General features: G+C 35.9%; 9 protein-coding genes and 1 long non-coding RNA gene across 12 annotated transcripts; 3 read left to right on the top strand and 7 right to left on the bottom strand.

Annotated features, from left to right (window-relative positions):
- Window positions 1-18211: 18211 nt before the first annotated feature.
- LOC121425591 (extracellular calcium-sensing receptor-like) lies at window positions 18212-35980 on the bottom strand. Its single transcript, XM_041621693.1, has 4 exons — window positions 34584-35980; window positions 28910-29514; window positions 22487-22610; window positions 18212-20010 (listed from the first exon to the last, which is right to left on the bottom strand). Exons 1-4 carry the CDS (start codon window positions 35437-35439, stop codon window positions 18482-18484), a joined length of 3114 nt encoding a protein of 1037 aa, XP_041477627.1. The 5' UTR covers window positions 35440-35980; the 3' UTR covers window positions 18212-18481.
- Window positions 35981-55329: 19349 nt separating this feature from the next.
- Window positions 55330-59436, top strand: LOC121425227 (centrosomal protein of 55 kDa-like). Of its 2 annotated transcripts, none has more exons than XM_041621240.1 (5): window positions 55330-55694; window positions 56121-56705; window positions 57043-57168; window positions 57664-57762; window positions 58391-59436. In XM_041621240.1, exons 1-5 carry the CDS (start codon window positions 55533-55535, stop codon window positions 58634-58636), a joined length of 1218 nt encoding a protein of 405 aa, XP_041477174.1. In that variant the 5' UTR covers window positions 55330-55532; the 3' UTR covers window positions 58637-59436. The 2 variants fall into 2 exon arrangements, with proteins under 2 accessions (XP_041477174.1, XP_041477173.1); XM_041621239.1 differs by having other exon boundaries at window positions 56118-56705.
- A 13295-nt stretch (window positions 59437-72731) lies between these two features.
- On the bottom strand, window positions 72732-112270 carry LOC121425403 (hexokinase-2-like). 2 transcript variants are annotated; one of them, XM_041621447.1, is made up of 10 exons: window positions 112040-112270; window positions 106267-106338; window positions 102748-102910; window positions 85774-85913; window positions 83256-83376; window positions 81838-81929; window positions 79843-79942; window positions 79006-79195; window positions 77756-77911; window positions 72732-77375 (listed from the first exon to the last, which is right to left on the bottom strand). In XM_041621447.1, exons 1-10 carry the CDS (start codon window positions 112064-112066, stop codon window positions 77003-77005), a joined length of 1434 nt encoding a protein of 477 aa, XP_041477381.1. In that variant the 5' UTR covers window positions 112067-112270; the 3' UTR covers window positions 72732-77002. The 2 variants fall into 2 exon arrangements, with proteins under 2 accessions (XP_041477381.1, XP_041477382.1); XM_041621448.1 differs by lacking the exon at window positions 106267-106338 and having other exon boundaries at window positions 112040-112268.
- A 7501-nt stretch (window positions 112271-119771) lies between these two features.
- On the bottom strand, window positions 119772-183374 carry LOC121424935 (hexokinase-2-like). Its single transcript, XM_041620828.1, has 9 exons — window positions 183223-183374; window positions 173741-173906; window positions 169651-169790; window positions 156341-156461; window positions 149740-149831; window positions 145490-145589; window positions 137636-137828; window positions 136232-136387; window positions 119772-121581 (listed from the first exon to the last, which is right to left on the bottom strand). The coding sequence occupies exons 1-9, from the start codon at window positions 183253-183255 to the stop codon at window positions 121179-121181; spliced, it is 1404 nt and encodes a 467-aa protein (XP_041476762.1). The 5' UTR covers window positions 183256-183374; the 3' UTR covers window positions 119772-121178.
- Window positions 183375-184117: 743 nt separating this feature from the next.
- On the top strand, window positions 184118-187067 carry LOC121425442. The gene is made up of 2 exons (XR_005971493.1): window positions 184118-185347; window positions 185748-187067. It is a non-coding gene; the product is annotated as an uncharacterized LOC121425442 (long non-coding RNA).
- A 3046-nt stretch (window positions 187068-190113) lies between these two features.
- Window positions 190114-229262, bottom strand: LOC121425441 (exportin-7-like). Its single transcript, XM_041621496.1, has 27 exons — window positions 229164-229262; window positions 225638-225781; window positions 224769-224862; window positions 223372-223442; window positions 222818-222913; window positions 220386-220451; window positions 219662-219805; window positions 219132-219258; window positions 217779-217852; window positions 216708-216827; window positions 215707-215853; window positions 212941-213177; window positions 211775-211898; window positions 210384-210489; window positions 209249-209384; window positions 208294-208367; window positions 206837-206981; window positions 204740-204967; window positions 202260-202348; window positions 201029-201219; window positions 198579-198633; window positions 197953-198112; window positions 196608-196746; window positions 195887-196062; window positions 195027-195125; window positions 194429-194556; window positions 190114-190384 (listed from the first exon to the last, which is right to left on the bottom strand). Exons 1-27 carry the CDS (start codon window positions 229179-229181, stop codon window positions 190255-190257), a joined length of 3318 nt encoding a protein of 1105 aa, XP_041477430.1. The 5' UTR covers window positions 229182-229262; the 3' UTR covers window positions 190114-190254.
- Window positions 229263-234919: 5657 nt separating this feature from the next.
- On the bottom strand, window positions 234920-249376 carry LOC121424868. The gene is made up of 4 exons (XM_041620706.1): window positions 249164-249376; window positions 242920-243167; window positions 239373-239582; window positions 234920-235485 (listed from the first exon to the last, which is right to left on the bottom strand). The coding sequence occupies exons 2-4, from the start codon at window positions 243035-243037 to the stop codon at window positions 235292-235294; spliced, it is 522 nt and encodes a 173-aa protein (XP_041476640.1). The 5' UTR covers window positions 243038-243167; window positions 249164-249376; the 3' UTR covers window positions 234920-235291.
- A 6083-nt stretch (window positions 249377-255459) lies between these two features.
- Window positions 255460-265428, top strand: LOC121424867. Its single transcript, XM_041620705.1, has 8 exons — window positions 255460-255612; window positions 257659-257847; window positions 258373-259300; window positions 259598-259691; window positions 260294-260375; window positions 260791-260861; window positions 262078-262314; window positions 264015-265428. Exons 2-8 carry the CDS (start codon window positions 257663-257665, stop codon window positions 264068-264070), a joined length of 1653 nt encoding a protein of 550 aa, XP_041476639.1. The 5' UTR covers window positions 255460-255612; window positions 257659-257662; the 3' UTR covers window positions 264071-265428.
- Window positions 265429-269250: 3822 nt separating this feature from the next.
- LOC121425192 (extracellular serine proteinase-like) lies at window positions 269251-276436 on the bottom strand. Its single transcript, XM_041621196.1, has 8 exons — window positions 276258-276436; window positions 275530-275673; window positions 274568-274778; window positions 273495-273610; window positions 272735-272876; window positions 272078-272265; window positions 271192-271366; window positions 269251-270390 (listed from the first exon to the last, which is right to left on the bottom strand). The coding sequence occupies exons 1-8, from the start codon at window positions 276378-276380 to the stop codon at window positions 270086-270088; spliced, it is 1404 nt and encodes a 467-aa protein (XP_041477130.1). The 5' UTR covers window positions 276381-276436; the 3' UTR covers window positions 269251-270085.
- Window positions 276437-283085: 6649 nt separating this feature from the next.
- Window positions 283086-286942, bottom strand: LOC121425604. Its single transcript, XM_041621722.1, has 2 exons — window positions 286357-286942; window positions 283086-285826 (listed from the first exon to the last, which is right to left on the bottom strand). Exon 2 carries the CDS (start codon window positions 285553-285555, stop codon window positions 283624-283626), a length of 1932 nt encoding a protein of 643 aa, XP_041477656.1. The 5' UTR covers window positions 285556-285826; window positions 286357-286942; the 3' UTR covers window positions 283086-283623.
- Between the last annotated feature and the right edge of the window lie 1416 nt (window positions 286943-288358).

Genomic DNA, 288358 nt, shown 5'->3' with positions numbered 1-288358 from the left:
ATTGAATAGATCACAGCTAAAATTAGCCAGTAATTTTGTTCAGTATAGATGATAATTGACTTAGAATAATTGTGGGTTATTGTTGACTTTAGAGATAAAAGGAATATAAAACATTGGTAGGTAATTCCTGCTAAAAGTATTGTCTATTATTGCAAAAAAAATATATAGGGTAAAATTGTGTAACATTCCTTCCACTCTTTTACTTAAGATGGTTATCGGCTCAAAATATTTTGGAATTTATATTGTTGAATTTAGAGATAAAAGAAATAGAATCCATGCTAAAGGTGGCATCAATTACTTTTAAAAAGGACATGTGTGTGTGAAAATGTATTACATTCATTCTATCAATTCTGGTGAATTTAGTGTTAACGATTTTTATAATTGTCATGCTTCTATACGTCTTTCCATTTCAACAGGTTTCTTCCCCCTCTCTGCCCCCTCTCACTTTGTCCTCCCCCTCTCTCATTTTTATATTTTGTATGTCTTTACACACTCTCCCTTTTCTACTTTTCCCTCTCGCTGTCTTCCCCTCTCTCCCTCTCTTCATCATCCATTTCATTTTGCATATTATTATGTCTCGGGGGGGCACTTGCATTGACGAGTGCGATGGCGTAACTACGTGGGGCATCATGGGGGCATGTGCCGCCCCCCATCGGCTGGCCAAAAAAAAGAAAACGGGGAAAAGGAGAAAAAGAGGGAGAAAGGAAGAGAAACGTAGTGTGAAAGAAAAAAATATTGTTCATTATAGTCATAATTATAATTATGTTATATTATACATAAGAAACTTTTTTTCATAACTTTATGAAACATAATTTGCTCAGGGTCTATGTCTTCATTATTTTTATTGTTTTATGTATATATGCTTCTTTTTCATGACTTCTTAAAGTGATTGCCCAATTTTAAAGTCTTAATAGAAAACGTTTCATGTCCGTGCTTACGTTCGCATCAGTGGATCGGTGATATACATCTGCTCTTCATGAATTTGTAAAATCCATCCTTAAAATGCCCCCTTTTTCTGATCTGAATATCAAAAATTTTCAGCTCGCACTTCGTGCTCGCATTATTTGGTTAGTGAAATGCAAATGGTCTTAGTGAAAAGTACAAACAAGCCTTAGAATGCCCCTCTTTAGGTCTGAATTTCCTAAATTTTCAGCTCGCGCTTCGCGCTCGCAATATTTGATTGGTGAGATGCATATGTTAATCAAGATTACTATGACTACAAGGGGTGCTTCATGTGTTTAGATGTAATTCTAACAAAATCAGCAAGCGCTTGGCACTCGCTTTAGATGACCATGGTGAGATATGTATACTTTTAAATGTATTCCTAAAATATGATCCTTAAAATGTCCCTGTTTGGGGTCAATATATACACAAATTTCAGCTCAGGCTTCGCGCTCGCATCATTGTTTAGGGAGACAGTTACGTATCATGATTACAAAAAATTTGCTTATAATGTCCCTTTTTAGGTCTATATCTCAAAAGATTTCAGCTGGCGCTTCGCGCTCGCATTATTTGATCAGCGACATACATATCTGTTTAATGGCACTGTCCTTAAGACGTCTCTATTAGGTCAGTATACTTTGCAACTGAGCACGCTTTGTGCTCTAACTAAGTGACTAAAAAATTTGCTGGTGCCCCCAATGCCGTGACCCACGGTACGCCACTGGACGAGTGGATACCATGCGCGACCCCCAAAACACGTAAAAATGATGTCTTTTTCAAGATAGGGCATGTTACGTACGTAACGTAATAAGGGTGTCAAAAACACTAAAATAATGGAAAAGGGGTATTTTTTCGTGAGGAAAGCTTCGTGTCTATATAGGGTTAGCGAGGGTATAAATAAGACTAAAATGTTCTACAGTGCGTCCAAAAAACTATACACTTTCGAAATGGCTGCCAAATAAAAATTATATCACTTTTGGGGAAAACACTTCTGGAAGTCAATCAAGTCAACTTTCAAATGACACCAAAAAGTTGGAAAACTATTCATGCTTGAGCGAGCACTGCCCACTGATACAAAGAGTATGAAAATTAGGGTGGGCAGGAATTGGCCTTCCAATTTCTTTCAGTTTTAAGATGCGAGTCCCTTGGAACTTGCAAAGTTGAGGGTGTTTTGATAAATCGATGATCAAGCATTATCAATATAGGTTTTTAGAGCAAATTTCAAGAATTGTTAAATTGAAATCTAATGCATGAGTGAATATGAAACACAATTTTTCACTTTTTCAAGTGGATCTCAGCAATGTATTCATGGAAGTCAGAATAGGGATAGGACTTGGGTGTGGGAAGTAGGTTCGCTGACGGGATATGGGTCAACAGAACACTTAATTCCCCCCCCCCCCCCCTCTCCGTCTACCCCTTTCACCCCTCCTGAGAGACTAGCATTTGTTAGGGTGAGCAAGTATTAGCCTTCCACTTTTTTTTTGAGGTGAGTCCTTTAGAACTTGCAAAGTTAAGGTATATTAAGGTCTGGTATATTACTGGTACATTACTGATGAATTGAGATCAGATTTGGTTTCTTAAGCAAATTCCAAATTCAAATGTAAACAGGAATTGTAATTTTAGTGTAGCATGTTTAGTTTATTATGTGGATCTTAGCAAGTGTGTTTGTGAGAGTCAGAGTAATGTGATGGTACCTGTTACATGCAAGGGGTGAGATAAGGTAAGACTGGGTTAAAGGAACATTCTTTGTGTTATCTTACAAATTACATGTCATGTACTCACCCCCGCCCTCCACCCCTTTCTGACTCCTGGATGATATTTACAACTTAAATGGCAAGTGACTGATGGTTAATGGGTCTTTCTTTTCCGTTTAATGATTATTAAGAACTTGACTATTATGATTTATGAAACGATTTATTGAAAAAGTTGAATGTTTGATTGATAATTTATTGATTGAGTTGATTTACTAACAGAAATTGATTGAAAGATTGATAGGTAAAAGTTGATGACCTAATTTTCAAAATTTATTATCAAATTGACAGTCCGTACATGTAATAGCAATCAATCTCAATCTCAAAAGGAGGGGAAGGACGGACCTGTAGAAAGGAGGCTAAACGATCTGTTGACCCTTTTCCCATCAGCTTACTTCACCCACTGAAGTCATTCTTACCCCTATTTTCCTGACTCCAATGAACACACTGCTGAGATCCACATTGTAAAGTTAAAATGCTGCACCAAAGATTGCAATTCACGCTCACAAATGCATGGACTTTGAATTTGATAATTCATGAAGTTTGCTCTAACAATTTAACTTGATAATGAATGACCATTTATTCATCACAATACCCTCAAGTTTGTAAGTTCCAAGGAACTCACCTCTCAAAAACTGAAAGAAACCGAAAGGCTAATTCCTGCCCACCCTAGTTTTCATACCCTTTGTTTACGTGGGTGGTGCTCACTCAAGCATCAATAATTTTCCAACATTTTGGTGTCATTTGAAAGATGACTTTATTGGCTTTCCATATATAGAGGTCTTTCTCCCTCAAAAGATATACTTTTGATTTAGCAGCCATTTCAAAAGTGTATAGTTTTTGCAACTTTTGGGGGACGCGCTCATAAAGGATGCACTTTTTTGCACCAACAATCAACAGTACGTGTCCATATGTCTCAGACTAGGGTCGGGACCGAGATTTACCCGGAGATGGGGGCACACCCTTTTACATGCACAAACATTGGCTGTTTGCAGTTTTTTTTTCCTTGGGGAGAGGCATGGTGTGAAAAAATGAGAAAACACCCCGGGGAAAAAACTCGAAGACGATGAAGCGAAGCGACCGAGATTCTCATTGGGACACTTTCGCACTCTCTAAAATGAAATTGAAGGATTTCGTGCTCACTTTAAAAGGGAACCCCCCCCAAAAAAAAGAACCCAAAAAAGAACCCCCCCCCAAAAAAAAAAACCAGCAAAACTAAAATCCAGGATTCGCGCATGAGTCAGACTTTGGCTTGGATCCGCACCCGACACCACTATCAACCTGTACGCACACTGCGATCATCCCATTCTAGTCTCTTGCATATCCCACTATCTAAAAAATCCTGGGGCGATGGAACCTTTGCTCATGCTGGACAAGCCCTGTGGAATTCACTACCACAGGGGCTGAAGAACTCAAACTCTGCAACATCCTTTAAAGGTATTGTTTAACTTTGTGAGCAGCCGATTTAAAAAAAATCTCAAACCAAGATGAAACATGTGTACAAGTGCGCGTATTAGAACCCCTTAGAACTAATAAACCCTTAAAACAACCATTATTGGGAATGAAAAGCTAAAACTACAAGGCAAACCCCGAATTTGTAAATAGGCGTCTTATAGACACCTAAATAGTACACATAAGTGTATGGGATGAAATTAAGATGGTGTTTCCGGTCACTTTATATTTCAATTTTTGAAGCACTTAATAATTATTTTTTATTGCAATTTTTTCTGGGCATCATTTTTGTAACATATCACAGACACAGGTGACAAGTGTGACCTTCTAGCTCAGATTTTTTTAAAGTCAAACCAATCATAACCTAAAATTGCTTTTGTTCACCAGCAGGTACTAGGTTTGAAGACAGTAATTTTATGTTTTGTTCTCTTCTAAGCGCCTTGAGCATTCAATCAAAATCATATGTATTATTATCTTTATTTGGTGACATGATAGAGATATACCTCTATGGGAGATATACACACACCAAGCTTGAGAAGAAAAAACAAATCCCTCAATATATTTTTGTAAGAGATGTGGAATAGCGCCATCTTCGTTGTACAATTCAGTATGAGATGTTCCCCACATGGATAGCAGTTCGATAATTCCAATTTTTGCAGTATCCCTGATGGCGTGTATATGGGATGGGGCTTGGGTCCTAAATATTCCACGACCAAGAAAAAAAGGAAAGTGGTTAGATAAGTTATTTTCTGAATACCATGTCAACATCGATCACAATATTAAATTTTCATTTGATCAAGTTCAACAATTTTGCTCACTCGCTTCGATCGTTCAGAACTTTAAAGTAATATTTTTTCCAAACGATCCATGCTGTGCCCCAGCTTTGCCCCCCCAACAAAAAAACAGAAAAAATTACGCTTCTGTCCAGCATCGTTCAGAAAATTACGAATTACGAAATCTGTTAAAGAAGAAATTTCTCAGACGATTTGGAGTGCAAAGGAAACGATACGGGGAGGAGAAATGAAGTTCCTTGTTCACAGAATAATTATCAAACTTACTTTCTATATCCAATAAGGTACGTGTACTTCTCTTCACTAGCTGAATGTTATTTGGAAGTTAAACTGTATTGGTATTTCGAGTGAATTTAGTTTTATTTTAGCTGTCTAAAATCCTAAGTGGAGTTGTGACTTTTACCTCTACCTTCAATCAATATAAGCTGAAGTATAGTGAATATATAAATAAACAAATTATTGATATAACTGATTATTGAATAGATACGTAAATAAACAAATGAATCAACAAATAACATAGAGAGAAACATATATGTAATAATTAAGTAGTGTTATTATAATATTGTAGAGTATGCAAGGCGCATAGAGCAGTTTTAATTGATTATGCACTATACATGTTTAAGCACAAATTTATTATTACCATTACGAATACAGAGACAAAACAATAAACATCTAACGAAAGGATAATTAATTAATCGATAAATGAATGAATATTCAAATGAATGCATAAATGAATGAATAAATAAATAAATCGATAAATAAATAAATAAACAAATACATCAATACATACATAAATAAATAAATGAATAAATAAATACACAAATAAATAGATAAATAAATGAATAAATAGTAAATAAATACATATATTTTAAGAATATTGAATTAATAAACTGATAAATCAAACATATGAATTCGAAAAGAAATAACATTGATGGTAAAGATAGATCGCGAAGTGTTTCAAAGATATTACTGGAATTTCGCTCAAAATCATGACCGTATCCGCTCATAATCGTAGTTCACAGTATCAAACAACTCTATTAAATGCAAATAAATGGCTAACATCTCGGTCAAATACAAAGAAGTTATTACAAATTTTATGTGTCAGGTCTATGACTAAAAAACCGGGTAGCACGAAGTTGATTAAAATTATGGTTTCTCGAAAATGTGTAAAAATAGAGCTTCACAAAATACGGTAAAATTTGTTTGCTCTATAACGGTGATGACTTTTTTAAATATCCGGACAATACTGCTCGCCGACTGCTCGTAACAAATTTTTTAATGTCCCGTTTCACATGGCGTAAACTAGCTAGGGCCTACAAAACTTGGAGAAGACAACGGGGATTGCCCCCTGCCCCTATCATAAAATAGACATTTATGAGAGAGGAACGGAAAGACTGAGGTATGCTGGGTAAACATGAAGACTGGGAGACTGGATAGGAAGAGAATGAAAAAGGAATACACTCTAAAAACAAATCAGTCAAAAATGACTGGTTAATAGGGTCAGCTGGGAGCAACTGTTATTCTAGTCATATTTGACTATTTTCTAGTCATATTTTACTAGAACAGAGTTATTTCTGACTAGAATATAATTATGTCAAAAATGTGAATATCAGTGATTGCCATATCGGTTGCTCCCAGCTGACTACTGGTCTAGTCAATTTGACTGATTTGTTTTAAGAGTGTATAAGAAAAAAAATCCAGAAAATAGATGGAAATATAAAACGAAGTGCGAGGGAAGGAGAGGGGGTGTGGACGACAAGGTGGGGTGGGGGATATGAAACAAAGGATGATCTGGAATTATCCTTCTGAACCACCAACACCACCACCACCACCATCATCATCACCATCATCATCATCATCATCATCGTCATCATTGCCATCACCATCATCATTGTCATCATCATTATCATCATCATTGTCATCATCATCGTCATCGTCATCATCGTCGTCATCATCATCATCATTACTGGAGGATCAAGGTAGGGGCACATGCGGCCGTACCCCCATACCCCTTGAGAGATAAAAAGGGGGGCATGTGTCGTGCATATATGCAATTTTTGTTGTTGTTTGGCTTGTCAAATTATTGTTCAATAAATAAATGATCTTCATTTTGGTAATGAAAACCTTTCTAAGGGGGCTTGCTTGTCAAATTTTCACTGTAAAAAAATTTCCCCTCCCCTTGGAAAATCCTGGATCCGCCTATGATCACATCATCACGACCATGATTATCATTATAACCAAAGGTCTTTGCTTATACATAAACACGTGCATGCATACAAAGGAAATTAGACATCATAATGTATGTGTGAATAGACAGAAATCGCATTTTGTCATTTCCATTTAATCTGAACGCACACATTCAACCCACGAAAAATACCCGGATCTCAGCCCCAAACGGTCAGAGTAATTATTATTTCAAACTGGAACAACATTTGGATTCGTATTAATCTCACCAAAGTAGAGCTTTTTTCGAGAAATCCCTTATTTCAACGGCCATTTATAAAAAAAAAAGGTCCTGATAAACAGGCCGGTTCTTTTGAAGGGGTAACCCAGGCTGAAAATAATTTGGTTTGATCAGAGAGAATAAAATCAGTCACACAAAACACTGGAAATTTTCATCAAAATCGAACAAGCTATCATATTTAGAAAAATAGTAAAGATATTTCAAAGTTCTGCCTTATTTCTGTCCAAAAAATATTTTATGCATACACTTATGAACACTTTCTTAAATTATTTAGGCAAAAAAATTATAACCGTAGCAACCCTGTTCCCACAACTATTGGTTAAAATCTGTCCAATTTGGTAATTAAAAACTAATAATTTGGTAATAAATTTGTTCAATTGGATAATAATTACTTAGAATATATATATTTTTTTTTTGCTAAAATACATTACCCATTACAGTGGACAGTATAATAATAATAATATGTCAATTTATATAGCACTGTTACTATGTGCATATACTCAACTGCGCTTCGAGCGTCAAGGAATAAATCATACCGGGTACTCATTTATCAGTCGAGTGCAGCACAGTGTGGATAAACTTCTTGCGGAAGGAAAACACGCCATGGCTAAGATTCGAACCCACGACCCTCTGTTTTGAAAGGCGAGGGTCAGATCCACTAGACCAAGACGCACGCAACATTTAAAATGTGCATGCAATGAACAAAATATCCTAACTTATTATTTTGTATTCTATGCAATGAAATTATGTATTGAAATTTAGTTCTCCAAGAAGGGAGAAAAATATATGGGTTGACTCTTGATATAATATGTAATACATTTATTGTCACTACTTATTTTATTCCAAGGGAGACATATCATACACGCATGTATGAAAATATGACATAAATGAAATTTCATGTAATGACACAAGAAAAGGGAAAGTGAAGATATGACATCATCAGCCTATCTATTTCATGCGGGCGTGCATGATAACTGTTTTCACAGAAATATCGCTTAAGTAAAAATTCAGCAACTTCGTGATTTGTTGTCAGAGATTTACAGCTTTTTGGTCGATTATTTTTACGCTATCTAGATAACTTAATTCAGCCCGGAGTCCCCCTAACTAAGCAAAGTTATTTATGGCAAATTCCCCCATGGCCTACGCCGGCGGTCACAGCTAAACGTGAAATGTATATGTACTGCGTTTGGTCATTTTGCAAACTTTGTCATATCCGTATTACTGCGAATCCGGTATATCCCAGCCAGTTGGGAGTGCATGGGGTGGGAGTACAGGGGGTCTATAATTTTCTGAAAAAGGAGGAAGAAAAAATTAAGGGGAGAAGAAAAGAAAGATGTTTTTAGGGGAAATGATAGGAAATCTAAGATTCTGTAGAACAAGGATGTAAACAGATTTTTTTTTCCTGTAGGGGGCAAGTATGTTTCATTTTCGGAAACATATTAAGAAGCGAGTGAGTAAAGCGACCGAGCATGCACAAGGAAGTTTGGTAAATGAAGGATTTGGTGTATATTACATGAATGTTTGGCGGAAATTCGCATTAAAAAAAAAACTTTTTTCTTCCCCTCTGCATCCCACCTTGTACTGACATGATATACCTTCCCGTTTGTCACATGTGTATCCATTTGGAACATTTTTTTTTAAGGCATTAGAAAAAAAATGCTCCCAGGAGTCAAGGGGGGTTTGAGAAGAGTAATTAAAAGTGACGACCCACCCCCCATTTTTTGCGCATCAGAGATATTTTTCTTCTTCGAAGTCAGTCTGATAGGTTTCACAAATTATTTTGTATTCTGTACAATAATGTTCTTTTTTTATTTATTTATTTTTATTTAAAAAAAACAAGTGCACACTAAGTTTCATTTATTTTTTTTATTATTTTTTTTTAAACAAGTGCACACTTAGTTACCAATAATGCATATACCATTCCATTTATTTTGAAATCAGGATAAAGGAGCATTGTAGATTAAATGCCCTGCTCATGGGCATAGCTGCCACGTATAGCCAGGCGCCTTAGACCACTCGGCCACGGCACCTCCACTTCTGTTCGTGAAAAGGATGATTAAACAGCGCCCCCTCATGAGAGGCATATCGGGTGCCACGAGCCAAATTACACCAGGAGGGCTAAAGATATTCGTTCGACCCAACCCTAAATTTTTTTTTTAATTTGATATTGCTGATTGACAAAAAATGTATGAATATGATTCAAATTCTAACACTGATTTTAGAAATGGTAAATACTGAACGTCTTTCGCCCAAATTGGGAAGATAAATAAGTGTCTGATTCATTATTGTTTTGTGTTAGTGTACATCACCTACTTAATGTTTTTTTTAGAAAGACCTATACAATTGCTCATGTTAAAGGAAGGGGGTAGAGAGGAGATAGAACTTTGAGAACTTTACTGAAGAGGACTAGAGTAGTGGTACCTTCAAGAAGGTATTTAGAAAGAGGCACATATTAATGTAAGGTATCTATAGTAGTGCTCATGAAGAGGGGAGGGGGTGGCTGTGTGCTCCAATCTAAGACTACCCCCTCTCTTTATAAGCCATTATCTTTCTTTCTCTCTCTCTTTCTATCTATTTATGTATCTCCTCCTTCTTACATCTGAGAGGCAATAGCCCTAGGAAGATTTTGATATAATAGGTCAAATGCAAATGTACTAAAGTAGTATGTTCTTATACTTTTATTGTTTCCTCATTCAATCTCATGCGTATCTGCTAATTTTGATTGAGGCCGTTCTGGTATCCTGATATCTCCACAAAATTTACATACACCTTTATATTAAATTAATAGGGACCTATTGTCATTGCATTCACTGTTGGGCTGTATGCAGGTAGGATATGTATACATCCACATATAACATGTATGAGTAACACATTAAAATGGGTCATTGCATAGAAAATAGGCATTTTCAATGCATTTCTTTGTGCTAGTGTAAGTGTACAGATATAAAAGAATAGCAAAGTAGCTGTTCAAAAAAAATTAAATTCATAGGTCATACAATACAGGTGCCACTAGCCTAATTCCATCAGGAGGGTTAAAGATATTCGTTCGACCCAACCCTTAAATATTTTTCAATTTTGATATTGCTGATTGACAAAAATGTATGAATATGATTAAAAATCTAACACTGATTCTAGAAATGGTTAATACTGAACTACTTTCGCCCAAATTGGGAAGATAGATAAGTGTCCTGGAACTATTTTTTGATTGGCGGACTAATTAGGGCTATTTTACTGTTTCAGTTGATGAATTTGATCCATTCATAGTTATCTTCATAAATGGCGATTTATTTTTAAAATGAGCTGGCTACGGTACCCTTTTCTGGTCAGATATGGAATGTCCGACATATATCCTATCCAATGGTAGTAAACATTCCACCCTCTAATTTCACATTTATTTTTTATGAATTTTTCTAAAGTGCCATTTTAACAAACAAGTCTATGGGGAAGTTTGACGCGCGTGACACCTATAAGTAATATGGGAAATCCCTAGTAGTGGATGCAATACCTGGCCAAACTCTCAGGTAGCAAACAATTTCTCACTGATATCAATATATTTAGTCATCAAGTGGTGGAAAAATTGATTTAGTTGGCGAGCAAAGGCCATATCAGGAAAAGTTAGTAGGTCTGTGTATGTGTAAGCCTAGGAATGTATGTAGATTGGTCAATGTATAGAGAGTCTACGCCTCTTTATGTTCTGATTCATTATTGTTTTGTGTTAGTGTACATCACCTACTTAATGTTTTTTTTAGAAAGACCTTTACAAACTGTTCATGTTAAAGGAAGGGGGTAGAGAGGAGATAGAACTTTGAGAACTTTACTGAAGAGGACTAGAGTAGTGGTACCTTCAAGAAGGTATTTAGAAAGAGGCACATATTAATGTAAGGTATCTATAGTAGTGCTCATGAAGAGGGGAGGGGGTGGCTGTGTGCTCCAATCTGAGTCTACCCCCTCTCTTTATAAGCCATTATCTTTCTCTCTCTCTTTCTATCTATTTATGTATCTCCTCCTTCTTACATCTGAGAGGCAATAGCCCTAGGAAGATTTTGATATAATAGGTCAAATGCAAATGTACTAAAGCAGTATGTTCTCATTCTTTTATTGTTTCCTCATTCAGTCTCTTGTATGTCTGGTAATTATGTTTGGGGCAGTTTTGGTATCCTGATATCTACACAAAATTTACATACACCTTTATATTAAATTAATAGGGACCTATTGTCATTGCATTCACTGTTGGCTGTATGCAGTAGGATATGTATACATCCACATATAACATGTATGAATTACACATTAAAATGGGTCATTGCATAGAAAATAGGCATTTTCAATGCATTTCTTTGTGCTAGTGTGAGTGTACAGAGATAAAAGAATAGCCAAGTAGCTGTTCAAAAAAAATTAAATTCATAGGTCATACAATACAGGTGCCACTAGCCTAATTCCATCAGGAGGGTTAAAGATATTCGTTCGACCCAACCCTTAAATATTTTTCAATTTTGATATTGCTGATTGACAAAGATGTATGAATATGATTAAAAATCTAACACTGATTCTAGAAATGGTTAATACTGAACTACTTTCGCCCAAATTGGGAAGATAGATAAGTGTCCTGGAACTATTTTTTGATTGGCGGACTAATTAGGGCTGTTTTACTGTTTCAGTTGATGAATTTGATCCATTCATAGTTATCTTCATAAATGGCGATTTATTTTTAAAATGAGCTGGCTACGGTACCCTTTTCTGGTCAGATATGGAATGTCCGACATATATCCTTTCCAATGGTAGTAAACATTCCACCTTCTAATTTCACATTTATTTTGTATGAATTTTTCAAAAGTGCCATTTTAACAAACAAGTCTATGGGGAATGTTTTACGCGCGTGACACCATCGAGAGGGCTGGACCGTCACCGTTGCATGGGGAGGATGATCTGAATTATCATTATGTCATCAAAATGTTGGAGTGCAAATAATAACCAAGAAGAATGGAAGAGAAACAAGAGGAACAAACTTATACAATTAAAGGGAGAAGGAGAGAGAGCAAGAGAGCGAAACAACCGACCAATAACTTGTTTCTTTATCAAGATACAAGCCAAGTTGAAATGGAAGATAAAAATGACTATTTTATCTGTGTGTGTGTGTCCATGGGGGGGGGGTGAGTGGTAATTTCAACATTCTAAACAATATATCAATACCATACATGCTTTAGTACACAGCCCCCCCCCCCCCCGCCTTCGCTGAGTCAGTGTAAATAATTACTTTTCAGGTTCTGTATACGCAAGTCAATTTTTGTAAAACACAATACTATTATCATAATATGCACAGCAAATATGCGTTTCGGATGTCACTGTATAAAGCACAATAAAACCATTAAAACTGGCACAAAATTGTTATTAAAGGGATGATCCAGGCTGAAAGTATTTATAGCTTAATAAATAGAGTAGAATTCACTGAGCAAAATGCCGAAAATTTCATCAAAATCGGTTGACAAATAAAGTTATTGAATTTTAAAGTTTAGCAATATTTTGTGAAAACAGTCGTCATGAATATTCATTAGGTGGGCTGATGATGTCACATCCCCAATCGTTCTTTTGTATTTTATTATATGAGGTTTATTAAAATTTTTCCCCCAAGAACTAGAAAAATTGGATTGACAACTGATGTAGTGCATTAGATATTTATTGCTGAAACTTATTTCACTATAAGGGAGACATATTATTCACACAGGTATGAAATAATGAAAAAAATATGAATTTATGTAACACAAGAAAACGGAAAGTGGAGATGTGACATCATCAGTCCACCTAATGAATATTCATGACGACTGTTTTCACAAAATATTTCTTAAATTTAAACTTCAATAACTTTATTATTTGTGATCCAATTTTGATGACCTTTTTCGGCATTTTGCTCAGTGAATTCTACTCTATGTATTAAGATATATTTTCAGCCCGGACCATCCCTTTAAACATACGTATTGTCAATTTTCTGGCGCCAATCATTTTGATTTTTTTTCAAATTGCGCCCCCCCCCCCCATCAGAACGACGCTACTAGCCTTATATATTTCTGTTTTAACAAGAGAACGTTGGTATCTATCCTTTATCAAAATGTTAAGACATATTTCGTGTCTTAAAAAATAGTATTTCGTCCCACTTCAAGAAACAAAAAATAAATACCCTTCTTTTGAATGGATGGTCCGGGCTGAAAATATTTACATCTAAATAGATAGAGTAAAACTCACGAAGCAAAAGGCTGAAAATTTCATTAAAATCGGATAACAAATAACCAAGTTATTGAATTTTAAAGTTTATCAACATTTTGTGAAAACAGTTATACGCACATCGTCATGAATATTCATTAGATGGGCTGATGATGTCACATCCCCACTTTCATTTTTCTTATCTTATTACATGAAATCATAAATGTTCCATTTTTCATACATGTGTAAATGAAGTGTCTCCATTTGAAAAAATAAGTTGCGGCAATAACTACATTTACACTTAAGCATTTGTCAATCCAGTTGTTTTAGTTCTTGGTAGAAAATTTCTGAATAAACCTAATATCATGTAAATATAAATATTTCCAGCCTGGACCTTCCCTTTAATCCTGGCAGCCCTCATGATGTAACTGTTACACAAGCAATACAAAATGTCACGAGACAACGCTTTGTGTGTATAATGTGCATTTAATCAATAAATAAATAACATCGAGTAGTAACAATTTATATAGATGAAATAAATAGAAATAATTTATGGAGGCATAGCGGTCTTATAACTTGCTTGCCCAACATATAAACCAAATGCTATATTGTCAATCAGAGCAGTTCCGACTTTTCACATTGTTGCAAGTATGATTTTTTAGGCCACCGCACACCTTACGATTGATCTGCGACCCGATTTCGTAATAAAACGTAAAGTAGAATTTTATGCTAATATTGAGACATGGAATATCTTACTGTGTAATTTTCTAAATCTTCGAACGAATTCCTATGTTCAAATCTGTGACTATGCTATTATCCTTATTAGTTCAAGTTTATTTCATTTCTCAACTCGATGATACAACATAGGAAAGTGTTACACAGATATAAAGTCATAACCATACAAATCAATACAATTAATGTATATTGCAAGCAATTATGACTATACAAGAAAATTAAATATAAGTGTTTAGTAAACACTAAATAACCTGATAATCATTAGAATACAAGTATTAGAACCAAAGCGAATTTTATATCCAGTCGTAATGACGTCCTAGAAATTGTACAATTGCTTCTTTTCTTTTTTTACTCAAATAAAAAGATTTCAGAAAATGAGCAAAATGCGATTTATTCCCAAATCGTCGGATCGCGGCCCAGTCGTAAGATGTGCGGTGGCCTTTATTTATGCTCATTTACAGAATAGAATTACGATTGTTTTGTGCAATGACACCCTGTATGATGACTGCCGCCATCTTATGACATAATACTACCAGAGGGAGTATTTGAAGGTCAAGTCCACCTCTGCAAAAATGTTGATACCGACCATGCAGGATGTGCATATACTACTTTGTGAAATTACGCGAAACTTAGATATGGCATAACCCTTCTATGTTGCGTCCGATTTTGATGAAATTTTCAGTGGATGCCTGTTGGATTTCTCTCTTTTGATTCAAATCAACTTTTCGTTGCGTTGGAATTGACCTTTAAAAATATCTCTATGGAAACCTTATACATCGTAACTCAAATCCTTTAGCAGTGGTAGTTATCCATGGAGTATGTTTACTGTGCTCCATAATGATAGACATTACGGTTAGTCTCAATTTTACTTCAAAGTTTCAAGTATACCTATAACAATTTTTATGTAACTTCTGTATGTAACTCTTCTGCATGTTATCACACAATTACCACGTTTTGTAGCGGAGTCGCTGTCACGAGGTACTTTATTGTACAGGGTGCACATTCACCTCTCCTGGGTCGAGTGCAGCATAACAGTGAATTTCTTTCTCAATTGCATCATTTTAACGTCATAAATTAGTATAATTACGGATCCATGATTTTTAAAAAGAGGCCGGGGGATAGCAAATTTGAAAATAGAGGGCGCAGATAAAGATTTCGTTGATGGACAGTTCATGCGCCCCTGTGCCAGCACCGCTAGGGAGCGTTTCATGACAGGACTTGTCAGACGTTTTATCCGACAAGTCCTATGTTATCCGACAGTTACTATAGTAACGGTGCTTCTCAACCAATCAGAATCCAGGAAAGTTGTCAGATCTGACAACTTGTCGGACGAAAATATTGATTAAACGCCCCCCTGAACTCGCCAATAGGAAAGACTTTACTCTATATTATGATAATTCACATTTTGTGAAAGCCAGTAGAATTATATCCCTATAATTTCCTCTGATGTTCCTGCACTTTCTAAAAAGCGAAAGTTAATGTGACTGGAAGGAAATATTTTTGTTTATCAGGGGGATGTTCCTATTTCTCATGGTTTATTTATAGCATACCACAATGAAATGTAAAATAATGACGACCTAAAATAACATTAATGACATTTCGGGCTGTAGTCATTCAGCTTGAAATAGTGTGGCATGCATAACGTCGTACAAGCCAAAGCGGATGATCTCTCATCGGGGGGGGGGGGGGTGATTCGATTTTATTTCGAACTTTTGTTTGGCAATCCTTTTAGGGAAAAATCCCACCCAAGAGTCTCGTTGACAAGAAATTACGTAATATTACACTTATTAAAATAAATGCTTGCCTCCACCCCCCCCCCCGAAAGGGAGAAATTGTATAGAGTAAATGGGTAATTACAAGAATCTAATGCGGCGGGGGGGGGGTTTTCCTTCTTTCAGATAGATAGACTGCATATTAGACGATCATCAAGGGGGGGGGGGGGGGTGGATCTGTGTCACTGATGTAAGCTATAGCGGTACTATAGGAGATGAAAAGGAACCCATGTTCCAAAGAGTTTCGATACCATCCAATCTAACAATCAATCTAAAGTCATAATTATGTCATAACTAAATAAATTTGAATTTCAGTTGAATCTATCGTAACCCTTTGCAAGACAGGGCCCATAACATCCCCCATTCATTTTGATATAGAAAAGAAGTTAATATAATGTACAACACGGTGTATGAAATATTCATTTTGCCATCAAGACTCCGAATTACTCAGGACACATTTAGAATGTGAATAATTGATAGGCTCATTTGCACGTGCACGGGGCATACGCAAAGGAGATATAAAGGAATGATATAAGATTGCCAATTTGTAGGTCGAGGAGACTTGTTATCAAGCACACTTCGGAAAGTCATTGATGTTTAGGAGTCGAGGTGTTGATCTCTCAGACGAAGGAAGCACAAGAATCCATGAATGTCTAATAATGTCTGCTCATTTTCACTACATACTCTATCAGTGCATTATATTTCCATTTCCATTTTACCTTCTTATTATGTTGTGTTGTCAAATGAACATCTCTGTGTGCACAGCAAAAACGATGTTTAAACTGTTAATACAACTCTGTCTATTATAGACTATTTTACCTTGGTCATGTGACCCAAAACTCGCAAAGGATGTTCAGTTATACTTGATTACTCGAATGTCCAAGATTTATGACATAGATCCATAAATTTTCAGTTATGAGGTATTTCTACAAATACCCCTAACATGTTCAAAAAACCCCAACGTGGTCAAAGTTCATTGACCCTTAATGAAATTTGACCTTTGTCATATGACCTGAATTTGGGAAGGATATTCAGTAATACTTCACCACTCTTATGTTCAAGTTTCATGAACTAGCTTCATATACTTTATGAAGAAGGTTAAGATTTCGATGTTGATTACCCCCAACATGGTCTAAGTTTATTGACCCTAAATGACCTTTAACCTTGGCCATGTGACCTGAAACCCAGGCAGGATATTCAGTAATATTTCATTACCCTTATGTCCGAGTTTCATGAACTAGGTTCATATACTTTCTAAGTTATGAAGTCTTAAAAAAAAACGCCACCGCCGTTGCCGCCGTCGGAAAAGCGGCGCCTATATAGTCTCACTCTACTATGCAGCAGAGACAAAAATTAAACTTTGTTGTTAAGACTTAAGACACTTGTTTAAACTGTTAAAAAAACAATTGTAAACTTCGAACTGCGATGTTCATACTGTGTGTTAAGACCAAGTCGATATAAAACGAAAATGAGAAAGCCTACATGTAAATTAGACTAATTGATAAATGGGTTCTTAATAAGTATACGAATTGGTTGAAGACGTAATGAGACAAGACCAAACAAGGCCAAAATGGAGAGTAGTCGACGATTTACCATTCAGATTGAGGCTTGTACAGCTTGATTAGACCTATGGACGAACATCACAACACTCACTCAGACCAGCTTATAGGGATGTAAAAAAAACACATTTACATAAGATGTATCTTTTCTGAAATTTTGATCAACAATCATTAACGTCCGCGAACGTTATGTTGAAGTTAGGCGAACCCATTGGCGCATGAGATAACGAATGATTGATTTCATCATTTTGGTTTGATATAATGCATCCCCCGAAAACGTTTGCATGTGGATGTGTTGCAATTATGGGAAAAAAAAGAGGCTGTCGATCACAAAATCCGAAACCTTAATTACCGACCCCTCTTAGTCATTAAAGGGGAAGTTCGCCCTGAAGAAAAGTTTGTTGTAAAGATAGTAAAACATTTGTGAAGATTTGAGGAAAATTAATTAAAGATTAAGAAAAGTTATTAGAATTTTCAATTTGGATTTGTGACGTCATAAACGAGCAGCTGACCCGTATGTTATGCAATGTACTTATAGTTATAGTTATATAGTTATGGGCATTTTCGGATTTTTTTGGTAAATGTGAGTCCAGCATCATAAAAGACCGACTCACCCTCATTCCTCTTATATCCGTTATTACGGTGATGTGACATCGAACTTTCCCTATCGGATGTTTTCTTCATTAATATTTTATTGGGTCAATTTCATACGGATACGCGATACCGAACAGTATCGAAGAGATGAAGAGATAAAAGACACGTCCTTTCCTTGTAACCAAAATCAATAATATCCCCGATGTTACTAATGTCTTTCAATCTTAGTTCAAGCTATTTCATTACTAGTATACAAACGTTGGGGACTTGTATTAGCTAAAGATATAATCATAGCACAAGCATCGGTATTTGTCCTGGTTTCTTGAGGAGTAACGTAATTAGAGGCGGGGACTGCAGATTCATCAAGAATTTCAGTGCAGCTAGTCGGATGAATGACTGACGATTTACCTTTATCAAACCTCAAAGGCACTTCCGAATTCCCATGACCACCTCGACCAATGGTGTGTGGCTTAGTCGCTTCTGCGTCACGTTGTGAACTTGAGATGGTGGCATTAGCCAGGTGTGGCGTAGAACATCCATTGCATGTTTGGAGTTCGATCGGTGGTACCGTCGATGTGTCATTTAGCGAAAGGATGGCAGGTTCATCCTCCATAGTTTTCCCTGATGACCGACTGCTAGAAGGTGAGATCCCAGTTTCGTCGGTTCCCTGCCGAGAAATTTCTGGAATATCAATTTGTAGGACAATCCTGTCGTCATTTCTACACGATCTAATGTCCTTAGAGGGCGCTGTTCGACAGTTAATCTTGTCTCTGTAGGGTTGTTCTGAAGGATCGTGTGAACTGCGCCTTCGAGAGGCTGATGAACCGCACACCTGTTCTGCATTTCTCTGGACATGCGCCAGTGTCATTCTTCGTATCTCATGCACCGTGTTCCGGTGTGGATGCTTCAGGATGATGTAACATTTGGGGAAGTAGAGGAACCCCATGAAAATCCACGGGCTGGCCACCAAGATGGCATTCTGGAAGATGGCCTTCATGCTCCCACTTGAGAGTATGAAGCACATGAAGCTAATGAACCACACTAGGAGGCTCAACCCCATGCTCTTCGCGATCAAGCTAGCTTCTCCAAAGTTTTCAGGAAGGTGACGTGCTCTGTAAGCGAGCGCAAAGGCAATCGCTACGATGATCCAGTTATAGAGCCATTGGACCGGTAGAGCCACGATGCCATAGTTGCACTCGACGTACGTTATGTGCGGGATGTGACTATCAATGTACAGCACTCCAGGTGGCGCAAAAAGCAGATAGAGCGTCGCCGCTACTGCCTCGACCAGGACAAGAGTAAAAACGGCCAGGATCTGAAGATGTCGCTGTAGGAACATGTGCCTGTGCATCAGGTCCGGCAGTCTGGCCTCGAAGATGGACAGCACCCCTTTGGTCTTGACTAGATAAACGGATGCGATCAGTGTGATCATAGGTCCCTGGAGACCAATGTGGATCATACACTGCTGTACCGTGGGGAGACCGATGTGGAACATCGGAGCCACGAGCTCGACGATGGTTCCAAAGAGGAGAAGGAGACTCAACTCACGGTTGGCTGCCTTGACGATGGGCGAGGTATGGTGGTAGGCGATGACGCCCAGGACGACGACGTTGACTAATATGCTGAAGGAACAGATGACGATGTAGACCAGGGCTGGGATAGAGTCCCAGCGGAGGTAGTCCAGGTACCGAGGCTCGCAGGATCCGGTAGTGATGTTGAACCAGTATCCCTGAGGGCACTTCTCACATCGTACAGAACCTTTAAAACACAAATAAGAAATAGAATCGATGGTAATCCGATACCAAGCATGATGCAGTTTCAGACTATTATTTAAAAAAAGGGATTTTCCACCTTATGCTGGCCTATCATAAGGCAAGCGCTTTTATCAGTTAACAATAATTGATTTTTTACATGTATTAAACACGGAACCAAGTCTTGGTCTTAAAAATTGATTTTTTTAATAACAAATTCTTGATAACAGGAAATGTGATTAAGACTTAAAATGGATTGCCATACATACGTTAGCATACTCTGGCTAAAACCGTTTCAAGATGCCCCCTATCGGTGATTTTCACTGACGAATTTGCTCTGAGCCAATCAGATGCAAGGCTCTCAGTAGCTTATAACAGATACTCAGTGAAAGCCACTAAGTATTTGTTTCATGGAATGCAGCTCCCAAAGTGTTGAAGCCCATTGTGTATGTTGAAGTTAAGGGGAATGAAACCTTTGGAACAAATAGGGTTGTGTAGAAACAGAAAAATCAAAGAATAAGAATAAAGAAAGTTTGAGAAAAATCGGACAAATAATGAGAAAGTTATGAGCATTTGAATATTGCAATCACTAATGCTATGGAGATCCTCCCATTGGCAATGCGACAAGGATGTGTGATGTCACTGATGAACAACTTTCCCTTTGGTGGACTATAAAATACCCTCAAAATGTCTCTTTTTGCTTTTTCTCATGATGATACAAACTCTCTATCCATGATGTATTCTTAAAAAAATATGTATTACATGCCCTCATTTAGAAAGAACACAAGATCTATGGATAGATGTGATAAATAGGCAATTCAAGTGAAATATATACTAAAGTAATGGGGAGAGTTGTTCACAAGTGACATCACACATCTTTGTCGCATTGCCAATTTGCTATCTCCATAGCATTAGTGATCGCAATATTCAAATGCTCATAACTTTCTCATTATTTGTCCGATTTTTCTCAAACTTTTGTTGATCTGTTTCTTTGATTTTTCTGTTCTAACACAAGCTATCTTGTTCCAATGGTTTCATTATCCTTTAATATTGCAGACAAGATTGCACAACACATGGGGGCACCTACTTTTGAAATGACAATAATAATCGTCACGGTGCTTTACCGTTTGCAACAATGGTACCGGCAACCGTTTCTAAACATAATTTCAGCACCATTCTATTTTCCTCTTTCTATTCTTCAACTCACTTCTTTTTTTTCTTTCTCTATTTAATTATTTTTCTTCCTTCTTCTCTAGATGATTGAAATTATGAACGCTTCCTTAATAAAACAGGGTACTTCCGCTTTACATAGTTCCCGGGAAAACTAGATTTAAGTTTGTTTTTTTTAACAGTGATGGAATCCCCTCAGAATGAGGTAATAAATCACACTGATGTGTGAAACTGTGTAAAAGAAATTGTAAGAGTACAATAATTTACTTGATTGAAACAAACTACAGTGGTAGTTTTATGAAAGAATTGAGACAGTATGCAGTATTTTTTCTCATAGGAAATCATTACGGTTTCAATATTCTAATTATACTAATTGGTGAATTATTTTTTTACCCAACCATAGATTATTCAAATTGACAATTTATTTAACCAACGCTTCGCCTTATGCTGCCGAACACACTTATACATTTCCTTGAAATAATTCCTCTTTGGTGCGGTTAATTGATTAGTAGGAAATAAATTTCGCCTTAACAGGAATTAAAACCGCTCATTCGATAGAAGGTAACGCAATAATTCAAACATTACTCACATCAACATTATTTTTTAAGTTAATAATCGGAGAAAAAGCAGCGAATTGCTATTATCGAGAAATTTGGCATATCGGAAACTAAAGGAAATAAAAATGATGTCCAAAGTAGATAAAATAATCTTTACATCGTGCTTTTCATTTGTCTCATCATCAAGAGTTATTCATAATCGTGCACGTATGTCTGTATGTTGTTGGGCGAAGGAGGTGGGGGGGGGGGGAGGGGTGAATGGGGGTATTCCATGATACACGACTTGCATATAAACTTGGATAAAGATTTGATATCATTTTCAGACTATGATATGGTCGATTCAATACTCTGACCTCGGGTTTAATTTAATCCCTGGTCTAAAGTTAAGGTTATCTATAAAATAGCCAATTGTGATATAGATTGTAGAATAGAGGTTCAGGATAACAGCTCACTTTATGTTCGAATCATTTATTATTGTCTCGGAATGGTTAATACAATACTGTTTATTCACATGTAAAGCATGGGTAAAATAACAGTAAACATAAGAACTATACGATGTAAACAAAATCTTGGCATTTTTGGCTATTCATATTTTTAGCATAGAGTTAGACCATGGCCGAAGTTCAGAATTCAGGCCCATGTGTATGCATGTTTTGTTTTGTGCATGCATGCATGGGGAGGGGGTGCACTCCCTGGTACCCCTCCCCCATTTATCGCCATCCAGTAAAGGCCTACGCCACAGCGGTGCAAGCTTACCATCAGTGGAATGGTTGAGGCTTCCCTCACAGTACAAACATACAAAACAGCAAGATGGTTGCCCTGGCAACGAGAAGCGAGCATGCGATGATGGGCAGGTGGGCGAGCAATGGCTTTCTGGGACCTGCATAAGAAGATAAAACAGGGAAAGTATTGATTACAAGGGGATTTGACAAGGACAAGACGACAGTGAATGTAAATAGAAGACAGGCTTAGTATTCAAACAAAAGAATTAATTTAAGCAGGATCCACGGTCATGATAATAAAATTACAATTCAATATTGGTTGTGGGTATTAATATCAAGTAAGCTTTGGGGCGTCATGGTCTAGGTTTTTTTTCAAGATTTTCTCTTTTTTTATTTCTCAACTCATTCCATCACAAGAGGACCACACAAGTTATTTTACACCGGTACACCGCGGTGTTATATTGGTGGTGTTAGTTTTACACCTATAGGTGTTATTACAACAACTTTGGTTGTTACATTTACACTCTTTGGTATTATGTTCAATCTCTAGGGTGTAATTATAGCACCTCAGGGTGTGGTCCTCTATTAACACCAATTGGTGTCAGTTTTAACACCACAGATTTTACAGTGAGTTTATAAACTCAGGTTTAAATTATGGTTTAAGTATGGATAGCCAATTGTTTCATAAATCAATAACGGTAGGGATATCATATTTCAGCTCATTTGGCTATCAAATCATCATAACTGTCTAGGAAGTATAAATAGATGATTGTCTTCAACATAGATGAATCAGGAAAGAGCACAGTAAACATAAGAAACATACAACTTAATACAAATTTTTGACACTTTTTGCTTCCCATAATTTTAGTACAGAATTACACCATGGTCTAAGTTAACCTGACTTCAAAATACGGGCCACTGTAATTAGAAATAGCATGCATTTCAAAAATTCCAATTCATTTTGTATACAATATATTCGACTTTTTCTACAAAATATTCAACTTTTTTTTTTTGGGGGGGGGTTATGGGTTATAACTCTCGTGCTTCAATCTGAGGGACGTGGGTTCGATTCCCAGCCATGGCGTGTTTTCCTTCAGCAAGAAATTTCCCCACATTGTGCTGCACTCAACCCAGGTGAGGTACATGGGTACCCGTTAGGAAGAAATTCATTGAATGTTTGAGCGCCTATAAATTACTACACAGTGGGGTATAAATAGCAGCGCTTTGTATCCCCATTCAACAAAAAAAGGTTAATTTCCTTTAATTTTGGTCATTTGGACCAAGGGAGGCGGGGTAGAAGAGTGAAGTGGGAATGTGCGGGGTGGGTGGGTGTTGGAGTATGTTTTTCTTGTGTCATGTTTCTCTGTTGCATTACAATTATTATTAACATCTATATGCATTAATATGTCAAAACATTATTTGTATTCAGAGGCAGACATTCAATGTTTTCTCACACTCTTCAATGCACTCTATGGGAATCATTCGAACCCATCTGTCGCCATTATACAGACACTCCACCACTATCTGTATACTTTTAAAGAGCTAATCTAGTCCTGAATCACAATCCTTTGTTACAAGCATTCATCAGTGAGACACGCAATTTTAGCAATACAATTTAGACTTAAGTCTTTTTTCGAGGCAGGTGCAATTGGCTCACATTAATGTCATTTTCAAACACATTAAAAATGAATTTATGAAGCTATGAACAAATCACCAATACATCAAATTCATAATGCCGCTTTGATTCTCTTTTTAAAAGTTGAGTCATAAAAAGACAACAAAAACTTCCTCTTTTATCATGCTTTTACCATGAAAACATTTCAAAACTGCTCTTACCAAATAAAATTCCCGTTCGCTCATTATACGTGATGGAGCGCGATATACTTCGTGATCGATGAATTGAAACCGATAGAAGATTGGTTTCATTGATTATAGATTATGGTGGGAAACCCCAATCAATTTATGATAAACCATTTAGAAGTCACATGGGACACGATTCTATACTGGGCCCATCCTTTAGTTTCATAAGCAAGACATTCGATAAAACTAAAGTGTTTTCTAGCAACAGAGTAAACTAACATGAAGGTGTGCTGAGATAATATTAGTCATTTCAAAATGATGTTTTATTTAGATATAATTATTTTTCAGCCGAGAATACTCCTTTAAAGGGGTGTACTCCTTGCTGAAAATAATACGATTCGATGGATGAGCTAAAAGAAAAATCAGACAAATAAAACACTGAAATTGTCATCAAAATTGGAGAAGAAAAAACGGAGTAATGACATTTTAAAGATTTGCATTATTTCGAAGAAACAGTTCTATGCGTCTTTATGAATATTCAATGAAGAAACTGATGACGTCATTTTCCCACTTGGTTTTTGTATTGTATTACGTGGAACTATATTTATTCAAATTTAGTCCTCCAAAAATATTGAAGAAAATTTGATCGACATCTGATTTAGTGCATTGTTTATTGTTTGAATGTATGATATGTCTCCCCTGTAATAAAATAAACTGCAACAATTATTTTAAACACTTTAATATTTTTTTTTTCATTCTTGGAGGACAAATTTGAATAGCAATAATTTCATGTAATAAAATACCAAACTTTAAATGTGGATATGACATCACCAGTTTGCTCATTGAATGTACACAAGAATTGATTCTCCGAATAATGAAAATCTTAAAAATGTCATAATTTCGTTATTCCTTATCAAATTTTTATTAGATTTCAGTGTTTTGTTTGTCTGAGTTTTCTTTCATCAGTGCAAATATTATTTTCAGACTGGAATACCCCCTTTAACATGATCAACGGCACGAGTGGGTGGATGACTTCAGAGCGGTTGTCTCTTCTCCATGGTGAATGACAGTGAGGTAACTGCTCATTCTTATACGGTTTGAGAAGTCAAATAATACTTCAGCTCTAATTAAAGTCGTGCTGGTGCTATTGTCATATCAACGATACTCATACTCCGAACAAACTAATGATATACTATTAGAAATAACGTAATAACGCTGATCTTTTCTGATATATTTTCTTGTAACCATAGAAAATAAATCTTATTCTGAAAGTCAGTGAATGCTTGCAACTACCATCATCACCACTATCATCATCATCATCGACGTCATCATCATCATTACCACCACCACCACCACCACCATCGTCATCATCATCTCCACCACCATAGTCATCATCATCACCATCGTCATCATCATCGTCATCATCATCAATATCTCCACCACCATAGTCATCATCATCGTCATCATCATCAATATCTCCACCACCATAGTCATCATCATCATCATCTCCACCACCATCGTCATCATCATCACCATCGTCATCACCATCATAATCATCACCACAATCATCATCCTCATTACAATCATCACCACCACCATCATCATCATCATCGTCATCATCATCATCATCATCACCACAATCATCATCCTCATTACAATCATCACCACCATCATCATCATCATCCTCATCATCACCACCACCACCACCACCACCATCATCATCATCATCGTCATCATCATCATCATCATCATCATCACCACCACCACCATTCACCAACCCAACCGCCACCACCATTACTATCACAATTACCGCCACCGTCATCGTTACCATCACTCACAACTTATCTATTATCATTACCACTACCACTACCACCACCACCCAGTAGCGTAATGAACAATGGGGGGGGGGGGCACACTGGCGTAAGGGTCAAAATTTTTTTTTTTTAAATCTGCGAGTGAGCGAGCGAGCAAAAACTGTGGCCTTTTGTACACAAAATCAAATCTAATTAAGTCATAAATTTTGACCTAAAAAAAAATCATATTTCACCTCTTTTCCTTTCCTGTTCTTCCCTTTCTCTCTTTTTTTTTTGGTATTTTGGTATTGAAAAAAAAACATGTACCGCACTTACTGCCATGCAACCAATCGTGCCCATGCTGTTTCAAGACTGTTGAAAGATAGATTGATAATTAACTTATGGGTGTCGCTTTGGGGATACAAGATAACACCAAAGGAATGTGAATTCATTAAAATGCCCTTCGTCCTTTTTATTGATCTGTAAACTCTCAAATTGGCATCAGATGCCGTCTTAGAATCAATTAACGCTGTCTTGTTGTAAAATGACATATAAAACGAAAAGGAAATAATAGCTCTTCGTACCTTGTTTTGTATGTAAAAGAGGGTTTTAATTAAGGATGTTATGGGAAAGGAAAAGGAAATTCCATTGCGAATCTTGTATCACGAGAAAAAAACGGGGATGAATAGAAAATGATCAGTTACAAGAATATTATTATGAATCAATTACAGCAGTATTGCAATGGTCAGGAGATGTGTTTTGATTAATACGGTTAATGAATGTCATTATCTGATCATACATGTATATCCATTTGTCTGGACAACTGAATATTAATTTTTATCGAAAATGGTTCTTTTCTTTTTAAGATAGGATCCTTTAGAGTAAATATTATTATCGACGGTAATGAATATTCATGAAGGTTATGCTGCTTGTGATTAAGAAGAAGAAGATATAGAAGATATAGGAAACATGAAGAACCTTCAAAATCGATAACCCCCCACTTTCTTTAAGTTTTTCGAAGACATTAGTAAGAATTACACACAGGAGGTACATGTATATTTGGAACAGCAATCATACCGAGTATGTTTAGACTGTTTCGAATGTAGCAAGCCTGTATAGTTATTTAAATATCTGAAAATATGATGTGTTATAATATAATACCGCCAAATCAAATATTTATTCACCAAACACATGTTCTCAGAGGCTTGGTTTGTTAAGGTATAAAATCAAAATAATTATGCAATGCTAATTCTGAAGAGCTAAATATTTCAGGGGACTATTTTTTTTTCGATTCAAATTCTTAGCATTTCCTTATATGGTAGTATTCAAAGATGTGATGATCACGTGATTTGTTGTAACACAATGAATATTTATTACCCTTGGCAAGAGGTTTCGCTCCACTTAATGGTCTTCAGTAAAATGCAAACGTTGTATCCTTTATCTAAAGAGTTTTTCAAGTGGTTGAAAAAGGGGAATTTTTCTAGTTTCTGCATTTTACTTCCCTCTCAAAAGAATAAGGATTGAAGACAGTAAGGAAGAATGTATTTTTAGATCTAGAAGTTGAAGGAAATGAAATTTGTTTACTTTCCCTAATTTACTTTCAGCTGGAATTCATGAATGCAGATATCAATTTAAATTTTATCGAAAACCAATTGAAAAAGAAATTCACATTTTTGAGACATATAAATCGAATTGTGAATTCGAAGTAAATTTCATGATCATACAATTCAAACTTGACACACGATGTTTTACATCAAACCACTGGTTTTACATCAAACCACTGGTGTATAGATAGGTAATTAGAATTAGGTGTATAGATAATTTACATCAAACCACTGGTGTATAGATAGGGGAGGGGTTGGGGGCTTGGAGGCCATACCCCCAAAAGTTTCAGGATCAAGAAAAAAAAGAAAGAGAAAAATAAATCAAGAAAAGGAAAGGAAATGGGTGAAATATATCTTTTTCTGAATATCAAGTCAGAAAATAAGATGTTTTGTATTAAAACAATTGATTTTTGCTCCCTTCGCTCCCTCGCAGATTTGCAGAAAGTTTGCCCCACTTCATGTCTGGCCCTCTAAAAATGTGTGGTTCATTACGTGATACTGCATCAGACAAAGATCAAAATTATATGTTTTAATCAGTAAACCTTTTGTTTCTCCAACAAAATCCACCAAATATTCTTCTAGAAGAATGCAGCAGCGTAAATGAGGAAAAAAAATGAGAGGCCCAAAAAATGATGTACGGAGGGAAATTGCTAAAAGTTGCGGGCGGGCAAAAATTGGTCCTTTTAAAAATGAAAATCATATTATCTTTAACATGATAGCCAGGAACAAAAAAATTCATATTTTTGCTTTTCTTCATTCATTTCCTACAAGTTCCTTCATATTTTCAAAAACGATTTGATTTTTTTAGGGGGGGGGGGTAGACCAAACCCCCGATCTGTACGCAAGGGAAGAAATGCAATCTATACTCACGAGATCGCAGCAATACTTTTGTCATGATTTATTTTCATATCTTGCCGTCGTGAAAGTGAAAAGGATCCCACACACATATCCGTTACCGACGTAAATAATACATGATCGTCATATGATTTAACTAATTTCATTTTTTACTTATGACTTATGCCAATTTATATTTTCATCTATCCAACGCTTGTACATCGCCATTTTATGACGTCATTGCGGTTCTAATATAGGCCATGATATCATTAAGACATCAGGATCCAACTTGGCACTTGTCAAAATATACCTTTCGTTAAAAAGGTGATTTTTAACGAAAAATAGGCAAAAGCTGTCTGTCTCATCCACTCTTATTAAAGATGACATATCTAAAATTGCTTTTGTGACTTTATGATTGTTTCTTACCTTGCCGTCTCTAGAAGGCCAAACAATAAGATCATCATCGATCAGAATCATCTCAGATGAAAGTCCATTCTCAATATATCGTCCTATGAGCACGTCTCCTCCTCCGCTGGTATCCATCTCCGGTCGAGGTGATGCGATCCGCCCCGCCCTGATGTCGAATCCCCATGGCAACACGCTCCCACTCCCGAGCACACCGCCAAACTTGTTCATGGGGTGACTCTCGTTGGTCGACGGGAGTACCTCTCGAGCGACGACGTCATCGAAGCTCGAGGTCGACGAGCACGACGAGTTCGGGGTTGTTCTCGAAGACATGCAGATAACGTGGTTCTCGATCATCCGAACTGCTAAGTAGACGTCAACGCGTTCGACTTCCTGTTTCGCCTCCATCATATCGTTGTCGACCCTTGAACAGAGTGTATCTGCACGGCGTCGAATCCCTTGATGATCACGAGAAGAGCAGTTCGATCTCCTTGAACACCAGTCGACCAGGAAGTCGCCCAGACTCTCTGATAGCGAGTATTTTGTCGGAGTGATGTGGAGTGTCCAGTCATTTTTGATTAATTGTTGATCGACGCTGTCCAAGGTGGCCAAGATCCAAACAAGATCTAGAAAGTATTAAAAGCATACCATTACGAAAACGCTTTCTACTTTCTACTCTCTTACATTGATTAATTTTAAAGGGGATGAGTTTAAGATGATAGGTATAATGCACTGTTTTGAAAAGCTTCAGAGCGAGTAAAGCAAATGACCCCCCGGAAAAAAAATAAAATAATGATAAATAAAAAGTTAATAAAATATCGTAATAAATTGGCAAGTAAAAATTCATACTCGGCTAAATATTTAAAGATATAATGTTGAAAATATACAGTAATCTAGCAAAAGATATAAATTTTGATGACATTTACGGAATCAATACTGTGATTTTAATATGTGAAAAAAGTTCGGGCAAATCAGCACTGACATGGCTGCAAAACATTGAAGTGGAAATATATATATCAAAGTGAAAAAATATGATAATTATAAAAAATACATATCAAAAAGAAACGAAAAGTCTGATTACCTTTATCTATATAACCTTTTATTTTATATAGTTAAGTCAAGAAAGGGAACCCGATCTAATTGACATAAAACACTGCTGGGGAAAAATATTGTATTTCGAATTCTGTTATTTTTATGCCATCCGTATGAAAATGCTCCCCTACAACTACAACCCTACCCCCCCCCGCGTTTCGCACCAGTACTTAGAAACGTATAAAAATGTTATCATTGATTGAATTAACAGAAATTGTGGTCGGAAAAGTAAGGTTTCGTCTGTACTTTTTATTGTACGAAATGAATTGTCAATATAAAACTTAAATTTCAACATAGACCAAGGAGATGATTACCGAAACGCTCGAGAAAAAACATGATTTTGAAGAAATCATTACGTATAATTCATTATGATACTAGCTAATTTCTCACTCGCAGTCATTAAATAATTTGTACATGAACTCCCCTTTCGGGGAAGACATGAATATTCGTCAATCGAGAAATGCAATTGGTTATCTAAGAGGAAGAATTTGTCAACATGACTAAAATGACAGATAACTTCAAAAGTTCAAATCACACTCGACAATTTCAAGGAAACATCACAGGGGCCGCGGAACTCGGGGGCGGGGGGGGGGGGAGCTTCAGCCCCCACTTTTTTCCAAAACCGTGTACAAAAACGTAAAAATTACCGTACGATTGTGATTTTTAGCTTGGTCAGCACCCCCCCCCCCCCCACTTTGAAAACCGTTCCGCGGCCCATGCATTAAAGGACTAGTCATTGTATGTTTTGCATTTCAATTTATTTCTGTCACTTTCTAAAAAAAAAGAAAAAAAAACCGACCGCATCTTTTTATTTCAAGGACGAAACGAGTCATTAATTCGTATCGGTACGAAATATAAAGCCGCTGTCATACTTGCTATCACGAATTGTATTTTCAAATTCGCACCATAAAATTTCCATTGTTTATCGGGAAATCATTATGCGTTGTTGACAATAGGCAATAGCCTACGTACATCGGTATATATACACTGGGTAATATATTCAGATGTAACAGCCCCTTATAATAACTTTGGTCGAGACCAAATTATTAATGTTTGTCTTGGGCAAAAATATTTCATGTATACAGAGCCCCCGATCGATGTAGCATGACATGTTTTTATTTTCCTAACTAAAATGGGTGAAAAAACATAAGAAAAATCCGAACGATAATTTTCTATTATTCAATGTGTGCTCATTGTTGACATTATTGTTGACATTGAAACTATCAAACCACCTCTCATGTATTTACACACAATATAAATACAATATATGCGTACTTTCAAAGGAAGGGGAATAAAACGCTACAAAATCAGCAGTCCCTTGTTATCCCCACTGGTAAAAAAAAGATTTCACCGTGACTGATACTATTATGCTGACACGCAAATACAGAAACGGTACGCACAAAGTTAAAAAGGATACGACAGTAAACTTGACACAGCCGTAAGCACACGACCCGGATAATTTGTAACGGATAGACTGGACAGTGAGTGATGTCCTTTAAAACCGTTAGACCATAAACCGGATATGATGGTTCAACTTCTTGTCTTTGGGGGTCGTGCATTATTCATTAAGATCCGGTTGAATTTTTTTTTCCAGGGAACGAAGTTTTTGTTGTCATAGGGGAGGCATGATATTTATGCAGACCCGGTAAACAAATATTATTGAACTTTTTTAATAATACTATAAGAGGAAATGGGAAGTAAAACCCACATAATGGATATAAGAGAGAGAGAGGGGTGAGTAGCCCAGAAATAGGAAAGATGTGGCGAAGGAGATAATATACTAGAAGGGCTGAATCAGTATAACAATCTTAAACACGATGGAATAAAGAAAAATGAAAGAATTGATAGAAGAAAAAGAGAGTGAGAGGGTGAGGGAGAGAGACAAAAAGAAATTCCTTTTGATGGGCATTGATAATGATGATATATGCTGCATTTTAAAGAGAAAGAACCTTTTTTAATATATTTCCCATCTCCTGTGGAACTCATAACCAATTTTTCACCATAACAACTCTTCCAATTACTTTTATGTCTTTTCCGTCAATGATTACGAAAATGAAGTACGAGGAGAGGCTGGGACACTGTAAAAAAAATTAGTTGAAATCAGTCAATAAAATTGTGGCAGAAATTGCCTTAATTTTTTCAAGTATCTATGAGTTATGCAGTTTTAAAGGTCAAGTCCACCCCAGAAAAAAAGGTTTATTTGAATAAATAGATCAAACAAGAATAACGCTGAAAATTTCATCAAAATCGGATGTAAAACAAAGTTATGACATTTTAAAGTTTCGCTTATTTTTCACAAAAAAGTTACTTGCACAATTCAGTGATTTCACTATTACTTTTGTTTTTTATTGTTTGGATTATACAATATTCCAATTTTTACGAATTTGACAAATAGGGCCCTCTTGTTTGAACCACAAAATGTTAAAACAATGGAATCCCACATGTTCAGGGAGGAATGATTTATTTTTTCACATGGCAATGAGGAGACAATTAAAATATTTCACATTTCACATAATAAAATGCAAAATAAATAGTGAGTGTGTGATGTCATCGGTCCCCTCATTTGTATACCAGCCATGATGTGCATATAACTGTTTTGTGAAATTAAGCAAAACTTAAAAATGTCATTACTTCCTTATTTTAGATCGGATTTTGATGAACTATTTATCGTTATGTTTGTCTGATTTTTCTCTTTTTATTCAAAGCAGCTTTTTGTTGGGGTGGACGTGTCCTTTAAGAAAAATTTACTTATTTTCTTTGCATTCATTTTACTCCAGAAAATTAAGTTTCAATAAACTTAATTAAATTAAGTAACATACTTTGCATTCATTTTACTCAAAAAAAAAGTTTCAATAACTCAATTAAATTTAAGTAACACAATCACTAAAAAAATTGAAAAAGAAATCAAATGGTGGAGTGGACTTTCATGATTCTGCTCCCCCATCGTCTCATTTTTAGTGGCATCATTTTCACTTCAAACATCTTTTATTCAAACATTAGACTTTGTGCATTGTCACTTACCTGTACATGTAAAGGTACTGACATTTTATACGCGATCATTTCATTCTTACAAATAAAACAGTTAGAATAATATAAGCATTTTCCGAAAACCTGAAAAGAAATCTGAAATTTTCTGCTAAATGACTATTAATGTTGCCCTTTATTTGATTCAACAAAATAATAAAATAGTTTTATCCAAAACAATTCCAAACACAAATAGATACGACAGTTATTTAAAAAAATTACTTGCTCTAATGAATATTAATGCATTATTTAAATAAGGCGTTAATTGAAAATATAAGTACATTTAACATGATTTTATAAGTAATAATCATCTTTGCCTAATTGAGTTAGATTTACTCAATCGAAGCAAGCTAGCAAGGCGTGAATTTTCTTAAATGTATATTGAACCCAAATAAATCAAGTAAATTAAAAGACAAATTAAACTACTAAAAAAATCGAACAATAATTACAAATGATAAATTCTACTTATATACATTAAGTTTTAACTACTGATTCAATTTTTTTTACAGTGAAGGCTATACATTTTCGATATACATAAACGTAATATTCATCATCACCATCATCGTCGTCGTCCTCGTCGTCATCTTCAAAATCATCATGATCAGCAGCAGCAGCAGCAATATCATCATCATCAGCAACATCATCATCATCATCATCATCATCAATATCATCATTAATATCATCATCATCATCATCATCATCAATATCAATATCATCATCATCATCATCATCATCACTGTATCAGGTCCCTTCATTGGGCAAGTCTTAGAATGCAGTCGGTTCCCCGGTTACTTAAATACAAGATTCATACTAATGCCACTTTCGAAAAGTAACATCGGTATTGGTATGAGGTCATCATAAAACATGCATATTTCCACATAAACGTGCCTTCAACTGTGATTCTCCATTGATGGGCATCCATTAATGTTTCATTGACAAAAATACATTAAAATTTCATCTTCGAGGTAAAAACTAAAAAAAAAATCGAACCATGTTTCGGCCTTGAAGCAATAACCCATTACTAATGACAGAGAAAGATTGTATTGATGACATATCACAATAGATTGGTGTATAATAGATGATGACGTATTGTGCAATTACAAAACCATTAATGTTTTCTCCGCTCGCAGTACTTTTGTACATTTCTCAACTTATTCTCCCATCACAACAAATGCAGTGTAACTTGGTTATATTATGGAAAGCAATTTTAGCTCTGAGCCTGATATGGTTATTAAGGATTTAGAAGTACTAGTAGGTTAATCTACCACGTTAATACACCATGCGAAATACACTCTACAAACTTGGTGTTAAAATCGACATCGGTTCGGTTGGTATCTCTAGGGGACCACAGCGTGAGGTGTTAAGATTACACCATAGAGTTTGAACCATAGAGTTTGAACACAACACCGAACAGTGTTAAAGTAAGAACAGCAAAAGGTGTTGTAATAACACCCATGGATGTTTAATTATAAATGTAGAGTTGACACCGGAATGGTGTGCTTCTCTAAATCTTCACCGGTTTACACCAAAGGTTAACACCATAGCCTTTGCTTTGTACATATTGGAGGGGGGTATTTACCTGGATGTGTAGCTTGTATGTCATTCAGTATATCGATATAGTCAGAATCCGCAACAAAGACAACAAAAACACTCGACGTCGAATTCCGGATTTTCGTCTGAATTCGAAGTCTTTCATCCGAAAAGCTATCAGCAATCAAACGTTTCTTAATAAACATCTTATCGTCGATACAAACACCGTCTTTTTGCTCAAATCTCATTTCAACTGCCCTCATGAAAAATTGTCCGAAACCGTCATCGATGGTAAGAAAACTGACCCACGACCATCCGAAATAGTCAATGACTTCGACAACGGTTTGGACGAAGGCTTCGTGCGACGGCGCCGAATAGCTTACGATAGAGTACCGACTATCAAACGGGAGATATGGCGCGTCATAATTCGACGGACTTAAGCTATAAACGGGGATATGGAGGTCATTTGTCATATCTAATATTGCATATGTAAAAATTGGCGGGAGAGTTGCGCCGAGAATGACGTAAGGGTTTTGAATATTTTCAAGGAGGGCGAAAATGTCGTCTGCTTCTTGCGGTAAGCCGTTTGCACACAAAATGGCGTAATCCATCATTGATGCGTTAGTGTTGACCCTGTCTGTTTCTTGGATTGCGTACTGAAGATTGATGGCAGAATGAAGAACATCACTGATACAATCTTCGTCTGATTTTCCACTTTCTGCGAAGATGGCAATGATGTTTATATCCCCATCTGGGACCGTAATGTTGTCTCCATCCGAGAATGATGTAAAACAAGAATCGAAATTGTCCAAATAGCAAGAGAGGCCAAGATCGTCTTTCACACCTCGAAGAGCTTTTACAACAGATAGAAGGGAATACAGCAGAGCAATCCAACTGATAGACATGCTGATCGCTTGGTCGTCTATTTTTGTTTAAAAGAAAAGCATTTCTTTTTCAAAAGACGCCACGACTTAACAGGCCCAACCGATCACCAATTCATCTTCATCGTTGCAATCCGAGAACGGCGATTGTCATCCGTTTTACCGGCTCATGAAGAATTTATCAAATATCTGCAAATTATTCTTGGAGGCAATGTGCTTTTATCTTGATGCATTGATGCCCAGTGATGCATTGTATTATCGGGGTAACGGGTGGAAGACATTGCTAGGTATGTGGAAAGTATCATGATCAGGGATATTAAGTCTAGGTTTCAATTTGCGAGACCATGCGTATACCATTCTGATGTCGCTGCGAAATAAATGTATTTTTTAATTCAAACAAAACATGTCAATGACTTGAAGATAGGTTTGGTGACAACAAAGATTCACAAAAAATGATTTTCGCCACATTTAATACATCCCAGTGCTTCTACTCCATCGCTTCTTCCGAATACAGACGAAGAGGATTGTAGTGAAAAGACTTATAGGTTCCATCAAAGACCGGTTGAATGAGAATAGAGCGAACAATTAAAGAAAAAAAATTAGAAATAATAACTCCACAAAATAAAATCGTCATTGGTATTAAACCATTTTATGATCCTAGGAGAGCCCATAAGTATTCTGAAAGAAAAATACATCCTTTTCCATGGCAACGCTATACTCCATACTTTCAAACTATGGAGCGTTTGATGATCTAGTGCATGGTGATCGCATGTTGGCATGTTTGGCTGATGTTTAACCGGCGATAGAATTAAAAGGGGGTGATTAAATTCTTGTCACCACTGCGCATGATTGGGAAGATGGAGGCTATGTAGGAGAAGTCACGTGATGTGAACTGATGGGTAACTTGCACCGCGCTATATATCTTGAAATTGGTGACTTTGGAATTAAGACCAGGGGCGGCTGAGCGAATTTGAATGTGGGGGGGGGGGGCACAGGGAAAAAGTGGCACATTTTTTTAAAGGGTCACCATCTTAATACTAAGAAAACACGTGACTTATTTTCAGTGGCGTAATGAGCCAAAAAATTGAAGCGGCTAAATATAATGTCGCATCACGTTCAATTCATAAGAGGCGAGCAAAAATTTTGACATTTTTATAACATTCAGAATTAATATTCAGAAACAATATATTTCATCCATCTCTCTTTCTTGGTCGTGAAAAATGGGGGGGGGGGGGGGCCTTAAGTCCCCGTCCGTACGCCACTGCTTATTTACCCCCACTCACGTGACTCGTGAACCTTAGGGCACGTATGACTTTCTTTCATAAGTAGAAACATATAAAAATTAGAAATTTGTTTTTCTTGTTCTAAAGGGGAACTCAGTAACACATAAAACGGGTCCTTCTTAGGTAAAAATGGTACGGAACACGTTCGTGAGAGGCACTTTCCTTGTGTAAAAAGGGGCACTGATTCGAGAAAGGGCACTTACAAGAAGGCAAGGGATACTTGCTCACACATAAAACGGGTCCGTCTTAGGTGAAAGGGGCACAGAACACGTTCGTAAGGGGGGATTTTTCTTGAGTAAAAAGGGTACTTTTTCAGTGCTTCAAAAAGTGGGGAGGGGGGCACTGTGCCCCCCAGGATCGCCGCCCCTGATTAAGACGAATATATCATTACATTTCATATCATATATTGTAATATTATTTGATTTAATATTCTGCTATTTATCTCCTACTAATAACGTAATGTATCTCTTCATCCAGTGTCAGCCTTCATTTAACCATGGACCCATAGTCCATAATTTAACGTCATTTTGGAAAATCTATTCCGTATCCTTCTCCCGTTTCTCATTCAGGACAGTGTTTTACTTATTAACTTCAATTTTTTTGTTCTCAACCCTCCATTTGCCTTATAGTTCTTTAAACACTTTCTTGTATTTTGCACTACATATTTTGCCAATTTTTTTCAATTCCCATCTTCCTCGTTGTTCTTTTTTATGTATCTTCTCATTCCTTTTCTTCTTCTCCGTCTTCTTCTTCTCTTTCTTCTTCTTCTCCTCCCCTCCTCCTTCTTCTTCTTCTTCTTCTTCTCCTCCTCCTCCTCCTTCTTCTTCTTTTAGTTCTTCTTCTTCTTCTTCTCCTCCTCCTCCACCTCCATATTCTTCTCCTCCTTTCCCTTCTTCTTCTTCTTTTTCTCCTTCTTCTTCTCCTCCTCCCCTTCTTCTTTCTTCTCCTTCTCCTTTTTCTTCTTCGTCTTCTTCTCCTCCTCCCCTTCTTCTTCTTCTTCGTCCTCCTCCTTCTTCTTTTCACCATCAATAGCATCCTCCTCCTCCTCCTCATCATCATCCCCTTTTCTCATTCTCATTCCCCTTCTCCTATTTTTTTTAATTCTTCTCCATCTTCTTACTTTGTCTTTATTACAGGAGAAGGGGGATAAGTTTAGCACGCATATTCTGTCTCATCTCATTAATTATTTTAATATTTATCAATATCATATTATACTCTCCTATTATACATTCGCAAACTTTAATATCGAGGATACTTTCATCACAGCAAAAACTGTGGTGTTAACGGTGTACATAGAGGACCACACCAGTTATTTTACACCGGTGTTAAATTGGTGGTGCTAGTTTTACACCTATAGGTGTTATTACACTTATTACATTTATACTCTTTTAGTGTTATGCTTAATCTCTAGGGTGTAATTTTAACACCTCAGGGTGTGGTCCTCTATTAACACCAATTGGTGTCAATTTTAACATCGCAGTTTTTACAGTGAAATGCCTATAGAATAAAAATCCATTCGTCTGTGTAGAATCAAAATTCAATTCAAAATCGCAATCGAATTAAAATATTATGCCATTCCATGTCCATGGAAGGTTTCAATGAAAACAATAAACGGTTCTAGTTTTTATACATGTTTATACTTATTATTTTTAAATGTTTAGGGGAGATTAATTTGTAATATTTGGAAAGTAGTGTTACCAAACTATTTAATCATAATCCATATTGTGGATGAATATTTGTCGCTTCAGCGAACAAGCATGAAACACCATACAACTGAATTCTAAAATGCCATCAAGTGCGTATACTATCCGGCAATAATTAGTGGAATAAATATTGATGTTTAGATATAACACAAACGGTTTGGTTTGCTCTTTCACGGACACAAACAAACATCATGAAGTAAATGTCGTAAAATATCCCAAACATGCAGACTTTAAAATTTGGCAATGATTTCATATGGATAAATCTAATGAATTAATCCTGCTTATTTTATTTTTTTAATATAGATTTTTATTGCGTTGTTATTGAACAAAAAAATAAATATTTTATGTCCATGCATCACAAGGCAAACGATATTTTGCTGTCATATAAAAGGCAATAAATACCGATCCATGGGAATTGTTGGGGATTATTGCAAGGTTTATTGCGGTGTTTTCAATTAACAGTTTTAGGGAAAATTATTTGTTTCGTTACACCATGATAGGCAATGTACTTTAATTTCTGCTTCGCTCGTTCGCACTTTTAACCAATATTGTATACTGCGTTATTACAAATTCATCGTTGTCAAAGTTTGCCCTTTTTTCACGAATGTGTGCAATTGATATTATGACATTTCATCCACAAATATAATCTATTCCGATGTGGGGGGGGGGGGGGTCGCTGACTGTCAAAATTAAATAGAATATCTATTTCTCGTTGTGATATGATATTCATATTCCCATCATTCTACCAACATCATATTCAAAGATTTTAATGCACCGTGATGCATGAATATCGTTTGAAATGTCTTTAGCATAGTATATTTTTAATGATTCGGACTAAAATGAATTTGATTGGAAACTTTTTAATCCACATTTTTTTTCCATGATCATGATGGTGATGAAACACCACCGAGCTTAGTTTATTGGGTCATATACTTGATGTTTTGATATATTTTCATTTATTTAAATTCGATTTGCTTCATTGCAGCTTTAGTCATGTTTTGTGGGATTGCAAGATGAGTCAACGGGCAATTACTTCTCAGCTTGTATAGGATTTGAATTCTAAATACTTAACACTCTGATGGGAAGTCATTAAATCGAATAGACGAATAATGGAGTTCTGACAGTCATCATTTGGTGATTATGTGGTCGGTTAATTCGGGAGAAAATATCCACAGAACTGATATACAACCTGCTTTTAATGTATGATTGGAGTTAATCAAACTCAAGAACATTTCAGGGCACACAAGCGTGCATATTTTTCTGAAATATTCAATACAAGTAATGTCCTACGAAAAAGAGTCGAAAGCATTTAGAAATATAAAATACTACATAAATGTAAAAACAACAACATGCAAAATGAATTGAATATATTTGAAAATTTAATTCAGCTTAATATTTTCACCTCTGCTGAACCACCCCTATTTCGCACTTCAAGTTTTAAACTATGAGTCAAAACAGAAAATTGCGAATATAAGACCAATAAAAATGTCACACATGTTTTAATTCCAAGAACAATATCAAACCATCCCTATTTCAATTCGAGCACAAACTCAAGAAAAACTAGATTTTAATTCGTCATTAGGACGAATTAGGTGGTCTGTCATGAATTTTCATTCAGTGTCGGCTAATGTTGTATGAAATGAATTACTTAGATATGATTGATAATCTTGATCATAGACATCATAGGACTAAATTTAGACCATTCCTATATGTGATTATTAATGTGGTGATGACAATCGTGATGATTATAATGATAGTGGTGATAATACAATACGGTAAATATGAAATGAAGTTTGGAGCACGTAAAATGCCTTAAAACTACTCAAAAATTTGATACGATTTACCGAAATTGGCTTTCGAAAATTGCGCTATGAAAGGAGCCTTCTATTTCAGAGCAGCAAATTTTTAATCTACAGTTTCATGTTTTGTATGGAAAATCTTTTTAAAAATTGTTTATTCTGTCAACAATTTTTCTTTTAAGCTTTCAAACCAGAATTTTCACAATGTTCAAAACGTCTGATAAATTTGAATTATTTTTAATGAGAAATTTTGCAATGCTACAATTTCACAGCATTCACTTCAAAACTCACTAATGATGTATCTGATGAAAGAATTAAGTAGATTTTTTTTTTTGGGGGGAATGTTTGCAAAATTTCTGAAATTCCTAAACATTTCACATTATATTTTCCGTCAAGAATTTTCAATATCGATTTATTAATTATGTATGACTTAAGCATTAACTTGAAAATTCTTTCTTGATGACTTTACAAAAAAAAGTTAGGTGAAAGATTCAAATACAGGCAATTTTCCCGCAAAATTTCAAGAAAATATTTATTTAAGTAAATTGCATAATTTTCAATTTCACAGAAGGTATCTGAAAATTTGTTATATGTTATATTTAGTGAAAATAACCAAATAAAAAAAAATCTGGAAATTTCCACAAAATGTCCGGAATGAAATTTTTCAACACAATAGCGTCTCAATATTGTAGCGTTTACTAAGAAAATGCATAAATGATGTTTTACAATGTTAAAATTAGCTCTTAAAAAGGTTCCGGAAAAACTACGAAAATGTCCTACATGAAAAACCGCAAAACCAGTGGGCTTAAAATTTACAGGAAGACCGTAAACTTGATTAATAAAACATTTTCTTTAAAAAATTCGCAAAAATTAGGCCAAGAAAAATTTGTCGAAAATTTAAACAGCTCACAACACATTGATGCTGTGGTCAAAAGTGAAAATTATTCCCACGTTATTTGTAGAGAATTGTTTCGACTGCATCATATCAAAATTTGAGAGAAAACTGACCACTAATAAAAAAGATACAGTCAAATATGCATAAATACGTTGACGTTTATTGCAAAAATGTGTAATTTTTATTTCTAACATAATTTTGTGGTATTTATACAATCTCCAAATGAGATATTTACTCTATCCAAGAGTGAGGAAAAATTGGGGGTCAACGGACTCCTTGAAGAGCTACAGTGAATTTTATATAGGCATATTTTTGCCCACTTTTGACTTATTTTGCGAGTTTGCATGCGCGTGTAAAGCACATTTGAATTGACGCGCATTTGCGTATTATTGGTCGTAAGAGGCTGAATGAGGTATCAAATTAATCAGAAGATAATGGACAGTGGACAGACATAAAATAAATGACGTCTCGAAGATGCATACCGATGGTAGGAGCCAAAACGCGCACGCATACCTGTGCGCGCGCAAATTTTTGACACGCTCAAAATGGCCTGAAACGTACCCAAACTTGACCACAGTTGATTTGGAAAATTTTTAAATTTTGACGCGCGCGTACGTGCGCGTCGTGACCTTTGCATGACCTCTGTTGACATGTCCTGATGACTTGTCATCTGAACTTGATATGATGCAAATATGAATGATTTATGATGATTAGTTGCGATGATATGATCAATAATTTAATTTTACAAAATGGCGCCTAGATGACGTCATCACGATTTGATGACCTTGAAAAGTTTCGTTTCGCGATTCCACAATAATATCCATACATGACATGAAAATCAAGAAATTTGACAGGCCCGATTTTGAGATAACCTGGGAACAAAATTTGGCAATAAAAATAAAGTAAAATCTGACGAATATAATAGGTGATCTGTCATATTCATGACAGACCACCTAATAATAAAGGGAAAAAAAAAAAAAGAGAGTCAAGCGAGGTTTGAACCACCGACCCTAGCGTTACCAGGCAGGTGCGTTATCCAGTCGACCACGATCTTCCGGACAGACAGGGAGCGCAAAACAGGAAACATATTGTCAATGTAAATTGTTGCAAGTAGAAAAATGTCATGATGACAAACCTAGTACAAATTCCAGTTTTGAGAATAGTACAAGCTTTAAAATGAAACAATGGACATATTGTCTAAAGGGTACATTCTAAGGTAAAACATATTGAAAATTTGGAGAGAAAAGACCAATATTTACGTAATTAGAATCAATTTACATGAGTGTTGTGACATCATGAAACAGAAAACACTAATTTTTGGTTCCGACGCCATGTTGATGACGTCACGATGTTTTTAAGGGTCAAATGTGGCATAAAATCATATCTCCAATTCATACTCTATTCGAATAGGAAAAAAAAATTGGGGGTCAACGGACTCCTTTAAGAGCTACAGTGAATTTTATATAGGCATATTTTTGCCCACTTTTGACTTATTTTGCGAGTTTGCATGCGCGTGTAAAGCACATTTGAATTGACGCGCATTTGCGTATTATTGGTCGTAAGAGGCTGAATGAGGTATCAAATTAATCAGAAGATCATGGACGATGGACAGACACAAAATAAATGACGACTCGAAGAGGCATAGCGATGGTAGGAGCAAAAACGCGCACGCATACCTGTGCGCGCGCAAATTTTTGACATGCTCAAAATGGCCTGAAACGTACCCAAACTTGACCACGGTTGATTTGGAAAATTTTTAAATTTTGACGCGCGCGTACGTGCGCGTCGTGACCTTTGCATGACCTCTGTTGACATGTCCTGATGACTTGTCACCTGAACTTGATATGATGCAAATATGGATGATTTTTGATGATTAGTTGCGATGATATGATCAATCATTTAATTTCACAAAATGGCGCCTAGATGACGTCATCATGATTTGATAACCTTGAAAAGTTTCGTTTCGCATGTCCACAATGATTGCCATACATGACATGAAAATCAAGGAAATTGACATGCCCGATATTGAGATAAAGTGGTTACTAGCTTTGGCAATAAAAATAAAGAAAATTCTGACGAATATAATAGGTGATCTGTCATATTCATGACAGACCACCTAAAAAGGTTAAAAAAAAAAAAAAAAAAAAAGAGTCGAGCGAGGTTTGAACCGCCAGCCCCTGCATTACCAGTCAGGTGCGTTATCCAGTCGACCACAATTGTTTTCGACGAACTGCTTGTGCAAAACGGGAAACTTATTGTCAATGTAAATTTTTCCAGGTAGAAAATTGGCATGATGACAAACCTCTAAAAATTCTAGTTTTGAGAGTAGTACAAGCTTTAAAATAAACCAATGGACATATTACCTAAAGGATACATTTTAAGCTAAAACATATTGAAAATTTGGCGAGAAAAGACCAATATTTACGGAATTAGAATGAATTTACATGAGTGTGGTGATATCATGAAACAGAAAACGTTAATTTTTAGTTCCGACGCCATCTTGATGACGTCACGATGTTTTTAAGGGTCAAATGTGCCATGAAATCATATCTCCTATTCATACTCTATTCGAATAGGAAAAAAAAATTGGGGGTCAACGGACTCCCTGAAGAGCTACAGTGAATTTTATATAGGCATATTTTTTCCCACTTATGACTTATTTTGCGAGTTTGCACGCGCGTGCAATGCAAATTTGAATGGACGCGCATTCCGGTATTATTGGTCGTAAGAGGCTTAATGAGGTATCAAATTAATCAGAAGATCATGGACAATGGACAGACACAAAATAAATGACGACTCGAAGAGGCATAGCGATGGTAGGAGCAAGAACGCGCACGCATACCTGTGCGCGCGCAAATTCTTGACATGCTCAAAATGGCCTGAAACGTACCCAAACCTGACCACGGTTGATTTGGAAAATTTCTAAATTTTGACGCGCGCGTACGTGCGCGTCGTGACCTTTGCATGACCTGTGTTGACATGTCCTGATGACTTGTCACCTGAACTTGATATGATGCAAATATGGATGATTTTTGATGATTAGTTGCGATGATATGATCAATCATTTAATTTCACAAAATGGCGCCTAGATGACGTCATCATGATTTGATAACCTTGAAAAGTTTCGTTTCGCATGTCCACAATGATTGCCATACATGACATGAAAATCAAGGAAATTGACATGCCCGATATTGAGATAAAGTGGTTACTAGCTTTGGCAATAAAAATAAAGAAAATTCTGACGAATATAATAGGTGATCTGTCATATTCATGACAGACCACCTAAAAAGGATTAAAAAAAAAAAAAAAAAAAAGAGTCGAGCGAGGTTTGAACCGCCAGCCCCTGCATTACCAGTCAGGTGCGTTATCCAGTCGACCACAATTGTTTTCGACGAACTGCTTGTGCAAAACGGGAAACTTATTGTCAATGTAAATTTTTCCAGGTAGAAAATTGGCATGATGACAAACCTCTAAAAATTCTAGTTTTGAGAGTAGTACAAGCTTTAAAATAAACCAATGGACATATTACCTAAAGGATACATTTTAAGCTAAAACATATTGAAAATTTGGCGAGAAAAGACCAATATTTACGGAATTAGAATGAATTTACATGAGTGTGGTGATATCATGAAACAGAAAACGTTAATTTTTAGTTCCGACGCCATCTTGATGACGTCACGATGTTTTTAAGGGTCAAATGTGCCATGAAATCATATCTCCTATTCATACTCTATTCGAATAGGAAAAAAAAATTGGGGGTCAACGGACTCCCTGAAGAGCTACAGTGAATTTTATATAGGCATATTTTTTCCCACTTATGACTTATTTTGCGAGTTTGCACGCGCGTGCAATGCAAATTTGAATGGACGCGCATTCCGGTATTATTGGTCGTAAGAGGCTTAATGAGGTATCAAATTAATCAGAAGATCATGGACAATGGACAGACACAAAATAAATGACGACTCGAAGAGGCATAGCGATGGTAGGAGCAAGAACGCGCACGCATACCTGTGCGCGCGCTAATTCTTGACATGCTCAAAATGGCCTGAAACGTACCCAAACCTGACCACGGTTGATTTGGAAAATTTCTAAATTTTGACGCGCGCGTACGTGCGCGTCGTGACCTTTGCATGACCTGTGTTGACATGTCCTGATGACTTGTCACCTGAACTTGATATGATGCAAATATGGATGATTTTTGATGATTAGTTGCGATGATATGATCAATCATTTAATTTCACAAAATGGCGCCTAGATGACGTCATCATGATTTGATAACCTTGAAAAGTTTCGTTTCGCATGTCCACAATGATTGCCATACATGACATGAAAATCAAGGAAATTGACATGCCCGATATTGAGATAAAGTGGTTACTAGCTTTGGCAATAAAAATAAAGAAAATTCTGACGAATATAATAGGTGATCTGTCATATTCATGACAGACCACCTAAAAAGGTTAAAAAAAAAAAAAAAAAAAAAAGAGTCGAGCGAGGTTTGAACCGCCAGCCCCTGCATTACCAGTCAGGTGCGTTATCCAGTCGACCACAATTGTTTTCGACGAACTGCTTGTGCAAAACGGGAAACTTATTGTCAATGTAAATTTTTCCAGGTAGAAAATTGGCATGATGACAAACCTCTAAAAATTCTAGTTTTGAGAGTAGTACAAGCTTTAAAACTAGATTTTAATTCGTCATGAGGACGAATTAGGTGGTCTGTCATGAGATTTCATTACGTGTCGGTTAATGTATGAAATGAATCAGTAGACAATCTTGATGATAGACATCATGGGAGTAAATTTTGACCATTGCTAAATACTCACTCTTTAATGTGGTGATGATAAACGTGATGGTTATAAATATGTTGGTGATAATGCAATACGGTAAATACGAAATAAAGTGTTGAGCACGTAAAATGCCTTAAAAACTCCTCAAAAAATAAGAGACGGGGCGATTTACCGAAATTGGCTTCCCAAAAATGCGCTATGAAAGGAGCCTTCATTTTCAGAGCAGCTAATTTTTAATCGACAGTTTCATATTTTTTTGTGTAAAATATTTTTAAAAATTCTTTATTCTGTCAGCAATTTTTCTTTTAAGATTTCAAGCAAGAATTTTCACAATGTCAGTGGGTATCAGTTTCACAGAATGCTTGAAAATTCACAGGTGATACTTTTTGATAACTAAAATGTCTTAAAAATTTTTATTCAAAACTTCTGCTAAATTTGAATTATTTTTAATGAGAAATTTCACAATGCTACAATTTCACAGCATTCACTTCAAAACTCATTAGTGATGTATTTGATGAAAGAATTAAGTAGATTTTTTTTTTTTGGGGGGGGAATGTTTGCAAAATTTCTGCAAATTCCTAAACATTTCACATTATATTTTCCGTCAAGAATTTTCAATATCCATTTATTAATTGTGTATGACTTTAACATTTGCTTGAAAATTCTTTCTTGATGATTTTACTGAAAAAAGTCAGGTGAAAGATTCAAATCCAGGTAATTTTCCCCGCAGAATTTCGGGAAAATTTGTATTTAAGTAAGTTGCGTAATTCTTAATTTCACAGAAGGTATCTGAAAATTTGTTATATGTTATATTTAGTGAAAATAACCAAATAAAAAAAATCTGGAAAATTCCCCAAAATGTCCGGAATGAAATTTTTCAACACAATAGCGTTTCAATATTGTAGCGTTTACTAAGAAAATACATAAATGATGTTTTACAATGTTAAAATTACCTCTTAAAAAGTTCCGGAAAAACTACGAAAAATGTCCTACATGAAAAACCGGAAAACCAGTTGGCTTGAAATTTACAGGAAGACCGTAAAATTGATTGATAAGACATTTTCTTTAAAAAATTCTCAAAAATTAGGCCCAGAAAAAATTTGCAAAAATTTAAACAGGTCACAACACAATGATGCTGTGGTCAAAAGTGAAAATTATTCATACGTTATTTGTAGAGAATTTTTTCGACTACAACATATCAAAATTTGAGAGAAAACTGACCACTAATAACGAAAATACGGTCAAATATGCATAAATACGTTGACGTATGTTGCGAAAATGTGTAATTTTTATTTTTTAAGGTTATTTTGTGGTATTTATGCAATTTCCAGATGAGATATTGACTATATCGACGAGTGAGGAAAAATTGGGGGTCAACGGACTCCCTGAAGAGCTACAGTGAATTTTATATAGGCATATTTTTGCCCACTTATGACTTATTTTGCGAGTTTGCACGCGCGTGCAATGCAAATTTGAATGGACGCGCATTCCGGTATTATTGGTCGTAAGAGGCTGAATGAGGTATCAAATTAATCAGAAGATAATGGACAATGGACAGACATAAAATAAATGACGACTCGAAGAGGCATACCGATGGTAGGAGCAAGAACGCGCATGCATACCTGCGCGCGCGCAAATTCTTGACATGCTCAAAATGGCCTGAAACGTACCCAAACTTGACCACGGTTGATTTGGAGAATTTTCAAATTTTGACGCGCGCGTACGTGCGCGTCGTGACCTTTGCATGACCTTTGTTGACATGTCCTGATGACTTGTCACCTGAACTTGATATGATGCAAATATGGATGATTTTTTATGATTAGTTGCGATGATATGATCAATCATTTAATTTCACAAAATGGCGCCTAGATGACGTCATCATGATTTGATAAGCTTGAAAAGTTTCGTTTCGCATGTCCATAATGATTGCCATACATGACATGAAAATCAAGGAAATTGACATGCCCGATATTGAGATAAAGTGGTTACTAGCTTTGGCAATAAAAATAAAGAAAATTCTGACGAATATAATAGGTGATCTGTCATATTCATGACAGACCACCTAAAAAGGGTTAAAAAAAAAAAAAAAAGAGTCGAGCGAGGTTTGAACCACCGACCCCTGCATTACCAGTCAGGTGCGTTATCCAGTCGACCACAATTGTTTTCGACGGACTGCTTGTGCAAAACGGGAAACTTATTGTCAATGTAAATTTTTCCAAGTCGAAAATTGGCATGATGACAAACCTCTACAAATTCTAGTTTTGAGAGTAGTACAAGCTTTAAAATAAACCAATGGACATATTACCTAAAGGATACATTTTAAGCTAAAACATATTGAAAATTTGGCGAGAAAAGACCAATATTTACGGAATTAGAATCAATTTACATGAGTGTGGTGACATCATGAAACAGAAAACGTTAATTTTTAGTTCCGACGCCATCTTGATGACGTCACGATGTTTTTAAGGGTCAAATGTGCCATGAAATCATATCTCCTATTCATACTCTATTCGAATAGGAAAACAAAATTGGGGGTCAACGGACTCCCTGAAGAGCTACAGTGAATTTTATATAGGCATATTTTTTCCCACTTATGACTTATTTTGCGAGTTTGCACGCGCGTGCAATGCAAATTTGAATGGACGCGCATTCCGGTATTATTGGTCGTAAGAGGCTGAATGAGGTATCAAATTAATCAGAAGATAATGGACAATGGACAGACATAAAATAAATGACGACTCGAAGAGGCATACCGATGGTAGGAGCAAGAACGCGCATGCATACCTGCGCGCGCGCAAATTCTTGACATGCTCAAAATGGCCTGAAACGTACCCAAACCTGACCACGGTTGATTTGGAAAATTTCTAAATTTTGACGCGCGCGTACGTGCGCGTCGTGACCTTTGCATGACCTTTGTTGACATGTCCTGATGACTTGTCACCTGAACTTGATATGATGCAAATATGGATGATTTTTTATGATTAGTCGCGATGATATGATCAGTCATTTAATTTCACAAAATGGCGCCTAGATGACGTCATCATGATTTGATAACCTTGAAAAGTTTCGTTTCGCATGTCCACAATGATTGCCATACATGACATGAAAATCAAGGAAATTGACATGCCCGATATTGAGATAAAGTGGTTACTAGCTTTGGCAATAAAAATAAAGAAAATTCTGACGAATATAATAGGTGATCTGTCATATTCATGACAGACCACCTAATAAACCAATGGACATATTACCTAAAGGATACATTTTAAGCTAAAACATATTGAAAATTTGGCGAGAAAAGACCAATATTTACGGAATTAGAATGAATTTACATGAGTGTGGTGATATCATGAAACAGAAAACGTTAATTTTTAGTTCCGACGCCATCTTGATGACGTCACGATGTTTTTAAGGGTCAAATGTGTCATGAAATCATATCTCCTATTCATACTCTATTCGAATAGGAAAAAAAAATTGGGGGTCAACGGACTCCCTGAAGAGCTACAGTGAATTTTATATAGGCATATTTTTTCCCACTTATGACTTATTTTGCGAGTTTGCACGCGCGTGCAATGCAAATTTGAATGGACGCGCATTCCGGTATTATTGGTCGTAAGAGGCTTAATGAGGTATCAAATTAATCAGAAGATCATGGACAATGGACAGACACAAAATAAATGACGACTCGAAGAGGCATAGCGATGGTAGGAGCAAGAACGCGCACGCATACCTGTGCGCGCGCAAATTCTTGACATGCTCAAAATGGCCTGAAACGTACCCAAACCTGACCACGGTTGATTTGGAAAATTTCTAAATTTTGACGCGCGCGTACGTGCGCGTCGTGACCTTTGCATGACCTGTGTTGACATGTCCTGATGACTTGTCACCTGAACTTGATATGATGCAAATATGGATGATTTTTGATGATTAGTTGCGATGATATGATCAATCATTTAATTTCACAAAATGGCGCCTAGATGACGTCATCATGATTTGATAACCTTGAAAAGTTTCGTTTCGCATGTCCACAATGATTGCCATACATGACATGAAAATCAAGGAAATTGACATGCCCGATATTGAGATAAAGTGGTTACTAGCTTTGGCAATAAAAATAAAGAAAATTCTGACGAATATAATAGGTGATCTGTCATATTCATGACAGACCACCTAAAAAGGTTAAAAAAAAAAAAAAGAGTCGAGCGAGGTTTGAACCGCCAGCCCCTGCATTACCAGTCAGGTGCGTTATCCAGTCGACCACAATTGTTTTCGACGAACTGCTTGTGCAAAACGGGAAACTTATTGTCAATGTAAATTTTTCCAAGTAGAAAATTGGCATGATGACAAACCTCTAAAAATTCTAGTTTTGAGAGTAGTACAAGCTTTAAAATAAACCAATGGACATATTACCTAAAGGATACATTTTAAGCTAAAACATATTGAAAATTTGGCGAGAAAAGACCAATATTTACGGAATTAGAATGAATTTACATGAGTGTGGTGATATCATGAAACAGAAAACGTTAATTTTTAGTTCCGACGCCATCTTGATGACGTCACGATGTTTTTAAGGGTCAAATGTGCCATGAAATCATATCTCCTATTCATACTCTATTCGAATAGGAAAAAAAAATTGGGGGTCAACGGACTCCCTGAAGAGCTACAGTGAATTTTATATAGGCATATTTTTTCCCACTTATGACTTATTTTGCGAGTTTGCACGCGCGTGCAATGCAAATTTGAATGGACGCGCATTCCGGTATTATTGGTCGTAAGAGGCTTAATGAGGTATCAAATTAATCAGAAGATCATGGACAATGGACAGACACAAAATAAATGACGACTCGAAGAGGCATAGCGATGGTAGGAGCAAGAACGCGCACGCATACCTGTGCGCGCGCAAATTCTTGACATGCTCAAAATGGCCTGAAACGTACCCAAACCTGACCACGGTTGATTTGGAAAATTTCTAAATTTTGACGCGCGCGTACGTGCGCGTCGTGACCTTTGCATGACCTGTGTTGACATGTCCTGATGACTTGTCACCTGAACTTGATATGATGCAAATATGGATGATTTTTGATGATTAGTTGCGATGATATGATCAATCATTTAATTTCACAAAATGGCGCCTAGATGACGTCATCATGATTTGATAACCTTGAAAAGTTTCGTTTCGCATGTCCACAATGATTGCCATACATGACATGAAAATCAAGGAAATTGACATGCCCGATATTGAGATAAAGTGGTTACTAGCTTTGGCAATAAAAATAAAGAAAATTCTGACGAATATAATAGGTGATCTGTCATATTCATGACAGACCACCTAATACAGTGTTTTTTTAAACCAAAGTCATATGCATTCATGTTGGCGAACGTGCAAACCCTGACCCATTTCACAATTCGAAATTGATCAGCGATGCGCCTTTAAATGATAGTTTGTTGCATTATTTCTTCTATTTTGTTGCATTTTTGTCATTGGAGTGGGTAATAAATTAATGGAATACGCGAACCTTAGAATCATAAAATAGTTGTAAGTTCATCTTATTAAGTTGCAATGCAATCCAGACACGGGCGAGGGGCTACCAGGTGGGGGCGACAGTCCCTATGATATTTTTTTTTTCAAAAGTCATGTATGAGAAAAATATAAAGGGATAAAACCATCAAAAAGTCGTCAAAATGTACCTTGCTTTTATACATACATCATAATTTATGTGATGAATTAATCTACAGTCGCATGGTGTATGTAAATTATAGTAGATTACTAATGGACTTTTCTCCGATTACTTTAGGCGATCCATCATCGGTTAGGGTCGCACGGGACAGGACGTGTTTCTTATTTTGATGAGGTTAGGTGCTTGAAAAAAAAGGTTATATACATGATTTTTTTTATTTGGTGTAATTCGACTTTCATTGTAGGAATCCTGCATCGACAGATGTGATTAACATCAAACAAAAACGTAAAAATAAAGAAAATGAACAATAAGAAAGGGCATGATAAAAAGGAAGGAAGTTTGTGCGCAAATCAGTCAAAAGCGACTAGTTAATGGAGTCAGCTGCATGGGTACAACACTGTAAAAATTGTGGTGTTAAAACTGACACCAATTGGTGTTAATAGAGGACCACACCCTGAGGTGTTAAAATAACACCCTAGAGATTGAACATAACACCAAAGAGTGTAAATGTAACAACCATAGGTGTTGTAATAACACCTACAGGTGTAAAATTAACACCATCAATTTAACACCGGTGTAAAATAACTGGTGTGGTCCTCTATGTACACTGGTTAACACCACAGTTTTTGCTGTGAACTGTTTCTTAGTCATAATTCTCTCTCTCTCTCTTTGTATATAATTATTTATTATTATTCTCTATTATCGTTTCCCCTCTTCTAAGACCATTCAGGGCTCCGTGTTACAAAGATTTGTGAGTGATAAAAGATGACTCAATAAAATGGAATATATTGAGTTGCCTCAGCAAATAATAATAAAAACCTAGAAATATTGCATTTATTCTGTGAAAGACCTTCTCACTCTTCTTTTTTTTAAACTGATATTTCTGTCGTATGAATTGCGCAATGTTTTCATGGGCCTGAATACAATTACAAGTGCAGTCGTGTGTTTCATCATGGACATACTACCTGTAAAAAAAATAGTTGAAATTACTCAATAAAATTGTTTCAACAGATTGCCTTAAATTTTTTTCAAGTGTTTATGATTTTTCTCATTTTCTTTGCATCCATTCACTCAAGAAAATTAAGTTACAATAACTTAATTCAAGTTAGTAAAACACTCACTAAAATGTTTGAAAAAAATCAAATGAGGAGTGGACTTTCGTTGTTCGAAAGTCAGCTCCCCATCGTCCCACTTTTACTTCAGTGGCATCATTTTCATCTTAGACATCTTTTATCCAAATACTAGACTTTGTGCATTTTCACTTACTTGTTACATGTACAGGTACTTATACGCGAGAACAATGCAATCATTTTCCGAACCTAAAAAGACATCTAAAATTTTCTGCCAAATGTCTATTCAATGTTGCTCTTTCTTTGATTCAACAAAAGAATAAAATAGTTAGCACACCCTTATCCGAAAAAAATTAAAACACAAATAGATTTGACAATAATTTAAAAAAAACATTTACTTGCTCTAACATGTCTAATGAATATTCATGCATTATTTAAATAAGGCGTTAATTGAAAAATATAAGTACATTCAACAAGAATTTGTAAGTAATCATCTTTGCCTAATTGAGATAGAATTTACTCAATCAAAGCAAGACAGCAATACGTGAATTTTCTTAAATGTATATTGAACCCAAATAAATCAAGTAAATTAAAAGGCAAGTTAAAACTACTTTTCAAAAAAATTGAAAAATAATTACAAATTATAAATTCTACTTATATTCATTAAGTATTAACTACTGAGTCATACAGTGTACTAGGTCCATGGTTTCATGTGCTTCGTGCAATTCTTGTTGAGGTTTATGGCTGAACAAGGATCTGCGGTGAGTTCTCTTTGTCAACAACAACAACAACAACAAATTATGATATTGTCACCAATCCTCAACACATGCATTAATTTTGATAATGATTTTTTTTCCTGTACCGGGAAAGGATACCGGGGAAAAATCATATAAACTCATGCACTGCCGGGAAAGGAAGGGGGGGGGGGGTGGTGCTGGCCTTATACTCACTACTGCATGGGAGACGAATCATAATTTATGATTTACATCCATACAGCTGTGGATCTGATTTGCAAAAGAGGGCTCGACGCATTGGGCCTCTGTGGCCGGGCGACAAGTGCCAAATATTTTGGGGGTTTGAGGAGCTGAGGTTTTACCGAGGGTTCCTCAAAAAGATTTGAGGAACCCTCGGTGAAAAATGACACTATGATTGCCGGTAAGAGCAGTTTTTCTTCGCGATTAAATCGCCCACTTTTCTCTGATCATCATTGTTGTGTAGATTTTGACATGTGGCCCTATGCTTGTTAACCTTATGCAATGAAAAACCCTTTTAACTTCAGAAGTAAAACCCTCGTCCCGTCCTGCGTTGAACGTATCTTTGCGACATCAAAACTATTTAGGGGTCTGAATCACTAGACTAGTTGCGAAACCGATACCGAGTCGCTTGTCATTGGCGGTTGCATTACATTGAGTAGTGCGTGATAGAAAATAGTACAATACATGTATGAATCGGAGCATATCGAGATCAATACTCTTTTGTACACAGCCCTCTCCCTGAAAATGAAATATTGCGCAATACTATAGTATTACTGGGAATATAGGCCCTCCGCAATGAATAACTCACCATGAAGTCATAACGTCTAACAAGCAATAATCGGTCATACGTGCGCAATACTATATTTACTTTTCTGATACATTTATTTGGGTAGTTATGACTCCTCAACTCTACATTCATTTTATAACATGTGCATGCTCCCTCGCCCCCCCAAAGGGTGTGGAAATTGGCTATTACTGTTAGAGTCGGGATCAATTAACCTGATTTTGAGCGTTAAATTACCACTCATTTTTAGAGCAATCTATACACAGGGGCCGCGGAAGCGGGGGGGGGGGGGGTCTTCAGCCCCCACTTTTTTCCAAACCGTGTACAAAAATGACGATAGGATTGTGATTTTTTACATGGTCAGCCCCCTCCCCCCCCTTGAAAACGGTTCCACGGCCCCTGATATAATAGAATCATGGAGCTATACTATAGCTCCATGATATAGAATGAAAAGGGAATGAATCCCGAAGACTCGGCTTTCTTTTTTAGTTTGATCAGAATTGGTTTAATTCCCCTGCTAGCTGTTCTCCTCTCCCTTCGTTTTTAGGTTAGGGTGTCTGAAAATGTTTTAGAACTGAATTAGATTTCTTCGCCAGGTTACCACGGAGTAAATTCCACAGTAGAAAATCTATCTTTAAAAAAGCTATTTTATAAGTTAAAGTAATTTCGAACTTTCAATGCAATCACAGTACTCGGAACTATTGCCAAGATCATCATGACACAGACTTACATGTAATGGTTCTCATTCAAGAAACATCGCAACACAGGGCCTACCTAGAAAAAAAGTTCACACTTGCAGTTGCTAAAAGTAGAGTGTATATCCCTCTTAGTCATTATTCAATTTCCTTGTTGATATGCAAAGGTCTGCATATTTTTAATTCGTTCACTTTTATTTTTATTACTTCTCATACCCAAAATCGATCTCACTCATTTTTCAATGCCATTGTCATCATTTGAAATGGTTCCCTCGACGAAAACTACATAAAAAAAAATCATTCATTCATCACTCAAGCCCACTCGTCTCATTTATAGGGACTTCCCAGGGAATGCTTTAAAAATAGCGAACGGGGAGCGGGGAATTCCCCGTATGGGGATTTTTCTCGTACTTGCCAGAGACGAAAACCGCACGCATTTATGTTTACGGTACGCTCAACGTAGCTATATAAACCCACTGATCTGAAAACCGAAGTATCCATAACCGTGAAAACCAACTGTCGTCGGATTGTATTATGTAATTGCAAAGATATTTTTTAGAGCTTTCGCGGAGACCGTTGAAAGACCTAATTCTCTACTGTAAACTTCAATAGCTTATTTATAAGTTATTATTTCAGAATTTCATTACCGGTGACTGTATTACTACACACCCAACATGGATAAAACTACTCGAAATGCGTGTTTAGATGACGCTCGCGCAACAGACGAGCATGTTTGCCAGTACGGACATGAGAAATATCGCCGCCAGAGTTCCCCGCTTATGTTCGCCGGAGTGTCCAGTCCACCGCCCATGTATTCAGATTCTTCGGAAAGTCAGGTAAAAATTGAAGTAGAATGACAATACCAAGTTTTAATCATTTAATTATTAGACTTAACTTATTCGACAATGATCAGTGGTTGATTTGCATTTGATGGCGATGTATGAAGTCAAAGTCAAAAGAACTTACCTCCAGAGTCCAAATCAATTGAATCGGTCATGTTCGTAGCCACTAGTCACTACACTAGCTAGTCCCCGGAGCTAGTCGCTATTATTCTGACGTCTGAACTACTTTTGAATAATATCGCACAACAACTTGTTAATTTCAATGATTTGCCAGCATTTGGCTATCATTTCAGAATCCAGATGGATTATTTTATTTGATGAATTATTTAATCGATCATGTTTTAGATTTTCTTTTTTCATGAATTTGCATCTTTCAAACAACATGATTTAAATTTTAAGATTTGATTTAATTTTCAGCAGGAGGATGAAATCCCAGCTGGTCTTGGGGGCCCTCCTGCATCCCTGGAGTCTCAGCTGGAAGAAGCACAGAGGAAGATCATCCTATTACAGCAGGAAAAGAAAGATGCTCTCCGTAAGCTCAAAGAAGTTTCAAAGATGAACAGTCGATGGCAGAAGTACGATAAGGAGAGGGAGGTCATCGTGGTGAAGCTTACCACACAAGCTAAGAAAGCAGAGGACACAGTCAAATGCCTGGAGATGAAGCTCGCCGATCAACGTAACAGGAACGAGGAGCTGGAGCTGAGGTGGACAGACGCTCGAGTGCGGGCCGCCGAGCGCAAGTCGGAAGTGGAGAGGATACAGAGAGAGCACGAGGCTGTCAAGCACGCCCTGAAGCAGTCAGAGAAGAAGCGGCAAGAGATGGCTAAGGCATCGTCCAAGGAAGAGGAGACTGAGAGGTGCAGGAGAGATGCAGGAAAGGACAGAGACTTGTATCATATGAGCAAGAGAGTAGTAGACCTTAAGGAGAGGGTGGATTTCCTAGAAAAACAAGTGGCCTCTCATAAAGCTGATATGGACCAGCAAGCTGACCTCTATACTCAACAGGTAATATTTTCATTCATGTATTTTGGTTTAATAATTAATGTTTAAATGCTTTATGTTTATTTATGTTGATTAATTAAGGATTCCGTCTTATCATATATTTTTGCTTCTTTGTAATTAAAAAAAAATTATAATTAACTATTTAAATGAAAAAAATAGTATTTGTGAAGGTAGAAAATCCACATTCCAGCCCAACATGTGTATAATCTGTCAGGGTAAAAAAAGGATAATTTTTTTCTCAATATCTGTTAGCATGTTCACATTCTAACCTTTTTTCTATGTCAAGATCCACTTGATGATTTAAGTTATCAACATTTTTTTTCCTTTTTTTTGGTCACAGATTTCAATTTGCCTTGATGATTTCAAACATGAAAAGAAAGACAGGGAACAGAGCCAGAAGGAGAATGCCGAACTAAAAAAACAACTCAAGAAAGCTGAGGATTTTGCAAGTTCTCTCAAAGTTCAGGTACATATTTATATTTTTACTCAAAATCTGGACTCTTGAATATTCAGTAATGTTCAATGTTTGTAGAGTAGACTTCTGTATTTCTTTCTTTCTTTTTCTTTCTTTCTTTCTTTCTTTTCCTTTTTTTTTTCTTTCTTTCTTTCTTTCTTCTATTTCTTCCTTCCTTTCTTTCTTTCTTCTATTTCTTCCTCTTTCTCTTTTTTTCTGTCTTTCTTCCCTTTAATATTTTTTCTTCTCTTTAATATTTTTTCTTCTCTCATAACAATAACTTCTACTTTATTATTATTATTAATTGTATCATCATTATTTTTTTTATCATCAGGGGTATTTTTGTTCAAAATTCATTACTTTGTGAACCACAATTCTGTTATCAAATTTTGAAATATCACAAGTCAATTGCAAATGCTTTCATTTCTATAACAAAAGCAATATTTTGTTCCCATTTGTAATGCAAATGCTTAATATCTAATATTCATTGCCCATTCTTCCATTTAGATTACAAGATATCAAGATCAACAAAAGGCCCGGCCTTCTAGGTTCGTCAAGCCTGCTACTCACCATGTACAGAAATACTATGCGAACATGTATGATGAGGTAATTATCATTTCTGAAGTGCACTAGGAAACTCTCATTATAAATCTTCCTTATCTAACATAATTAGCACAAGACACAAACTTTGAGGCTTGCAATTGTTTTTCTGTGAGGTACACCTGCATATGAAAGTGGCAGGAGGGATTCTAGTGTATTTATGCATCTGATATCTTTAAAAAAATCCATGTTATTACAAAAAGGGGAAAGTATGAAAAAGACACTTTACAATATGAACCATTATTTGAAAACAAAATCTTATCTAAATGTTAATTCAGGAGGTAAATATTCACTTATGGAACAATTTTGTCGTACAGAAATTTGCAAAATTTTCTGAATGTGTGTTCTTTTTCTCACTATCCCTACTAAATTGCATTTTGTATAGCAATAATTTATGACGGCTCTTTTGCTAGGTAGAGGATTAAAAAAAATGTGGGGAAACTTCAATTTGACCCCATGTATTTTCACTGATTCCAAGTTTGTCAAACAATCCATACCTGAATACAACTGATGAATTTTGAAATGTCTTTTTCCATTAGAAATTCCTTTTAAATACATATTGAGGCAGGTCTGCATTTCGCAACATTAAATTCAACAACTTTTTCTCCCTCCTTTCCTATTATTTTTTTCTCAGAATTTAGACTCTTGGGATGACGCAGGCTACGCCCTTCCGAGTGATGTAGTCCGTGATGAGCCCGACCGGGGGTTAGAGATGCCGGCCATCCAACGCCCTAAGACGGTAGCTATCATGGATCCTCCCCCTCAGTACGATGATCGCTCAATATTGGGACACGTCATCACATCTCCTCCAAAAACCTATCAGATCGGAAGAGTGGCAACGGCACAGACGAGTCGGCAGGATGACTTGGTGTTGCATTGATCTGTGCATCTATTGAATATCATAAATCCATGTTATTTATTTATTTGTATACTCAGGGATAAACATTTCATACTTAGAACTCACTCCTTAAACTGTGGTGTCAGAAATGCACCACTGATGTTCACAAAAGACTATGTCACCAATGGTGAAATATGGGGCTAGGCTAGTTGAACACCCTTCGGTGCTACCATGACATATTTTGGTTTTATTAAACACTGGTGTTGTGTTAAATCTCCAGGAAGTAAGTGTAACACCTGTGGTCCTCTTGAAACACTGACCGGTGTTCTTTCCTAACACCTTGGGTGTTGAATTAATGGCTTGATTATAAATTGATATTAAGGATAATTTTAAAGTAGTATGATAAATTTCAAAGGACATCGAATGAATATAGCCCCCATCACAACAATTGTAAATGAAATGCATATTTGGGATCACATCAATGCCATTGAAATACATCTCCAGTATTTGCTTTTTTTACATTCCAACTATCAAAAGTCGATTGACTAGAATGAAATTTACTTATTTAGGGCTGAAGTACAAATTGATATTGCATTCGAAATAGAAAAATATCACTTTCCACCTTGTATTTTTATACATCTTTTATACAGCAGTACTAAGAGGTTACTTGAATAAATTGTTTCATATTATAGTAATAAATAGTATGCCCTTTCACGTTTTTGCTTTTCAGTGGGAGAAGCCATAAAAGTATTTCCTACTTGGTGGTAAAATATTTCGGCAGTCTGTGTTAATTTTTTTTTGCTTAAAGTTTTGCAAATCCACATTAGTATTACTGTGAGATAGGTCTTTAAAAGTTTTTTTTTCAAGGTCCCCCAAATTCTGTAATTTATTCTCTTATTCATTGATTTTCTTAATTAGGAAAAAATAATTACTAATTAATTATTTTTAAAGATTTTCCCCCCATATTTCATTTCAAATGAAATAAAACCTGTATATTGCATCTGTATTCGACCGACTAAGAGTCTTCTAATCAAATAAATATTAAACATTGTTTTTTTTCAGCGAAAAATTACTGAATTTTATTGTCAATTAATCATTCAAGGGTTAGTGCAATTAGTGGTATATACTACATTTATTTTTTTTGTATTTATTTATTTATTCAAGGGCGGATGAGGGAGTGATGATGGCTTTAATCAAACATAAAATAATGATGTTTGGGAATTGGTGGGCATTTTAATTACATTGCAATACTGTATGAATGTGGAAGTTTAGGTTTATTATAATTTCTTGACAACAGTTTCTACATCTATTCAAGAGAATTCAGACCGTGATACATGGGCCTCGTCTTAGAAAGAGTTACGATTGATCCAATCAATAACAACTATGGAAAGCCAGCAAAGTCAACAACTAACATGCATGTTTGTCCAAAAAAATTTAGATATGAATGTATATCCATAAATTCACTGATTTCTTGACAATTTGGTGTGTTCTCCTTTGTTTACAACTTTCCATTTTGCAAATTTCCTGCAGAAAAAATTATAACGCTGATGGATTTCCATAGAGTTACGATTAATTGGATAAATCACAACCCTTTGTTAGACGGGGGCGAACTGGACTGTCCTCGTCTATTTCTTTATGTATTTTCGGAATATTATACAAGAACATGTACTTGTAAATGTAACTTCATGTTGTTTTTAAACACTTTATGTAGTTGAAACGTGAAAGTTGAAATACACAGTATTAGGTACATATTTTGCGTATGAATGTTACTTTGTTTTCATGTTTACTGGTTGAACATTTTTTACCGATTAATCTTTCTTACTATGTGGTGCTTCAATACAGGCAAACCTCTCTAAGAATCAGTGGGCCTGGATTATTATATTAAAGTTTGACCAAATTGGTTTGATTTAAAAAAAAAACAGTTCACTGTGTGGACTTGAATTCGTATAGTACATTTGTACTTTTGTTATGGTAGGAATTGTTGAAAAAAGTGCAAGGCACTTTAAGTTCTTTATCTCCTATGGAGATTTTGCTTATCAGTGGCAAATGGATTATACTTAAAAAAAAATCTTAAAAAAAAACAACAAAAAAACACAGGATTTGATAAAAAATTAAACAAACACAAAATATTACTGGATGGTTGTGTGCATTGTATTAATTTGTGTGTTTTATGTATATGGATATAGGGGGGGGTGCAAGAAACTTGTTTTGATTTGGGACTAATATATCACTTCAAAAATGATCACAAAATAAATCTATATTCTGTTAAAAAGCAGATCACAAAAGAAAAGCAATAATACAATCAAGTAAGACTTATGAATGCTTTTGAGGCATATGAATACTTCAACTTCTATTCTTCATCTGGTACAAACAGAGAAAAACAACTTCTGTTCCCGGTGAAAACGGTTTATCATAAAGACCTTATGGGGTCTGTAGAATAAGACTACACATTCCATGATTCACGATGACCTGTCCGTCCGTTCTACGCTGCGATAGAGCGGGGTGCGCGTGCCGACGCCAACGCACGATAACGTAGTTTCTATTTTTAGAGGTTTCGAGCGAGAGCCGGGGATTTCAACTCTTTGGGAAGTCCCTGTATTCGCATAATGAATGGCTACCTCGTCGATGGGGTTTTCCACAGACCGCGTAATAGAGGGGGTCACAGACCTTTCCCCTTTATGTTAATAAGAATGGAGGAGATTAGATTAACTTGACAAACATTACATTGCGCAATATTCTGCTAAATCCCCATGCCCCCCAAAACGAAAATTACACAACATAATACAAATAAAAAAGGAAGTTAGGACCTAGATAATTATACATGTATAGGCCTATAAAAAAAGCGGGAGGGGGGTGATGAGAATAAAAACAACTGAAAACAATGTTTCAAGAATATCTTTGACAATACCGGATTGTTTTATAAAGCCCCTCCCTGCACTTCAAGTTGTGTGCCTATGATGTTAAATATAATTATTTTTACGAAAGCCTTCAGCTATACATATCTGGATCTCTGTATCTGTGACCCTCAGCTTCCCCCGCTCCCTCCCCTCCCCACTCTCTCGCCTTCCTCTCCCATGAATAAAAAATAACATTGATGATTGCTCCATGCCAAGGTTTCCGATGTTTCAGTCATGTATCATGTTCCAAATTGGTTCACAGTTGAGTGGATTGTTTCCTTCCTTTTCCACTCTCTTGGCTTAATCATATCTAATATGATAATGATCATGTGACATCAGGCTTATTTAAAGCCTCTTGGCAACCAAAATCTATTTTGATCTATGGTAACATCATCGTTTGGCCAATATTATTATTAACAGCGTTGTCCTTGAAATATCACTTTCGTTTCCAATTTCTCATCATTAGTTCATCCATCTTAAAAGGAAAAGGAATAAGATATGTGTTTTTCTTGTTTCTAGTACCCAGTAAATATGTTTGTTCAAAATGACGCGAATGAATAACTTGAAATCAAATGAAAAATAAGATTTTCAAAGTTAATGCCAACACGGGGGCTGCGGAACAGCATAAGGAGGCTGAAGAGGCTTCAGTCCATACTTATTTTTTTTTTTACAAAAACGTAAAACTTACCGTCTGATTGTGATTATTTGCATGGTAAGCCACCCCCCACTTTTGGTTCATCCCCCCCCCCCCACACACATTTTCACCATCGTTCCGCTGCCCCTGAAACAGTATAGTATAATCGATGGTATGTTAATGCAGGGTAAAGCGCCCCTATAAAGGTTTAAAGTAGTGAAAAGGGAGAAAGCAGGTAATAAAATCATTTTTAAGCTTGATCTCAGTCATGTGACATCACATTCATGTCGTCTCGCCCCTTCATGATAGAACTGCGTCCCGTAACACAAAGGTTAGCGATCCATCGCTCAATGAATTGGCCTATCAAGATCATCGTTGCATGCGCATTTTGCTCAGTAGACTGACTAGAAACCAATCAGAATTGTTCTTTCAAATTAGCGATTAATCGCTAACCTTTTTGTTATGGCTCCGGATGACATCGAACACGTCTATTTCACTGAAATGCAATATAATATTTTTCCAAAATGATTTGTTTGACTCATCGTCACAATTGGACATAACGATTCAGTCAAGATTTCTTTATCACAACGTGGAGCGTTGTGGCCCAGTGGATTAGTCTTCAGACTTTGAAACAGAGGGTCGTGGGTTCGAATCCCAGCCATGGCGTAATTTCCTTCAGCAAGAAACTGATCCACAATGTGCTGCACTCAACCCAGGTGAGGTAAATGGGTACCGGTAGGAAGTTATTCCTTAAAAAGCTGTGTGCGCTATGAACGCCTAGCTTAGCCGGGTAATATAGGAGCGCCTTGAGCACCTAATAAGGTGGATATGTGCGCAATATAAATACCCTATATTATTATTATTATTATATTATCCTCAGATCTAAAAAAAAATCGAAGTATTTCATCATAAAAAGTGAGTGAGTGTACTCTTTCGCAATCAACTCTTTTAATTCATTATACATGTACAATAGAGCTGATATAAATGCCTGCAAAATTGTTTTATTTTCATATGATGAAATTTAGTTATGATTGTTTTCTCTTTTTAATTATAAACTATTGACCTTGCAAATGTAGGTTAATTTTTTTGTCTTATATCGTTAAACAATGCAAACGGTGAAAGCCCCCCCCCAAAAAAAGGAAGGAGAAATAATAGTTATATTTTCGTTTTTTTTCATAAAAAATGAAAGTGTCAGTATCAATGTGTCATACATGTACAACTTAGCTTGGGCGGGGGCGCGGCGGTATATTGGACAATGCTTCACTGTAAAAACTGTGGTGTTAAAACTGACACCAATTGGTGTTAATAGAGGACCACACCCTGAGGTGTTAAAATTACACCCTAGAGATTGAACATAACACCAAAGAGTGTAAATGTAACAACCAAATGTGTTGTAATAACACCTATAGGTGTAAAACTAACACCACAAATTTTACACCGGTGTAAAATAACTGGTGTGGTCCTCTATGTACACCAGTTAACACGACAGTTTTTGCTGTGTTGTATCATGTGTATAGTCGTCACTGTAACAGAATTAATCCTCTTTTTTAACACAATGTTCAGGATCTGCAAAATTTTGATTTTTTTGCTCGTAAAATAGCCTTAAAAAGGACATAGGCCTTTCTGATATGCACTCATCAGAGTAAAATCGCATGACTTCAAAAAAAAAAAGATTTTATTTTTTTTACTTTATTTTGTTGCACTGTTAAAATATTATGCAATGTAACCGAGTTAGATTTTTAAAAAGTAAGAACGCGCGCGGGTGCCGCGATCTCATTATCATTCCTTAGCTCTCTTGATAGAGTCGAGGCTCAACCCCCATTTTCATATTTAGTTATCATGGTCATACATAGCATGGCGGACGTGTGAGATATACCAGGCAGGAAACAATTGGCCCATCAAGATTTGTCTACCTAATTACTGCACCACAAGAAAGGAAACAAAGCATAAAAATGGCAAACACCCACTCAAACACGATGTAAAAATACATATATAAAAACACCCTGAAAAAGAACAACCAGGAGTATTATAGGGAAGTTGCAGACAGGCAAGAGGGCAAGGGCAGTAGATATAACTAGTTTATGAAATTATTCGTTGGAAGAATTGGAAAATTATAATTAGTTCTCTCTCTATAACAGTATGATGTTAATTATGCTACTGACAGAATAAAGCATTAATGAAATGTATAGACCGATAATACAATTAATTTCCATGTAGTTTTTGGATACTGCTTAATTACTGAGTATACAAGCCCATGCACCTTATACCCAAAATAATGGGGTCGGGGGTCGGGATGGTTTCCCCCAATCCGGGACTTCTATGATTTTGCAAGGCAGTCGTAGTCATTTGGGAAATTACCTTTTGCGTCACGTGGGCTGGGGACGCTTTTACGAAATATCGTTCCCACAATGGTCTCCTTCACAAACAAGTGGTTCTATTATACCCATGCACATACAGGGTCTAACCGCTCATTTATTGTGTTCGTGCCTTGTGGGTGCACGCAAACAGACGCCGATTTCCGTGTATTATTGTAGATTTCACGAAAAACCACATTATTATTGTCCTTTGTCACCCTGAAACTCCCCCGGCGCCAATTTCTTTTGAGAACTCTGGATCATGGGGGCTAGGGGATCTTTTTTTTATAATTTCAGTATATAGGATTGTATTTTTTGTCTCGCCCCTCGCCCATGCACCAGAGGTGAAGGCGAGACTAAAGGGATCCAAAATAATGTCGTCCGTCTCTCGTCCGTCCGTCACAAACATTATGACACATATAACTTTGCATCAATTTAAGTGACCTTTTCAACCAAACTTGGATTATAGATGTACTCAGGGGACCTGCATTCTATGGTGCAGTCGCAGGTCACATGGAATGATCAAAGGTCATTTTAAGGTCAAAGTTGAAGTTTACGTTCAGGTCACAACGTCAAAGTTTACATGCAAGACTCTCTTTCGACATAATAACTCCGTAACCGTAATGCCCTTTTTACACAGGATTTTCTTAACCCCGGACTATCGCTAACCCCGTACTATCATTAACTCCGTACTATTTTTTTCCTTTTCACACATGCAAAATTGTTATTGCTAACCCCGGATAAGGAATGCTTGCTTTTCACACACGAAACTCGCTAACCCCGGACTAGTGGTTTTTGTCGATCATTCGTAGTACAAGTACTTCTTGTACACTTTTTACACACGCTACAATTTCCTTAACCCCGTACTATAGGTGGGGCCAAATAGTACGGGGTTAAGCTTATAGCCCACTTTCGTTTTACACATGCGATCTCAACCCCATACTATTGCTCTTAGCACCGCAATTGGTGGGATAACCCTGCCTTTTGGCAGGGCCAAATAATCCCGTAATATAGGTGGGCTTAGCCCACTTTGCAAAAATGCTGTGTAAAAACAAAGTGGGCTTAGCTTAACCCCGTACTATAGGTGGGGCTAAATTGCCATTTAGCCCCACCTATAGTACGGGGTTAAGGAAATTTTAGCCTGTGTAAAAAGGGTATCTTTTTACCCAAACTTGGGTTGTAGATGTATACCGTATATGAGACCTGCATGTTATTGTGCAGTCGGAGGTCACAAGGTAAGGTCAGAGGTCGTTTTGAGGTCAACGTTAAAGTTTACGTGCAAGACTCTCTTTTGACACTTAACTCCGAAACCGTAAGTCACTTTTATATTATAACCTCGTTCGTAGGATGAGTGCTTTTCACCAGAGTTATCAATTACAATTACGTAATTGAAGAAATGTTCAATTACAATTATTTTTCAATTAAAGTACATGAAAAAAAATGCCAATTACTTTCATTTTGTAAATTACAATTTCAATAACTTTCAAGAAAAGTAATGAATTAAACATTTTTTATTCTGTATAGTAACACCTATTTCTAGCATAAGTTATAGAGAAACTGACACGATGAAGGTTTATAGGCTCAAGAGCACGAATTCTGGCTGTTAGGTTCTACTCTCTTTGATGCTGAAGCAGTTGACATGAAATTAAATCATAAATTAAGTAAGTTTATTGTAAAGTAATTGAATGTAATTAAAAGTAATTGACAGTAATTGAAGTAAATTGTATGTTTTCAATTACAAATACAATTACTTTCCCTTTCAAAACTTCAATTACAATTACTTACAGTTACTAAAAAAATGCAATTAATTACGTAATTGATCAATTTCCCTTGTAATTGAGCCCAACCCTCCTTTTCACCCAAACTTGGGTTGTAGATGTATTAAGGAGACCAGTGCATGTTATGCTTCAGTCGGAGGTCACATGGTAAGGTCAAAGGTCAATTTGAGGTCAACGGTAAAGTTACGTGCAAGACTCTCCTATGACACTTAACTTTGCAACAGTAAGTCATTTTTCACCCAAACTTGGGTTGTTAGAGGTATTTAGGAGACCTGCATGTCGCTGGCGGATGGGGGGAGGGGGTACAGCCGGCCCGTGCGCCCCCCCCCCTTGAGAGGCACAATTAATTGTAATGTATAAATGCTGTTATAACAGAAGTGTGCCCCCTTTCGTGGACGAAATCTCCTTAATTTTGGGTTGAACCCCGCTTTTTTTAAACTTGTCAAATTTTTCCTGGCGAAAATGTGCCCCCCTTTCGAAAAATCCTGGATCCGCCCCTGCTTCATACTGTAGCAGTAGCGTACCTAGGATTTTCCACGGGGGGGGGGGCAAAACCGCCCGCCGAAAAATTTACAAGCAAAAAAAAAGGTCTTCAGTGAAAAAGGTATCAATAAAAAAAAAGGTCGTCAGGGGGGGGGGGGACAGGGGTACGTCCTTTGCATGAGCTGTGACTCGTCAGGGGGGGGGCAGACTCCCCCCCGTATGTACGCTAGTGTGCTGCAGTCTAAGGTCGCATGGTAAAGACGAATGTTATTCTATCCCAGTTATTTCAAAATGAACTTTTCATAATCATATACAATTCTGTCAGTGCGTGCCCTCGCAAATCGCGATATTTCTGGTTATTTCTACAAGTGGGCGAGTTTTATTGATTATTTTTCATTTATAGACCATCCTTACAATACTAGAAATAGAGAAAAGCGAAATGTTAATCTTGACAAAAATAATACCAATTTGGGAAACAATCAATTTCATTTTCTGGTCCTACTTTATGAAATCATCTGCCAAGTAATATTAGAAACACTCCCTGTCGAAAATGGGAGAAACGGGAAATGAAGGTAGAGAAAAAAGCAAAATTGGAAAATCAGAATGAAGAAAAGGGACAAGAAAAAAAAAAGAAAACTTAATAACACGACCGGGCTGCCGAGGAATGAAAAATATAAATAACGTGAAGAATTTTCAAAGCTACTATCACATAAGTAAAATTTAATTTCAAAATCATTTTAAAGGGCCAAATTTTTCTAGCTCGCTTCGCTCGCTGGCGACTTTTACATTTTTTTTTCACATTTGCTATGTTGTGCTGCTTCAGAATATTTCGTTTATTATCCGAAACTGCGTTGACATTAATATGTAATGTGTATGTATCCGCGATTTGATAAAACAGTGGCCATCTGAAATGTTTCAAAATATCACAAGGTTGTGGGGGCTCCGCCCAAGGCCAGTGGCGGCGCCAAGGAAGGAGGCACGGGGGGATTTGCCCCAAGTAAGTGGCCCCACACCCGAAATTTTGAAGAAAAAAAGTGTATAGCAAATGTTGTCATAAGCATCCTAAAAAAGCTGCAAAGTGCTCAAAAACAGGTTTTTCGTTCTTTAACTTTTGAAAATTTCCTCATCCATTCACTGTTAGCTCCCAACAATTTTGTCACTAACATCAATCTTTTAGGTCATTATATAAAATTCAAAATGTTGGTCCCGCTACGCGCTCGCAGTAACTGTTGACCATAGAGATGTATTACTAATTTGCGTTATTAGTATATATCTCTATGCTGTTGACTGAGATAAGTAAATTATCTGTTCACATAGGGCTTAAAAATCTGACTAATGTTCAAATCAATATGCTTCTCGCGATGAGAGTTTTCATTATTCGTTCAAGCGAGATACACATCCCGCGTATAATTTCCATTGAATTAATATGCGCTCGCATCAATTATTGTTTGATTAGATAGCCATCCAGTTCATGATTACAAAATGTGCTTAGAACGTCCAATTATCATCTCAGGATATCAATAATTCTGAAGTTGCACTTCGCGCTCGCATTATTTCTTTGGTGAAATATCGTCTTCATGATCCAATGCAAACAACTCGTCCCTTTACAAGTCAGTAGGGTCTACATAAAAAAATAGCTCGCGCTTCTTGCTCCATTTTGATAAATATGCAAAACATTGTGTGTTGCTCCTCCCCCCCAAAAAAAATTTTTTTGCCTCCCCCGAGGTTGCCCCAGACCCGATCCGCATAGCACTGGCCCAAAAAGTTCTCTAACCGAGAACAAAAAAAAAAAAGATAAAAAAATGAAAGGAAAGGAAGATTTAGATTAAGAATTCATTTTCCGTTCACAAAGCAAAACAAAATCAACGTAACAACACATAGTCAAAATTAAAGTACAATATCAGTCGGGATAATGCATAAGAATTAGAAGGTATAAACAATGAGAACTAATGCGAACTAAAGTAACTTTGACTAATAACTATATAAAATAGAACGGAGGAGCTTGCCAAGAAAAGCAAAGCTTGTATGGGAGGCAAGCCCCTGTAACCTTAATTTCAATACGTAGGGACAACATTACAAAACTATAGTATAAAGGAGAGACGGAAGACAGCTTAAAAGGAGGCTATACAAAATATCGAAGGTAACAACGAAAGAGTGACACAAATTAGAATAAATGATAAAGATGTAAGCTATGATGTTATATTGTGAATATCATGTCAAAATCAATTTCAAAGTTAGATTCTCATGAAAAGGTATTTTTTTCTCACTCGCTTCGCTCGCTCGGGACTATAATCAAGCAACTTTTTGCTGCGCGTGCCATGCTGTGCCCCCTCTTTTTCGGACTTATCATGCATTGAACTTCGCCCTAATGCTTGTGGCTCAATCATATAAAAAAATCCTGTTTATACCGTGATAAGACAGGAAAATATATAGCTACCCCCCTGGCCACCGACCCCTGTTACGCCCTGGGCACAATATCGCTTATGCCTTGTTTATTGCATGAATTGAATTGTATAGGGCAGACAGCTATTGCCGTGTTGGCCTCTCGTAATTATATGCAGCCTCGGGCCGAGCTCATTTCTTGAAAAATTGATGTTTAGCGGTCAGTCTATTGCTAAGTGAAACAAAATAGAAATATTAGATATTAATTATGGATAAAAAAAACATTCTATTATCATTCCTCGATCTTCAGTCACTTTCCTTGGATAAACGACATAAGATATGGGGAATTTTTTGAGTTGTTTCATCAACATTTTGTCTTTTAACAAGTTGTCATTCCTGACACCTTTCAGATGGTATAATCATGATAATTGTCGGATAACCCGCAGCTTTCATGAAACCGTCACTGGTCAATTCTTTCTGTTATATAGACTGATATTTTCTTTTTAAACCTATCCAAAAGTTGGTCAGAATATGAATTTACGAATAATGTTGCTTAACCCCCCCCCCCCCAAAATATCCCGATTCATTTTGTGTGTATTTTTTTAAACTAACACTTGGTCGGTTCATATTTGAACCGACATACAGATTAATTGGTTCAAAAAATCTGATCGTTTTTTTACGCATAGCCGGATCCAGGGGGCAAAGCGCACCCGCCTGTTGGAGGTTGAAAAAAAAAAGATAAATGGAAGTGGGGAAAAGGAAGAAAAGCGATAAGAGGAGTATCAGGGAATTCCGTGGGAATGATAAGAGGTTTTTCAGTGACTGGTCGTGACCTTATGCGGGCGCTATTCCTATTCTCAATCACAGTTCTCGATGGAGCTGAAAATAGTCTGGATAATGAGATTTCTGTTTCATTATAAATGGCATGGAAATTCCATGGTGTAATTAATGATAGTCATAGAACACAGCAATGTACGTTTTTTTGTCCACTTTTATTCCGCGACCCTCTCCCCCCAAAAAAAAATAATGAAAGAGGCTCCGGCATATAACGTCTCTTCAGGAAGAAATTAAATCAATACAATAATGCTGACTCTATGTTAAAAAAATGACCCATTCCATCATTTTCATTTGATTTCTTTTAAGAAAATCGAGGAACACAGCCCAAATATCTGCTTTTCTTTTCTTATTTTCATGTTTTTTGTTATTTTTCCCTTCTCTCCGTTCTTAAAAATCACTTTAAATCTAATAAATGGATTGCCCCTTGTAACGCCATCTATTTATTTACAGGGGTGTGGGTGGCTACAAATTAAAATATATAACTGAAATTGCACAAGTTCCTTTACTTAAATTTGTACACACTTGATCAGTCCACCAAAACCTAAAGATAAAAAAAAATGGCCCGACAAATCAGCTATGAATTTAAACTCTTATTTTTGTGTTTTTGTAATTTCTTCCCTTCTCGCTGTTTTTGTAATCACTTTAAGTATAATAAATGGATTGCCGCTTGTAACGCCATCTATTCATTTACAGGGGTGTGAGTGGCTACAAATTAAAATTTATAACTGAAATTGCACAAGCTCCTTTACTTAAATTTGTATGCAGTTGATCAGTCCACCACAACCTAAAGATGAAAAAAAAATGGCCCGGCAAAGCAGCTTTAAATTTGAACTCCCTTATTTACATCCCTGATATAGTTTTGTTATATTTCTAGAGTACCAAAGAGACAATTATTAATAGTATTGACCATTGTCCTCGGGAAATCGTCAAGGGAAATGCATGGGGCATCAAGGCCAAGACCTTATGATGGGTATGGCTAAACCTACTTGGTCAACTAGCAGATGGTCTAATTCTCTTGCCATCTAAACACCACCATGGCTAAACCTACACGGCTAACCTACTTGGTCTCCCACCAATTTGGTCCAAAAATCACTTGGTCCTAACTCACTTGGGTTGTCACTTGGTCCAAGCACTGATATAGTCTGAATTCCACTTGGTCTACTTCCTGTTTGCATTTTATTAAATGAAATTTGGTTGATAAACAGTTTCTTTTAACATAAAGACTCAGTGGTGTTAGACCAAGTGAATGTTAGCCTAAATGGGTGTAGCCCAACTGAAAATTAGACAAAATGGTAATCAGGATGAACAGCAAACAGAAAAAAAGGTAGTACTAGAGTCATTTCCGATTGGTCTAATGCCAATTCGTCCAATTCCCAACTCATTTACTATCATTTGGTCTACCATCACTTTGTCCACTATACACACGGTCTAATTGCCACTTTGTCCACTTGCTGTTTCGTGTAATAACCAGTTGGTCCAATAGCCATTTACTTTAAAACCATACGCCATTTGGTCTGATTGGACTTCGTGTTAATTGGGTGAAGTTAATGAAAAGAAACTGGGTCTTAGACCAACTGGTTTTAAAGGGGAATGAAACCTTTGGAACAAATAGGCTTGTGTAGAAACAGAAAAATCAAAGAATAAGAATAAAGAAATTTTGAGAAAAATCGGACAAATAATGAGAAAGTTATGAGCATTTGAATATTGCAATCACTAATGCTATGGAGATCCTCCCATTGGCAATGCGACAAGGATGTGTGATGTCACTGATGAACAACTTTCCCTTTGGTGGACTATAAAATACCCTCAAAATGTCTCTTTTTGCTTTTTCTTGCGATGATACAAACTCTTTATCCATTATGTATTCTTAAAAAATATGTATTACATGCCCTCATGTAGAAAGAACACATGATCTATGGATAGATGTGATAAAAGAGGCAATTCAAGTGAAATATATACTGAAGTAATGGGGAGAGTTGTTCATCAGTGACATCACACATCTTTGTCGCATTGCCAATTTGCTATCTCCATAGCAATAGTGATCGCAATATTCAAATGCTCATAACTTTCTCGTTATTTGTCTGATTTTTCTCAAACTTTTGTTGATCTGTTTCTTTGATTTTTCTGTTTTCACACAAGCTATCTTGTTCCAATGGTTTCATTCTCCTTTAAGATGAAATGGTCATAGACGAACTGATAATTAGACGAAGTGATTACTGGATCAAATGGTTATTGGACCAAATGGCCGGTAGACGAAATAATAATTAATAATAATAATTGGCATTTATATAGCGCTTTATCAATCTACGACTGTTCAAAGCGCTTCACAATTATTATTACCCGGTCACTGGATTCATAGCATTCCAAGCAGCCTGTTAGGTGCAAACTTGCTAAACCAACCACAATGACGGTTGTTTCCTACCGGTACCCAATTAGCACCTGGGTGAGAGTGGCAAAGTGTGGATTGACGCCTTGCCAAAGGGCGCTAGGCCATGGTGGGATTCGAACACACGACCCTCTGATTACAAGGCGAGAGTCAGAACCGCTACACCATGGCGCTTCCACGCAATGGCATTAGACTAAATGAAGGTAGACCATGTGATGAGTGGATGAGTTGGCAATAGACGAATTGGTAGTTTACCAGTAGAAGTACTGGTTTTAGATGAACTTGGATTAGACTATGTAGGATGAAACCAAATAGAAAGTAGACCAAACAACGATTTTACCTTCAATTTAAGCATTCAAATAAAAGAGAGCATTTCATGTTATTCATAGAGGTTACAAGTTTTATTTAGAAAGTCTCAAATTACAACCAATGAAGAAAATACCCTACACCACGGTTCTATAGAAATATAGCTCCCCTATTTCTGTGTACATGAAAACATGGACAGTTTTTTTTTACTTCTCCATCTTATGGTATATATACAGATGAGGACACAGTTTCTCAGCAGTGATAAAATAAAATCAGCAATGAAATAATCAACAATGTACTTCCAAAAATTTGCATTGTTTTTCAACAGTTACGGTTACATGACAGAAGATATTATTCTTCGTTTTACACACGATGGACAAGCACACGGTATATCACGACTATGACGAGAATTGAGAATATTACATGATTACAAGTAGCAGAATGTCAAAAGGGCAGTAAGTCAATAAAGGGGAGTTGGTTCCTTTTAGTTCTCATTAAACAAATTGTTTAGTTTCTTGTGTGAATATGGGCCAACAATGCCCACACGTTTCAAGCTGTTGATATGACTTGGTACCGCTGAAATTTGCCACATGTGGAAGACTTGTAACTGCTCTCTTAAATTCATAATTTTGGGACTACTCACACAATGCAAAATTTGTATAGTGCTTAATATGTTTGTTTCTCAGCACTGCATACCGTAAGGGCACTAGTATTCAACCCGTTTGGAGAGTTTCCTCAAATATATAGAAATATAGAATTTACCTGAATTTCCAAGAGCAAATGCTGGTTATTCTTTTTCCGTTATTTTTTCTTCAACCAGTCGACTGTGCCTGCGGGCGATCAAATTATACGGCGATGGTTTTTGGCACTAGTATTCAATCGGTCGGCACTAGTATTCAACCTAGCGATGAAAGATGGCCCTGTCTCTCAATCTGCCCTTGTCCCATCCGACTATGGACTAGACCATTCGAGATGAGACCAAACAGGGAATTAATCAAAGCCAGAGACTTACATAGATCTAGATCTAATTTAGCAATCTAAATCCTTTTGTGATTTGCTATCTATCCTCACTAGGTTGAATACTAGTGCCATTCGGTGCAAAAGGCCATCGCCGTATAATTTACAGTTGACAGATTGATAAAGAAAATACCGACAACCCTGGAAGTAACAAAGGCATGAAATTAAGATAAATTCCCTATTTCTAAAAAATTTCAGGAATATGTCAACATCTTTGAATTATGCCGGGTTGAATACTAGTGCCCATACAGTACTATTACCAAGATTTTAGCATGGTTAACCTGATCAGGTTCTCAAGCATTCAAGGAATTTCTTTCTACCTGGTACCCGCTTACTACACCTGGGTCGAGAGTGGCAAACGTAGATAAACATTTGCCATTCAGATAATTACATCATTTTACATATTGATATACAGAGTTCATTTTTCGTCATATTGTGTCAGTTGTTTTAAAATCATGAGAAACAATTTGCTAGCTGTGGAGTTCATTTTCATACATATTTTGCTTTAAATATCAATAGTGAAAGTACATTATGCTAACATATACATTTAAGGATAAACTCATTGATCTTATTAACATTTATACTATATAAATTTTGTTTACACAAATATCTCTTGGACCTCACACAAAAAATCACATCTTGGACGTGAACATAAAAAGAAACTCAGCTGTACTTTCAAATTTCATCTTTTCACAAAACACATGACCTATACATGAGAGTAAGAACTATATTATAAATGTATTTCAATATAATTTGTTATTTCCACATAATTTCAAATACATTGAAGACAATGAGGTACAAACAATTTAATCAAATCCCACCGTTTATTGTTTTTTAATCGATATAAAAATAAATTCTCTCTTTGACTAACTATGAATACAGATACTCTGTATGGTCACATCTAAATAACATACTTGTATTGCATTCAACATTGAGATTCCATGTTGCCAACTAGATAAATTCAGATAAAAAGTGTACTTCATCAATATCGCAGTATCTGTTCAAGTAATCATTTCCTCACAAATAAGATAAGACAGGACACACGGAAAATAAATAGCGGCCATAAGTTAGAACAGTTATTTAACTTAGAAGTCAATATTAGTGAAATACAACAAGGACAAAACACATGTAAATGAAATTGCATTTGCAAAATGAATTCTACAAGTTACATGTTGCTCAGTACACCATGTTATATAAGTAAGAGGACTCTTCACCTAGATACAATAACACATGAAGAAAGAGTTAGAGAGAGGGGTTTATTGCTATAAGAAAGATAGAGCAAAGGCCCACAAAATACCTGAGATCTCAATCTTTCTATGAAAGTGGAAAACAACACAACTTCCAAATGAGGCATTGTCACTAGAATACATAATTGATATAAGTTATCATAATTTGTGCTTCAAAATGAATGCTCTCATTTCTAACGTTTCAACAGGAGATACACGCAAAAAAAATATTGTTAAAAGTAGATGTAAATTTACAAAGAATGTTGTGCTATTTTCCATGTTCAGACTGACAGATGAGCTACATAAAATGTTTAAAATCTACCTTTGGTGATTATATTTTTATTGTTAGAGTAGAGTAGATATTGATATCAACGCCAACCTCATGCCTCTTGGCCGTTGAACACTTGTTTCTGTACAAATATATGCAGAAGTTTCATGAATATCTCTCATTTGCTTTCTTAGAACACTCCTTTTATACAGTCTTTTTTTAAATTCTAAAATCGTCGGTCATTCGGAACCCAATGACAGAGCTGAATAACACTGGTGCAACTTATTCCACTTTCAACAGATGATATAAGATACATCACATACATTTCATGTTAACCTACTAGTCTATCATTCACTACACATTTGCTTTTAAAGCGTAGCGTAACAACTGTGCAAATAGAAATGCATCCAGTCGGATTAAAAAAAAAAAGATGTATATAATCACATTTCTCATGATTCAAAAGCTCTCACAAAGAGCGAACTGATTTTTCCCGCTGGAAAGTGATTTCTAAGTACAAATTCCATAATGGTTTCAGACAAATCCACAAACTGAAAAACAAAAGGATAGTATAGACGACAGAAATAGATGTACACATACAGCCTGATATGTATTTAGCTTTAAATAACTAATATCCACCTTTTAATATTATATATTTCCAAACCCTGTTTAAATATTATTTATGAAACATCGCCTCTAACATTTACATCCTTACTCTAACCCACACATATATGCTGCTTGGAAAATATCTTTTAGCCTGTGGGTATTGTTTTAATATACAACAAAAGAGATTGTAGCAATACAAACTTAAATCTGACTTGTTGCTCTTCTCTCCATACTTTACTACAACCCCTTTTCATATGGCAACTTAAAAACTGCATCACATACAACATATCACAATCATATAATACATATTTAATTAGCTTGGCCAATTGTATAATAGAGTACGTTTCAGCCACTTATAACTAAATCAACTTGTGCTCTGGAGGGGATTATTTTTAAAATTATTTTTGAAATGTTTGAATTGAAATGACTAAAAGGAACCCTGTTTTGCAAACCTACTACAAATTATAGTTCCAGCGGATCAATCGAATGAGCTTCCTTCCTTGCAGTCAAATCAATCAAGCATCGTTGTCATTGATCACAGGTACTGCATTGCTTGTAACTAGATTTAAGAAACAGGCTGGAGGCAATTGATGTGATCAATGATCCGGTAGAATCGTAAAAGAAATCTGCATTCAGAATCTGGACATCTGTGAGATGAACTTTTACCCACAGTACTAGTTGGGAGCCACAATAGCCTTATTACTTCATTTGCCATTGAAAAGGAAAATAATCCATTCATTCTTAAGTGATTTTATCTGGAGATATTACTCTCTGACCCTTGACCCCCTGAGGAAGCACAAGCTGACCTTTCACCTTCCACCTTCCACCTTTGACTATACATGTATTTAAATTTAAGATGCATGATTTGGTAACATTCATCCCGAGGTCACTGACTGAATTCCCAACTGCAACCGAGGCCCCACTTGGTCGACCTCTAACATAAAACAAAACCAAAGCATGACCAAATCACCATTGCCTACGAATGCTGTCTTCGACCTGTTCACCTTCAGGTCAAAGATAGCATCCAGTAAGTGGAAAACACTTGTCTTGGACAAGCTTCTTGAAGTTTTATCAAAAGTGTAACCTTTGGGTTGATCTTACAAAAGAGTGGTCTTTGGGGCCTTCATCTTGGATGAAAGAAAGCTGTTGTTGATAGTACAGTTCATGGATGATGGTCTTTCACCCTTGATATAGATGAATGTCACCAGAGCATCAGGATTGGCTAACCCTAATTACATTAATGAGCCTTGTTGTTGTGTAGCCTGCATGCTACTGCTGCGATGAGAGCAGCGCCCTTTCCGCTGCCGTCCTCCGAAAGCATGAAATTGACCTTGACACCAGGAACCAGCTGTTTCATCATCTCCTCCATCTCTTTCTTAAATAGAGGGTGCTTCTTGTAGAGTGTTCCGTCGATCCCGATGGTCACCTCGGGTCGGTTCTCCCGGTGGACCTTCTTGGTAACTGCTGCCAGACCAGCGACAGCCAGGCGAGCAGCACGCTTTGCTACGGAATGACAGACGGCTCTGACAAGCATGATGTCATCTATTGAAGGATCAAGGTCAAGTTTGTTGAGGATCTCGGTGACGACCATTCCATTGTTGGAGTCATCACTACGGATGAGACAAAGAGAACATTGAGAGATTCGTGAACCACCATCGATAATTTACATTTCTCAATATACATTTTTCAGAAAAAGTGAGACGTGGTGTTTCATAAAGCTATTTGCAATTATGCATTACTTCATAAACAACATGAACTTGGCCTTGAAAACGGTTATACGGCCATCCAGAACTACTAAACAATTAATTTTTTTCATACTTCATAGCATGTAATTCATCTAAAATTATCAGGTAATATTGATTTCACACTAGGAAGAGTTTTACTATACCTCTTATCCAGTCAAAATCACTTTTTTTTCTATTTTCGACCAAATTAATTCCTCATTTTTATGTATTAAGTACCCTGGTGATAAATTATGATGCGTACTCACTTTTCAATGTCTGTGAGGAACCTAGTCTCAAAGGAGTTTGCTGTATCTAGCTTTGTTGAGGAGACTCCGTTGAAGAGTAGTTTGGCCTGGACCAGTTTAACCATGACCTGCCGGCTAATCTCGCCTAGGTACATACCTGAAATCATCTTCTCGTATCTAAACAAGACATAAAAACACACAAAAAATACAAGATTAACAAGGATATTAAGTCCAAAGAGATCTACCACTCTGTATCTCTTGCCATATATCCATGTGCTTTTATGATAAGTCTTGATACACATCCCCTTTAATGTGGAGCGTTGTGGCCAAGTGGATTAGTCTTCGGACTTTAAAACAGAGGGTCGTGGGTTCGAATCCCAGCCATGGCGTAATTTCCTTCAGCAAGAAATTTATCCACATTGTACTGCACTCGACCCAGGTGAGGTAAATGGGTACCTAGCAGGAATTTATTCCTTGAAATGCCATCGCGCTGTAAAAGGCTGCTGGGCTAAAGCCAGGGTATTAATGTCCAATTAAGTGCAGAGGGACGCATTTGGCAGTGATTAAGCTATATTCCCATGTATTATTATTATCAAAACAATCTTAAATATATAGTAAATTTTGTTTAAAATTATGATTGCAATTAGATCCTCATCAAACAACAGGAATACTTGAACGCATTCTGTGAATATTTTGTGTAATATGCATAAGAATGTTTTGCGGGAAATCATTCTGGCACAGAGATTATTTGCTTTTCTGAGAATCATTTTTATGTGACCATTATAAAATATCATCATTATCATAAGCATTTCACTGAATATGATAAATCTAAACAATCTATAAACAAAATCTTCATCATTCACATCTTATTCCAAGGCATTTGTTTACACTTGCCACTCTCAACACAGGTGAAGTAAATGGGTACCTTGTAGAAAGAAGTTTCTTGAATGCTTAATAACCCCGATCATGGAAGCTGGGCTTAAGTTATGAATGTTGAATATTTTTAGCATTATTATTATACTAAGGTTGCAAATGTAATTTAAGAAAGATAACAACACTGGAGGACATGACAAAATCCTCAAGCTATGGTGTAAAATGAGATCCCTATGATCAATAGTAATTAAAACTGATTTTTTTTTGATTGAGCAAAGTTCTATCTTTACATTAAATTCATATACTGTCCTAAGATTAGTGTATTGGAATAGGCCACACAATTCTTGAGCTATGGTGTAAAGTGAAATCCCCTGTGATCAGTATCAACTCCAACTCACAGCTGTTTTCCTTGATTGAGTGAAGTGCTATCTACATTCATATCATATTCTGTCCTAATATCATCAAGGACGCCGTTATCTCCGAATGCTCCCCACTCCATGTTGACGATGGTCTCCCTTGCGTTTCCATCACCAGCCCATGTTCCGACTTTATTAACGTCTTCCATGTAACAGGCATTGGTACCAGTACCTGAGCAGATAACAGAGGAGAATCAAATTATTGTTAGATTTAAAGTAATATGGACATCAGCATGAATGCTTAATTAACGTTAATTATACGATTGATTGAATGTTTTATGTAACTGGGCCCTGATATGCCAAGGATTCCTCACAAGGACTGGGCAGGGCCCTGGTGCATAAAAGTTACTATCATGGCAACTTCACCATCCAATGGTAACTGCCGTGGTAACACTGCACAACCACCAATCAAAATCAAACATTTCATCAGAGTTACAATTAGTTGGCAAAATCATCAAGATAATAACTCTGGTGGAATAGGGTCATAGAATGTTGTACTTAATAAATTTGTTTGATATAGAAATCACTTTAATTCCGGTTCAGAGAAAAATAAAATTGGAACCAGATTAGGAAAACATGAGATAGAGAGCAAATACATTACACCCCACAACTCAAATCTCAGAATATTTCCTAAAAAATGAAGACAAGGGGCAGCATGTAATCAGGGTAGAATAAAAAAGCACAAACACCACCAAATATTTCTTTGATCGAATAAAAACGTTGGAATTGCTAAAAAAATCTTTAGGAACTGTATTTCTAAAATCTAATTTGTTTTATTTCTTTTATTTCAGATGAGGTTTTTCATTGGAGAAACCTTACCTAGAATAAGACCAACATACGTATTGTGATCAGAGTATGCACATGACATGAGAGTTCCTGTCGTGTCGTTAACGAGGGCTATTACATCGATTGCCACACCCTGCAAAAGAAAGAAAAATAACAGAATAATAATATGTTTTTAACATTGTCAGTCTGCATGTAATGAAACAAATATATGTACCAGAGCTAACACCTTATCAGGCCAGGATTTTTGGCTATTCTCTGGCTGGGGGGGGGGAGGTTTGGTTGAAATGGGCCATGATATCTACTTAATGCCTATTCAAACCTATATCAAACCAATTTCTATTTAAAATTTGTTTGATGCAACAATCAAACAAGAGTCTGTTCATTATTTGTTATACAGTGAGAAGTTTTAGTCCTCCCAAAAATCAAAACATGTTTTTATCATTTAAAATTAGTAATATACAGTTTACCAATGATACAAAGCTTTGTTTACTTTGACTGGGTTTGAATAATATGCAATCAATTAAAAAACCAACAGGTTCATTTGAAATGCTCGCATTCATTGATTTCCTAATTGAGGTAATTTGTCTTGCAAACAAACCACCAATACCAGCATATCCACTAAAAGGATTCCCGCTAACGTCCAAATACATGGTGGTTTCTAAAGATCTGCTGGTGCCAGTTACAGATGCAGAAGAAAATCCAAAGGTTAATATAAGGTCGAGGAGGAAACTGTGAAACAAGACTAGTTCCAAGCAAAAATTAAATGAGAGAGTCTTTAAAAATCAAGCTTGTTACCATCATCGTATTAATCCATTGGCGGAAATCCCAGGGGGGACAGGGGGAAGCGTCCCCCCTACCCAAAATAGTAGGGGGGACACAATATCAAATGTCCCCCCTTATATTTTTGGTCTTTAATGGTGGAAAAAAATACATCATTCAAAATCCAAATAAACATATGTATATATTTAAAAATACATAAAAAAACATAAAAATATATTTTGGGTGAGATGACCTTACTGTTTGGGTGATCATTTGGGGTAAAAACCTTTTTTCCTCCCTACCTTTGGGGAGAGATTTCCGCCCTTGCATTGATCTAGTAAGATATGCAAATTTAACTAATCCGACATGGTTTAATCCTAGTTGGTCTACTATCAGTTCATCTACAACCAGTTAACCACTTGGTCTAACTACCACTTAAACCACTTACTATTTTGTTTAAATTTCTAGTCACTAAATCCATTAAGTTTAATATCTACTTGGTCCAACATCATTTAGTCTATTTAATCAAATGGCCCATTTATAAATGTAATTTTCATTTGAATAAGTGCAAAAGAAGTAGATAAATTGGAAATTAAATCATCGTGGCATTACAGTAAATGACTTAGACCAAGACCTGGTTAGACCAGACTGTAATTAGACCAAATTGACAGTAGACTATATAGTGGTTTTAGCCACAGACATCTGAGAATTGGACCATCTGCTGGTAGTCCAAATGGATAAAAGCCAACAGGGAGATAAAGGGTTCCCAGCTTTTCAAGAAAACAAAATTCCCTGATTTTTCCTCATGAAGTTTAAAAATTCCCTAATAATAATTATTCAAACCCATTCCAAGTTTTGCATGTTTTCTAAGTTGTTGCAGTGAATTACATGTATTTTCGGTAAAAAAAATGATGTAAATCTAATTAGTACCACCATAACCAGTCATTAAATGGATGTTGTTTTTCTATGCAATATAACAGTCTAATTGACTACTGTGATTTTGACTTTTGGGCTGATCAATATTCCCTGATTTTTCCCTTAATTGATTTTGAGGCATTTTCCCCTGATTTAAATAAAGTATTTTGAAATCAAATTGCCTGGCTTTTCCCTGACCGGTAAAAAATAAAATAATTTTCCGACATCCCTAATTGGCTGGGAACCCTGACATAGTCGAGGCTGACCTTGAGGCCAAATTTTGCCAGCTTTGGCCTCAGCCAGTTAACACGTTAAAGGATCTATAAGGTTGGAATTTCAGTAAGAAATGCTTACCTTTCTTTTGCAGGCCTCGTTTAAAAGCTCCACCACATCTTGGCCTTCTACGCCAGAAGCTTTAAAACCTTTGGTCCATGTTGTGAGGTTTCCTATGCAAAGACAAAAAAAGGGGAAAAATACATATATTAATATATACCCTTCTACATGAACCATGCTCCCCTTTCCTGAAAGCACTGAGGTGTAACAGTTCTGACTCTTACCTTACCTTGTACAGTAATCAAGAGGGTCACGTGCTTGAATCCCATTACGACCTAGCATCCTTTGGCAAGGCGTCAATCTACACTTTGCCACTCTCCACCCAGTGTGAAATGGGCACCCGGTGGGTGTTCCATAAAGCTGTTTGTAAGTTAAGAGCGACTTGAAGAACGACTGGTGATCCTTTCTTATGCTCTAAATAATCACCAATGAACATTTTATTGTCAATTTCATTTTCCACAAGAAAGGGTCACCGGTTGTTCTTAAAGTTGCTCTAACCTTACGATCAGCTTTATGAAATGGCCCCCAGGTAAGACGCGAAAACCTATTGAGCGTGTCTGGCAATTGAGTCTTGGAACTCTTCTTGGAATGCTGCCTAGGGAGTGGAGAAGGTGCATGCATTGTATGTGTGTATTCCAGGATCTGACGATTGGGGTAATAAGATATCTATAAAGCACTTATTCAGAGACTTTTTTATGAGTGCAATGTGCCTCTTATTGTGACATCACACATCACTTCTTTGCATTAATCCTGACAGATTAGTCTACCACATTACATGTAGCTCAAAAACTATGCATTAGTATTTGGTAATGATGTACAATAATTCTCTTTCAAAGTGATACAAGCTCCATTTAAACACTACAATTGTTTAAATGGAATTCACAGATAATTCTACTGATTCTCTATGCTTCAATGCACTTGGGAATCATCATTCAGCTAAATATCTCTTTAATATTTCAACTGTTTTGATTATTACTAATATAAATGTCACCATGTTCGCTGTTGGCTCACAAATCCATCAATTACTAGGAATATATTATCTGTGTATTCTTTCAAAAGTGCTGTTAAACACATACTTGTCTTAAAGATGTAATTCTCTAGCAAGACAAATATTTGTTGTATTGGATATTTTCAACTTAGAGATTAATATAATTTCAAAGTATTATTACGCCTCACACACTCTTTGTAAATATTTGTAATACATGTAGTTGTTTGATTTGTTTTTTATTTTACTTCTTTTTTATCATTAGCTAGTTTCGACTTTTTGGCATTTTTTGTATATATCCCAAGGTGTGACAGTGGCTCAAGCATAAAATGATCATAATTATACATCTTTTCTATGTAAAAAGTAATGTATTTACTTTTGTGATGGTCTCAGGATGTACACTGTCATGACATGCAGAAACGAAATAAATGAATAAAAAAATAAATGTACATACCTGATTTAAGGCTCTTTTGTCTACAAGGAAATGAGAATGTGAATCCGAGAGGTAAACTCTTGTTGAGAAGGTCCTGTTCTTTCTTGAATTCATTCAAACAATCTGCGATGTAATCAAACAGCTGTGTGAGGATTTGAAGGAAAAAGAAGAATAAGTTAGACAAAGATTATTACAAAATGTTAATTTTAATAATGGTAATCGTGTTAATGGTAACAGTTTATAAGAATTAATTCGCAGCCAATTTAAAATCACAATTCACCATTTTCATGATGGGAAATTATAAAACAACTTTTATCCAGCATTTTAAGGTTAAAGTATCATCATATCGATAGGTGGAGAATGGTAATTTGTTTCACAAAGGACTTGTCAGATTTAAAAAAAATCTTAACAGTTGCCTTAGTTACAGTAAGTTGTCAGATCTGACAACCTGGGGGGGGGGGAGGGTCATGAAACCCTTGCTCCTTATTTGGTTATCTTTTAATGCTTTTTTTTTTTTTGTTTTTAAGATAATTTGTATAGAGCACTATATGAAAATTATACATCATCAATGTTTTCAATGCCAATTTTGTTGTATCTATAAGTGTATTTTGTTTCATGTAAAAGGTAAAGTAAAGGAATAAAGTCTATAACAAGTACATTTGCAATGCAAAATTTATATCAATTTATAAAACACTGCTTTCCCTTATAAATTAGCAAAAGTTATGCTTCATATTTTCTTTTAATGAATACATAAAAATGCAGATAGTGTTGCGAGTTTGAATGGAAAATAAGCTGAAGAAAACTGAGTTCAAGTGTTAACTTGTCCCGAGAGAGGGAAGGGGGGTCATGATTTGTGTTTGGTTTGTAAAAAATGAAAATAGACAGCTGTCAATCTTTCAGTTAGAGATAAAGTAATGATGAATTATTGTAAAATCATTCATGATATCAAGATTAGTCAACATTTGTCTTTTGTCTAGACTCCCAAGGCAATGACCGATAGCAGAGCATTTTCTTGTGATATGTAATTTCTACTTTGAATGGAAAAGAAAGAAAAAATCTGCTAATTAAGCATACTATCGATAATTCTAATGAGTGTCTTTATAGTGATGATAAAAGGCAATTAAACCTTATCAACATTATATTTTTACCATCAGTGTCAATATATTTTGCACAGATAAGAACCAATACACATAGAAATTTGATTGATGTAAAATAAAAAAGCAAATGATTATCTGCTAATCAAGCAGAACTTCATCACTAATTTGGATAATTTCAACAAGCACATTAAAGTAAACAATGATAAAAGACATTTTTAATATCTAATAGGAAATTTTATTATCGGAGTAAAAACTGTCAATAAGTTTCACATACATAAAAACCGATGCACATATGAACTAGATCGCTGATAATGGGGATTGAAAGAAAAAATAATTAGAATGAAGGTTAAGAAAAGGTCTAGAGCTTTGCCTGCAGTGTCTGCAAGCATTGTCGACAGTGACTGATAGTAATGTTCGCCTTGCATAATCACACAAATGGAAGAAATTCATCGGCAAGACCATTTTTCTAATAATTGATTAGGGCAACATACAACCCGTCATGCATTTTGAGACAATTACTGAACCTATTATTTGAACAACTTTTTCGATTGCTCTGAAAGAAAACAGAAATCTCTCTTTTACTTCTTGGTGATAAATTGATTGGGTCACATGCTTGGTTGCGTCTGAATGCTATACACTTTGAGGTGCTTGCATTCTTGGGTTCAATAGACGTCACTTTCTATAGAATTTATGATCCAGATAATTGATGGAGTGCTCCAAAATGGAGCACGAAGACAGACACGTGGATGTTTCCCATCTTGTTGGTGTTTTGACCTTGAATTGGGCAGTCTTTAATTGAATCTTGATGCTCAATGTATCTTTTATGCAAACTCATGTCTGAATTGCTGGCCGTGATGATGCACATCTAAAGATCAAAATTTGTTCTTGTTTTGAATTCAAATAAAGGGGGGGGGGGGGAGTGCACATCTCAAAGTGACATTGGGAGGCAATTCCTCAAGCAAATTGAATGTCAGAAATGGTGCTTGCTGAAAAGCAATTGAAATCGTCAAAATGATATAACTGATTCAATTCATCCACAGATCACAAGCACTGCAGTCTCCACACAGATAAGCATATATGGGTCTTCATCTAAATTGTTGGCTCTACAGTGATATATTCTTAACTTCAGGGCATTGGGAAAAAATATGTTGCATGCAGCTGATAATTAAAATATCCTGCAAATCATTTGAAAGCTCAGTATGAATTCCACCACAAGTTCTATTCATAAGGAATTCATCATGATCTGCCTTTACACGGCATGCAAACAAATTTTTGATACTTTCGCAAATACCTACACTACATTTCCCTCCCATAAAACTGAATTATCACACTGTGGCCGTATTAATAGATTTAAAAAAAAATTATAAACACAAAAAAAGAAGCACATTTTTTAATATCAATTTTCTTTTTTTTTTAATAAAACAAAAATGAGTGGAATTTACCTGGTCTCCTGTTCCAACCATGAACTTTTGATCAATGGCGTACGTCTTACTCTCCATCTTTACTTCTCCTTCCAGGAGACGTACCAGGAGAACACGGAAATTGCTTCCTCCAAGATCCAGGGCAAAGAAGTCTCCTCGCTCTGTGGATGAGGAATTTAGGAAGCAGAGAGGGAAAAGGGAGGGGGAGGGTGAGGAGGAAGGAAAAAATAAGAGGTTATATTATAAGGTTATATTAAAAAAATTGACTGAAATCTTTAATAAGTGGATCAATCTTGTATAAAATGCATTACAAACATAATGTTTTAATAAATATGGCATGTTTGAGTTAGCAAAAATTCCAAGTTTAATGGTCAATGCTGTTCCATAATATCTACACATCATGTACAATGCAAATCAATAGTAGGGTACTATTATAAAAAGATGACCCCCCGAAAAAAAACCACCAAAAAAAATGGCTATGGTTTAGGATTCCATAATATGACTATTAATGCTGTCTTGGTGATATAAATTTTTCATGCACAGATTTGTACATTCTGAAATCATTGGTCTACCAGGTACTAATACCGGTAATACAAGTCATATCCTAGTTCGTAAGAAATACAGTAGCCTGATGTGGTTGCAAAATAATTTATCTACCCCAACAAAATAAGAGAACAAGGATAAAAAAATCCAGACATCCTGTTTACCCTTTTCAATTATTAATGCAGAGTCACCTTTAGGGATATTCTTTTTTTTTTAACTTCAGGAAATGGAAGTCTGATTTACAAAATTATTCACGAGCAAGTCTGTGTAAATAACTCCCATAAAACTCAGTGTAATCATTAAACAGGATTTTCTCCTAGGGTTACTCTAATCTATGTATGCTGTCAGTACAACTTAATAACACTATCGAGACTTTAGATTAGCATATTGTGGTATGATACGTCTCACGATACTGGGTATCTGACTATCTGAACACTGTCAATGTTGCTGAGTTTTGTCACATCATACTTCATAGTCCCATTTCATTCAGATTTGTCATAATAAAAATTGAAATTTCTAGATAATTTCTCTTTTATGAATCTCCATCTGATTCTGATTAAATTTCCAATATTTTTCCTATTCAAATTTTTCTCATTTCATTCAAAGGATCTTGATATCCTGGGTCCCATTGCATAAAAAGTATTTTTTTAATATGGTATTACACTTTGCCATCGAATGGTAATTACCATGTTATCAATGCTCAACAGCCAATCAAAATCAAGGATTCTGTAAAAGTTACCATTGGATGGTACCATAATGGTAACTCCTCATACAACAGTGCCTAGGTTAGGCATCCTTTTCACAAGGTCACTTGAAGATTACAAACACTTCATGATAGAGTCATAAGTTGCCCTACTTGACTTTCAATGTTACACACTTGTACATGGGCCATAAGGGATATATATATATATATATTGTGATATGGAGTAGGATCATGAAGGGCAACACCGGATTCCAAACATTGCAGGAGCAGCGGAAATGCGCATAGCAGAAGGTCTGATCTTCAGGGGACGTCTGGAGAGAGGGAGAGAGAGGAAATGCTGTAGTACCGGTATTAAGGAACGAGCTGAAGCCAGACTATGGACTGGCTAAGGGCAGGCTGAGGGCATGCTAGGGCCACAGAGGGGCAGGCTGAGGGTATCATGGGGGCATACTGGGGGGCGTGTCAGGGGTAGGCGGCAGACAAATAATGGGCTTGTACTATTAGAAGAAATGAATGAAAGAGATGGATTAAAGGGATGGGTTGGTCAGATCAAGAGTTTCATAACAGATAAGAGGGGGGGGGGGGGGAGGGACAGAATCTTACAAGCAAAGCAAAAGAGGAGTCCACTGTGAATTAAAAGGACACTGAAATGTTGAGAAAAAAAGGGGGTGCCTCCTGAATTTGTGCATGAATTGAGTGAAGAAGTCTAATGGTGTAAAAAGGACATTATTTTCCCCCTATACTTGCCACTCCAACCTGATAATGAAACCCTTCTAAATTTTAGTATGAAAAGACCTTTATTTTAATTGTGTATTTTATATTAGATCTCACTGAATGCCAGTCAAAGGCATCACAAGGTCGACTTTAAAAGAATGAATGACCAACACGACCAACCAGGATAGCAATTCATCAGAGAGCAACGTTGAGGATGTTGGGGACTTGAAGATAACACTTAATACATCTTCTATCTATCATCAAAGAGAGCAATCTATCTGATAGCACCTTTGATCAAGTTGGGGATGTCACCCATACAATTAGCCTATGCAGGGGGTAGTTACAGGGGTTCAACCCCCTTAAATTTTTTTGGATCCCCACCCCTACTACCAAAAGTATGACCAAAAATTTGTGATGAAGACCCTTTTTCTTTTCTTTTTCTTGGGGGGGGTGTGTCAGCATTTCATTTAGCTTGAAAACACCTCCCTTTTAAAAAAAATCCTGCGTATGCTACTCAACCATACCCCTTTCATAGTGCGCTCCTTCCTGTTTGTAGCAAACAGTGATCTGCGTCACAAATGAGGAGAGCAATGATACTAGACCCTATTCTGTCTGTTGATTATGTTGAATTTAAAATATTTCAAGTTTTATATATTTCATACCAGAGTAGGTTTGTTGAATCATAATATGCTGGTGCTTTTCAAAGAAAATTGTCCATAAGGGTAAAATATGCTAACCTTGCTGTAGGACAAAAATGAAATATTTCATTTTTTTAAAATCACGTACATACCACAGCAAGTGTGTGACACTGATATCATGCATATCACTGTTTTAGGACGCAATACAGATTTTATGCAATAAATTTGAAATTTTACATCCAAATTTGATGACATCTCTCAGATAAATTTCAAGCTAGTGCACATGTAATAGGCATGCAGAGAAATAATCAAGTGATCTTTCAGAAAGAAATGTATTGTTTGCTAGCTTGCATTCACTAACTAATTACCAGCTAGTGGCAAACGAGTTACTACCTTGCAGTACATTCTGTGGGCGATGTAGGGTGACCTTGGCCTTTAATAAGAGAACGAGCCTTTTAACGGTGAAGAGAGATCAACATAGAGTGCCCTCCAACGTAGATGAACTATTCATCAAGCTATCAGGTGTAACAAGCTTTCATTCAGTAACAACATCTACTTCACTACTACGACCTGAATGTCAAATGCATACTACTGTGCAGGCCTTCCTAGATTACACCCACCATCACGCCTTCCCCTGTGACATACATGGATGTGATATAATGGGCGATTTCATACATGTCCTACAGGACATTGAGAAAACAATTTCTAGTCTCTTTAAAGAGAAAATCCAGTAGTTGCAGTAAACACTGATTTCATGAGAAAGTCTGTAAAACAAGGCTTAATTGTCAGTATATCATCGAGGATCTAGATCTGGTACAGTTACATTAACTGAACTTTGTGAAATCTTGAAATCTACGCTGAAAAATGTTCACACCGAAGATCCCCAACACAGATAAGCGCACATGGGAATCATTGCTTAGAGCGTCGGGCCCGACGCTTTACCCGAATCCTGTGCTTATTTGCTGATTTCTCAGCAATTACACAATTTCTTCCAGAATCCTTTGGCACATGCATTTTATTTATACAGACAGACACTTTGGTGGTCATTTCATTGGATTCTGTACGAACTCATTTTGATATTGTTACCAAAACTAGCATTTACCTTTAATAGCTGAATGCTTGAGCAATCTTTTTTGTCAATGATATAGTGGGTAGTCATGTGAAAAAACGATAACCAATCAAAAATGTATGATTAAGAGTGAATTAAAGGTGAAAGTGTCTCGCACGGAACTCATAAATGTCCCATACGACATGCAACATTCTCACCTCCAACACCCATGGACGGACATATCTTTGTTGGTTGTCATTTTTTAACATGACTACCCAGTAGTCCATATACTTGATCATCACCACAAAACAAATTGAACAGACATGTGTACCAGCATGATTGTATGCTGTAAATACATTGATGTTAGAAATGGAAGGAATACAGATGGGTATATGTTGTTTATTTTACAGGCTACTAGACTTTTATTTCCACTCCACTCCAATATTCATTTGAAATTATTACCTTCTTACAGTTACAAAGTGCTGCACACACTACTCCATGTTTGGGCCATATAAAACAATATTAGTATTTTGCTTTTAAAGATGAGTCCATTATCAGTTGGGCTTATTTGATCTACTGTACATTTGGTCTAATAATAGTCTAATTCTGTTAACTTATTAAAAAAAATTAAATGAACATATAGAATAAGTGGCATTAGAGGATATTAGATAAAATTAATACTGAAAATTAGACCAGGTGATTAGACTGACTATTGGTATATATTAATGAAGTGATATGAAAACAAATGAGAGAGAAGACGAAGCGGGTATAGACCAATTCAGCGTTCCTCAGAGGGAATAAGAAAAGATGAGGGGGTAAAAAAGGAGATAAAGGAGAAAAAAGAGGATTTAATACATTTTGGAACTAAGCTCTTCATATGAACAGGATGGGGGGGGGGGGGTGGGGTGCAGAGTAAATGAGGGAATATAAAATAAAGACAACAAAAACGCCAGAGCTGAACTCTCTACAATCTAGTTTCTTCAGGTAACAAATACAGTATAAGCCTACCCCAGGGACAGTAAATACAGACTGGATTACTAAAGTAAATGGAATCCTATCCGAGCCTTCATTGGAAATACATGTAGAAATACAATGTAGGATAAATAAGATTGAGGTTTCATTTGTGAAGATCACTATTACATATAATAAAAGAAAAAAAAAGAAATTATTGCAAAATACCACCTGATACGTCCACAAGAATACACATGGAAAGCTTTTAAGCTTTTGAGGCTGACGTTATTTCCAACAAGTTGGAAATGGATAACTTCTCTCTCTGTTCATTGAGTAACAGAGAAATGAGGAGTTCACGAAAGGGACATTTAAAAAAAAATGCTGCACAATCGTGTTCATATTACCCCCAGGTAGGCTGACATTTGGCATTTTCTCAGTGCCAAATTAAACAAAAGTTGAATTCAATGTTGGCACACAAGTACTGTTTAAGATTTTATTTTTATATATTTGGCCTGTTTTAACTGCTTGAAGTGACAATATTAAAAAAAAATCAACCTATTTATCTTAAAGGTCAAGTCCACCTCAGAAAAATGTTGATTTAAATCAAAAGAGAAAAATCAGACAAGCACAATACTGAAAATTTCATCAAAATCGGATGTAAAATAAGAAAGTTATGACATTTCAAAGTTTCGCTTATTTTCAACAAAATAGTTATATGAACGAGCCAGTTACATCCAAATGAGAGTCGATGACATCACTCACTATTTCTTTTGTTTTTTATTGTTTGAATTATACAATATTTCAATTTTTACGAATTTGATGATTAGGACCTCATTGCCTGAAGCACAAAATGTTAAAATAATGGAATTCCAAGTGTTCAGGGAGGAATGAAACTTCATTTCACATGACAATGACGAGAAAATAAAAATATTTCATATTGTATATAATAAAATACAAAAGAAATAGTGAGTGAGTGATGTCATCAACTCTCTCATTTGGATGTAACTGGCTCGTCATATAACTATTTTGTTGAAAATAAGCGAAACTTTAAAATGCAATAACTTTCTTATTTTACATCCGATTTTGATGAAATTTTCAGTGTTATGCTTGTTGAATTTTTCTCTTTTTATTCAAATCAAGTTTTTGTTGGGGTGGACTTGTCCTTCAAGAAACATGTTCATTGCTACTTCTAAAATTGGGTGAGTATTAATGCATAGCCTACAGTGTTGAAAACTATAGTAGAATTCAGCATGTAGCATTGAATATGAACAAATAAATCCAACGTTGCAAAAATCCCATATTGGTACCCATACCAGAGCCTTTAGAAATGTGACCCTGGATGGTACCCTGTCTGCTCTTGAACAATAAATCAAAGGGTTTCTTTTATGGAAATCTCATTCCCAGTGTTGGGCTGTTACACAAGGCCTGTTCTCACTGGTCTGCAAAGTTAACAAAACATGTGGCTTTATTATACTTTATAGCCTATACTGATTTGGAAAAAAACAACAAAATTTTCAGTTCAAGTTCAGTGGACCTCAGTTTATTTATCCAATATAAGATTCAAAGTGAATCAATATGAATGAAATGCAAAGTGAAAAGGGTAATGGCTCATGTGAACCTGAGTCTTGTAATTCTTGTTCAAATTTCCTTTTTAGTTAAAACTGTAGAATGATACGAAATGAATGCCCCTTCTTGTCGGCCCTGGAGATTTTTAGTGTCCCTTTTTTATGCGATTTGAGCTGTATTACATGTACATATATGCTGGCTTTGCCCCCAAACTGTTGAATTTGAATGCCTTGAATATTGTAGGTAGCCACACTCTAGCGAGTGTCAATTGTAATTTGTATGCAAGTTTGAGCAAACTAGGTTGATGATAATGCACCTAATGTACTATAGCAGCAAGGGTATGCACTGCAGAGGAAATAACAGAGCCAGCAGATCATGAAGAATTTCATTCCATGGCCTTTTGTTCACTATTGCACTTTTTATGATTTATCTATTGGACTGGAAATTCAATGGAATAAAAAAAAAGGCTGAAAATGAAAACTGATGAATGCAGAAAAAAAAGAAACCTGTTGCAGTATAAGGAGTTTGATGTTTTGAGTTGTGATGAATGCATTAGTAATGCTCATCCATTATCACCTATTCAATGCAAAATTTCTAAAAGCCCTACAATATGTAAATGACTTGTGAAGAATTTGGACAGGTGAAAGAAGTCAACTGATGTAGGCTAAATACATGTACAGTAAAACATCTCGGTACTGGTGTACCGTTGGCATATATGTAGGCCTATTAATCAAGACCCTCAACAAAATGTCAGCTACTCATGTTAAGACTCCTAAGAGCAATTTGAAGAAAATTTGCCGAGGAATTCAGCCAGGCCCCTGAAGAGGCAATCATTCCCAATCTTTAATCAAATCAGCAACGGCATGTACATGTACATGATTTATAATTGAGCACTCAACAGGCCTTTAGCATGCCTCTACTGGTTGTGTAAGGGCACTAATCCAGTACACTTATATTATTAGGTGGTCTGTCTATGACAGATCACCTATTGATTTCGTCAGAATTTTCTTTATTTCTTTATTCTTATCACCTATGTTTGTCGCCAACTTTTCTCCGAATTGGCTAAATCAATTTAGCTGATTTTTCTGTCATATATAGAATCTATCATAGAGACGGCATACTAAGCTTTTCAAGGTCATCTGGTCATGATGACGTCATCTACGCGCCATTTTGTAAAATTCTTCATTTGATCATATCTTCATTATCAATTATCAAAAATTAACAATATTTACATGACATTAACTTCATGTCAAGGGTCAACTGTCAATGTAATCAAAGGTCATGTAAAGGTCATGACGCGCGCGTACGCGCACGTCAAAGGTAAAAAAATCGTCCAAATGACCTATAAATTTTTTTGAGTACGTTTCAGGTCATTTTAAGCATTTCAAAAATTTGCGCGCGCGCACATATGCGCGCACGTTTCCGCGCGTTACACCTTAACGCAACGCAGAAAAACCGTTTCTTTTAATATCATTGCATTGCTAATAAAATTCTGAGCAATTTGATACCTTGATCAACCTTCTACAACCATTAATAACGAAATTAACACCCGTTAAACTTTGCAGCACGTGTGCGCGCGAGCTCTCACTATAGGCCATATATGGGCAAAAACATGCCTATTGTAAATTCACTGTAGCTCTTTAAATAATCCGTTGACCCCAATTTTTTTTTCATATATCGATAGAGTATGAGTTGTAGATCTGATTTCATGTCACCATTGTCCCTAAATTATATCGTGACGTCATCAAATAGGCGCCCAAACTAAAAATTTTATTTTTTTCAAAAATGACGTCATCAAATTTATGCAAATTTGGCTGTAACTTCTCGAATATAGATCATTTTTCGCCCAGATTTCATTACGTTGTAGTTTATAATGTACTCTTTCTCCTCAGTTAACATGAATATTCGTTTTGAGAAACGCATCATTGCGTAAAACAGCGATGAAAAGAGGCATGTCATTTTTCCTCATTTTGCGTGTAATCTCTATGGGACATGACTTTTTCCCAAAACTAGATTCGACATTCCTCTATTTCGTGAGCCATATTTCCATTTTTTCTTGTCAGCTTTCCTTGAGCTTTTAACATGTTGTAGCTGAGATTCTGGGCTATCGGAAGTGTGCCCTTCATTTTTGATCAGATGCCGGGATCATGCCCGTATTTCACTTGCAAAATTGGAATTGTAATTTTCAAAATTGCTTACGTGTAATCTCTATGGGGAATATCGTGGCTCAATGGATAACGCATTTGACTTGCTTTCTCGAGGGCGGAGGTTCGATTCCTGGGGTAGAAAAGATGATTTTTTTTTCATTTTTTTTTTCTTTTTGCCACCTCTTACATGATCCTTTATGATAATTAAAAGGTATGAAAGTTAAAATTTAGCAAGATAAAACAGATTATAATTGTTTTTTTCATATCACATGTATTTTGTGTGTAATCTCTATGGGACATGACTTTTTCTCAAAACTAGATTCGACATTCCTCTATTTCGTGAGCCATATCTCCATTTCTTCTTGTCAGTTTTGCCGGAGCTTTTAATATGTTATAGCTGAGATTCTGGGCTTTCGGTAATGTGCCCTCCACTTTTTGATCAGATGCCGGGATCATGCCCGTTTTTCACTTGCAATATTGGAATTGTAATTCTCAATATTGCTTACGTGTAAAGTCTATGGGAATCATTAATAATCACATTGAGCAATGGTCAAAATTTATTCTTAGGATGTCTAGAATCAAGATTATCAATCATATCTAAATTATTCATTTTATACATTAGCCGACTCTGAATGAAAAATCATGACAGACCACCTAATTCGTCCGCATGACGAATTAAATTCTAGTTTGCATGTATGTCCGACAGGGAATATTTCTCTCCTACATGTATCTGGCACATCTCAACACGCATGAAGGTTAGTACGGCCATGAATGCATATTAAATGCAGGGCTGTGGACAGGTCAATAAGAACACATGGCCTGGAATTACAATACTCTGTACACATCACAAAGTGTGCACTTTCATTGCGTTTGGGCTCCTCGGCAAACATGGGGGGGGAGACTGGATTTGAGTGTATAATTATAATGTTGCACTTCTGTCTTCATCCATCTGCAATGCAGTAACAATGATGATGGCAATCTATTATCCATAGGCTTTTCATCCATCCACATTTTACAAAATGAAATAATTTGTGTGTGACTGCAATCAATGGGGGGGGGGGGGGAGGATGCGCCCCAGGAGGCGTTACAGCCAAATTGTTTATCAAACCCAATTGAATTTTGATTGTATTTTGAGTATATCAGTTAATGCTGTATACAGCACCTGGAGGACATGTACATGTACAGTATAGTAATATAGGCCTAACGTGTATAAAGTATCAAGGAAAGTTGACTCTACCGATTGGGGAAAAATATTATTGGCAGATGGCCAATACGTTTAAGGGGTGTTTCCATGCAAATGGTGGTGGGACCATGGGATGGGGGGGGGAGTATTTTCTACCAGCATAAGAGCTAAAGGACAAGCTAGTGAGCCTAAATTCCTGCTAATATTTCCCAAATTGCATTGCAAAAAAGTAGCCCTTAATGGAGAAAAATAGCCCCCCCCCTTAATTTCAGAAACTGCCCCGATGTAAAAAAAAAAAACCCAAATAAACTAAAATTATTTCCTACCTCAAGTTCTACAGCAAAATTGTTAAAAGTCTCTCCCCACCAGGCTTACAAAACATGATAGGGGTGTACATCATAGGGCACTGTAACTCCAAAAATTGATAAATTCTATTTTCTAGGTAATCTTTTTAATGGGTCCCTGAGCTATTAGTATCCTTTAAACATCAAGAGATGGTTTCAAACTGCCTTGATCATAAGAATCCCCGTTAAATTACGAGAACTTTTTTAGGCCCCAAAATACCCATTAGTTATTCCTGCATTCACACTCCCCGAAACATACCCATTCGAGATAAATTCCTGAAGTTACGAGCATGCGCAGTATGGTCTGATAAGCAGGCAAGGCGCGAGATTCAAAATCACTAGCTCAGCAGCCACCAACGATGCCCGCGCACAACTACACACTGGGCTAAAAGTTCCCCTAAATTGCTTTCACATTGCCAAAATACCTGCGACCTCGGAAAAATCCCTGCGAAAGTTCTCGTAATTTTGACAAGTACCTTCTACTTAGTGGGTATTTTCTTTCGGGGAAAATACGCATAATTTGCTTTCACATTGCCAATATTACCTGGTATTTCCTGATCGGGGTAAATTTCCCGATCAGAGAATACCTGGAACTGACGAACTTCGAGGCGGTCTGAAACCACCTAATGAGATAGGATACTACCCGAACATCTGGGTAACAAATTATAGAATTAAAAACAAAATACTATACCTAGAAGTGATCAGAACGACTGGAATAAACAACAATATAAATATAGAACTTTCTGTTATTTTAAGAGTTAGTGCCACTATAGTTTCCAACTTGAAAACTAAGAGTCACAAATGCAAAACTCCTGAACAAACTTGAATACTTGCCTTGCCTTTCTTTTGGCTATTAAAGAACAGATGATTTTTTTTAAGTTAAAGCCTTAAAATATTTCTTTGTAGCCTGGGGTTGATACAAATCCATAACATCAAACGATCACATCAATTCACTGGAGAGCATAGAACGGATGCAGCACCAGCTTATCTGGTACAATTGTTATTGATGTAAATGGAACAACGCAATGACGTCTTCCACTCACTTCAATCCCTCTCCGTTCTTATTATAATCAGTTAAAGATCGTATCTTCCTTTCCAACTCACTAGCCGGCCTCAAGGATATGACATTTTCAAAAAAACAAAAAATATTTGTGATCACTTAAAATGAATTCCTCCCCACTCAAGATATTGGTATTTGTGTTTGCATTCAAACCCTTTTAATGGACATGGAATAAAAAAACTACTCAAGTAGATATTCCCTCAAGCATACAAATTAAAATCCATGTACTTGTAAATATTGCTCTTGGACAGTTGGAGACGATATTACATGTAAAGACAATTATATGCATTGTAGCCATGCGTCGAATGCCCAAGAAATTACATGGAGATGTTGTGATCAGTTCACATTGGGCAATGAAAAATAATATTCTACTACAGGAAAATTGCATTGCATGCTCTTATACATAATGTTGGTTCCCTATTTATCTGTTGTGTGGATGGGGTCTACCTCTATTTACATCTCAGTAGGCACTACATTGAACCCTCAGCTATCAAAGTCATGAAATATCTTCACCCTTTTATTAGGTGGTTTCAAACCGCCTCGAAGTTCGCCAGTTCCAGGTATTCTCTGATCGGGAAATTTACCCCGATCAGAAAATACCAGGTATTTTGATAATGTGAAAGCAAACTACGCGTAATTTCCCCGAAAGAAAATACCCGCTAAATAGTAGGTACTTGGCGAAATTACGAGAACTTTCGTGGGGATTTTTCCAAGGTCGCAGGTATTTTGGCGATGTGAAAGCAAATTACGGGAACTTTTATCCCAGCGTGTCGTTGGGCGCGGCGGCGTGGGTGGCTGCTGGGCTAGTGATTTTGAATCTCCCGCCTTGCCTGCTTATCAGACCACACTGCGCATGCTCGTAACTTCGGGAACTTATCCCGAAGGATGTGTTTCGGGGCGGTGTGAATGCAGGAATAATTAACGGGTATTTTTTAGCCTTAAAAAGTTCTCGTAATTTAACGGGGATTCTTGTGATCGAGGCGGTTTGAAACCGCCTAATGTCTGAGTCTAGACTCAAGCTGGGCGCACTACATGCAGATGGAGATAACAAGTTAGGAGATTGTGACTTGAGAGGAGTGCATTCATATTTAGTCAAAATTCAAGTTCTGTCTTTTTTTTCAAAAATCCAAATCTAATCCATTGTTGAATGAAAAAAAAATATGGAAATGTTATTCTCGACCCAGTTCGATCTAGTCTACAAAATGTAGACCCACATCTGCAGTGTGTGTACCACAGCTGATTCAATGAGTCTGCATAGCAGACTAGGTCTACTATGGCTGGCTCTCTTCGTTCGCCCTTTCAGGCTGGTTTACTTCCCAAACCAGCACCAGCGCGCACCATACAAGCCATTCAGAGTCTGCATAGCAGACTAGTTCCATCTGCAATAAACCAGTAATACAGTAGTGGAAATAGTCCAGGATAGAAGAGACATAACCTTGTTTTTTTATATATACAATATTTTTTGATGGTTTCTTGTCAATTCGAGGGTGCTGATTACGAATCTGAATGATGCCACTCGTGTAACCTTGAGCATTTGCCGCAAATTGGCAAAATCCAATATGGCCGCCAAAATATGCAAATTACCCATGAAAATCATAAAATTGTCCGCACATTGGCTGTGAAATGCATGAAATTGTGTGGCAGGAGTGAAATACAATCTTAAAAAATATTTTTTTAATAAAATATTTATTTTCCTGATATTCAAAATGGCCGCCATAGGCCATTGTATACACTATCATGTACAATATGAATAGGGAAAACTAATTTTCACAAAAATAAGCACTAAACTGCAAAAAATCGCGATGTATGAACGAAGTAATATATGCAAATCACCATTACTAACGAGATACATAATTTGTAATGTCATATATGGGAAAATTGCAGTATTTTTATATCTAAAATAGCCGCCACTGGCCCAAACAGTATTGCGTACAATTGCAATGGGAGCCAAAAAATTCTCAAGAGTGATCACTAAAATGCTTATTATGAAGATTAAACAATTGGAATACTGACTATAAACATAATTATTAACGAAATATATTATCAATATGCTTTGTATGTGGTAAATGTTGTATTCTGATATTCAAAATGGCTGCCAAATGCCCTAAAAGTATTATACACAATGAGAAATAAGAGAAAAAAAATCACAAGATTGAGCGCTAAAATGCATATATATGTGATAAATTGACTGGATACTGTCTAAAAACGTATTTTTTAACGAAATATATCATTCAGGTTTCAAGTTTGTGTTAAATACTGTATTTCGACCTTCAAAATGGCCGCCATCGACATTAACCGTATTATGTACAATGTAAAGTGGGAAACCAATATTGACAGGAGTGAGCACCATAAATGCACGTAATAGTGATCTATGAGTAAAATATTGTCTGAAAGCATCATTTCTATTAAGATATATCATTTATTCTGCCAGTTAGGTGATAAATACGGTTATTTTAAAGTCAAAATGGCCGCTACAGTCCCTTACGGTATTATATATGAACGGGAACAAATCATTTGAACAGAATTTGGCTTTGCTTGGTCAAATGGTGATGTATGAGTGGAATATTGTCTGAAAACATGATTTATAACAAAATATATAATATCTTATGTAATTTGGTGATAAATACTGTATTTCAACATTCAAAATGGCTTTCATATGCTCTTTTTGTGAACATCATTTGTCTCCACCCAAATTGTATATATACGATAAGTGCTTATGGTGGCCATTTTCAATTTAAAAATGCAGCATTTTATCACCTTAAGTACACAACATTATGATATATCTAGTGAGAAACCATGGTTTTAGACAATAATTCACCTTTACATCACAATTCACAATTATATGCAATATTTAGAGTCAAGCAAAGCCAAATTCTGTCAAAATTATATGTCCCATATTACAATGTACACAATACTTTTAGGACCTATGGCAGCCATTTTGGATTTCAAAGTACAGCATTTATTACCTCCACCATGTCCACGACCCATATGTGATGTTTTCAGTTAGAAATAATGTTTAAGACAATATCTTTACCCGTACATCACAGTTATATGCATTTTATGATTCTCACTCTTGTGAATATTATTTTCCCTGTTCGCATGTTACATAATTTATTTAGGGCTTGTAGATGTTATTTTGAATGTCAAAATACAGTATTAATCACCTATATGGAAGAAGAAATGCGATGATTAAAACAAAAATGTTTTCAAATAACGTTTTACTCATACAACAGGATTATATGGATGTCAAATCCAAATTCTTACAAAATTATATGTCCCAATTCACATTGTAGATAATACTGTTAGGGCCTATAGGGGCCATTTTGAATTTCATAATACAGTATTTATCTCATGCATGACAAAAGAAATGATATGTCTTGCTATAAAACATGTTGTCAGACAATATTTTATTCATAGATCACAATTACTTGCATTTTATGTTTCTTACTCGTGTGAAAATTAGTTTCTCTATTCGCATTGTACATGATTAATATAGGGGCTATGGCGGCCATTTTGAATTTCAAAATACATGTATACAGCATTTACCCCATAAATGGCATATTTACAATTTTGTATTTAGTCAGTATTCCACTCGTTCATCTTAATAATCTACATTTTAATGCTCAATCATGTCATTTTTTGGCCCCGGCCATTGCCATTGTACATAATACTCTTTGGGCCAGTGGGGCTATTTTAGATATCAAAATACAGCAATGTTCCAATATTTGACATAATAAATAATATATCTCATTAGTAATGATGATTTGCATATATTACTTCGTTCATACATCGCGATTTTTGCAGTTTAGTGCTCATTTTTGTGAAAACTAGTTTTCCCTATTCATATTTTACATGATAGTGTATACAATGGCCTATGGCGGCCATTTTGAATATTGGGAAAATAAATATTTTGTCAAAAATTATTTTTTAAGATTGTATTTCACTCCTGCCACACAATTTCATGCATTTCACAGCAAATGTGAGGACAATTTTATGAGTTTCATGGGTAATTTGCATATTTTGGCGGCCATATTGGATTTTGCCAATTTGCGGAAAATGCTCAAGGTTACACGAGTGGCATCATTCAGATTCGTAATCAGCACCCTCGAATTGACAAGAAACCATCAAAAAATATTGTATATATAGAAAAACAAGGTTTGGTCAATTTTCTATGGGGCCTATCCTGGACTAAAACCAATTTAACACATATACATGTAAAGTATATTGATTGGGAATGCTCAAAATTGTCTTGGAAGTGATCTACATTAAAGTGGTCATATCAGTGGATTAAGAACCATTTATCATCAAAGACAATAAGTCACAAAAGTCTTGATACTGTTATAGCTGATTAGGGGAAAAAACAAATATTTCGATGAAATTGCCTTGTCTTGATAGAATAAATACCACTAGCGTGAACATTGCCATCACCAGTCACAAAGATACATCTTGAGTCTCATTGGGGTTGGAAATAACATAAGGGCCTAAATGTTGCCCTACTTCATGTTTTATTTTGATGATTGCTATCACGTTTTAAAACAGCTATTTCGAAGATTTTACTAGTGTAAACAGTGCTTATCATATCTTGCTGTTCAGGAGTGTAGGGTTGGAAATCAATACATTAACATACCTATTGCCCTTGTGACGTCTTTCATGTTCACCTATTGACTTTTACAGAGTGGAGCTAACTCGGTCAGCGTCTATGCCCTCTGCATAACCAGGGACTCTCCCTCTCAGCTCATATCCCCGATATCACACTCCCCCATGACTGTATATAGGTGGTTTTGCTGCCCTAGTAATAATTCATAATCAATGTTAACAGCTAGCGGCTTTGTCGTACATCACTGCATTTTTCTGGTTGGCATCAACCAAATTTTGTTTGAGAGAATACATGTACATGCAGTTTTATAGGCGATGCAGTTTTCAAGATCGCTTTGCCTCGCTTAACTGATTTGAGTGTGAGGACACAACTGTTCTTTAGGAAGCGATCTTCCCACATTTTGAGCGCGCTTCTCCACACACTGTGTATAGAATGCCTACAATGCTGTTTTAAATTTTGTGCAAAACATGTGACCCCACTGAGAGCGTTCCCATAGCAATAAGACAGCTTGACGTAAAGTGGTTTTGAAAACCACGTTCAGTTGATCAAATGGGAACGCTAGCTACGCGATCTTCCAAACTGGTTTCCTAAACCAGTTTTCAGTAATGAGAATCGGGTCTTAGTTTAACATAAACCTGTTTAGTACCAGACATTTTCTGGTACAGAAAAGGGTAGTAGATCACTTGTTTAAATGAAGTATTTTATAAGCCAGACGTGTGTTTAATCAGGGCTGTGCTTTATCTTTTATTTATCTTGCTTATCTTGAAACCTATATAGGAATTGACAGATGAAAACTAATCCTCTTTATTCATCAAGTCAGATAAGGAGAAAAGAACTAGTTAGAACCTCAATTCCTTCCAGCATGAAGAAAGTCATTTTCATCTTGAAAATAAAAATCAGTTAAAGAATCAACAAGATTTGCAAGATTGTTCAACAATGAGCAGCATCTCATTGTGGGGGGTGTCGTGGCCTAGTGTTATGTTTCTCGTCTTTCAATCCGGGGGTTGTGGGTTCAATTTCCATCCATAGTTTTTTTTCTTCAGCAAGAAATTTAGCCACATTGTGCTGCACTCAACCCAGGTGATGTAGGGTACCTGGTGGGTATTTATTCCTTGAAATACGTGTGTGCTGCAACAAGCTTGTCGGGACAATGTCTAGGTATTATCCAAGGTCTCTTTGAAAGAGGTGTATACCCTCGATGGTACAGTACAGTGTATGTCATGTGTTAGATATGAAAACTGAATATTATCATTAAGAATATCCACATAATGATGGAGGTTCAATAAATATTTCATATTCCATCAATACAGGTGAGAACAAGATGTCTGGTTTAGATAGGTCTAGACATGTATACAAAATATAAATGATTAAGGTATTTCAGATACCCAATCAATTTTTCATAAATAAGTTGTCTCTGAATGTGTACGGGGTTTTCCAAATGTTACAGATCTGTAACCAACTTCCATTTTATTCTTGACCCAATGACCCTCCTCCAATTTACCTGTGCCATCAGGAAGTGACTGGACATATGTTGGAAACATCTTGACCTTAGCCTCGTCATGAGTGGCCTTGTCCAGTCCTTTGGTCATCTCCTTGGTCAGTCTCACACCGATGTCCTTCATCAATTCCAATGAGATGTCAAATGGCTTCAATATACCCTGTGCCTGTAGAGTGAATGCAAGAGGTAAGGTATCAATAACAGAAAACATAAAAAAGGAAAAACATTTTTTTTAGCATAATGGTGAAATGTCCTTGAAAATAAAAAGGAAAAGAGCAAGGATCTATATTCCATGCATTTGAAAGCTAGATGCACAATAACATGTTATTTTAAAATAAATAACTTGGGGGAAATCTTGACCAATCACAAACATTTAAACTTAGATTTGAATTTTGCTGTCCCATAGGTAGTGACTGCTAATCACAACTCAAAAGAAATACATCATAAAATCTGGATGCAGATTTAGACTTGATAGGATTTGCCAAACTTTTTATGAAATTATCCCCAAAGTATTTATTAATAAGTTTGTCATCCAACAAAAACAAATATATCAAAATACATTCATTCCAGCAGACTGCTTTTAGGTTAAAACAAATTGAAGCTCCTTGGTTAAAAACACTTACCACATTGAAAGAGAATCATGACAAAATTATCAAAGCTTTCTTTAAACTACAAATCTATCTCAAATCACACGAATTTGAGTAGTATAGAGAACAGCTAACAAGCTAACAACAAAAATTTCATCATATTAGGATTTACATGCAAGAAAACCCCAAACATCTGCGGTCATTTATGCAAATGTGTCGGCTGATTTCCACACCCATTCTTGATGAAATCTTTACATGGCATTCCGTGAACCACTATGAAAATATCATATTACTTTCCGTGGAATTATAATGATATTTATATACGTTTCACGGGAGGCCAAAGCATATATTATACATTTTTGGAATATCAAACTTGATCAATTATTTTTTAATATCAAGTGTTTGACATCATATACATATAGCTCCCTCAATTTTGAAAATATGTTCAACTACAAAATATTGCTTCTGTTTGATGAAGTTTTCAATTTTCTGCTTGTTAATTTTTCTCTTTAAATCAACTTTTGATTGAAGAGGACTCGGCCTTTTATAATAAAGTATGGAAGATGTGGTCTATTTCATGAAATATGATGCATGACATTAAAAGTGAAAATGAACGCAAAGCACTGATCATTTGGCAATAAGGAAGTAAAATTAGGTCCACAGTACACACATGTACTATACACAACTAATAATCTAAAATATGCGTAAAATATTTGAGAGAGAATCCCCTACAGTTTCCCTTTCTTAGGACAAACTCTGAAATTTGACATGCAATGATTAAAAAAATTATGATTTTAATTTTTTTTTATATCAAAGCAATAGTAAAGCATATTGCCCTTTTATTATAGCCCTTGTACATTTTTTTTACCCAGAAGTGGACTCATTTTAAAGTTCATTTAGAGGACAATATCATACCATAAGGATAATAAACCCAGAAGCTTTATCAATATTTGATTTTAAAGGTGACCAGGTTGAGAAAATAAATAACCATAATTCTCAAGTCAATAACCTTCGAGAATACTACTACTTCATGTAAAAGGTCGAGTGACGTGAATAATCCGTCCTTTTTTGCTGTAATTTTCCATCCTTCATTTATGTAGTTATAGATTAATGATTAATGAAGTGGTATTTCATTGACTCGTGTTGGGGTGTCGGATGTTTAACGGAGGTAAATAGCAGTGAACATTGCTTACGTCAAGAGGAGGAGCCTACGGGTTGACCGAGAATGAGGGATTGTGGATGAATGAGTGGTAGTCTAGCCTTAACAGACCCACTTGAATGGGATTACTTAAGATAATCTTCATAGAAAAAAAATCATTCTTGCTGGCTCAATGCTAGCCTCCTGATGAATCCATTTAATTTTCATTTTTTTCAATATGAAATGTAATATAATACAAATTCAAAGACAATATCTCGGAGGAAACTAAGTATTTGTTTACATTTGATGAGAATGAAATGAGTTTGTTAAAGCAGACTAAATACATGTATCTATTACGAAGTGAATCGAAGGTGATGTCGATACAGCATGTAGTACAAATACAGTAGACCTACATGCATACAATTTTAGATGATAATAAGGAATTATATTCAAAACAAAATCTACATACATACTGTATAGGCCTATACAATTAATGTTTGTGGAGTATAATAGTAACATGAAAAATGTTATCATGTTTGAGAAGATTTCAATTCTTGTGCATGTAGCATACACCTGACATTGTCCAGGGCCCGTTGCATAAATGGGTTACTTTTATGCAATGGAGCCCAGGGCTCCATTGCATAAAAAAGTAACCATTTAAAGTTTGCCATCCAGTGGTAACCTGCATGGAATCCTTGATTCTGATTGGCTGTTGGTCAGTGTTACCATGGTAATTACCATTGGATGACATAGTTACAGTAATAGTCACTTTTATGCAACGGGCCCTGGACAATGTACATGTATATACCAAAGTAGTATGACAAGCTCTTTTATCACTCAATCCTATTTCTTGGGTATCAAGAATTAAGTCTTGATATTAAGAAAAGCTTGATGGAGAATCAATTTCAAATAATGTTCAGAAATATTTGTTTTTAATTAACAAGTGACAATGCTTGATGTCACAAGTTGTATTCTTAATATCAGCAAATAAGGTTGAATGATAAAATGGATAGCCACACTGTTGGCAAATGCTGCCTACATACATGTATGTACATGTATGAGGTGTGACTGCCCTTTACAATATTGGCAAAATATAAGATTTAATACATGTAAGATGAATAGAATACAAAGATTAGAGAGGTTACACTCGCACTTTAATCATTCATATCTGAAAAAAAATGAGATGAATTACAAATAAAAAATATAACTTGTAAAAAAAAAGACAGACAATGAATATCTTGCCGATGAATGTGATTATATACAATGTATGAAGTAAATTGTGAGTTACATTGTACGTACATGATCACAAGCCAGCACATATTCTGAAAATGAGAAATATCACTTTGCATATTTAATCAATTGCATGATGTTGAGGTTAGTTTAATAATAATAAAAAAGGTGGAGACTAAACTAAAATGCAGGAAATAGTGGATGATAAAAGCAGAAAAGCAAATATCGATAGGGCAGCACAAAAATTTAATAGGATTTTCTTTATTTACAAATAGCTTTAAAAGGAGTAAAAAAAAAATGGTTGGGTTTTCAAGAAAGCAATGAAAATGAAGGGGGGGGGGGGTAAAGAGAATTTGGCTAGGGAATCGCACAACCTAAAAAAGAAAAGCAAAGACTTTGATGATTTGATGAAATTTTAGTGAACACTCCTAGAAATACAGCGATTTTGAATTTTTCTGATTGCATGAACAAGTATAAATGGAACCGATGGCAAACGCAGTTGATAAAACAAGAAATGATTGCTTTTTTTTCAGAAAATGAATTAGAGACCATAGCTTTGCACAGTACCCGGTTTAGTTTCTCAGACTCAATAATTGGGGCCAGGGACTCCTTGGTGATGATAGAAGCACTGTCCCAATACTAGAATTAGTAGAAAGATAAAAACCATAAGGAAAACAAAAAGAAAAAATGTAGAGGATAACATATCTGCATGCAGGATCAAAAAGGTAAACAAAAACAACAAACATGCACTAATTTTATCACTATAAAACCATATGTCTGTTAAATAATCGAACACTAGTCAATCCATGTTTAGCATGGGAATGTGATATAATTATACTAAATTAATGTTAGTTTCACTCATTGTTATTCTCAAACAAATGAAATATCAAAATCATAATGTTAAGTATCATGTGATATTATCTTCTAAAACTGAAAGTAAAAGTTAGTCACTGTAAAGTTCATGTTATCAACTAAATGGTTAACAATTATTAGGTTGCATGTCAAATCAGATTCCATACAATGCATATCACATCACAACTCTAAGGACATACATGTACACACATTTTCAAATTCCAACCAATCATTTTGTCAAGTATTAAAAGCAAATAACTAGAATATTCTCTCGTATCACCAAACACTCAACTTGACCATAGAAGCTATCACCACAATCAATACATTTTCTCACAAAACAAATAAATACTTCACTTTAATAGACACTATTTCCTATTATTAACAGGTCTCTGTTTGTGATCACAAAAATATTGATTGCATTTTTATTCTCAGTTCTCCGATTGAGAGGTCATTTGATGGTTCAGTTTGATCCGTGTACCACAGTCACACTGGCAAATTGATCAAATTGGTCAGTTTGGAGTTGATTTTGTACAATGTAAAAACTGTGGTGTTAAAACTGACACCAATTGGTGTTAATAGAGGACCACATCCTGAGGTGTTAAAATAACACCCTAGAGATTGAACATAAAACCAAAGAGTGTAAATTTAAAAGTCATAGGTGTTGTAATAACACCTATAGGTGTAAACTAACACCACCAATTTAACACCGGTGTAAAATAACTGGTGTGGTCCTCTATGTACACCAGTTAACACCACAGTTTTTGCTGTGTATGTGTGACTGTTCTTACATTAGAACATCTATATAAAACTAACACCACCAATTTAACACTGGTGTAAAATAACTGGTGTGGTCCTCTATGTACACCAGTTAACACCACAGTTTTTGCTGTGTATGTGTGACTGTTCTTACATTAGAACATCTATATCTTGAATAATGGGTCCCAATGACATTCAAAGCGGAATGCTTATAATCTGTTATTTTTAGTTCGCCTTCCAGTCATAGCCGGGTCTGATTTCTTTTCATTTTCAAAGTCCTATTTAGACAAGAAGATGTAATTGTATAGCTTTGCAATACATGTGTAACTCATGAACTACTTTCAGAGTGTTTTAGACTTTTATCCAATGTACAAAAATGTGAGCTGGGCACTTCACAGATTGCAAGTTGGAAGCTGAAACCTTAAACTCCAGCAGGAATTGTTAGTTTTAGAAAGTGAACTGAAGTCCCTACTCATTTGATTTCCCATATTCTGAGTTCTTTCAAGATTGAATTTAAACTTCAGGGATAAATTTAATACAGCCATCTCCAATGACCCTTTTCTATTACTTAATTCTTAGCATCAGTTCAGTAAATAACCTACGGTACTTCATAGATGCAGGCTCTTTGTCACAAACTTGTATTTATATTTCATCCAATTCTTAACCCCCCCCTTGTGCCTATAAATACAAGTACAAAAATGCCCTAAATAACTACCTACAGTGTACAATGTAGAATTTAGCAAGGGCATCTTATCCATGAATGATGAAAAAATGGCCTGAATATGAACCAAATTTCATTTGTTTTGGAGCTGGCCAGCTTCTATTTTCTATCTTTATTTATTTTTTCTTCTCAAATACGAAAAAACAGTGGATACTAAACACAGCTAAGTCTAAGATTTCCTGGTAGACAATTCAATGAACATACAAGTATGTACATTCTAAGTCATGTATACAAGCATGACTTGACAGTCCTGACTTTGAAATGAAACTGATTTGGGTATACCGTAACTTGCGTATTTAAAATTTACTCAATGTACTTGTACATTAAAAAAAAAAGGTTGAGGAGTCTTGAGGCAGCTTTAAACATGTATACATGTATGCAGAAGCCTTGTTTGGCTCTGCAAAAAAGATTCTTCCATCAAGATTATTCCCCTACTGAACTTCCCAAGCCCTTCCACTTTCGGTGAGACAGGAAGCTTATCACCCTGGGCGACACTTACAGGGGCCTGGATTGGAGAATAGAAATGGGTTTGACACAAGTTTACAAAAGGAAGGGATGGTAATAGGTACAGCGCACAAAACCAGTAGTTGAATACTTGGGTTGAAATCTGAACAGAGGTCTCCTAAACCCAGTACTCTGATGTGTATCTGACATGTACTAGTAGTTTATATGGCCTACATGTATCAGTGTGCTACATAAGCACTTGCCTGATTGCCCGGGGCAAGCAAAAGTTAGAGTCGGGCAAGTGTTTTGAAGTCAAGACCAAAACTACTTGCCCCAATCGGGCAAGCAAAATTCTCACAGCAGAATAATCAAAAGTAGGGTCGATAATATAATGACCCTAATTTTGGTCATGCCAGGCAAGATAAAATCACTTTGGAAAAAGAAATGCAATATTAACAAGGTAGATCAGTTCATGTCAAAAGAGAGAAAAGGTCAACAAAACTGCAAAACTTTCTTTTCAAGAGGTAAAACTATTTTTCAAGGATATTTTCGGGCAAGTGAAATAGATATGTGGGCAAGTATATTTCAACTATTTAAAATTTTACTTCCCGACTGGGCAAATGCTTCTAAAAAGGTATGTAGCACCCTGATGTATATCTTTCATATCAATAAAAAAAAAGACTGTGCAGCCGCTTTCCAGGATAATTTAAATGATTTATCTGCTGGGAAACATGGAATCAATTTGGGGTAGTGTTTCTGGTCACTTTTTTTCCATTTCCACTTTTAATGACTTTCAGGGACTTCTTTCAGACAGATGGTCTACTTTCTGGATATAGAACTGTAGACCCTGTATGTTTTGTCCTCAGGACCACAACCAGGGGTCCAGGCCTATACAAATGGGTTTCCTATTCAATACAAAGTTATGTAACAAGGCATGCTCTTCTATTGTGTATCAGACAAAAGGAACCGGTTATAGTATAATAGGAATGCAAGCTGAGTGAACATTTAAAGTAGCATCACCTCAGTGAAATGCCATCACAACATCCTGTTCATAAGTGCAATGGAGAGACTTGAGTTAACAAAATTGTTAAACCAACTATTTAATACAATATTGGAGGGCTGCACTTCAAGTCCAAATTTCCAAAGAGGTTTTAACCAGGGGGGGGGGGGGGGGGTTCCAGTGGGTACAGTGTACGTGCCGAAGACCTCCCTTCTTTTCAATCCACAATATTGCCGATGTGTTCACCTTCGGTTCAATATACCGGCAATTGTTGAATCTTACACTGCAGTGCACCAGTAATCAGTGTACATGGATGCGGAATTTAAAAAAAAACATTGAAGTTTTATCAAGTGCTGGAGAGAAAGGTATGAAGAAACTAATCAATAGCTCTGTGACTTTGGGCCAAATAGTTTGCCAAATATAAAGTTCAGTCGATTTTCTTTTCTTGTAGATAGATCATGTTTACTGCCATACAGTTTTAACACTTACCTTATGGTAGGCCTATTCCTTCAGATAACAAACAAAAAATAACTTGAAAGAAAAAAAAAAGGTTTGATAAATAATCTGAGCCTATGGCAGCTCAGCTGGAAAATTGTCTTGAAAATTCAGTTAGCGCATTACTTGCTTAAGTGACACAAAGGCAACTGTAGATTGGTAAAGATGAATAATAACAAATAACGATCTCTGGACAAAATAACTAGAATCGGCTCAACTAATAATGTAACCGCATTAATACTATATTTACCCCAAAATAAATCTCTGGCTTTCAAGTCTACATGTAACTGTCTTGCTCTCAACCAAAAACTTTGAGAATTGGACAATTGGTCATCATGATAAGGGCAGAAGCAAATCGGTATGGGAAGGATATATAGGCAAGTTTAATAGGGCCCAGGGTATTTTATTTCAAGAACGTTCAACTCAGATAATCAAGATGAGTACATTAGGTATCATAGATCATGAACAACTAACTTTAGTGTTAGTATACTATAGGCACTTGATTTAGAAATCTAAATTTTTGCATTATTTATAAAGACAGAAAATAACTAAGCAGAATATATAGTCACTGAACTTCAAGCTCTCTTTTTGGAATAGGCGACACTGCATGCTTAGTTAAGTCCAAGTTTATGACTTATGTAGCATGATGACAACAATTTTAAGGAATAATGCACATGCATATTTCAAAGTTTAAATAAAAGTCTAATAGTAGAGTATGAGTAAGTGTAATCCATTATTTGTCTGGTAATTAAAAAAAAAATCATTTTCAATCTCAAATTTATTTGTCCAGGTCAGTAAACAATCAAACAATTTGCTGGCTGAAGTGTATATACTATATGACTATAATAAGATGTCTTGAATTGAATTGAATTTATTCAAACCAGTCAATAAAGTACAAAGACAAAGTACAAAAAAGTACAAGTAAAAGTCCAACCTTCTATCGCATTTCTTGTAAGAATCACAAGCCAAATATGGACTAAACTAAGAAATATCGCATAGTCTACACAGTAGGGGAAGGCGGGGTAAGTTGAGCATAGGGGCAAGTTGAGCCACCAGCCCCAGGCCAATAATGAATGAGTCAGACATTGTGGTGGTGTCATGTATTGATGACCCATAGCATAACCCCTAACCCCACCACATTGTTTCCAACTTTGAAACAAAAAGTAGTTTTTTTAGAGGGAAAAATATGAATTTCAGCCAAAAAAGTAAAAAAGAGTGTGAAATAGATAAGTGCTTTATAAACACACACGTCTTTAAATATAATAAAGACATGATAACAACATTATTAGTCCAGGTATGCATCTTCATTCTTGTCATAGTCTTTTATATGATGAATGCATAATAAATGTGTGGATACAAATTATCGCACTAAGTTCGGACTGGGGTAAGTTGAGCCAAACAGCATGGGGCAAGTTGAGCCATGGTAATTCCTATGGTAATGTATCTAAAAAAAAAAAACCATTAAAATCGATTGAAATGCAGGCTGAAAGGAGCAAATTTAGATGACTGCTCTTTTCCTTTTACATGATGTTAGTATTTATAGAGAATTAGCAAGTGAAAAGACTTTAAACAAAGAATTGACATGCTGGTTCTCCCTCATACATTTTGTACATAGTTTTTGTGGCTCAACTTACCCCAGAAGGTGGCTCAAACTTACCCCATATATGGGGCAAGTTGAGCCATTTGACATCGTTTTTTTCAAAGGTTACGATGACTTTCAGTGTGGGGATAGAAAATTATATATAGGTGGAAAATATTTCAGAAGAATTAAATTTCAAGGCAAGGTACTTATTTCGACAAGATTATTAATCATATCAATTCTAACATGCAAAAAGCAAAAACTGTCACAACTTACCCCGCCTTCCCCTACACATACATAATCAGCATCTTTGTCACAACACGACAAAACAGTAACACAACAAACCAACCAAGCCACAAATGTCACTACAGACACTAGCTCACACATTGTGAACACATCCAGCATCACTTCAATTTTCACCATCATACAGCCCACAGCAGCAACATCATCAGGAAATAGAATTTGAAAATCGATGAAAATGTATCATGTTTACCGGCTCTGGTATGGTAATCTGCGACATGATGAATGTTGTGTGTCTCGAAAATATCTCAAAAGCAATAGGAAGAAAATGGAAGAAACGTGTTGCGGTTTTACAAATAATATGAAGCAAGAATTTTTGTCAGACGTTTATAAATGAAGCTCCGGCAATCTCCGAAACACAAGCTTGGCGTTGGTGTGACACGTACACTCCGTGGATGTAAATAATGCACGAATCCACATGGCGTTTTACGTTGGAGGTATGAAGGGGGTGCGGCCTCTCAGCTTCGCGGGGGGCATCTCGTCATTGAGAAAAAGCTGTTCATGAAATCACTGATAGCGGGGGACATTTCAGTTGATTGTCTGGGACGTTTTTATTCCGAAGTAGGGGTCTTAAAATCACTGACATATGCTCACAAACTGACATTTCATTTTGAATTACTAAGTCCAAATATTCCTTATGCTTGAAAAGATTTGTGTAATATTAAAATTATTTGTTTTTGTCGAAATGTCTTAAAATTAAAATGATCTATCTACCAATAGGTTGACACCCCTCGCACACTCCCTTCACATTTTCTGCTGTAATATTTACTGATCAAAGTACATCTTCTAGTATAAACAATATTTCTTGGTAAATTGCCTTCATGGCATTGAAGTTGTTCTCTATCTTGTTTTTGGTGATCTAGAAGTCTGTAGATCATTGCATTTTCAAATGGAAAACAGTGCAATATCCTTGAGTTCTTGGAAAAATAAATTTGATGACAAATTTTCATCGTAAACATGTTTATCGTGGCAATGAGCATGACAAAGATCATGATGTATTGATTTATTACAGTATTGTCTGAGTCACGTGACCCCGGATATTTTTTGGCTAAATATGTATGTATTTTCTTCCTTTCTCAAAAAAATAATATGCCCCCCAAAAAAGAGAAAAATCTCGGGGTGGGGGCGGCACTGCGGTGCTCTCAATGCCGTTCGATCTTTCTCCCTTGTTGGTAGCCGAGGAAAGTTTTTATCCCTTCTCTGATCACCCCTATCATTATGTGGAATATTATACAGGTAAAAAAGAGTGTTAAAACTTGAATCACTCTCATAGAATGGAAGAACCACCCCCTCAAAAAAAGTACCAACCAGACGTTCCGATAATTATCTTGTTATGTCTACATTCCTTAGAAAAAATGAACAGATTACAAGATCTTGGATCTCATCATGTCTGTATCATTTTGGAGAGATGATCAGATGACATGAACATATGACTGCAACATTGATTTTTTTATTTTAAATATTGTAAATACATCTTAACCATTGCAACTCGATCTGTTTCTAATGAAATCCTTCAATTCAATCTTCGATCCTAAATCTTGTCTTCTGATCATCTCTCTCTCTCGCAGGATGTAGAGGAGAAGGAGAAGAAGAAAAAAAAAGAAAAAGAAGAGGAGAAAGAGGAAGAGAAGAAGAAGAAGGAGAAGAAGAAGAAGAAAAAGAAGAAGAGGAGAAGGATGAGAAGGAGAAAGAGGAGGGGAGAGACACAGACCACCCTCATGAGGTCGGGTGGGGGCAAAAGAAGGGGGAAAGTTTATGCACAGAAAATCATATAAGAGTTATAGTTAATTAAAGTTTTTTTTTTACTTCTTCAAAACACTGCTATTTCTAGATACACCACTGCCAATTAACACATGACACAAACAAAGAAAGTCTAAGATGAATAATGACAATGCAACTTTTTATTCCAAAATCATAATTAATCAAAAGAGTCAATTGCAGTATAAATACTGGCACAAAAACATGAGATTTATAAACATACCAAATCTGAGTAAATGTTAATTTTGATTGTGATCTTCATAAAACACTTCCAAAATGAAGCACAAAATATAATCTATCGTATAATCACATTTTTGGCAATTATTTTCAGGCAATCATGTTTCAATTGGCAAGATCATTTCAGTTTTCACAAAAATTTTATACATAATTTTGTTATATATCAAAATCAAGAACAGAACCACAAGATGATATAGCTGGTGAAATAAGAAGAAAAACATGAAATCATAATACAAGCCTATATACAATTTATGCACACAAAATGGGAAATAAATCAAACTAGAACACATATGAACCTACAAATTGAGTTTAAGTCTGGCCATATTATCAACAAATAAAGATTCACATTTGCAACTGATGTCGATCCTAAAATATAATATAGAAGAGAAAACAATGGCAATTTATTATGTTTCTTATTTCACTTTTATGAATCCAGAGGTAGATTTATGCAGCAATTGTTTCTGAGACAAACCCATCTGGGTGCTTCACCCCCAAAATTAATAAATTGATAAAATAAATAGATAAATGAATACATAAAGAAATAAACAAACAAATACATAAATTGAAAAAAAATTGTAATAAAAAAATGAAATAACAATATACTATTGTTACTCCCAGGTGGATCTTGAAAATGTTGTGTCCACTTTTCAAAATAATGATATGCAACTAATGAATATATCAATGTCTATTAAGCAGTGATTCTCTTTGGGCATAAAGGCATGTTTTTAAAATATATTTAATACATTTAATGAGGTGAACATACTTAGATCATGGCAGAAAATTAAAATGATCCCTGTACATGATTATCTCACATAGAAGTGAGCATCGATGGAATATCTGGCTATTTTATGCCATTTATGAAAAAGATAATTATCACAGGCAGTGTTTATACATTATGAAGATTTGAGGGTGTTTCACAAAAAGTGTGGCTAAGGGGGTGCTGCAAGAAAATATTTGCGATCAATTGTAAATATTTTGTTGCAATTTTACAACTGATAGATCAACGTTAAAGCTGTAGCAAATCAGATGAAACTTCTTGTTTCAAGGAGCAGATCACTAATTTGCAATTAACTGCAAGACATATGATTGATTCAGGGACCAAAAATAGACTTGCGATTGATTGCAAGTTTCTTGCAACACCCCATTAGATTCATACTCAAAATCCGGATTGCAAGCAATATAGGTAAACCTGTATAAATCCACTTTCCACAAAATCAAATATTCACCCAAATCAAACTGATTATGTGTTGACTAGATTCTGAAAAACATGTTATATACCTTTTTTCTAGTCGAATTTCTCCCCCGTCATCTTTCTGCGGTCAAGAAAGATTTGACTCTCACTTCCACTAAGCAATGTTGCATTGATCAGGGGCTTGTCGCAAAAACATGCTTTGAATGGTTGAAATCAAGTTGCGTTTGATTTTTAGAATTGAATTCTATCACAACTCATTGTGCAACGGGCCAAAGATCATTTTCATAGAATAAGGTCTACTCTATGTGGTGAGTTTCAAGCATAATAGTTATAGTGCAGATTATTTTCGGAGTTTGTGAACGCAATTTTTATTGAATTATCCGCATTACTCTTAGGCGGCTAATTGGAGGATGGGTTTATGAAAAGGGTATTTATTAGTCAGCTTTAACTCTTTGTGAAACATGCCCCTGAACCCTTAGGCACAATGACCAATCAAAAATATTGTTACTGCACATTTTGTTTGATATAATACCAAGCAACCAATTAAAATTGATTTTAAACACATTTTAGAATTATCATTAAGTTTTGTGTAACCGGGCCCTAAATAAACAAAACGATGACACATGTATGTACATGATGAAACAAAGAGCAGCAAAGGAATTAAAAAGTTGAAATATGACTCCTTTCAATATACATTTTATAAACCTCAGGGTTTGAGGATGATCATAAAGTTTTGTGTAACCGGGCCCCCAAATAAACAAAACGATGACACATGTATGTACATGATGAAAAAAGAGCAGCGAAGGAAATAAAAAGTTAAAATATGACTTTCACTATACACTTTATATACCTCAGCATTTGTACAACCATATACAAGTTATGAACATTCTATGTACTCATTATAGCACCTGAAGTTTTGAAGTGTACATAACTATACAACAAACAACAAACCATGAACAAGAAACCTGTTCAACATGATTAAAGTAGACACATTTTCCACTCCTTCAACTCCAGACTTTTAATCATTTTTTATTTCTCTCCCCTTATTGTTAATGATGGGAATTACCAGGCATTAGCTTAATGAACATAGAGGTTTGTAACTTTAAAAGAATCATTCTGAATACATGAAGATCAAAAAACAATTATAATATATATATATATATATAAAACATAAACAATATGACTTGTGCCTATCTTGCCCACTACTAAACAAAACATCTTAAAATCCTTAAATTTGGCAACATGACAGAAAAGTTAAAATTTTGCATTTTTTATAAAACAATTCAATTTCAATTGGCCCCTAAGTGATTTTCTTTGGCATGTTACAGTTTACCTTCAGACGATAATCTTCAACGTCAACGACATAGAAATATCAAGGTCCCAACAAAAATATTTCTACAAAAAAATATTCATATTTCCTTCCAATATAAAATGCAAGCATTTTTTTTTCAATGGGTGACATGTACATAAAACTATATGTAAGAATATACATCCTGTTTCCCTGAAATAAAAAACAAAATATCTCTGTCAGAAATGAAATAGAAATAAAAAAATAACCATCACAGAACATTAAACACATATAAAACAAAATGCACATACATATAATAGGCCTATATAATTCCATAAATGGACCAAATATTGAAATGACTTAAAACGGCTCAAAAATAAGATTCCTACCATTCCAAATACATGTATAATACGTAAATACAACTAATCATTAATAAATCATAATATTATAAGTAATGAACTTCAACATTATAAATTGTCTCAGTTAGGAAAATACTCAATAATTTCAATCCTATCAAAAACTGAAAATTAGACTAGCTTCTAAATGAGGTCTACCTCTAAGAGAAGTAGAACTTTGAAGAGAAGAATTGCATTTTGGGGCTTTTATTTGTGCATGTCTATATATTTTACCAAGCTGCCTAAAAAACCTTAAGTGTGTTAAGCTTGTAATAGCACACCAATCGGTTAGCAATATATTGCATTGACTACTTTAAGAGGGTTGAGGACTGAATAGATTGCCTTAACTCCAAAACATTTTTTGGGGTAAAAAGTGATGTTTGATAAGTTTCTACCAAGCAAAAACTGTACATGGAGTGATTTTCCCCCTTGAGAAATAGCATTAAGCATGGACATACTGAAACTTGTCATCATGCCCTTGTAAGAGCAATATTGCATGACTGAACATAACACTAGAAATTATACAATAATACTTTTTTAGACTGATAAGAGCAACACGTTGAAAAGCTTCTGTATGTCCATGTTTAATGCTATTTTCCAATACCAAGCATTCATTTTTTATCTGCTAATAGGAGATAGGAAGTTGAGTTGAATGTTTTATATTTTCATAATCTTTATGGAGGTGCTATATAATTTTTTTTCAAACTAGGTGCATAAAATGGACTTGTATCCTATTCTAAAACTCTTGTTTTCATGAAGGCAGCATTCACTGATAACCTTTTAAATGATTATATATATATATATATATATATATATATTTAAACCCAACAAAATATTGCAAGAGTCAGAAAAGGATAAAGAAATCATTTATTAGTTGATGAGATATCAAGTCTTTTGTGATGTTATTAACAGGAGTTTGGATTCAATTCAAATTGTGCGTTTTTTTTAATTATTTAATCGAGACCCTTCAAGATCTGTAATTACAATGACGCTTTAGAATTAATAATTTCGAAATGTGATATAAACAGCGAATGCTTCATTCATGAAAACAAGGGTTTGACAATGGGACAAAACTCCATTTACTAGTATGTCATTTTAAGAAGCTAATGATCAAATAAAAGCTTTTCTATGTTATTGCTTACAATTCAAGAAATATAGGCCTATGTATTAAACATAATAATATTCAACATTTATATATAGCACTTATACATTGTTTCTAACCACTGCATACTGTTACCAAACCTTTAGCACAGCTACCCTAATATGGGCGCATCGAGCATTCAAGGAATTCCTTCCTACCAAGTACCCACTTTTACTACACCTGGGTAGAGGGTGGCATATGTAGGTAAATGCCTTGCCAAAGGATGCGGGCACTGCTATGGGATTCGAACCCTGGACCTTTTGGTTCGAAGTCCGGAGACTCCTCACTGAGCCACGGCACTTCTACAAAAGGGGCTCCTGGCAGCAATTAAACTTGCTACTTTTTATAACAATAAAGATCTGGACACAACAGAGATTGTTGTGCAAATGTTGCATGTGGGCAAGCCTGAATCGAATAACAGGGGTAATATCATATTTGTAAAATGCTTGAGATGTCATCCTAATGTGATATTTACAACAAACAGAATATTATTACATTATCATATATCTAAAACAAATAAGAACACAAAACAATTCTGATGTGTAATCAATGCATCGGTTATGACTTACGTAGGCTATGAAAACAAATATAAGAGAGGTAGATGATTTGTTTTCAGAGCGAGAAGAACAAAGCATGATACAGGCTTTTGACCTTTATTTATTGATTCAGTCATATCTTGGTAGAAAGGTATATGATCATTTTCAATCCGGTTGAAAGCAAGGTCATCACACCCTAATGGCCTAGTAATGGATAACAGTGGAGATCTAGATGGGCCAAGGAGAAACATATCCCTACCAGAAGCCCCTTTTAGCATCTCAAAAAAGGCAAAATTGAAAAAAGGGAAAGAAATCCACATCCAAATGTAAGTTTCATCTAAAGATCAAAATAAGTGGAAAAATTTCAGTGGTTGCCCTTGCATCACATCAGAAGTTGAAGGGGCGCTGCATAGAGTATACTCTAGGAATCAGACAGGAGCGGATTCAGGGGGCATGTGCCCCCTCCCTTTAGAGAAGCAAATTTAGAATTTGTAATGCAAACAAGCCATTAAAACAGAGGTGTTCCCCCTCTTTTGAAATGGTAGACTTTTTTTTCCTCTTCCAATTTTTTCGGGTATGAAATACCCTTAATTTGTGGTTGAAAACCTTTTTTGGGGGGCTTGTCAAATTTGCCCCCCCCCCTTTGGAAAATCCTGGATCTGCCCTTGGAATCGGATACAATTCATGGTCTTAATGTTGATGCCTGAACAAGCCAGGAACTGTCTGACATAGGACTGAATTTAATACTAAAGCTGGATATGCTGCTTTATATGCATTTTGAATTATCTGTGCCTTTGGCCGCTTATTCATGACTCACATCCAAATTTCTTTTAGAATAATCACAAATATAGAAAAAGTCTCATGGACCCAATGACACAAAGTTTAAGCATCGTTCATATGACTGATTTCAGTGACTTATCAACTTCTTATCATGTAGAAACACAATTGAAAAATTCATCGTAAGATCAATCACTAACCTTTTTGTAATCAGGGCATGGTGTGAAGGTCACTTTGTGCTGCAGCAATGGTCATCTTACTGTTTGTTATCAGTGGGACTTTGCACCAGTTAATTACACGAAACAGCAAGAAAAATACGGATATGAATGCTGCCTCCCAAATGCAGCAAATGTAGCATTAAATTAAAATTCATATTATATTGGATGGCTCAGAATGGAATACCAGAAAAATTCCAAGAGTTTGGGAAAGTATTCCACAAATTGCAGATAAGTGGAATATTGGCCCTCACAAGTGGAATTTTTTTTTCATGAAATAAAGCCATTCAATATAATTATTATCTATCCCACCCCACCCCCCAAAAAAGAGGGAGCAATTTGATTTAACAGGTCACATCACATAATGCCATTATCACTTCATAGGATCAATTTGGGTCTTTGACATGCAACTTGCATGTACAGTTCATTTTATTCTATATATGTATATTGCTTGTGAGACTTGAACACAAAAGGCAGACAAACAAGGCCACAGCCAAATTAATTACAAAAAAAGGTAATTAGTACAATCATTGGAGGATGAGAGAGCAGAGAATTAAAGTTTGTAATATATTACTTTTTAATGGGATAAGGATTATTGGCATGGTCAGAGAGATAAAAGGCAGAAGAAAAGAACAAGCAATGTAAAGGGATCACATGTTGCTTCATGAGCATCATATGCTACATTTTCATGTGATAAGGATTGACCTGGTCACAGAGATAAAATACAGAAAAGGACAAGGATTATCATATACTGTTCCAAGTGGAGAGTATTTAACATGACCAGACAAAATAAATACAAAGATAGGACAGAATGATAAATAAAGATATTCGATGGAATAATGAATTCGGTGGGCACGATGTGGTTTAGTGACTCTTGTCTTTCATTCAGAAGGTCGTGGATTCAAATCCCTGTCGTGACATGATCGGGGATATCTACGAATTACATTTTGAAAAGGCGCTATATAAATACTAATTCATTAATCTATGAGCTAGGTCACGCTGCGATAACACTAAACTAAAGTATCTTTTGAAAATGATCCCCCTTGTTATTTCTAATGTACAAAATTTTATGAAGAATATTTGAGATGAAAATTTAGACAACCTCTCATGTCACAAATATGTATAGTCCCATATAGCATTTTTAACAATTTCTGTGTACACCACAGACGAATGAACAAGTTTATTCCATTTTGATCAATGTTTCACATTTCAACCCCATATGATTGAATATACCCTTTTTCATTTCCCTTCTTCATTTAAGCACTTGCATCCCAGAAATTAAATACCTCCCTAAAGGATAAATGAAAGAGGAAAAAAAAGTTGGATGCAGTAATACACTAAAATAAAATAAATTGGAAGAACAATATCATGCTCTTTCTTATTAACAATGCACAAGTTATATATATGATAACGCGAGGGAAGCATAGAGTCCATAGGCTTTCAAATAGTCAATCTGGCCACACAGCCTGATGTCTTTGCTTATAAACAAGAATGGTTTGAACAAATAGAAGGTATTTTACTGAGTCTGTGTTTCTGATGAGAGGTCCAAGATGATGATAAAAAGTCCAGGCTTTTAATAAAAAGTCCCAAGTTCTTGATAAAAAGTCCATGAAAATAGGTTTGGGCCAGTGGTATCCTGATCATAATACTTTACAGTCAATAAAAACTTGGTTTGGTTAACTCCTAGGGAGAACAGGACAGCTTCCACAAAGGAGACCTTGTAGTTTCGAAGATGTTGCTGAGGATGTTGGAAAATAAAGTACCCTCTTGACTCAAAGGCAATGCTCATGGTTTCATACACAATCGCCATTCTGCAGAGGCACATGCGGTTGTCCATTCTGTCCTGTCCTGCTCTGTCGGACAGCAACCGCTGCGGTCACAGCCCCTCCAATGCCACTGCCATCCTCTGCGTGGTGGAACTTGACCTCGTACTTGGGAACCAACTCCTTGATATCCGACAACATCAGCTCTCGGAATTGGTGGAAGTGCTGGTACAGGGAGCCGTCCACGGCCACGGTGACGCTGGGTGTGTTGATGCGTCGTGCGATCTGGGAGATCCCGGATGCCACGAGTCGAGAGCCGCGGGTCCAGATGGCCCGGGACAGCGCTCGTATGATCTGGAGCTCTGCTGCGCTGGGATGGAGATCAAAGCTCTCAAGGATCTCTCGCGTTTCGGATAGGTCTTGGGTTGTGTCACTGAGAAGCAAAGAAAAGCATAGAATTTTGTTGATAAATGGGAAATGATCCTCATTTGACTACTTCAGCAGTTGCATATCTGGCCAGGTGTACCATTTGTGGGGCCTAATTGTTTGTGCCCCAAGGTGGCCCCCTCCAAAATATTGTGTTCAAATCTTTCTAGATCTGCCACTGCTTCAACCATATACCTACAATGTACATACTAACCTATAGGCTAGTAACTACATATCATCACTCCTGAATGGATAGGTAATTGGATGGATGGAAGTTGGATGGATGACTGAATGGAAAGTCAGATGGATGAAAGAATGTATGTATAAATGAAAGAATTGGCAGATGGAAGTATGAATGGATAGATGGATGAATGAATAGAAGGTTGGATGAACGAATGAAAGAATTGGCAGAAGGATGTACGAATGGATAGATTAACGGATGGATGAACGAATAGGTTGGATGGATGAAAGAACGCAGGAATGAAATTGGCGGATGGATGTGCGAATGGATGGATGAATAAATAGAAGGTTGGAATGATTATAGAACGAATGAAAGAATTGACAGAAGAATGTATGATTGGTGAGATGAATCTATGGGTTGATAGGTGGTAGGATGAATGGATGGCTGGGTGGATGAATGGATGGATAGTTAGATGGATGAATGAATAAATGGATTGATGAATGAATTAAAGATTCGATAGTTGGATAAATAAATGGATGAATAAATATTCAGTAACAATAATATATTACAATATTCCTAAGCACTGCATACTATTACCCCAGCTTAAGTATGGCTACTCAGACCACAGTGGCGTAATGAGCCAAAATAAATTGAGGGGGACAGTCAATGCGTATAGCAATTTTTAATCTTTGTTTTACCTTTCTAAAACAACAAATGGAATGCCTCTGGCCATCTCACCTGCATCACGCGGTTCAATATAGCAGCAGTGCTGACTTTGAAAACTACTCTAACTCGCACAAGATGTTCAGTGATACATGGTTACCCTTACATGTATGTCCACTTTTTATGAACTAGACCAATGAACTCACAGAGATATGATGGTTATTCAACAAAAAACCCCAACATGGCCAAAAGTTCATTGACTTTACATGACCTTTGACCTTGATCATGTGACCTGAAACTCGCGCAGGATGTTCAGTGATACTTGATTACTCTTATGTCCAAGTTTCATGAATCAGATCCATAAACTTTCAAAGTTATGATGGTAATTCAACAGATACACCCAATTCGGCCAAAGTTCATTGACCTTTGACCTTGGTCATGTGACCTGAAATGCGCACAGGATGTTCAGTGGTACTTGATTACTATAATGTCCAAGTTTAATGAACTAGACCAATAAACTTTCAAAGTTATGATGGTAATTCAACAGATTCCCCATTCGGTCAAAGGTCATTTAGGGTCAATGAACTTGGTAATGTGACGTGAAACTCATGCAAGATGTTCAGTGATACTTGATTAACCTTATGTCCAAGTTTCATGAACTAGGTCCATATATTTTCTAAGTTATGATGACATTTCAAAAACTTAACCTCAGGTTAAGATTTCGATGTTGATTCCTCCAACATGGTCTAAGTTCATTGACCCTAAATGACCTTTGACCTTGGTCATGTGACATGAAACTCTAATAGGATGTTCAGTAATACTTAATTAACCTTATGGCCAAGTTTCATGAACTAGGTCCACATAATTTCTAAGTTATGATGTCATTTCAAAAACTTAACCTTAGGTTAAGATTTGATGTTGATGCCGCCGCCGTCGGAAAAGCGGCGCCTATACATGTAGTCTCACTCTGCTATGCAGGTGAGACAAAAATCAAATTCTGGGAGACTTTGACATAATAATCCAGAAAAATATATCATAATTCACCTTTTTTCCTATCCATTTCTTATTTTTAAATCCTTTCTCTGTCTCTAAAGAAACATTTAAGGGGGGGATAACCCTCTAATTTCCACCCCAACCTGTAAGCCAGTGCCTGACTGGGTCATGACTTAATGAAAAGATGATTAAGTGAAAAAAAAAGGTTATTTCTAAAGTGCTTAATACAAAATATTTCAAAGCACTAATTGGTGATTTGAATTGAACAGATCCTGGACGGATTTGTATACTAGGGTAATCATGCTGCATAAATTGATTTCTAGGCGCTAAGAGACTTTTAATTAAGGCCTGTAAAGTGATTTGCTTTTAAGCAAATATAATCATATGATCATCAATGAAAATGTACTATGCAGAAAACAACAACTAGAATTTAATTCGTCATGCGGACGAATTAGGTGGTCTGTCATGATTTTTCATTCAGAGTCGCCTAATGTATAAAATGAATAATTTAGATATGATTGATAATCTTGATTCTAGACATCCTAAGAATAAATTTTGACCATTGCTCAATGTGATTATTAATGTTTCCCATAGACTTTGCACGTAAGCAATTTTGAGAATTACAATTCCAATATTGCAAGTGAAAAACGGGCATAATCCCGGCATCTGATCAAAAAGTGGAGGGCACATTACCGAAAGCCCAGAATCTCAGCTATAACATATTAAAAGCTCCGGCAAAACTGACAAGAAGAAATGGAGATATGGCTCACGAAATAGAGGAATGTCGAATCTAGTTTTGAGAAAAAGTCATGTCCCATAGAGATTACACACAAAATACATGTGATATGAAAAAAACAATTATAATCTGTTTTATCTTGCTAAATTTTAACTTTCATACCTTTTAATTATCATAAAGGATCATGTAAGAGGTGGCAAAAAGAAAAAAAAAATGAAAAAAAAATCATCTTTTCTACCCCAGGAATCGAACCTCCGCCCTCGAGAAAGCAAGTCAAATGCGTTATCCATTGAGCCACGATATTCCCCATAGAGATTACACGTAAGCAATTTTGAGAATTACAATTCCAATTTTGCAAGTGAAATACGGGCATGATCCCGGCATCTGATCAAAAAATGAAGGGCACACTTCCGATAGCCCAGAATCTCAGCTACAACATGTTAAAAGCTCAAGGAAAGCTGACAAGAAAAAATGGAGATATGGCTCACGAAGTAGAGGAATGTCGAATCTAGTTTTGAGAAAAAATCATGTCCCATAGAGATTACACGCAAAATGATGAAAAATGACAAGCCTCTTTTCATCGCTGTTTTACGCAATGATGCGTTTCTCAAAACGAAGATTCATGTTAACTGACGAGAAAGAGTACATTATAAACTACAACATGTTGAAATCTGGGCGAAAAATGATCTATATTCGAGAAGTTACAGCCAAATTTGCATAAATTTGATGACGTCATTTTTGAAAAAATGAAATTTTTAGTTTGGGCGCCATTTTGATGACGTCACGATATAATTTAGGGACAATGGTGACATGAAATCAAATCTACAACTAATACTCTATCGATATATGAAAAAAAAGTTGGGGGTCAACGGACTTTTTAAAGAGCTACAGTGAATTTACAATAGGCATGTTTTTGCCCATATATGGCCTATAGTGAGAGCTCGCGCGCACACGTGCTGCAAACTTTAATGGGTGTTAATTTCTATATTAATGGTTGTAGAAGGTTGATCAAGGTATCAAATTGCTCAGAATTTTATTAGCAATGCAATGATATTAAAAGAAACGGTTTTTCTGCGTTGCGTTAAGGTGTAACGCGCGGAAACGCGCGCGCATACGTGCGCGCGCGCAAATTTTTGAAATGCTTTAAATGACCTGAAACGTACCCAAAAAAATTTATAGGTCATTTGGACGATTTTTTTACCTTTGACGAGCGCGTACGCGCGCGTCATGACCTCTACATGACCTTTCATGACATTGACAGTTGACCCTTGAAATGAAGTTAATGTCATGTCAATATTGTTAATTTTTGATAATTGATAATGAAGATATGATCAAATGAAGAATTTTACAAAATGGCGCGTAGATGACGTCATCATGACCATATGACCTTGAAAAGCTTATTTTGAGGTCTCTATGATAGATTCTATATATGACGAAAAAATCAGCAAAATTAATTCAGCCAATTTTGAGAAAAGTTGGCGACAAACATAGGTGCCAAGAATAAAGAAAGAAATAAAGAAATAAAGAAAGAAAATTCTGACGAAAACAATAGGTGATCTGTCATAGACAGACCACCTAAATATACAAAAACTACTAATTGCAGTTCATTTGACAATCTTCAGGTTAGGATTACTACTGGGTCTCAGTTTCATTTTGGGCTAAAAACCTGTGATGTGATGAGTGTAACGTTTTGTCAAACAATCAAACATTAAAGGACAAGTCCACCCCAACAAAAACTTGATTTGAATAAAAAGAGAAAAATTCAACAAGCATAACACTGAAAATTTCATCAAAATCGGATGTAAAATAAGAAAGTTATGAAATTTCAAAATTTTGCTTCATTTCACAAAAACAGTTATATGAACGAGCCAGCTACATCCAAATGAGAGAGTCGATGATGTCATTCACTCACTATTTCTTTTGTTTTTTATTGTTTGAAATATGAAATATTTTGATTTTCTCGTCATTGTCATGTGAAATGAAGTTTCATTCCACCCTGAACACGTGGAATTCCATTATTTTAACATTTTGTGCTTCAGGCAAGGAGATCCTAATCGTCAAATTCGTAAAAATTGAAATATTGTATAATTCAAACAATAAAAAACAAAAGAAATAGTGAGTGAGTGACATCATCGACTCTCTCATTTGGATGTAACTGGCTCGTTCACATAACTATTTTGTTAAAAATAAGCGAAACTTTGAAATGTCAGAACTTTCTTATTTTACATCCGATTTTGATGAAATTTTCAGCATTGTGCTAGTTTGATTTTTCTCTTTTTATTCAAATCAACATTTTTCCGGGGTGGACTTGACCTTTAAGTATGGCTACTCAGACCACAATTGCGTAATAAGCCAAAAATTTTGAGGGGGGTCAGTCATGGCATATGGCAATTTTTAATCTTTTTTATCTTTCTAAAACAAAAATCATATTGTGGGATAGACTTTGACATGATATCCAAAGAAATATATCACATTTCACCTCTTTTCCTATCCCTTTCTTTCTTATTTTTAAAATCCTTTTCTGTTGGTAAAGAAACATTTGAGGGGGGGGGGGTGGGAGGGATACCACCCCAACCTGTATGCCAGTGCCTGACCAAGCCGTCCGGCATTTATGTGTATTCTCTCAATGGGTCATGACTGAATGAAAAAATGATTGAGTGAAAAAAATGTTTTTTCTAAAGTGCTTAATACAAAATATTTCAAAGCACTAAATGGTGATTTAAATTGAACAGATCCTGGATGGATTTGTATACCAGGGTAATCATTCCGCATAAATTGATTTCAAGGCGCTAAAAGATTTTTAACAGGTCACTTAACAGGTCTTAATACCTGTGAAAATGATTTGGTTTATAAGGAAATATAATCATTATACAGTGCGTATCAAAAAAAAATTTACACTTTGAAAAAATCCTGTAAAATCATACATTTGTAATATCCTGAAGATTGTTTCACATTTTAACATTGGTACAGGTCCATTAAAGCAAATGACGATATAACTGTCGAAAAATATTTCCGCTTGAGTGAGCACCACTTACTTTTGAAAAGTTAGTGAAAAATGATTTGCGCAGAAATTTAAAATAGTTATGCGAATAAAAGTAGCCCTTAATCATGAAGAACACATGGAATTTAGCTAGTAAAATTGATTTGAAGATATCTTCTACATTGTTTGACTTGTTTTCTTGCCCAAAACACTTCGAAGAGTGCATTTTGCCCCACCCCACTCCCCCACACACCGAGGCCATCGTGACGATATTTGCTTTACACTGAGCTGTGATTTACATGGAATGGCTTAAGCTTGATTTTCATTTTGTTAATCATTGCTAAGCTTGGGAAAAGTGTGGAGAAACAAGTGTTAAATGAAAAATGAAATGTAAACCAACTTTCAATGACAAAAACTTAGTGAAAAAATGCTGGAGATATCTGATATAAACTTTTGTTCAGATTCAGTTATGTCCTCAGATCCAGCTGGCACAAATAGGGTAAAGGTTGTGCTTATTGAGTGTTGAAATTTCAATTTGGGTGGCAAAATTGTCACAAAATGCTTGAATGTATCCGTTTTATTCCAATTGCCTAAAAGTGCAAGGAAAATGTATGATAAATCTTTCGTAGTGTCAGTTTGATTTCGTCCTTTCCCCTTGACACAGCATGAAAACGAGCATTTCTGCGCAAACAGATTTCTGCGAGCTTTACAGAAATGAACAGTGCTCACTCAAGTGTAACATTCTGACAAAACTTTTACTTTCATTGGATAGATGAGACCCAAACCCAAGATTATATGTGAAAAAATTACCAACGTGTTGTGTATTTTTTAATTCCCTTGACTTTTTCAAAGTGTAAACTTTTTTTGATACGCACTGTATATATGATCATCAATGAAAATATAATATGAATAAAAAAAAATACAAAAAGTACTAATTGCAGTTCATTTGACAATCTTCAGGTTAGGATTACTACTGGGTCTCAGTTTCATTTTCGGCTAAAAACCTGTGATGAGTGTAACGTTTTGTCAAACAATCAGATATTAAAGGATTTGGTTTGCAAAAGGTCATCGAGTAAGCAATAAATGTTGCTGATAAACCAACACCTTGGTATTTCTTTTGTTTTATCTTCCAGGATAGCTGATGAGTAAATAACATGAAGACCATTTTCTCACATATTTAAATAGACCACATGTAAGAAATATAGAATGGAGATAAGATTTGAAGTTGGTTTAGGTTTTTTCAATGGGTTAAGGTTAAAAGAAAAACATTTTTGCATAAAGACTTGGTTTCTTGGAACACGGTTATGATTGCTTTGTAAATTTACATTAAAGTTATAGGTTTAAAAAATCTGAATGAAGAAAGTAAAACTAAATCTTAATTCTTGATATTGGTAAAAATTAACGAGTAGTTATATAAAAATATCTATTAAAATCATGGGAAGCACTGTTACAAAAGGATATCTGGCGAAATCAACTTCTCAACGGCTATTAGAATAATAATATCAAGACAAATCATTTCACATTTAGACATAAAAAATATATATGACAATACTGCACAAAAGAAAAAAAAACTAAACAGTCTTATTTGAAAAAAAAAAAATTGTAATTGAAGGAGAGCAAAAAAAACAACAACAAACAACAAAAAAAAACAGGACAAGATAGACTTAAAGCTCCACCACTGTCAGAAAAGTGGCATCAGGCGAGACAAAAACTGTATGGCATCGCCTTGAAAATCTCCATATCTCAAAAATTAAAATAATTTACTGCCTCAAGATATCATCATGTAGAGAGCAGCACTTGTGCTTTAATTTTCTGCAAAAAATCTCAAAATTGAATTTTTGACCAAAATTGACTGACAGGTTCAGATGAACGCCGCCGATAGAGACAATTAACCTTGGTTTTACAGCCTAAAATTAGCGGTTACTGCAAATAAATTAATATATTAAAGTTTAGAGCTGATGAAAAACAAGATATCGGTTCTTGGAAGGCAATGGGCTATTAAAAGAGTTAATGTTAATGATGCTGATTCCTCATGTCTTGTTGCATGCCTTTTTGTTTATCTTTTAGAATAGCTCACATGTAACAGACACAGCATAGACTAGATAGAGATAAGATTTGAAGTTTGTTTGGGATTAATTGTCTGGTTTAAGAATGAAGTATTTGGCCTCTGTAGAAATCACATGTCTTCCAAAGTGACTGTCCCCCTCCAAAAAAAAAACCTACAGCTGTTGACTAAAAGTCAATATTAATTGCCCTTAAAAATCTGGAAATAAAAACTAGATCATCTCTTAAAGGTCAAGTCCACCCTAGAAAAATGTTGATTTGAATTAATCAAGAAAATCTATGAAGCATAACGCTGAAAATTTCATCAAAATGAGATGCAAAATAAGAAAGTAATGACATTTTAAAGTTTGCTTATTCAAAAAAAACCCCTCAACCACATGTATATCCATAGCTCAAATGATGGAGCGACGATGTCCCTCTCTCACTAATTCTTTTTTTATTATACAATATTTTAATTTTCACAGATTCGACAGCAATGACCAACAAGACTGAACCGCAAAATGTTAAACAATGGTAATTCCACATTCATAGTGGGTATGTGCCGCAGGCAATACAAAAAATGGGGGCCTTGGAGCGAGCATACTGTAAAAAGAAGGGTCCTCGGAACAGGCTTCGGTAGCACAAATGCGATGGTCGGAAAACGGCCACTGTTTACCAAATCGTGGCTCATTGTAGCAGATCAATACAGCTGGAACAGCTTAACGGAAAATATGCGAAGCTTTGGAGCGAATTTCTTTCTTCCTTTTTCTTGATAAGAAAATGCTATTCTTTGGAGCGAAAATTTGAGTGTAAAAATGGGGGTACCCTCCGCGGCACATACCCACTATGCATTATATACTGAGTTCCCCCCCCCCCCGGAAATCATCCTACAGATAGTAAAGTATAACCTTTCTACAAAAGTACATACAATGATCAATGGTCTCAATTCCATAACAAGTTTTATCTTTCCTTTATGATATTTAGATCAAATTTACCCTTTGTGGTTCCAGCTAAGATAACACAGACATACTTTGCCCTATTAAGGCAATAACCTGGAAGATATGAATTGGGTATCATTTGAGGCTGTTGCTTTCAAATTCACCTTTTGATAATAATAATGATAATAACAACGGCATATTAACCCAGGGTAGCCAATTCAGCTGGCCCTGCTATTATTATCATGTCTACTTTAGCTGGGCTGCCTTGGTGCTCAAGCATTCTAGAAATTTCTTCCTACCGGCTACCCAATCACCTCACCTGGGTTGAGTGCAGCATAATGTGGGTAAATCTCTTGCTGAAGGAAAATACACCATGGTTAGGAATCGAACCCACGTCCCTCAGAATAAAAGATAAGAGTAATAACCACTAGACCATGACATCCCAAGCCACTATTAAGGCCCTATCCTTTGACCTCAAAGAATTCACAAGAGGGCTTGGAAAACGTTAACACCCTTTTATCTTTGGTTCTGTTACTAGTAATTCAAAATTTGCTTCCGTACATAATTTAATTGGTACTTAACATGGAGGCTATGTTAGAAATTTCTGTGGCTAACAAACTCTCAGCCTCCATAACATGTTTTCACTTCATAAGGAATGGGAGATCGGCATGGGATGACATAGTCTTGTTCTAGACGATTTCAATTAAATTCTATTCTCCGTCGTATCGTACTATCCAATACATGCGTACGCCCAAGCGGAGTGAGCGCGCAAATCCGAGAACCTGTACTTTCCGGTGTACAGTTCTCGGATTTGTGCACTCACTCGGCTTGGGCGTACGTACGTGCAGGATAGTACGATACAAAGGAGAATAGAATTCAATTGAAACCATCTAATAATAGACTAGGGATGACAAAGCACAATCCATTTCTGAGGATTGAACTACAGTGCGTATCAAAAAAAAGTTTACACTTTGAAAAAAACCTGTAAAATTACACATTTGTCATATCCTGAAAATTTGTACACATTTTAACATTGGTACAGATCCATTTAAGCAAATGACGATATAACTGTCGAAAAATATTTCCGCTTGAATGAGCACCACTTACTTTTGAAAAATTAGTGAAAAATGATTTTGCGCAGAACTTTGAAATAGTTATGCGAATAAAAGTAGACCTTAATCATGAAGAACACGTTGAATTTAGCTAGCAAAATTGATTTGAAGATATCTTTTACCTTTTTCTACTTGCTTCCTTGCCCAAAACACTTTGAAGATTGCATTTGGCCCAATCCCACTCCCCCACACACTGAGGCCATCGTGAAAATATTTGCTTTACACTGAGCTGTGATTTACATAAAATGGCTGAGGCTTGATTTCCATTTTGTTAACCATTGTCAAGCTTAAGAAAAGGAGAAACAAGTATTAAATGAAAAATGAAATGTAAACCCACCTTAAATGATAAAAACTTAGTGAAAAAATGCTAGAGATGTCTGATATAAACTTTTGTTCAGATTCAGTTATGTCCTCAGATCCAGCTGGCACAAAGAGGGTAAAGGTTGTGTTTACTAAGTGTTGAAATTTCAATTTGGGTGGCAAAATTGTTAGAAAATGCTTGAATGTATCCGTTTTATTTTAATTGACTAAAAGTGCAAGGGAAATGTATGAGAAATGTTTCGCAGGGTAGGTTTGATTTCGCCTTTTCCCCTTGACACAGCGTGAAAACAAGCATTTCTGCGCAAACAGATTTCTGCGAGCTTTACAAAAATGGACAGTGCTCACTCAAGTGTAACATTCTGTCAAAACTTTAACTTTCATTGGATAGATGAGACCCAACCCAAGATTATATGTGAAAAAATTACCCACATGTTGTATATTTTTTAATTCCCAGGGCTTTTTCAAAGTGTAAACTTTTTTTGATACGCACTGTATATTGCATGAAATTTTCATATGTGCTGCTGGTCATTTCTTACATACATATATACCAATGAATAATTATTTTTTGAACAAGTGCACACCTAGTTACCAAGAATGCATATATAGCATTTCCATTTATTTGAATGCAGGATAAAAGAGCACTGTCAATGCCTTGCTCACAGGCATAGGTGCCGCGGCCGGGGATCGAACCCCAAACTTTCTATGTATGATCAGGTGCCTTACACCACTCGGCCACGCCACCTCCACAAAATAAATAAATGTCCCTTAAATGATGAAAACAACCCGCCCAAAGTATAAAATTAAAGAGAAACAAATAGAGGAGCACCTAAAACAGGTGAGCCTCTGTCCTTTCCTCTGCATACTGTCAGTGTACATTTGGTACATTTCATCTATTTTATACACCTCCCAAAAGTAAAAAAAAATGTTAAAACTAACAGTAAAATAGACAAAAGAATAATTTCTCTCACCGAGTTAAAATTCTAATGGGATTTAAGTCAAAACAATGTTGTTCAATATCATTCAAGAAATTTAACTACATGTAACTCTTTTAAGCCAGAAGAGGCAATTTGAGAAATGCTTAGTTCATAACAATTATGAAAAAAATTGGGAGATTGGGGGGATAGGGGAGGGGGGGGGGGTGGGAGGCAAAAGGGAAGGGGAGGGGAGTTGAAGGAGAAAGGGGAGGGAAGTTTGTCCAAAAAAGATAAAACATGGATGAGGGATAGCCTGCAAATTGGTTGAAATCATGAGGTTATAAATCATCTGAACCCCCTTCCCTTTCAATCAGGCACCCCACCCTCTCTTCCTGATGAAGTGCAGATGGCTTTATAGATAAAGATGGGAAAAAAGAAGAATCTCCCATCTGCAAGTAAGCTCTACATAGTAAGATTACTATATTTTGTTTGACTACCGGTAATTGAAATTATTCTATTAGCAGATATTAGACCGAATGAGAATAAATGGATTATTAAAGCCCATGTCGGTATAAATATGTTGCTTGAGCCCAGCCCTGGAGAAAATGACTGAATCACCTACCAAGAAGAGGGAAATATGCAAGTCATAAAATACACACACTTCAAAAGGTGAATGTCTGGTTGATGTTTACATAATCTTTTTCGATATGAAATATTAATTCAACTCTATTTACTCTATCCAGTGATTGCGTGCATTTCTTCACGAACTAGCGGTACAGAGTATAAGGGATTGATGATATATTGATTGTGATAAGAATCTTGATAGCATTGGTTTGTGTTCCCAATAACACATATTAGTCAAGTTCATTATCAGTTATTGAACCACTGTACATTCATAGAGAGGAATTACTCAGATAAGCCTTAAAAGAAATTAAACGTACAACATTATATTGTATTTGTACATAATAACCATACGTGCTTAAACAATCCAAATACCATTATGCTTTTTATGATATTGGCTGGGGCAGTGAATGGGATGGTAAAGGCTTGGCCAGGGCGATGCCATGGGGTAGGCAACTGCTCTCTATCATTTCTCATAGTAGGAAAAAAACTGGATCAAAAAAGTGGGAAAAAGAGAGGAAAACAAAGAAGAGTCGTCCTGCCCCAGGGCTATCAAAATATCATGGTACTCCCGAAATACTAAACGATCATAAAGATGGTAGTCTGGATTTCAATAAGCAAACAACATAATAGTTAGAAGGGAATTTGCCAAATTTTAGAGGTCTCGTAACCTAAAAAAATTATTGGAATGTACATAATAGAAGAAATAACAGATGCAATTTAGGAGACACACCCCTCTAAAACCAATAAAATAAAAAAATATATGATGGCAGAGTCACAATTTTTTAATAAGATATTTATTTTATTCTTTTATAAGATATTCATTACTTTTACAGCCCACGACACTGACACTGGTCCGACGGTCCCAGACCAGTAAAAATTGCTGTCGGGCCAGTAACTTTTCAGAAATAGCCAGATTTACTGGTCCAACATGACTAGTCAAAAATATATCAAACTGATACAAATGATATTTTCTTCTCTTTTGTGAATTAAAAATGGCTCTGTTATCTTTAAGAATGGCTCTCCAAAATTGAGAAATGGCGCTTGTGAAATATATTGTGTGAGTGTACTGTTTGCTGCATTTTTTGGGGGGGAGGGGCAGGGGGAAATAAAATTAAGCCAGCAAAATAAATTCAAATCTTTTTTGTTTTCCTTTATTTTGGGAGACCAATATATTTTAGGTTTGGACCATAGTGTGGAGCCCTGACTTTTATCATATCTGACAGACACTCAGACTCTAGTCTATATTTATTTATACATCATCAAATTTTCAGACAGATTTGTGGCAAATTAAATGCTCTTGTGGGCCCTTTCACATTAATCTGACATTTTCAACTCATTTTTTAAATCCAAATAGCTATATTCAATCACATTTCATTTTATAAAAACACAAAAGAATAAATGGAGGAGGGCGTCCATTTCCACAGAGCATTGATTGATATTTTAAACATCATTTGAGACCAATTATACAATGTCTGGGCATGCGATTCCTAGTTTCTTGCATGACAAACACTAGATTGTTAAATGAAACTTGATTGTTTACAATTTCAATATAAATTGTTTGGCAGTTGAAATTCATCGCTCTTGCTATTACTGATTAAAATAATTTTATCTTATGTTGGTTATGACACTAACAATGTTCTCAGCAATAAAAAACAAACAGTATATAAAAAAAAACAAAGATAGAAATAATTCATAAAACATGGGAAAATACATTAAAAAAATTATTGTCTATCTGATCAGAATCCCCCAACATGTATCAGGTCAGAAATGGATATTTTTGGAGCTTTCTTTAATCAATAAAAATAAGTCTATGATTTCATAAATAAATTGTAAACTTTATTCATATCAATGTGATTATTTTTCAGAGTAATTAAATACCTAACTAGCATTCATGAAACTCTTCACTTTTGCAGTCAGTTATTAAAGCCCGCCTTTGATCAAAGGCTTTTACTGACTGCACTGATCATTTTGTGCCATCAATCATGATTGACGAAAGTATAATCAATTGCTTATTTTTTAGTTACAGATTTCAAATACAGAGATATTTTATGTGAAGAGGTACCTGCTGCAAAAATGTATTTCCTTCATTGAACTCACGACATTTTAATTTTCATAAGCAGAAAATCATTAACCTAAAGCCAAGCAATAACTGAAGTATGGCAAGATTTCTGCATATTGCAGCAATTCTCGTGCACGTCCCATTTTCATCACTGGTCGACACTTTTAGGTTATTATGATTACTTGCTAGGCAAAAATGCAGCCTGTACCGTTACATCCTGTAACATTTTACATTAAACTCATGATCAGGACCCAAAATAATTCGCCAAAATACATCAATATTGGTGGGAAATAATCATTATCGTTCTAAGTAGAAAACACATTGTTGCCTGGTTGATATGATATTTATACTTATACATGTATAGCGCTTTAACACTTACTTCATTAGAAATCTCTAAGCAGTGAACAGTAAAACCCCTGTTACACTATCACGATCAGAAACCCCGATCCATCCCAATCATTACATTGGCGGAGAGCGGGAAAGGAATCAGTTTAATTCGGGGGCAGCGTTATAAGCACGTTGTGACGGCGAGGCCACAGCGGGACTCATGTTCAGATCGGCGAGATAGGCTAAATTTTTTTAACATATTCAAATTTCATGCTGATCTTCCGGATCAGAAAACGCCCATTTTGAATTGTGGGGAAGCGGCGCACAGTCGTAGGATGAGCGTAATTAGGTCTTTCCTGGCGTACTAACAGCTGCACGAGGATAACTTATAGTACTGCAAATTATTTTTCACTGACTCCCAGTAAAATAGTTCTTTTCCCCCCGATCCCACCCGATCTAAAGGTTTGTCAAATCCGAGTAACATCAGCATAATGGAACGGGGGCTTTAATACAGCACAAGGGCATTAGGTTTTGCACATATATCAATTCCCATTCGGGTGAGTCGTGCAGAAAGGCGTTAACTCTTTCGTGCACTGTAACATGCATTTGAGATGACGCTCTTATGCTCATTACACACGAATTAAAAATCGCAATACAAGCATAGCGTTCAGACCTTCTGTTACACCATCCAGACAGGTGACAATACCAACATTTTATTTCAACCATGTAAAACACCCTTTAATTAAGACATGATATAAATACTTACTTTTCAATATATGTCAGGTTCTTGGTCTTGAAGCCCCATTCCTTTTGAAGAGCCTCTGGAAGCACACCTCCAAATATGACTTTCTGATTGATTAAATGGATTATAGCAAGTCGGAGGATTTCACCGAGGTACATCCCAGCTATCATCTTTTCATAACTAAAACAGAGTTGAAAAAAAAGATAAGAATAATAGGTTCAATCATATAGCACAGCTACTACAAGCATAAAGGTTAATACATAGTACAGTCAGACCTCTCTTATCCGGCCTCCCCATTTCCAGATTTATCCTTTATCCGGATGCATACTTGCCAACATTTTTTTTCCCAATTCAATCTAGTACGTGGGGAAATGAGATTTCAATCTAAACTCAATCCTATGCAAACTCACTTTGATTACACACATTTTCCAATATAGTCTACCTACAACCACATTATTTTTCATGAAAATATCTCAGCCAAATCAGCGAAAGAACTTAGACAGGATAATTTTCCAGTAAATCAGGGTGCAGCGCAAACATTTCATTATGTTCTCTTTTTATTTCCTGAGGAAAAACAACACATCTCGCTAGATAGCACTAGGCCTCTTACGGACAGCGCCATCTATCATGTTTGAGCCTACAGTTAGTATAAAAATGGCTGACATTGCCAAGCTGCGATACCCGCTGCGATGATCGAAATGTAAAACTTAGTTTCGAGTCATCTTTCTTTCAAGGTATGATCGATGTATACCTCAATCATTTTAGCAGGTAAATTATCCAACAGTTCTGGAGAAGGCTTCAAACCAACAACTCTCTGATTAGATGGTGAGATTCAGACATTCGCATCTATACAGAAAAAGTAAGCCAAACAGTCACAAAACTGAATTTAAAATCATCTGTGAGAAAAATGCATGGATGGAAGGTTGCATAAACATGTGACTTGCATACACACTGGCTATTAGTTACACCCTTAAACCTGTTTTACACCGTACACCTTATGACCCGACTGGTTGGCGACTGGCTTGCGACTGAGTGAGAGGAGATGTGACGTCACAGCTCTTGTCAGCTTGAGCGTCGCAGACCGGTCAGAGACAAGTCGCAAGGAAAATCGGAAGGATTTGACATGTCGAATCCTTATGACTGGATCGCAAGCTCAATCCAACTTTCAGCCAATCAGACAGCAGAGTTGCATGATGCGTATATGATAAACAACGCGCATATGTAGTAGTAAGTGCACTTTCTCAGTTGCTATGGCAAAAAGCAAAAAGCGCATTGGTGAGTCACAGATCGGATCACAAGGTGCGTGGTGTCGAGACCACGCACCTCGCGATTCATCTCCCCTCACTCAGTCGCAAGCCAGTCGCCGACCAGTCGGGTCGTAAGGTGCACGGTGGCCTTTACATGATTCAAAGGATGCCATGAACTTACAATTGTTTCCCTCTATTGAACGTTCTCCTGTCTATGTCGCGATCAAAGTCGGTTCTGACATCATCCAGGCACCCGTTATCACCGAACGCTCCAAACTCACAATCAATGATGACAAAGTTCTCTGGTCCTTTGGCGCCCTCAAACATTTCCACCTTCTCTGTACACTCCAGGTAGGATGCATTGCAGCCAGTGCCTGAAGGAGATAGTGCACATATTACATCAATGATTACGAAGCAAGTTTATACATTATGATATTTTACGAATTAACTTTAAAAAAAAATATTTATATGAAGCAAAGAAAAGAACCATAACAGAAGGTTCAGCCAGGGAATCCCCGGTGATAAATCACAATTTCTCAGCAGCTTCCCCAATTCTGTTCTGTCTATGGAGAGATTATAGTATCATCAAGGAAAAAGTCCTGAGTTGGATTTCCATTCAAATCTCTCTTACTCTGGCTCTGACTGTTGTACATTTAAATGGAAGATATCATCTGCTGTAAGTTTATAAACAAACGACAAATTGACTGTAAGGAATTTGTTCATGGAAATCATAACAGACAAATATTTTGTTATTGTAATTACTGTATACACCAACACTAACATAAATGAAGGGGAAAGTAATAAAGTATTCACCAAATAGACTTCTAAGATTGCTTATTTGTATCGAATACACATCACTGTACATACTACGTTTCATGATTTAGTGTCTTCTGAAAAACAGAATAAAATAAAAACAATTTCAGAAAGAGTAAGAAAGAGGAGAGGAAATTAATAATCATTAATTAATTTTATTTAAGTATATATATTCTTCAACAAAACTGAAGAATATTTATGATAGCTAAAATAGTCAAAATGACCAATTGCCAAATAATAAAAACTAACCCCCCTCAAATATAGAAAAAAGGCTTTTCCATGTGCGTCATATCATAAGATCTGCTACTGTTGAAAATGAATTACTTAGACAAACACACACGCATGCAGGTGTCAGTTGTTTACCTAAAGGTGTGTCTGTAAACATTAAGAAGTGCTCCATCAAACTTCTATTCAAAATATTAAAGTGTTAAGGGTGACTACTGGGCAAAGAAATATGATTTACTGTTGGAATGGGTTTATTCATATTTTAATGAAGACCTGGGCACCGTAACACAAAGGTTAGCGATTAATCGCTAACTGAAATGACCAATCAAGATCATCGTTGCATGCGTATTTTGCTAAGTAGACTGACTATGAACCAATCAGAATCGTCCGTAGAAATTAGTGATTAATCGCTAACCTTTGTGTTACGGGACCCTTGTCATGCAACTAACTGATAATTCAAACAAATCCACCAAATAAATGATACAGGACTTTCTAATACACAAGTAAATGTATAAATTATATACATGGTAAAAACAAGGTGGTTCAAGAACTAGGAGTCACACCTAATTTGCGATCATGAAAACATGCAGAACGACCTTTTGACCCTATGATGGCGTTTGATGTTAGCTTTGTAGGTATATATGTGAAAGTACCTAATAATTTTTTTCGGAGTTAAAACAAAATTTATATACAAATAACGAAATGAGACATGTTGACCATTGAACTTTTTTACCTTTTGACCCCTAGATGACCTTTGACCTAACCATCTTCATCACCACAAATGTGGTATTACCCAAAGATCATCTGTACCAAGTATGAACACAATGGATGCAGAAATAAAGAAATGAAAGCAAGTGAACCAAAACTTTATAAAATTTTTGCAAAAGGAAAAGTGATTACTAGGTTTCTGTTGGACTTTGTTCAGGCGCGAGAAATAGAATAGAATGATCTTGTAGTAGTATTATCAGAAAATTAAATTAGAAATAAAATCTGTATGAAGAAAAGAAAAGCAGAATGAGCATGTTATTGTTCTTTAGTCATTAGAAACATGATATATGCATTATGAAATTAGAGAGAGAGAATGTATAATTTGTGGCAATTACACATGCAGACCATTCATTATAATACTAGTAATGCTACAATACAGCAAACTTTGACATCTTTTAAAAAATTCAATACAGATCTCTGTCTTGTCTTTCCGCTGATTCCCACAATCAAGGTGTTGATTATTACGGCAAAGTTTAAAAAGTTGACTTGACCTGATCTGCTATATCCTACTGTAATGTTGAAACATTTGATTTTCTTTCTTAAAGATAAAAAAAAGACATTGCTGGTTATGCTGTTTACATGCTGACCCATGTCACAAATGTGTCAAGTGTTGCAGCATCCACTACCTCAGCTGGTAGCCCGTTCCAGTCCACCATACTACAAAAAAGTTACCCCCTCCTTTTTTTTCAAAATAGCAGAACTTTTTGGTGTTTAACTGTTTCATAGAAAAATAACTGGACAGGGGTGTTGCTACACACAATGATGATTTCTGTGTAAAAAAGAGATTGAATATTTCATGTCATGCTTGAATGAGCACATTTTTAAGAAAGAAATGTCACTTTTCAAAAGCCACTATGGTCATTCTGAGGGATCTCAGATCCAGAATTCTGGAAATAATTAATAGAGTTAGTTATTTATCACTTGCCCCCCACCCCCTATCAAACCTCTCCTGATCACATTTCTTCACTGTTTTTGAAATTGAAAAATTCCATTTAATTTCATCAAATAATAAAACAAGGTGGTACAAGAACATTTAAGTCTTGCCTGATATCGCGATCGATAAAATATGCAATATGATATTTTGACCTTATCATCTTCACGAACACACGTGCAGAGCTACCATTATGCGTGAGACTCAAGCATTTTGGACTCTTGTTCATCCCCTAAAATCTCTGTCTCACGCAACTATCACAGCCTATTCCCATATACATTGTACGCAATGTCTGTGATCTCACTCAGATTCACAAAAAATCTCATGCATAGCTGGTCTTTAAACTTGGCATCTCTGCACGTGTGGTATTACACAATGGCTATTTGTACCAAGTTATAAACACAATTGATGCAGAAATAAAGAAATGAGAGCAATTCAAACATAAACTTGAACTATTGACCCCTAGATGAACTTAGGGCCTGGAAACAAACATGTGGTATTACCCAAGGATCATATCTACCAAGTGTGAAGATAATTGATGCAGAAATAAAGAAATGAGAGCAAGTTGAAGGAAAGCTTTAACACTTTTGTAACAGACCAACAATACAAGTTAATAACAAAAGGTAAATCAAGGTCATGAGGTATACAAAAGTGTATAAATCGGTTGATGCACAGAAGTCATGTGACTAAAAGCAGATGTAGAAATTGCATAAGATTGTAAGAAAAGAAATTGATATGGATTAGGATTTATACTGTAGCTGTCAAATAGCAAAAACTTAAAAAAGACACTTTGAAAAGAGGCTGGTATAAAAAAAAATGGATTACAATCTAGGGTAGATGTGGACTTATTAAAATCTGTATCAGAAGTAGATGTAGAAGTACTAAAAGAATCAATCATGATATAATGAGCTATTTAAAAAACAATGATACAAAGAGAGGTGTTGTGGTATAGAAGTTCAGTCACTTGACTCTCAAACCAAGGGTTGAGGGTTCAAATCCCACCCGTGTCCTTTGGCAAGGCACTCATCCATGTCTGTTAAATGGGTACCCAGTAGGATGCAAATGTCAATGTGATTAGATTGGTATGTGTGCCCTGGTCAGGATGCTCCCCAGGGAGTAGAGATGGTGCACTTTATGTGTGGAATAGAGATGGAATATGACCGGGGCAATAATTACAATGTAAAGCGCTTAGAAATCAACGTATGAAGCACTATATCAATGTACCTATTATTATCATTGTCTACATAAACTATTTTTTTTTTAAGTGCACACCTAGTTACCAATCGAACTCCGGACTTAAGATGTACATGGAATAGAGATGGAATATGACTGGGCAATAATTACAATGTAAAGGGCTTAGAAATCAACGTATGAACCACTATATCAATGTACCTATTATTATCATTGTCTACATAAACTATTTTTTTTTTAAGTGCACACCTAGTTACCAATCGAACTCCGGACTTAAGATGTACATGGAATAGAGATGGAATATGACCAGGGCAATAATTACAATGTAAAGGGCTTAGAAATCAACGTATGAAGCACTATATCAATGTACCTATTATTATCATTGTCTACATAAACTATTTTTTTTTTAAGTGCACACCTAGTTACCAATCAAACTCCGGACTTAAGATGTACATGGAATAGAGATGGAATATGACTGGGCAATAATTACAATGTAAAGGGCTTAGAAATCAACGTATGAACCACTATATCAATGTACCTATTATTATCATTGTCTACATAAACTATTTTTTTTTTAAGTGCACACCTAGTTACCAATCGAACTCCGGACTTAAGATGTACATGGAATAGAGATGGAATATGACCGGGGCAATAATTACAATGTAAAGCGCTTAGAAATCAACGTATGAAGCACTATATCAATGTACCTATTATTATCATTGTCTACATAAACTATTTTTTTTTTAAGTGCACACCTAGTTACCAATCGAACTCCGCACTTAAGATGTATAGCCAGGCGCCTTAGACCACTCGGCCATGGACCTCCACATACATAAGCTATTGAAGTAGTTGGGAGATCGTTACACAGAGAGAAATAGTTTCTTATCAGAAGTAGATGAAGAAGTAATTTGATGATCAGACATAAAATAAGACAATACACTATGAGAAACAATTATCTATATAAGATATATATTACAGAAGTAGGAAGGGGGTCAGACAATAAAGAGATAAATAAAGACAATTACACAGACAGAGAGAATTAGTTATCTTATCAGAAGTAGATATAGAAGAAGTTTGAAGATCAGACATTAAATAAGAGATAAATAGAGACGATTACACAGAAATTTATTTTATAAGTAGTAGGATCAAACATAATATATTGAGCTATGTAAATCAAATAACACAAATAGAAACTGATATCTATTACAGAAGTAGATGTAGAAGTATTTAGAGTATAAGAATTAACTTAAAGAAACACATAAAAGAAAATTAATCAGAAATTTATCAGAAATAGTTGTAGAAGTAGGTAGGGGATTGGAATTAACATAGGGAGAGACAAAAAGAAAATTAATCAGAGATAACAGTTATCTTTGTCAGAAGTAGTTTGATGACTAGACATAAAACAAGACAATTACGCAGTGAGAAACAATTATCTATTCTATAAGAGGTATATCATAGAAGGTAGGGGATCAGAAGATCAGACATTCAATAAGAGATACATAAAGACAATTACACAGAAAAAATCTTTATCAGAAGTAGCTATAGAAGTAGTAGGATCAAGCATTATATATTGAGCTCCGTTAATTAATAACACAAAGAGAAATAGATGACAAAGTAGTTTGAAGATCAGATATAAAATAAGATACGTAAGGACAATTACACAGAAAAATAATAATCTTTATCAAAAGGAGATGTAGAAGTAGTTTGGGGAGTAGAATCAACATAAGGAGAGACATAAAGTAAATTAATCAGAGAAAAACATTCATCCTTATCATAAAAAAGTTGTAGAAGTAGTTGAAGATCAAAATATCAATTATAGCATTGCAATCTTGCACAGCTTCTATGACATTTCTCTTTTTGTCAAGAATAGACGATTGGACATCAGACCACTGGTGCGCTTGGTGTCCAGTGATTTAAACTTGAATTTTTAGCAAACCAGTTTACTCTCATCCATAGCACAACTGCTTGTAGGGTGTAGGATGCGTCTTGTTCATCACCATTCTTGCTTTATATGATTGGCACTGGAAGCCAAAATATGGGGGAGTAACTACTTTTATGAATTGTGACATTTTTTTCACCCCTGAATGAGCCAGTTGTTTATTTTGTTTTTTCAAGATAACAGGTTGTGATATGGCTACAATATACTTTGATACATTGGTTAATCATTTAAAAAGTAATATTTTTTGCAGATTCTGAGATAGAATGTTATGTCTTCCACTGCGACAAAATATTTATACAAATAGTGATTGAAAAATGATAATGGTACATGGGCACCGTCTTGATCAAATCAATTAAACCTGTTAAAGTGATTGGTTAATATTGGTTTGACTTTAAAAACATCTGAACTAGAAGGTCACACTTGTCACCTATGTCTGTGATATGTTACAAAAATGAAGCCCAGAAAAAATTGTGTTTGAAAATAATTTATTTAGTGCTTCAAAAATTGAAATATAAAATGACCGGAAACACTATCTTAATTTCATCCCATACCCTTATGTGTACTATTTAGGTGTCTAGAAGATGCCTACTTACAAAATCGGGGTTTGCCTTGTAGTTTTAGTTTTTCATTCTCAATAATGGTTGTTTTCAGGGTTTATTAGTTCTAATACATGCACTTGTAAACATGTTTCATCTTGGTTTGAGAATTTTTTAAATCGGCTGCTCACAATACCTTTAAGAATTGATGCAGATGCTCAGATGCTTGCTTTGAAAGAAGCAGTGGAACATTTGGCAAAGGCAAATATGGTACATTTGTATGAGCATGTTGGCTATGAGCATGTTTGCTTCCATTGTGTTCGCTATGAAATTATACCTCTCAGTTAATGTGCATTCTTAATCACATGTGTTCAGATCGTTTAAAGTCGGATTGTGTTCTTAGTCATTAGGATTATTTAAATATACATACATGATTTAGCCCCTTTCACAATTGGTGGTGCGACTGCTTACAACCGTTGCGATTCTGTGCAACATATATTGTGACCAAGTAATGGCAAATGGTTGCACGAGCAATTGTAACAGCCCATGTACCGACACATTATGTTTAAGTTGTATATTTGCCGATTATCTCTTTATTTATATGAATTATTAATTTTTGTAATGGTGTTTTCACTTTGTTTCTTTGTTCTTTTACTGCAATATCTTGTACTTATACTCTTTTTTTTTCTGAGCACTTTGAAACTTCTATACATGGCACTTTATAAATTTTGTATATTATTGTTATTATTTTATAATTTTATAATGTTATAATTTTGTTCGAGGTGGATGGTTCGAAGAAGAAAGGATGGCCTACAAAGTAAAAGTTAGAGTCGGGCAAGTGTTTTGAAGTAAAGACCAAAACTACTTACCTGAATTAGGCAAGCAAAATTCTCACAATAGAATGACCAAAATCACGGTCGATAAGATATATTGACCCTAATTTTAGTCATGGCAGGCAAGATAAAATCACTTTGAAGAAGAAATGCAATAACAAAGTAGATTAGTTCATGTTAAAAGAGAGAAAAGATAAATGGTTTATAAAACCGCAAAATTTTCTTTTGGAGAGGTAAAACTTTTTTTTTCAATGATTTTTTTCGGGCAAGTAAAGTAGATTTTTGGTAAGTATATTCCAAGTATTTAAAAATTTACTTGCCCGACTGGGCAAGTGCTTCCCAAAAGTTATTGAATGTAGCACCCTGGGATCAAGTATAAAGAGAATTGAATCTTAATACCAAGAACCATCCCGCAAAACAGTTGAAGGCGAGTTAATGACATATTTCAGACCATCCAAAATAGCTTTTAACTCAATATTTGAAGAGAAATTTGTTTGTGACTACAAAGTCCTCTTGAGATGGTATGTGATAATGGTGACAAAATCGTCGCACGGCTGGTAGAAGAACGTAAGCTTGATTTTCTACGGAAAATTGTTTGGGGTTTTCAGAGCTATTTGATAGTTTTGACAGCTCTTTCATTTGGTATAAATGTAATTGCCTAAAATGACGTAATGATGATTTAATCACACATTGTAAAATGGTACATTCCAGGGCTCGCGCATGTTAACGCCCTTCTGCCAGCCGCGCGACAAAATATGGAAAGCCAGCACAAAGCTAAAATATGTGACATTATACTTACCAAGAATTAATCCCACTACGCAGTTATGATCCTTAAAGGCGCCAGCCATCTGAGTAGCTACAGTATCATTGATTACTGCTACAATGTCTACTTGTACATTCTACAAAGTAAGAGACAAGAAGAAAAGACAAATAATGGTAATAATTATGGTTTCTGGGTTCACTTGGTCTATTGCAGTTGGTCTCCTTCTCAGAAAGTCTAATACCACAAAATCAATTTGGTCTAATATCATATCGGTCTAAAAGTCATTTTGTTTCCATTTTAATACAAACTATTTTTCAAAATTAGGATTAAAAAAATAATAAAACTCAATATTTGGAAGAGAATAATTAATTTCTATGCTTTTATGAACTCCGTCTTTATTACACTGTTTCACTTGGTTCATTAGATATTGGAAATAGTCATAGTATCAAAAATAAAAATTCAATCATATTGAACTTAATACTTAAGTTGAAAAGTGCAAAAGGACAAATCATAAACTATGACAACAAACATCTTGCATATGTAAGTATTTGTAGGTATAAGTCATTCACCTAGTCTTGAAATCAACAATTATCCAAGGCCATTTGCTTGAAATGCAAATTGTTTTGGAGATGGATTCTGAGGAAACTTAAGAGGATATAAAACTTTAATAGGGTTCAAGTACAGTTCATATTATAGTTCATGAACATTTGTTTAGCATGGACTTTAAAAATATAGATAGATAAAACCAGAGTCTACAGGAGTAATCAGAGAATACCAAAGACTTTAATCTCTTGAAAGGTCATGTGACACACTTTTAGTGTCAGGTGACTGTGAATGCAGCATGAGCTACATCTAATCATGTGATTACCTTTTTTTTAGGGCTTGAACTAATCATTGACCAAGGCATCCATGGACTGGCCCTGATACCTTTTTATTGTTGTATGTGTGAAACCCAATTAGAGAAAATCGACTTCAAACTTTACTATAATTTTCACACATAATTCCCCAGCCTTACAACATATTCATTGCTAGAAAAGTACATGGTTGGAAAGACCAAGACAATTGCTTGACATTGGTATCCTTATTTTTACGTAAAACTAAGGATCAGAGAAAATATCGCAAAAGAGCTACATGCTTGTAAATTTGGTTTGAATGGCTTAGATTTTCCCTGTAAAAAAGCACCATAGGGAAAAAGCGATACAACATTTTGACTGACTGCGATTCCAGTGCACACGATCAGTCAAAACGTCCTAACGCTTTTCACGTGCAAAGTCAATGCAGGGCCCAGTGCCGATAGGACGGTTTGGCTGACGGCGCGCAATGGAATCGCAGTCAGTCAAAACATTGTATGTCTCCGTTACAGTACACGTTTCCAATGGGATTTGCGCATTTTATTACAAATTTGTTTGGCTTCACTGTAAAAATCCCCTCAGATCTAAAAAACTGAAATAAATTGCTGCACAGAAATTCAGTTATGAATAGAATAGGACTTGTACCTTTATTTTTGGCAAAAATCTCAAAATACATTTTTTTGGACCAAAATTGACTGATACGACAGTTCGGATGAAGACCGACATTGTTGGTCTTGGATATTATTCTGTGCATGTTTAAATCATTTTTTATTACAAATGTGCCCTAAAAAAAGCAAGCCTTACCTAGATTCTAGTTATTTTTGGTAGCTACAGAAAATTGTGCACCTACAAACCACCATTTTAAGCACAATTATAAACATGATGATCATTAAATGCTTATTATTGTTATTGTTCATGCGAGCTGGCACTATGGACATTTAACCACTTTGTCAGCTAGAACTAAAATGATTTCATCTATATATATATATGTTAGATCCTTAATTTCAAACATAGGTGACATTAATACTAAATAGGTTCATTATTGCGGATTGAAATAATCGCCAGAGGGTATTCATTTGTCTCGCAATCTACTATGGTCAACAAGGAAATTCGTGATCACTCTCGCAAAAAGTGTTCACTGGCTTTCTAGGAAATTCGTGATCACTCTCGCAAAAAGTGTTCACTAGCTTACAAGTTCACGAGCTTTCGAGTGCCGCTGCAACTCTTTATCATTCTAAATGACCGAGCTTTTGAGCTCTGGTCCGTATAAAATGCTAAAGAAAGACCCCACAGATCGAATGTGTCGCAAACTGACCAGTACGTTACTGGCACTAAAGAAAGACAAAGTTCTAGATGAGGCTACATACAAAAAGATAAAGCCCACACAGAAACAGCCACCTAGAATTTACGGGTTGCCCAAAATACACAAACCCGGGATACCTCTCAGACCAATAGTTTCATGCATAGGTTCTTTTGCCTATAACCTATCAAAGTACCTGGCGGACATCCTGTCCCCTCTCACTAACTGCTCAGAACACACGGTTACCAACTCCAGTGAATTCGCTGAATTCACATCGGAGCAGACAATTAACGAACAAGAATCCATGATCTCTTTTGATGTAGTCTCCCTCTTCACTAACGTACCGATAGAGGGCGCATGCAGTACGGCCCTGCAACGCATGCAATCCGACCCCACATTATCAGAACGTACCACACTTATGCCGAACTCCTCGAGTTCGTCCTCAGATCCACATATTTTCTGTACAGAGGCTCTTTCTATGAGCAAACAGAAGGAGCAGCAATGGGTAGCCCAGTCTCAGCGGTTGTGGCTAACCTACTGTATATATGGAAGGTTTTGAACAGAACGCTTTGCCCTAGTGTCCTTCCACATGACGCCCACGGGTGTGGAAGAGGTACGTCGATGACACTTTCATAATTGTAAATAATTCCGAAGCAGACAGCCTACTCGCATACATGAACAGCCACCAACCGTCCATCCAGTTCACTCTGGAGACTGAACAAGGAAGGAAATTAGCATTCCTTGATACGCTAGTCCAAAGACACGAGGGCGGGAAACTTTCCACCTCTGTCTACCGCAAGCCCACTCATACAGACCAATACATACCATATGATTCTCATCACGACAAATCGGTCAAGAAGGGTCTTGTTAAATGCCTGTTCGACAGAGCAGCACGTATTATAACTCACCCACCTGAACTCCCGAAAGAAAGAGCACACATACGTGGCGCCTTATACAGCAACGGCTACCCACGCCGTTTTATCAAGAACACTTTCAAGAAAAAACAACCACCAAGGGATCAGAAGGTTTTCAAGACTTGTACAGTCTTGCCATACATAGACGGCCTTTCACAACAACTTAAACGCCGATTAGAAGGTCACGGTATCCGAACGGTTTTCCGCTCGGACACCACCTTACACAAACAGCTTGTACACCCCAAAGACCCTATCCCTGATCACAGACGTGATGGCGTAGTATACAACATTCCTTGCCAGGGATGTGACGGGTCTTACATCGGAGAGACAGCCCGACCGATAGTTGAACGCATTTCTGAACACAAGCGCGATGTTCGGTTACAGCGAACCGACACATCCGCGGTGGCAGAACATGCTTGGGAGAAGCAACACCACCCAGATTGGGAGGGTGTACATTGCATTGCCAAAGAAAGACATTGGTATACACGCAGGATTAAGGAGGCTATTAGTATACGTCTTTGTCCCAACAACTTCAACAGAGACAGCAGGATCCACATCCCCGATTTCTGGATGCGAACCATCCGACAGCACATTACCCCCTTACCTGGCAGTGCACGCCGACCCGATCGTTCCCGGCCCCGAACGAGGGACCGCTCAGCTAGTCAACTCCCGCCCACGGGAAACTAGCGAGCCCGCCAATTTTTTTGTCTCATTTGCATATTGATGACCCACGGCGTATTTGCATATACCCCGGCTTATTTGCATAACTCCTGACCAATCGCACAACGGATCAGTGCCCACCTATTGTTCTCGCATTCGTGCGTACAGTCTTGGAGGTTAGTATAAATAGAGTACGATATCAGATAATTTTCGTCACTTGATAAAGAGTTGCAGCGGCACTCGAAAGCTCGTGAACTTGTAAGCTAGTGAACACTTTTTGCGAGAGTGATCACGAATTTCCTAGAAAGCCAGTGAACACTTTTTGCGAGAGTGATTACGAATTTCCTTGTTGACCATAGTAGATTGCGAGACAAATGAATACCCTCTAGCGATTATAGGTGACATTGGTTTTAGCAAAGATTAGTTCAGAAATGGCTAAATATTTAAACATTTCTGGAATTTATACAATACCAGACAATTTCTAATCAGTTTTATGCAAATTATTCTTAAACTATCACTACTTGTTATAACCTATAATGTTGATGGTTAAGATATTCATACCTTTCTTTTACATGCAGCTTCCAGGAGCGGGACAACATCTTTCCCTTCCACCCCCGCTGCATCATAGCCTTTGGTCCATGTGACTAGGGTAGCTGAAAATACAAAATGATAAAGAAAATGAGCAAATGCACATAGACTTTTTTTTATTAAGCTGGTCAGAGATGGCTATTTCAGGTAAAACACACATTTTTATAAAAACCCAGAGTGCTTGCGCCAGTTGTGCATGTCAGTTCAGTCTTCAATGAGTTCAAGTTAAATTCAAGTACATGTAGCTGCAGAAAGCAATAAAATCATGGAAATTCATTTCAAATCAAGGCTAACTGTTTAAAGGCTAACACCCGTTTTCTAAATACGTATTGTTTGGCCATACAACTTTTAATGTCAATTTTCCTTCTGTATCGTGAGAATGTGATTTTTCAGAATCATAAAGAAAAAGATCAATTTCCTTTGAACTCTGTAACACATGAGATTGAAGCCTAAATGCAAGCCTATGGTAAACAATGTATAAAATATAAATAAATATATTCATGAATTCCAAAACATTTTGATATTAATTTACATCTATCAAGATAAGGGTGTACACCTTATCTGTCACAAAAGTTCTAATTGGGTTTCATCTGGTTAAAAAATTTCATACATTTCTTATTTTCTTACAAAGAAAAATGCATCCAAAAAAGTATTCAGCAGGGGAATGCATATTTTGGTCTTGAATTTCTTTATCAAATTTATTTTCATTCGTTCATCCGTTTGTCCTTCCGTCTGTCCGTCCGTCCATCCATCCATCCATCCATCCAACCAACCAACCAACCATTCATTCACTCATTCAATGCCCATTTACTTAAATCCAAAGTGTGCCTCTTTATAAAAAGGAATTTTCAATTCATCATTTTCATTGACTATTTTGTATTCCTCTTTCTTGAACTGAAGTCTTGCTCATTACATTAAAGGAAACATTGTTGATTGAAATTCTTGTTCCCAAAAAATTAGAAAATATTGCATCATCATTTTGTGTGTCTCATGACCTTTAATTGTACTGAACTATCATTGACAAATCTTTCACATACTTCCCTTAACCTAAACTTGCCCTGTTATTGATGATTAACTTTGATATGCCAACGTGTTCATACACACTTTGTAAATATTCAGTAGGTTCCCCGGCCAACCTCTGCCAATCCCCCAAAACAAATATCACGGGACCGCAAGAGCAAATACCCGGTGTTGGTCCAACTCAGTGATATCTATAACTTCTCTTCCTTGTTTGATTACAAATCTGGCATCGCGCCAGTCAACGAACGACGCTACGTCAGTATTCCGTAACTTCTGTATTGTCTCCTACAGAGTTTTTCCCTCTCAAAACATGGAGGAATGTTATTGATTCATGGCCGTACCTTATTGCGATAATCAATTTCAATGTCGCGTCGCACTGCCTTATCCTATTGGCCGCTGAGGGGTTCTTGTCCTCTTACGATAGAAGTCATGTGATATCGTGGGATTCGTTGCAGACAAAGCAAATTCTAATCAGAGTTTGGTTGCCACTACTGAACCAGACAACATATCAATGTTTAGTCTATATGTCAATAATATGACCTGTTCACTCTCACCCAGAGTCTAAAAGTTTATCAATACTAATATATTTTCTTTTTGCCATGAGTATGAACTATCATTGACAAATTCTTAAGATGTCTCGAATTGATTTATAGGATCAATCAAGTTAAAACCGGGGTTAAAACTTTATAAGCACGTAACGATCACACATTTTAGCGGTATTATGCTATAAACTGATTTTTAGAGTCAGTTCAAATTAATGTGTGGTAATAACATAATTCAAATAAAAAAATAAACCGCTGTACATTACATGCCCTCTCCATACCCCTTTCACATGTCATAAAATGTCACGTATATGAAGAGACTGCAATAAAAAAACATAAACCTTTACTTCTACCAGATATTAAAAAGTAAGGTGAAATATTATCAACATAGACTTTGTAACAGTTACTGAACTGGTTTTTCATAAAGGTTACAGTCAACCTCAACAAAAAGTTGATTTAAATAAAAAGAAAAAAATAAAACGAGCATAACACTAAAATCAGGTGTAATAAAAGAAAGTTTAAATGTTGCATTTTGATATTTGGGGGGCTCATTTACACAAAACAGTGATACACAAATGGCAGAGCTTTAGATGTCACATGCTCAATATTTCTTTTGTATTATATACATGTTTGAGAAATTTGATATTTGTTTCTCCAATAATGTAGACTTTGGTTTCACTCCTCATGGAAAATATAATATCAACATTATTGTGATTCATTTTGGTTTGATGTAGACTGTTTTTACCACTGAATCTATACAAATTGAAATATATCTTCATACAATAAAAAAAAGAAGAAATACTGGATGTTCTTTCATACTGGCTATGCTGACCAGGATATGTATCAAATTATTTTCTGAAAGTCGGCAAAACTTGAAAATGCCATAACTTTAATACCCTTTTACATCTAACTCAGATGTAAATTCAATATATATATTTGTCTTATCATTTTTTTTTTGGTCACATAAACTTGTTGATTTGGCCTTTAAATGTTCTCTAAGGGCAATCAGGTCCAAATTTGAAAAGTTAAAACCACATAAATGATTTTAAGAAAGTACATTTCACAAGTATTGTCACCTACAATAATGAAAAAGAACAACTATCAACAAGTGTCTAGGGCCTACAGGTTCTCTACATGATCATTGGCTACTGTACATAAACATCTATCTTCCCCAACCAAGAGAGGGCAGCATTCCAATTCAAATGACAGGGAGTCTGGCAGCAATGTGTATAAATATTGGCAGGAGTATGTTGATAGTGGTGACGTTGGCAAGTTAGCACGCTGTTTAGAATTTAAACTCTCATCGAATTGAGTTCACCCAGGTCCCATTCTACATGTCTGGTATAGGAGGTGGGTTAGGGGCGGGGCTAGGCGTGGGCTGATATTGAAATGACACCATGTGGAGACTCAGTTTCTGCATACGTGTACGCTTGACACTCGTATTCTATATCCTATTTCAGTTGTGAATGTATACATGTACTACTACTTCTGCTGCTGAAACTGCTCTAACATTGACCTTTTCCAGTATGTTTTGTAGGAGATGATATGGATATATATGTATACTCTTCATTTATTTAGTCTTTCTGAAATAAAAGCCACTAAATTTTGATGTAAAAGCAAATAAATATATCACCATTTACAATTTTGTATGATTTAGAACAAATAAACAGTGGTCACATCTGACCAAATGATGGGATTTAATTTTGGACATTTTTGTTTTTATATACCCTGTAGTTCATATTTTTCATTGAATGAACCCATAAGAGTAATTTGCTAAGGAATTTAAAATATTAGACACAACTGTGCAGGTAAACCCTAGTTATATCGGTAACCACGGTTGCCTGTGTATTACTAGATTGAACTATTTGGAGCCATCATGATAATTTTCCTGATCTATACTTATCTAAAAATGCCAACTGAAAAAGTCAGATATAGCTCCCTTATCACTGAGGATATTATATAACAATGCAACAGCTGTTAGTTTTGTTCAGTTTCCCACAATGCATCACATTAATAAACTGGACAGTTTGTGTTGATAGAGGGCGCTATTAATCTACCACACTGAAACTAGACCCCCTGGCCGGACAGGTTAAGGAACAAATCATGAGAGGAGTAAAGGTTGTACTACAACTGAGAGAAAGGACAAGATAAAAAAAAATTATTTGAATACATGCTTCTCCCGTCCAGGTCCTGTCTTTTTATCCCAAGTCTTGCAAGTACAGCAACTTTGACTCAAGATATAGAATAGTTCTTTATAGTTTCTGCAGCAGCTACATCTATCTACAGAAAGAGTGATTTTCTGGGTGAACAAAAATAGTCTTTTCTGTTTCTGAAAACCTCAATTCTGTTTCAAACTTATCTGAAATGTAAATTCTGTTTTCTCATAGAAAATGTACACAGAATTTTTTTTTGCAAAGATAAATTCAATAAAACTTTTACAAGAAAACTGAAGAACCAGAACAGATTTTTGTCTTGATTTACCTGTTAAACAGAAAATCACTGTCCGTCGACTATCATATTGTGGTTTGAGACTTGCAAAATTTGAACCCAATACAATCGTCAAACCAAAACTATGAAAGAAAACAGAAATAATAGTGCAAGATTGGTATGAAAGCTGTTTATTTTCAAATATGGGGGTAGGATGATGTATTGAAATCTCAATGCATGTGAATTATTGTAAAGTAAAACTTTTATTATGTTCTTTTAAATTAAGAAGCCTCTCCCCAAAACAACCCCCCCCACAAAAAGAACTATAAAAAAACAGGTCATGGTCACCATAAACTACTGTGTTCTGATGAAGGAATGCATCTATGGGCTAAAGTCATAAAAACATAATGATTTTTCATCTATTTTCTTCTTCAAATTTCAAGGACTTATTTCTCTTACATCAATTTCCTCTTAAATGAATCTATATGTACCTTAAAAAAGTATCAAGAATTTATAATTCCAAGGGAGGGGGGGGGGGGGTGTTTCACAAAGATTTAAGTATGACTTAAGTCGCACTTAAATGCAGACGCGTACATGATATGCAACGCGCGATCTTACTGATAGATACGCATTTGTGTGCATCCTCATGACACGATCTGACCAATGCGGTCAAGCCTTTCATAAAGCAAGCAACGCATTATATAAGTGCGACTCTAATACTTAAATCTTTGTGAAACCCCCCCCCCCCCCCGTCGTGGTTTATAATTTCATTGCTGCATTTTAAAGAGACTCTGTAAAATATTGTGAAAATGTAGTTATCTTCTGAGGACTTATATTTACAGGGGTGAGTTCACTCTCTCTCTCTCTACTTTATAGAAACATTATTTGAACTTTAGCACTGCATATACATCAAGTGACACTATGCATTTCTCTGCGGCTTGTATACTTTCCAGAAATGCACCAGCTAAAGTCCATTTCTTGCACTATTGTTGTCCAGACAGTTTGATTTGAGTCTGGTGACCCACTTTCTAGGTCTTTCATTGGTTACACCATTGGGATTTCAAGATCTGTGCTCAGACAATTTGATCTGGTATGTGATGATACAGTTTCAGGCACTGCATATGCATCAATATTGTCTCCATCTTACATACCAGAATTGAGAACATGTTCATCTCAATTTTCCATTGGACAGTAGACACTAATCTAATATAGTGTTCCTGTCAAACCTATATGACAGCACTGAAGCATATCGCTTTGTCTAGTGACGTCACTACATTCATGAAAGCAATCGACCGATCGTATCTCAAAAGGTTTCAAGCAGTAGTTGACAAGTCCCTCAAGTCGATGTGAACAAGGTTCACATTCACACATCTCAAAGGGATGAAATATGCTGGGGAATATAACACCAAGGACTTTGTCAAAAAAAAAAATTGTGATCCAAAACAATTTGGGAATATCAAGTAGACTTTCCGCTGATGGGAAGTCCTGTATGATTGAAATGCAATAGGTAAAAGAATATGGATGTTATGGTCTTTCATTCATGACATATCATGTAGAAATGTCCTTTGACAGACATCAATCTCTATTAGCCATTCTCCATCCAGGTTATCATTTTATGAAACTTGTCAACACTGATGAGTTTTATTATTTTACCTTATTAAAGACACATCCATTCAATGCTTCCTATTCTTCATCGTTCCTGAATGTATTATCAATATATTTGTACTCTTCTATGTATGTATCTTTCTTTCTTTCACTGCGCCTTGGGCACTCTGCCGAGTGGATTTGGTGCATTACAAATCTCATACATTATTATTATTCTCTGACAGTTACCATAGTAGCATTCACATTAAACAAGTAGTATTATGGGAATATGAGTAGTTAATTACTTCACTGCAGTGGAGCAAGAGTTCAAACAAACAGAACGGATTGGCCACGCTCACATAATGTGATTATAATGTTACAAGTCAATATGTTCAAGTAAGGAAATTGAAAAATCTTGCTCAGTAGTCCCATCTCCATAGTCCTACATGTACTCATTTGATACTACCATATTTAAATTAAGAAAGCTTTAATAGTTCTTGAACAAGTCAATTGTCAAAGTCTTTTGCGCGTACTCTGAACTTGGGTTTAAATCAAACCCTGGTGTAAAGTTTTGGTTTAACTATGGAGAGCCAATTGGAGCACAAATCCCTCACATTTAACATTCAATTTATTAACTAATATGACACCCAAATAGTTTGTAATTGTCTGGGAATGATAACTGAAGTATTTTTCTTTGTTATGAGAGCAAAATAAAATAAAATAGTAAACATAAGAATTATACAATATAAACAGAATTTTTGGCTATCCATAATTTCAGCACAGAGTTAGACCATGGTCTAAGTTAAACCTGACTTCATAATACAGGCCTATGACTCTAATTTATTTCGTTTTTCAGTCCTCCATCGGTCTGGAAGAATTTGCCCCAGTGACTGGCAGCAGCGTGGTCAGTTCAACGACTAAGTGCGATGTGATTCCACATTGCAATCACAACTGTTTTTCTTTCAAGCAGGAATGACCCTTTGGGTGTGCGGCGGACTTACCTGATGCAAGGCCTTTGTGAAAACAAGGGAAGGAGAAGGTGAAGCCAAGAGGTATACACATCTCGCATATATTGTGGTAACTGGTGAACTTGGCGAGGTGCTCAGCAATGTAGTCAAAGAGCTATAGAATAAAAGCAGAGGATAACGAAAGGAAATAGAGTAAGGAATAGAGCAATAGGGAGAGAAAAAGAGAGATAAACAAAAAAACTAGGTTAAATTTCATAAAATTTGATTGCAAAAATAGCACATCACTGATGTGATACTCAGATGGTATATGGTGAAGAAATTTCTACAAAGTTTACTTTCAAGCAAACAGACATGGATATGAATAATTGGAATAAATAAGATAGAATAAAATAAATAAAAGCTCTACTTTGCCCAATTCAGCTTTAACATATGAAACAAAATGAAAACTACAATCAGTCAGCGAATGAAAGAGAAGAGTATTTTGTGCAAGTTTGAATAAATTTAGAAAAAAAATACATAAAAAAAAGAGAACAATAAATGCGAAGAAACATTATAGTAAGTGAGCATATTTTATGAGTTTTAAAAATTCTGAGGAGAATCTTTCAGAACTCCCGATAGAATTGAAAGCGGACAAGAAATGATGAAGCAAAATCATTTCCAGATTAGGAGAAAGATGACAAAAAGGGCAATGGGACACCATGCCATGAAAAGTTAATCTGCCCATTCTGGCTAGATGAGCTGAAAAATCATACTGTGAAGCTGTTTGTGTAATTCATATTATAAGCACTGGAAGTTCGATAGAAAAATACAACAGAGGGATGATTAAGGAGCTGTTTTACAATATATCAAGGGAACTATAGTGAGTGTGTAAAGTACAGGTATAAGACTTTGACAGATGTGAGAAAAAAATGCATTTATACAATCCAATAGTCATTTGATTTTTAATAACACCTTTTACTTTCGGTCACTAAAGTGCACATTTACACTACTCCATCCAATTTGGTACGTTTTACAAGTTATTCATGTACATGAGAGGTCAGAAATGTTAAGGAGAAAAAAGTCTGATTGCCATATAAAGTAAGTACCAGACTCTTCAGTCTCAACAACATGATAGGAAGTTGAGTGAGCTATCTTCTCATGAACATCTTGACTCAGAACGTTCAAATCATTGACAACACCATCAAGGGGCAATCCACTCACATGCATAATGGAACAACACTTTGGCCTGTGTTCTAAAGTCCAGTTTAACATAGAGCTATGATCTAATTATGCATTGAAATTATGGAAAGCAAAAAATTTCAAAATCGGATTTACATTATTATGTTTCCTATATTTTCTTCAAAGTTCTTTCCTCAATATTTAAATAAAGAAGAGCACAATTTTAGTAATTAATCATAGTCAATTATTAAGGATTTGAGTGCCAAATGAGCCACAAATTAAACTTGAACTTTTAGAGATACCCGCACAATTGGCTATCCACAGTTCAACCACAAATTTAGACCAGGGGCCATTTCATAAAGGACTTGTAACTGTTGTAACTTTGCCATTATGGCAACTACCATGGAAACCTTGATTTTGATTGGCTGCTAAGCCCTGTTACCATGGTAGTTGCCATTATGGCAAAGTTACAATAGTTGCAAGTCCTTTATGAAACGGGACCCTGGGTTTGAATTAAACCAGAGTATATAGGGCTTACAGTAAATGGCTCTGCTTAAAGGGGAAGTTCACCCTGAAGAAAAAGTTATTAGAGTTCAAAATTTTGGATTTGTGACGTCATAAACGAGCAGCTGCCCCATGTGTTATGTAATATAAAATGTATGAATTTCAAATTTGTATGGTTCCTGATGACTTAATTTTTTTTTTCATGATCGGGTATGAAATGATGTGTCTATTGATATACAAAAGTTACAGTGAAACCATTTTCAATTTTCTGAGAAAATGACATTTCATTGATATTTTACCATTCGCTATGTAGGAATGCTGCTCGCATATGACGTCACAAATCAAATAATTGAAATTCTAATAACTTTTTAATTATTTGATGAATTTTTCTCAAACCTTCGGCAATATTTTTTATTATTTTTTCTGCTATTTTTACAATAAACTTTTTGTCAGGGTGAACTTCCCCTTTAACGGCACTGCCTATGTATTCTAGTAATGAATGCATTGAAAAGATTTTACGGACTGTTTCTACTTCAGTGTGTTTGCTTGTGACAAATATAAGTTCAGTAAACACAGGAGCATCTGTTCTTATAACCTGTCACTGAACCTAAGAAACACCCTAATTTAGTAGAATATTAACAATAAAGTAGCTAATGCATTGGGTTCTGCATTATGTATGGCGTGGAATCGCCATTTGAAGGATGACAGTGTTACATAGTGTATTCATGGTGTGTTCAATAGTGTGTTCACAATGTGTTTACAGTATGTTTGTGTGTGTTCAAAGTGCCCCGTATTCTGAAGTCAGGTTTAACTTAAACTCAGGTTTAAAGTTGTGGTTTAAGTATGAAGTTACATAAATCACTATTACAGTAGAGATATCATATTTCAGCTTTTTTGGCTCTCAAATCATTCATTATTTTCTAGGAAGTATAAACAGATGTTTGTCTTCACCATCAATGAATCAGGAAAGAGCACAGTAAACATAAGAAACATGAAACTTAACAAAAATTTTAACACTTTTGGCTTCCCATGATTTTAGCAGAGTTAGAACATGGTCTAAACTTGACTTGAGAATACAGGCCAGTGTGTTCACAGTGTGTTCACAGTGTGTTCCCAGTGTGTTCACAGTGTGTGCCTATTGTGTTCACATTGAGTTCACATTGTGTTCACAGTATGTTCACATTGTGTTCCCAGTGTGTTCACAGTGTGTTTAGTGTGTTCACATTGTGTTCACAGTGTGTTCACAGTGTGTTCACATTGTGTTCACAGTGTGTTCCCAGTGTGTTCACATTGTGTTCGCAGTGTGTTCATAAAATATACTATGTGAAGATGTGATTTACAAAAGAATGCTTGAATTTAATAATGTGATTATAACGTCTCACTGTGGACTTCTGTATATAGTAAATTGTGAGTGTTTGCAGTAAACAATGAGAAGATACTTTCACACTGGAACTCTTCTACAGCATAACTGTTCAGTGTATTTAAATAGAGAAATCTGTGAATATGACATCAGCTATGTGAAGAGAATTTCACACTGTGACAGCTCTACAATGTTCACAGTGTGTTCACATAGTGGACATAATCATTACATATACAATTTAATATAAACAGGGAAACTTCTACAGAGCGAGTGTTCACAGTGTTGTTACATACCGTTGTCCTTCCTATGAATATGAAATCCACATATTCATGGGGGTCCACACGAGGAACCCCCTTTCATCAAACTAGTCTGCTATGCAGACTCTGAATGGCTCGTTTGGTGGGATCTGAGCGCGCTGCAGCAAACCAGCCTGAAAGGGCAAGCGAAGCGAGCCACTCTGCAGACTCGTTGAATCAGCTGTGGTACACACACTGCAGATGTAGTTCTTCATTTGTAGACTATGATCAAACTGTGATCACACTATGAGTCAATGTGTTCTTACTGGCTGAATAAGACCCTGTTTTCATCTTCTAAAGATGGTTTCCCTTAATAAACCAGTTCAGAAAACTAGCTTAGAAAATTGCTTCACTTGCATTTTCATCATTTTTCATCTCCTGAACTGGGTTCTGTAGAAAATTTTCGTCGATCATTGCTAAGCTTTGTGCAGGCCCCCGGTTTCCACAACTACACTTCACATAGAGTGGTATTGGGAACACTCTCAAAGGGGTTACATGTGCTGCAAGAAATCATAGGAATTGTACACACCTTGTTTCTACTAAAATTAGTTTTAAAATGAAGATGAAAATGAGGTCTAAGTCACTAGATCCTAGACCAAACATGCCATAATTCATGGCTCAATTGCAAACTCAGTCCATTCCATACCATTTAATTCCAAACAGAGTCAAACAATGTATTCAACATGATCAATATACAATATCTGTATTTTCTTGATCTCATTTGCTTTACTTTCAACTTTAGCTCTTGTTATCTCTACTGAAGGATTTTGTGCATACCTTTTGCGAATTTCGTTAAATTTCCACTAAAAAATGCAAGCTTTCAAAATATCCAAGGAGGGATAACTGCCCCCTTGTGTACAACCACTTATCAATCGACTTGACCCAGAGTTGAACCTAATCATACCACACTATCTGGAATAATTTTTCTCCATTCACCATCATGTTGTGTAAACATTATTTTTTTATATCTTGACAATATCAGGCAATTCTACAATCTAGTTTTACCCTATTGCACATTAAAAATGACTTAACCCTATTATAAATGTCATATATATATATAAAATAGATTCTCTCAATCAACTTTATGTTGTGTAAAAGTGTGTTTTATTTCTTGACTTGTGTAACAGATAACTGTACTTTTGACCTAGATCCATACAAGGGGAAATGCAGAACCATAAAACAAACATTGAATGAAGTTTTGACCTTTGAGTGAGAAAACACTTTGTCATAGTGGAGTAGTACACATTTCTAGTCATAAGATGGTATATAAGAATATGTGTAATTCAAGTCCATTGCCATTCAAAAAAAAAAGAAAGAGAAAAACAGAACATTTTTTTTATGGGGGAATTTAGTAAGTTTTTCTAGAGATTTAATTTCAAATGATTTCATTCAAATCATGGTAAAATATATTTTGCATTAAAAAAAAATAATATCACAGTTTAAACAGAAACAATGATAAAATCATCAGCTACATACTACATAATCGCTAGAGGGTATTCATTTGTCTCGCAATCTACTATGGTCAACAAGGAAATTCGTGATCACTCTCGCAAAAAGTGTTCACTGGCTTTCTAGGAAACTTGTAAGCTAGTGAACACTTTTTGCGAGAGTGATCACGAATTTCCTAGAAAGCCAGTGAACACTTTTTGCGAGAGTGATCACGAATTTCCTTGTTGACCGTAGTAGATTGCGAGACAAATGAATACCCTCTAGCGATTATTTCAATCCGCAATAATGAACCTATTTAGTACATACTACATACGTACAAAATCATAATGGATTGAAAATAGACATTCATATTTCAGTTATCTAAATTTCCCCTCCATGCTCCCATTTAAAAAAAGTCAAGATTTGCTTAATCATGTCATATTCAAAAGAGTGACCAATATAATACAAATCAAATTTGGCCTGTATCACTGTTTAAAGAGTTTAAACACAACATAACAAAACATACATTAACTGAATAATAACACATAAATGCATAATGCATTTCCTTTTATTTGACCAAATACCACCTTTGTAATGATAATCCGCTTTTGTGTCACATTGAATACATAGGAAGGACATACTGTATCTCTATTAAAGTTCTTTACAGATATATCATTAGCCTGGTCATCGGATCCTGGCATGCCTGCACACAATGTATGCACTTTCTCCACTCCCTGGGGAGCATTCCAACAAGAGTTCCAAGACTCAATTGCTAGGCATACTACATAGGCTTTCGCATCCTATCGGGTACCCATTTAACACCTGGGTGGAGAGTGGCAAAGTGTGGATTGTTGCCTTGTCAAAGGAAGCTAGGCCATGGTGGGATTCGAACACAGGACCCTCTGATTACGACTGTGGGTTCTTAACGTGCAAAGGTGGTGACTCTCCTCTACTCGGGGCCTCCATTTAACGTCCTATCCAAGGGACGGAGTGTTTTCCATTGTAACATAGCCTGGATCTATGAAACATGGGAGAGACGTTTACACACAACGCACTGGCTTCAATCATCTCCCCCGGGGTGGACTCGAACCCACGATCTTTGGTTCGACGGGCAGACGCGTTACCGACTGAGCCAACATCACTCTGACTTTATAAGTCACCTTTGTCATTTCAAGCAACTCTGTACATGTAAAATACATTATCCTCTTTACTAATTTGCAGATACAAAACCATATTCACAGATCAGGTAGATGGGCAGAGAGTAATTTTTAAACATTTTTTCACCAAAAAAAAAAAAATAAATAAAAAGTTTGATATTTATATTTACCCAATGACCACTAAAATGAACTGTTTAAATTTAAAGTGGGTTCCTTTCAACATTTTTTTATAGTCAGAATTTTTCATTTATTTACTACCCCCCCTCCCCCCTCTGAATCTAATGGTCTTATAAAAAAATGAATTGATTGAAGAATCTGATGTGAAAATCATGCTCACATTTTTACATTTCTGTAAAATGTATGAAGAAACCTGCATCATCGGAGCATCCATACTTTAATAATGGACTGCACAAATTCAGCTGACAAGTCACATCTCTTTTATCAACTGGAAGAGCAAGGGGGATGGGGGGGGAGGCAGCTATTCATGACGGATTCTTATTTACATCCCAATTCAATCTTGCTGAATCAGTGGTATGAGGTTACAAGGTTAACAAGAGATTGTTATGTCGCCATGGTAACTTGGTATTCTACGCATCCTTCCATTGAAGACTGCTGGTGAACTTGCACTCTAGTATGATTATAAATGCCCTCTCTCATCTTCATACACTGCATCATGCACACATTACACACATAAACTGTCGATATTTTGCTTAATTTTGTACATAACATATTGAAATTCTATTTAGAAAAGTTGTTATTACTACATGTACATGTATGTGGTCAAAGAAAAAGTAATTTATAAAACATAACATTTTGCTAATCAGTAAATATGACCTAAGGTAATTAAACCTCAGTCCCTGTCTGAAAATTATATACAACAGTCATTAGTATTTATTTGGGCACATGAGAGTAATTCATCTGCGTGCAAAGCATGCCGGACAGGCGTAAGTAAAAATCACATGACTTTATTGATTAAAATAATTCATTAAAAATAGATCAAATGTTTGTATATCAATAGGAAAACGATAGAGATAATGCTATGTTCATACTCTTTCATAATTAAGGCGTTTGGGGAGGCTAGACTGCATTTTGTATTTCATTTTTATTATTATTACCCACAATGCAGTTTTAGTTTTTCTGGCAATGAACTGGCCAAAATTATGGTTAGTCTTATTTCAGGCCATTTAACTTTTGATCGAGCTGGGCAAGTAACTGAATAACAAATCAAGTATTACTGTACTATTAATTGTGACTAATGTCAGTGAATTAAAGCAAAATCTATCGAGGGATTGATTTTTAATGATTTTTTATGAGCTATGATATAACATGAGTGAATGGGGGTCTGCAATACTCATGTGTGCCCTATTTATGTATAAACTTTCAAGAATGCCCCGAGCCCGTGTAATTTTAACACACAATATTTTAGGCAATCCAACAAAAGGAAATGTGACACCAGTAGAGGTAACTAACTGATATCAATTGAAGTGAAAGAGAACATCTACCATCAATTCAAATATGAATAAAAATGATGTTATTCATTTCATTCCCATATATATTCAAAGCTCCACACAATTTTTTTTTCTTGGTGGCCCAATCGGTCCACCAAAGTCATTGATTAAATATTTTTGGTGGCCCGCAATGCAAATTTGGTGGCCCTAAAACAAAAGAAAATATTTACAATTCATGAAAACTTTGGGAGCCCAACCGGGCAACCAAATACAAAATTTTGGCAGCTTGACCTTCATTTTTGGTTGCCCCAGGCCACTGCTTGAATGACCACCCCTGCTATATTGGCATACTGATATTAGGAACACATGATACTACCGTACAGACAATCAAAGCATCAATTGATAGTATCTTGACAAACATAAAGGGCAAAGGCTCTTGCAGAGAAACCAATCTTCCCCCAAAGGTGCTTTCAGACCTGTTTGATCAGCAGAATACCTGTACATTTACAAAAACTTGTTCATGCCTCTAAATCAAGGCTCTGTGAAGCGGGGGGTCCCCCAAGATTTGTCTGGGGTGGGGGAGGTGCTACACCATAGTCAGCATCCTATAGAGATCAGGTTAGTATGCTAAAAAGTGGAAATTTATGTAACTAAAATCTTAATTTTTAAGTGAAAACAATTGCATTCATTCATTCATTTATTCATTCATTCCTTCATTCATGCATTCATTCATTTACTATTATTATCATTATTATTTTTTTTATTTTTTATTTTTTGGGGAGGGGCTTGTCAAATGTCAAGTTTCTTTCCTTAAGAGCACCCCTTTTAGAAAATCGTTCCCAGGGTCCTGCTCTAAATACCCCAAAATTTACTTTCAACATCACACCAACTGGAGCCAAACTCTTTTGGGATATTTCATGTATTTCTCAAAGTTACGTGCATACTGTACGTGTGCAGTACGGTCACAGCAGACACGGTGGCGCTTTAAAATTGTTAGCTTAAATACCTAAAGAACTCTATGGCACCAAGCACTCACATCGAACGTGCCCGCTGGGATGGGATAGAAGTTCTTGTAATTTGCTTTCACACTGTGAAAATATGAGGTATTTTCAGATTTTGATGGGGTCTGAAAGACTCTGAAGCATCTTGTTCAAATCGATAGGTTAATGGCCTCATTAGGATACCACCTTAATTTCTGATACAGTATGTCTGGTGTACATTGGACCATCATTGGACTATGGCCGACGTGGTACAGGGCAATGTCTTCTTCTGAATCTGTACATATGTAGGTATCTTTCAACTGGCATGTCTATAAACAAAAGGCATTTCAATTTTTAATCATTTTGCATGCAAACAGAAGGAAGAGTTCACGCCCAGGCTACATGTACATGGGCAGAATACTATCTTATCTAATTTAAACAAAATTTCATTTTTTTATAATTTACGAGGGGGCATATCAGGAGGCAGTGTATTTGTGAAGGCTGATTTTAATGACAATTAATGAAATATAGACATTGATTTGTTAATACTCAACATTGAAAACATGAATTATTTACTTATCCTCAATATTTGATAAAAAATTCAGATTGGAGACAAAAATGCTAATACCAATGTGTTAAAAAGTCTATTTGCATAATTTGATTTTATATATTCTTGAAGTGCTTTACAGATTAATCTGGTTAATGGATCATGGCATGTCAGCACACAATGTATGCAAGCACTTTCTCCACTCCCTGGGGAGCAGTCCTCTTTCTTCAAGATCCTCATTCATATAAAGTAACAATCTCGGCAGTCTAACAATTTCTATATTTTGAGGACGTCCAATGCAAAAAAAAATGCATTCATTTATGAAGGCCCTCAATTCTGGAATTCCCTTGATAGTGTCCTGAAAAATGCCCCCCCCCCTCGACATCTTTATTAAATGGTAAATTGAAAAACTATTGCTCTGTCCTAAGAATCATTTCCCCCCCCAAAAAAAAATTTAAAATCATTACAGCTCATTACTTCAGAAGAGATGGTATACTCTATGCAGCCTTGCAAGTTTGGCTATTTGTGTTACTAATCTAAAGTTATCAATATTAAACAAGATAACAGATATTAAGCAAGATATTTTTTTATTAAAAGTGAATGTTGATAGGTCTAGGACGCTGTTATCTGTATTGAGAACATTGTATGGCTGGTGACACAGAATGTGCTCCGGGCTTTACTTTGTCAAAGATATAGTGTAAGGGGGCAATAGGGTTTTATATTAGGTTTAGGATAGGGTATATAGCATTACACGTAGATCCAGGGTTGACGTTGGTTCTTCCATAACTCTGTGTGGAATTTCTAGCGGAGCAACAAATGTCATGGAACTGATATGGCTACCCTAGATCTCAAAGATGCCAGCAAGTACTTCATGCTTTACCTGATCGATCTCTCTATCATTACTTCACTGGGGCTGTATACTACAAACACCCAAGCAAGAAATAGGCTTTTGAGATTTTGTCTGCATTGGGCTAGTTCTACATGTAGGACCCTAGTATTGATGCTATGTAATGAGATGATAAGATAACCCTGGATACTGCACCAATGACGATGATTTGGGGGGAATCCAGGTTACCTGTGACACAAGCCCCCCCCAAAAAGTCTTCTCTTTCGAAAGGGGGGGGGGGGTGAGAGGGGGCACACTTCTGTTTCAATGGTATTTCTACATTACAAATAAATACAAATAAAGCTATAAAATGATAGTAGTTGCAATAAAATACTAATTTCGTGAAAGTGTCTGTAAAACCAAGGTTAAGTATGACCATATCATCGTGGATCTAGATCTGGTACAGTTACATAAACTGAACTTTGTGAAATCATAAAATCTAAGCTGAAACACGATCACACTGAAGATCGCCAACACAGATAGGCACTCATGGGACAGTGCATTATTATTGCTGGAATAAAGACCCGACGGAAGTGATCAATCCGCGCTTATGTTGCTTATTTCTCAGCAATTACACAATTTCTTCAAGAATCCTTTGGCACATATTTTTTTTATTCATACAAACAGACACTTAGGTGGTCATTATATTAGATTCTGTATGAAGCCATTTTGAGATCGTTACCAGAACTGGAATTTATCTTTAAAATAAGGAAAAGTTGAACTTTTGTTCTCAACACAAAGAAAACTTGAAGAATTACCTCAAAATTTTTGCCTACTAAAACTGCATCGGGTCATATTGCTCAGGAAGTCTTCTGTCAGTACCCCAAAATTTCAAAGTAATTCTTAGAGTTTTCTTTATGTGTACTTAATGGGTTGAGTACAAAAATTTCATCTTTTCCTTAATAATAATAAAACAATAAACATTTATGTAGCACTCTATCTTTTTAGGGGCTGCATACACGTACTATTACACCAGCTTGAGCACGGCTACCCTGATCAGGTATTCAAGGAGTTCTTGCCTGCTTTCCAAACCCCCTCTTCACTGAAGTTCCAAGGGCTGGTGTACTCTTAACACCAATGCAAACTTTGCTATTCCTGTCATTACTCTTTATCTAGACCTGCCAACCTCTGGGAATGAAAAACTGTATTCTGTGATTAAAAAAAAAGTATTTTTCCCCCAAAAAATGTATTCATAATAAAATGCTTGGCGCACTTGCTCACTGCGGCCCTCAAGCTGCATGCAAGCTAAAATGCGCACTGCTCTTGCAGATGAAAAAAAACACTTTGAAACATGTGTATATCTTCACCCTGGTTTTAACAAAATGAAAATTGAAAAAAAAGTTATATGAAATCACAAAATTACACTGATCTAATAACCATATTTGTGAAAATATGAAATACAGACATATAGAGATGATTTTTCTCAATAAATTACAATTTTGTAAAAACCCTAAAAAACATATTTTCTAAAGAAAAAACGTACTGCTGTATTTTGGTTGCAAAAACGCACTACTACGCCTAAAACGTACTGGTTGGCAGGCCAGTTTATCAATATCATAATTGGGCAAACTCATGGATCACTTTGAGGGTACAGTGAGTAGGACTCTGTTACTGGTATAGAAAACTTGAAGATGCCAGCAAGTCAGCCGTACATCACCTGATATCTTCCTCACATTACTTCAGTGGGAATGCATCTACACATCCGAAACATACCTTCCTTTTCCCCTATCAATCTTGACCATGTGACAAATACACAAAATGATAGATCTATTAAAGGTTTAATGTGAATGGGGCCATGTTTTGTAACAAGAACATGATAAGACTAGTTACCCTCGATGATCCAGATGCCAGTATTAAGTAACTCATACATGTAGGCCTAATCACCAGGCCTCTCATCACCTCGGAGGGGACAGTACACACATATATGAACATGCAGGTCTTGCTTTTATCACTATTGATCTTTACTATTAACAGCCACAATATATCTTTTTGAGATTAAGTGTGAATGGGATGGATCTAGGACAATATCATTGTTATGGGATTCAAGATAACAGAGGTGAGATAGCTCAATCGGTAGAGCAGGAAGATTTGGATTCTGGTGACGCGGTTTCGATTCCCACTGATGCACTAGTGCCCTTTGGCAAGGCATTTCAATCCTCATTACCAGGTCCCTCACAGAGGACCTTAAGCCATCAGTCCTCTGGTTGCTTGCTTAAAAGCATTTACGCTTCCTTAGCAATCAGGAAAAAAAACCCACTACCATTAATAAGTAAAATGCAGATGTCAACAAGGAACTCATAGACACTTTTCTCATTATATTTTCTGTGATTTTTTTGTACACAAAGGTTTGTAGAGCTGATAACAAAATGTCCTTGCAAAGGTCAAACAAGAACATTGTTGCATGCACATTTGGTTTGAAATACTGGCCAGTAGTCAATCACTATGCTGCCCAACTTTGGCAAAAGGAAGCAAGTGACACATCAGTCAAATTTGAGTTACTGTTGTTTTTCAGGAAAAACTTGGGGAAGAAATTATTGTTATATGGAAAGATATTGAAGAAAATATGCTGTCAAATTGCATTGACGCCTATGTAAATGACGAACTCATATTGCTCATTTTACAACAAATGATACTTTCATATTAAACTTGCTTCCTTTTGCCAAAGTACGGCAGGATGGTTGTTTTAAGTTTACAACGGACAGCAAACCTCTTTGTTATTTGGCCCTTGTTCAATTAGACTTTAAACTTGACACTACAAATCAGATGCTTGAGCATTGCATAATGGAACATCATGTGTGATCAAACATAAAATAAGCTTCACCATCAATCACTAGGCATCATGTTACACAGGTAACATGGATTAGTTTTGTGACAATTGACAATAAAATACATGGTTGTTTTAAAAAAAAATGCAGGATAACGAAGCTGTTTAAATTGTGCTTTATAGTGGTAGTTAACACGTTTGATACCATGAGCTCAGAGTCGTGCATGCCCTTGTTAGTATGGCAGGCCTGCCAACTATTCCTTTCATCCAGGAATTACCCCATTTTTAAGATTTTTTATTTTTCCATAAAGAGGAGCATTCCGTTTTTCCATTTATTTAAGATGAAACATAAATCAGCCCATATATGTATTGTATGTATATATGTACAAGTTTACTGGAAATCAGTTCAGGAAAATAGTTTGGAAGATTGCTTTGCTAGCGTTCCCATTTGATTAGCCGAGAGTGGTTTTCAAAACCACTACACATAAAGTGACCTTGTTGCTATGGGAACGCTCTCAGTGGGGGTGACAGGTTTCGCGCAAAATTCAAAACCGCAGCGTAGATATTCTACACAGTGCGTGGAGTAAGGCGCTTGAAATGTGCGAAGCTCACTTCCTAAAGAATGTTTGTGTCCTCATTTACCCTAAAACCAGTTTAACGAGGGAAAGCGATCTTGAAAACTACATTGCGAGGTGGTTTTCCGAACTGGTTTGGAAGATCGCTTCCAAGACCGCTTTGACTGTTCTCATTAAATGTTAAACTAGTTTCCACTAAACTAGTTTTAGGGCGGTAATGAGAATGGGGTCATATATTACCTGATCTCCTGGCCCTCTCATCACTTCAGACGGGATGGTATAAACATCCATGCAGGTCTTGCTTTTACCATTCTTGATCTTTACCCACATTACACGGAAGTTGGAGCCGCCAAGATCCAGTGCAAGGAAGTCACCATTTTCTGCATTCGAGATAGTAGAAATTGAACAAAAGAATTACTGAGGGAGAGGGGAATGGAGGGGAGAGTGGGAGGGATGGGAGGAGAGGGGAGGGGATGGTGGAAGAAAAGAAAAGAAGGAAAGAGAAGGGAGAGAGGAAGAAGAGAGGGTTAAGAGCAGTTAGGAAGGGAGGAGGGAGAGAGAGAGACGGAAGATGGAAAATTTGCATAAAGATCAAATTTTCACAACGCATGGATGGAAAATGGTGGGACTATATGACAAGCAAACAAACAAGTTAATCAATAATTCCATTGGATTTTTGGAGGTTCAAACAAGACAATTTGTTCAGAAAAAAGAAGTACAAATTATACACCAATTGGGTAAACAAATGAGGTAATAAGAAATGGGGTGGGAAAGCCAAGAGAGCCTCATAACAAAAAAAAAATAGAGCTTAATGTAACAGAGTGAGTTTATTACTCCCAGCAAACATAAAAAGAATATTTTTTTTCATTTCAAAACCATCCCACAAACAAGTACATACACATTTTCACATTAATTTTTGATGAGAGACAAAACATTATTGTATTATGTATTTGTTCACTAATAATATGAATCTATTTTGATGAATTATAATTAATCAATTTATTCATTACATCTTCATCATCAACTCTAAATCAGCACCAGTAAATTTTTAACTGACTGTTTAGAAATTATTCATTTTTGTTTTAAAGCCACTTTCTCCTCCCTTTGTCATTAATGAACATTGTACACATTCTGTGAACATGTATGTCAAGACCTATTATGTATTATGTTGCTCGTCATCCTGGTCCTCAATACCATGTCATTTCACACTGAAAGAAAATTGAATCTTGTTTACTGTTGGAAGCACTGCGGATGACTTGTGCATGTGATAGGCACGTTTGATACTAGTTTGTTAAAGCTCGTATCTACTGCATGACATTTTCGCAGTCCTGATTATAAAGTGCTTGTTTAAACTAAAAAAAAAAGAGAAAATTTTGATAAATTTCTGGGTAAAATAAAACATGATTTGAATTTGTCAATGTTTGGAGTTTTGCTAAATTCAAAATAACTGGAAACCCCATGGTTCTATCATTCATTTACAGTATTCAGGAAAATTGTCAATTTAACACTTTAATATTGTGATTAATGAGGACTTACAGGGCTCCTTTTTTTTTAGTTTCCAGGCTGTGTTAAGAATTTTGAGGGCTATTCACCCTACCCCCTTTGTAATTTGTTCCCTGATTGAAAAAAAATCATCAAAATTTCAAATTCAAAACAAATAAAAATTACATTAGATGTTTTATTTGCCACTCTCCACCTAGGTGTAGTAGTATGCCACTCTTATTGTATTATTCACTATAAATATTATTATTACCCGGCCATTCTATTGAAAAGCATTTCTTCATTCCTCCCTTCCTCACTTTAAAGCAAGCAGAGGATATTCACACACGTGAATCTAGACATTATGCAAACATTTTGAAAGCCCATTGCATCATGCACTGTATGACCCAACAACTCCATATCTGTGTTAGATCACCTTTACGGGGACGCGAGCAAAATTTCCTCTGCAAACACTCCTCAATAATTCGGGATGCAATTTCCTAATTTCCTTCCTCCTTTCACGTTTTACTCTGTGTATCAAATGCCGAGTGAGGATGGTTAAATTATATTTGGGAACAATCGTATCGATCTTGAGAGGATATAGTCGAAACTGGAGCTTTCCTCACGGAGAAGCCGCAGTACAGAAAGGTTGCTTATAACGAATAAAAGCGAATCCAAATAGAGTAATACTGCAATGACTGCAGTCTGGAAAAGGCATACAAAATTTGGATCTATAGAATGATTCAATTTCATGCCACGGGCACAGATCAATACTGTATTTCTTTCATACCACCCCCCCCACACTGTCAAACACGTGTACATTACGACATTCGTAGAGTGACCTTCTAGTGTCATTCAAAGCTCGCCTCCACAGTTCGGGTGACAGGGAAAAAAAGTGTTTTAAAATGCCCTCCTCTCTTCCCCTCCCCTAGCAAAGATAAAAAACACCCCCGTTCCTCCCCAATGAAACCCCCTTTTTCTGTACCACACTTGATAATGTAGCATGTAATCATATCTAATATCTTAAAGGAAAACATTAAATGAAAGTACAGCTAATGAAATTTTCCCATTTTGGGTCTTACATTTCACTTCTCTTTGATTTCACATGACTTTTTTTTTATTCAGCTTCAAATATTATTCAGCTAAACTATCCTTCTTAATTCATTAATTCCTTTTTTTAATTGACAATATTTCTTTCATACCTAATGCATACACACCCTGTATATACAAGTGTTTACATTAAATGGTTTTAGTCATATTTTTTTCTCCACACATATACATGTAGGGGAAGGCGGGGTAAGTGGAGCATAGGGGCAAGTTGAGCCACCACCCCCAGGCTAATAATGAATGAGTCAGACATTGTGGTGGTGTCATTTATTGATGACCCATTGCATAACCCTCAACCCCACCACATTGTTTTCAACTTTGAAACAAAAAGTACTTTTTTAGAGGGAAAAATACAAATTTCAGCCAAAAAAGTAAAAAAGGGTGTGAAATAGATAAGTGCTGTTTACCTACACACGTCTTTAAATATATTATAGAAATAAGAACAATATTGTTAGTCCAGGTATGGATTCTCACTATTGTCATAGTCTTTCACATGATGGATGCATAAGAAATGTGTGGATGTGAAAATATCGCAAAAAGTTTCTCCTAATCTTTTAAAGCTCTCACTGAATTAGAGGTAGAGGTGTCGTAGTGTAGCGGTTCTGACTCTCGCCTTTCAATCAGAGGGTCGTGTGTTCGAATCCCACCCGGCACTAGCGTCCTTTGGCAAGATGTAGATCTGCATTTGCCACTCTCCACCCAGGTGTTAATTGGGTATCCAATAAGATGTGAAAGTTATTGTATGTTTGAATTTGCCAGCGCCTTTTGAGGCTGCAATCAATGCAATGAATGCTCCCCAGGGAGTGGAAATTGTGCAAAATTTGTATTGGGTGATTGGTTGTTGGTTTTGGGGTGGCAGGTCCCACATGGGTCACGTCTTACAAAGAGATTTTCGACCCTCTTGATATTTGACGATTGGTTTGATCACCTCAACTATATGGAAATCCATCAACATCATAATTTTTCCTGCAGGAAATTTGCTCAATATCCTTTGTGAACAAAGAGAAGCACACCGAATTGGCAAGACATTAACGGTTGTATAAGTAAACATTCATATCTAGAAAGCATCTTAAATTTGCTTTTTGTATATGTTGACTTTGCTGGCTTTCCATAGTTGTGGTTGATCGTATCAATCGTAACTCTTTGTAAGATGGGCCCATGGCCTGATTTTCGACCCTCTTCATATTTGACAACTTGACAGACTCTAAAGGATGATAATCAATTGACCCTCACCTTTCTTATTTGCCAAGAGGAAGTTTTAATAGAGGTCAGTATTTTGTATGTTTACTCCCAGATAAGTACAGATCAGCCCTTGCAGTTAACCTTCAGTAGCTCAATGCATGTTTTTAAATTGACTTAGAATCAACTATTAACAAAACAAGGAAATTATATCTCACTGGTTTAAATCATGTTAATTTGATTGTTTTATAAAGTCATTTATGAAATCTTATGAGAACTCCGTCCAACACGATCACTTTGGCCATTGTCAGTGAGAAACTTAACCTTACCCAAAGCTAAATGCAGAGGCGCTGACTCCCAAATTCCAAATCCCAGTGCCAATTTTTTCGATTCTTAAATTTATTTTTTTGTAAATGTAGTTTGATTGTCCTAGGAAGATTAAGACTGGGTTTAGGGAAATTGGGTAACCATCCTATGTTGGCTTTAGGAAAGGCATAGCTTCCCTCAGAGGTTCGCCAAACTGGACTACTTTATCACATGCAGTTGCTATGTCAGACAAGCCTACCTGTTCCATCGGGTAATGATGTAACATATGTCGGCAGCATCTTGATCTTGGCTGTTGGATTGAGTGCAGCCTTGAGGCCTTTGTTCATCTCATCTTCAAGTCTTTCCATTATTTGATACTGGAGATCACGGGTCACCTCAAAGCTTTTGATAAGGTCTGTTACCTCCTAAAATAGAAAAAAGATGTGGAAATACAGTAAAAGTATGTTTTCAAATGTAATATAGGTTTTCCAGTCCAATTTCATCAGGGTTGCATTTAAATTAATGAAAGGACTTTCAAATTCGAAATATTTTGTCAACCCTCTGCACACATGGTTCATTTTCATTTATTCATCATTTAATTCCGTTTTATATCATTCCTTTGAATTTGGTAGAAATTCAATTTAGGGAGAAATTCGTTCAAATTAATGGCCAAAAGTTGTCATTTAATTTCGCAACGACGAACTGATCGTTTAATTTCACCCAAAATACCATTTTCAATTTCATTAATCGGCACACATATTTGCACTTTAAACGTCCAAATTCAGATAACATGTTTCTGTGTTCATTTTTCTTTTATAACGTTATACAATCTTTTTTTCTGATTTTTCAGTTAGAATTATTTTATTCCATTATGTTTGATAAAGACGCAATTCATGTAACACTTATAGGATATGGTTGTGAACGGTTATTCTTTTAGTGATTAATGAGTGGGTGCAGGGGCGGATCAAGGATTTCCAAAAAAAAGGGGGGGCATTTTCTTTAGGAAGGTTTTTAACCAAAGAATAATGGACGGTCCACAATTTTTTTTAATTGTGGCTCTCAAAGGGGGGGGGGCATGGACACGAGTCGGGTGTGCCCCCCCCCTCCGGATCCGCTAGTGAGTGGGTGGATGACCAATGGTAGGTATTTTCTTTTCATCATCTTGTTCTTTTTTTAATTTCATATTATTGTAAATTATATCATTGTGGGGAAGGGATGGTACTGACCACGATCTATAGTAAATGGAAAAACAAGTTGTTGTTCCGATGATGGTTTTTCAGATGAATGATACATTTCAGTATAATGGTAAACATCCAATTAAGAAGTAAAACCCATTTCCATAATCATTCAAATGAAGTAACAAAATAAAAAATAAAAAAAACGAAAAACATTATGCATATCCTATAAGTGATCGCATATTAATGATTTTGAATTCCTAAACCTTCGCAAGGAGGGTACCGTTGCGAATTTGAAAACACCTCTTCGGCTATTTTAATTTGATCGATCTTTATACTTGTTTAAATGAAATAACCATGAAATCGCGTGCCAATATGATTAAATTAAATAAAGTATTTGGGTATTTAAATGTTTATCTCATAGGTCATTCGAATTAGTTGCAAATTGAACTATTACATCATTAAATCGGTTGAAATTTTGACGAAATTGGACGGGAAAACCTATAGTAAGTGTATATCTTACATTTTTTCAAAGGGTTTGGCCAATAAGCTCTTTATTCATTTGTTGTGGACCTAAGGTCTTGGAAAGCTCAACCTTTTTCTACGATTTGCCAGGGCTTGTAAATGTGTCCTCCCGTTATTTCATACTGAAGATCTCTGGTGAACTCAAAGCTTTTAATGAAGGCCGTTACCTCCAAAAATAAGAGGATTTGAATAAAAATACAAAATGGAGGTAAAAATCATTCATTCTAAATGTATATCATAATTTAACCTCTTCAAAGAATAATGTAATATATTCATATTGCTTGAACAGGAGTGTGGAAGTGTGTCTATTTTCTTAGAACTTTGGAAAGCTACTAGTACTACAAGATTTCAATGAGTGACACATCTTAGATAGATAAATGGATTTTATAAAAAGTGCCATACCTAGCAGTAAAAAACTGAAATGAATTTGATTTTCATACAAAACACAAGACATTAACAATATCAAGTACAAAACATTGGGCACCAAAATGTAATTTTTGCAGTGCACTTGAGAGAGAAATAGAGAGAGAAATAGATTGGGGAAAAAATGTTAAGTATCAAGGCACCACATGAGGGGTACCTAGAGACAACTGACTTTAATACTTTCATCCAAAGTGTACTCATGAAAATAACTCAGTATATACTTCAGATAAAATCTCGAAGTGTTTTGATGAAATCTTAATCATTTCACATCTTTGAGCTGTCCCCAAACATCAAACCCATTTACTGCATAATTCTGTAATTCCCATCAGTATTGTGCACGGACATAGAGGGCTTGAATTAATGGATGGCCATGGACAGGCAAGACGGTTCATTGTGTCATTTTGCTTTGAATAGGAGTACTTCATTCGTGTACTGAATGTCTTGGTAGCTCAACTCCTTCAAATGTGATGACCATCTTTAGTTTAGTCTTTATAGCTTGAAGTTTCAGAGTTTTTTGCTCAAACGTAGGAGCTCAATTTTGTTGGAAGGATACATGTAAATGTGCTTTATTCATAAATGTTGATTCTCAGATCCATTTTTAAAAAGCTCAAATTCATCACCAATGGCAAGTAAATAAACAAATTCATAAGCAAATAGAGTTGTGAAATCACATTGAATTCATTCCGCAGCATTATTTTGCTCTAAAATTCATGAAAAAAATAAAATGAAATAAATCAATTCCATTTTTTAAATCAGTCATTGGCTTTCTAATCTGCCTTTCATGATTTGTCATTTTGTTTGATACCATCACCAGTAATATTTATAAATTCTCAAGTCACATGACTATTAAAGCATAATCTATCATTAAATAACATTATATCCTTAATTATCTATTTTATCACAGATTATTCCATAAAAAGACAGTATAATCTGCAGTATAAGTGTAGTATACTTTTATTACAGAGTGACTGGCACTGTGTACGCAGACCCTTCAAAGTCCAAAGTGAATTCATCAAATTACTATTTGTATGTCAGGGTGATTTCATTTCTGAATGAGTGCATGTGTAATGTAAATATCACAGGTCCACAATCGATCACACTGCAAAGACTGCACTTCCATCCAATCTCAATACACTGTAGGTTGTGTCAAACCGCCTCGATCACAAGAATCCCCGTTAAATTACAAAAAATTTTTAAGGCTAAAAAATACCCGTTAATTATTCTCGCATTCACACCGCCCCGAAACACATCCCTCGCGATAAGTTCTCGAAGTTACGAGCATGCGCAGTGTGGTCTGATAAGCAGGCAAGGCGCGAGATTCAAAATCACTAGCCCAGCAGCCACCCACGCCGCTGCGCCCAACGACACGCTGGGCTAAAAGTTCCCGTAATTTGCTTTCACACTGCCAAAATACCTGCGACCTTGGAAAAATCCCCACGAAAGTTCTCGTAATTTCGCCAAGTACCTACATGTACTATTTAGCAGGTTTTTTCTTTCGGGGAAATTACGCGTAGTTTGCTTTCACATTACCAAAATACCTGGTATTTTCTGATCAGGGTAAATTTCCCGATCAGAGAATACCTGGAACTGGCGACTTTCGAGGCGGTCTGAAACCACCTAATCAGTTACCCATAGCCTTAACTGCAACACATCTAGGTTTAAATTCATGAAAGCTTTCATTAATAACAATTGTTATGTAGTTTCAGTGAATTTTCAAACATTTTTTTTGTAATTTATGAATGGGGAAATACACAATTACTATGAAAACTGATTTCTTGAAATGAACTTCGCTGTGAAAGAGCCAGGTTATTTGCCATGATCTGAATCTTCCACATAAAATTAACAAGATTTCTATCTAATCGTTTTCATCCCCAGATTTCCATCTGAAATTACAAAATATACGATTTATTGAAACAGCATGAATTTTGTGTACATTTGCTCCCCAAAAGAAAATGAGTAAAGTTTGGCATTTTGGACAAATACTTTTATCTCAAGGGCAACTTTCAAGTTAACCAACCACCACAAAAAAAGGAAATAATGACTGTTATCATCATTTTTTTGACAGGAAGTAATTAAATACAACCCCTTGAGGCAAACCTGTAACCTACATTCTCAGACTGATGGAAATCTATTAAAGTTATGAACACTGGTACTTGAAAATTGGATCTTCCATTTTCTAACATGTCAAATCTATTTAAAACAGCTTTATATCTCCCTTTTCAATTCAAAATTAATTACAGTCAACGTCTATTTCAATAGTTTGGCAATTTAAAGGGGGTTTTCAGTGATTTTTTTCAGACATCCCCCCTTTCTAATGATTAGTAACCATTACGACTTCGTTTTTTAATAATCACAATCGTCATATATGGTGCAAATTGGCAACTGTGGCATGTTAACATTAAGGATTAGATCAAAGCTAAATATACATTTTATGCAAGCACAATGTGAACTCTATTCTCAAAATAGGAAATAATCAGACCGATAACACCAGGTCCAAAATGCAAATAAAACATTGGAATACTAACACAATAACACTAGAGTGGAATGACAGTTCAAGAATGAGTTTGAACTTTGGTAGTTAAATGAAGAAGCCTATTTATAAACGACTGTAAAGCCATGAAATGATTTTTTTCTATTCTTTCTTATTCAACCTATGATGATAGCTAATTGGTATACATGTACTTCACAGAATGAAGTTTTATCATATTGGCTAAACCCATTTGGTCTACTAATTCTACTATTCTCCACTCGCTGTAATAATCACTTTTTATTCTATGCTCACGGTTTACATGTAATTCCTACATAATAAGCTTACATGTACTTTTTTGCACTTTGTCAAATGAAAATTTGGTTCATAAATAGTTTGTATGAATCATACAGACTAGACCAAGTGGGTTGCAGATGAAATGGGTGTTATAGCCTAAATGGGCTATCAGGCAATCAGACAAAATAGTCAGTAGACAAATTGGTTGTAAATCAATGAGATTAATACAACATATCGAATTGGACCAAACAGGAAATAAACAAAGTAGGTGTAGACCAAATGGCTATTTAACCCAGAAATCTCATGTTTTCCAGGGAGATTTCCAGTGATGCATATTCTGGTAAAACTCATTTTCCCTGGCTATATAGCATTTCTTCTCAATATTGCACTACCGGTACATATTTAAGATTGAATAAAGTAATATTTCAAGAAAATCAGGTCATCTACTGAAAAGACCTGTGCAAATCTAGCCACTCCTAAAAGTTCCAATATAAGAAAACTTGGATGGTTGAAAATCTCATCTCTCACAGAAAACATTGGCATCTCCATCAACATTATTTACCTATAAAAACAACTAATGCATTAATAGACAGAGTTCAACTTCCAACATGCTCCAGAAAATATAACTGAAAGTTTTCTTACTCCCCACTCTCTATCTCCTTTAGATATGAACATGGCAGATAATTGAAAAGTAAATCTAAAGTGTATTTCAAGAAGAATATTCTTCATGAATTTGATTGGAGAGATATATAAATTTTTTAATGGGAAAGGCAAAATACTGGTAGCAATCAAAGGTCATTATCATGCATGGCCATATATCAGTTGAATGTCCAATTGATTGGCTTGAATGACAATCTCATTGGCCTTGGCAAATGGTAGTGCACGCACTTTTTAATTTGGTGTAATACAAATATATACCCATAGAAAAGCACACAAAAATGTTACCCCCTTCCCCATAATCAATAATCTTTACCCCCATCCCCAAAATATGGATTATGTGGATCAATGTTTGCCTATTAATCATTTCATCAATCACAACAAAGGCTCATGAAATTCAACGACTGACAAGACAGCTTATTTCAAGTTCATGAATCACTGAAAGAATTTAAATGATAAATGTTATGAAGACTGAAAAGGGCATTGATCCCTCAAAGCTATATGTATTTTATTAATTTACTAGCATCCTAGGACTTAAAAATCTATAATCATAATGTACTCAACTTTATAACTGGCAGTAATATCATCATCCTAGAAATTGATAGCAAGTCTATTTATGATTTACCCCCCCCCCCCCCCCTGCCCTGGTTGATAATACTGATATGAAAACTCCTGAATGGTTGAAAAATCCTCGTACCATTCTTAAAATCAGTGATTATATAACCCAATCAATAGTATCAGTTAATCATCGACCACAGCCCTAAAATTGGTGCAGGCAAGGAGATATCACCAATATCTCCTTGGTGTAGGTAAAGGACCTACATGTACATGTACAATTGCATAGATGTACTAGTGGCACCACGTTAAAAGAACAAACACAGGCCCTGGGAACTGTTTCATGAAGATATTTTATAAGGATTTTGAATGACTCTAAAAAAAAACGACTGGTAAACAAAGTACCAAATAATAGTCCAGACTTTTTCATGATGTCTTTTAGAGAAGTTTAATATAGGTAATGCAAGAATGTAGTGCACATGGGTAATTTCAATTGAATTATTGGATATATATCAGTAAACAAGTATGACTATGTTTATATCTATACCCACACACAAAACAAATCCCCATTATAGATTTGCCAAATTCAAATAGCAGGGACACTTCTTACCCCCCCAAAAAAAAAAAAATAAGGAGAACTATACAAAATGGGCCTTTTCTACACAAGAAAAGAATTTCCTGTGGCTGAAATCATGTTGAAAAAGAAGAAAATCTCTACTTCTTTTTTGGAAAAAACAGCATCCTGAATTAGTGGAACAAAAATAGAAATATGAACAGAATAAAAAAAAAACATGTTTCCTTGCCAAACACCCACTCCCCTTAGAATGAGAGAAAAAAAAAGAATGTATCACGATTTTAACACACTTCGTATTTAAGGTATAAGAAGACCCACCCAAGCAACACCTCTTCTGAGCGAGGGTGTCGGATGGGTTGGAATGGGGATGGGTCCATGAGCAAGTATAGTCTGGGCTATACAAAACTTGTATAAATTGTAAATCTTAATACCATATTAACAGGCTTGGTAACATTTGAAAAAGAAAAAAAGGAGTCCTAATTGCACAGCGCGAATTTTTCTGTTCGGTTTCAGGTGTGTCTTCCTCACTTTTTTTTTTTAAAATAATGACATGTTTAACCTTCTTATATTTAAACATTGAGAAATTACAAGTATTGAAAAACTATTTTACTCTAGTACACCCATACTCCATCACACAAATGCAAATATGGGCTGATTAACTTTTGTACCTTAAATAAATAGAAAACGGAGTGCTCCTCTTTATAGAAAAATTAAAAATCTTAAAAATGGGGTAACTCCTGGAATAAAGAAGTAGTTGAAAGGCTTGCCATAATAAACAAAAACATGCAGGACTCTAAGCTCATGGTAGCGAATGTGTTAACATTACCACTACAAAGCACATTTTAAACAGCATTCTGGGTTTAAAAAAACAACCAACCATATATTTTATTGTCAATTGTCACAAAACTATAAACTGACTGTTAACCTGTGCAACATTAGTAATTTATCATGAAACTGAGTTCATGGCTGGTCATACGCGATTTTTAATTATACAGTGCTCAAGCATTTGATTTGTAGTGTAAAGTTTGAAGTTTAATTGTCCAAGGGCCCAATTGCAGAAAGGTTTGCTGTCCGTTGTAAACTTAAAACAACCCTTCTGCCATACTTTGACAAAAGGAAGCAAAGTTACAAAAGTATCATTTGTTGTAAATGAGCAATGTGTGTTTGTTTTTTACATAGGCCTCAATGCAATTTAACAGCATATTTTCTTCAATATCTTTCCATAGAACGATAATTTCTTCCCCAAGTTTTGCCTGAACATGCAACATACTGAGGGTGTTTCGGAAACAACAGTAACTCAAATTTGACTGATGTGTCACTTGCTTCCTTTTGCCAAAGTTGGGCAGCATAGTGATTGACTACTGGCCAGTATTTCAAACCAAATGTGTATGCAACAATGTTCTTGTTTGACCTTTGCAAGGACATTTTGTGATCAGCTCTACAAACCTTTGTGTAATGTACAAGGCCCAGGTTGTACAATCTGTGCACACACATACCGGTACACACTCAAGGTAAGACTCGATTCAGAAGTTATAGGGGTCATGCATGTAGGTCACCTTGCATGCTCTTGATCCCAGTCTGCCAATGGATGTTAAATCATAAAGCATTCTACCGGTATTCATAATTTGACCTTTTCTCTGACCCTGTACTTGCTATACTTGCCTCGGATAAGTATTTACCTTGAGTTTCATAACTTTCATTGCATTTTAGGAATACTTGGGAGTGTAAGTCTCCCTTTATTTTCCAGTTGAATCTACACCAACTGTTAGACTCAGAGATACCAAGTTCACAGACCAGCTATGAGTGAGATTTTCTGTGAATCTGAGTGAGACCACAGACATTGTGTATGTACAATGTATATGGGGATAGGCTGTGAAAGTTGCGTGAGACAGAGATTTGAGGGGATGAACAAGAGTCCAAAATGCTTGAGTCTCACGCATAATGCGTGAGACTTGGTAGCTCTGAAGACTGAAAATAAAGTCTTTGGGTATTTGTGGTCCAGACCGTGATTTTCATGATTTCCTATGGCACCTTAACAAGCACAAGAAAGAAATAAAAAACCCTCAAAGTTCAGTCTTAATTTGACTAACAGAATAATTTCCCTGGTATTGCATTGCGATTTTGTTCCACATATTTTTAAGACTGCACGAGATCTATAAAACAGTAGCAAATTCTTATAGTTAAGACTGGTCTACAGAAATTAGTTGAGAGTTTTTCTCTTATGACCAATAATGGTAAGCAAAATTATTCCCTGTCAACATTAGTCCAAGAGATAAGAACAATCTTTGGTACTTTAATATCCAAATTATTTTGAGTCTAGACCTATAATTGTCAGTTATTTATTGATTCCTTTGTTATTGTTTATTTGTTAATTACAATGTGTTTTTTATTGTAAAAAATCTGTCAATTCAGCTTTTATTCTGCAATCACATGTTTTTAATAAATCTTCAAATCTTAAACTGGTCAGGGCAATGACAATGTTGCTTTCTAAAATGCATGCAACCAGAAACGGCAGAATCAACCACTTTGTTTCAACCCTTAGCTTTTCCTCATCTTGATCTCTTGCTTCTTCTCCCAATTCTCCTCATCTCCCATTTACACAGATCAATAACAAACCAGTCACACACTCAAAATTTTAAAGTATTTGTGCTTGTTGAGATTTTTTTCTGGACCCATGTCATATCATTTTCACATTTCTCTCTCTTTTATACTTATCATCTAACAAGCCTTTCATAATTTTTTTGTTTTAAATCTCTATGACTAAGAAACTAAATCCTACCAAGAGATGTGATTAGTTTGATTAATGTCCTTAATACTTTGATAGACAGCAAGATATGCAAAAATAATACTGAACTGAAAATGTTTTGGATGATATGCCTATGCCTTATGGCTATGGCTGCAGCAAACAATCTGCGGCCGCGGACAAAGCGAATTTTCCTACGTATTTTGCCACCCGCCGGCGCCGGGGCGGCCGGGTCGGTGCACAATTAATTCTGCTTGTTTGACAAGATCAGCAAGAGGCGCTTTATCAATGAGGTGAAATATGTCAATTTCGATCTAGTACTTACACTAGGAAAGTCTGCATTCTGTTCTCCAGGCATTGTTGCTTAAGTTACTTTTCCTACTTGCGACTTGGCAGAAAAAATGCGATGTTAACGAGAAGTTAGCTCCTAAGTTGACACCACGCTAGCTTGCAGACGACACTACACACACGTTTGACGTTTGCAACATAAATAGCAGCGCTTGGCATGCCCGCAGCATGCAGCACGACGATTGCCCCGTCGGCAGTCCAGTGCGCGCAGCATATGCAATTGATTGATCTCGACAATTTTTTCCTCCAATTTGATTTCATTCATCCATATTCAAGTAGAAATTTTGATTGTATGCTATTCTTAATTTATTCAAATATTAAATTACAAATTTCCAGGACCATTATCACCATTTTCATCACCATCACAACCATATCATATCACCCCCATCGTCGTCATCACCACCACCATCATCACCATCATGATCACCACCATCATCATCACCACCACCATCATCACCACCATCATTACCACCATCATCATCATCATCATCATCATCATCATCACCACCACCATCATCACCACCATCATTACCACCACCATCATCATCATCATCATCATCATCATCACCACCACCACCACCATCACCATCATGATCACCACCATGATCACCATCACATCACCATCATCACCATCATCATCATCATCATCATCATCATCATCATCATCATCATCATCTTCATCATCACCATACCCACCACCACCACCACCATCGTCGTCATCATCCTCCTCATCATCAACATCACCACCACCATTAACATCATCTTCAGGCAAGTAATGATCAGATTAGGATATACCCTAGTCTGTTTTGGTTTGCGCACAAATAATTCTTTCAAAGAACAAATGATTTAACATGACTTCACTGGGTTTTTTTTGCAAAAGACATTTTCTCCAAATTTTATTCATATTCTCTTCACAAATGTTTGTACAAATATTCTTACAAATGAAAGTATCAAACTTCTTGATTATTTTCCCTCCATCAAGGGTTAACAATGCTTGCTATTCAACAGTTTTACTGTGACATGACAGGCCGTTATTGGCCTTCAATTTCTCAAACATGAACCAAATCCTTTGAGGGACATTAACAAAACTATCACAGGTAAAACAATTAGGTTTCCTTTGCATAATTTGTATTATTTAGTGATCTTTAAGGGGATGTCTTGTCTAATACACATAAGCATTAAAATGACATAAACATGGTAGAGGATACAAAATAAATCCATCAAAAGATATCAAGTTTGGAAATATTACTTTAACGACAGCAACTGCAAGCTGCTATCCCAAAGGCAAACATTTACACTAACATCTGCATAAACCGATCTTCTGAGTTGAATAATCGGCTAAAATCCCAAAGCAATTTTTCAAAGACCAGATTACGGGAACAAAATTTTTCTCAGTTGAGTAGAATTCTGTGGTCCCAAGAGATAAAACTTTTTGCAGATTTACCCTTTTTATAAATTCCATAAACTCATATATCTTAGAATCAAATTCTAAATCAATTTACTTGTGCATATAATATGTATTCAATGGTGTAGTAACATTTCTCCTACGGTTGCCGTACGGCAAGTCGAAAACATTCAAACCACCTATACGTAGCTGTACAAAAATGTTTTAAAACGGCCGTTTTCCACTTGCCATACGGCCACCTAGGGGAACTGTGACTGCGCCATGAACACACGGTATCATAACACACTTTCCTGCATACAAAATCATCATAAATGATTTTTCAAAAATGACAATTTATGGATTCTATAGTTCATGACATATGGAAAGCAGCTCGCAAGTCATACAAATATCAAAACTTTTTTATACTTTGATGCATTTTTTGTCAAACTTTCATGGATATGTATTTTTCATTTTGCTGCTTTTATCAAAACCAAATTGAATTTGGGATGGATCCCCTTTGAACGTACACAGAAGATTTTCAATCTTACATCACATTATTCTTGTGTTCATGGCGAGATGTCATGGATCACTTAATATAATTTCTACATTGAATAGCCACTGAAACAAGTAACCAAACTATCACATTTAAAACTTACATCTTATATCTAGGAGTTTATGTCAGTATTAAAGTATGTTATATCATTTTATCTACTTAAAGGTAAATGCTAGTTTTGGTAACGATATCAAAATGAGTTCGTACAGAATCCAATGAAATGACCACCAAAGTGTCTGGTTGTATAAATAAAACGCATGTGCCAAAGGATTCTGGAAGAAATTGTGTAATTGCTGAGAAATCGGCAAATAAGCACAGGAATCGGGTAGGGCGTCGGGCCCGACGCCCTAAGCAATAATTATACATTGTCCCACGTGCGCTTATCTGTGTTGGGGATCTTCGGTGTGAACATTTTTCAGCGTAGATTTCAAGATTTCACAAAGTTCAGTTAATGTAACTGTACCAGATCTAGATCCTCGATGATATACTGACAATTAAGCCTTGTTTTACAGACTTTCTCATGAAATCAGTGTTTACTGCAAATACTGGAATTTCTCTTTAAAAGCAACACAAGGAATATTTTTCACACAGGGGACCACACTTTTTCTTCAGTAAATGTGTTTTAAAAAAATATGAAAATGACCATCAAATTGTGATTTGATACGTGTTCAGCCCCCCCCCCATACTTTGCAAATTATTCTGACATCCCTGACACACACAGGGACCCGTCGCAGCTTGCAACAAAATGCAAGGGAAGAAGGTCAAATTCCAATATTGTGAATTTGGCGATTTCATGTATTGTCTCAAAATTAGTTTAAGATTGTATTGATTGAGACAGTCTACATAATAGCTTTAATCCACTCTACTTTCACTGTCTATTTTCCTATTAAGCGCATAGAGAACCTAATGGGCAGTGATATGCGCTATGCAAGCACTGTTGTACTATTATTGGAGATTTGGGGTATTAAGATTGTAGGTAGAATCAGAGTTCAACTTATACCACTAAAGTCACATGTAGTAAATCTTACAAAGAGGTCCTTGGTGCCATGGTAGGATTAAACATAAACCAAGGTTGATAGTCTGGACCACTAAACCAAATCCCATTAGGCGGTGCTGCACAAGCCAGTTTGCTCCATCTTGAGATTTTAGCCGATTGGCCCTCCCCGCGATTAATCTCGAGATTCAAGAAACCCCGTCTCCACCATTGCACGAAGAGCGATTCCTTCTCGAGCAAGGCATCGATGTATTATAGTCTGACGCCGTGAATAAATAATCCCGAGTGCGTCTGCACCTGCGAATTAGTGGGATAATTCGTAAAATAGCGCGCTATTTTCCAAATAATCCCAAGTTGACTTGGGATTGCAATATCGAGATTAATCCTATGAACTAGTGCGATAATTGTGTTTCCATTACAAATAATCTTGAGATTGTTCAGATCTTGATAATTTGCCGGATCAGAAATAGCACGCTAATTTCAAAACTCCGGCTGGTGCAGACGGCCCTATTGGCATCAACAAGAGGGAGCAGTCAGTGTCATGTTTGTAAGTTACACAAAACTTTCACAAGTACAATGACCTTAATGGTGTTTCACAAATCTGTTAGTAAAGTTACAAATGACTTCATGCACGACTCGCATTATGTTTTTATGAGCCAAATCAGCTACGTGAGGATACATTTTCTTGTAAATCATTCAGCAAACGAACTCATCACCTGGGTCCCGTTGCAGAAAGAGTTGCGTATATATGCAAATAAAAAAAAAATCTATGCATGCTTCATTGGTTGAAGAAAATTTGTTTGATTTCTTGGGGTTGCGTTTGATCGCATTTCTCTCTGCAACACGCCCAGTTCTACCTAAAGTGTGGAGTTCATGAATAGCTTTATGAATCAAGCAGAAGCCCTGTTCTCAGATCCAAACATTATCCTTTCCCTGATATAACATTGTTTGACAATTTATAAATGATGTATTCACACGTAATAATGGTTGAATTAGCCAATGGGGATCAAAATATTTGACATTCTAATTCAGCATCCAATTACATGTTCCAGTCATTATTAAATCATCCTAACTTACAAACAGCTTTATGAAAAACCAACCGGGGTGGGATATTTTGTATCCTTTATGTTGACTGTATAATATAATTTCTTTGAGGATATTTTTCATATTAGAGACTCTTTGGCTACATAAATCAATTACTGTTTCACTGTCCAGGATGTGTCACATACAATTTTGTGATCAATTTCAATACTATAAGTCCCAAAAGATCAGCTCTGATTGATGGAAATGAAGTCCTCTTTCATTCATGTAAATATTATTTTAAATGTAATTTTTTTTATCATAACAGCTCAGGCAAGTATGTAGCAAAGAGGAATGATCACATGAATAATCATCATCAGATTGCTTTAATTCTTACTTAACAGCTATAGAGAAAATTCTCAATTGAACACTTTCTAGGCAATAAATCAGGAAAAGGGGTCTCCTACAAAATAAATTTGTATATACTTTTAAATTCACACTTTTTGCAAGTTATCTGTAACAGTATTTTGACAATGTATTTAGTGGCAAAGGTAGAAATACCAAAGCCACGTATAAATTAGGAGAAAAAAATATTGGACAGCGTTTGTCAAAGTATCTCAATGAGATATAAATATCATAATTGGTATCTGTGTGATATTGGGCCTTACATTGTATAGTAGATTATGACAATATGAATGCAAGCAAAATGAAAGAAAGTCTTAATTCAGGCAGACAGACATGCATTTATATCTGTTAGCAAAATCTAATCTGAATTATTACAATATGATAGGTTTAGATTACAAATGCAATTGACCTGTTTAAAGAAATAGTTTTAAACTTTTACACCAAATTTATGTACAAATTTAATGTGTTTTTTTTTTTGTGTGTCTAACAATGGTAGACAATAAGACCCACACAGGCAGTTAATACATAATACTGTACCATCATTTGCAAAAGTTAAGACCACCTGGAAATTTGTGTGTATAGTGCATGTATAAATTGTATATCATTGTACTATACTGTAATGTTTCATTGAAACAACACCAACAAATTATATGAGGCCATTAAAAAAAAACTTACAGTTTATTACAATTGTTACATGTAACTATACAATACACAACACTCAAGTGGTCTTAAACTTTTGAAAATGGTAAAATCAGCAACAAATTATAATGTATTGAAATGTATAAATGCTTGAATCTTATTGTAATTGTATATGCCTGGAAATCAGTTAAAGCTGTCAAAACTTGGCAATGTGATGTTCAATAGCTAACCAATAATTTATCAATGCATTATTTCCCACATTTTTTAAAAATACCACGGGTTTAGGCTAAGATATATTATTTGTCCAGTAGATGTCGTGCTCCAGTATAAAACCTGTTGATGCCTCTCCCGAAATGAGATTGAAGTTTGTACCCTTCATATATCATGAACTATTTAACCACATATTCAAGGGGTTTATCACCAAACAATGGAGTATATTTCATACAATGAACACGTCTAATTCCATGAATTTTGTGAAATAATGTGAAGCAATACATTCCAAATTACATCCAGGTGAAAATGTTGCAATGCAGATTCTATAGGATGGAATCACTAATCATCAGAGAAACCAAAACAAGTTGCATAATTCACCAGGTATTTGATTACCATTTTTTTCAAACACAAGATTTGACTTGCCTCTTTATAAACTTGTGAGACAGAAGAATTAGAATTATGTCACATCTCCCAAAACTCACTAAAACATTGAACATAAGCCTAATATTACTTCTTTGCAAAGTTCTTGCTAAAGATTCATAAACTCACCAAAAATACCCAATTTTGTTTCAATTTTCCTTTCTTGACTTTTTCTCCCGCAAATAAGCATTTCTATGAAACTATGAGTTTGATATGATAAACCTGAAACCAAAAGTGTTCTATGCACCAAAAGACACATATTTTGTCCAAAGATTGTCTGTAGATGATATCGATATTCCTCCATCGAACAGCAAATTAACAAATTATGGACGAAGAGAAAAAAGGAAAGTAAAATATGAAATTGCATAATGAAATCTTTGAGTCTTAAATTTTAACTTGCAGCATATGGGCTCACACCAAACTTGAATTACAGACCAAGTCAGCAATCATTGACAGTAGATTACACTCTATCAGTACTTTACTCTTTACAGCCAGAACAAGTGAGCACATTATTCCGACTTGGTCAATTTGTTCTGGCTCAGAGTGTAAATTCGAGTGTAAACCGATGACAAAGAATGCTGACGGCCACCATAATATGCTTAAGATACATTGTCCAAATAATATAATAGAAAAGGAATTTTCTTACAAAAATAATTTCTCGAGAGGATGGAAGTGAAAATACACCCTTTCTTTACAAATGCCTTAAGGTTTATCCCAACCACTATTTCCAACTAAACCCCTTCACATATGGTCTTTTATATAAAGGTGTGAGCACAAAAAAAAATGAAGAAAGTGATGAAAGAAAAACATAATCCACATTTTTCACACATAATACCAGTTATGTTATCCCAAGCTGAAATTCTCCACATAGAGTGCCATAAGACCCAACTATCCAATGATCATGGGGTCGACACATTGAAGTATGAATTCATAGCAAGTGTATACTCGTATACGTTGTTCATCTGTAGCTGTCCGCCAATTACTGCAGTCCCGTGCATGATCTTTATTGTCGCTTTCTACCTACTGTTGCATGACTTCTTTAGTCCCATACACACTCTTTCATGTAGCTTTCCACTAAAAGGATTGCATGTCTGCTGCAGTCCCATATATGCCTTTCCCTGTATTCTCCTCTACTGAATGCATCATACTCTTCAATCCCACAAATTACCTTTTCTGTAACTATTCACCACTGGTTTCTCAACCTCTGCGGTCCCTCCTACGCAGTTATTTTTTAGTGATCCACTAACACCATTGGGCTTCCACCTGCACCCCCAAAATCACTATCCACATCCATGCATATTACTCTAGATGGTTTGCGGGTAATTGCAGGAACAGAAAGACCCTGAATGACTCCCATTAGTCCCACTGAGTGGATTCTATGTTAGCTCATCATGTCAACCGTCACTGTGGAGTTGCTACCCGTGCTGCCATCTCCGTTGTTACCCGACGTGTTGGACGTCCGCAGAGAGTCGTTCACGTCCCTCCTGAATACAGACAAGTTCTGCGTAAATCTGAAATATAAAAGAAAAATGAAAACCACAATATTAATAGGAAAAATCTGCTTTTATATCATGTTTAAAGGCCACCGCACACCTTACGATGGGTCTGCGACCCGAGTTTGGAATAAAAACACAGAATTTGATGCTAACATTGAAACATGGAATATCTTACTGTGTAATGTTCTAAATCATCGTACGAATACCTAGGTTCAAATCTGTGACATTGCTATCATCCTTATTAAAATAAATGAATTTTAATATCTAGTCATAATGACATCTTAGCAATAATTCAACTGGCTACGACTCAAAACTAATTTGGCGTTTACTCCAAAATAGAGGCTTGCAATCAACCAAAATTGTTATTATTAGTATTCTTTCAGTTCATTTGAACCTCAAAGAAAAAGATACTTTTCGTTCACATTTTCAATTGTAAGGGGTGCAGTGGCCTGAATATGTCAAGCACTTTACAGATATATATATCATTACCCTGGTCACGGGATTCTAGCTCACTCAAACACAATGCGAACAATGTCCAACTTCCAGCATTCCCGCAAAAAGATTTAAAACTCAAATGCCAGGCATACCATACTACATAGGCTTTCTCATCCTATCTGGTAGCCATTTAAAACCTGGATGGAGAGCGGCAAAGTCTGGATTGATGTCTTGCCAGATAAAAGGATGCTAGCCGCATTGGTACCTGAGCACACAACCCTTTAATTTGAGAGTCAGAACCATTACATTACAATGATTCCACAAAAAGTACTTGATTTTTCTAGAACTCAGAGCCATGGTGCAAAAAATGCAGAAGTCATATCCACACAATATCTACAATGAGGCAATTCTCAATTCAGTATAAAACATCTATAGTTAATATTGTTACAAATTAGTGATATTGAAAAAAAATCATATTGTGTTTATGGGGAGGGGTTTCATTTTATCTCAATTTGCAGTATACCTTTTGCATCTTTTTACATGACAGATTTTCAATACTTTGATAGCCAAACCAACTGTCAGTCTGTCACAAAGGAAGAGGCTTTCAAGACAAGAAATTAAACTGTTACACATAAACAAATCAATTCTCTCTTAACACATAATGGGTGGCAAAAACCCATTAAAAGAAAATGAGAAATTCAATTCAGAAACCTGTGTGTTTGATAAAATAGTAGTCTTCTACATTAAAAATACTCCCACTTTAGTCAAAGAATAAAAGTCAATCTTTACTTCTTGGCAAATTAATTATTTGACAGTGTCTTAATTATTGAACTAATTAGGGTTAAAATGTTATTTCAGTAATTCTTTGCAAAAGAATGTGTTGAGGAAGGAGGAAAAGGTATAGTTTTGTGTACATGTAAATCTTCATAAAATCTAATATAGATGGTACAGTTAAGAGAATGGCTGAAAACCTAACTTAGAATGACACATGGGCACTAATAGTAACCCTTCGATTTATCAGTTCAAATAGAAATGACCGAAATCAAACTACACTGTAATACAAATGCAAACAAAAATCCAGAGCACCTTTGGACTTTAGGACAAGTGGTCTCATTCCCATTGAAAGCCAGTACACTTGAAATAAGGAAATGTGTAAGGTTGGATCTATGTATATCGCAGTAGGTGTTTTTTTTTTCCATTTTTCAGTAATTAATGTATATTGTGACATTTACTGTGATGCATGTATTTTGATCGATGATGATAAAGCATGAATCATTGCTACTTCAATTCCCTAGCAATGCACCAATGATGTTTGAAAGAAATCATAACCCCGCCCCCACCAATTTTTTTTTTTTTTTTTTTTTGGGGGGGCAGTTTGCGTTAAGGACGTTGTGACATTGTGACCTATAGGGCAAATCAGTGTAGTATCTCATTTCCTCATAATCTCCCTTGTACATAACTTTGTAATCAAAGCTACTACAGCTCGGCGAAAATGTGGGACTCGCTTCGTGACTCCAGAGAGTTCGAAAACCAGAACATCAGCAACCATCTTCAATTTTTTTTGACAGATATCCATTTATTCATTCATCTTTAATTTTTGAACATATCATCTATTTTCTATTCAATAATCGTAATATCTTAGATGTATTTTTTTTTATTATTTCTTCGGGGGGGGGGGGGGGAGGGGGGCTGGGCAGAAGTCATTAATTTGCCCTGTAACACCTTGAACATCAATGGAATAGATGCAAATATGTATGTCAAATAATGTGACAGCCACAAAATTCATCCTAAACTTTGGACTATTGTGATATATCATCACTCATTCAGGCTTGAATTATACTTCACTCCACCAACTGTACAAGAATTCTACTAAACTACATCCAGACTGCAATGAGGTCATTAAGGCAGTCAAGAGAAATGTGTACACTTTGGAATGTCAGGCACACATCACTTCTCCTTTTATTTGATCTCGTGTTATATCAACTGTCAACACTTGGGTTATGTTTAAAATTATTCTACCAACAAATCTAGTATTTTTAAACAACCTGTATCTTTACACTGTGAGACATTCCCTTTTTGCCAATATGTATAAATATGCATGAAGGAAAACGAAACCTTTGAAACAAGATAGTTTGTGTGAAAACAGAAAAATAAAAGCAACAGATCAACAAAAGTTTGATAAAAATTGAATAGTAAGAAAGTTATGAGCATTTGAAGTTTAGATCATTATTACAATAAGATCCTCCCATTGGCAATGCGACAAAGATGTGTGATATCACATGTGAACAACTTTCCCATTGCTTTTGTATATATTTCACTTAAATTGCCTCTTTTATCACATCTATCAGTAGATCATTAATTCTTTCTACAGGAGGGCTTGTAATACAGATTTCAAAAAAATATATAATAGATAAAGAGTTTGTATCACCATTAGAAAGAGCAAAAAGAGACAGTTTGGGGGTATTTTATAGTCCACCAAATGAAAGTTGTTCACATGTGACATCACATATATCTGTCGCATTGCCAATTGGAGGATTGCAATATTCAAATGCCCAGAACTTTCTCATTAAATGTCTGATTTTTCTCAAACTTCCTTTGATCTTATTCTTTAATTTTTCTCTTTCCACACAAGCCCACTTGTTCCAAGGGTTTCATTCCACTTTAAAGTGTGTATTTCCTTAGGACAAGCCATTTAGTGATAAGCCAATATCAATTGTTTTGAAACTAAATCTGACAACACAGAGATGCTTCCTCTACTTCAAGGTCAATGACAGCATAGCAGTCAGAGTGCACTATGTCTACCTCCAAGAAATCTCAATGTTTCAATAATACATTCCTAATAACTCCAGCAATGTTTATTCAAGAGCCACATGCAAAGATTGATCATGCAGATATGCAGCAGATATAGTGGTACAGGTTCAGGTTCTAGGTGCTTTGGGTCTGATGTATAGGCAAAGTGGAAAATTACTGAGTTCAGTATGAAAGGTACCATGCAAACAAAAAACAGCTGAAATATACTAGTTTCTTGGATTCTTGATGAAAGACACTGAATAAACTTTGTGTTGGTATGCCCTGATAGGCAGGTTACAAATTATGCCATTCTTGCTTATGTCTTGACAGATTCAGTTGGCTTTTAGTGATTAATGATGCAGTTTACCTAAACAATATTAATATGATCAATACAATCACCACCATCATGATCATCATGAAGATCATTATCATTGATCATCAATCGTCATAATCATGATCATCATCATCATCACTATCATCATCCTCCTCCTCATCATCCTCATCATTGTCATGATCATCATCCTCCTCCTCATGATCAGCATTGTCATCATTATCATCATCATCACCATCATCAATCACCATCATCATCATCATCATCATCATCACAATCATCATCATTATCATCATCATCCTCCTCCTCATGATCGTCATGATCATCATGATCGTCATCATCATCATCACCATCATCATCAATCACCATCATCATCACCATCATCATCATCACCATCATCATCATCATCACCATCATCATCAATCACCATCATCAATCACCATCATCGTCACCATCATCATCGTCATCATCATCACCACTACCACCACCACCATAGCATTTACCTATCTCTGTTCTTTGTTCTGAGGTTCCTTTCTATACCATCCATAAGGTTCTTGAAGCACATGTGCATATCTTGTTGCTTCTCCACTGGCTGGGCACTAATAACAGACTGCTGGAACTCTTGAAAATACTAATAACATAAACAAATAGGAAAAATAAATCAATTCTCAACAACAGAAATAAAGGGTAAAGGGGTAGTTCTTACAAATCTGTCAATTTATCAAGGATTATATTAATAAATATGTGAAAGTCAAGAAATATATCTAAATATGTTGGATAACATTACAAAGGTCTTATTTCAAAATTTGCTTGCGATCACACCCACCATACCAAAATTGAACAGATGATATACTTATTATGATTTTTTAAAAAAGCTTAAATCAATTCTTCAGCTTTATGATACTTCCAGGAAAGGTCAGAGGTTCAAAACATAACTGAAGAATTTAACTAATATTAAATTTTTTCACTTTTAATAAATATTCATCAAAGGCAGTTAATTAAATTCTTTTGAATTTGAACATATTGACGTGAAAAAAACCCAAACAACACTGATAAGTAATGGAAGGCAAGACAAATTTATCATGGAACCAAGACACTTACATTTTCATTGAGTAGGATAAGACCTAAGAGAGGCCTAGACATGGACCACTGATTCCTACATTCCTCAAACATGATAATATTCAGTACTGTTGACAGCATCTACAAACAATACAAGAAATCATCAGGTGTAAATGATTATTCGGGAATGTAAAAACACATCAAGAGAAAAATCCTGTTAATTATGTTTACAAATGTTTGTTTACTTGAACAAGATCAAGTGTCAAGAATCTTGGTCGTTAACAAAAATGAAGAAGAAAAAAAAAAAAAATCATCCATCATCCATCATCATCATCATCATCATCATCATCATCATCATCATCACCACCATCGCCATCACCATCATCACCATCGTCATCATCATGATCACCATCATCATTATCATCATCATAATAATAATACTAATAATAATAATTGGCATTTATATAGCGCTTTATCAATCTACGACTGTTCAAAGCGCTTCACAATTATTATTACCCGGTCATTGGATTCATAGCATTCCAAGCAGCCTGTTAGGCACCAACTTGCTAAACCAACCACAATGACGATTGTTTCCTACCGGTACCCAATTAGCACCTGGGTGAGAGTGGCAAAGTGTGGATTGACGCCTTGCCAAAGGGCGCTAGGCCATGGTGGGATTCGAACACACGACCCTCTGATTACAAGGCGAGAGTCAGAACCGCTACACCACGGCGCTTCCATCATCATCATCATCATCATCATCATCATCATGATCATCATAATCATCATGATCATTATCATCATCACGACCACCACCACCAAAATCACCACCATCACAACGACCACCACAACCAACATCGACACTCCCATGACGACCATTATCCTCATCATCATGAACCAACCTGTCTAAGGAGATCCCTTGGTACATCTAGCAGGTTTGTGTAGTTCTTGGTGTCCCCTCCACTCTTTGGCCAGCTGTTGGTCTGACCAGTTGTCTTAGTGCTCTTCGTGAGTTGCTTGAAGAGGAATGTCCCTATATGATCCAGGATAGCGCAGCAGCTTGTACACACCATAGTATCTGTACAGCAAAACATGGAGGGATAGGTGTTCTGTCAAATTGCAACCTCTAAAGTCAACAGAACAAGAAACAGCTGGGGACTTTTATGAACAGCTAACCATGTTTACTCTATATACAAAAGTTTCAAGAGACATGTTTTATCAAGCATAGAGAGTAAAGATGTGTGACATGAATTTTCTCTTTCATTTACCATTTCAGATTTTTCTATAGGTACTTTAGTAGAGTATGATAGAAAACCATTCGCAAATCAAATTGGGTGGGAATCAGTTTACAGTGGCCCAACATACGGTAAATGATTACCTGAAAGGCCCAATTGAAACCTATGCATTATTTGTCTAGTTCTAAAGCTTTAGAACCAGACTCATGGTACATTGACTTCAACGGGGCCTATGTGGTCATATCTTGGGAGCCAATGGATCAAATCCCATTTTATTTGGTGAGTCAATTGTTTTCCTCATGCTCTGTCAAAATATATCAAAAACATTGACATGCAAAATGTTTTTTTTTGGTGACATCGCATGGTATTCTATTGGATGTGGACTCACCGAGTGCTGTAAGACCCTCTGATACCGATGATAAGACATGTAGGAAGACTTGAGGTTCTAAACTACTGATGAAACCCATGTGATCTTGGGCTAAGCATTCCAATAGAACATAGTAAGATCCACTGAGTTTAGGGTAGTCCTGGAGGACAAAGACAAGAATAAAAGCATCGTTCAGTGTGCTCATAATTACTTCATAGACATGGCTAGTAAGACTGACTAAAACTGGGCCCCGTCTGACAAAGAGTTGCGATTGATCCCATCGACAACTAAGACCAACATCGTCAACATATAAATGCATGCTTATTCAAAACGTTTTCTAGATATGATATGATGTATTTTCATGTTCTCTTATTGTTTTCTTGGCAATTTAGCATGCTTCTCTTTGTTTACAAAGGACATTGTGCACATTTCCTGAAGAAAAAAATTATGCCATTGATGGATTTCCATACAGATGAGATTGATTGGATCGATTACAACTCTTTGTAAGATAGGGCCCTGGAGAGTGTTTCGTGAAAGGACAAGTCCTGTTTTATCTGACAATTACCATAGTAACAGTACTTCACAGCCAATCAGAATCAAGGAAAGGTGTCAGATCTGACAACTTGTCGGACAAAAATGTTGATGAAACATTCTCCCTGAACTCCAGGGAGACAACTAAAGGGGGTACCTTACTGGACTTGAAACTAGTTTATAACATTTTCCTTGTTACACAGATGTCTCCTGAAAATTACAGTCTCCAAGCAGCTGCAAGAAATTTAAACTTTCAATTTTTAAGACTGTTAGGAGACTTCTTTCAGTCCAGTCTCTGGGACGTCTTCGAGACGCCTCCATCAGTCTGAAGATTACCTAATTTCTGAGACTTTGTGGAAACATCATTACAATTAGAAGATATATTTCAGAGGCTTTGCGGCAACTGAGGAGAAAACTTCAAGAAGTCGCAGTGACTGAAGAGACGTTGCAGAAGTCGCAAAGAATTCTTCCAGATAAATTAAGTGACACCTTGTCTTGGAGATGTCCTTCATTTATCTTCTGAAGTTGTATCCTTGTGAAGCATTTCATATTTTCCTAAATTTGACTTCACCAAATTTTACTACCCATTATCAAAACTTGTGTCCCGCCACTCTTGGTTTCATCAACGTTTATTTGTTGTGTTATCAACTAAGTCTAGGACATACAGCATGATAAATCTAATTGTCAGCCATTTACAAGGGTCACTTTCTTTACTAACTGCTACCTGCCAAGCAACACTTTATATATCATAACAATACAATGTACATGTATTTTAAATTTTTTTCTCATATTTCTTGGAGAAATAAATCTTAATTGAATTGATTTAATCACTCACCAATAGATTGCTTAGGGGTATCGAGAGGAGGAGTTTGACGAACATCTGCAATGCTTCTTCTAATGCACTGTCACCGTAAAGACGGAATACACCAAAGTTGACATAACTGCCAGAGAGGGCAGCCTTCAACATCGAGAAACAAACAGCGATGCCTTTCAATGTGGGGAGGGAACAGATAGTCAAGGAATACAATGAGCTTGAGCAGAAAGGGGAATTATAACTTATACTTACCCTCTAAATTAAATGAAATACATTGACCCATGATCACTCTAACTAATGGGGCATTGTTTGTTTCTTGTAGTACACATGAAACTGTTGCCATTACTGGTCAATTGAATATAGGTACTACCAGATGTCAGAGAAGCTAAGAGCAATATTCATAAATTATCAATGACCTGTTCATTTCTTTATCTATTCCCATGTTTGTCTAAGAAAAAAAAAGTTTGACTTACTAAATTGTTATTTTGGCTTTTATCTGTAATAGTTTATTGGTATGAAGCACACATAAATATTTCTAATTTCTTACATAATTATATTTAGATTTTTCAGAGGGAGTAAAATGATACAAATTGACAGTGTTTAGGCCCTTTTATCCCTCAAAAAGAAAATTTTCTATAAAAGGATATTTCATCTGGTATATCTGGTCTTTTGGAATGTCCTGAATAGTGAGCAATCTTGTACCTGTAGAAATTAGAAAAATATGAGATGAAAAATATTGAAAAAAATGGTAAGTGGACAAGGAAGACAGAGAGTTTGTAGGCGGATTTAAATCACGTTGATTTAAATCGTGATTTAAATCGCGATTTAAATCACTTCCATTGAAAAATGTACAAATCATGGACAAAGTATTTGTTCAATGCAGTTTTAATTCTTCAAGTCAACTGAAAAAACTTTGAATTAACTTTATATCAACAAAAGATTAACGAAGTCTTCATATCTACTTAAAACAAATTAAAATCAAATTAATAAAATCAGGTAATTCCTTAAAAACTACAGATGTATGTTGTCAATAGGTACTCATTTTTTTGTAAATTATGTCGAGTTTTTCTTCTGAAATTTTACATTCTTTGTCAGTTATTATTAGTCAATTTCTTTCTTAACATAAAGTTTTCACATAATCCAAAGACTTCAGAGAGCAGTTTGTAAAAAAAAATATATAATATATAAAAGTCAATGAGAAAAGGTTTGTTGGCAGTTTTCCAGTTTTTATCCTTCACCTATACATAATTACTTCTGTCATGTAAAATAAGAAATGATACCTGCATGTAATCAACATATTTAACATGCCTCTTATTTCGTATTGTTACATTTATCATACATTTGATGTTTTAAATAACATAATTATAAAAATCACATTAACATAATGTAGTACAGTCATAATTTGACTGTTGAGAAAAGCTTTCTCTTATAAACCTTTTAAGTCACTGCAGCCCATTTTATGTTCAGTGCTACAAATAATGGAAGTTTTGTATCTGCATGTAATAATGGAAAGAGCTCTATAACAACAATTTGCAAAACTCAGAATAAACATTTAACACTACATTTAAATGTTAAGATGCAGGTACTTCAGTTACAATCATTGGCAGTTGTAAGCTGTGTCTCATTTAAAATAAAATACTTTTTGTAATACATATGTTGTAATTTAAGCAGTTTTGCAGTTTTTATCCTTTAAGTTAAAAGTAAGTAGATTTTTTTTCATACTTCATGGATCAAACAGATTTTTTTGTAGAGAATATGGGAATAAAAATTGTAGATTAATGTAAAAAATCACAGTAGTATAGTCACCCTTTGACTAAGCTACATGTATCTCTTATATTGTTCTCTAAAACTGAGAGTTTTGTATCTATATCTGTAGCAAGAGAAGAACTTTTTATCAAACTAAAAAGATCCTAAACATATACAGTTGTAGTCTCTCTTTGACTATTGTAAAGCTGTGACTAATTGAAAAAAAATCATTGATTTGAATTATTTCTCTTACAATATACATGAATACTAGTAATTGGCAAAGGGTTTGTTGGCAGTTTTGATAAGGGATTTTTCTCTTGGATTTTTTAAATATTTGAATGAAAAATCCCAGAGGGGAATTTTCTCTACTCACTGGGAATTCCCTATGGAATATTCCTTCATAGGCCTATGTTTGATAGAACATGATTCCTCAAATTTATTTTTAATTGTCCATTTTTACTGGATTTTAATTACAAAATATGTGGTTAAGAACAAAATTAGGGGTGAAATGTATAACATCAATATTGATGTCATTGTAAGAGTAAGGGGGGGGGGTAATTACCCTTTTTTTCGAAGGAACTTTAAAAAAATAAAAAAAATCTGATTTGAATAAAAAAAATCAGATTTTTTAAAAAAATTTTTAAAAAATAAAAAAAATCGCCAACCCTGACCTGATAATAACCAAGCTCAAAGCTAAAAAAGATAATTCTATAGCTTTATGAAGGGTCAAAATCCCAAAGGTATTACATCACTTTTGACAAGAATTGTTTTAAGAGCAAATCATAACAAAATCCACTTTCTAATACTAGTATTACATTTCCATAGATGCTTGTAAGATATAGAACAAATGAAAAGCTTTGATGTAGCACTTTTTAAACCAACCAAACCGGTCATAATGGACCCTTTCAAAGAGATAGTGTTTTTCACAGTATCCCGCACAGTTATATTTTGATTTATTGTGTTTTAAGTAATTCAGGATATAATAACAATAATAATATGCAAACATTTATATAGCGCTTTATACAATGTTTCAAAGTCCCAAGACTAATCTACTGAGCCACAACACCTCTACACAAATCTGCCGTACTTTGGCAAAAGGCAGCAAGTTACAAAAGTACCATTTGTTGAATGTAAATGAGCAATGTGTTCGTTATTTACATAGGCGTCAATGCAATTTAACAGTATTTTTTCTCAATATCTTTCCATAGAAGGATCATTTTTTCCCCAAATCTTGCCTGAACATGCAAAGGGTGTTTCAAAATCAACAATAACTCAAATTTGACTGAGGTGTCACTTGCTTCCTTTTGCCAAAGTCGGGCAGAAATATGTGTAGTTGTTTCCCGTGACTTACCATATGCTACCATCATCTTACTGGTTTCCCTGAATAGCAAGATACCATTTGGTGAGGAGACATCAAACTGTAACCTCTGTGATCTATTCTGGACCAGTTCGGCCATGAGCTTCAGAAGGGGGGTGGTCACAGATGGGTCATGGTACCACAGCTCTATGGCACTCAGTAAGACAGGGGTATAGGCAGGGTAGCTGGAGGAAAGCACTTGGTCAAGGAAGATTGATGTTCGTTCATTCGTTCATTCATTCGTTCATTCATTCATTTATTTATTCAATCATTTTTGGATTTATTCATTTGTTATTCATTTATTTATAAACAATAATAATGATGAGGGGAATAATAGAATTACAAGCTTCTTTTTCGTTAATTTTACTATTCATTTATTCACCAATTTATTTCATATATTCATTCATTTATTTATCCATCTAACAATTATATTTCTTCACTTTTCAATTATTCATTCAATAACACATTCATTCATTCTTTCATTTCACATTCATCATTATTTTATTTTCATCAATTAATTGACTCACTTATTACCTAATCAAGGCAAGTTGAGGTATTAATTTAAAATAAGTTTGAACGGCAACCAATGTAATGACCACCCAGGGGGCCATTGCATGAAGCTGTTTGTAAGAGTGAATTTAAGAACAACTGGTGATCCATTCTTGTGGTAGATGATATTCACCATTAAATGTTCATGTTCTCAAATATATGGAAATCCATCATTGTCATAATTGTTTCTTTAGGAAATCTGTTCAATGTCCTTTGAAAACAAAGAGAAGCATATTGAATTGGCAAGATAACAGTGAATGTATCAATATACGTTGTTTCAAAAAAAATATTTTGAACAAACATGTATTTCAGATGCTGATGTGGCTTGCTTTCCATAGTTGTGATTGATCGGATCATCCTCAACTATATGGAAATCCATCCAGATCAATTTTTCCTGCAAGATATTTGCGCAATGTCATTTGTAAACAAAGAGAAGCACACCGATTGTCAAGACATCGATGGTTGTAAGAGTATACATCACACCTAGAAAACATCTTACACAAACATGTTGATGTTGCTGGCCAACCATAGTTGCGAATGATTGGATCAATCGCAACTCTTTGTAAGACTGGGCCAAGGTGTTTGTATGTATAAATGAAACAAATTAATGAATGGGAAGCCTGACATAATCAGAAATCAAACAATCAAGCAAGAAAATGATGAAGTTAAAGGATACATCCAGTCAAAGAGCATCATATAACTTGTCTTTGTGTTGAAAGCAAAAGCGATCCCTCGGATGTCTCGGGCTAGCCCAATAAGTGTTCTCTGTGTATCACAAAAAACAAACAAAAATACAATCACAAACGGTGATTAATACCCTGTCATACGCCATTACCATGGTAACAGTTTCCACACATATCTTTACCTCAAGATGAATGTTTAAAAACTGAGGAAGTAGTTCGAACTGCAAGATTTTTACCTTATTTTTGCCATAATATCCCATTACCATTGCAACACAATTTCCAACACATACAAAAATATGTCTTGCACATCTTTACCGACACAAATATGTGTGCCAAGTTTCATGGGAATTGGTTAAAAACTGAGGAAGTAGTTTGATGCACATGATTTGCAACAGACCAACCGACCACACACTGATTCCTATATATCCCTTTCTTAATTTGTTTGGCGGGGTATAATGAATAAATAAATAAATAGAAATCAGAAATCAAAATTTTTTGCTCTTAAATGGAAAGCAACTTTTAAACAAGTGGAATGCCTCTGGCCGTCTCACCTGCATCACGCGGTTCAATATAGCAGCAGTGCTGACTTTGAATACTACTCTAACTCGCACAAGATGTTCAGTGATACATGGTTACTCTTATGTCCACTTTTTATGAACTAGACCAATAAACTTACAGAGATATGATGGTTATTCAACAAAAAACACCAACATGGCCAAAGTTCATTGACCTTACATGACCTTTGACCTTGATCATGTGACCTGAAACTCGCACAGGATGTTCAGTGATACTTGATTACTCTTATGTACAAGTTTCATGAATCAGATCCATAAACTTTCAAAGTTTTGATGGTAATTCAACTGATACACCCACTTCGGCCAAAGTTCATTGACCTTTGACCTTGGTCATGTGACCTGAAATGCGCACAGGATGTTCAGTGATATTTGATTACTCATATGTCCAAGTTTAATGAACTAGACTAATAAACTTTCAAAGTTATGATGGTAATTCAACAGATACCCCCGATTTGGCCAAAGTTCATTGACCCTAAATGACCTTTGACCTTAATCATGAGACCTGAAACTTGCACAAAATATTCAGTGATGCTTGATTACTATTATGTCCAAGTTTCATGAATCAGATCCATAAACTTTCAAAGTTATGAAGGGAATTCAACAGATATCCCCAATTCGGCCAAAGTTCATTGACCCTAAATGACCTTTGACCTTGGTCATGTGACGTGAAACTCATGCAGGATGTTCAGTGATACTTGATTAACCTTATGTCCAAGTTTCATGAACTAGGTCCATATATTTTCTAAGTTATGATGACATTTCAAAAACTTAACCTCAGGTTAAGATTTCAATGTTGATTCCTCCAACATGGTCTAAGTTCATTGACCCTAAATGACCTTTGACCTTGGTCATGTGACATGAAACTTTAATAGGATGTTCAGTAATACTTGATTAACCTTATGGCCAAGTTTCATGAACTAGGTTCATATACTTTCTAAGTTATGATGTCATTTCAAAAACTTAACCTCAGGTTAAGATTTGATGTTGACGCCGCCGCCGCCGCCGCCGTCGGAAAAGCGGCGCCTATAGTCTCACTCTGCTTCGCAGGTGAGACAAAAAGCATTTACAAAGGGTCAATAGCAACAGTTAATTCGCCATTTTTTGATAAACCATGTTGGGAATAATTCACGACCAAATCATACGATATTATATGGGATGCCAGAGATTGTAAAAAGGTCTTATGAATCTGAAATATTTTTCAGATTTCATAAGAATTACCATAATCAATTCAATGGTACTGTCTACTCAGTGTTCACTTTAATTCATGCCTTTAGCATGTTTTAATCTATGCCCCATTTTGGTCTTTATTTTCACGCATCAATCAATGGATTAACCTCCCCTCTGATGTAGTGGAGAGCCCACTGTAGTCAGCATCAAATCCAATTTGTTCAAATTTTGCAACTTCAAGAAAAGAGAAATTTGACCTATATGAAAGTTTTGCTTGTCCTTGTTCAAATGCTGTACAGTGCCATTACAACAGTGTTCTCGAATCTTTCATGAGAAGTCAACAAGAAGGAAATATGTCTTTAACTTTATATGCCTACATCCAAGGTATTATAATGAGTCCACTCTTCAAACAATAGACTCATGAATAAAATAGCGTATTTAACCATGGCAGCAGGTGCAATTTGGCGCACTGTGACGAAAGTGCACATCAGCATTAGACTTTTTTTCATTAAGGGTAAATAAGCATAATTTATACAGGAAATCTGCATAAAAAAATGGGTTCAACCAATGGTTTTAAAAACCACCTTTGTGTGAATTCGGGCCTTCATGTTTTAGCAATTGATCATTCAATTGTTTTCCATGTTTGACTGTACCTTGTGGTCAATGCAATAAAAAATAATTTGTTTTACGATCAATTGGTAATTCATTGTTTTCACTTGTGAGAATCTTACCTTCGTATTAGCTTCATTCCAACCTGAACCCGTCTTTGCATTAGCCAGTTGGTTGCCAACATATTGAAAGGCTGTCGTGAGCGGTACCATGAAAGTTTCAAACCTTTCCTCGTCCTCCCCGAGATCTACCAATAGTAACCTCCCGAGGGCAGTGTAGAAGGTTGACCGGCACCTCATATCGTGGACAGATAGCGTGCCATTGGCGCCAAGAAATGGAAAATGGTCGCTCTGTGGTGGTATAAGAGATTATCAATGAAACGTGGTGTCAGTGACAAGATTAATCAGTTATTTCACAAACTTCATTTTCTTGATATTATGTAAATTTTACGAGTAACTAGATATTTTGTCATAAAAACTTTGCTAATTCTTTATTGGCCTTCTTCTTATGTGTCTGACATCGAAGACTATCGTGTCATCTTGGCTTTACTGATTTTCAAGATTCGGACATCGTATGGGGTGCAGCATAGCTTGTGATGGTCTTTATCGAGAAGTAAAAATACAAAACATGAATCAAAGGATATGATTTAAGGTTGAAATATCAGTTCTTATTGAGCAAATTATGGCATAGAGCAATTAGAGGTATACACATCAACATGTTCATAACCAAATATTCTTTCACTGTACTTAATTGAGAAATAGCATTCAACTGTAGGAAAACAATGCTTTGTGCTTCTTTCAGGCATGTTGAAATCAAACTAAGAGGGTACAACATTGCGAAGTTTCCTGACTTGATTCCCAAGTATCTATTGAGACCAAATTCATGACATTCAGGAAGCTGGCTTTAAATGGATGCATATTTTCGAATATGCAAAATGGGAAAAAAAAAACTTCTCAAAGACAGAATTTCAACTCAAATTTATTTTCAGATAAAAGTGATAAATAGATCAGTAATTTTTTTGGGGAAATAAAGTATATTGAAATATAATTAAACCTTATATCATCATAATTGCAAAAAAGTCACTTAAAATATTGAAAAACAAAAGGTATAACACCAATACAAAAGAATTTGCCTGAAATAAATCACATTCATATGAAGAAAACTTTATCCTCAACATTAACTCAATGGACTTTAACTATAACACCCTTTGAGGATAATGTAAAAAAAATTGAAACAAACAAAATCTCATGCAAAAGCTACAAACATTATGTAGGGTACATGCATCAGCATGTTTTAAAAAGTTACTATTTTCACCACCATTTTCCAGAGCAGAAATGTACATTTCCATGACTCAGAAATGCTGATTTGTTTTTTCTGATCAGAGTATTGAATTAAATACAGGCTCACCCAGGTGCTATTCTGTTAACCAATTTAACCTTGTGCTGGAGATATTTTGGTCAAGGAATTATGGGAAATGTGTATCATACGAAAATCAAATCATGTTCAATGGATTTATCCTGAAATTATCTTGAAATAAATTGCTACTTGAAATCATTTCTTGATTTTTTTAGTTGTTGGAATAACATATTTCAAATTCAAAGACTTTAAAACATTTATAAGTAGACTTTTTCTTGTAGAAAAAATAGGTATTTTCAAACCCTTAATTCAATGTGGGTCTTTTTGTAAGTGAGCTCTGCTAGGGTTCATGTTTTCCATTAATTTTACACAGTATGACTTATGCCACGATCAAGCCATAACAATGACGATAATCCTTGGGGCCCGTTTCATAAAGCTGCTCGTAAGAGCGACTTTAAGAACGACTGGTGATCATTTCTTGTGATAGGTGATATTCACCATTAAAAGTTCATTGGCGATTACATAGCGTGTAAGAAATGTTCACCAGTCGTTCTTAAAGTCGCTCTTAACTTATGAAGAGCTTTATGAAACACAGACCAGACATGATAACTTCCCAAGGAGGTTTTAACTATGTGAATAAATTGCCCAATGAACGTATTTGAAGAATGCATTTCACCTCACCCAAGAGGCAACCTCTTCAAAAACATTTCTTAGTTACCTTGGCAGCTGAACTCCTGGCAGAATTTTCCTTTAAATATGATAAACGCATGCTTAAAAACAAAATTTCCGAAAAACTTCAAGAACTCCAACAAACTCCACTGTATATGACTTACAAGGTGTGACTCTGTTCTTGTATTACTCACTGTATGATTGGCTAACATGAATTGCACTGCTTCTAATTTGACCAGCTTCCTAACGCTGCTGTACCCAACGGACAGGTCATTGAGAAGCTGTAACGTCTTCGAGATGATGGGCTCGCTGCCTCCCCAGTATTTGAGGTTGGTGATTCTGATTAATAGATAATACACATTATCGAGGGCATTAGTATACAAATAATACACTTTATCAAGGGCATTAGTATACAAATAATACATTTTATCAAGGGCATTAGTATATAAATAATACACTTTATCTAAGGCATTGGTATACAAATAATACACTTTATCAAGGGCATTAGTATACAAATAATACACATTATCAAGGGCATTAGTATACAAATAATACATTTTATCAAGGGCATTAGTATACAAATAATACACTTTATCAAGGGCATTAGTATACAAATAATACATTTTATCAAGGGCATTAGTATATAAATAATACACTTTATCTAAGGCATTGGTATACAAATAATGCACTTTATCAAGGGCATTAGTATACAAACGATACACATCATCAAGGGCATTAGTATACAAATAATACAATCATCAACGTTGCAGGAGGTAACTTTTGAACAGTACCCGAGGCATAGCCAAGGGTGTTCAAAAGGTGATAAGTGTGTGCAATTATTCTAATGCCTGATCAAAATGTGTATCATATGCTATCTAACACTGTTTTGATCCTAATTATCAACCATTCTCATCTCAAATCATGACTGGTCAATACAACTAGTCATTAGGACCAATCATTAGCAAATTTTCTTATCAATAATAGTAATAAATGCAATTTCTTGGGTGCCAAATCCATCTCGTGAGAGATGCTCAAGGCGCACAAGTGAAGGGGGGGGAGCAAAACACAGTAACAAAAAAAAATCATCATTGATAAAATGAGATACAGGGGTAAGTTTTAAGCTTAATCTTAAAGGTTTTGACACTCTTGCTATCTCGTCTTTGGATCTCTCGTGGGGGGGGGGGGGAATTCCATAGTGAGGACCCTGCATGGATGAATGCCCATTCCCCCAACTTTGTTTGATATTTTTGAACTGTAAGAAGACCAGAGTCACTGGAGTGTAGAAACCAGATGGTATCTAGGTGTTAATGTACTGTGGATCAAAGCCATGAACTGAGTGATATACCAGTAAAAGGATTTTGAATTAGCTTTAAAAAGGGTTGGTCGCATAATAGATTTCATTCAATCATTTGATTTACCTTCTGAGAGAATACCCGTCTACAGCCATGTGACTTGAAAAAAAACATGGCTTCTAAATGTCAGGTGATCTTTTAAAAATGTCATCTTGGTGTCAACAATTGAAGTTCATAATTTGGTTGAAAGGGCTTTGATTTTGGAAAGTTTTAGCATGAACAAGTGCAATGCCTCAGACTGGCAGTCTCGCCCAGCTTACTTGATTTGCAGAATACCTTGGAATGGGAAGTCAACTTACATTTTACCAATGAATACACTGAGGACCATGGATTCATCCTGGAGTCCTAGCACCTGTGATAACGTTCTGTATAGCTGTTCATACAACAACAAAATATAATGGGTTTATACAATGATTAAATCATAATAAAAATAAAAACAATATATGAATTATATAGCACACGTATCCATCTTGTTAAATGCTTGGGGCGCTCCTAAATTCCCCTGGCTAAGCTATTCTACCGATTCTGTTACAGCTATTTGAGGAATTACTTCCTGCTGGTACCCATTTACCACACCTGGGTTGAGTGCAACACAATATGGGTAAATTTCTTGCTGAAGGAAAAAAAAATGCCATGGCTGGGAATCGAACCCACGTCCCTCAGATTGAAAGACAAGATTCTTAACCACTAGACCATGACACCCCACAAAAATTAAAACTGGAACTTATGTTATGCATGAAGGTCAATATCTGAAAGTAACACAGTGAAAGAAATCTTGTGATCTACATAAACCTAAAGATCAGAATGTAATATCCTACCAATTAACGATATCAACAAGACATTAATGAAAATATGCTCATAGCACATACCACCAGTCAATGAAATAGTGAAATTCACTTTCACACAGGATGTAATTTACAACTTAGTTGTTTCAAAGTAGTACGTGAAAATGCACTTAACTTGTAACCAGAGAATAATGAATGCCTGAAGATTATAGTATAGGAAAGGCTATTTCATTTCAATAAATCAGAGGTGATCTTATTAAAATAAAATCTGAAGAAAAAAAAATGTCCATGAGTAATGATGGGAAACTTAATAAAATAATGACAGTAATTCATGCAAACTGATTTTGAGGCCATTGATGGATGGCTGTAATGAGGACCTACTTATTCCATCTTCACTGTTTTCCTCCTTTTCTCTTTCCTCTATTCTATATGATATTGATAACCCTATTTAGCAATACATACTGCTTACCTTAGATGACTTTTGTATCTGGTGTCCAAGATATATCTTTGTGAATTGTTCAAAGAAACTAAGCATTGCGATATCTAGCTTCTCACAGCCGCCATGTGATAGTTTGGCATCAGTAAGGTTCATCAATTGCAGTACTCTAGAAAACACAAAGAGAGACATTCCCTCTTTCATTACATATATTGATTCCTCCCAAAAATGCCATGCATACAACAACAATAACACACATCTACTCAATATAAACAAGTGTGAAAAGTACAAAATTGATAGTTAATAGTTAAACATGTATATCAAACGTTGAAAATGGAGGATAATGCTAAAAAGCTGATGCATTCCCCATATTAAGAAAAAATAAATAGAAGGGAGGGGAAATGAGCATATAACATGAGGGAAGGGGAAAGACTTTATGTAAAGGGGAATATTTGTTCACTCTGAATTACATTTTTATCAATTTCTGTGGCTTTTTGAAATCAAGTTGGGTTTGACAAAATAATGTTTCCTCGCCCACTGCAACTGTGTTGACTTCGTTTATATTTTTCTTTACTATACTTGGTAATCCACAAAAAAAATCTCAATTGAAACAAAAAAAAATTCAACAAACTCTAATACGTCTGAATATGATACAAAAAAATCACTTGGAATATATTTTTTCCATAATTATTTAGGACAGTCTCTAAAATATTTTAATAAGGGAAAAATTTACACTTTTCTATTCAAGCTATCACTGTCATGACTAATCATTAACTTTCAGAAAAATATGTCAGCGTTTGTCTCCTTAAACTGTTTAACGTATTAACTGATGAAATAAAAGAGAGCATGCCAGGAGTGTCATCTTTTAAAGGCTTCTCTTTTTTGCCTTTTTTTTACAAGGTGGGGGGGGATGAGTAGGAGATGATGAAAGGCATAGGGGTAACTTGATATGGTTTTTTCTCTCAGGGGTCTACCCATTAGTGTCAAGCCTTGGATACTGTTTGATGAAACTTGTCATCAATGGTGAGTAACAATACTATCCCATATGATTGGACGACAGCATATTTGTCATTGAATACTTGCTTGTACAATCGATGACACGTTTCATGATTCAGCATGCTTATATATGATTACAAAAGCAAAGGGAAATATGTTGTTTTTGTTTTACCTGCAGACCAATTCCCCATCGAGCCCATCGTGTTCATCTGCGCTAGTGAAAGATACCCGACCACCGATCACGGCACCAATGATATACACAAGCCAAGTCAATCGACCTGTCACCAATGGGAGGAATAGGAGAAGCGTTTGAGTAAACAGAGGAATGACAGCCAAGAAAAACATAAATAATTAAAATTGAATCATGTACTTGCAATCACCAATATGAGGGATCTTCAGGAAAAAATGAATTTCTTACTTTCAAAGGTTACTTTATATAACTTACTGCCTGAATCTGCAACATTGGATAAACTTTAACATTGAAACGAATAGGGAATTTTCCAGGGAAGCGTTTCATGAAAGGACTAGTAAGATTGCTTCTCAGCCAATCAAAATCAAGGAAAAGTAGGACACAAATATTGATGAAACCTTCCCTTTCAAACCTCCTTTTTCAAGTTTCCAGGGTTTTTTTTAGCATTTCGATGCAAAATCCCACATCACCATGTAATTTTTTACCTTAGATCTCCCTGATTTGAATGTCTGTTTTTTAATTCATGTGAAATGTCATAATCAAATTATCGTGGCTTGAGCAAGTATGAATGGGGAAAATTGGGGGTTGGATGTACAAAAGGTTTTTTTTTGTATGCTGTTGACCTTTATGCATAGCATTACTTTGTGATAGTACCTAAGAAAATGCCTTGAGTATTGGTGGCAATAACAGAGTTCTACAATTATCATGTCATGGTTAAACACAAAAGGTCATTAAGAGAATTGGTAATCTACTCATAGATACATGGAACAATTAAAAAGATGACATTTCTCAGAAAAACATCACAATTCTGTCTCCCAACCATCCTGTCTGAAGCCTTAGATCCTTGCGTGGTTTCCGTTGCATTTTGTTTTTGTTTATTTCCAATTGGTCTAATGCCATTTCGTCTAATTACCAATTATCTACTCTCATTTAGTCTATCATCAATTTGTCCTCTATCCACATGGTCTAAATGCCATTTGATCAACTCACCATATCGTCTAATAACCATTTGGTCCAATAGCCATTTAGTCCACAGACCATTTGGTCTCATTGGATAAATGTTAATTGGGCGAAATGAATCACATGAAAATGGGTATTAGACCAACTGGTTATAAGAAGAATTGGTCATAGATGAAGTGGTAATTACACGAAATGATTACTGGACCAAATGATTGTTTGAAGAAATATTGATGGACGGAATGGCATTAGACTAAATGAAGGTAGACCATTTGATGAGAGGACGAGTTGGTAATAGACAAATCGGTAGTTTACCATACATTTCATGAATTGTGACATTGTCTAGAGAATGGCCCCAAAACTAAATCTGTACCATGACTGTCCTAGACCATTGATAGGGAGGTCTTAGCACATACCTTCTTGTATGGCCATTTCAGGACTTGAGGGTAAGGTCTTCTGGTAATCTTGCGCTGATTGATCGAAGAGCTGAATGAGGAGTGCACAGGTCTTCTCATATTCACACCGACCTATGGTAGACAGCTGTCAAGATGAAAGAGAATAACATACATATATTGATAATTACCTTAGTGAGGCATTTTGGATACAAGATATAAATGCGTATTTTTTTTGTGTAATTTAATTGACTCAACACAAATACGTCACAATGGCCCAGCCAGGGTTCAGCTGTGTGACTACGGACCATAATATTCATACACCCCTCCTCCATAAATGTCATTTTCCTATTGTGCTTCTGTAATAAAATATCTGTCCATAATATCCGTATTCCCATTCATCACACCAAAGGCGAAGGTCTTGTTTACGCATTTAGGGTATGTGAGCGCCATGTATGATGCGTGTCTGCGCTGTATGCAAGTTACGTCATAGTTACTTAGCCAGGATTACTTCATCAAGTTCAAGAATAACCTTGATATCAGAAGTACCAACCGGCAAACAGACATAAATTGCCACAAATAATATTGACTGGCTATAATTTTTGAGAGATACCGCAAAATATTTCTCTGAAAACCAGTCAATATTATATCAATCTTATTGCCCCTTTTGGGGTTGATTCCAAGAGGTAATATGACATTTGCTCCTGAGATGGCTGCTCCTTCTATGATTTCTCTAAAAATATAAGGTGATGATTTGTTTTGTGGTAGAGTTTTCACGTTCAGAATCATGTGAGGATTAGATTAAAGTGAGAGTTAGGTTTCAAGTTCAGGTTCATGTTAGGCTTAAGTAGGAGCAACTGTCTGAGGAGCAATTGTCAAAGAACCTTTCTACTGACTCAATGGCGGATCTAGCTGGCCAGAGACTATGCTTTGGATGAGCCAACATTTGTGCACAAACAATATGGCATGTGTGAAATTGTATATTATCTAACCCAGCTGGATTCACCACTGCAATTACTTGGAGCCCTTCAACTTGGTTGCTATTTCATGGAAAGTCTGATTTCTAACCACACAAATAATTAAACAGGAGATATTTTTTACTTGCACTTTACATTAAGCACTTGACAAAAACAATGTACAATAGTAACCTTGTAGCAGACTTTACCGGAACAGAAAAGCAAATGACTCACTTGTTCTAACTGCTGCTGAACCATACCGGTATCATCCAGGGGGTCTTCCAACCCATCTCGTATCACCATGGTAACAGAATCTAACCTTGAGGTGATGTAAGCCTTGGAGACCTCCGGAGTGTAGACCTCCAGGAGATGGGGTTCCGTGGCCTTGACGTAGGGAACGGACGCAACCATCCGCTGCCATAACGTTAAGAGGTAGTGAATACTGTTGGGTGCAAATTGCCAAACTGGCGCCTGTAACACAGAGAAAATAAAGTAGACAGTAAGATAATACTTAAAGGAAAAACTTTCAATCCATCAGGGTGCAAGTAAATGAATCTTGCTGAAAATAAAACACTAAAAGTACCATCAAGAGACAATAAAGCAACTTCACATAGGGAGGAATGGGGCAACATCTGCAACTACTAAACGGAGGAAGTAAGAATTTCAGCTGTACAATATAGACTAGGCCTGGTTTGAAAGTCCATTTTTGATGCACGTGTACACGGCGTGTTTTTCGGTCGTGTACACGTTGTAAACACTGAGTGAGAGTGAGTTACAGTATGTTTTCAGTGTTTCCTACATGTAGCCTAAGTCACGGTTTTAAAGCTTACCTGAGAAGTTAGAAGTATCAATCCACAAAAATTGGTGCAATTAAAAAGTTTACTCAGCTTAGCAGCGCATTAAATTAATAAAGAATGCAAAAGTAAATCAGTGCAGGGCCCTAGTTAGCGCCGACGCTCGGTGGATGCGCATTTTGCATACTGTACCGTACTACTACATGCACAGATCGCTGCAGAATTAAGTGTAACTGAAGTTATCGATTGATTTTCATTATTTTATTGCCAATTTGAGGAGCGTGTGTTTGTAGGCTTGTAGCATATGTTTATGAGCGTATAACACGTAACTGTCGCAATTGGTGATTCTCAAATTGACTCTAAAAGTGATTGAAGAACGCTTTCGAGTCTCGTTAGGTGTTATACGCTCATACACATGTGCTACACGCCTACAAACACGCTCCTCAAATTGGCAATAAAATAATGAAAATCAATCGATAACTTCAGTTACACTCAATTCTGCAGCGATCTGTGCATGTATGTACGGTACAGTATGCAAAATGCGCATCCAACGAACGTCGGCGCTAACTAGGGCCCTGCACTGACCGGAGCATACCCATTTCGTGTGGTACAAAAACTTGAGTCTCCAGAATAAATGTGGATTAAATCAGCGATTTTGGAAGGTTAATTGAAATATATTGACATATTAGTGATTAAAACATGTGCAGTGTCTTAGAACTAAGAATTAATGTGAGGCTGTGAGCTTGTTCACTGACTTTACAGTCCCACGCAAGCTTTATGCAGATGCTACCGTGTACACGGTGATGGAATTTAGTACACGTGCACTGACTTGACCGTGCGTGTACACGTGTACACGTGTACCCGAAACGGGCCTAATATAGATAAAACTTCTTTTTTCATGAAATATAATTACACATCCTGCCTCTAATGAGTCAATCTTCTATAAATGATTTGGATCTTGTTTTTTAGTTCATACAAAAATTGTAATAATCTCAAATTATCATTGCTTGAGCAGTTCAAGAAGTGAAGATTGGAAAAAAATGTAAGAAAAGGTTGATTATTTTATGGAATTACATTATGCTTATTTCCAACAATTTTTTTTTTCAATTTGGGGATCGACCAGTCACAATTCTCTATAAAAGCTGAAGACAATATTTTATTGATTGCAGAGTACAGGGATTCATTTTTCATTTATTTATTTTTTGTAACTCAAGAACATTTTTCCTGTAGCTTCACTGCAACTCTTGGACCCTTGTCTCACAAAAAAAAAATGGAAAAAAAAATAACAAGATTCATTGCATTCACAACTGATTGTACATTGTAGTCAACAGAAAATATTGTAGAAAAATGTTCTACAGTCATTGCTAAGCTTTGTGTTATGGGCCCAAAGTAAGGATTGCAATATGTTTTACTTTGGGGATCGACCAGTCACAATTCTCTATAAAAGCTGAAGACAATATTTTATTGATTGCAGAGTACAGGGATTTATTTTTCATTTATTTTATTTTTTTTTGTAACTCAAGAACATTTTTTCCTGTAGCTTTACTGCAAATCTTGGACCCTTGTCTCACAAAAAGAAAAAACTGAAAAAAAATAATCAAATCAAACTCCAATTGCAAATGACCTAGATTTTAGTAATAAAGTTTGATATAAATCAATCACACCTCCTCGGTCCCATAACACAAAGGTTAGCAAATAATTGTAGGCTTGATTTTCACAACTGATTGTACATTGTAGTCAACGGAATATAATGTAGAAAAATGTTCTACAGTCAATGCTAAGCTTTGTGTTATGGGCCCAAAGTAAGGGTTGTGATTAATTCAAGAAAGCCCAACTATGGAGTGCCATAAATTTTATATTGTCTTGCTCATAGGAATTATACAGGACTATCCTTAATCAAGCATAAGCACACTGACAGGTGAGGACAAGAGAATATATCATATTCAAAATACATTTTGTTTGGAAATATGCATCTGACATCTTGGTGCTGGTTCTCCAAAGTTGCGATTGATAGGATCAATCACAATTCTTTGCAAGACAAGAGCCCCATTGCATAAAAGTTACTATTATGGTAACTTTGTCATCCAATGGTAACTACCATGATAACACTGATAAATAGTCGATCAGAATCAAGGATTCCATGCAAGTTACAATCGTATGGCAAAGTAACTTTTATGCAATGGGGCCCAGGACCTAATGTACTTACTTGTAAACTTGAGACTGTGAATTTTGCAATCAAGGCTATGACTTCAGTGTAGTCTTCCACCTTGACCAGTTCACCAAGCTGATAGTTGGACTTTAATCTTGCAAGTAATCTGCAGAACTCATGGTAGTTCGCTGACTCTGAAAGACCCTGTAACACAAAGAGATATGATTGATATTTACAATTGATTGTAACCTCCCATGCATGGTTTGCCATAGATATACAATTATGCTTAATTGTACAATTAATCATAAATTTTAATGAAAAGAGATCCCTGTAAATTGTAATGATTGAGAATGTGAGAGAGTAGATGGAGAAGAAAGCTACCTACAGGAATATATGTTCAGGATGTACACTGAAGTATAATGGATTTGCATCCTTGAGAGTATACTCATACATATTCTATAATTTTATCATTTCTACATATCTTGTTCCCCTTTTCATTGATTAGGTTTTTACCTTGTGTTAAAGTGATTGGTTAACATTGGTTTGAATTAAAAAAAATCTGAGCTAGAAAGTCAATTTTGTCACCTGTGTCTGTGATATGTTACAAAAATGAAGCCCAGAAAAAATTGCGTTCGAAAATAATTATTCAGTGCTTCAAAAACTGAAATATAGAGTGACCGGAAACACCATCTTAATTTCATCCCATACACTTATGTGTACTATTTAGGTGTCTAGAAGACGCCTATTTACAAAATCAGGGTTTGCCTCGTAGTTTTAGCTTTTCATTCTCAATAATGGTTTTCAGGGTTTATTAGTTCTAATACATGCACTTGTACACATTTTTCATCTTGGTTTGAGAATTTTTTAAATCAGCTGCTCACAAACTTAAACAATACCTTTAATTCAATCATTTTTCATCTTTGGCCATCTCGACCCATAACACATCTTTACTTTAAGCTTATTTGCTTTCTTAATTATCAGGTATTCTATTTTGATAAGATACAAGGTTGGGATTACTGTCTGAATGAAATATTAATTAGAGATAGCTTCCAACTTACTTGTGGATTTTCCAGGATGCCTCTCACCCCAGTGACTAGCTGTGATAAAAACTTTGCTCGTTCTGAATTGTTGAATAATGACCGCCGTACTGAAGCTATCTGAACTAGGCAGGAGAGGGCCTATTTACACAAAGAATTCAAAATATTATAAGCCAATCTATTTCCATATTTGAAATATTTCAATTGTTATTGGCCGATTAGATCTCCTAGAAAGGAAAGACTGATCAACTTAGAGGTAAAAGGTTTAGTATGTAATTTGGTAATACATCTACCAGCTTGGTGTCAATGTGGTAGCAAGCTGCAAGTTTCTTCAGGAGTTACTTCGACAGAAATGGATCGTTTAATTTCATATTTCATAAGAAAAAAGAATAGTAGTATATTATGTTAGACCCTGAAATCAGAAAATATCTCTATTCTGATGCACTGCACACATAAAAAAAATGAATGGGACTGCGTTGAATATTAGACTTAACGTTCAAGCTGTTTTTGTTTTTATCTTCATATTATCAATGTAACAAGTTCTTCTTTCCAGGAAACCATTTCACTATATTATCTGTAGTACACTATCACGAATAGAACTTGAAAACTCACAATCATTATTTTCGCCTTCCTATTTAACAACAGAATTCCCCCATTCACAATAAATCTGATATTTTCACAAATTCAAATTAAGATTTACATCAAATTGATTAAAGGGGTACTCCAGGCTGAAAATATGATTTGAGCAGATAAAGAAAAATCAGACATACAAAACACTGAAAATTTTATCAAAATGGGACAAGGAATAACAAAGTTATGGCATTTTAAAGATTTGCATTATTCAGGCGAAACAGTTCCAGGCATGTCCTCATGAATATTCAATGAGCAAATTGATGTCATATCCCCACTTGTTCTTTTGTATGTATTCATGAAGACCTACATATAACTGAACTTCGCTATGTCATCAGATTTTGATAAAATTTTCGGCATTTTGCTCTGTGAATTTTATTTACTTTATTTATTTAAATATAAATATTTTCAGCCCAAAGTACCCCTTAACTATATAATAGTGCAAACTTTATCAAGACTTACTATAGGTGCTAACGTTGCAGGTAATGCTTTGTATAGATCAAAGAAGAGATGTACTGTGCTAAAATCCAAAAAGGCTATGGAGGGAGGAATTAGAATATGTTATAACATTATTAGCAGGGGCAAGATGTATTTATTAATACACATAATTATTAAAATATGGTAACTTAATTTGAACACACAAATTGAAAACTGAAAATGGGCAAAATGTGAAAGTGTAATTACATTAAATTATTCACTAAAGTTTAGGAGTATGTAGTTCAGCATTTTACTAAAGATGATTTTGAAGTTTAGATATGTGACCAGACACCCCAAAACTAACAATAAGTTGTAATAATATGCAACATTTATACAGCACTTTATCCAAGTGTTTCTAAACGCTGCATACTATTACCCTTTAGCACGGCTATCCTGATTGGACGCTCAAGCATTCAAGTAATTCTTTCCTACCAGGTACCCACTTACTTCACCTGGGAGAAGAGTGGCAAATGTACATGAACCCCTTTGCTAATGGACGCGAGTGCTGCGATTGGATTTGAACCTCGGACCTTGTGGTTCAAAGTCCAAAGACTTATCTACAACACCTCGTAAAAATTAAATGTGAGACTTTTCAAAAGAAACATAATAAAACTCAACTAATCATTGCTTGATAGGTTCTGTGAAGAAAGTGAAGAAAGATTGGAGAAAATTGAGGTTCAGATGGACGAAAAAAAAAAAGTTGTTTTATGATACTGCTCTCAAAAATGGAGAGCATTTCAAGAGATTTTCATCAACAGAAGTTATAAGCTACTGCAAATCCTTGGATCTCATTGGCTGAGGGCAAACTAGGTTGTAAAAAACACTGACAAAACTTTCATGAAATGCTCCCATGTTGTTTGAAAGTTTCACATTTTCTGTTGTCTTTGATTGTACAAGGCTGAATGTCAAACATTCATACCGTTGCACACACGACATACCATCAAAAATCTACCGTTGCACGGCTTTAGGAGGTGACATCACAATACGATTCAATTCATTGCGCTCAGTAAAAAATGAAGGTGAAATATGCGTACAGCCCGCCAGCTACATGCGCAATGCTGCCTGGGGTCATGTGTGCTTGTGGGATTTTCCTTTTCGCTTTCAATATTTCATAGATCACCTGCAGGAAAAAAAACCCTGTTTTTTTTCCATATTTTCGCTAAACTCTGGCATTGTACAACACAAAAAGCGAATATTCTTATTTATGCTATGATGCAAGATTTCGAATTCAGAGAAAGAAAGAGACACTCTATAGAGCATCTTTCTTTCACCTCATGCGAAATCTCGCACCATCGTACTCATGTCTATTCACTATTTTGTACACTGCTTGGCCCTTACCTGACCGCCATCCTGTAGGTATCTGGACAGTGCCCAAGTCATCTGATGATTCATCAGTCAGTGTACCTATGAAGTCAAAGGTCAAGCAGTTCCTTGAGAGCTGCAAGAGCTGGTTGATCACAGCTTGCTGTTGGTGCAGAAAAGAGATAAAAATGGGTTTGATCAAAGAGAAGAAAAGCAAACAAAAAGGTAATAATAAAATTATTTCAATAAACTTTTTTTTGTTGGGGTGGACTTGGTCTTTGAGAATGTACAATGGGGTTGGATTCCATGTCAACATGTACTTAAAATGCCTGTAGGAGGTATGAATCTTTGACTTTTGTTCTGAACATACCACAAATGCAGCCAATTGTCTCTATAAGTTCAGTGATTACCAATTGTTAGAAATTTTGAAAAATTTATAAGTTCTTGTTTGTCTCATAGTGTTCAAACTTAATGTACCTTATCTACTTGTCTGAGTTTTCATTTTTTTTTCAAGCAATTTTTTAAATTTGGGTTGGATTCCCAATTAAATGGGCCGTTGTACATACCTTGCTGTCATCCTGCATGTTGATACCACCTTTAGAAGCTTGTTTGAGTAGATTACATGCCATGTTGAAGATCTCAAATAACATGGTGTCTCGAAAGGATGAAGCTATCTTTCTGTGCTTCGTAAGGGGACGAATGTTGTCGGGCTGTAGGCAAGAACACGAATAGTAATATGTATGAATTACACATCCTATGACAGAATACATTTCTTGTCTCGGTATTACAATAGAATAATCACTGTTCATAAAGGATAACATCATATGTTTAATGAGGAAACATTAGAAAATAATAATTATAAAATATTGGATGGCTAAGAATCGGACACAAGAAATATTCCACTAGTTTGGGGCTATGTAGCACAAATCATAAGAGAGTACAATATTAACCCTAACGAATGGAATATTTATGGTATCTGATGAAAACTACCCAATATAATCATTACCTTTGATGATCATTATTTATTAGACCATGCAATACAACACAATATTGCACTGCAAACCAAAATACATGTTTATTAATGCACTGATAAAATGCCCTTATAAACTACACTTTTAAATGTGTACCAAAACCCTTAATATGAATGTAAAAATTATTGCAGAATGAAACAATCTGAACACTGTAAGTTGCTTAAAAGGTGAGTTTTTCACCAACTAGAGATATCAAAACTAGAAACTGAATCTGCAGATTTGAGACGGTCATCACAAAAGGGATTTAAATATAACACACCTGATTGATCTCACTAACAAGTTGTGACATGAGTTGTACTCCAATGACAAAATGTTCCATAGAACCCTGGAATAAACAAAATGAAAAAGAAAATCGATCATAATTGTTCAACGAGGGCCCCGTTGCATAGTCAGACCTGCCAACATGTGAAAATGGAAAAAAGGAGTCCACAAATCGCGCGGAAAGCCGAACTCCCAACGGCGGGGGTCAAGGGGCCCGCCTTAGGGCCCCTTGTGGGGTCCAGGGGCAAGGCCCCGGCGGGGGTGCAAGCTGGAGGACATTTAGGAAATTTCACCTTAAAAACAAGCCTTCTGGAGCCCTTCTTGAGCTTTTTATGCCTTGTCCTTTCTCTGGAGCCTTTCATAAGTGGCTTTTTTGGCACCATGTATTACCTCTCTTGAGTAAGTACAAGTATGGCATAGTTTCTTTCTACTCTCCATAACCAATTTATGTACCATCAGAGAACTTAATGTTCTTGTGCTCAGGCTTGCTCTCTGCTTAGTTTTGTTCTTTACCACGATGGAAAATACTCTTTCACAGTCACTGTTGCTATGAAAAATTAGCAGAACTGCTTTCATTGTTTTGCATAGGATTAGGAGGGAGTCTCTGTGTGCCTTTAACAGACTAAAAAAAATACAGCAGGGGTCTAAAAGTTTGCAAGAATCGGCACTGAAACGGCAGACTTGTAAAATCCAAATCATTTAGCTCACTAAGCACAAAGTACATATAAAAATATCAGGACAAAATATTAGTTTAAAATGTTACCGTTTCTAAACCCTCAGCTGGCGAAACAATCCATTTCCCACACGGTATTCCAGAACGGTAGTAGTATAGTAGCGGAGGCACGCAAGCGCTGCATCGTATGCATAGAGTTACATTCGCACTACACGCGCTATGAATCCTCGCGATCGCGGGCGAACTGTCCAATGTCAATACACACGATCGCTGTCGGATAAATAGCGCGCTGGCCGTGGCTTGTTGCGCTTCGTATATGCACACACGGAGCACAGGCCCATCACGCGTTCTTATCCATTGAACTCTGAACTCCACGTACGCGCGCGTAGTGCATGCGTTTAATTAACGTTACGCACGGTATATAGGTACGATCCGACACACGTGCGTACGTACGTAAATGTAACATTGAGAGGACTCAGAGAGAAAGAGAGCCGTAGGCAGACGGAAAGTGCGTCATTTCCCAAAGAAAAAAGAAAATCATCTGAAATACAAAGAAAACGGAGTTCTCCGCTTTTGGGCCGCTATAAATTCTGAAAAACGGAGAAACTCCGGAAAACCCGGAGAAGTTGGCAGGCCTGCATAGGTGTTACTATATAGTAACTCGCTAATCCAATGGTAAATGCAATGGTTGGCTTAACAACCAATTAGAATCAGGAATTTCAGGGAAGTTACCATTGGATGGCAAAGTTACTATAATAGTAATTTTTATGCAATGTGACCCAGCCCATATAATTTTTCTTTGTGATGTACAACTTGTATGAAAATGCAAGCCACCAAACCAATTGAACAGACTTGATGATTGGAAACTGGGGGCTGTTTCATAAAGCTGTTCTTAAGTTAAGAGTGACTTTAAGAACAACTGGTGAACCCTTCTTAAGCGCTAAACCATCACCAATTCAATACTATTTACCACAAGAAAGGATCACCAGTCGTTCTTAAAGTCGCTCTTAACTTACAAACAGCTTTATGAAAGACCAACCTGGATTTGTGCTGTCAAATAAGCACGGTCCTGTTCAGTAACTTGTTTTTTATTAAAAAGCTACATATTGCTGCCATCAACTTTTGAATTAGGAATATAAGGTTGGATGGAGGCACAAAGTTATCAGGAATTTTCAATACCATGCTTCAGGAGAGGCTACTGATAAAGATTTGAAATCAGACCCTCCAGGATCAAGACCTGGGGGTGTTTCACAAAGATTTAAGTTTGACTAAAAGTCAAACTTAAATGCCAACGCGTACATGATATGCAATGCACAGTCTTAACATTGATCACTACGCAGTAGTGAGCGTCCTCTTTGCATGGTCTGACCACTGTGGTCATGCCTTTTATAACGCACACAAGACATTTAAGTGCGACTCTAAGTCATACTTTGTGAAATACCCCCTAGATATTCATAATTGTGATATGCGCTATACAAGAACTGTTTATTATTATTATTACATGTATAAGACCAAGGCTAACACCTCCAAGATCACCAATAGCAATCTCGAGACTGGTCTAAAGATCAATGTCGATCTAGAGGTATCCAAACACTGGTCGCTATATCAATCAACCTACAAACAACAATTTCATAGAAATACAAGACCAGTAATCCTCTTTAATCTCCACCCTAACCCAATGATATTCCCTTTTTTTTTACTTTAATAAACATTTCAACTTTTGTAATATTTGTGTATCTATATATTTTGTTTCTTACTTGGAGAAATTTGGAGACATCCGACATGACATTCCTGAAGACATAGTCATCTTTCCTGCTGTCGAACCATCCTAGCTTTGTAATCCGCACGAGTAACTGCAAGATGAGAAAAATAGAGTTATGTGAATGGATGCATACTGATCAGGGGGGTGTTTCACAAAAAAGTTAGGGTCGACTAGCAGTAACGCTGCAAGTGCCAAGGCTCATGTATATTCATTCTATGATCTCATTCATGATTACGTACCATGATCAGCCAATATTGTGATGTTATTAATGCCACATGCAGCTGGGAATATTTTTGAAGACTTTTAACTTTGTGAACATCCCTCTGGAATATATCTTTCTTTCTCAATTTACACTCGACAAGAAAATGGTTAAAGGCAGAAAGCATCATTATGGCCTGAGAGGAAGAAACCGTATCACGAGGGTACCAATCATGAATAATAAAAATAAAAGATAAACGTAAGATAACGATTGCATGTATGCATTTAGCAAAACAGACTACAATCTGTAAGTACAGTATGTAGCCATCATATTAAAACTTTGCATCTTACCTGAATGAGTGCCTGGGAAACAAAATTCGGCAGTTTGGGTCTACTGGCAAGATAGTTCAACACATAGTTTTCTGCAAATGACGAACAAACAATAAATTATGTAAATAATATTCCTAGATTAGTGTATTCATATGTCATTGGTTATCCCAAAATAACAAGAAATGTAAGGTCTATTCATTGAAGAAAAATTGAACTTTAATCAATTCAAATACATATTCAAAGCAGACATGTATCTTTCAGGTCATGCACTTGTATAATTCTACTTTTCTTTTCCTTCTTCATTTTTTTTTGGTGGGGGGGGGGCTTTCCACAAATCATCATCATGATCACCTCCACCACCTCTATTATCATCAACTCTGTGACTATCATCTATTATTATAGTTGCAATCGCAGATGTCAGTTTTGCTGTAAAGACCTTGTCACATTGTTGCGTGTGACTTGCGGGTAACTATTTTTGCTACCCGCAAGTCATCCGCAGTGCCCGCACTGACAGTATCTCGCATGTATCTCACATGAGGTTGCCCCCAGAAGGGCACGCAAGTCTGATTTCCATGCAGATAATTTTTGAACATGCTCAAAACTTTGTTGCGGGTGAAGTGGCGGACTATCACCCGAAAGGGTTGCACAGCATGATGTGACAGAGCCTTAAACTTTACCATTATTTTGAAAATCAGATACATAGATCAAAAGTTAAGAATACAGTCGCTATGACCACTACCTTCCCCAGATTTTTTATGTGAAAATTATGGCAATCAGAAGTTGAAATCATGGTATCTGGAAAATTTGTCTTAGAGATTTTGCATTTGTTAACATTTTGTTAAATGAAATGCATTCCTCAACCAAGTACTTTAAACACTAATGCTATATCTACCATGTTACACTGGCCAAATCGACTCCAGACTAACAAAGTCTATCATAACATTACCAGTGATATACCATTCGCCAATTTGGAGTCAGTCTTATTGGTGTGACTGTAACATTGGTTATGGAGCATGAAAGAAAATCAAGGAATATTATAGAATGGCAACCAGGCATCATTAATTACTGATGCATGGGCAGCCATATATCCGGTAAATTTGCCGAGTGTCCAGTAATTTCTTATGCATGGCAAGTTTACCGGATAACATGGCTAGCCATGTGTTGGTGATTACTTACAGATGGTTGTAAAAAAACAAAGATTTATTCGCCCCAAAAAATTCTACCAATCGATAAAACATATGATACACAGGTATGTTCGTGCATCGGTAGAATTAGTGAGCATGCGGAAGCCATGGAAACTAGTCTAAACGAACTCTGCTTCACCCATGGGTTTAACATCTCCATAGTTACCTTATGCTCACAAAACCAACCAAATGCACCTCACATCTGTGTATCAGTTGTATCCAAGATGTACTTACTGATGTCTATTCTTTGTTCAAGGGGAATAACTGCTGTGGTTTTAGAGACCAGTTTGATGAGTGATGATGATGCAAGTAACTGGGCATAGGCAGACTGCATATAGAGAGAAAAAAAATCATAATTGCTGTACATGTATACTGTTTTGATGTTGAAGCACAAGATTATAGTTGGTAGGCAAATACCCCCAAATTTCTTATTGTGCGTAAATGCAACGTCCAAAGTATGAGACCAAATTTGGGAGTCCCTAGAACTTAATTCATTTTCTGGAAGTACAATGTAATTCATGTGCATCAACTTGCCTCAAAAGAGTTGAACACAAACATCTTCCAAAGAGTTTCCAACATGATCCAGGCAGAATAGGAAAGATTACATGTATAAACAATTAGAGCACCAAAATTAAGTACAGAAATATGTCTTGTATCTTACTTAGGGATATTATATATATTTTTCAACTATTATGCAGTTTGTATGAATTGCTGCTCAACATGATACTTCATGTGTCCCTAAAACTTCTTTCAGTTTCAGGTATATGTCTAGAAAGGTTTCAACACACACCTCTTCAAGGAAATTAAAACATTACCCAGGCAGAACAGGGCAATATTGTGAAAAACTACATATATTTCAACAAAATTTAGCATACAAATACATCAAGTATTTAACTTGCAAGATGTAGTTTTTTCTACTTAACAAGTTTACAGCAATTACACATATTATTCTAGAAGGATTTCGCGCATATATATATGTTTTTTGCTATTCATACATACAGACACTTTGGTGATCATTTTGTAGGCTTCTGTACAAACTCATTTTAAAATCATTACCACAAGTGGCATTTATCTATAAGGTTTTATATGAAGCTGGTACTCACATTCCCTCTTTCAAGCAGTAGCTGGCATTTGTTGAGATCTGGAGAGTTGGTGAAACTAACTAGAGCCTTCTCGGCCTGTGAACGTTGTTCGGTGTCAGGGCTCTCGTAAAGTTGCTTGCATAGCAGCTCCAGCTGCACAAGCTCCTGGTGTAAATAGAAGGGAAAAAAAGGGAAAATGGTTGATAGAGATTAACAGGACAGTAAAGTGACATATCACAGGGAAATCAAGTCTCATGGAATTTGCAAATGGCTTGACTTGTCTTGCTCATTACAATATAGGCTATTCATCGTTCGAGCAAGTTGGGGTAGTGTAATAAAAATTCAAAGACAGTACAAATCTAACTAGTGTTGTAACCAAGACCCACTACGTTATACGCTCCAAGCATGATCTTCTAGCATAGCTCTAAATCAATTCCGTATAAGCTGCTTGATTGATTCCTCACTGTAAAATCTTTTTGATTTGGACTAGATCTACCTATAACAAAAATAAAGATGAAAAAAAAAATTTGCGGAGATCAGTTTTCTTTTTTATGTCAGCTTCCGATCATACCCCTCTTTGCATGTGAAATACCTTGGTCAGTTGAAAATGGTATCGCATTTTAATGCTTCCTATGGGAAAAAGTTGGAAAATTCACAATATGTATCAGCTATTTTGCCCATATTTGGTTATTTTGAGAAAATAAACTAGACTTTGAAAATGCATTTTCCCTTGTGTTTTGGTCCTTTTCAATAATCTTTCTATTCAATTTCCCTTTGTCAGGTTTGTCAAATGATGTTACATTTTAAGCGTATTGAAATTATTTTCTGATGCATAAATGAATGCATGCGTACTTTGGTAATATCCCAACCCAGGGAGAAGCTTGAGAATGCACAGAGCTACATGTACCAAGTCTCACGCGCGTATTGCGTGCGTCCCCTGCAGCCCCTAAGGTGTATTGGCCAAGATCCGCCATTCTCGGATCTGGGCAGCATCAAGTGGAGACCACCATCATCACTCGCTGTTCCGGATTCGGGGATTTTCCAATCCACGCCTCATCCGTGTTCATCCAACTCAACCTGTTCAACACTGTCTGCGACTGTATATATAGACTGTTTCCTGATGTTCGCCGGCGATGTCTCATGTGTCGTCGACATATTCGTAAGTATAACTTATAACTTATTTTCCTCCTTTTCCTGTCGTGACTCTCACTTTCACTTTGTTTCTCAACTCTACTTTTGTGTGTGTGTAACTTTCTTGAATTCTTCTCCAGAAAGTCAACATTTTGCACTCTTTCCATTCCATGAAGAGCCCCCAAACTCTTCATTTGGCGCTGCGGAACTTCGAATACTGCGCAAACTTTCGATTTCTTCTTGTGTTTTGTATATATTGTGACATTTACGGCACTTGCCATTGTCAATTGCATTGCATGTGTTCTCGCATTAGAAAAAAATATTCTGTGCCGTGCGGCCAGCCATTTTGTTTTGTGGAGGTTGCCATTTTGTTTTACGTGACGTTTATGTGACGTACTTCCGATAGTCTCGCTTGCAGACATTTTGTTTCCTTTGACATGGATATCATTCCCATCGTGATAAAGATAGCGTTAACGGGAAATTATTTTTTTGTGAATATAAATATTGATAGTGTAAGTAAAATTGACTTTGCAAATGTATTCTGAGTGTGAATAAAGATTAGTCTTGCATTGCAGACTTATATTTTTTTCTGGAATTTTTGGTTGCATCAATTATTCTAAATTTTGTGCTAAATTTGCACAATCTTTTTTTTTAGGAAATAAAAAAAAAGGAAAGAAAGAAAATCTATTTCAACTTTGGGATTCTGGCTGAATAGTTCCAAACTTTATACTGTCAGTTTATTTTTCTGGCCATTAATATTTTTGTCTATCGCTTGAATAAATACTGTGATAGATACAAAAAGTGTCAATTTATATTTCTGAGCATTATAATTTTTGTCTGTCACGTGAACAAATATTGTGATAGATATATTTTTGCTCTATTTCTTTCCGTCAATTGGTCAGCTGGACATATTTTTGCTGGCTTATTTGTGCGAGTATCGGCATTTGTAATTTGCATCAAATTATATTTTTGCTGCGTTTCTGCCTACTAGCGAAATAAGCTGCTGGTTATTTTTCGTTGATTGATAACACAAATTATTGTTGACTTGTTTTTTCCGTCGTGGTTTTTAGCAATCTTTGGGCTCACGTCGGGAAGTGGACATTATTTTACAAAGAATAATAATAGAAAGAAAAATAACATAGACAAAATATTTTTTTAGAATAGAAATTCTTGACTTTTTTGTGGATTAGCAGAAAATCAATTCAAAGGAATTGTTTGGAAAAAAAGAACAAGATAATCAGAGATTCAAGTCAGAGCTTGCTTGTTTCTTGTGTTCTTATACAATTGTTACACTGTTTAGGTATTGAGTGCAGTGAGTTTTTTGTTGTTGTTGCGTGTTGTGATTTCTTTCCCTACAAAAAAAGAAGAAAAAGAAACAACCAGGAGTGGTTGGAGAATGAATAAAAGAATAAATACAGGGAAGAAATCAAAAGGTTACGTGTGGTTGTGAGGTTATTGAAGAGAGAAGACCCCGAGACGTCATTGAGCGAGGACCTGTATCCCAGCTGCTCTCCACTCGGCGCCATGGTCAACCTGTAACTAGAAGTCTAACTCTAATATCTACCGTGTGGAATTGTCTGTGCAAGTACCAGGTATTAGTTGTTGTCACTGTTTTGTACCGTCGAAGTAACCCATTCGTGGGTTTCGCGAGTCGTAACAATTGTCAGTAGTGTACTGTGATTAATTAACGACTCGGTCATGACTCATTATAGTCTGTCTCGTGCCATCATCAGTAACCCACATGCATATGCACATCTTCAACACCTTTATTAGTTTCAGTTTTACTTCAGTACTGGCCGTGCGCACGCAGACGCCGAGTCATGAAAATCTCACGCATAATATTTTTTTGAATTTGGCATCTCTGAACGCAGCCGAGTCAATGCACTTCTGAAGTTCTGTGTGTGTACGATCAGTGCAGGTATGTCATGCATGATATGGCCATGGCTGCATTGCCATGATTGCCATTCATTTTTTTTTCAAATCTTTTATTCCGTCATAGAGACCCTTATCTCGAAATACAATGTAGGCTAGCAAAGATTCCTGAATTGAAATGAGAAGTCATTCGCCAGCAATCAGATCTGCAGTGCAGCAGTCAGCTCAGTGCAAGCACAAAATGGGCAGTGTCTTGTTTGCAGATCAGATGAAACAAAAAAAAATGACAGTCGCATCACAATCACTCACTCAGCTCAGATTTACACTGCACTCGCATTCAAAACACACACGTCATTTCGCAATTTTTCGAAGCGGGCGATCTCTAATTTCGATGTTTATATCGATTTCAGGTAATTCTAACACATCAGAAAGACTTATTTACAAAATTCAAGTATCTCATCATATCTAAATTATAATCAAATTTATTCTTCTCCTTGGAAACTACTAAAACAAACGTTGAATATTTATCAATTGTGGAGCCTACCTGTTCGACGTTCGCCATGTTGTGCTCAGATTTTCCCTAATTTTTCGCGCTTGTCGAATAGCGCCCTCTTGTGTTTATGAATCGGAACGTGGATCCCGAGTACGTATTTCCAGTTCAGCGGTACATTGTGCCCATGACGATTACATATTATGGAGGCACCCCACCCTTCTTTGGCCTTCTAAATTCACTCCTTCCAATTTTACCTCTTTTCGTCCAAATCAGAAATCGGTCTCGAATCTGTTGTTTTTCATCTTTTGATTACACCATCCAATATATCCTCATTGCATATTCGATTCCCTTTACCTAACACACTAACTTCTTTACTTCGTATTGCCAAAAAAGAACATTATACCTCCCAACTTGATTTGCACAAAAATGATATGAGGAATACTTGGAAAATTATAAATGGTGCGTTAAACAAAAAAATAAAAGTTCCATTATATCAAGAATAAAAACACACAATACAATCATCGATGACAACAACTTAATAGCAAACGAGTTTAATTCATATTTTTCCAATATTTGCAACAATCTGGCAAGCAAAATACCATTAACACATAAATCATTTAACAGTTTTCTTGACAACCCAAACCCCAACTCTATATTTTTTAATCCTACCAACACAAGATAAATTATTAATATTGTTAACAATCTGCAGACTAAGAAGAGCCCAGGATTCGATTGCATTTCTAACTTCCTACTCAAGAAAATTATTTTAACTATCGTCGATCCTTTGGTGCACATATTAAATATATCTATGAACACAGGGAAAGTACCCAATCTCATGAAAATAGCCAAAGTCATCCCTCTTTACAAAAAAGGCGACAATCAATCTGTTTCTAACTACCGCCCCATTTCATTACTCACCTCATTGTCTAAAATTCTCGAAAAACTTATACATACACGTACAAGTACATTTTTTGATAAACATAATATTTTTTTAACTCACAATTTGGGTTTCGCGAAAATCATAGCACTTCACATGCAATTCTGTCTTTTATTGATAAAATCACTACATCCATAGATAAAGGTTTCCATACTGTTGGTATTTTCCTGGACTTCTCCAAGGCCTTCGATACCATTAATCACGAAATACTTCTTTATAAACTTTCTTTTTATGGTATTAGGGGGAAGGCCTTGGAGTGGTTCAGGAGTTACCTAACAGATAGGTTTCAATTCGTATCAGTTAACAACGCTACTTCTTCTACTCTTCCCATCACATGCGGAGTACCTCAGGGTAGCTTACTTGGCCCTCTTCTTTTTATTACGTACATCAATGACATTAAAAAAAGTTCAAATTTACTAACATTCATACTGTTTGCAGACGACTCGAATATTTTCTGTTCTCATGATAACGCAAATCAACTTGTAAGAATTGTCAACTCTGAACTCACACATGTAACCGACTGGATTAAGGCGAACAAACTATCATTTAACCTGCAAAAGACGAATTATATGCTTTTTAGTAATAAAACACATACATTACCTGACAATCTCATTTTTGATAACACCGTTCTTGAAAATGTATCGCAGACCAGATTCTTGGGTGTTATTATTGACAATAAGCTATCATGGAAACCACACATTGATAATATATGCAGAACAATTTCAAGAAACATCGGAATTATTAACAAACTCAAATATTTTCTTCCATCTCACACTTTACTTACATTATATCATACATTAATATTACCATACATTAATTATGGCATTTTGGCATGGGGTTGTGCAACCCAAACGCGGCTACAAAGGATACTGTTGTTGCAGAAGAAGGCCCTTAGAATAATTTTTCAAACTAATTTCAGATCACACACAGATGTCCTTTTTTCTAAAATAATATTCTTAAAGTGAATGATTTATATCATTTCCAACTCGCCCAATTTATGTATAAACTAAGTAAAAATGATCTCCCCACAATTTTTTCAAATATGTTTTGTAAAAACTCCTCCATACATGATTACCCAACGAGACAACGTTATTGTTATCATCTACCCCCAACCCGTACTCTTTTAGAAAAAAACTCTTTCGTCTTTTTTGGACCAGTGTATTGGAATTCACTGCCCAATGACTTTAAAGAATCACCAAGCATCAATATTTTCAAGCGCAAACTTAAAAAGATATTAATTTGTCAATACTCCACACCAACAAGTCAAGCTAATATATAACCGTAACTAAACGTATTTACAATTAGCATTTAATTATAAACAAATTTGTCTAATATTATATATTCTAAATAATGTCACTAAAAAACAGTGCCCTATGACCTGTGCACCTGTCATGTTCCTCTTTTCATTTTCAGTTTATTTGCACCACCCTTTTCTCCTGTCTCTTTCCTCTGCCTCCCTTTTCCACTCTTATAATTTCTATCAAAAAAAATTATCATTGTTATCGTTATCATGCCAATTATTATCCAAATTATTTTCCACTTTTTGTTGTCGATTATACGCTCTATTTTGGTATTTTGTAGATTATGTATTTTAATTTCGTTTTCCACCCGTCTCTTTTGTATAGGTTATGTTAATTAGTATTGGAACTATGTTTGGGGACTTGCCTATTTTACAAGCTCTGCTTTTCTTGGCAAGTCCCTCCGTTCAGATAATTTTATCTTCAATTTTTGAAATGAAATGTTATAGAACTGTATTATTTTGAGTATGTATTATTTTGAACATGTACTACACTGTACTTGGATTATATCTTTTGTTTGAACGGAAATAAATAAATAAATAAATAAAAGTGGGTTTAATATTGTGGCGCCATCCCCAGGTCCCCCTTCCAGGCCACCTCTGCACTCTTTATGCCCACTCCTCATCGACGATTTTTCAAGTGGGGGTGCTGATGTGAATTTGAAAAGCAAAAAACAAAAAATTACTACAAAATGGAGGTCAAAGTGGTCCCGAAAAATCTGAAAAGCAAAAAAAAAATGGAGCTCAAAATGGACCCGATAAATTTAAAAAGCAAAGGGGGGGGGGAAGTCTTTTGGTCACATTGTCAATCTTTACATATCTTCCGGAATACCTGGGGGTGCTGCCTATATAATAATAATAGCTAGTTTTTTTATACATGTATAGCGCTTTTCCCATATCAAAGCGCTTTAAGGGGGTATAACTTTTCCACTTTGATTGCATTTAAAAAGAAAAACAATCCCTATGTTTTAACCCTCTCAAATGCAAGCAAGCATTTCACAAATTTTACATGAATGTACGTATCAATTTCTACAGTACCCATATTTTTATTTATCTATTCTATTCAATATTATCCTTTTTTTGGGGGGGGGGGGGTAAAATAGAGAAAAAAGAATGAAAATTGAGATTTCTTTCATGCTTTGCTCTATTTCAAGTTTAGGCCTTTATTGTCTTATTCTCAACTTCACAATTTAGGCATACTTCCGTTATTGTATTATCCCCAGCATGCACCGGGGCATGCACGATAGATCTTTTCTTATTATATTAACAGGACGATAATTATAATGAATTGAAATGGAATATCATTCAGAAACTCTGCACAAGCATTTAATACGGAATGAATAACAACATGCTATACATGTACTCTTAAAACAAATCAGTCAAATTGACTTGATCAGTAGTCAGCTATAGGTGCAACTGATATGCCTATATCTAGTCACATTTCTGACGTATATTCTAGTCAGAAATAAGTCTGTTGTAGTAAAATACTAGGCCTATTGGAAAATAGTTAAATGTAATTATAACTACAATGACAGTTGCACCCAGCTGACCAGATTAACTAGTCATGTTGACTTATTTGTTTTGAGAGTTGTAATATATACATGTGTATATCAATGATAACAAACAAGTGTTCTGCTAAAATAAGATGCTAATTAATGGTGACTACTCCAAACATGCTAAAAGACTATAAGTGGTAATTCCTCTGAGTGGTAATTGTGCAATCTGGGGGGAGGGGTCTATTTTGTACATCAGCCAATGGAATTGGGCCTTATTGCCCCCCCCCCCCATGAAAAAAAAAACTAATCTCATGAAATAGGCATAAATTTGCAAGTAGTCGTTGAAACTCGTTCAATATTACACCAAAACAAAAGAAAACTTGGACCAAAAAATTAGCCCAAATGGAATAGCATATACCATCTTTTAATCTCTCTTCCCTATTTTCTTATTTATTATTCTCTTCCCCTTTTCACAAATGATAATTTAAAAAAAACCATGAGAGCTGACACCTCTTTATTGTTACATTTACAGCATTCTGGCGAGGGACTGATTGAAAAACACCTCGATTTATTGGTATAGCTTGAGTTTCCACATGGTTCGTTATTCTGAAACATGCAAAATACATACAAGTGAAAAAGCGTTCGTTTATAATATAAACACAATGGCCCGTATTCTGAAGTCGGGTTTAACTTAAACTCAGGTTTAAAGTTGTGGTTTAAGTATGTATAGCCGATTGTTACATATAAATCACTTAACTATAGAGATATCATATTTCAGCTCATTTGGCTCTCAAAATTATTCATAATTGTGTAGGAAGTATAAATAGATGATTGTTTTCACCATCAATGAATCAGGAAAGAACACGGTGAACATAAGAAACATACAACTTGATAAAAATTTTGACACATTTGGCTTCCCATAATTTTAGCACAGAGTTAGACCATGGTCTAAGACTCTAAGTTAAACCCGACTTCAGAATACGGGCCAATGTGTCATTATTCTGATAGTTCTTTGATTTTGAATGCAACTAGTTTCAATATCATTCCTACTATATATTAATGTTCAATAGTAATGACTAATGGACTTAAGTAAGCTTATTTCATTTTCGAAATAAACGTACACTTTTTTTCCTTTTGGGGCTAACGAAACTTCAGATCAACGCTTACGAACTTTTGGACTCAGTGACGGACCTTCGATATATAGATCCTCAAGTTCGAACCTTCGGAAAAAAAACGAACTATAATTATAATAAATTGACATACGGGTAAAGCAAACACAGCATTTCTGGTACACACGTTATAAAATAAAGTGTGTATTTTTTGACGACTTTCAACTGTCGAAGTAAAACAATATAGACGCATTCCATCTTCCACATTAATTTTAGCGTTTTATTTATTCATTCATTCAAGAAATAGAGTTCAAATTTGAACCCTAGGGGTTGGTACAATAGTTGTAATTCTGCTCATTTGAGCACCTTTAAGGGTGCAGACTATAATACACCCAATAGGATGCAGAGGTAAACCATGTCATACTGTCAAGTATTATACACCTTAAAAGGTAAAAAGTTTTACTTTTTACGGGAAAACGATCTTGGTGCAAATGATAATAATCATAATAAAAAGGTGCATCTTAGCATGCTTTTCACTTAGGGTGTAAGATTAAATCCCACAAGGTCGAAACAAGAGTTTCATTAAGGGTTCAAATATTCTTAGTATGTTCAGACTTTAATCCATTGGAGCAATGGCTAGGTATAAAATCCCAATGCCAGGAGCGGATCCAACTTTTTCCAAGGGGGGGGGGGCACATTTTCTCGATGAAAATTTGACAAGCAAAAAAAAGGTCTTCACTTTCAAGGGGGGGGGGGAACACTCCGGCAAAACGGTATATTTATATCATACATTTTAATTATGACTCTCAGGGGGGGGGGCACGGGCCGGCTGTGCCCCCTCCTTGGATCCGCCACTGACCAACGCTTCCATTCCTTGTGTAATGCGTTTGACTCTGTACTTACAATCCATTATCTATAATCAGTCATACCCGTTATAACCCTAATAATCTTACTGAACATTGCTGAAGAATTTGGGATGGGTGAATGGCGTCCAGCAAGGCTGCTTCCTACCTCCTACAGTCTGTTTATTGTTTAGTGTGCTGCATGATATCGTCGTATAGCACGTCACAACCTAAAATGCTAACACTAAATAGCTAAATATCAATATTTTTTCACTATGCATTCTAACATACATAAAACATAAAGTTGTTTCACTCATTATAATGTACAAATACAAAGTAAGGAATCGTTTAAAGACAATAATCACAAAGGGGCGTCGCTGGGGCCTTGTTTTCTTGTTGAAAAATCCGGATGGCGAATGGGCTTTTTGGCGACGCCCCGGTATATCATCGAAGTCTTCATTTCAGACACTTTTTATAAACACACTTTTGATGAGTACATCAACTGACGAGGTATATCGTTGAAAATCCATAGAAAAAGAGACAAATGGTAAATGTGATGCATGAAACTCCGGCCATGCAAGCCGAACAAGTCTGTATATCATTGTCTGTGTTGGGGATGTTTCCGTGCGAGTCATAACTGCTGACCAATCCAGCGCATTTCGCTAGTGTGTAGGTTGACGGTGCGTGGAAATCTGCATTACAAATAAAAAAAAATGATGCAGGAATCAAAAAAAGTAAAAGAAGGATTGGACCCTATTCTTGTTTTCAAATACATGCATACAAAACAATTTAAGTCAAGATGGAAAGGTTTAGTTTGGTTAGACAATGAACCGTAAATAATGCATTCTTGGACATCATCCCCTTACCGTCCCCTCCCCACAGCTGCGGGGGAAGGGGGTGGGGGTTGTAATCGGGGCGGCACCAAGAGATTCTGATGGGGGGGGGGGGAAAGACGGGGTGTGTTTTTAAAAGTTGAATTACAGGTGTAATATAGAATTGCCTGTTCGATTAATGCTTCTTTTCAAGATGTCGATCTTTCATCTTTCTTCCACTGTATTCCTCTTTTCTTCTTATATATAAACTATAAACTATATAAATTATAAACTAAACAAACACAAGGACGTTTGCCCCCTGGCAGCCGTACAACAGCCTGTGGGGCAATAACATGATACCATTAATATCGATGATGTATTTCATCAAATTTCTACGTTTCTAGATAGTGACAAAACTTTGTTTTTATTATCAGAGAAACAATTATTTCATAATTATTATGAAATAATTGTTTCTCTGATAAAGGAGTTTTCCTTTTAAAAACAATGGTATAAACTTAAAAAATAAAATATATATTTCAAGCATAATTTATGACACCGTCCCAAGTGATGAAACTGAGACAATAAAGGGTCTATTCACCTATTCACGGATTTTTTTTTTTAAACAAAAAATTATTCATCATTCCGGTCATCAGAGATGACCGGAATCGGAAGATGACCGCCAAAATGCAGAAGATAAAACTTTCGACCTACATGTATCTATAACAAGGCGGTGTCATATGGGTGGGGAGTGACAGGTCGACCACCTCTATTATGTATTTTTTCAAGTGAGTCTCCCCTCAATAAATCGGAGAAAAAATATTGGATAAGAGAGGGTTGAGTCAATTAACTACTATTTTCATTGAAAAATAAGTCGTGGTCATAAGTTTATCTTGTCCCACCTACACAAAACAAAACAACTCGGTACCACCTTAGCATTTTCTAACGTGAACTCTGTCGTCGCAAAAAGTATAATTTTCCATCTCTATCGCATCTGGCCACTGATGATTAATACGTGGCGGATCATTAGATATACTGCGCCTCATATGTATTTGTATACTGAGGGTATGTATTTAAATGTGTGGATTGTGTAAGGTTTCGCTCAGTTTTTTTTCTGTTATGGGCGGAAATCCAGAAGGACTGGGGGGATTCGCCCCCCCCCCCTACGATTTGAAGGGGGGCACAATATCAAATATCCCCCTACTATCTTTATCGCATGGTGGCATGTACAATTGCTGATGTGGTTTACGGTACACCATGTGGAGTGTTATAGAAACAGTGGATAGAAGAAAAGAAGAAGTGGATAGGCGAGAAAGTGGAGATATGAGAGTAGAGTATTCTTTTTTGAAAATAGTCCTGAAAAGGACTGTAAACCAGAAGGAATGTTGAGTGAGAACAGCTTGAGTAGTAGAGCTGATGATGAGTCTTCAGGAGTGAAGACGGACAGTCAACCTGTCCGAAACGTCGAGTCTCTCTATACTACTCATCATCTCTACTCGCCGACTCAAGCCAGCATCTCATCATCAGCTCTACTACTCAAGCTGTTCTCACTCAACATTCCTTCTGGTTTACAGTCCTTTTCAGGACTATTTTCAAGAAAGAATACCCTACTATCAAATCTCCACTTTCTCGCCTATCCACTTCTTCTCTTCTTCTATCCACTGTTTCTATAACACTCCACATGGTGTACCGTAAACCACATCAGCAATTATACTCTCTTTATGTAATGCAGTCCAGTCGAGTTACTGCAAATCATTGAAATATCTTTTAATGTGACATTAATGCATTGAATAGTTGAACTCGTCTGGTCGATTTTTGGCTTTCTTCCTTCTATTTTTTTTTGCTCCCCAAACTTAATTTCTCCTCTTGCATTTGCTTTTTCTGAATTTCGGATCCTTAGAAAAAGTCTTTACTCTGGATTTTATTAGCCTACAAGGCGCAATTCGTTTTATTCAAAGATAGGCCATTGATTAAAATTGTTCTCCATCTTAAAAAAAGGAAAGATTTTATCATTTATAATGGAGGCTGTCTCGACACGCCTTTGTGCGTTGTACAAAATTCAATTCTTTTATTTTCATACAATTCTACACACAAGTACATGTTATTTCATTGTCTTAATATCTTGAATTTCATGTTTTTTATTCAATGTTTTCCAAGTTATCTTTATAATTTGGAATTAATAAAAATTGAACTTGATTTCGTACGGCTATAAACTGCGTTGAGTTGTGATTAATAATTGTATTTGAGTGAAATCAAATAAAGCTTTGAACAAAATGCGCGTTAGGGTTGTTTGCCGGTGGGTCATCAAAGTGATCGGGGGGATCGGTGGTCGCTCAAAGAAAAATTAGAATATTGTTAAAAAAGTCTATATTCAATATCCAATGTATGAAATATGCACGGTCCGTAAGTCTGCAGTGCAATTCACGAAAAAATGCTCATTACAGCTTGTAATTACTGCTTGATTGAAATGTCTGAAATGGGATCTATACTCTTGATTGGTTTTCTCCCCATGCATCAGCACAATTACAGAGGTGCGAATGTAAGCATTATAGGCATCAGCTGGATTTGAGCAATCTCGTTTATCTCACATCTCATAATACTTTCCTCTAGCTTGACGGTTCCAATAATGGAAACGTAGCTTTCTTGGGAAATGAGAAATATATATCCGTATATAAAGGATAACTCCATAAATATATGTATATAAGAGCTCATCTGTGCCATTCTGGGGAAATGATATGCCATTACTGTTATACGATGCTTGAGTGTATGATTATGAGGATGGTGGTGTATATTTCGAAGTGTCTGTTAAAGTTGTGGTTTGAACACGTAAAATAACCTTCTCATGAATGCTATGCGCCGGGCTCTGCGAAATAATATCATTTGTAGAGGTAATGAAAAGAATAGTGTAAATAGCATCAATAAATGGTGATGATGATGATGATGGTGATGATGATGATGATGATAATGGTGAAGATGATGGTGATGGTGATGATGATAATGATGGTGATGATGAGGATGATGGTGGTGATGATGATGGTGATGATGGTGGTGGTGGTGATGATGATGGTGGTGGTGGTGATGGTGGTGGTGATGATGGTGATGATGATGATGATGAAGATGGTTATGATGATGATGATGGTGGTGGTGATGATGATGGTTATGATGATGATGGTTATGATGATGATGGTGATGATGTTGGTGATGATGATGATGGTGATGATGATGGTGATGATGATGATGGTGATGGTAATGTAAATATGTCATTATTGAATAACAATAACGAAAATGATACAGACAATTCACTCATTGACAAGTGGATTAAGAAACAAATCTCTTCATCGAAACTGATTTTTTTTATTCATAGAGGATTATTCATCTTTAAAAAAAATAATAACATATAAAGGCTACACAAAGTGTTGTACAGGATGAATTGCAATACAAAACTAAGGAAAAATGACAAATAATTTAAGTAAAAAATAAAAACCACCACAATGGGCGTCGCCGCAGAGGACTATCATTCGTTCATGGGAAGGGGGCATCTATTGTTGCGTCCCCCAAAAATATCATTGATGCGTTGGGGTACCACAGGGGCCAATATTAGGACCCTTACTGTTCTATCATACTCTAATTTAAAATGCAAATAAATTTTGTAGATCGAATTGGACAAAAATGATGATTGAGCAAAATGAACACTTATAAATATTGAAATTTGTTTGTAATTATGTTTGATTCGTTTCAACAAAATCTTAAATCCTAAAGAAATAACCTACCACCGGCGATGAAATATATTTCTCCCGTTTGTAGATCGGGGTATCCACACGAATGACTCCCTGTCGAGATGATGATGAGTGAGTTAGATTCTGGACTTTGAACACTGCGAGATGACGGATGACGTAATACTTCCGATACATTGACGGTGTAGATGATGTCGTCGTGTTCGGTTTGGTTCCCAGATGAGTTGGTAATTCTTCCACGAAGAGCTGCAGGTTCCTCACAGAAAGGGGAAGAGAGGGAGAAGAGGTTAAAGAAACGGAGGGGGAAGAGGGGAGGGGGGGGGGTAAACAAGGGGAGGGAGAGGGAGGAGAGAGGGGGGATGAAGGGATGAGAGGGGAGGGAGGGGAAAAAAGAGGGGGAGAGGGGGAGGGCGTACGTAAACAAAATGATTATTGCTGTGCAGATATAATAGCGAAACATGATCATGTTGGGGGCTTTTTGAAAATAAGATGTATATAATCTCACCATCATGTGGGCGGATAATACAGTGACTTCATCTGATATTGATGCTTCGATCACACCGGCAATAATGTTCTCAAATCCGCACCTCTCCACAATGTTGACTTAGCATGAAGGGTCTCCCTATTTCTTCCTAATTTGTATTTATGACTATCATCGTATATACAGAAGAAATCTAACTACAAATCAATCTTTCATCAGAATAATCATATTGATCATATTTATCTTTTTTCCTGACTCAGTCCGTACCAGCAGAGAGAAGCTCTGGATGGAACGACTTCGCACCATCCAACCTCATGGCCTGAACATCCAAGAGGGGAACGACTGATTACTCCTTCTTATCCACTTTCCATTTGTGTTCACATTTTTTTCCCTCAGCTTTTTTAGATTAGTCACATTATAGTTTCTTTTTCTACTTTCCTCCCATATCTCATACAAGCTCAGCTCCAATTTTTTCTCCCTTATTCAGGCAATATATTAATCATTATATATATTTTTTTGTTTTTTCTCTCCACCCACCTCTTAGATTTACCACTTAATTATTTTTCCTTTTTCATGTTTTCTTAATACACCCCCTCTCTCATACAGCATCAGCTTCTTTATTTGCCTTCACCCTTTAGGCAATTAGCTTCCATTCCATATATACAGGTTTTTTTTTTTCTACTATATAGTCTGCTGTTTTTCTCCCCACACCCAGCGGATCACTATATCAGTTTTATCTACCATATGTATATACATTTATATTTATTCACATAGATTCCTTTCTGGATATATTTACATACTGTTATACTTACAGATTTATTTTTACACTTACTTTCTTTTCTTAGTTTGTTTTTGCTCTTTCATACATACTTATGTCTTTTGCACCTGTTCAGTTGTTCCCCATTCTTTCCCTTTTTTCCTCACTCTTTTGCACCAGTTTATTATGCCTTTCTTTGTTACCTGTTTGACCCACCTCTCACTAATTCTCTTGTTATTCATCTCTTCCTCATACCCTCTATCACTGTTTTGTTCCAGATCCTGTTTGAAGTTGCCTGCCCCTATCTTAATCCCTCTTGGCTTGAGGTCTTTCTTTGGCATTACTCACACCTACTTCCCTTTGTGTCTGCCTGCTCCTTTTCTTTCTTCCCCTTCATTAACCTGATTGGTCATCTCTTCTCACTAATGCCCCTTTTGTCTCCTTGTTTCTAGTGTTGCTGTTGGATGTTTGTGGTGTATATCATGGTTGTTCCACTTATATGTTTGTCATTTTGCCTCCGACGAAGATTCTGCTAGGATCGAAAGCTTAGGCCCCTTTTGACTCTCTTTTTAAATTTCGAAATAGAGAATCTTTTGAGCTATAAGATTTATGAAATCAAATAAGAATACGAAACAGCAAATCATACAAAGGAAGTAAGACAAAAAACTGTTGAAATATAAAATGAAAACACTATAAAAAAAGCGAACTGTGAAACAAAGGTAAAGGGCTTTATGCTTCATCAAAGTGAAAAGCAGACCGAAAAACCCATCAAAAATATACAAAGAAATACAATTGAGATAAAGCAAAGGAAAACATACTATATCCTACAACAACAAAAAATAACCTCACCCCAATGGAATAAATGGTAACAACAATGATTAAACATGTTCAACTCAAGCATATCTAAAATATTATGAGGTATAGGAATGTATTCAGTCATGTATAGCAAGGATATAAAGATAAGAGTAATTGGTGAAAAGAATTTATAGTGACAGTTGTAATGACGGAGGCCTGGGGCACTTACATTATGGCGGGAAAACGTTGCCTGTTGAGTATGGGGTCATTATCATTCAGTGCACACCCATGGATATTTGAAGGATGAGGCATCCAAAATGCTCGAAGGGGGGGGGGCAGGCCTCAGACTTGGTTCCGAAGGGAATGTGCAGTGGAAGCTGTTCAAATTCGCACACCTCTTAACCGACTTGGCGGAAAGGTTACAATCATTCATTGTTTAATTTAAGAATAGATCCGTTTTGTGCACATTCGCGACGGGGTTGGCGAAAAGATACAGTATCATGACCAACAAAATTCGACAGTTAGCATCCTATTCCTAAATAGTTTCTGTGGAGGGGGGGGGGGGGGTTCAAAAAGTCACCCGTATTACATGAATTCGTTGAATTTTAATCCTCACCCAGCGGTGGCTGCTTAGAACTGTTACCTTATTCTGATTTTAAAGTGGGAGGGGGGGGGCAGCTGGTGGCCGGGCAAATTTGCTTTTATTATGTAATAATCAAATTATGTAAAACTGCATCTACTTGACGGGACAACAAACAAACATTCATCGTAAATTTCTCACTCTTTTTTTTTTGGGGGGGGGGGCAACTTCGGGGGTCGTAAGCAAACCTATACAAATCAACATTATTATGCATCACGACTCCTTCAAGAGCTAGCTTCGCTGGAAATAAAACTGGACAGGTAGGTATATGGGCTGCATGCTATATCCTCCAATGTCATACCCCGGGGTCATACATCATCTTCAATGAGACTCTATAATCATCCTTATAAAATATTTAATCGCTAATTATTTCCCAAGATATTGGAGCCTGATGGGGCCACTGACAGGCACATACATTTCTTTTTGGAATACTATTGCGACAAAAGTTGCAATAGAAATTCATTTGAACATGATAAAGATTAATGGTAATCAACCCCAGACATGTCTGATAATCATTATTTCTCGTTCACCATTTTATTGGGGCATCTGCCTCCATTAAAGCTGGCTACTACGCTGTGCGGAAATAATATTATCCATATTATTTCAGCACAGCGTATAGTAAAAATAGAATAATTATCGAAGGATAAATAGGCCAAATAAGCATTCAAGACTTGCCAAAAGTTGCATCGACCCTAAAATAATATAAATATATGTTTCGGAGGAAATAATTAAGGGCGGTTGAGGTTTGATGATTAAAGAAAAAAACAGACACACCCACAACTGAACTTGTATTATAAACAGCCATGAAGCTTATCTCTTTACACACGCACACGATAGCTTGGCAAGCCATTGCTCTCTGATTACATTAATACCATGCTGATGACGATCACCACTTGAAAATGTATCTTACCGAAATTGCCCGTGCACACCGTCGGGGGATCCACACACTTGCAGGCGGACGCCACGCCGCTCCCGACAACGGACAGGATAATGACAGCGAGCAAGCAGCTCGTAGAATCACGCGCCATGATAGCAGGACCGTGTTCGTGCACCTAATGGTTAGATTATTCATGTAGTCATCGGCACGACCAGATTTTCTCTCTGCTCCATTAAGTATTCATCACTCGTGCAACCCGATGTTCCCCGGTGATGAACTCTCTGTGAAAGGGTGTAATTTCAGGGCAAAAAGGGAATAGATTATTCATGATGGCATCACTGAAAAGCATATAAAATAATGGATGTTGGTAAAGATACTGTTTTTTTATGTTAATATTTTCTCAGATTTCAACGAATTCAATCAGATGGGGCAGTCGCCCAAACCCCATTGTGGTCCCGATCCTTGGTGCCCTGTTGACTAGCCTCATGTCCCTCTTATTTGTGTTGGAATATATTGATACATACCCTTAGATTTCCCAAAGTACTGTCTTCCAACTCCAACTAGACCATGCCTATATGCCCAGCTACAAATAAATAATATCCTCTCCTGAGTAGAAACGTTAAGATATTGCAAAATATTCCCACAAGCAAAATTTAGAGGCATACACGGAGACACATAAGTACCTGATTATAAAATTACCTTTCACCTTGATCCAGTGACCTTAAATTTTATTCATGTAATTTCTGATGTTCCGTATGAACCGAATTCACTGACCTCCAATGACTTTTGACCTTCAGTTGGTAACGTGCACTTTCATTGTGATTTATTTATATTCAGAGAAGATAAATCTAGCTATCCCACATACAAGTTTAATTAGAATTGTCCACTAATAACGCTTCTAACATAATGAATAAAATATGTTAATCAAAATGAACTTACCTCACTGACCTTTGACCTTGTTCTGGTAAACTAAGGTCAATCTTATGTGATTTATGATATATTTCAAACATATGTCGAATAGGTTTAAACACAAATTTATCAAAACTTTTTATACATATTGATCAGATATCATTTATAACTTACTAAGTAACTTAACCTGAATTGACATTTAACCTTGACCCAATGATGACCTGGTGGCTGGTTCACATATAAACATGAATGCAAACTGGGGTAGAAAGGCACACACACACACACACACACACCCACATACGCCTCACACACTAATTCAATCACGAAGCCTGATGATGGATAGGGGGTATAGGCCATGAACGGCATTTTTCTACATCAATGCCAAAGATATTCTCATGATCATAATGATAATATTTTAGTCCTCGAACACACCAAACAGATCCATTAACACACACAAAATAAAAATAAACCGGATAGGGATGAGGCTTGCAAAATGATATCAGTTTCCCGCCAACGGATATGCACAGTGTGCGTGACACAATGTAAACATTCTTGTGCATGCAAGCCGGCTTAATGTAATGGAAAACCCTAATCCAGTATGATAACATTTTTCCTGTCAATCATAACACGATATGCAATAGATAGTACTCCTCAGTGAGGCATGAGGCGCGCGCAGTTACAATTATGAAATTAAATTATGTGCATATATTTTCCAGGGGTATGGAACAATAATGGCAATCAAGTGAAATATTATTATTTGAATAACAGAAACAAACACGATCATAATAAGGATAATAATAATCACATAACAACCATGATACTAATGATAATAAGAAAGATGATTTAAAATCATTATCATCATCATCATCATCATTCATCATCATCATCATCAATTTATACTACTACTACTACTACTACTACTACTACTACTACTACTACTACTACTACTACTACTACTACTACTACTACTATACCACTACTACTACTACTACTACTACTACTACTACTACTACTACTACTACTACTACTACTCCTACTACTACTACTACTACTACTACTACTACTACTACTACTACTACTACTACTACTACTACTATTACTACTACTTCTATTACTACTATTACTACTATACTCCTGCTACTACTACATGTACTACTACTACTACTATAACTACTACTATACTACTACTATACTACTCCTACTACTATTACTACTACTACTACTACTACTACTACTACTACTACTACTACTACTACTACTACTACTACTACTACTACTACTACTACTACTGCTACTACTACTACTACTACTACTACTACTACTACTACTACTACTACTACTACTACTAGTAGTAGTAGTAGTAGTACTACTACTACTACTAATGATAATAATGATCATAACATAGTAATGATAATGATGATAATAATAATACCATCATCCGTTCTACTACTACTACTACTACTACTATACTACAATTACTGCTGCTTCTACTACACTACTTCGAATAAAATTCATAATCCTAATGATAACTACACTAATAATAATACGAATGATAGTCGTAATAATAACAATAATCATATAAGAACATCAATGACAATAATAATGATAATAATGAATAAATGATAATATCAGTCAATTTCGTATATTATAATGGCACAGACAACTAGCATGCAGTAGATGCAGCAGAGAGCGATTAAACTATGGATATGGCAGGATAAGAAGCAGACAGTAGGAGGAATGCATTTATCAAAAATGAAAATGGAATTGAATATCAGCAATTTAGTCCCAAACGGCTGGGAAATCATGCTTTCCTCAAACATTTTTTTTTCTCGAGAATGAAATGGCTAAGTGAATCCCGGGGTGAATCGTGCAATCATTTTGAGACTCACAAATTTAATATGACCAATATGACACGTAAATATTCCATTCAAATTGACTTGCTCCCACTTCAGCAACTGAACGTGATAAGAATGTAAGTTATTTTTCATAATAATAATGTTCATGTACTACGCTATAGTGCTAAACCTGCATGGATTTCCGTGCATTGAATTCATTTATTTCCACTTTCATAAAAAATGGCATATAAAATGGCACAAGTAAATAAGAAAATAATTAAGCAGAAAATGTTGCATTGTAGGCCTATTGAGGTGCGCATATGGATATGACAGGATATGAAGCAGACAGTAGGAGGAATGCATTTATCAAAAATGAAAATGGAATTGAATATCAGCAATTTAGTCCCAAACGGCTGGGAAATCATGCTTTCCTCAAACATTTTTTGGGGAATCCAGCCTTGGCCATAACATGTTATGTTGGGAAGGAAAAAAATAAATTAAACAGAATGGTGAAAGTTTGAAAGAAATCGGACAAGCAATAAGAAAGTTATAGCTGCTTTAAAATTGAGATCACTAATACTATGTATATTTCAAATTGGCAACTGGGTAAGTAAATTATGACAAGGGGCAAGGACAACTTTCCCATAGGCCATGTACTTTATTATCAGGGATTTGTGGTTTTCTCCTAAGTACCCATTCCCCTGGGGCAGTAATCTAAATATAACCCAGGTAGTATATTGTAGTATGTCCTCATGAAAGAAAAATATAATTTGAAATAAAACTTTTGGGAAAAATGACATTTTAGCCATAATATGTACTGGAGTACATGGAAGAGTAGTCCTTGCCTTACATCACTATGACATCCCATATGTGGCCAATTTGAAGTCTCCATGGGTATAGTGATTACCAATATTTACAACTTTTAAAAATTCATAACTTTCTTGTTGTTTGTCCAATATTGTTCAAACTTTCACCTATCAACTTCTCTGATTTTTCTTTTCCTTATAAAAACAAGTTTTTAGTTGGGTTGGATTCCCCTTTAAACCTTAACATTGGCTATTATGATCCTGCTGTGGTCTTGGTCATCATTTTCCGAATTTGATTATTGCGTCGATATCTTATTTAAATAAAATCATGTTGTTGTTTTTTCAAAGGAACTTATTCATTAATAAAAGTGGATTGAAAGTTCAATGAATTTGAAAATGGATTTTAATTTTGGACGAAGATATTGCATTTCATTTTTTGAAGCAAAATTACACTAACCACAGTATGATTAATATTGAAGAATCATTTTATAGCAAACTTGCGAAAAACTTGTCACGTTTAGTGACCTCAAATTAACATATTATCAACAAATAAATCAAATTTAATAAATAACTTATATTAATGAAATATACACAAAACCATATAACTTGTAGCGTAGTTTTGAAGTCAATATACAAAACATATTTTAGCTCGGACATCGAGCTTTCATTATTTTTTTTTCATTTACAAATTTAAGTGCTCTGTAAAAGTCCGTTTTATGGTCTATATATCAGTATTTTAAGCTCACGCTGCGTGGTCACATTGTTTGATTTGCCAAGTTCATGTTGTCTACGTGTATTCCATGATGTTCCATTAAACAAATGTATACAGAATGCCCAGATTCTAGGTCTAAATCTAAAACATGCGCGATAGCCTGCATGTTCTTTATTTCAAATGTACTTAAATTATCCAGTTTCACATCAGAATATCCATAATTGTCTGCTCACGCTTCACGATTGCATTATTAATGATACCCAATTGACTATATCCCATAATGATTTACAAAGTATGAATAGAGTGTCCCGCTTTTAGGTCTAAAATCTTCAATTTTCTTCCTCTCGCGCTTCGCGCTCGCATTAATTGTTTAGTTACATACCTATCCCATTTGTTATACAAAAATTAGAATGACAAATTTTTAGGTCGGAATATCAAAAAAATTTGCTCGCGCTTCGCGTTCGCATTATTGAAATATATTGGCGTTTGCAGTAACCATCTAGTTACATACGAATCTTGTTCAGGATCATTGCCCAGAAAATTACATTTTCAGGAAAAGATGAAAGTAAAAAAAAAAATCGCTCACGCTTCGCGCTCGCACTTTCCATAAGGCTTATGAGATTATTTCATGTTTATGTTGTTTTATAAGAATAAAACTAAGAAGTGACTGATTGGGGAAAATATAGGTGAAGATAATTTCGGGCCCCGTCCCCTATTGGCGAAGTCGGATCCGCCCTTGTGACACATACACACACACCGGAAAAATGGCCGGTGCCCCCCCCCTGAAAAAGCAAGGACCCCCCATTGCCCCCCGGGAAAAAAATCATAGCTACGCCACTGATAGAGTCACTTTTGTCCCCAGACAATTGGGCCCATGAAATGCTTTGTATGATCTGATGCTGGATACGCGCCTGCAAATTGCTTTCAATATTTCTGATTTTGCATCAAAATTTTCAAGTAGTGAAAATAAACGGAAGAAGTGAGAGAGAAAGAGAGAGAGAGAAGGAAAGGAAGGAAAACATGCAAGAGTAGAAAAAATAAAAATAAGGCTATAAAAAGAGAGAGTTTGGTCTATTAATACCCGTATTATTCAATTGAAAAATAAAATGTCACCTTCATTCAGGTCGTGCCCCCCCCCCTCTCTCTCCTCTCTCTTAAAGAAACACCCTGGAGCTGCCCCTGCCTAAAACTGAAAAGCATATATAAGAATGAGTAAAGCCATCAAAGACTCCGAAAGTTTGCGAAAGATTACATAGGGGAAAAGCAAACATTTGTTGCCTGATTCATGACTTTGAAATTTTCGAAGTACCAAATCACAAATTCCAAATATATTCTGACATGTTTAGCATATGAAATGACGAGTAAAAACTAATTAACTGACTCAGAGTGTTCCGTCTGATAACTATAGGGGGAGGGGAGGGGGGGGGGGTGGGGGTTGTATATTAGAGTACCTATATCGGCCGTCAGGTATTATTTAATAAATTGAATTAAAGTAACATAAATGAATGAATAAATCAATAAATCAATCAATCAGTCAGTCAGTCAGTCAACCAACCAACCAACCAATCAATCAATCAATCATGAAAATATAGCCTGTACCCCTGAACCATATACATGTAGATATATGCTCTCTGTGCAAAATTATTGGAATACAAGACATGCCTTATTATACCAAACATGAGCCTCTCCTTGACATTCACGGAAAACATCAACACACAAAACTCCATCTCATCATAGGCACTGAATAGCTGTCAGATGACGTGGGATGCATCTCAACCTATATCACCAATAAATTTTCATCAAGAGCGCTTAACGGGAGTCCCTCATTAACGAAAATAATGTATAAAAACAATATCTTACATTAATAATGTATAAGGGGAATACATCTTATCCACATACATCATCAATCCATGCATACATCTTATCGAACATTACATTTAAATTCCACTTGGTTAATCGAATGAAGATTCGAGGATCTTGCTTGATGAGGCGAGGCGCCACGAAATAATGCTTACCGTATATAAAACCAATACCATAGACAGACGTGCAGCAGGTGTATTCGATCGAGCGGCACAAATTTACGTCAACATTTGAAAACCACTCAAACTGGCGCACTTTTTAGACGGTAGATACCTGTCTGGCAATGATAGTAGTTTCTGTGATCTGATCCATGAGGATATTTCCAGATACTTGAGGGATTTTAGTGAACCAACAACAACGAAATCGAGGCAAGTACAAATGTATGTCAATGTGGACGGTGATGATGATGTGTTTGTGATTTACAGTGGCAGATACGTGCGTAGATAAGGAGCGGCAGCTGGGCGTTCGCGGCGGCGCGGCTGCTGCCGAGGGGTCGGGGTGCCGGGTGTTGCCGAGGTTGAGGCAGCGCGAATCGTTGTGTGCAGGATATCGTAAAGATGTAGTCCCGCATGCTTACGTTTGGGTAGTTTGAAAAGGAGTTTGAAAATATAATAAGATGACATTGTTTACAGTTTAGGATGGTCTCTATTATTAACACATATTCACAGTTGCAGTTGGAGCTTGTACATCTTGTATAATGTGTTGTAATGTTTTTGAATGACTTCTGGTTTAGTTTATAAAATCATAAATGTGATTTTTACATTTGGTTGATTTTTTTAAAGGCCGTGTATACAGCCACACGCGTCACGTACGTGCAAAGCGCCAACTTAATGTGTTCCGCCATCTTGCTTGTTGGTTGCCGATAAAATGCGCATTTTCAGATTTTTTTACGCTCAGTCATTATCCATGACTGAAACATTGACCAATCAAAAACTAAGATTCTATAAGAAATATGAATATTCATATACGAAAGTATAAACATAGATAATTTAATTTTATGTGAAATTTAAACACAATTCTTCAGAATTGGGTTAGTTTTATGTCTGTAAAATGACCCTTAAAACCAAAGTTTTTTTTTCAAAAAAATAAGGGTTTTCCCAAGTTGTCATGGTAACATGGCCTGAATTAAAAAAGCGTAGCAAACACTTTATTTCAGTGATCGAGGATGTATTTGTTTACGGTATACGTCTACAAAAGTTGTAACATTTTTTTCCAGACCATGGATGAACTTTCAAAAAGAGATATTTTAGGCAAGTTTTTATGATTTCCGGCAATTTTCTGACATAGGCAATTTGAAGACATAGTTTTTACAGAATTAGAAGAAGACATCATGGATTTTCCTAATTATCACGACGGATATGCAACTTACTTGTAAATAAATCAAACAAAGTCTATGATTTATTTTCGATAATGCAAAAAGAGACATTCAAGTCTCTGATTGAGAGCCGCAGATTTAACATTCGCACGGCGCAATGGTAACGTTTTCGCCGAATTCGTTGGGGCGAAAACACCAAGCGAGCCGTCCCACTCACCAGTCCCGAACGCTGCGCTGTATGTTTGATGATATATCTGGTGCCATTTCGTGCTTATAAATTTGTTTTTTCTACAATGCCACTATCTCATTAAAATTATTTGTCATGATAACATTGAAAATATTATCGTTTAATGGCCCAAAGGACCGACTGTAATAAAATACACTTTGAAATATTGTCAGAGAGTGATTAGTTAGGTGATGTTTATGGTCAGAATTTAGTCATGGCTTCGGGTGAACTTACGCGAACGCGGTCACTTGCTCACGGGGCGAGTCGGCCTGGCAATTTGGTGGAGGGCCGTTACGTGCAGTGCAGCAAGAGCAGAGTTGGGGAGTTAAGTAAAAATACTTTGAAATAAGTAATATGCAACTATTTTTTGTCTTACTCTTATCCCTTTAGATTAATTAGATAAGAGATTAAAATTCTAAAAGATTAAATCCAATTTTAGACAGTGGCAGAACAGAGGGTGCTTTATAATTTAATGGGGGGGGGGGTCGTGCATGCATATGCCCCCAATTCAGAAAAAAAGAGGAAAAAGAGAATCTTGCGAACTTGTTCAATTGGATTTTTGTAACCAAAACATCAAAATTATGCTCATGTCGGTTGCAACTTACTAAATTCTTTTTAAATTTTGCCTGATCGATACGCCATATCGTGTATAACCCCCAATTTTTTTTCGCTCGTTCATGTCGTTACGCCACTGATATAACAGCTAGTTTATGCCAACATTATTTGGTTGCGGGATCAATTCAGCTATAACTAAACATTTATACTTTATGCCTGTTCAACTTCATACAGGTTTAGGCCTGTATTTATGAGATATTTTTAAGATCTATGGGTGCCTTCATTATTTTCATTTTCAATTAAAACAATTATTAATTATGTATTAATTTAGTATTAACCTCCATGATACATTTTATTGTGTTAAATCGTGCCATTTCTGTTATATTAAGCCCTTGTAAAAACATGCTCAGTAGCAGACCCCCTCCCATATATAAACACAATATAAATGTATATAAAATGAATTGACCCCCCCCCCCCCGGCTTCCCTATCGAGGACAAAATGAAAAAAAATCAAAATAATTAACCGCCCCCCTTTGACGAGGCAGCTGTTGGTGGCATGAGTGGCATGATGTCTTCTTTGACTTTTTTGCGTGTAAAAATAATACTGAAGAAATATAGGGGCACTCTAAGTGTCCCCCATGAAAATCAATCTGGATCTGCAAGTGCATGGGGCTGCGCCCTCTCCAACGTCATAACTTCACCATGGCTCCGTAACACAAAGATTAGCGATCAATCGCTAAATGAATTGGCTAATCAAGATCAATGTTACACGTGCATTTGTCGCAAAATACTGACTAAGAACCAATCAGAAGCGTTCTTTCATTTTTGCTATTCATCGTAATAAACCTTTGTGTTACGGAGTCCATATGTTTACGTTCTAGCTCTCATATTTTTCATCTCCCTGATTTTTGGAAGAAAAAAAAAACAAGGCGAAAGAAAAGAGTGAAATAAATCCAATACGATTAATCACAATTTGAGTTGTTTGAAAGAATTATACTTTATTAAATTCTACAACCATGATGAAGAATAAACAGCAATCTTGATAAATTCTGGGGTTTTTTTCAAAAAATAAGAACCAATTAACCTTTTTCTGATTTTTCTGTCACTTTCCACATTTTGAAGAAAAAAAATTAAGTTTTTCATCGACGCCCTGCACTGATGATGAAACTGTATCCCCACTGGGTCCTCTTAACCCCCCCCCCCTCTCTCTCTCCCCCCCCCCCCCCCCCATACAGCGCCTTGCTCATTTCTCTTATCTCACCTTGACCTTAATTAGTTAATCTTAACGATTTGGCGGTACTGTCAAACGTGACTGGTCGCCATCATAGCTTCATCCCCAACAAACACGGAACAAACAATCACAACAATATTCTGGTGTTCGACCCAACATCATTCCGTTCAATACGCGTAAGGCCATACGTGGGCATGCACAAACAACGTGGGTTCTCAAAAACTGACCCGCGTTTGGACTGAAATTGTGATTAAAATAAAAATGTTACAAATATCACAAAAATATGGGTATAATAACGGATATTTGATTAACGGAAAAACATCAATCGCTTATTCATAATAATTCCGGAAAAGATTTGAACGAGGTTTTTATCAATGGTAATCAAGAGGAATTAGTGTATAGATGAATGGCGCTCAACGTTAGCCGGGTGAGGGCGCGCGCCAAATCTGGCCAGAATCTGGCAATATGGCGTCGCCCTTTAAGCTGACGTTGGGTCTATGGCTCGTGCACGTACGTGGCGTGTGTCTTTACCATCCAGCCACACGCGTGTGGTTATATCCAGTTACACCTATCTGTGGATACCGCCACACGCCGCCAGTAATAACAGTAAAACGCGTATGTAGGTCTGACCGTCTATATCACGATCAAAATAACCTAATTTCTTCATTAAATTCTTACATTCTAAACCACTCTGATTTCTTTAAATCGTTTCAATTTCATTCTCACCGTCTTCTTTCCTTGCTTTTCTTGTCTTGTTACAAAAGGCCGCCTGTTAAATAGCAAATTTCCACACTTTTTCTACTTGTGTCGATTCTCTACTGACTCTAGGCTATGTGCGCGTACGTACGAAACTCGGGATTCGTGCATGCTTAACGCTTGGTACAAACTGTGTATGTCTACTAGTACTGCGCTGCGCTAACGCTGTATGGGTCTGCCACCGCGAAGGAAGCCAGAATCGACACAAGTAGAAAAAGAGAATTTGCTGTTAAACAGACAACCGTTTGTAACAAGACAAGAAAAGCAAGGAGAGAAGACAGTGAGAATGAAATTGAAATGATCTAAGGATATCAAAGGGGTTTAGAATGTAAGAATTTAATGAAGAAATGAGGTTATTTTGATCGTGATATAGACGGTCAGACCTACATACCGGTACGTGTTTTACTGTTATTACTGGCGGCGTGTGGTGGTATCCACAGATAGGTGTTCTGGATATAACCACACGCGTGTGGCTGGATGGTAAAGACACACGCGTGTGGCTGTATACACTGCCTTTTTTAAAAGTCATGAAAGTCAAAGAAAAGAAGTGCTTGAATAATTTTTTATAGAAAGCAGATGAAAAGAACAAGAAGAGATGAATAATGGGTATGGGAATAAAAAGGAATAAAATAAAGATAGAAAATAAGAATCTGAGCTGAGTTAAGTCAAGAGTTGAGGGAGAAGTAGAAGAGGAAGAAGAAAAAGTAGAAGAAAAATAAGAGGAAGAAGAAATAGAGGAGAAGAATGTAAAAGTAGAAAATAAGAATCGCTGAGAATGAGAAAGAGAAGAAAAATGAAAATAAAGGTAGAAAATAAGAGTTTGAACTTTGAGGGGGGGGGGGGTGAAAATACCGCCATAGGCCTACTTACATGTATAAACCGTTTACCTGTTGTAGAGCTCTATACTTACTTATATAGTGCTTAACACTTAAGAAATGCTCTACATCAATGCAGTATTTTAATTACCTGGCTTTAGCAGAGCAGCTGTTTTGTGCACTGCGTTTCAATGAATAAATTCCTACCAGGTACCCATTCCCTCCACCTGGGTGCAGCATAATATGGGTAATTTCTTGCTGAAGGAAAACAGGCCAATTAACCAATGCATATATATCAAATGATAGAATGCAGGTAGGGATAAACCTCACACAAATGAAATCTGAAATATTACATGACAATTCCCCCAGTAGATTTGTGTAAGTTAAATGTTACATCCAATTGCCATTGTACAACTTTTGTGACAGACTTGTACTACTGGTTACGACTTAGAATGTTAAATGGTACATTTTAACCTCCATAATTTGGTCAATTGCACAAGTAAAAATATTAAGTCATATCACATGCAATGAGCCAATCCATTGTACTTTGGCCTGCATGTTCCTTTTCATGATTGATATGATATGAAACAGGCTGGAGGGACTGAGATAAGAAACTGTATAAAATTGGAGGTGAATTGGAAAGGCAAGAAAAAGGAGGTTTAAAGTTGAGTATTCTTTTCGAAAATGAGTGTACATGTAGTCCTTAAAGGGAAAGTTCACCCTGAAGAAAACTTTGTTGTAAAAATAGCAGAAAAAATAATAAAATATATTGGTGAAGGTTTGAGGAAAATCCGTTAAAGAGTAAGAAAGTTATTAGAGTTCAAAATTTTGGATTTGTGACGTCATAAACGAGCAGCTGCCCCATGTGTTATGTAACATAAAATGTATGAATTTCAAATTTTGTATGGTTCCTGATGACTTAATTTTGTTTTCTTTTCATGATCTGGTGTGAAATCATTTGTCTATTGATATACAAAAGTTACAGTGAAAACCATTTTCAATTTTCTGAGAAAATGACATTTCATTGATTTTTTACCATTCGCTATGTAGGAATGCTGCTCGCATATGACGTCACAAATCAAATAATTGAAATTCTAATAACTTTTTAATTATTTGATGAATTTTTCTCAAACCTTCGGCAATATTCTTAATTATTTTTTCTGCTATTTTTACAATAAACTTTTTGTCAGGGTGAACTTCCCCTTTAAGAGGACCGTAAACCAGAAGGAGTGGAAAGCTGGGTGGTAGGCAGGCTTGAGTAGGTGAGAGAAGGCTGGCTTGAGTCTGCGAATGGAGTAGTAGCAGGAGAGTAGACTCAATGTTTCCGGCAGGTTGACTGTCCTGAAGACAGACAATTATATCCACATTATAATCTCTGTCCTTCCAAGACTTTACACATGGTGTACCGTAAACCTCTTCCGCGATTGCTCATACCACCATGCAAACCTTCAAACATCATATGAAACGGACTGTTCGTTCTAGGAGATTGAAGCTTACAATGACACGTATAATCATCATCATTAATCTTTCCTCCTCCTAATTCCCTCCTGCAGACTTTCACCTCTACAGGTCCTTGTATTTCCCCCTGTTACAAGCTACTATCGGCTGTTGATCCATAGTACTACCCAAGAGTTTCCTGATCTGTGTAGCTTCAGTATCAGCCAAGGGGACAACAGACGCACTGTCATATGCCCCAAAGTTTATAGGTAAGTTACACTGGCATAGTACAGATAGGGGACATGGGGGTGGCTCTTGTCTCCCCCCATGAAGTTCCATGACCAAGACAAAAGGAAAAGAAAAAAAGAAAATGAAGGGATAGAGTTACAATATTGGGCAAGTCCAAGAAAAGGTCACCCAGAAGGCAAAATTTCATCTTTAATTTAAGAAGTGACCTTTGGTGGAGTAAGAAAGCCTAAATGTTGAATTTTGAAATTTCATTAAGAAAAATGTGATAATATGCATATTTATGCTAATTTTGGGCACCTAATTTGCGTAATTGGTAATATGGGCGTTACGTATGGGACAATTATAAAAACTCATAGAAAATAAAAACAAAATTTGTGAGATTTAGTCATAGGTGGGATATGGACCCCCTAACATCTTAATACTTATGAGGGAAAAAAGTGGTGTCATCTAATTAATTATGCAAATTAGGTCTTGTCCAAGGATGGAATGTCCCATACGTAATATTTTGAGGATTTTTTAAAGTTATTTCTCATAATACAATACTTGTATTGTTGCATCTCTGGGAATTTCTAATTTATAAAGTATGAAAATGTTATACCACAAAAAGTTTCAAAAATAGAGTTTACTTTTTAATTAAAAGTTAATTAAAAATTTGTTACGTATGGGACATTTACACACAATGTCAATGGGGAGATTTGTGTACAAAGTGAATGGAGAAAAAAAAATTTCAAGAGTGCTCTAAATAGTGATTATTTACCTTTTCTTTAGTTTTTAAAGACTGATTTGTTATAAATACTGATTAATGAAAACAATTGAAGCGAAAAAATTGTGAAAATGGAAAAATATGAAAAAATAAAAAAATAGAAATACATAAGAAATTCATGAAACCATGAAAAACAAGAAAAAAATGTTAAAATGGCTAATTTCCTTTTCAATCATATCAAATAATATGTCTCAATAGAACATTTGAAAAGACAGAAACTCCTTGGTTATTTCCATATTTTAAATTATTTCAATTTTTTTAATTATGGGGAAAATTGTGTACGTTCTCTATGGGGACAAAATGTTCCATACGTAACTGTCCCATACGTAACATGTCATTAATTTGTTTAATTAGAGTCTGTAATTAGAGGGATTTGACTTATGACATGAAACTTGCCTTAGATATACTAGAGTACTGTGAATTCTATCACACTAAGTTACAAGTTGTCAAATGAAATACTTTCAGAGAATTCTCAACTTGAAAAAAATGTTTTAAAAATTGTCTTTTTTCTGCGTCCCATACGTAACGGCCCATCTTTTCTCTCAAAAAGGTCAAGGTCATATGTCACCATTTTTTCCATGATTATTGTTCTAGATGTCTACCATCATGAGGGTATTCAATCTAATCAAAGTCAATTAACACTATTTTTCAGGTCATTGAAGCCTCTGAAATGTCCTATACGTAACGCGCGCGAATTCTTGGACTTGCCCTATTATTAAATATTATTATTAAAATGATATTATGAAACATTCCTTCAAAAGTGCGGTTTAAACACATACTTGTCTTAAAGATGTAATCCTCTCACAAGATCACTATTTGTTGTACTGAATACTGTTTGATTTATCTTCAAGATCAATGTATTTTCAAGTATTATTATGCCTCACAAACTTTTTGTAAATATTTGTATTTTTGTGGAACATAATGATTTTTTTAGGTTTGTATTCATTAGTTAGTTTGACTTTCTAAGTATTTTCAAATTGTACATTTATGTACGCCTCAATCATCTGCTTATATTGTCATACCACTGCATGCCTGCCAATCTTGAACAATCATTTATGTAAATGATCATATACATCTCTTTTCTGTGAAATTTATTTTATTTACTTTTTCACTTTTTCACATTGTGTACATTGTCATGACATGCAAAAAAAACTAAACAAATACATAATTGAATAAATAATTAATTAAATAAATAAATAAATTAATAAATTAATTGAATATATAAAGTCCTGTCATTGAACGTTCCCAAGATCTTCACATGTACATTTATTTGAAATCTTCACCCTCTTGATTTTTCTTCCAGGATTATGCCAAACAGTCCTGAGGATACCAGTGTTTCATCCCTGACCCGGAAGAGCTTACCTTCCATCGCAGTTTCTAAGGGGCGGGGTCAACAGACCCCTGGAGGTTTGACCTCTGACCTCAAGGACCATCAGGAGGAGAGTACCTCTGCCACACCTAGGAAGAGAACCACTCCAAGGGACCGCACTACGTAAGTTTGACCTGACATAAAAGTATAAATGATATCAACACTATGATGTTGCCAGCTCTATTATTGTATCGTATGTAATCAATTCATTCTATAAAATTCCTAAAAATATTCAGTACAAGAAAGTCCAGTCCTGAAATGATATTAATTCCATGCAGCCATGAACGATTCATGAACTCATGATCCAGGTATTTTCTTATTTAATTCAGTATAAAGATGCAGGTCAATAGATCAAACCGTCCTTAACTGCCTCCTTTATATCATTAGCTAGTTATTCCTTTCAAAATGTGACTGTTGTTTCCTAATATAAGGTTAGAAACTTAGAATAACTGAGAAAGACATAATAATAATAATAATGATGGTGGCTACTTATATAGCACACAAGTCCACCTTTCGGTGCTCATGGTGCTTCAAGGAAAATAAACACAAAACACAACAGCAATAGAAAACAAACATGAATTCTTTCTGTATGTTGATGATGGAGATGATATTTTATACTGTATTTTTGTTTTCCTTGTACTTTTGCAGGAAAAGGTCAAGACGGCCTGATCAGCAGCTTTATGTCCCCAGGAGAGGGCGGCAAACCAACAACGCATCCCCCGAAAATCTACAGTCTGCAAAACAGGATATTGAAACAAAGAAGCCTGCTCATCAACAGTCAGAAAAACCTATTAGAGTAAATGATCGCTATAATCTATCTGAAGAGAGTGTCGCTTGTCGAGCAGCAAGAGTAGAATCAGATATATCTGTAAGCTCAAAGACACAATTTATTGATGACCTCTGCATCTCGCCCACTGAGCAAGAGAATACATCAGTCAATGATCAGCTTGTAGACCTTGATATTGATCAGTGCGTGCCACCTTCCTCAAGCACAACAAAGTCAGTGTTCACCAGTCCAGGAGCTAAAGAAACAAGTGTTGAATCAGGGAGTGAATGTAGGGAGAGCCATTGTGATGTGGCATTGAGTGTCCCACCTTGTTGTCCCGAGAGAGGAAGTTCTGCTAACAAGATTGTCCAGGAAAGCAATACAGACGGTATCCTGAAGGAGTCACTGGACAGTGTAGCCTGTGATCCTCAACAAGAACAACCTCGGGATACACTGTGTGATAGTAATTGTGTGAAAGATATTGACAGAAATTTTGTTGACGACCAGACTGCAGTTGGACAGTCAGAAAGTGAACTCTGCAACATTGTAGCAGCACAGGACCAAAGACCCTTGCCTAACCAGAGAATAATGGCCGAAGATGCCGCACGTTTGGAATCAACGGATGTGTGTGGCAGTGGTGATGACAGTAGCGGGTCAAGAACAGATAAATCAGCGGAAAGACAGACGATGGAAAGCGAAGGAGGGAAAGAAGAGGTGAAGAAAGGAGATGATGGAGAAGAAGAGGAAGATTCCTGGGATGCCATGTTTGATGAGGAAGGGAACAGCTTAAAGGATGATGAAATCAAAGAGGTAGGATGAGAATGATGGGGTCAAAGGTCATCTAAGGGTCGAGACATCAAAGGTCTCATGCCCATCCTTTTTTGGAAGTCTTTGTTATAAATGTTCTCATTTATTTATATCTGTATCAATTTTGATCATACTTCAAATGAACCTAATACCATATGTGTTTCATAAATGATTAAGATGAAGCATAGTGATTACTGATTGTGCCATAACCGTTGGTAAATGTAATTATCTGTTAACATAACAGTATTTTCTGAAGCCATTCCATAGTAAATCATGTTTGTTGTTATCATTCTATTCTAGATAACAGATGCTGTTGGTGGAGTATCGGTATCGGTTAAAGAACCAGCGCATGATTACTTCAATTTCTCACCCAAAGATACTACTGATTATACCAGTGAGTTAATAGAGTACCAAAGTATGATGTCATCAATTTTCACTTTTTGCATGTCAGTGTTTTTATACCATATTTAGGTAGAGCATGATGAAAATGGGGCTAATTATGTATTCATGAGGTCTTATCTGAGGCCCCATTGGACCCATTCCCACCAAATTTTGGTAGTGGGGGTTTTTCATCATACTTTACCAAAATATGATATCAAAAAACACAAACAAAGATATTGAGATATGGGAATCTAGGGATCTACAGGGCTCTTGCAGCAGTTAGTAGACTTCTGATTGTTAAGTTTTTGTGAGTCATGATTTTGACAAAGTCTTTTTTGTCTCGCCTGAATGAAGTTAGGCAAAGATTTAGATGAGTGCAATTATGTACAGATTCCACTGCACATTGCAGTCAGTCAGGTTAGGAGCAGGGGGTGCTTAGGAGATTGATATAGGCACATGGCATGACTTGACTTGAAGGATGTAGTAAGGCAATAGATGTAGAACCAGATGATGAAGCATGTAGAGGAGAAAAGATGTGGAGGCCTGTGAGTTGCCCTGATCTAAGGTTTATCGATATGTATTTCTTTAATTATTATTATTTTTATTTTTTTACAGAATTGGAGCATGTTGTAGAAGCATATGACTTCCCTGCCGAATTCAAGACCGAAGATCTAGTCATGTCGTTCAATGCATTCAAGTGAGTAATGCTCTCCTTACTGATCTCGATGTTGTTTTTTATTCTAATTACAAAGTTTAAATTTTCTGTAGGTTGCCATTCCATTGTAATGTGTTGTGTTGGGAATGAATTTTGATATTAAACTACCTTTTTGTTTCATTCTTGCAAGTATTATTAGGAACGTAAAGTTGTAGTCAAACATCAAAATAAAGTTCAACTCTATCACAATTGATCAACATTTTCTCTTGTATGTGCATAATACAAGATTCACAGTACTTACAATTATATTATTTCTGTTTTAAGGCAGTAAATGTATATTATGAAAATCTGATCTCACCTCTTATGAAATCACATAAATATATTCATGTAAAATACATGATGGTAAATTTCAAAGGTCTGTGACTGATCTAAAATATCTTTTGTGATTTCATTCTAGGAGCAAAGGATTTGACATCAAATGGGTTGATGACACACATGCCTTGATTGTATTTGCATCAGCACAAGTAGGTGAGTACATTCAGGGGTGGATACAGGATTTTCCAAAAGGGGGGGGGACACATTTCCCCTAGCAAAAAATTCACAAGCAAAAAAAAAAGGTCTTCACTTTCAAAAGGGAGGGGCCACAATACTGTTTTAACATCATTTTTACTATATAAATTTAATAGTGCATCTCAAAGGGGGGGGGGGGGGGGCAGGCCACTTTGATCCCCCCTGGATCCGCCAGTGAGTACATTAACAACTCCTTTTTTCAACAAAAATACTTTCTTTTACTGATCAATGCTTAATGATGGTATCAGAAAAAATCTCCAAAATAGGTTATTTTCAGTCCTTCTCCCAGGGAAAAAAAGAGGAATTAACAAGTAGTAATGAAATTTCAAAGCTTTTGCATTTCTTCTTCATCTGTTTCTTGTCAATGTTGCTTGCTTATAACTAGAGCACTTTGACTACTCAATGCTGGAATACTCCCCAGGGAGTGGAGATTGTTCTCTGCTGGCAAGCCAGAATACAATGACCAGAGCAATGTTATATGTGTAAACTATTAAACGATGTTGTATTGTCCTAATGTGATAGGGGCTTTTGAGAAGATGAATATTTTTATTATCATTATCACTTTTATTATTGTGATTATTATTATTATAACTATTGTACAGGCCTACTTAGCTTGTTGTACGCGAGCAAATGGGAGGCTGAATGACAAACATTCGTACCATTGCATGCAAGACGTACCATCCAAAATGTACCGTTGCACGGCTTTGGGAGGTGACGTCACAATACGATTCAATTCATTGCTCTCAGTAAATGAAGGTTAAATACGCACATAGCTTGCTGGCTACATGCACAATGCTGCCCGAGGTCATGTGTGCTTGTGGGATTTTCTTTTTGCTATAGATACTGCAAGAAAAATCTCACTTTTCCCCGATATTTTCACTAAAGTCTGAGACATTGTACAACACAAATAGCGAATATTCTTATTCGTGCAATGGTGCTAGATTTCACATTCGGTGAAAGAAAAAAAACACTCTATTCAACTATAGCATCTTTCTTTCACCTCATGCGAAATCTCGCACCATCGCACTCATGCCTATTCGCTATTTGTATATTATTTTTTTTATTATAATTTTGTAGAGATGAATTTACATGCAGATTAATAATTTGCTTAAGATATTTGTAAAACCGCTCTCTTTATCTTTGGATAAATCTGTGTCCTTTCTTCCTTCAACAGCTTCCGATGCCCTTTGTCTTCAAAATCCCATGCTGCGGACCCGCCCACTCTGCCTTGCCTCTAAGCAATCCAAACAGAAGGCCAAAGCCACCGTGGAATTCATCCAGCCGTACCGACCACGCCCGGAAACCAGTTCGTTGGCAGCGCGGAGGATGGTATCCAATGCCTTGGGTGTGAAGAGCAATGTCACCAAGGAGCAGAGGGCTGCTGAGAGACAGAAACTCAAGGAAGCAAAAGGTTAGAGATTAAGTTAGATTCATCAGCAATTGATCTTAATCCCATTTGGATTAATCCTAGTTGGTTTTATTCCTTACATCATCTTAAAGGGGAAGTTCACCCTGAAGAAAACTTTGTTGTAAAAATAGCAGAAAAAATAGTAAAAAATATTGGTGAAGGTTTGAGGAAAATCTGTTAAAGGGTAAGAAAGTTATTAGAGTTCAAAATTTGGGATTAGTGACGTCATAAACGAGCAGCTGCCCCATGTGTTATGTAATATAAAATGTATGAATTTTAGATTTTGTATGGTTCCTGATGACTTAATTTTGTTTTCTTTTCATGATCGGGTGTGAAATGATTTGTCTATTGATATACAAAAGTTACAGTGAAAACCATTTTCAATTTTCTGAGAAAATGACATTTTATTGATTTTTTACCATTCGCTATGTAGAAATGCTGCTCGCATATGACGTCACAAATCAAATAATTGAAATTCTAATAACTTTTTAATTATTTGATGAATTTTTCTCAAACCTTCGGCAATATTTTTTATTATTTTTTCTGCTATTTTTACAATAAACTTTTTGTCAGGGTGAACTTCCCCTTTAAAGATAAATACCAGTTGTAATGATCACAAAATGAGTTCGAACAGAGTCCAGTGGTGTTACCACCAAAGTGTTTGTATGTGTATATAAAAAATATGTGCAAAATAGTTATGCAAGAAAATGCGTTTGTTGAAAAATGAGCAAATTAAGAACGGAATTCCATCAAATGTCGGGTCGTTTTCGAAGCAATATTAATACACTGTCCCACATATGCTTTTCTGTGTTCGTGATCATGAGAGTTATCGATTTTGAGCTAAGATTTCATGACTTTACAAAGATAAGTTTACATTAATGTACCAGATCTCAATCTTTAATTAAATGACTTTCTCATGAAATAATAATTGCTGCAGCTACTGTCTTTTACCTTTAAATGTCTTGAAGAGTTGCCACCAGCCACATTTGTTATGGTGGAAATCATTGAATATGGTTTATAAAATTATGAAATACAACATGCCATTCTCATTCATATAGTTTAGTTTCATTGAATATCAAGTTTGAATTTGAATGTCATTATTGTGAGTAAGCTAAGATAAAAATGTTTCCCTTAGAATGAATCTATTGTGGGACTTTCCCTTTTTATGCCAGAACATTGGAATGCGGAAAATGTTAATAAGAATTTGATAAAAGATACTCTGGAGTTCCGAAATCTGTGAGTCTGGCCTAACTATGACTAAATGTGTCTTTGGTGTAAATGTCTACAATTCAGTCATCAATAGATCTCATTCTTTAATTGCCTTGCACTTCTGGTTTTAGACCTTTATTTTCTAATGTTTATCTGGTCAAGCTGGCATTTGGTCCCCTCATCACTTGGTCTAATATCACGATTCACGCATATTTTGAGATTAGTAATATGGAAAATGGACATATTGGAGACGAAGACAAATTAGTGAAAGTTAAAACCTGAAAATGTCAGCATGCTTCATTTACCTATGCATAATTATCAAGGTAAGAATGATGTGCATTATTTTAACATGAAGTTGTAGAGAATCCTTTAGAGTGTAACGTCATCTGTGTCATCTAATCACACATTCCCTGACATTTGATTCCATGAGTTGTTTCTATGAATTTATCATTTTTTTCTATTTTTTTCATTATCCTTATTCTACACACTTCCAGAGCGAAAGAGAGACGAGAAGAAACAGAAGACCGATATATGGGACGGCAATATTTGAGCATTGGCCTTCTACTTCCTGGCCATGTTTCATGTTTTTTTAGCAATGGCAAGTTCCACTCTACTTTTTATTAGCTTTTGAATTACTCCAGTAGCCAGTAGCAATTTGTCATATACATGTATGTTGATTCTTTGTGAAACCAGGCCCGAGAAATTGTGTTCTTTTTATTTTTTTGCATTGCATTTTGGGCACTTCCATAAAATATGTGCATCCAACCTCTTCATGTATGTATGTTGGACCATACAGAAATGACTTGTCTGTGTTATTTAGTACTTATGGAGATGTTGGAATGCTCTCTTATTATTATGGATTGTTAGTAAAGTGGAGAATTATGGGAAATGGAGGCTGGTCATACAAATAGGTTGATTTATTATATGTAAATGCTCATTAAATACCTGGTAATATCCATTGGCAGGATGTACCCATGTATATCTGCAACTCTTAACACAATGGCATAATACTCGTGACTTTTTATGCTATGTTAAACATGGATTTAGGCCAGCCTTGGAAAACACATTTTTAGGCCATGGAAAGCATCATTTTGTGTACAAAAATTGCAAATTCTACTGTTTTAAATAAAATTTATATGGCAATTCTGAATACTGTCCCTTTCTTTGATGTTGATGTTTGCAAAAAAAAAAAATATATTCTCATTATAATATTTGCTTTGATTTACTTGTTTTACTCAAACTTTTTAGATGATCAATCTACCTGGTTTCACTCTTGATTCAATGTAATTATTAACAGGATTGGTATATGTTCCTCAATTTTGAATATCTTACAGAGTTATTTATAAATTTACAATTTCGAGTTTCTTATAGAATTATTTATAAATTCAGTTTTCAATCTTTGGGCTAATATATGGATACATGTCCATTTGCCAAGATGCTTTGAGTAGTTCTTTTCACTTAGGAAATATTGATTTATTTATGAAAAAATAGTTATGTAATTGCATTTTTTTGGGAAGTATTATGTAATTGTATAACATGCATGATGCATTCATTGGTAGTTCACTAAGATACATAATATACTATTTGAGGATAAATAGCAACCTGAAATTTCTTCATCTATTAATTTAGAAAATATTTTCAGGAAAGATAGGTTGTTGAAGAAGGTTCCATACACATTTTTTTTTTTTGGGGGGGGCGGGGTGTAGGGAGCTATCTTTTTTTTTCAGAGGTAAGTCAGGTGTAGTTTCATTGCAAATGTTTTTACCAGTCAAGGCAAGTCAAGGTCCATTTTACCCCAGGAGTAAGGTTTATTTCATGGAAAAAGATATGATGCATGAACTTGTACAATGGTGCAAATTTTGCAATTTTTTACATGCATTCGTGTATGGAATTTCATGGTAATCTGTTTTATATTTTGTATGGTTTTGGTCTAACAGCACAGGCTGTATGATTCAGCCATTCGGACCTCGATTTCAGTATTTATGGGTCAATTTTGTAGTTCCAATTTATTGAATGATTTATGTTTAAATTTCGCAGAATGGAAATGAATTACCTCATTAAGAGTTACATGAATTATTGACCAAATGGCATCGAGAAGTTACTCTATACTAAAAATACATATGCATGTAAAGTTGAAGTTGTAGAGAATATGATATGTTATGTTATTTTTCAAAATTAAGTTCAGCAATGTTCAATTTTCATAGTTAAGTTACACCAAAATTTAAAGCATTATGCAGAAAGACACTAAGACATGCCTATTTATTTGTTAACACTCCTATAGGAATCAGTTGGTCCCTGAGCAGAGTATATGGGAATCAGCAAATTGATGTCCTTAAATGATGAAGGTATTAGGAAGATTAACCCTCTCTTTCATAAAATGTGATAAGAAATCAAAATAAATTTTATTTTTTACAAAAAGGATTTAGTCAGAAAATTACATTAAACACATACACACAGAACAGGTGTGGATACATGATTTTCCAAAAAGGGGGCATATTTTCAAAAAAGAAAAGAAGTCCTCGCTTTTAGAGGGAAGGGGCTCACACTTGGGTAAAAAAACGGCATAGTTACATTAAAAAAAATTATGGCTCTCAAATGGGGGGGGGGGCATTGGTTTGATGTGCCTCCCCCTGGATCCGCCTCTGACAATGAAGCTTTTCAACTCATCAGAGTAAAATTGCATGAATGAACAGAATGCAGGAGGCGATCATAGAACCAAGAGAAATAGTGGATGCTGAATGGTATACAAATAATGAATGGTTATGAGTGCAGTGGACAGAATACTTCTTGAGGTGAAAGATGAAATGATCAATTCAATGAGACGTAGCCGAGTGGATCATTATTTCATCTTTCACCGAATTAAGTATTCTGTCCGTTGCATGAATGAAAAAATATTCGGTTTATATGACACCTGAAAATTGATTTTCTTTATATGAAATTTATGAATTTTGATGCAAAACATGCTCCTGCAGTGCGAGTGTGGTCTGTTGATTGTTACATTATTACAACATCAGTTCCAGGTATTCTCTGATCGGGAAATTTACCTCGATCAGAAAATACCAGTTATTTTGGTTATGTGAAAGCAAACTACGCGTAATCTCCCTGAAAGAAAATACCCGCTAAATAGTAGGTACTTGGAAAAATTACGAGAACTTTCGCGGGGATTTTTCCAAGGTCGCAGGTATTTTGGCGATGTGAAAGCAAATTACGGGAACTTTTAGCCCAGCGTGTCGTTGGGCGTGGGAGCTGTGGGTGGCTGCTGGGCTAGTGATTTTGAATCTCGTGCCTTGCCTGCTTATCAGACCATACTATGCGCATGCTTGTAACTTCAGGAACTTATCCCGAAGGGTATGTTTCGGGGCGGTGTGAATGCAGGAATAATTAATGGGTATTTTTTAGCCAAAAACAGTTCCCGTAATTTAACGGGGATTCTTGTGATCGAGGCGGTTTGAAACCACCTATATTGTGATGTACTATGACCTTGCTTACAATTACTCAGAATTTCCACTGTAAGAGTTGCACCAATATTTTTTATATTGATAGTTTGAGTTTGGTTTTATATTTTTTAGATTATGCTATTTAGAATATTAGTTGAGTACTTGGATGCTTTAACATACCTTGTTCCTCTGCAGGTAAAAATGTTTTTTTTTTAATGTTTGAATATATTTTTTATGCTTATTTTCAATCAATTGCATTGTGTTGTTGCATAAAAAGAGGTGATATTTGTAAATACAATGTTTTACATGTAAAATTTTATCGTATTTCAACTGAATAAAAGACAAACTTAAATATATCTGTTTTGTTGTATTAATTTTTTACGAATTAGCACTGGGGGCAGTATCATTAAAGCTGTGTGTGTGTAATGCATAACTGTATGAATGAATGGTGACTTTTTTCATTTTTTTTTCAACAAAGACACCCAAACCTTCCCTGTATTACTGAATGGAAGTGTATCAGTATGAAATAATAACTTTGCATCCTGATGATTTGTATAGACAATTTCGATCGTAGTGCACTTTGATCTAATTTCTTATGATGGAAATCAAAATTATTCAAAATCTAATTTAGTACCAAGGAAAGGGGGTGAGAATTAAATAACACATATTTATTGCTAGGTCACTAAATGATATAAATGTTAATCTATCCGCTTTATTTTCTCTGTTTTTTTATTTTACCCAATCTCTTTCTATGTGTCTCACTCTTCTAATATAATCCAATCCAACCTAATGTAGGTATATCCCTTTAGTATTTGATAGAGCACTTTTCCCTCTTTACTATGTGCTTCATAGTAAAATTCTTTGTCTGAATTCTTCTGAATTTTCTGAATTCTTTGTCTCTGCTTCGCCACATCATTTATCATCTGATCTCATGAAGGATGTCAGACTGACAACGAGAAATCTTTCCAGCCTTGTAAGTCTGTTCGCAATCTTGGTATAACATTTGAGCCTTCTGCAAATCTCAGCCATCACGTCACCTTGGTCTGCAGAAACGTCAAGTTTCATCTTCGTAACCTCTGGAGAGTGAGACGTTTTATTGACAAGCAAACATGTCATGCTGCTGTCAGGGCTCTTGTTCTTTCCAGACTGGACTACTGCAATAGTCTCTTCAGCGTTCTTAGCCAGAAGGACTTAGACCGACTTCAGAGACTACAGAACTCTGCCGCTAGGCTTGTCTTCTCTGCTCCCCTTCGGACTTGCACAGAACCTCTCCGACTGGAACTCCATTGGTTGCCTGTGAGACAGAGGATAGCCTTCAAAATTTTGCTGCTAGTCTTCAAGTCGCTCAACCACAGAAGCCCGGAGTACATCGATAACATTCTCATTCGTCGTTCTCAAGTCCGTACTACTCGTTCAACTTCGTCAATCTGGCTCACTCAACGCCTTTCCAAGAGACGTGCGGGTGAAACGTCCTTTCCTGTGATTGCTGCAAAACTATGGAATCATCTACCAGCTGCAGTGAAGATGGCCTCCTCTGTTGAACAATTCAAGAAGGCCATTAAATCCCATCTATTCTGCTAAGTGGACAATTAATTGCAAGGACTAAACTGATCATTCCGAGGTGTAGAACAGTTGTTTTAGTGGCCTAAACAAATATGGAGTAGTGTGTGTGCAGCGCTTTGTAACCGAAAGGAAAAGGCGCTATATCAAATGACTTTTGGATTGGATTGATTATCATCATCCATCACTGTCATCATCGTCATCATTTACCACCTGGCACCACCATCTTTATCATCCTCATCTCAATCATCTTCATCACCATCCTCAATATCATCATCACTAACATCATCTCCATCATCATCACGACCACCATCATCATTGATATGATCATCATCACCGCCATCGTCCCCATCAACATCATCATCTCCATCATCAACAGCTCATCATTGCCATCATCAGTATCACCATCACCATCGATAGGATAATCTTCATCATCACCACCATCATTGATATGATCATCATCATCTTCATCACCACCATCATCATCATCGGTACAATCATCATCACCACCATCAATATGATGATGATCATCATCATCGCCATCACCATCCTCATCACTGCCACCGTCATTATCACCATGATCATCGCCATCACCACCACCTTTATCATTATCATCTCCATCATCATTATCACCACCACCAGCATCATCGTAATCATCCTCCATCACAACATTCATCACCACCACCAACAACACCACTTACATCACCAGCATAATGAATAACTACGGTCAGTGAGAGTTTTAATTTTGTTTTATTTTCACACATATTGCACAAAACCTAACAAACATGACCCTTGTACATCGAAAAAGACGAGCATAAGTAAAACTAGATGTGAAACCCAAGAACAGAAAAAGTTCTCCAAAATCAATATGAAAAATAAAAGAATACGAATAATAAAATGGCCTTTCAAGAAGGCAGAATCAGTTCAAAGTCTCAATAGAAAAAAGGAGTCGGTTTGAAAAATGGTTCACATAGCACGAACTTGAGGATAACCAAAATGACATGATACTTTGGTGAAACAAAAAAAGCACTATGCTGAAAAATGCGCCTTTTTTCAGATAAATGAACTATTTCCATCACTAAGTTTTTTTAAGAATAGATTTAGAAAGATTAACATAATATAAAACTAATATCCACTACCAAACAGCACAAGTCTTTATCGAAGTGAAGGACAATATTGCACCTAAAGGTAGCTGATTAATCTGTGTTTAGGCAACCATTGCATACATAATGAAATAAAAGAGTAATGTCTTAAAAAGTATGTATTGATTGGGGCGGCATAGGGATATTTTGAGGGGGGGGGGGTGGCAAGCAAACTAAATGTGACTTCTCATTTTTTTTTATACTATTCATACTTATTTCTTCCTCTTCTCCCTTTTTATTTTCCGGTTCTCACTACTTTCAGAAAAATCACAGAAGACAGTCGCCCCTGTGCCGCGCGCAGCCACGATTAATTTTACCATAACATCATAGGTATGGAGATGTAGAAGTCGCGTGAATGAAACAAGTGCTAAAAAAGAACAGGGGTAAAAGTATGCACTGACTAATTTTTAAAAATTCAAATTCCAGTTAAAGCTCTGTTTTAGCGTCGTTTTGTGAAGACGAATTCGGTGATTCTTCTTCTCCGTCCTTCTCAGCATCATTACCTTCTTTATCATCATCATCCTTTTTTTTCTCATCCTCTTTCTCCTCATTCTTCATTTTGGGGACGACTCTCTCGTAATCATCCGTAGACGTGACCTTTCCCACATAGAGGAATTTGTTGGGAGTGCCCTCTTTTAATTGGTGGATTTGATCTTCAGAAGCGTGACGCAATAGGTAGTCTTTAATCTTGAACGGGGGCATCCCATTACCCATGTGCATTGCAACCGCACCTGAAGAAAAGGAAATAAAATAACGCTTGATGACGTACTTTTGGTAGCCAGAAAACGACGGGGGCGAGCACTAGCTTACCTATGGGGGCAGGGGGGGGGGCAGACTCACAACCCATGCAAGGGACGTATCCCTCCCCATGACGAGCCACCAGTGGCCCCCTCCTTCGAAGTTGAGGACCTTTTTTTCTGCTTTTCAATTTTTTTTTTCTGATACGAAATCCTTTATTTGTGGTTGGTGGACGATTTGCGGACGATTGCCCCCCTGTGGAAAATCCTAGGTACGCCACTGGGGGCGGGGATATCCATGGTATAACGAATCTTATGTTCCAAAGTGTATTGGGAACCCCGCCAACCCCCTCTCTTATTCTGTAGCTGATCCTAATATTAACGAATAAATGTCTCTTTAATTTACTTTCATTCAATCGACAATCAAATGAAAAATAAGTTGCAGTAATAAATAACTAATGCACTTGAAATGAATGAAAAAAGGGCAGATAGAAAGACAAACAGAAAGAAAAAAGTAGAAAGAAATGATGACAGAAAGATCTAGGGACGAAATGAAGTAGGAAAGGTAAGGAATTACACATACGGGACCAAAAGGAAATAAGCAGAAAAGAAATAAATTAAAGGAAAAGAAAGAAGAACATAAGAAAAAAGAAAAACGATAGAAAAAAATAAGAAAGAACAAAGTATGGCATTAAGATTAATAAAAAGAAGAAAAGAAAGGAAGGGAAAGAAACAAATAAGAGAATAAAATAAAGATTAAGAAAAAAAGGGTGATGCCCTTCTCCTAAAACCTACCCGTGACATAAGCACTGGCCACACTGGTTCCAGCATGAGAGTCGACATAGGTCTTATCCCCGTGATAGTAGGCTGCCTCGATACCCATGCCAGGAGCTATAATATCAACACAAGAACCTTGGTTGCTAAAATACACAGGGTAGTCCGACCGGGTGGAAGCAGCAACGGTAATAGGCTATGGGAGAAAGAGAAAGGTATTAGGCGATAGAAACAATGGTTACAAAATAATAGTTCATACTCTGGCGTCATTAGCCATAATTTTTAGGAGGTGAGATATGCACATCGGTCAAAATTTTTTTTTATAGATTTTTACGTAATAAAAAAAATCAAGTTTTTGATTGATTTTGACGTAATATCCACGAAATAATATAATATTACACCCTTCTCTCTTCTTTCCTTTCCGTTCTTTATCTCTTTTTTTTATCGTAAATTTATTTTATTTTATTAATATATTTTTATTTCATTTTACTCATTTATTATTTTTTTTGGGGGAGGAGGGGGCGTTGGGGGCAAACGCCCCCATCTATACGTCACTGTTTCCAGTTAGACTACACACAATTCACCTAATATCCACTTGGTCAAATACGTTGGGAACTTTTTACAAACAAAATTTCGAAGTAAAAAATAAGAAGACTCGGAATAAAATTAGATCAGTGAAAATTAGACAGACTGGACACTTAAAGTAAATGAGAATTATACTAAATTGGTATTATTAGATCAAGTGATAGCAGACTAAAAATTAGACCAACTGCTTGCAGACACAGATATTGGATCAAATGATAGTAGACCAAATGGGTTTAGTGAACTTTAGTCCATGTGTTATAAGTCTATAAGTAGACCAAGTGCTTGTAGACCAAATGAATTATAAACATCTCTATGTACCAACCATTTGCATCCTTCCCGGTGAGACGTCACAAGCGAGAGAATTATTGTTACCAGCTGGTAGGACCACCATACACCCCTTGAGGTAGATCCTATGTATGGCATTATCCAGAGAGGGGGAGTCTCCCGTACTCCCTACTCCAATCAGAGCAACCCCGGGCCATTTGTAATTCTCAGACAACCATTGCATAGCTACAAAAACAAACAAATTGATAATAATAATAAATTTGACTTGTTTCGTGCCAGAGTGCTCAAAGTGCTTTTCAAGAAATTTTGAAGGAAATTAAGAAGAGTTGAACAGAAATGTCGTTCTTTTCAATAGTTTCAGAAATTCATTTTTATTTAATGTCTTCAGGAAGGCTGGTATTTTTATCAGAAATATTATATTATGTTTACTGTTATCATTATCATTACTATTACATAATCATTGTTATTATCATTATAATTATTATCATTACTTAAATCATCATTATTATTGTTATTATTATTATTATTATCCACCTCATCATCATCATAACCATCATCATCGTTTATCATCATCATCATCATCATCATCATCACCATCATCATCATCATCATCACCACCACCACCACCACCGCCATCGTCATCATCATCATCATTACCACCAACATCATCATCATCGTAATTATTGCAGCTGACCTTGGACTGCATCTGAAATTTTTCCACTGCCTCTACATCTGGTGATTCTCATTCCGTAGATAGAAGCATTCTTGGCAACACCGTATTTATTCCCAGCAGCTATCGAGGCTAAGTGAGTACCATGTCCATTGCAATCACGACCCTAAAATGTTCGAAATTTATTTGAATTGAAAGAATACGGTTTTGTTCATTCATTTATAGTGCTCGATACAATAGGCCCACGTGCAATAGATCACAATATAAATTGTCATTTATTTTTATTACATTGACAAGTGCGAATCAATTACAGTGGTTTAGAAGTTACCTAACTGAGTTATTTGTAAACCTAAATGAATCAGAAGATGTATCTGTGGAGTTCCGCAAGAAAACATTATTTTCCCTATTTATTTCTACTCTTTATGTACACGACAAGGACAAAATATCCTTTTATTCATTCTATGTTAAATATTCCGTTTTTTTTTTTCTTTATACACCGTGATCCACAATTGCCGGTAACCTTGCATACCAAGGAAGGAAAGAATAATTTAAATATAATAAACTATCGCTTTGCATAAAAAATACATGCTCCACTGATACAAAAACGACCCAGAATAAGATCCAGTGAGATCATTTCTGAGTCAGATCGGGCACTTCTTTCGTCGTTGGACCTTATTCCGTGTCGCTTGTGACCCGGAGCAAAGTGTGCATCCGACGGCCTGAAATCTGGAACAACTTGACCTAGGACTTTTTTTTAGAGGCGTATGTATCTAGCTTGACTTACGTTGAAATCTTCTCCTCTGTAATCATAGATGTTGCTGGCACGTCCACCAAAGTCCTCGTGCTGGACAAAGATACCGGTCCCAACTATGTAGATGCTTGCTCCTTTACCGGCGCTTGCTGTTTAATGAAGAACGATGATTATGAAATTAACAAACAAAAACACAGACAGAAAAAAGTGTCTTCAATTTAGTTTATCTAAAGCAAATTCGAAATGTGTTTTTACGAAATGATTTATTGCAAAGGATAATCAGGTCCAGAAAATTAACTCTATAAGCAGGGACTTTTTTATGGTTGTTGATTAAACCCATCGCAGTTGTATCATTCAGAACTGATTTGGAATACTAGAACATGACTATAATTAATAAAAAAAAATCATTCACTTGCATAATAAAATACAGGTTTTAGTATAGTAGGTTTCACGGTACACCATATATCTTTTCATGGACTGGTCTTCAAAAGGACCGCCCAAACTCGACGTTTTGACAAGTGTGTTCTTGTCATTTTCAGGAGAAACTCATGTATTGTTTTTTTCTTTGTCTCTTTAGATGATTGGTCTCTTCATGAATGAAATAGGAACAGTTTCCGTACCGCAACTTCGCAGTTACACCCACCCCAACGACAGATATATCCATCGTTTGGATTTGGAGTCTGTTTCATTGGTGTGAATGCGACATAAAATACAATATTACTCTTTTCCTGCTTCGTGGAATTTATGAATTTTTGCAACCACTACACAGACACTGTCTGAAACGCAGAGAAACTTATGTCAAAAGCCCTTCATGACAAAGCAGTCTTTGTCGAAAATCAGTGAATCAAAACAGCACTGTCTTCCTGGACTATGGACAAACGACACATTTGCCATTTTTTGGTCCGCCGTCCGAATCTTAGGACGATCTGCTGTCCCAATCCACCAACATTCGACAAAAACCTCTGTCCGTTCTGATTTGACTTCCATATTCAATAGATTTTCACGTTGTAGGATCCGTCCCCGGTGCAATTGCGAAACTCCCTATTATTCCTAACTACATACAGAGAATATTCTTAAACAAATAATGAAGTCCAAATATTTCTTACGATCTACGGAGAAAACGCCATCAAGAGGAAGATTCCTTTGATCTATGCGATCAAGACCCCACTGATCAGTAGGTGTTCCATCTTTCTTCTTCTTCTTTGGTATATTCTTTGACTTCCCTTTCTTCTTCTTCTTATTTTCTCCCGTTGACTTGCTCTGGATGTGAAGCCAGCCATCTTGTTCAATGAAAGCTACATCGTCGTATTCACGTATCTAATCAAAAGGACAATTTGGCTTGGTTATTCTATTTCACTTTACTGATATTGTTACCTCAATTGCTACTCTACGGATGCGTCTTTCCTTTGCCTTTCATTACTTTACTTGCTTACGGGACGCAACTGCATACTGAGAGATCTTCTAGTTTGATTTCAATTTCATTTGAATAAACAAGTTCACATTAATTTTCCAAGAATTCATATAGCATTTCCATTTATTTGAATGCAGAATAAAATACCGATGCAAATATCCACATACGCATTTAGCTGCTATCCATAGGACCACTATTCAAAAGCTCTAATCGTAAGTGCATTTATAGCCATTTACTCACTTTTCACACACTAATTAACTCGCTCACTCATTACATCACCCATCCACTTACTAACCCACTCATTACTTCACCCACCCGCTCACTCACTAACTCACTCATTACATCACTCATCCACTCACTCACTCACTCACTCACTATCTCACTCACACATCCACTCACTCACTCATTACATCACTCACTCACTCATTCACCACTCACTCACTCACTCACTAACTAACCCAATTACTCACTCACTTAACTCACTCTTCGTTCTTTGTGTAACAATAGCATCTCCATTTTCTTTCATTCATCGAATGTTGAAATCGATGCCGTCATACCGTCACCAGGGGCGACGATCCGAGTTTCAACATCCAAATCAGGAAGGCAAGAATTTTGCACACACTATTATTAGTCAAACTAATTTTAAAGTTCACCTACCGCATTCAGAGTGGCTTCATTCATCTGGACGAATAGGAACTTCAATCCTGTCTCAATCTTCCACAAGACTTCATATTCAAACGTATCATCGTTTTCAGTTAACTCTGATACTTTCTCCTCGAATTCGTCAACACGTTTGTTGTGCTAAGTACAAGAAAAGGTGAGAAAAAAGGAGCCAAGAATAAAAGGGGGACTTCTGCAGAGAGGGAGAATGAAGTGAATTTAAAGACATAATAAAAGAGGAAGCGGTTCGGAGACTGCAATTTCAAAGTAAATGTATGTTTTGAGTTCTTTCGAGATGTATATATATATGCAGTAAGAAATGCTTTAAATATAGTGGTTTCGAAGTATAATCTGGAATGAAATTTTTGAAAGATAAACCATATGCCGATCTCTATAATAGATATCTATGCAATATACCGGGAAACGATTTTTAAATAGTCATCTATCGGATTATTTGTTTTACCTTACCAATTTTTGTCGGTGGCATTTGTTTCTTCTTATATACAACTCAGTAAATTTACAACAATAATTTCGGGCACTAGCCTGTGATTTGGCCCATGGACTCTGATAGTTCCCTCATACTCTACGAAATAGCTTCTTTTTTGTTATGTAAATATCAACGAGTTTTCATACTTGTAATGTAGATTCCGTTTGTATAATTTTGATCTCTATAAAAATTATGAAAAAAGGAATTGACTGAATTTTAGGTCAAACTTTGTTCTTACCTGCAAGGCGATTATATACCGGTTACCATCGTCCACCGGATCGACGGCCTCATGAAGCTTCACAAGTCCTTGTGTGCTCCCGACAACGAGCACGAAGATAAGTAATATTACGCGAAATAACATGGCGATCTCGACAACGACCACGGAGCCACAAAGTCAGGATCGACCACTGAGAATCTTACAATCAATCTTACAATCAATGGTCTATTTTAAGGGAGACACGTTAGACACACGTGGGTCCTGATCGCAGTAAAAGACCAATTTCGTCACACAAGGATTGGATAATCTTATTTTGACTAGCTCGTTTTCTCAACTGAAAAGCTAACTTCATCATCTTCCAGTTACTTATATTTCAATGACGTGTCCCACACCTCTCCTTCCATGTGCCGATATGCGATTGGCTTTTTGTGTTACTTTTAAAAATTGCAGTATTTGTGTCTATTCTGCTACACTCAATTTCTTAATCATTTCTTCTTTATGAACCCTGAACCCTGACGCACGGGAATAATACCAGGTGCGCTGTCTTAAATCAATACAAAATGATAACGCACTAAACGCAGTGTACTGATTCCAAAAGGACACGTGGACTGTTAGATCTACATATATCTTATTATTTCTCAAATTGCACTGGGGATATTTTACTCGTTCAGAAATATCAATGTGAAATCGATATTATGAATCGTTTTAAAACGTTCTCTAAATCCGTCTCGAGCCAAACGAGATGGGTAAATGGATGGTTTGGACCCGGTTCGGAGAATGTGAGACGAGTTTTGGATCAGCCGAACGACTAAAGGCGACCGCACACCTTACGATTGGTCTGCGACCCGATTTCAGAATAAAATGATGTAGAATATTGAGACTTAGAATATCTTACTGTGTAATGTTCTAAATCATCGTAGTTCAAATCTGTGACTATGCTATCACCCTTATTAGAATAAAAGCGAAACTAATATCGAGTCGTAATGACGTCATATAATATGATTGTAATCGAGTTGTTTATCTTTGTTAAAAATCATCAAACACAATTCCATTTGGAAAGCTGAATATTGGATGCAACTACATTACTCAAACAGATACCCCCTTTCAACCATGCCAACGAAGATTTGAATAAAAAAAGATTTTTGCCGCAATCTGTATCATATCATGGTTGTCTGATATCTCACTATATTTATGGACCTTATTTTATAACACACACTTTCTTTTTTCTTTCGTTCTCTCTCTTACATCCCAAACTCCTTCTTTATCTTCCCTTAAGGCCATCGCACACCTCCGCGATCGCGATCCGATTTTGGAACAAATCGCATTTTGCTCATTTCCTGAAAATGTGAATGGAACATATAATTTTTTATGTTAAAATTAATTGAAAGAATACTTATATAACCAATTTGAAAAATTGCAAGCCTTTATTTTGGAGTAAAGGCCAAATTAGTTTCAAATCGTAGCCAATCGTACGACTGCTACAATTCAAACTTCTACACAGAATTTTGAAATTTTCAGTAGAAAATTATTTATGCTAATTTATGCGAAATGTATTCATAAATCACAGAAAATGCCTCTTCTTCTTTATTTGTTGACAGATTTTGATTTTTTTCTTCCATCTGGTAGAGCTGCATGAGGTTCATCAAACTTGTACACAAAATTTTGAAATTTTGTCTGGAAAATTATTTATTCTAATTCATGCAAAATTTATTCATAAATCACAAAAATGTTTTTTCTTCTTCATTTGTTGATCAATTTCAATTTTGTTTGCTTTATATGATAGCACGAGATGGTGATACAAAATTTCAACATAGAATTTTGAAACTCATTAAATATGCTAATTTATTCATATATTTTCAAAACTCACAAAATTACTTATTTATTTGTTGATTGATTTTGGTTATTTTTGTTCCATCTGAGAGCTATATTAGGTTCACCAAGGTTCTACACAGAGTTAAGAAACTTTGACTAGATAATTATTAATACTTAATTCATATGAAATTTATTCATAGAACACAAAAATGCTTCTATGTCATTTCTTCATCAATTTCAATTCTATATCCTCAATTTATGTCACCAATATAATTCACTACAGTGTCAACTGGGCTGAAATTAAAATTGTGTTAAATTTTGTTGCGAGATACCGGATGAGCTCCACATCATTGATGTGCTAGTTTACATAGTGAACAGGATGACATCATATATACAAGTGAATATCTAAAATACGCAATCCATCAATAATTAATACACACAAAAATCCATATTATATGTGGTGAGCTGTATGATAATCGTAGGTATCAAAGGATAGCATACAATACAATTTAAAGTAACAACAACCACATGATTATCTAAAAGTAAAATGATATATTGAGGGGGAGGAATAAACATACCATCTAATATTCTAATATTTTATTTAAGCAAATCTTGATAATGAACTTACGGAACCTCTGAATAAGAAATTGCTTTTCAGTGCACATAATCAACTCTCAAACCAGATTGATATTTTTTTATTGTTGTTTTATTCTGCTGTTTTTTTAAATGTAATATATTTATGGGTGTGTAGGCGTACGTGTGTGTGAGGTTGTGTGCTCGTGTGTGTGGATGTGTATGTTTGAATGTGATTAATATCCGAAGTATAATACTATTTTGTTTTGTTTTCTATGTATTATGTAAGGTTTTACTTTGTAACTTATTGTGTAAATTTTAAATGTTTTTATCTGTATAGACAGGGCCCTTTGGCAGAATAATACTCGATATTGAAAGGGCTACCCTGTATAAAGAAGACCATATAAATAAATAAATGATTTCTGAAAAATATTGGAAAAGCTCGACTGACTTATTCAATACAGAAAAAAGAAAAGGGTTCTATTCCAGGGGCCTCGGGACGGTTTGCAAAGTGGGGGGGGGGGGCTGACCATGCAAAAAATAATCACAATCCTATGGTAATTTTTACGTTTTTGTATACTGTTTTCGAAAAAAGTGGGGAGGGCTGAAGCCCCCAAGCCCCCCGTTTCCGCGGCCCCTGTATTCAACAACAGAAATACAACAGTATATCATGTAGATCGTGGATATCTTGGAAAATTAAAGTGTATTTATAGCCAGTACATGAAAACTGTTCCAAATGAATAATCATAATAGCAACCAGTTAATGTTTTTGTGTATAACATTATTAGCTCGGCATGTCTCTGTGCTCCTATCTGAAACACGTGCAAATTAATAAATAAAATTATAAAATAAGTGAAGAGAGTTGGTCACTGAGTTTATTCCAAATCAAACAATTACTTTCATTTTTGTGGTCTTTTTTAGAAGTCTTAAACTTATCTAACTTAATATTTGTCATATGAAGTACATTCCATATGATGCAATTTAACGCAATTACCATGTTTACGCACGTATAGTGAAAAAATAATCATTCAGCAAATGTCTGTCCAATAAGTAATACAGAATAAAGCTTGTATCTGCCCATAAGGCGATTTTAAGCGCCAATCAATATTAGCATAAATCGTAAATCGATTTATGCAAGTATGGAAATATACATGCAAATAATTATCAATTCATTTTATCAAAGTCATCATAGTCCATTTAAAGTGAGTATTAATAGTTCAACGACAGATTGCTCAAAGGTATTATGCTGTATGCACAATTCATCCTCATAGAGAGGTATTCGACTTTTTCTAGAATCTTCACTTGGCAACTCAAGACTTGGTGTTAAATTATAAAATATAAGAAATTCTCTTTTCCTGTATAGTGTTTTGGAATTTTTTAAATTGCATTTTAAGAAAGAAAAGTAATAGACTTGTACATTGTTACTACTCAAAATTAAAATACAGCAGAAAAAGCCACTTGTAGAAAAGGATTGATCTTCAAAGGTACACTCTAAAAATGTTGCGTAAAAGTGCTCCATGAGAGTAATTATGTGGGCATTTCTTTGGGCATTTTTATATATCCATTGTGATGAAAATTGTGTCCATTATAAAGTATTGCTGCTTATTTTTAATCTTACTTGACAATATGCTTCCCGTTTCCCGCGTTAATATGATCACCCTCGTTTTGGTAAAAATTTTAACAAATATTCTTTTTACAGTGTAATTGTGTCAGTAGGGATGTCATAGTGACTATTGACTATAGGAAATAAACGGAGTATTTCTTGCAAGCCGCATCATTTTCACCACTCGCGTGTACATCAAAATAAAAACGTAATCTTACAAAATGCATAGGATCGAAATTTTGATTAAAAAATTGTCATAAAAATTGCACAAAATTTGCTTTCGGGATGTAGAAAGTGAATAACTAAAGTGAAAATATAATTTAGTTGTCATGCTTCCTATCACCCCATCCCTGAAGGATTACTCCGCATACGACTCCTTGTGACCACATGGGGAACGGGAAGAAACGTGTACATAAGTTCTTAGATAACATCATTAAAACTGATTTTCTTTTGGCCATTTCATTATGATTATGGTCATAAAAAAACTGTCAATTTTAACTTGTTTAATGTTAACAAATGTGGAATATAAAACATTCAAAGAGTGAGAGAGAGGGGGGGGGGGGGGTGTTACACCCACAAATGTAATAATCGCCCACAAATGTAATAACGCCCACAAATGTAATAACACTTTACCCACAAATGTAATAACGCCCACAAATGTAATAACACTTTACCCACAAATGTAATAATTTCTGATCGCCCACAAATGTAATAACACTTTACCCACAAATGTAATAACGCCCACAAATGTAATAACACTTTACCCACAAATGTAATAATGCACTTTACCAACAAATGTAATAAATTTGAAGTGATTTTTGGCGAATTCGTTCTAAACTAATATCCTATAGTAATGCGTTCATATAGCACAAAAGTTCAAAGTCTTTTTTCCAGACCCGGTTAATGAAATATTACAGTACAAGTTCAAGTCTTTTTCCAGACCCGGTTTTTCAAAATTATAATATACGTCCAAAGCCTTTTTACCAGACCCGGTTGTTTCAAAATTACAATATACGTCCAAAGTCTTTTTTCCAGACCCGGTTAATTCAAAAATTATAATGCAAGTCCAGTCTTTTTTTTCAGACCCGGTCGTTTCAAAAGTTATAATATACGTCGGTGAGGAGTAAAGACAACATTCTAAGCCCAAGCATTTTAAGTGGGTTTAATTTTGAAGATTGGTCTCAGCTGTCATTTTTTTTCAATATTTCTTTATCTTTTAAATAACCGGGTCCAGACGAAAGACTAAGCATAATACTCGTGTTATTCCACAAAAATAAGAATATGAGTCTTTTGTTTTTAGGATTGTTTAAATCATTTTTAAATCACCGGGTCTGGAATAAAGACAACGCTCTAAACGTGTGCTTTTCTACATGCATGGTCTTAATTTGGAGGATTTTTGGTTCTTAGATTCGTTGTTGGGGGTTGAGTTTTATTGATTTTTTATTCCTGAAATAATTGTGTCTGGAGGAAAGTCGATCTTCGACAATCGGTCTTCATGTTGTTCCACAGTAATTAGATTATTGGGTATTCGTTTTAGAATATTTTTCAAATAGTAACCAAGTCTGGAGAAAGGATGTCTGCTTTACCCACGCGTTATTACAATGTTTTGTAGGGGTAGTAGTATAAAAGACATATTTTTACTGGGTGAAACTTTGGAAATTTGGTCTTAGATTCGAAGTTTTTCAGTTACTTTTTTTTAATAGCCGGGTCTGGAGGAAAGGGTACGTTTTAAAACTCGTGTTATTCCACGAGAATAAGAATATAAGGTCTTATGTTAGAAGATTTTTTTTCGTAACTGTTTTAGGTCTGGAATAAAGACAACACTCTAAACCTCTTTTAAAACAGGTTCTTAGGTTGAAGGTTTGTTTGGTCTTAAACTTTGATTTTTTTAAATTCTTACTATTAGCGTTTTTTTTTAAGAAAAAAATGGTCGGGCTGAAAGACTACGCTATGTATTCAGCATTAATAAGATTATGGGGGTCTTTATACTGTTTTTAAACTGTTATTCATAATGTTTAAATAACAGGTAACCGGGTCTGGAGAAAAGACTATGCTTGATTCTCAATTTACTCTTAGTGCATATATTCACAATATACACCGTATAAGTTGAAACAACAACAAAGACATTAGTTCCACCAGTTTTAATTAACTGGGTCTGGAGAAAAGACTAAGCTCGATTCCCATTTTTTCCACAGGAATATCATTATCGTATCTTAGTTTGGACTTATATTCTAAATTTTGAAATAACTGGGTCAGGAAAAAGACTTTGGACTTATTAAAATTCTTGAAACAACCGGGTCTGGAAAAAAGACTTTGGATTTATATTATAATTTTTGAAACAACCGGGTCTGGAAAAAAGACTTTGGATTTATATTATAATTTTTTAAACAACCGGGTCTGGAAAAAAAGACTTTGGACTTATATCACAATTTTTTAAACAACCGGGTCTGGAAAAAAAGACTTTGGACTTTTATTACATTTTTTAAACAACCGGGTCTGGAAAAAAGACTTTGGATTTATATTATAATTTTTGAAACAACCGGGTCTGGAAGAAAGACTTTGGACTTGTGCTTTGATGTTTTATTAACCCGGTCTGAAAAAAAGACTTTGCACTTTTGTGCTATGTGAACGCATTACTATAGGATTTAATTTAAAACGGATTCGCCAAAAATCCCTTCAAATTTATTACATTTGTGGGTAAAGTCATTATTACATTTGTGGGCGATCAAAAATTATTACATTTGTGGGTAAAGTGTTATTACATTTGTGGGCGTTATTACATTTGTGGGTAAAGTGTTATTACATTTGTGGGCGTTATTACATTTGTGGGCGTTATTACATTTGTGGGTGCAACAGGGGAACAGAGTGGTTTATTGCACAATCCACTTGTCTGAAAGTCTAAAATTAAAGGAATATAACCTAATAAGATTAAATAAATCAACATTGATAACTAAATATTTAAGTTAGTATGGGGTAACAGATAAATAGATCAATAAATCAGTAATGAATGAACAAATCAACGAAAAAAATCAAGAATTAAAGCAATTTAAAATTTCACAAGAGAATTACGATGAGAGTGACACATAAGGACGTTTTCGCTCGGCTCGCACGACGGATTCAAGAACATAGAAAATATACAACCAAATGACCTACATGACAAAGAACAACTAATAAGTCTTTGTCAAAAGTTTCGTCGTGGACTTTAGACAAACGACATATTTGCAATTTTTCGACAGCTCCAAACGTAGGACGAAACAGGTGTTCCGGTTCGGCAATTTTCGACAAAGACCTCGCAGATGTTTACGGGCATTTTCAATTGATCAATGATTTTAATGTGTTCTTTAATGTCTTCTACACATTTAAAATTATTGCACTCAAATTGCGACCTTCAATTCAATTTCAGTGCTCAGTCGGCCATGTCTTGTAACGCCATACATGAGAAATTAATTCGATCTGAGAGTCCCGCAAATCATAGACTATGAGCATCCCCTGAAGGATTTTCAATGCTCCGTCGTCCCTCCATATTTCTCTTTGAGGACTAAATATAGCCCCAGCCCCATCGAAACCAGGAATCTCTGAGGGTTGCACCCCGATCTTCTGCAGACATATCCCAATGAAAACATCCTCCCATGGGAATATATCAATTTCTGTGGAAGTTATGAATAGTTTCATTGCAACGTCCATCGTCATGATGTAGCTCTTTCCCTGAGGATAAGGTGGATAGGTCGGTTCTGGGTACACGTCTTCTGGTACATACCATTTCTTTCGGGAATTGCGGTAAGGTGCTGCACCTTTTGTGAGGATCCCGCCGATGAGGGCGTCGGAGGCGTTGACAGTTTTCAGGTAGGCCATGAGGTCGACGACGTTCACGGCTACGTCGTCATCGACCTTCATGACGAACTTGGCTTTGGGGCACGTCTGCGTGCTCCACTTCAGTCCCATGATTGTCTTGAGCGTGAGGTTGACGTACGAATCATGGAAGTTCTCTTGAAGGATGTCCCTGTTCTGTTCCGCCTCGTCGTCGATGTAATGCTGAACGACCTTGTCATCGGTAGCGCCAAGGAGAAATATCATCTTCATGTCGAGGTGTTCTCTCTTTGCTTGCGCCATCCATGAACGACGAATGACTTTGCGATTCGAATAATGAGTAGGGCTTGTCAAGATGAAGACGAACAAAGTCACATCTGCATAGTCGCCTTTGAAATCAAGGCAGTTTGTATGCGGAGTGATGAGATAGCTGTAGCTATGGTTGTCTAAATGTGGCCGCCAGTGAACCTTCCTGAGAACACTCCTATCAGGATCCCCAAAACCTCTCGCAAATCGCAATGTTCGTTTCGACACTTCCTCGAAATACCTGCGTCTGGCGTCTCTATCCTTACTGTCGCGCTGTTTGACACCAGAAAATACTTTGGCTACTTTCCAAGGTTTCTTCTCAAGAATCTCCTCGGCATCTTTAGCGTTGCCATCGATAAAGTGCTGCTTGAACTGTTCAATGAGATCAGTGTTTTTGTATTTCTTGGACAGGAAAGTATTCTTACGAGCTACCGGTCTTTCCCGCGTTTCCACGGGTCTCAACAAAACCTTGTTGTTGTCTTCTGCGTATTCCTCAGCAGCAGATGCTTCAGATGGATAAGTTGCACTGGAGGTAATTAAGCTGGTTAAATTCCTACTCTCGGTAAAGTTTCGATATTTATTAGAATATTCTACGATTTTATCAACCTTTGTCGATGAATTACCTGTTAATTGTACTGGCCTGAGTTTTGGTTTGCGCAGAAAGAGCTGCCTGTTTTCAGTAAAGTTTTGATCATGATATCTCGCAACATCTTTTGTGTCTAAGTTATTCTTTGGTAGTATTTCTCGTTTTGAACTAATTCTTAAAGGCCTGACTCTGGGATTCCGCATAAATCTTTCCTTGGTACGCAAGACGTCTTGGCCTCCAGTCGTATTTAGCTTTCCTTTACCATATATTTCCCCTTCTCGATCCCTAGTCCTATTTCTCGAAATTGACTTTCGAGTAGTCGCCAGGCTGTTGCTTTTCATCGTGGTTACTGCACGATAAGCAAGATCTGTAGTTGATCGACCAGAAGTAAAGCGACCATCACTTTCATCACGACTTCCGGTTGTTCTCTTCAACGTCAGTGACTGACGCGTCGTTTTCGATGCCGTCATCAGGTTATGCGTCGTTCTGTCGTACGTGCTCTGAACTAACCGCGTCTTTTTCGCGAAGTAATCTTCAGTCGAGACGAAGCAAGAAAGCACTAGGAAGAGCCCCATGACAGAGAACAAGATAAAAAATGTTCGCCTCAGGGATTTTAAATTCATGATTTCCATGGTGCCCTTTTAAAACAATGTTTTATCAATTCTTTGTATAGTCACGCTGCTATATAGACTGGAAGATGGATGAACTACGTTTTCTAAATGATACAACCTTTTCCATCGAAGCAATTAAATCGATTTTTTGATAAGAAAGATATTGATTTCTTGTTGGACCAGAGCAATCATTTATCAATTAGGGAAGGTCCAGACTGAGTTGTCCCATGAGGATCTGTATGAATTCCTTTTATCCAAACTCACTTTCCAAAAGGCTGCGGCGAAGGGTATTCTGGAGATGAAACCAAAAAATTATAAATTAAAGTAAATAAGTTATATTATTGAACCATCGTACGAATCGGTTATCCAAATTTAGAGGAGCGACGTTCAGATGTGACTGTTTTAACAATAAATTCATTTATTATTTTAAAAGAGTAGATTCATCGGTTTTTATTTAATTCCTTACATTTCTTACGAAATGTGTGTCTTGCATGTCTTACACATGACTCAATAATCGATGTTAACGACAACACAAACGACTAAAATTTATAACAACAATTTATAGCCTAAGATATGACTTAGTCATTTCTTTAACTTTGAACATAATGTTGAATATAGCAATTGTCTTTCTGTAGGTTTTATTAGTGAACGAAGTGTTGCCTATCGTGACTGAATGATGCCAGTATAACCATTAACGTCACCAAAATTACAAGGACATTCGCATCCCATTACAGAAATAAAGATAACTTTATGAAGACAATGTAATAACATCTATGACGTAATATGTATGATTGGAAAAATACTTTCATGAGGTATACGTACCATTTGTCAAGATCATTGTCCGAGATATTTCCAGCTCCGAAAGTAGATTGAGTGGTCACTTTCTCTTGACCAACGAAGGCGACTACAAACGAATTCCTTGATGGATTATTTCCATCTATATCACTCAGCAATTGAAATTGTCATCGATATAAAAATGAATCCATCTATCGGCTTGAACTGGACCACAGTTGATAACTAATTAGGTGTTCGATTTGGTACCATTCACTGGTTTAATAGGTTAAAATAACCAGCGCCAAGGGCATACGTGGAGATGCGGAATTCAGAAGCAATGTTGCAAACTCAGGTCGTTTCGAAATCTAGAAAGGTGACGAATGTTCACAACTGCACCTTATCTGATAAAAATCATCTAACAGTATCGCGAGATATAATTACATCTTCTTAAGCAGTAGAACATTAATATATATCCGAGGTTATATGGCCATCATAACGTAGACAGAGAGCAATTGAATAATGTTGTGGAATGGTGGTTATTAAGAACTATCCTACATGTATAGTGGATGCATAGTGGATGTAGCCGAGTCCACCAACCCTCCAAGAGAGAGTCATTACGTAAGATGTATGTATGGTCGTCATTGCAAAAGCCTTTGTTGACGAGTCGTGAACACAGATTTTATTTACATTTTTGCTTCTTATAATTGTCTCCCTTCCCAGGGTGAGAGGGGGACAAAAGGAAAACGTACTCGTGTTCCTCGCTTGAAAGAAATTGGTTTTAAATAGAGGTAAACTGGAGTTGTTCTTGGTTCGGCATGTTTGGACGCCTCAGAAGACACACAACAAGGTTGCCTGAACAAGGTTGCCTGTTAAAGTCAAACATGCAAGCAGTCGTTTCATAATAATGACGTCGCATTTTATTTGTAAACATTAGACGTATGTTCATGAATAATTGAAGGATGGTCCGGGCTGAAAGTATGTATAGCTTAATTAATAGAGTAGAATTCACTGAGCAAAATTCTGAAAGTTTCATAAAAATCGGATAATAAATAACAAATTTATTGAATTTTAAATTTTAGCAATATTTTTGGAAAATAGTCGTCATGAATATTCATTAGGTGGACTGATGATGTCACATCTCAATTTGTTCTTTTGTATATTAGTTATATGAAATGAGGTTTATTCAATTTTTTTCCTCCAAGAACTAAAAGATTTGATTGACAACTGATTTAGTGCATTAGATATTCATTGCTGCACCTTATTTCATTGTAAGGGAGACATATTATTCATACAAGTATAAAAAATGAAAACAATTGTGATTTTATGTAATATAAGAAAACGGAAAGTGGAGATGTGACACCTAATGAATATTCATGATGACTGTGTTTTCACAAAATATTGCTAAACTTTAAACTTCAATAACTTAATTATTTGTTATCCGATCTGGATGAAATTTTCGGCATTTTGCTCAGTGAATTCTACTCTATGTATTAAGATATAAATATTTTAAGCCCGGACCATCCCTTTAATGTTGTTCTGTTTTTTTTTGTCGGCCATTGTCGAAATCTCTGTCATTCTTTTTTAAGCGTATTTTGTAATTTTTATTCGAATTAAAGAAGGTCTAATACCTCAGGCTCAGAGTCATGGTCAACCAGTCTAACCTCAGAAATTTATGTTTCAACTATTTACAATAGTTTTACATGGAGAAACGGGAAAATATGGTAAGATTAGTACCTGACATACTAAATAATAACGATAAATGATGATGCACAGGGAATCGACAGACGTCGCGTTTACAATACAATCTCGGAGAAGAAATCAAGCCATCATCACCAAAAAAGCATGTAAAAAAGGATATGTATATACATATATGTGTGTATGTATGTATCTATGTATGTATATATATATATATATGTATATATATATATATATATATATATATATATATATATTGTAAAGAAATGGATGAAGAGAACAATGGTAGGCGTAGCTTAAATCAAGGTTCCCCAGAGCTATCTACACTTTGGAAAAATTGGTGATGCCGAAAAAA

Source organism: Lytechinus variegatus, chromosome 12 (genome assembly GCF_018143015.1).
Source record: "Lytechinus variegatus isolate NC3 chromosome 12, Lvar_3.0, whole genome shotgun sequence".
Taxonomy (NCBI): domain Eukaryota; kingdom Metazoa; phylum Echinodermata; class Echinoidea; order Temnopleuroida; family Toxopneustidae; genus Lytechinus; species Lytechinus variegatus.
This window is presented reverse-complemented; position numbering and strand designations above follow the sequence as displayed.

Coding starts and splice junctions, on each gene's coding strand:
- LOC121425591 (XM_041621693.1), bottom strand. CDS start 35,439: ATGTCTATCAGTTGGATTGCTCTGCTGTATTCCCTTCTATCTGTTGTA. Junction 29,515..34,583: donor CATACAAGCTACACATCCAG/GTAAATACCCCC, acceptor AATACTTTCTAG/ATCTTGTTTGGATCTTGGCC. Junction 20,011..22,486: donor CCTCAACCATTCCACTGATG/GTAAGCTTGCAC, acceptor TGTGTTTTAAAG/GTTCTGTACGATGTGAGAAG.
- LOC121425227 (XM_041621239.1), top strand. CDS start 55,533: ATGGATAAAACTACTCGAAATGCGTGTTTAGATGACGCTCGCGCAACA. Junction 55,695..56,117: donor CAGATTCTTCGGAAAGTCAG/GTAAAAATTGAA, acceptor TTTAATTTTCAG/CAGGAGGATGAAATCCCAGC. Junction 57,169..57,663: donor CAAGTTCTCTCAAAGTTCAG/GTACATATTTAT, acceptor TCTTCCATTTAG/ATTACAAGATATCAAGATCA.
- LOC121425403 (XM_041621447.1), bottom strand. CDS start 112,066: ATGTCGCAGATTACCATACCAGAGCCG. Junction 85,914..102,747: donor GTCACTTCCTGATGGCACAG/GTAAATTGGAGG, acceptor CCTCATCCACAG/AGCGAGGAGACTTCTTTGCC. Junction 79,196..79,842: donor GTATGTTGGTCTTATTCTAG/GTAAGGTTTCTC, acceptor TTATCTGCTCAG/GTACTGGTACCAATGCCTGT.
- LOC121424935 (XM_041620828.1), bottom strand. CDS start 183,255: ATGCCTGGAGAACAGAATGCAGACTTTCCTAGT. Junction 156,462..169,650: donor TGAGAGGGCCAGGAGATCAG/GTAATATATGAC, acceptor TTTATTCTATAG/CTCTTTGACTACATTGCTGA. Junction 137,829..145,489: donor CGTAGTGGGATTAATTCTTG/GTAAGTATAATG, acceptor TATCTCCTTCAG/GCACTGGCTGCAATGCATCC.
- LOC121425441 (XM_041621496.1), bottom strand. Junction 201,220..202,259: donor ATGATGCTCTTTGACTGGAT/GTATCCTTTAAC, acceptor GCTTTCCTCCAG/CTACCCTGCCTATACCCCTG. Junction 190,385..194,428: donor AGAACAAAGAACAGAGATAG/GTAAATGCTATG, acceptor TTTATATTTCAG/ATTTACGCAGAACTTGTCTG.
- LOC121424868 (XM_041620706.1), bottom strand. CDS start 243,037: ATGGCGCGTGATTCTACGAGCTGCTTGCTCGCTGTCATTATCCTGTCC. Junction 239,583..242,919: donor GGTGTGCACGGGCAATTTCG/GTAAGATACATT, acceptor AGGAACCTGCAG/CTCTTCGTGGAAGAATTACC. Junction 235,486..239,372: donor AATATATTTCATCGCCGGTG/GTAGGTTATTTC, acceptor TTTGTAATGCAG/ATTTCCACGCACCGTCAACC.
- LOC121424867 (XM_041620705.1), top strand. CDS start 257,663: ATGCCAAACAGTCCTGAGGATACCAGTGTTTCATCCCTGACCCGGAAG. Junction 259,692..260,293: donor AGATACTACTGATTATACCA/GTGAGTTAATAG, acceptor ATTTTTTTACAG/AATTGGAGCATGTTGTAGAA. Junction 260,376..260,790: donor ATGTCGTTCAATGCATTCAA/GTGAGTAATGCT, acceptor ATTTCATTCTAG/GAGCAAAGGATTTGACATCA.
- LOC121425192 (XM_041621196.1), bottom strand. CDS start 276,380: ATGTTATTTCGCGTAATATTACTTATCTTCGTGCTCGTTGTCGGGAGC. Junction 275,674..276,257: donor GGTATATAATCGCCTTGCAG/GTAAGAACAAAG, acceptor TCTTGTACTTAG/CACAACAAACGTGTTGACGA. Junction 271,367..272,077: donor CACCGGGAAGGATGCAAATG/GTTGGTACATAG, acceptor TTTCTCCCATAG/CCTATTACCGTTGCTGCTTC.
- LOC121425604 (XM_041621722.1), bottom strand. CDS start 285,555: ATGGAAATCATGAATTTAAAATCCCTGAGGCGAACATTTTTTATCTTG.